A 288,358-nucleotide genomic window follows, 5' to 3' on the forward strand; every position below is an offset into this window, starting at 1 on the left:
CAACCGTGGTGTTAAACTCTTTATTAACAAAGAAAGGAGGATGGACTTTGTCTTTAAATAGTGAACAGCAGCTTTGGTAAGTGAACTGCTTTTGTTTTTACATCCGTAGTAGCTTTAAGATGCTTGTTTATATATTATTATTTGTACAACTTGTTTTTAAGAAGATGGATTTTTGTTTGGTTTTATATGTTATAGGAACTATTGTTACGTCCAATATTGCTCTGGGGACTTATTTAGCTGGTGCCAGTGTTGCCAACTTGGTGACTTTCTCGCTAAATCTGGTGACTTTCCAAACCCTCTTGGCGACTTTTTCTGTCAAAAGCTACTAGCGACAAATCTAGCGACTTTTTCTGGTGTTGTTGGAGACTTTTCTGGTGTTTTGACTCTGACGTGAAAGCACATACCGGTCTGCACTGTCGTGAACGAGCAGCGGGTTCTGTCGTGAGCCCCTCAGGGAAGAGAGGAGACACTCTCAGCGTACTCATGTATCTGCACTCTGCAGTTAGTGTATTTATAAGTGTTGAGCTTCATTTTTACACGAAACAAATAATAACCGTAGCTGTGGCGTCATAATGAGGACAGCAGTGAAGGCCCAGGTATAAAATGCACAGCCCGCCACTGCTTTTTAGGAAGTTGTAAGATTGCTTTCTTAATGCGAGGGGGTTTATTAACCCACAGATATGAAGAGATAGTCTAGTTGGTGAAAAAAATATTTTTTTATAATGATTGGATGTTGAAACAAATATAGGAATTTGGGAAGAATTACCATTTTTATGAGGTTGATGCGGCCAATGAGGGACAAGGGGAGAGCGGACCAGCGGGTTATATCGGATTTAGAGTTGTCAACAAGAGGACGAAAGTTCTTGGCGAAGAGATCTTTAAATGATGGTGTAATGGCCACCCCTAGGTATCTAAATCCTTCCGTGGTCACCTTGAATGGAAAGAGAGATTGTGGTAGTGCCTTGGCTAACGCATTTATGGGGAGAAGTTCACTTTTATGAAAGTTTAATTTATAACCAGAATATTTTCTGAATTCGAGTAGAATATCTTTGACAACTGAAAGGGACGAGGCAGGATAGGAGACATATAACAAGAGATCATCCGCATAAAGAGAACCGTTTGTGTGTGATTCCCATCCTGGAAATACCCTCGAATCCCCCTTCCCCCCGGAGCCAGATGGCTAAAGGCTCAATGGCCAAAGCGAACAGAAGGGGTGAGAGTGGACAACCTTGTCTGGTGCCACGGCATAAAGTGAAAGGGCGGGATTTTACACCATTAGTGAGAATGGAAGCAGTCGGAGAGTTATAGAGCAACTCGATCCAGGCTATAAAGTCTGAGCTAAAGCCAAATCTTCCCAAAATATAGTATAGATACTTCCATTCGACCCTGTCGAAGGCCTTCTCAGCATCTAAAGATAATATTGCCTCAGGGGTGTCGTGATTTGGGGAGCTGATTATGTTAAGCAGCCGCCTAGTGTTAAATGAGGAACTCCGTCCTGCCATGAATCCTGTTTGGTCTGCAGAGAACAGAGATAGTAGAGCTTTCTGCAGACGTGTAGATAGAACCTTGGCTAAGATCTTCTGGTCAACATTCAGGAGGGATATGGGCCTGTAGTTGTTGCATAATCTCTTGATGCTCTTATTGTACACAGCACACTGTATTATCGTGCAGGCTTCTTCTTCTTCTTCTTCTCCTGCCGTATAAAATGTTGGCGCGTAACTCCTCCCACAGCTTTGCCAGCACTTTTCTTTTTAAAAAAAAAATTCCAAAAAAATCCTCAAAACATGCGGCATGATCGCGAATCATGTGTTATGACTTTTCTCGTGCAGCCGTTTCCTCTAAATTCGCAAAAAAGGTGACAAATGTCCACATGCACACACATGGGGTTTCAGTGTGAAGAGAGCTAACAAAAAACATTGAAAAAAATGAGTATCATCCTTTGATCAAATATGATGTTATGAGCTAAATTGCATTACAAATATGATGGAAACATGAGCGTCTTCTTTGTCTTAGCAAGGGTAGGTTGGATTCAAGTTCCCAGAGAGGATAGGAGGACATGCTGCAGCAGTCACAGTAAATATCAGAAAGAACACACATAACACTGAATTCCCTTGAAACTTAAATAATTTATTTACCACCACAACAATGTTAGCATAGTGGGTCACAATAACAACATCATCATCATCAAAACATCAAATACACATAAAAAATAACAGCTCTATGGTGACAAAGTTGATGCTTAGCGGTCTTTTTTGCTGCTACTCAACAAGTCCACTGGCACTAAACGGCCGAAGGGGCTGGGGTCAGGTGACCTACATCGGCACTCCTCATTGGATAACAGGGGGAGTTCTGACTAACAACAAAACTACGTACTTTAAAATAGTACAATTAAAACAGTGCAGTTTGTTTTTATTTAAGAATAATGAATGACAGATAGTTTTCATTCAAGTATGAGATAAACGTTTTAGGTTGGTAGGAAGATGACACATTGATGACACTACAAAATGCTACTACAGTGGTGGCTGCTGATGGTTGGATACATTTTGTAATAATTTTGGGTCTATGAGTCATACTCTTCATTAATACCTTCTATAATCTCCAATAAATCTCCAAACAAACAGCTACATCATCACTGAGCAAAAGTCTGAACCCAGACCGATTTGAGTATGACATGTGACTTTTCTCTGTGTGGAGCCTCTAATTGTTCAACAGCAGTCACAGCTAAGTTCAGCCAGTAAACATGCAGACAAAGGGACATGAAGGACACGTCTGTTTATGGAGTTAATGTAAATTATTCTAGATTGGACAGCAAAAATTTGTGTGTTAATAAGATTGAAGGGATAATTCTGGTTTATTACAATTTGGGTCTAAAGGTTTTCTTTTGGTTCCCACCTGGCATCGAGTTTACATGTTCTCCCTGGGCTAGCCATGTGTTTTCTCCCACAGTCAAAAGACATGCAGATCAGGTTAATCGGTGACGAAATTGCAATAAGTTTGAATGTGAGCATGAACTGTTGTCTGTTCTATTTCTCAACATACTCAAAAGTTTGAATGTGGGGAACATTTCAATATTCCTTCTGTCTTCTTTCAGAATTCACAGTAACTAAGCGCAAAGGGTTGTACTGAGTAATTTGTGCGTGAGCATATACAGATACAGGACTTAACCAGGAGACAGGTGTTCCGGTCCCGTGTCAAACCATTTGCTGACTAATCTGGCAGATGTTACAGAACTTTGTACGCCAAACACACTATGGGATGAGGGGGCTTGCTTTGAACGTGTTAGTTCTAACTCATTCAGACTTGATTTTTTCTTTTTGAATCCAGGTACAAACAGACGGGTTGGAAACGAACCAACACTTTAGCCAAGTTATTCAAACCACTTTTTTTGGAGGTCAAACTGAAAATGCTCAGACTGGAAACATCACTATTATTGCCTCATTGCACAGGAAAACTGTGTGCACTGCTACAGTACAGCAGGTCAAAGCTGAACTGTGTAAACTTCATACAATGTAATAGTACCTGTCATCAAAAAAATAAACTAATAATGTTACTTCCTATAGCTGCTGGTTCACAAGCATCTGTGAGACTGTCATCTCTAGAGGGATTCTTTAATTATTTTCCAGTTACCAAACTATATCCAAACAGAAATGACTATCTGCTACTAGAAACCTTGCTATTACAATTCTAACATTTCATGATTTTAGCAAAGCTAAACAATGATTTATCTGTCAAAGTACAAAAACAACCACTCCCGAGAAAGACAGTTAACTAGCATGGCATTGTAACTGTTGGTGGTTTCTTATCCGTTACATCCACCCCACGCTCTCTTCTAATGCCATCTTTATCTTTATCCAAGCGCAGGTCCAAGGACAAACATCTTTCTCTTTTGCTGCACAGACTAAAGCCCATTGAGGCAAATTTGTGATTTTGGACTTAAAGCTATACAACTATAAAGCAAGGAATGTCTGTATGTATGTCCTTCGCATATCTTGGTGGGTCATTGAATTTGGGGCAATTTGGACACGGGACACATTCAATATTGATAAACTTTGAATAAACAAGAACACAATTGCTCTGTGCAGCAGCTGAGCTTCAGGGCTCTTTTGTAAGTTATTTCAGGAACAATGAGTTAGAATAATATATCTAAACATCATAATATATTATGCTGTATTATAGCTGTTTGGGGCCCTTTCAATTGGGGCCACAGACCCAGGTTGTCTACCCTACCTCACAGTAAAGTCTGCCCTGGTATTTTGTCCTGAACCAGAATGTATTCCACCGATGTTTCTGACCGGGAGCAGCAGAGACTTGGGTGTGTAACTTAACTACAGTATGTCACCACAGGCCAAACATTAGGCTAATTCTAAACCGGCATGTTTTCAACATCCACTGCACCAGTTAATAATTGTCTTGAATAATTAAATAATTGACTTGACTAGACATCATTTTGATTCTAAAATAGCTTTTTTCTTTAAATCTGCAACAAATAAAGAAATTCAGGTTTTACTGCTTTGTTAATATTGAATGGGGATGAAAAAATAATCATTGTTATAATAAACTGGACTTATCCTTTACGGAACTCCAAAGTGTTGTGGTGGCTTATTTATTCATCATTTCAAACATCTGTATTAAAAATTGTACTAAAAAGGTACCCAACAAAGACAAACACAGAAATGAGGACATTGTTTCACTGTGGTGAGGTTGGGGGGGGGGGGGGGGGGCAGTGAAGTGGTAAGTAGGTGTCAGGGGTGGGGCTGTGTTATTTTCAGGACTTATTTCCTATATAGACAATCATCACTTATACGTCCAGTGTTTGCCTTACTCTTGTGTCTCATGTGATAATTGTGTGAGGTGATGCATGTAGACAGGGCCTTCACAATTCAAAAAGGGTTGTACCTGTATAAAAGGCATATCTGTGTCACTGTACGTATATGTATGTGTGTATGTATTAAAGTATGTATGTATGTAGGTATGTGTATGTATTTAACTATGTAGGTATTAATGTGTATGTGTGTGTGTGTGTGTGTGTGTATATATATACATGTGTCCCGTGCAGTGGGATCACAATGATCAAATTGGCATGACTTTGATAGCACTGCTTAAGATTATTTTACAAACAATTGGTGTTTTCATTCAATGTGTTCTGCTGGTCAAAGTCATTTCTAAGCAGTGCAGATGCGTCCACTGGAATAGACGGGCAGCTCAAACAATATCCAGGGGTGTCTCCAAAGCAGCTGGCACTGAAATCTTAAAGATTATAACATTCAATTTAATAAGTACTAAGCAAATACACGTTATAATGACAGAACTGACCGTAACCATATTTTTGACGATGCTGTTATGGATAAGTCCTTTTAGAATAAATTTCAATACAGTCAGATTCTTAAACCATTACTTAGTGTCCAATAGTGGTACAGCGTGTTAAGGCACTTCACTGGATTCATCACACAGTTGCTGCTTGGCATCAACCAGTTTCTCATGAACAAGATCCCATTCCATTTAATCTGGTTTATCAACTATTGCCAGGAGCCGAACATGAAAGTATTTCCCTTAGAGAGAGCAGTGATGAACATTGCAAACCCTCTACTGCATGATTTCATGGTTTTCATCAGCACATAATTCTGTGTGTGGACGTTTTGCCGCCTTTAGTTTGGTTTGCATGGCCACATAAGAACAATGTAATGTCATTAAGACAGGCACTCCACCAGGAGAAGAAGGTTTAATGGGTATAAAAAGCTGGATGTGGACATTGGGATAGCTCCTGTTGCTTGGAAAGCCAGACATTACACACCAACCACATCATGTAAATCTCTGCACACAAATGAGGCAGTGTGAACCTATGTCAACCAACCAAATACTGCAATGTAGCACTGTACTTATGGTACTCAGCATTGGTATCAAAGTCAAGTTCCTGGTATGACCACACTGTCCCTGTATGTTGTGTATGCATTTAATTGCTCTGTACACACACTGCTGTGAGTATACCAGTGCATGTAAGACAAAGTACAGTTGCGGTTTGACTGTATGTATGCGCAAATCCACTATGAGTGTGTGTGTGTGTGTGTGTGTGAAGGAGGAAGAGAGGGAGATTGTGTTTGTGCTGGCTTGTAAGGGAGTCTAGCTGCACTTGCAAGACTTGACCTTCATGTTGGAGAGCTGCTCTATTTTAGGGGTCTTGCCGATGTAGTAGAGGATGGTGAGAGGTTCCAAGTCCTGGGAGACGCAGCAGGGTGATGCCGATGCTTCAGGGTTGATGGTGTTGTACAGGCCTAACACCTAAAACACAAGTATTACAGCCATTTACGGAAGAAATTAGGACTTTAAGAAAATATGACCCTGTCCCTCATAAAGTACCTTAGAATGCTGGGTGTCTGCGCTCCACAGATAGGGACAGGCTCCGGCACAGAAGTTGGCCTCGTAGCCCTTTGGCTCGTGGATCCACCTCCAGCCCAGGTCCTTCTTAAAATCGATGTAGAGTGACCGTAAGCAGCAGTTGTCCTGAACGTTTCTACAAAAAGATGAAGGGGAGAGGTGAATCTTACTGCAGTAGGAACCGACAGCTTTGGAGGCACAGCGTTTTTTCCAGCTGAGGTACTTTGATTGGGTCGGGTTGCTATGATACGGGATATCTACGGAAGTAAAAGTGTTCGCCCAATAACAACTCTGTACGAAGGTTAACTGCTGAGAAAGATCACGCTGACACCACTAACATTGGATGGAGAACCCCAGATAATGACCACTATCTGTTTAAATATGGTCTTTGGCATCAAAGACATTTTTCCACTATTCCATCCATTACTGAAGATCAGTGTACCACATTGGTTATATCTTTTCACTTCTACACTTACACTTGCATGGGGATAGTCGATTGGCAAAGTCAGAGAAGCAAAGAGCTAAAATTCAAAGGAGCCAGGCCTGAAGCTGTACGCTTGATGCCTGTAAAGTTCAGGTCAGGTAGTAGAGCTCGAGGTCAAAGCTGAAGATAGAGTGCTGCCACCTAGATTATGATGGATGTTCACAACATTAATTGTTTGGCTTTTTCTGCTTGTGCTTCTCGACCTGTCTGACTTCTTTTCTGTTCCAATGAACTTGATAAGTGATGTTCACCTCTAATATGATGGAGGATTATCTATAAAAGTTGTAATGAAGCCTGCCTCACTCTGCCTTAAAGCGCTGCTAAAGAACAGAGGAACATCCTTCCTATGGCTTTCTATTAAAAACCTTATGCCTATAGACACAAACTGTGTCACTTTGTTCTGTCAAGACAATTGACATAGATTCAATACAAATAGCACTATCCATAAGTTGCCATGAAGTCAAGCTCATAATTACTGTCCTGACAGCTAGGAATACTTAGACTTCAGCAGGATGTGTGACACCTGAAGCAGACTTCAGATCAACATGGAGAACTCAAAGAGGAGAGAATCTCTCCTGATGTGAGAGTGTGAATTCCAGATTAGGACCTGGAGCAGTAGGCGGCGTCCAGCGCTCTCCTGGATCGATGGCTTGTGTGCTGGTACTGGGATTGGGACTGGGACTCCAGCCGGTATGAAGGCAGCAGCATGAGGAGAAGGTGTGGAGCCCGAGTGCTGTGCCGCTTGCGCCTTGACACCTTCAGGTCAACGTTATGGATGAAGCTGTCATCAATACCTGAAACATAAAATGTATCAATAAGCTGCATTTTACTGTATGCAAGTACAAAGTCAATATGTGAAATTATGCCTGCAACCCCCTCCCCCACACCACACCCACGAATTATGGCAGGCTTGTCGCCCCACCATTGTGTTTGGAAAGGACAAGCAGTTCGATCCAAAAATGTTGATACTTAAGATCTTAAAACCCAGAAATGATTCAGCATTTTTACACTTGCAGTTCCCTCGTCTGGAAGTCAATGTGTTTTTTGAATAAGCTTTCAGATGTAGGTTAGAAGTTTGAAATAAGGTTTGTGGTTAACACAAGCTGAAGAGATTTTAATGTTTTGTTCTAAAATATAAAATACGTCAGTAAATACCTCTAAAAGCTTTTAAGTCTCAAAAAAGGCAGTTGCAAACAAGTGGCTAAATGAGACTACTAAACGTCATCATGTTACAAGGTTTCTATTTGGCATCGTACGACAGGGTTGCACAACGAAATTTAGATTGTAGTCCCAATTTGCTACATAGGAAAGAAAGTAAAAAAACTATTATGAGGTGAGGATGAATTAAGGAGTCTCTCAGCCAGGGTGAACAGGTTGTGTCTAGGTGGGTTTGTCTTTTAATTTCCCTTTAGCTTTTTGCAGGCTCCTCTTGTCAACGATATCACTGATGCTCAGTAGATGGTACCAATGATGTTCTAGGCGGTTTTAATTACCCGCTGTAGAGCCTTCCTGTTCTGTACCGTACACATCCCATGTTAGTTTGTAATGTTTGCAATCAGGATGCTTTCTATTGCTCCACTTGTAAAAGTTAACAAGATATTGGCACAGGAATTTAGCCTTCTTATGTTTCCTTTAGAAATACATCTGTTTATGAGCTTTCTTCACCAGGATGGAGATGTGTGATGACCATGTCAGGTTGTTTGTGATGCTGATTCCCAGGAACTTAAAGCTGTTTGGGATGGCAGTTGTGGGTGTACAGCGTGAACAGGAGGGGGCTGAGCACACAGCCCTGGGGGGCTCCGGTGTTAAGCACACAGTGGAGGAGGTTTTCTCTACCAGTCTGAACTGCCTGGCGTCTGTTTGTGAGGAAGTCTAATAACCAGTTGCAGAGTGAGGTACTCAAGCCCAGAGTGCTAAGTTTACTAATCAGTTTCATGAGGGAGATTGTGTTTAAGGCTGAGCTGAAATCAAAAAACATTCTGATGTAGGTGTTATTTTTCAAATGATTGAGGGCTGAGTGACTAGCCCGGCTAATACAGCATTGTTTTATATTCTCACGCTCATGTGACCGCGGTGTAATTTGTTCAGAGCCTAACTCTGTTCTGTCGGTTTTTGTATAGTGTTCATTTGAGAAGATTATCTTGCTGAACAAAATGTGTAAGTATTACAAACTTTTTCTGCAATATTTTATAATCCAATGGAAAATCAGTTTAGTTATTTTAGTTTATTCTATGGAAATTGAGCAGCTTCATGCCATTTCAGTCAGGAGATACTTCATTAGAGTGAAACAATAGTTTATTGCACATGCATAATGAAATGATCAGTTAAAAGTCTTTGGCAATATGACTCCATCGTAGTATATTAAAAGGTGGTAGTGATGCTGTGATTAGATCAGGAATATTCCCCCTGGAGTCTAGACACTAGTGGTGGTGGTGATTAAGGGAGTTGCATCTTATAGTCATGTATTTTGAGAAATGCAGGTGAAATGAAATCTGGCATGAGATGGAGGCCGGTGGCTGTGACCAAGGCTGTAATTGCCCCCAAAACCCAAGGATAGAAGCATCCATGACAAGTTTGAGTTAGAGGAACGCGCCACTCTTTTTCAAGAATTATGCAGTTATGCTCGCTGTGCAAGGTTGTAGAGATTTGTGATGTTGTGATGATGTTGCAATGACAGGGAACTGCTAAATTAGGTCAGCGTGATCAAACATTGCCAGACAGTAGTGTAGGCTGGCAATATGGCTTAAAATGTATTTTGCGGTATAATTTGAAGCACGGACAGTAACAGAATATATCATGGTATATTCGGTTTCCAAAGAAAATGCTTATGAAGGGGTAGCACACTGTTATGGCAACTGCATGGCATGATTTTACCCATCCGAAGTCAATGTAACCGACAAAAGTGTTCATTTGTAGTGGTTATTTGCAGAAAACACACAATTCAAATCAATATGAAATAAATGATTGTATTTTACATAAGCGTAAGCTCTGATAAAATGTTTTAATTCAATTAAAATCTTGGCATTGGTAGTTTATTCATGTAATATAAGCTACTAGGAGCCAGTGTTTAGGAAGTTAAAAGGCCATAATTCCCTCTTTTGCATCTATTTTATATTGCTGTGAAAACAGCTCATTCAAACAACCGTATTTATGCAAGTTCACCTAATTACAGTTGCCTGAGAGAGGAACGAGTGAAGAAGAGATTTCTCCTCTTGCTGAGTAATCAAAGTTTTACTACTACGACAAGACCAGAATGTAATGCCATACAGACATTAAAAGCCTCGGGCTTTTACAACGACTTCACGATATCCACAGAAGCAACGTAACTTGATTTAATTCTACATCGGACAACTCCATACTGTCTCGTGGCCTCTCCCTATGTTCTCAATACATCTTCACAACAACAAACCCCTCATCAACGCGGCCAATCTGCGCCCCCTCACAAGATAATTTCAACCAATCTGAATGTAAAACTGCCTAAAACCTGCCCTGTTCAACAGCCGATCACTTAACAATAAAAGTCTCCTCATACATGACTTCATCACGGACAATATGCTTGATCTTCTCTGCGTTACAGAAACTTCCTTGATTAGTTTCTACTGAATCAAAACACACCTGATGGCTATCTACACATGGACAAACCACGCTTTGAGGGTTGTGAGGGTGGAATTGCAGTTCAAAACCAGTGAAATCTCTATCACAACTCCATCCTCTTTTGGATATCTGGCCTTCATATTCTCTGGTCCCAAACTTATGGTCACTGCCATCATCTACTGCCCTTTCTGAACTATCTGAACAACTTGCCCAGCTCTACTCCCCATTTGTACTCCTCCTGGGTGATTTCAACATTCGCATTGACAACCTCACCTTCAATGCAGCCATAGAATTTCTGGACCTTCTCAATTGTTTCAACCTTACCCAGTATGTTACATTCCCCAGCCACAATCATAGACACATCCTCTACTGGCGACCTATCTATCACTGATCATCTATCCATAATCCTGGACTTTCATATGCCCACCCCGGCACCTAAACAGCACACACAGTCCCAAGTTCATCTCTCCTACTGCTCTAACTGTTTATTTCTCTGAGATAATGGCTGCTTTTGCTCCTCCAGACAATCCCACCACCTCTAACCTAGTGGACAAATAAAACGACATTCACCCTTCCAGTCTGGATCAGCGAGCTCCTATAAAAACGTAATTCACTCAATCCCTCCCCTGGTATACCCCTGAACTTCGCCAACTGAAATTTAAAGGAAGGCAACTGGAATGACTACAAAAAACAACAAAGAACATCTTCATATCTACAAGAATGCCCTCCGCACTGCCTGCTCCACCTACTATGCCAGTCTGATTCAATCTGATTCAGGCAACCTGAGAGTCCTCTTCTCAAACATAAACAAACTCATGGACAATCTCTCCCAATCTTTCACAGTTGAAAAATGCAACTCCTTCCTATTATTTTTTCAAACTAATTTAGAATCTTCCACAATGAACTGGCCAATGCCAACTCCACCCACTTTCTGTCAAATACTCCAACTCCTCTTATCAACCAGCACCTCTCTAATCTCTCCCCAATCACCCCCTCTGACCGTCAGAAGCAAATCTCTGGAATGACGACCACTTATCATCACCACAATAAACTCCGCCCTCTCCACTGGTCAAACCTATATCAAATATCCCTATTCTCTCAAAAATGCTTGAACAAACTGTTACCTCACAACTGAAAACACATTTGGACTCCAATGCCCTCCATGAACTGTTTCAATCTGGTTTCAGAACAAAACATAGCACAAAAACTGCTCTCTTAAAAGTCATGAATGATCCTTACCTCAGACGCCGGCTTCCTAAACATACACATCCTACTAGACCTCCCTGCAGGCTTCAACAACATTAACCACTCCAATGCTTCTCACTCACCTGGAATCCTCTTTTGGTATCAAAGACACTGCCCTCATCTTGTTAAAATTCTACCTCTCAGACAGATATCACTTCTTTTGTATCAACAACTGCAAATTTGACCTCGCCCTTGTGTCACAAGTTGTCCCCCAAGGCATGGTGCTTGGTCCCTTCCTCTTCAACCTGTACATCCTCAACCTTGGACGACATCCAATTATATATCTACTTAATATTTCACCAAATCCACCCAATCCACCGTTAGGGACATAACAATTTTAATGGGCACCAATTTCCTCAATATAAACTGCAACGAATCGGAGGTCATCAGACACCAAACACCCCAATAGCTTCTCCCTCTCCGTCGATGGCTCTACGGTCTCCCCAATATTCGCAACCTTGGAGTAATTTCTGACTCAACCCTTCCATTTTAATCCCATATCAACCACATTGTCAAAACAATTTTTCTCAAAAAACCCGCCTCCGTCCATCCCTCTCTTTTTCTGTTGCTGAAAGCCTCATCCACTCATTCATCACCTCACGACAACTGCAATAGCCATCTTTTTGGTGTTCGCTCCAAACCCCTCAAAAAGATGTGATACGTTCAAAACTCAGCTGCCCGCATTTTCACACACACACACTCGCTCCGGAGAACACATCACCCCTGTCCTCCACAATATTCCATACATAACAACGCATCCATTTCAAACTTCTCATCGCCTACAAAGCTCTCCATAACATGGACCCCTCCTACCTTTCCACACTCCTTCAATAGCACACTCCTACACTCCCTCAGATCAGCAACTGCTAATCTCTTCACCTCCGCAACAAAGATCAATGAATCACTTTAGAAGCTAATTAAAATGATCCACAGGTTTTTAAAGCTAGAAGTGGTTTCCTACATCTGAATGTTTGCAGTTTATTAAGTCATATCAAATTTGATCACTTAAGTATCCTATTATCTCAAATGCATCCGGATGTTATGATCTTTAACTGAGACTTGGCTGAAGAAAGAGCTTGATAATCAAACCGTCTCTTTTAGTGGTTTTAAAAATGTTCAAAGCTGATAAAGCTGGTAAATATGGCGCTGTGGCAATACATGTAAAATAATCTTTCTCTGTACTTGAGCTGACTTCAGTCTAAATTCATTAATATTTTGAATTTATTTCCTTGTAAATTGATCTGGGCCACAAAAACTAATGTAAAAAGTAAAAATAATTGGTGTGTACAGACCTCCTTCTATCCCTTCAGTAGCCTGTAGAAAAATAAATGAATGTTGATTAATTGCACCATTGCTTGATCAGAAGGTGATTATCCTTGGTGATCTCAGTTTGGATTGGTTAACCTTGGCATTTAATAATCTTAAAAAACTTTTATTTACAAGTGTTACTTTACAAAGCTAACTTCGCATCAACTCACCCCAACCTGAACATACCCTCCAAGTCCAGCTTTATTGACTCAATATTATCAAACAGACCCTCTTCCTCCGGTGGTGTTCATGGCCTTGGTGCTAGTGACCATTGCTCGATTGTTTGTGTTAGAAATGCAAAACAGAGGAAAACAAATTCACACATAGTGGTCAGAAGAAACCACTTACCATGAAGACCATTTAACTAGTTATGAAACAGACAAAATATAATACTGATGACTCTATATGACGTAAGTAAAGTATTCAGAGACATTGTTGGTATTGCTCTCTTTAGGGGATTTGTTGACATTAATACAATAAAGAAAAACACCAGACTTATCCTTGAACATGCCTTAACAATTTTCTGAATCAAATAACCTGCAAACCGTGCCTCCAGCTCCTCACTCTTGTTGGGAATAATGTAGTTATTTGATGGTACAAAGGTGCAGCACGGGCAATGCAGGCTGATCTTGAATCCACTGTTTCTGTCTGTGGAGAAACAAAAGTCACAACAAGGGGATGCAACAAACGTTGCAATAAATTCTGAGAAACATGCTGCAGTGATGGGAGGACTGCACTCACCTCTGTGGTTTAGCCATTCATTTACTGCCTCTGTCACATCAAAGGACAGCCACTCTCCCTCCGTTTGTGTTCGTACCACCTTGCTGTCTATGTAACGCTGTGTTGGGGATGTCAGGTCTTTGTGTCCTAAAATCTGTGTACAAAACAGATGCATGAAATGTCAAAGTAGTGAAGCAGAAATTATATTTTAGACAATTTATTAAAAATGATTTTAAAAAAAATCTTGATTCTTTTGGACAGTTAAGCATGCTACCACACAGTCAGTTCTATGCACCACAGTCCTTTCCAACAACTCCTCTGACCTTAACTAAAAATGTATCATCTGTAATTGCCTTTCAAAATGACCCATACAGAGTGTTTTCTGTGGTTAGGGTTTAATTAGGGTTAGGCAACTTAACTACTTTGTTTCAGTTTGTTGTCATGGTTAAAGGACACATAGGGACTGTTGGTAGGAGACAAGGTGTGAATGTTTGTACAACAATGTGCAACAATTGATAGGATGAGTGACCACCATCATCATCACTACTTTGGGAAACAGGTAAAGCGGTATTAAGAGGAAAAATCATATCCTATTCCACAAGAAAGACAACGAACTGGAAACCTATTTAGAAGAAAAGATTAAAGAACTAGAGAACATCAACGCAAATAATCCGACAACACAATGTCAAAATGATTTACGGAAATACAAATAGAACTGAATAAACACACACAAGACAACTCAATTTCTCATACACAGACAAACATTTCGATACATTATTAAATCTGGAAAATAACTGGCCAATCAAATCAAGCAAAACAAGGAAAAAACAACAAATTCAATGATTGTGAACTCAGCAGGGAAGACCGTGCAAACAACCAGGACCTGACGGCTTCCCTGCTGAGTTCTATAAACAGTTTTGGAATATTTTAGCCCTACTCAACAGATTAACTGCTGAAATTAAACAAAATTCCAAACTTCCAATTAACATGAACACTGCTGCCATCTCTTTTATTAAAACCCAATAAAGACCCCAAACCACCATCATCATATCGTCCTCTATCTCTCATCAACACTGACACTAAAATCATTAGCAAAGCCCTAGCATCACGAATCGAAAAGGTAACCTAAATCTATCATTCACTCAGACCAAACTGGCTTTATTAAAAGGAAAACACTCACTTAACGCAGACTATTTAACTTAATCGAATACACATCTCATACAAATTCACCAACAGCCATATAGTCTCATTAGATGCAGAAAATGCATTTGATTAGCTAAACTGGGAATTTTTTTTCTACACTAAAGAAAATTTGGTTTCGGTGAATAATTTATCCAATGGATGAGGATTTTGTACACATCACCAATGGCCACGATCACCACTGTTACGTTCCCCCTTTTGGCGTCGAAGGGATGCGGGGAGTAACGGTGTTAATTTCCCGGGGAAAGAGAGAATGAGCTCCTCCGCGAATCGCCACCTTACCGTGGTGGAGGAGTTTGAGTGGCTCAGTGATCCTGGGAGCTATGTTGTGCGGGGCAGTAGCCCCTGGTAGGGTCTCCCAAGGCAAACAGGTCTCAGGGGAGAGCCCAGACTAAGAGCGGTTCAATATAACCCCGATGATAAGCAGCCCACGGACTTCAGCCACCTCGCCCGGACCAGGGAAAGCGGGGCACCCTCCCGGAGCCAGACCCAGGAGGGGAGCTCGTCGGCAAGCATCTGGTGGCCGGGCCTTCGCCCATGGGGCCCGGTCGGGCTCAAAAACAACATGGAGCAGCCACACTGTGGACCCACCACCCGCAGGGACAAGCATCGGGGTCGGGTGCAATGCAGACCGGGCAGCCGGAGGCCTGGGTGAGCTGATCGCCGGCAGCATAGACTAGCTCTAGGGACGTGGAACGTCACCTCGCTAGTGGGGAAAGAGCCGGAGCTGGTGCAGGAGGTGGAGCGATACCAGCTAGATATAGTTGGACTCACCTCCACACACAGCACTGGCTCTGGAACCAAGCTCCTGGAGAAGGGCTGGACTTTGTCCTTTTCCGGAGTTGCCCAAGGTGAGAGGCGCCGGGCGGGAGTGGGGATACTCACGAGCCCCCGGCTGAGCGCCGCTGTGTTGGAGTTCTCCCCGGAGAACGAGCAAGGCTCTGACTGTGGTTTGTGCTTATGCACCAAACAGCAGTTCGGAGTATCCGGCCTTCTTGGAGTCGGTGGGAGGGGTCCTGGAAAGGGCGCCGCCTGTCGACTCCATAGTTCTCCTGGGGGACTTCAACGCTCACGTGGGCAATGACGGAGAAACCTTGCGGGGGGTGATTGGGAGGAATGGCTTGCCCGATCTGAATCCGAGTGGTATCTCGTTATTGGACTTCTGTGCTAGCCATGGTTTGGCAATAACGAACACCATGTTCGAACATAAGGTGGCTCATAAGTGTACTTGGTACCAGAACACCTTAGGCCGGAGATCAATGATCGACTTTGTAATCGTATCATCTGATCTGCGGCCGTGTCTTGGACACTCGGGTGAAGAGAGGAGCAGAGCTGTCAACTGATCACCACCTGGTGGTGAGTTGGATCAGATGGCAGGGGAACCGGTTGGAAAGACCCGGCAAGCCCAAACGTATAGTGAGGGTGAACTGGGAATGTCTGGCGGAGGACCCTGTCCGGGAGGTCTTCAACTCCCACCTCCGGAAGAACTTCTCACACATCCCGAGGGAGGTTGGGGACATGGAATCCGAATGGACTATGTTCAAAGCCTCTATTGTGGACGCGGCCACTAGGAGCCGTTGCCGGAGGGTCATCGGTGCCTGTCGTGGCGGCAACCAGAGAACCCGGTGGTGGACACCGGGGGTGAGGGAAGCCCTCAAGCTGAAGAAGGAGACCTTCAGGGCCTGGCTGGCCCAGGGATCTTCTGAAGCAGCTGAGAGGTACCGGCAGGCCAGAAGGGCTGCAGCTGCGGTGGTCACGGATGCTAAAACTCGGGCATGGGAGGAGTTCGGGGAGGCCATGGAGAAGGACTTTCGGTTGGCCTCAAGGAGGTTCTGGCAAACCATCCGACGGCTCAGGAAGGGAAAGCAGGGCCCACCCCAGGCTGTTCTCAGCGGGGGGGGGGGGACTGTTGACCCGGACGGGGGACATCGTCGGGCGGTGGAAAGAGCACTTTGAGGAACTCCTAAACCCGACCAACATGTCCTCTGCAAAGGAGGCAGCGCCTGAAGGCCTGGGGGGCTCACCCATATCCCTGGCAGAGGTCGCTAAGGAAGTCAAAAAGCTCCTTGGTGGCAAGGCGCCGGGGGTGGATGAGATCCGCCCTGAGATGCTGAAGGCGCTGGACACTGTTGGGCTGTCTTGGCTGACACGCCTCTTCAGTGTCGCATGGGGGTCGGGATCAGTGCCCATGGACTGGCAGACCGGGGTGGTGGTTCCCATTTTCAAAAAGGGAGACCGGAGAGTGTACCCAAATTATCGGGGTATCACACTACTCAGCCTCCCGGGGAATGCTTATGCCAGGGTGCTGGAAAGGAGGCTCCGACCGTTTGTCGAAACTCGGATTCAAGAGGAGCAGTGCGGATTCCGTCCCGGCCGTGGAACAGTGGACCAGCTCTTTACCATCGCAAGACTACTAGAGGGGTTCTGGGAGTTTGCCCAACCAGTCTACATGTGTCTTGTGGACTTGGAGAAGGCTTACGACCGGGTCCCTCGGGGGTTCTTGTGGGGGGTGCTGCGGGAGTATGGGGTGCCGGACCCGTTACAACGGGCGATCCGGTCTCTGTACGACTGCAGTTGGAGCTGTGTCCGCATTCTCTGCAATAAGTCAGACACGTTGCCGGTGGGTGTTGGCCTCCTTGGATCGTGACCTCCAGCATTCACTGGGGCGGTTTGCAGCCGAGTGTGAAGCGGCGGGGATGAGAGTTAGCACCTCCAAATCCGAGGCCATGGTGCTCTGCCGGAAACCGGTGGATTGCTCCCTCCAGGTTGGAACGGAGTGCCTACCTCAAGCGAAGGATTTTAAGTATCTCGAGGTCTTGTTCACGAGTGAGGGTAAGATGGAGCGGGTGATCGATAGGCGGATCGGTGCGGCTGCAGCAGTAAAGCAGGCGCTGCAACGGACCGTCTTGGTGAAGAGAGAGCTGAGCCGGAAGGACAAGGTCGCGGGTACAAGCGGTCGAAATGAGTTTCCTCCGTAGGGTGGCCGGGCTCAGCCTTAGAGATAGGGTAAGGAGCTCGGACATCAGGAGGGAACTTGGAATTGAGCCACTACTCCTTCGCGTCGAAAGGAGTCAGCTGAGGTGGTTCGGGCATCTGATTAGGATGCCTCCTGGACTCCTCCCACTGGAGGTTTTCCGGGCACGTCCAACTGGGAGGAGACCCCGGGGAAGACCCAAAACACGCTGGAGGGATTATTTCTCCCAGCTGGCCTGGGAACGCCTCGGGATCCCCCAGTATGAGCTGGAAAATGTTGCGGGCAAGAGGGAAGTCTGGGTCATGGATTTTTCTATGACTTGAGATACTCAAAAACTCATGGAACTTTGTACATATGTCGTAGGTGATGAAATTAAAGATCTCATGTGGATTTTTGGCTTGGTCGTTATAAATTGTCTCGATAGCGCCCCCTGCTAATTTTCAACAAAGCAGCCCTAGCGCCTCGTTTAACTTACATGTATGAAATTTGGTTGGTACATGTATTATATGGAGACTTAAAAAAAAGTCTCTTGGACCCATGCTCTAAAATCAACCAAAAGTCGGCCATTTCGATTTTTGTGTGAATTTTCCCTTGACTTCTAGTCGCTATACATTAACAAACTCCTCCTAGGGACTTTATCAGAGTACAAAGCTTTACGTTTGGTGGAATGGCGTAGCCGTGGTGTGGCGTCATTTTATGTGACTCCCATTAAACTACATTTTCAGACTTTGTATTTTAACAAACTCCTACAGAGTTTATGCGATCAACATCAAATTTGGTCAGGGCGATTTAAAGACCTTTATGATGAAGATTTTTCAAAATGGCGAGTTTTCATTGAACGACCTTGATGTTCGCTCCCATTTTGTACCATTCGCTATGAAAGAGGGAGTTGTTGTAACTCCAAGGTACATAGTCCAATCTGCCCTAAATTTGATATGCATGATGCTAGTTCAGGCTTGAGGACATTTCCATTCCAAAATGTTCACAAAGTCTTAGCACCACCTAGTGGCACAAGGAAATAACACACTTTATACTTTGATGTACTCCTACTAGCCAATTAATTTGATCAACCTCAAATTTTGTGAGGTAAGCCTTATGACATTGATGATACTTCATCATGAATTTTTGTGAGTTGTCGTCAAAAGATGTTGACGTGGCAATGGATTATTCATCACGAAAAGGAAGCAGCTTTTCTGTGGCTTAGGATGACCAAATAGTCATGGAACTTTGCACATGTATCAAAGGTGATAAAAATAAATAACTCGTATGGGGTTTTGCCTTTTCTATAAAAAAATTGCCTTGACAGTGCCCCATACTAATATTCAATTTAGTAGTAAATTTGAAATTTAGTAGTCACATGTATCACATGGCGACTTAAAAAAAAGTATTTTAAGACTATGCTCTAAATTATACAAGTCTAGTATATATGTCTGTAATTTTGATTTTTGTGTGAATTTTCCATTCATTTTTTACCATTTCTTTGCGCTATACTTTAACGAACTCCTAGGGAATTTTGTGGATCCACTTCAAATTTGGTCAGTTCAATCTAAAGACCTTTGTGATTAAAAGCTATCAAAAGCTTTACGTTTAATTGAATGGTGTGGCGTGGGGGCCATTTTACGTGACTCCCCATGAAACAGCAAGTTGATGTATCTCCACTGGACTTGTTGAAATCTGTCCCAAACTTGCCATGCTTGATAACAGTCATGGCCTGAGGATGTTTACAAGCCAGTTTTCCATCTAAGTCAAAGCGCCACATAATGGCGAAAGGAAATCAGAGTTATTTGACAAACAATATCTGATTCACATGACATTTACTTGTTGTCTACACTTGATATAGAGCAACATAATGCATGTTGACGCGCGTTGTTTAGCGCCACACAGTGGTTAGTGGAAGTTTTTTTCTTGTGTATGTATATATACTGTATATGTATGTATGTGTGTATATATATATATATATATATATATACACATACATACATACAATGTATAGGGATATTGTGTACATGTACTGTATTTGTGTATTTATGTACAGATGGTGCTATATCCCATATTACTACCTAACCTCAATCGACACCCCTCACTCATCCATCAAACTGATCACACATATATAGACTCAAATGTACACACACACACACACATACATTTTGCTGGACCCCCACCTCTCACTTTTATACTCCTCAGTCTAAACCTGTTATTGTCCTTAGTGTCCTTATGTCCCCTTTGTTCTCATCCCTGTCTTACTTTGTATCATTTCTTAGCTTGTATATGTGTTTAAACACGTGTCTGCACTTGTTTTGTACTCACTTTTCCACAGAATTAAAAAAAAAGAGCTAGATGTAAAGTCAGTAGGATTTTTCTCTGGGGACCATAAATGTCTGTACTATATCCCATTGATATCTCATAGTGGAAGTCCTGTCACTTTATTTATCTATCTTTCCAGCTTGACTTAGTGGTCCTGTCGCCATGAAGCACTGAGGTAATTTAGTGCTAGATGTGTTTGTTGGTGTGTGTCACATGCCCAGCATAATCTAAACAGCAGGACAAGGTGATCAGGGTAAATAACCATGGCGATCTATCCCAGTAAGAAGTGAACCTTCATAGGACAAACCCAGAGTTAACCCTGTAGTAAACTCGCTAACCCCAAATCCTGCTTTGTAGTACAATCCTCAGTGTTGGATACAGGCAGCAGTAGATGCGCATATCCCATCAAATGGGGATGTCACAGCCGGAATGGAAGCAGATATCAATGATGGAAGGCTCTCTTTTGATTAACTTAATGCTACTGTAGTGTTTCACATCCAAATATCGGCTGCTGAGTGAAGTCTGGATAATAGTCTATGGTTTAGCAAATGCATGCACAGCAGTCATAACATAATACATCAACATAGAAGACACACAAGCAGCCACAGTAGCTTTGGAGGAGAGTTGGTTGAGCTCGAGCAGCTAGCTCTTTTCTCTCTGTTTGATTGGCCAGGTCTGGGAGTAGCAGCGAGAGTGTAACCAGATGCTGGACAGACCTCTGTTATTTTGTCCTTCAGAACCATGTGTTTATGTTGGCTCATCTCTGCCTAATGTGTAAAACACAATCCCTGCTGCTTTCATTGAGATCTCCTGTTAAGACTGGTGTGGGAAACCTGACAGAGGAGACACTGAAGCTCAGACACACATTATATAGAGAAAAGAATCAGAGCTCTCGATTATTGTACTGTTTGACCCCTTTGGGTGACTGTCACTTTGTAACCCTCATTGTCCTTTAAATACCTTTGTACTTCTGCACCATGGTATGTCTTAGGTTCTCATTTATATTTGCATGCTTTTAATTTTTTATACATATTTGTATGAGCACATTTAAACAGAACTAAGAAAATCAACATCACACTGTGTTGGTTTACATTTTTTGGTTTAACAAAGTCTTGTAGAAAACACTACTGAGGAGGCGTAGCAGGTGCGTGGTGAGACTGGCTTTACTACTAAAGAGGCATAGCAGGTGCATGGTAAGGCTGTCATGGAAAAGGCAAGCGAAGGCAGCTAGGGCTGTGAGAAGGACAGCTGAGCTGTGATAAAAAAAGAGGCTATGGTTATGGCATCAAGAAAATGCGTTTTAAACTCCCACTAAAAAGATAAAGCTGACCATGACACATTGGTACATGTAATACACACATTAGAAACCATACAAACATAACTGACACCCACGTGACAGGAAAAGAGACATGTTTTTGTGATGAAAGAAGGCAGATTTTGTTTCATGATTGATTGGCATTCGAAGGAGAGTTAGTTTTACTTGATCACTTTTACCTCATCCTGGATTATATGAGAAGGAAGAAAATTATGTGCAGTTCACCATTGAGTCCCAGGAGTCATTTAAATGTACAATGTATAGAATCATTTACAGGGTATTTATTTAGAATTATAGTAATAGCGCCACCTAGTGGTAACAGGAAGTTACAGGTCCCGCCAGTACCCCGAGACACGGGAAGGTGCGAGGGCCTCCACAGAGGCAGAAATGTTTCAAACGGTTCTAACAGGTGTATAGATGTGAGGAAGTGTGTGTGATGAATGTGCATGTTATCAGTTCTCCCTCTTTGTACCGGCCTGTCCCTTCCTCCCTAATGTTTAGCAGAGGCACGAAATTGGTCGGATGCTGAGCGTACTCTTTTGCTTCAGTGTGTGCTCACTGGCAAGGCCCAGGAGGCTGTTTCAGCCTTGAGTGTTACTGATAGTGGTAGCTACCAGTTGGTTAAAGCTGCTGTACTTAGGATATATGAATTGGTACCGGAAGCTTATCGCCAGCGGTTCAGATTACTCAGAAAAGAAAAGCAGTCTCCCATTGAGTTTGCTCGTGATTTAACCACTCATTTTAATCGCTGGTGATTATTTACCTTCACAGGTAAATACTATGGACGACCTTGAGGAATTAATCTTGCTTGAACAGTTCAAAAATGCTTTGCCTGACCTTGTTGTTACCTACAGGAAAGGAAAGGAAGCAAGGTTACAGATACTGCTAAATTGGTAGATGAGTTTGTCCTGACTCATAAAGGCTTTCTTGGTGAGAACCGTGGTCGTGGAGATTTTGGCTTCCGAGAGTGTAATGTGGGAGCTAACTCCAGTAAGTTTTGGTCAGAAGGGACAGAACAATTTTCAGTTAAAGCAGACCGGGGTTTACGGGGAGGGATGGACCCCAATCGTGTCTGTAATTATTGTTTTGGCAAGGGTCACTGGCGAAATGAGTGTCTAATATTAAAAGAAAAATGAAAGCCTGTTTTTTTTACCAGCAAAATCATCTGGGGCTGCTGTGTCTTCGCATGCTGAAGAAAGAGACCGTGTCATTGCTGCCGTGCAGGCACACACGAAACCTTCTTCGTCAGAGTCAGTGATTGAGGTTCCAGTTTTGGATCAAGAACAGACAATTTCCTCAGCTCATCAGGAGATTGACCCTGGTTATGCTGCATTTATGTCTGATGGTTATGTTTCACTGGTAGGAAGTGAGATAAAAGTACCTGTAAAAATATTAAGAGATTCACGGACTCTGGAATCATTTATTTTGGAATCTGCGTTGAGTTTCTCTCCTGAAACAGACGCTGGTTCCAGTGTTGCGGTCCGAGGGATGGGTTTGCCAGTCTTTTCTGCCCCACAGCATAATTTTACGCTAGTCTCAAATCTGGTCCAAGGTGATGTGATCATGGGAGTGCGCCCTTCGTTGCCTATGGGGGGAGTACAGGTCATCTTAGGAAATGACCTGGCTGGCAATCGGGTGTGGCCTGATGTGTCAGTGGATACTCTAGTCTCCCAGGTAGAAGAGTCTGAGTCCTCCAAAACACCTTCTGCTGTACATCCCACCTGTGCAGTGACACGTGCTATGAGCCAGGCCAGTGGTGATTCCAGTTCTGAACATTCAGAGAAGAAAAGAATGTCTTAGTTTCCTGTGCCTGCTTTCCCCTTGCCTGTGTCTTGCAGGCCTTCTGAAAGAGCAAAAACATGACCCCACACTTCAGGCTCTGTACAACCAGGTTCTCCAGGATGATGAGGTGGAGAGTTCAGCCCATGGTTATTTTCTCCAAGATGGCCTGTTGGTGAGAAAATGGGTTCCCCAGGGAGAGGGTTTTATGGGGGAAGAAACTTTACAAATAGTTTAGTTTAGTCTAGTGTAAGACTTGCTGTACTTCAGACTGCTCATGATGGAGTTGCAGGTCATTTAGGGGTAAGAAAAACCTATGATAGTTAGGCGTCACTTTTACTGGCCTCTTTTGAAAAGAGACATTTCTGCTTTCATTAAAACTTGCCATGTATGTCAATTGACTGGACAACCAAATAAGATAATAAAGCCTGCTCCTTTGTATCCTATTCCAGTTGCTGAACAACCATTTGAGCATCTGATCATTGACTGTATTGGTCCCTTGCCACGCTCCAAAGCTAGTAACTTTTTGTTTGCAGTGATGTGTCAGGATACATGCTATCCAGCTGCATATCCTCTCAGAAACATTACCACTAAGTCTGTTGTAAAGGCACTGACACAGTTTATGTCCTTTGAGACTGTCAAGTTGTTGTTGTGTTCTGCCCCTGTCTTAGCAGCCCTCCAGATGGACCAGCCGTTTTTGCTGTATGCGGATGCTAGTAAGGTGGGAGTTGGGGCTGTATTAATGCAGGATAATGGAAGCGGTGTGCCCGGTGAGTTTCTTTTCTAAGAAGTTCAACTCACACCAGATAAATTACTCCATCATTGAAAAAGAGGCACTGGCACTGATCTGGGCAATGAAACATTTTGAGGTTGACGTGGGTGATGGAGTAAGACCTTTAGTGGTATATACTGATCATAACCCCCTAACCTTTCTCCACTCACTCCAAAACCCAAATCAAAGGCTTATGCGTGGCGTCTTTTCCTTCAGCCATATCATTTGGTGGAGTTCCACCCCGTTGCTCACACACACACACACACACACACACACATACACACATAGACACGTGCGCACACACACAGGTGAGCACACTCTCACCAGCAGACAGAGAGCGAGCGTCGGAAAATATGTCTCGTCAACCACCTGAAAAGCAGACAACAATATCTGCATTTCCTAAACGCTCCCATGGTGGTAAAGTCCAGTCACCACTGGATGACAGGATTTGATAAGTCAATAAATAAATAGATAGATGGATAAAATACAGTACATATAGAATGAATAGGGGATTATTTCAGTTTTCTTTTTGGTTTTAGGAATGTTCTGTCGAATATGTAGACAGCATAAACAGGCAGTTGTGAGAGGAAACCAGACCCGGCCATTTATAGTCTCCCTGCCAGTCCTACAGGAAGGACAAACTTGACAAACACACTGAGCATCACAGAATAGCCTTTCAGCACCAGTGAAGTTTGACAGCAGGTGAAAATGGTTTATTCTATTATGATTTGATCAATAACATGTTTGGCTCTTCAATGCCGATGATGCATTTCATTTCAGGCAACACTGTCCTTGCATCATCTGAGCCCACAGTTGTCCGATGTTTAGTTCAATGTACAGTTCAAATAATTGTTCAGTTCAGCCCCCCCCCAAAGCTGTAAGCCTAGGGGAAACACTGATTAACCAATTGTAATAATGAAACTGAGTAAAGGAAGTTGAGAGTCGGAAACAGAGACAGCTCGCCTTCAAAGTAAAACGCGTTTGCTCTAGCGATCAATTCATGGAGAGCTAAATTAAAGAAAAAAGAAATATATTCTAAATAATGAACATAATATATAACTGTCATAAAGTGATATTTCTGCCACTTTCCCACAGTTGATCGTGAATAAACTGGCACACTGAATTATTTGTATGTAATTATTCATTATGTCATACATTTATTTATTCAACTAAGGCTTCTTGAACTATTTGAGTGAAAGTTTCAGGCTGTAGTGTTAAAACTTGTGATGAGTCCGACTGTAAAAGGAGTTGATTTACATTGAACTTTGATTTTATTGCTTGCTGGCTCTGTTGTCATGAAAATTAAGCCACTAAGCTATCCCATGTAAAATCTTTCAAGTTTATTTACTGTTTGCACTTTTAACTATTCTACATAAAATAAAATAAATGATTTATCCTCTGGGTTGTGTATACAGTAGAGTGCTTCAACATCTTTACTTTCTACTGCATAAAAATCACTTTCAAGCAAACCCAATATAACAGTTCCATCCCATACTTAAATAGCGTTGCACATGTTTCTGCTCACAACACGGGTCTGTATTACAATACTTAACAATAGTAATAACATAGAAAACATACTTTCACGGTTCAAATTGCTTTACTTTTGACAAACTACTGAGTTTTTTCACAGTGCGATACGAGTACTTTTTATTTTTTATATTGATAGTAGGCCTTAGTACTTTTTCTTAAAGGATCTGAAGATGAAAAGGCGAGTTTGTTCAGGAGCAATTCATTGTTCATTAAAAGTTGTTTAATGAAACCCAGATCCTGTTTATTAACTACAGTGTATTGACCATTTTAAATGACAATATAGCATGAAACTTGTGCTTTGACAAGCTTTGACACATGCATTTGAGGACAAACACTGAGGTCATAGAACCAGCAGATCTAACATGTCTCTCATAAAGTTATTGCATAACTTCATTTTGCTTTTCATGTGTGCAGTGTCTATGTGTGGCCTACACTGAATCAATCAAATGTCATTTAACAAGAAAGCGGCAATAATAATTATTAGTACTAAATAATAGATGACAAATTACTCTGAAATACAGCTTTTAGAAGGGAAGGAGCTCTTTGGCTGAAATCCATGTTACCATAATACCAAAGAGCAGCAGGCACAGTTGGAAAACCTTGGTAATTTGTTAACATTAAAGCAATTTGATGAGTGAAAATTCGTTTTATATATCTGGTGACTGTACAATGTGTCACGACCAGGCCGTGCCTCCTGTTTTCCCGTGTTTTCTGTGTGTATGTGTGTGTATGTGTGTGGTGTGGGCGTGGCTCCGACCCGGGGTCGTACGTGGTTCAACTAAGTCAATCAAATGTCCTATTATCCAGCTTAAATTAACCCAATGATTGATTGTCAGGCTATCGGTTCCTCAAAGGCTGATCCGCACTCAAACAGTCTCGTTAATTCGAACCAGACTTCAGTAACAGGATAATTTCGCGTGCCCATTCTACTTCAAAAGGGGGAAGCGTCGATCACCGAAACCATGATTTTCAAACAGTACAACGGCAAATCAACTCAAAGAAAGAGCCTCTTTTTTCTCCGCTGACGAGCAGGAGATGATCATGAACTCATATGAGGAATTCAAGACCATAATCATGGCGAAATCTAACACCGCCACAAGAAGCATGGCAAAATATCGCGGACAAGTTAAATGCGTAAGTGTTGGGAAAATGTATCGGTTAATTTCAAGTGCCTCATCACCTCAATCAATCAGATGATATTTCTTTAAATGTGCCTGCTGGCAGTAGGCCTAATGGAATGCATCATCCAATGAGATAATTATCTCAACTCTTTCAGAATAAGTAGATAAAAACAAGCCCAAAGAGATTAATAGATACTTATGAGGATATATGTACTGTATGCGCTTATGTATCATGTACTATATATGTGTGTATATACATGTATGTGTAGATTATCATATAGAACTAGGAGTTTGAATATATGTGTGTGAATCTGTGTATGGGCGGATCAGTGTGTATGTATTATTCATAATAAGCAGTGAAAATAAATTGTGTGTGATTCTCTCTATTGTTATCATGAGTCCACCTTAATCATGTTCTACAATAATGATATCTATGGTGTACTAAGAATACTGTCATATCATTATGAGTGCTTTCAACCATCATGTAGTTCAACCAGCCATCAAGAGGACATGGGAGCAAGTAAACACTAAGCACACGAACATTATTCAGAATGATGAGTCAATACAACATGTTGCCATAGTGATGTAATGAACACATCCAGAAGTTTCTTAAGCGCCAAATAAACTTTATGAACAGCACGGCATGCAGCGGCTTTCCCGATGTTCTCCACATCGCCGACACTGTACAAAAATGTACGACTCACAAAAAAGTGCGAGGCTCTGCATCCAGTCTGAGAGACAGTCAATGCTCGGCTGCGGCGTGTGTTGTTCAATGTATGGCTCGAGAAGGTCTTGTAAATAAATGATTTCTTGTCGGCAGAATCATTAGCGCTCGTACAGGAAGTCATCATGATGTGGTAACGGATCTTGATGATCTCGAAGAACTCTCTCCCTATAAAACGCTAATCTAACTAATATCGCTTCCTCATCGATGGATCTCTGAGGAAGGGAGCTGACACTTTTTTCCGGGGGAGTGGCAGCTTATCCAGCTCACTGGCTGAGTGGAGAGCAGGGCCGTCTTTCAATCAGAGGGTTGGTGGTTCAAACCCTGGCTCTGGCACCACTATTTGCAAGTCGATGTGTCCTTGAGCAAGACACTTAACCCCAAAAATTGCTCCTGTAGCTGTGCCTACGGTATGATAGCATCTAAAATGTAAGTCGCTTTGGATAAAAGCGTCAGCTAAATGACTGTAATGTATTGCTATGGTGATTTTGCCAAACTTGCTTTGAGGAACCAAAAAGCCTCACTTATGTAATCTCATCCTGAAAATTATCCGGCTAACTCAGTTAGCAACTTACGAGGAACGGGTTCTGCCCGGTTCCCCACCCTCGCCCTCTTGTCCTCGGTCCCCCGCTGCTCCACCACATTTACCCATTGTCCTCCTGGAATTAAATCTTTTCACTCATTACTCCCTGGTCTGTGTCTGCATTTGGGTCCACCACCCAACGATCTGGCCCCTATGGACCCAGCAGACCAAGATTTCCTCCGTCAGGCTCTCGCCTCACAGGGTGCTCTCGTGGGAATTTTCTATTGACTTTGGGACTATAAAGCAAGGTTCAGTGTGGACCGAAGTATTTACCCAGGGTTTTTTTCTCAGAAAGTTTAATAACCCTGTGAGAGACAAGTTAGTTGTTAGGGATGACTCAGAGAGTCTTGATGCTTTTATCTCCCTTGCTATCAGACCAGATAATCGTCTTGGTGAACTTCGGAGAGAGAGGCCTAGCCGCTCTTTAGGTTCACCATCCCCTTGCTCAGCCCCTCCTCCCGTGAGAGCCAGCCACGGCCCAGCCTCTAGGTTCCATGCTCTTCCTGGTTCCCCTCTCGCCAGCGGAGGAGCCCATGCAGCTGGGCAGAGCACACCTTTCAGGGGCAGAGGTTCTCCGGAGGATCAAAGCGGGATTGTGCATTTACTGTGGCTAAGCTGTTTTCTGGTCTCCTGCACCCAGCGGCCAAAAGAGGAGGCTCATCAGTAGAGATGGGGATAGTGGTGAGCCAAACCACTCCCTCTTCAGTTCCACAGACCAGAATGCAGCTTAAGGCTACTCTCATATGGAACCAACAGTCTCTTCCCGTACGTACCTTGGTGGATTCTGGAGCGGATGAGAGCTTCATCGATGCCAATCTTGTTTTCCAAGCCAGAATCTCCATTCAGCCACTAAACAGTCCCCTCTGTGCCCATGCTCTAAATGGGAAGCTTCTCGCTCATGTTACCCACGTCACGGAACCACTGCATCTGGTGTTGTCATCACCATTTGATTGTTGAGATATTATTCAATGGAACTTTCTTTATTTCATTTGACAGTCAGTTTGTTGACTACATACAGACGTTAATACAACTGTTGGCTACTTCAATATATCTGGAACTGAATCATCAGATATTATTGTGATGTTCTGGACCTTTGCATGAGGAAATCCTCTCTAACTGGACCTCGTTGAACTTCAATTGAATACCACTGGTCTAAAGACATACACTATTTTGTGAGTGGTTGGGTTCACAACCTCAAAACCAAAGTAGCATTGAACGTCTGCCATCATGTTTTTGTCAGGGTAGCTAGCATCGCTAAAAACAAATCTCCCGGTAGAGAGCTAACTAGCTTTCCCCCACATAAAACCAATGACAAAAAGACGGACAAAAAACACAGACCATGGTGGTGATATAACACGTGGTGTTTGTTCTGTCACTAGTGTGTCGCAGTTTTAGCTAGCTAGCTAGTTAGCTGCCGGGAGATAGCTAGCTAAAACTGCAAAACACTAGCTGCAAAACAAACAACCAACCGCACAAAAGATGTTTCCCTGACCTTATCCTCAGGTATTTTTTAAGTCTCGCCATGTAAGGTTAGTATACAATCTCTCTTAACTGTAAGCATAAACTCAGATTGCAGATATGCAGAATCTGTTGGCAACGGGACAAGATGTTGGTATCTGAAACATTCTGGTTTCAGTTTGTAGTCTGATTAATATTGACAAAATCAAGTTTGACTTCATTCAATCCACATTATGTTAAAGAAATGTCTTATGTTGCTTAAAAGTCTATAAGTGAGGGAAAATCACAAAAGCACAATCAAAAACAAAAATGTAAAAACAACAATGCCAATTTAGTCTATTGATTTAGTTAAAATCCTTCCTAGCCTGAATAAATCTCAAAAGTATCTCTTGAATCATTGTTAGAGATCCCTGGGAGTTCCTGATATCAGACCAGTGGAACGTGTCTGTACCTGGTAGAGTTCGATGCGCTGCTCAGACACTCGGGCCCCATGGTTTTGAAGACGGAAGATCCGAAGTTCAGCCTTCACAAGGTTGGAGGCGTTCTTTTCCAAGGAAGACACATCAAACGTCAGCCGCCTGAAGTATGGGTTGAAGTGTGTAGGAGAAATGACATCTACAAAAAAGGAGAAAGAATAGCTGATTTAGCATATTTATGTATATCTATCCATTGGTACCAACCATGCTAGCTTGCCGTAAAGAAGGCCAAATAACGCTCAAAATGTAGGCGAGGGAATGACTGGCACGGCCATATTCATAGGGGTCCCTTGACCTCACGATATTTGAATGAAAATGGGTTCTATGGGTACACACGCATCTTCCCTTTACAGACAGGCACACTTTATGCTAGTGTATAAATGCAGTTTGGAATAAAAAAAACATGCAGATTTTTGCATGCAATATATATGTGTTATTTTTGCCTATTCTAAAAATGGGGTCCCAGTATAAGGAAAGCTGAGACTTAGAGTTAGAGCCCAATTGTATTTAGGCTCTAACTCACACAGGCTCCACCCTCTACTGCACTCTATGGGTAATACTCTCCTCCAATCACGAGCATGCATTCACCAACTAAAAATTGCATAAGCGTAGGCGGCCAATCAGAACGCTCTGAAGGCATTGTCATTCAAGACAGCTTTGCAGCTTGCACTGACCTCAGCTCAGAGTCAGAATGAACTAAATGCCCTTAGTTTCAAGGACATATAAGGTGGCAGCATGGTTGATGCTCTGTCCATTGTCTTGGACATGTTGGTCTCCTTTTTTTAGGGTCTGTGCTCGCTGGAACAATGCAGGACTGGTGAAAAGGGAGGGGTGTCTGTCGGTAGTCTTGCAACTGATCTCCCCTCTGTGCATGATACAGCTACATGGTCCTTTGTGCTCCTTGATGAACTGGGGATTGTGGTGTGCATGGTGTCTACTGCTTGTCTTTTGACCCCAGCAGGGCTAGGCCATGGCTCTACCCAGTTCAGTTGTGTAATAACTGGGTTGGCTGTGGCGGGTGGCTGTGGCCAAGGTTATAAAGAAGTAGGTTGCTGCGGTAACTAAATGAAGCTCTAGCTAAGTACATACCTGCAAACTCATAAGAGGTGAAAAAGGTGACAAGCACCCGAACCCGAAACCCTGTCGGCGGGTTCGGGGGCATGCTGCCCCGGGAGAATTTTATTTTAAATTTGAGCTTTAAGTAGCATTCTGGTGTACTCTGAGAAGAAAACTAACTGATAAGACATTTACTAACTAATTTATTATTCAGTCATTAATCAGTATTTCAGCTCTAGTTGAATAGCTTGCTAGTTAGCTTCTTTTTTTTTTTAAATCAATATTATTATTAACCTTTATTTCAATCAGGAGAGACTTGTTTTATAGTTTAACAATGATTTATTACACATGCAAATATGAAAAGTGCAAAGTCTTTGGCGATTGGACTCCATCATGAAGTACTATCACCGAGGGTAGGGATACTGCGGTCCAATAGGCCTAATCCCCCCTGGAGTCCAGACACTGGTGGTGGTGGTGAAGGGAGTTGCTCCAATCTGATGATGAATCAGGAGCATGAATGTGATGCTGACTGGAGGTGATTGGGGTGGAGGAGGGTCGCGTCTGCTTAGCTGAAATGACAACTGACAGCAGCAGAGAACACTTTTAAAGTTGACCGCACACATATGATTGGCTTAAGGAAACTGTGCCGCATCTGGTTGGATAGTTAAAAGTGCACGCCCCCAATCAGCTGATAGAGTAATTACAAGGAGAGGAGAGACAGAGATTACCCGTTAGTGTCTTCCTGACTGAACTTGCGCTTGAGCTCCATTTAAACAAAATCCATTGAGACCGAGATCTCATTTTCAAAAGTTTTAGTCATATAACAACACAGATCAAATTCTACTTTGAGTTAAAAAAAACAACCTGGAACCAGATCCGCCGGTGTTCCGGTTTAATGTTAATGAGTGACCACGGGAACTGAACTGGAACACGGGGGAGTTTGCATGTTTCATCACGTTACGTGTTTTCCTCCTAAATGAACATTAACAGTCGACAAAGTTTTGCATGCAGTGGACGTTTGCCTTAACCCAGCAAGTCTGAACTGTAACGGTACATAACGTACCTTAAACGTTAATGCCAATACAATCCACTAACATTAGCTATCGTTATATCAAGCTGACTAGCTTTCCATTATAAACAGGTTGGGAAGACGGTGTAGACATCTTAACACTGATTGGCCAAGACTCAACGCATCACATCAAAGATGTTTTATTGCAAAGATCACAACATCACCTTTTCTCCTCGTCTCACTCCAATCTGAGAAACGCTGATTGGCCAGTTGACCCCCCCCCAAACGAAAAAACTATGGATCTACACGATTCACGTGGATGACATATTTTGATACAAAACGGCGAATTTCGCCAAAAAGCGACAAGTTTGCAGGTATGTACATAAGTACTCCACGGTGGGGGGGTCATCTTGCTGCTGCTCAGGGCAGACACCCCTCGAATACAAATCTCCCTGTAGAGTCCAAGCACCAAAGACTCTGTAAAGACTTTTTATCATCACATATCATCTGTTAATAATAAACATTTATCTTTTTTCCTGATTGAACTAATTAGCAGGTCAGGATCAGTGTGGTTGGGTCAATGGAGCAGCAGGGCGTGCATTTGTTGGGCTCCACTCAGTGTTGGGAACGAAAAGGAGTGTGTTCGGTTATCAGCAAATATGAAAACTAAATTATTATAAAAGAAAGGGAGGGACTCAAAACAGATCCTCCCCACCTCAGTCAAATACGAAAATTGTTGCTCTATCACACAACAACACGACTGACGAACTTAGAGACCTGTCCATCACCATTGACGATACCATGGTGATGCCAACTCGGACTGTGAGGAACCTGGGTGTGACCCTGGATGACCAACTGTCACTCAGCAAATATTTCATCGGTGACACGCTCCTGCAGATTCCTGCTCTACAACATCAGGAGAATTCGCCCCTTCCTCACTGAGGAGACGGCGCAGGTGCTAATCCAGGCTCTTGTCATCTCCCGCCTGGACTACTGCAACTCTCTACTTGCCGGAGCCACGGCGTCGGCCATCAGACCGCTGGAGCTTGTCCAGAAAGCTGCAGCTCGCCTGGTGTTTGATTGCCCCATGTTCTCCCACACAACTTCCCTTCTCCGTTCTCTACACTGGCTACCCGTAAGAGCTCGCATCCAGGGCAGTAAAAGGAACAGCTCCTTCCTATCTCCAGGCCATGGTCAAGCGCTACACCCTGGCCCGACCACTTCGCTCTGCTGCCTCGGGGCGATCGGTTCCCCGTCGCTCAGAGGTCTCTGCGGCTGATCTACCCGGTCACGGCTGTTTTCTGTCCTGGCCCCACAATGGTGGAATGAACTCCCCACTGACGTCAGGACAACAGAGTCGCTGCCCATCTTTTGGCGCAGGCTGAAAACTCACCTCTTCAAGAAGTACTACCCTGAGCCTTCCACTCAGCACTTATTGTATTCATATTAGTTTGTTGCACTTATTATATTTGTTTGTTTCTGCACTGTACTCTTGCTCTGGTTTATGCTCTTAGATGCTTGTTTAAAAAAGGAGATGCACTTATGACTTCTGGTGATGAGTAGTTCTCTTGAATACACTTATTGTAAGTCGCTTTGGATAAAAGCGTCTGCTAAATGACTGTAATGTAATGTAATATATAATACATACATAGAGGGCCCTAGCGCCCTCCATTAACCAGCCGCCACTGAAAAATGATCAAGGTCATGTGCATTTAACGTGCGTTTATTATATATTTCATAGCCTAAACACTCACTGTTTTTAAACATTTTAATATCATCATTACCAAAATATATATATATATATATATATATAGCTGTATACACTGTACACACTGTCATATTCATCTACCTTGTGTATATATAGAGCAACCTGCTTCATTAATCATCACCCTTTGCACTCTGCAACATTGCACTATTGTCAGATTTGACCATGATTCTCCAGAGCCACATTATAACTGCTTTCATCGGAAAAAAACTCCAGAGAGTGTTCCTTTAAAGATCAGTTTGAATTTTTGATATTCCTACAGGCATCAGACTTTTAAAAGCCAGGTCAGTGTAACCCTGACACCCACAGCTACACGCACTACTTCACTACGACAGCAGCCACACACAGTAGCAGCAACACAATCCCCCTCATATACTACTGAAAGCCATGTGTGTGGAAGTGTTTGACATACGCTTACACAGGACCAGGGAGACACGCACAGCACTGACAGCCACACGTGTTGCCATGTCTGACAGACGCTGCTGAACACACACAAATGTACAGCGTAATACTGGAAACCATGTGTGCGGTGGAGTGTTTGACAGCAACCCACAGCACAATGAATTAGGAGGCCCGGAGGTCTTAAATCGATGGCTGTAATGTAAGGCAGAAGCCCAGGATTAGCAAGACACCGTGGTTTGTTTAGGGAGAGCATACTCAACCAGCCAGACATGCGTATTGGGACCAGCTGACAGAGGCCAACACAGAGAGAAGAAAGTTTGTTTCGCACAATCTTTAAATATAGTTGAATATGGCGTTATAAATAAGTATTAAGAGACAGAGACAATAACCAATGGAGAGTAAAAGTGAGACAGATATACAGCGGGTAAAATAAGTATTGAACACTTCAACATTTTTCTCAGTAAATATATTTCTAAAGGTGCTATTGACATGCATTTTTCACCAGATGTCGGTAACAACCCAAGTAATCCATACATACAAAGAAAACCAAACAAATAAAATCAGAAATTAAGTTATGTGTAATAAAATGGACTGACACAGGGAAAAAGTATTGAACACGCTTACTGAAATTTATTTAATACTTCGTACAAAAGCCTTTGTTGTCAATGACGGCTTCAAGACGCCTCCTGTATGGAGAAACTAGTCGCATGCATTGCTCAGGTATGATTTTGGCCCATTCTTCCACACAAAGTCTTCAAATTTTGAAGGTTCCGTGGGCCTCTTCTATGAACTCTGATCTTTAGGTCTTTCCATATTTTTTCTATTGGATTCAAGTCAGGTGATTGGCCGGGCCATTCTAGCAGCTTTATTTTATTTCTCTGAAACCAATTGATCACTGTTGGGGCCATAATACGGAAGTGGAGTGAACATCATTTCACCATATACTGGCCTCGACCAGGTTCTCTTCGCAAGATTTCTGACAGAGGAGTGAAAAGAAATATCAGAAGAGTTGTCCAAGAGCCAAGGACCACTTGTGGAGAGCTTCAGAAAGACCTGGAATTAGCAGGTACTATTGTTTAAAAAAAAACAATAAGTAATGCACTGAACCACGCAAGACTCCATTGCTGAAGAAAAAGCATGTTGAAGCTTGTCTAAAGTTTGCTGCACAACATTTAGACAAGCCTGTGAAATATACAGAGAATATAGTGTGGTCAGATGCGACCAAAATTGAACTCTTTGGATGCCATAATACACACAGGTCAAAATGGCACTGCACATCACCCCACAAACACCAAACCAACAGTGAAGTTTGGAGGTGGGAACATCATGGTGGCACTGGCAAACTTCATATAATTGAAGGAAGGATGAATGGAAAAATGTACCGAGGCATTCTTGATAAAAATCTGCTGCCATCTACCAGGATGATGAAGATAAAACGAGGGTGGACATTTTAGCACGACAATGATCCAAAACACACAGCCAAGGAAACTCTCAATTGGTTTCAGAGAAATAAAATAAAGCTGCTAGAATGACCCAGACGATCACCTGAGTTGAAACCAATAGAAAAAATATGGAAAGACCTAAAGATCAGAGTTCATAGAAGAGGCCCACGGAACCTTCAAGATTTGAAGACTGTTTGTGTGGAAGAATGGGCCAAAACCACACCTGAGCAATGCATGCGACTAGTTTCTCCATACAGGAGGCGTCTTGAAGCCGTCATTACCAGCAAAGGCTTTTGTACGAAGTATTAAATACATTTCAGTAAGCGTAACCTTTCTTTATATTGCTTTCAGACTGGCACAGTCACGCTGTTTAAAACTGTAGGAAGCATTTTCCCCACAAAATAAAATAGAACACAATTTTATTATTGACCACAAGAGTGGAAAACTGTCCAGTTCAGCAACATATTAAAACTACACACCACATGAAGGCAACACTGACAGTGTGAATACTCCCATGTCATAAAACTAAAGAGAAGATGTAGTCTTTTAAGAATTGAGCAAGTCGACTGCCTACAGGATAATTCCAGTGTACATTGTTTGCAGTCAGAGACATCCTGTAACATCCTGAGTTTAGAGCTTCTGGTAAACAGAGGATGAGTAGGTAGCCTTCCTCCTCACCCTCTGTTACCCCTAACTGGCTCGGATTGTTTTCTTTATTTATCATCTTTGGTTTCCAGCCTGTCCAGCTTACCATCCTATGTATTGTTATGGTTTGACAGAACACTTTTAATGAGAGATTTATAGCCTACTATCTTGAAAACACTCACAGAGAAACAAAGTTGACTTTCTTAGAATATTCCAAGGTACTTGAAGTTGTTAGAAATCATGCAGACTGGCTCATTTTCTGTATATGTACAAATGCATATTGCATGATTTTTCTATAAAAACTGAGGCTAGGGGTAAAAATGCAAATGCTAAATAATGCATGAATAAATGAATAAATAAAAGGGAGACGTAAATAGAAGAGTGATAAATACAGGAATTAATACTGTAGCACCCCGTTGCCACAGAGACCCGGTTCAAACACCGTGAAGGCATGTACACGCAAGAGGCAGCGTTGTTATGAAAATATCACTCTTTATTAAAATTAAAATTACAATTTTTTTTATTAAAATAAAACTATGTGGTTTAACCAGTGCAGCTGGTTTGGCGGGCAGGAGGAGTTCACAGACCATGTGCCAGGATAGGCACCACAAACAAATTAAAGCAAAAGAAAAGAAACATAAGACCAAGGCAGCGTCCCACATACTAGAAAAGAAATAAAACGAAAACATAGTTAATCACAAATAACTGCCAATAGACAGAAAAAACAAACCCAAAAGAAACTACCTTAACCCACTGGCTGTCCACCCCCACTTGGACCCCCCCCCCCCCCAGCTACCATTGGGTGCACTGCACAGGAAGCTCTATAACACACAAATACAACATTACATAGTTCATTGTACCCAATTTCTCCAGCACACAAATACATAATGAAAAAACATTCAACTATAAATATATACCTGAAAACAGCCATCCCCCAAACACACGCCGTCCATTCCGCACAGGATGCCTCCCAGACACTGCGCTCCCGACGCAACTTATAATGCGGCCCCACGCTACGTCTCCGGTTGTTGCGGGAGAGAAAGTAGACGGACTCTCAGCGGACCCGCTCGTGGCGGCGGAAACAAAGAACAGAACGAATTCTTCTTCTTCTTTTTTTTTTCTTCGTTTTATGGCGGATGGCATCCAGTGAAAGGTGCATTCCCGCCACCTACTGTAGTGGAGTGTGGACCAGAGTAACCTATCCCCTAACCTAACCTAAACTAACCTAACCTAACCTAACCTAACCTAAACTAAACTAACCTAACCTAAACTAAACTAACCTAAACTAACCTAACCTAAACTAACCTAACCTAACATAAACTAACCTAACATAAACTAACCTAACCTAACCTAACCTAACATAAACTAACCTAAACTAACCTAACCTAACATAAACTAACCTAACCTAACATAAACTAACCTAACCTAACCTAAACTAACCTAACATAAACTAACCTAAACTAACCTAACCTAACATAAACTAACCTAAACTAACCTAACCTAACATAAACTAACCTAACATAAACTAAACTAACCTAAACTAACCTAACCTAACATAAACTAACCTAACATAAACTAACCTAAACTAACCTAACCTAAACTAAACTAAACTAACCTAACCTAAACTAACCTAACCTAAACTAAACTAACCTAACCTAACATAAACTAACCTAACCTAAACTAACCTAACCTAACATAAACTAACCTAACCTAACCTAAACTAACCTAACCTAAACTAAACTAACCTAACCTAACATAAACTAACCTAAACTAACCTAACATAAACTAACCTAACCTAACCTAACCTAACCTAAACTAACATAAACTAAACTAACCTAACATAAACTAAACTAACCTAACATAAACTAACCTAACCTAACCTAACCTAAACTAAACTAAACTAAACTAAACTAACCTAACATAAACTAAACTAACCTAACATAAACTAAACTAACCTAACATAAACTAACCTAACATAAACTAAACTAACCTAACATAAACTAACCTAACATAAACTAAACTAACCTAACATAAACTAAACTAACCTAACATAAACTAAACTAACCTAACATAAACTAACCTAACATAAACTAAACTAACCTAACATAAACTAAACTAACCTAACATAAACTAAACTAACCTAACCTAAACTAAACTAAACTAAAACAAAATGGAGATCCATCATTTCGGTGATTTAAATTCTTTTGCTCAATCCTGTTTCTTTCACGTATTGTAGTAAATGTCCTGCCCCAAAGGTTAATGCCTCTTTTAGGTTTAGTTCCTCAACTCCCAGCCTCCTCTTCAACCTGTCTCGCTCAAGTGTGAATTTCTGGCAATGACAAATGATATGGTCTACAGATTCTGGTACTTGACAGTGCTCACATAGTCCTGTTGGGTGTTTATTTATTAGATACATTGTTTTGTTCAGACTTGTGTGCCCAATCCTCAGTCTGGTTAATATGTTTTCTTCTATGGTACTTCTTCTAGATGGCCTCCCTTTGCCAACTTCTCTCTGAACAGCATACAGATGTCTTCCTGTTTCTCCTACATCCCAACTATGCTGCCATTCCTTAATAATGTTTCTTTTGATTATTGATTTCTGCTTTGCTGAGTAAAATGTCTGTCTTGTGCTGCCTTTCTAAAGCTTGTTTTGCTAATTTATCTGCTCTTTCGTTTCCTTTTACCCCTCTGTGTGCTGGTACATAAATGCTACTAAAATACCCATATTCTTAAGTCGGAACAGTGTTTCATATATTTCATTAATTAAATCCTGCCTGCTATGGGATGTGAATGATTGTAATGAGGATAGTGCTGAACTAGAATCTGAACAGACAATGACCTTTTGGATCCGAACCGCCTCTACCCACTGCAGTGCTGTTAAAATGGCCAACGTCTCAACTGTATAAACAGACAGATGATCTGATGTTCTCCTTTTGACTTCATATTGCAAGGTTGGTATGGTGAGCGCAAAACCATTTCTACCTGTATTAGGATTATGGATTTTGATCCATAACAGAACAAATTGCCAGCAGGTGCATCTTTTCACCTAATCAGGGCCCGTGCACCCCATTACCGGTCTGGTGGACCCAATCATTTCCCCCCGTCAGTTCCACTTGGTTACAATACAAAGGTAAATAGACAAAGAAACAAATAAAAACAAAAATATCAATGTAAGTCACATTTTATCAATTAATTAATGCCTACATTTATTTCCTTTTTTGTACATTTGTACTTTTCTTTTGGCAGATTCCATCCTCCACAGACAAATGTCTGGATATTAAGATTAAAACTATTTATACCACTGTTTTTATTTTCTTTAGCCGATAGCTCTTTATGTCATGCTGCCATGGATGAACAGATAGTAATCAACACAATGTCTGTTGATTATGAGACAAGATCTGAAGTTTTCTTTTATTGAAATGGATTAATTTCTCCTTGATGGACTTTAGAAAGAGTACGTTATGGTGCTTCCAGCAGTGTGTGTATGTTATAATGCAAACTGTTTCAGGTGACAGGTTAACGTAGCATGAACGTATAACATGCAGCTCTCCTACATGTAATACGTTCATGCTGCCGTCTGTATGAATGGCTGACATGCGAGCAGACTTTTATCACCCTGGTAACTGTGAAGGCCATAGCAAATGATTCAATTCATTTCGTTTATCACCTTGTATCTTTTACGTGTTGGCAAGCACTTTTTCTGTGCTGGGTGAGAAAAAGTGACATCCTTAGTGGATTTGAAGTATCTATGTAGGTGACTAGACATAAACACACTGCAGCAGAAGAATGAAGCCTCACTGTCTGCTTCAACTTCTGACTGTCCAGCCAGCTCTCAAGAATATCGCAGACACCTGTGAAATACCTCATCTGCTGTCATCTTTCAACATGTCTGTCTCTGGAGAATCTATGTCCCTCCATGTATTTCCTAACAGGGTTTGTATTTATCATCCGGCACTACGGTTTACACCAATAAATTTGTCCATTATTGCCCAACAACTCCAGCAGTGTCTATATCTACATAGTATCTTGTTTGTTAGCGTGTGTCGCCACCACATTTATGAATCACCTGGTTCTGCTCAGAGTAACAACAACAATGTACAAACCTGGCAACTCCACTGTGAGGACAGTTTCCTTTGTTGAGATGTTGCACCACCATTGCTCCACCCAGGAGTTGTTAGAGTTGGAGCAACCCCAAATCTTCCAAAGACCAAGAAGTATTTCTCTCGCCAATTTCCCTGAACTCATCCTTACAGGTCCCGGTCTAACCTAGAGGAAGGTGGATGGTGGACTTTACATTGGATTGAAGGACGACTCTGCTCTCCACTGAGCCACAGTCAGTTCAAACTGAAGGCTGTAATTACTATAGGGTTTGCACAAAATTATACAATATATGAAGAAATCAGAATGTATGTTAAAAAGCAAATATTTAAAGGTGGTTGTATAAGCACTATAAACTGACCACAGGTCTGTTGCTGTAGAAAAGTGGGCGTCTGTACGTCGGAGTTGTTGGTATAATGTTGGGATTGCAGTTTGGCTGAAGTATTCTCGCCCCATCGAGACATAAGGTGACCTCTAGTCCCGTGGTTTAATCATGGATGTGACTTCCTTCTCGACTGTCTGTAGCAGGACCGTGTCCTTCAGGGGTGGATTGTTGTTGCGTTCATACTGTCGCTCCACCGCTTCCTTTTCCCGTCATGTGCAGTGTCTCATGCAAATGTCTCTTCGATCGAAGTCTGACCTTTGACTTCACTGTTTCACTGGCGCTACTGACGGCCTCGAGTCCGACACGTTCTGTATTGAGGTGACGGGCGTGGCTAATGTTAGCGCCACTGGAAACAACAGTGGCTACTTAGAATGATTTTAAACCAAAAACAGAGCTCCTCTCCAGGACAGAAGTTCTTCTCGAGAGCATCTCCGGTTTCTCTTTCTTCATCCTCCACCTCTCTTTTCTGTTCTTAAATGTGTAGTAGTGACAGAGCCTCTCCAAGCTGTTCAGACTGTTATGCTGCTAGCTGTCCGCTATAATGTTACCCAGCATGCCGTTCGGTGTTGAAAAGTTGTAAATGTAAACTTATTATCAAATGTCTTACAAAGATCTAACCATAAGTGAGACGGGTGTGCAGTTAGTCAATGCAACCGAAGGGTTCTCGGCTGTTGCGCCCTTTACGGCCATTTTCCAGTATGGTGGTATATGAAAATGTATATTGTAAGGGAAAAATAACCGGCATACCATATGAAACAGAATACTGCCTGTAATGTTTCTGTATTGTAATTATGACCCAGACGAACAACGACTTGATTCAATGCAACAGGCTTTTATTCCGAGGATCGTATACACCAGTGGCGGGCCGTCAGGGCCTGCAAAGCCTTCTCTGCTGGCCTAAACAGAATCACAAAGTTATAGCCATTTTATAATTTTATATTTTTTCTTAAATACATTTAATTTTTTCTTATATGTATTATAATTTATACAAATATTTTTCCATTATCTCATTTTCTCATTGCACAGCTACTGTCTTCCTCAGTTGCTCTGCTTCCAGTGCAGCTTGTTTTAAGTAGAGCTTTTATCCAATCAGATTTCACCTCTGTGTCTCTAGGTAGAAGAGAGGCCCCAGGCCTGCAGACTCACCAGTGCCTCCATGTGCAGTTTAAGTGAATGGGGACGATATTGTTGATTGACATAGTCTTCAACCAATCAGATCTTTAGTTTGAGATTCTTAGACGCGAGCGGCTTGCAGGCCTACAGCTACGTCAGCATTACTGCAGCTCAGAATCCAGGTGCAGCTCTGCCACAAGGTGCATAGTGTGCTGTGATTGGTCAGTGGGCGAGCACGTGACTAAAGTGAAACCTATGCTTGCTAGCAGAACTTAGGTTGTAGCAGTCAAGTGGAATGATATAGAAGAAATTATGGCAAATTGTGTTTTTTTTTACCTAGCTTTGTTTTTTAACATCAAATGGCGGAAGGAGGAGAAACGGATTTAGTGGCGGAGTCACTGGGAACGCTTTTCTCAAGAAGGACATTTCATGACAAACTGGACAGTAAGAAATGACCCCACAGCTAGCAGCCCTGACCAGCCAGGAAAAGGATTTGTATGCAGCGTCGGAGAAGCGTTGCACATGTTATGGCTGTGAATGTGTTTCATTTTAACTGAGCGTCGGTACTTTTGGAGAGACTCGAGTGGATCTACAACTCAACGACCACGTTCGCAGGGAAACAGCTCCACAACCGCGGCCCGCCCTTCGCCGGTCCACGGCCAAAGACGACCAGCGATGGCGGCGGAAGACCGACAACCGACCGGCAGCGGAAGACAACCGACCGGCAGCGGAAGACGACCGAACGGCGGCGGAAGACCGACGACGACCGGCGAAATACAACTGGGGAGGCTCGACTGGCGTCGATGAATGGAGAAGGACTTCTTACTGGAACTGATGTACTGGGATTAAACTCTGTCAACAAAGAAAGGAGGATAGACAGCATTTGGTAAGTGAAGTTTGTTTGTTTACCTCTACAGTTACTACTGTTCATTTGTCAATCGAGGCGTTTTTATGAATAATATTTGAATGGCTCGTGCTCGTGTGGTGGAATGCGTGGATCCGCTGCAGGTCTGCTGGATTGATTTGTTGCTTTGTTGTCATACGAATATATGCGACTGCTCTTGTGAGTTTGTCATTGTGTTACATTGATTTGGACTATATTGTCCGTTAATGACGCAGCGTCCCGTCATGCTCGTATTCATGTATCTGCACTCTGCTTTTCGTGTTTTGTATGCTAGGTGTTGAGCTTCATGTAACATTTTATTTCATTTGTCAAATGTTGCAGTGTTATGTGAATATGCGGCTTTTACACAAAACAAATAATAACCCGTAGCTGTGACGTCATAATTAGGTTATTAGAAGTGTAGGACAGCACTGAAGGCCCAGGTATAAAATCCACGGCCCGCCACTGGTATACACGCTGTTAAGGCCGTCTTGCTGACTGCTTGTATATCTATCTCTCGTACCGCCCACAAGGTGGCGTGGTTCTACCGTGAACATCACATTACCCTTTTTTTATTTTTAAAGAAATACCAACATAAAACGTGACATTCTTAAACTAGGCTTGCTCTCACATATTATTCAAACTTCAACAACTCTATTTGCTGTACTGAACATTGTAGTCATCTAGAGGTATGGCAGCTCTGTATTAACGGTATTCCTTAAAACGTAGATTTTACACTCTATGCTAAACATTTCTAAAGGAAAATCATTTAACTTTCAGTGCAAGTAGAAACATATTACATTTTACAGAGAGATATAAAATAAAGTAAGATATAAAATAAAGTGAAATATAAAATAAAGTGAAATATAAAATAAAGTGCACAAACGAACAGATAACAGGACTATAAACAACGAACAGATAACAGTACTATAAACAAGTGAGATGTGTATTGTAAAAGTGTAGAGTGTAATAGAAGGGATAGAAGGGATGCAGGGGAGTGACCGGTAGGAATTTGTCCTGGGGATGACAGAGTCAGTGGGGTCCCGGGCTCTGTTAATGTGCCCGACTGCGGAAGGGAAGAAGCTGTTCATGTGGCGTGAGGTCTTGGTCCTGATGGACCTCAGCTTCCTGCCAGATGGGAGGGGCACGAACAGATTGTGTCCAGGGTGAGAGGGCTCGGCTACAATCTTTCTTGCTCGCTTCAGGGTCCTTGAAGCGAATAAGTCCTGGAGGGACGGCAGATTGCGGCCAATCACCCTCCCGACAGAGCGAATGATGGAGACCGTGATGGAGGAGCAGAGGATGGACTCAATGATGGCTGTGTAGAAGTGAACCATCATTGTCTTTGGCAGGTTGAATTTCTTCAGCTGCCTCAGGAAGTACATCCTCTGCTGAGCCTTCTTTGTGATGGAGCTGATGTTCGGCTCCCACTTGAGGTCCTGGGATATGAGTCCAGGAAGCGGAAGGACTCCACCGCGTCGACGGGGGAGTCACACAGGGTGATGGGGGCTGGTGGGGCTGCATTCTTCTGGAAATCCACAACCATCTCCACTGTCTTTAGAGCGTTGAGCTCCAAGTTGTTCAGACTGCACCAGGTCACCAGATGGTCAGTCTCCCACCTGTAGGTGGACTCATCCCCACCAGAGATGAGTCCAATGAGGGTGGTGTCATCTGTGAACTTCAGGAGCTTGGCGGACTGGTGACTGGAGGTGCAGCTGTTGGTGTACAGGGAGAAGAGCAGAGGGGAAAGAACGCAGCCTTGGGGGGAACCGGTGCTGATGGTCCAGGAGGCTGAAACGTGTTTTCCCAGCTTGACGTGCTGCTTCCTGTCAGACAGGAAGTCTGTGATCCACTTGCAGGTGGAGTTGGGCACGTGCAGCTGGGAGAGCTTGTCATGCAGCAAAGACGGGATGATGGTGTTAAAGGCAGAGCTGAAGTCCACAAACAGGATCCTGGCGTAGGTTCCAGGGGAGTCCAGATGCTGGAGGATGAAATGAAGGGCCAAGTTGACTGCGTCATCTACAGACCTGTTGGCTCTGTAGGCGAACTGCAGGGGGTCCAGGAGTGGGTCGGTGAGGGTTTTAATGTGGGACAGGACCAGGTGCTCAAAAGACTTCATGACCACAGAGGTCAGGGCGACGAGCCTGTAGTCATTGAGTCCTGTGATCCTTGGTTTTTTGGGGACGGGCATGATGGTGGAGACCTTAAAGCAGGCTGGTACGTGGCATGTCTCCAGGGAGGTGTTGAAGATGTCTGTAAACACTGGAGACAGCTGATCAGCACAATGCTTCAGGGTGAAGGGGGAGACAGAGTCTGGGCCGGCTGCTTTGCGTGGGTTTTGTTTTTTAAAAAGCCTGTTGACGTCTCTCTCCAGAATAGAGAGTCGTCACTGGGGAGGGGGGTGGGGGGGACACTTGGATGGGTGATACAGAGGCATGGGCCCCTACTGGGCTGGGGGAGGGGGACCTGGTGGTCTGGGGCTGGTTGATGGAGCTGTGGGGGATGGAGTCAGGGCTGTCCCATTGTCCATCAAAGCGACAGTAGAACTCGTTCAGCTCGTCCGCCAGGCGGAGGTCATTCATGGAGTGTGAGGCTTTTGGCTTGTAGTTGGTGATCTGTCTGAGACCTCTCCAGACAGAAGCAGAGTCGTTTGCTGAGAGCTGGTGTTGCAGTTTCTCAGAGTACAGTCGTTTAGCATCTCTCATCGCCTTGCTAAACCTGTACTTTGACTCTTTATATAAGTCCTTGTCCCCACTCCTAAATGCCTGATCCTTTTGCAGTCTTAGCTGTCTGAGTTCTGCTGTGAACCAGGGTTTGTCGTTGTTGTAACTCACCCTGGTGCTTGATGGAACACAGCTGTTCTCACAGAAGCTGATGTATGAAGTTACAGCCTCTGTGTACTCATCCAGACTGTTGGAAGCAATCCTGAAAACATCCCAGTCTGTACGGTCCAAGCACGCCCGAAGATCCCCCAGAGCTTCACTGGTCCACTTCTTGAATTTCCTCACCACAGGTTTACAGAGCTTTAGTTTCTGCCTGTATGCAGGAATCAGATGGACCATGACGTGGTCAGAGTCCCAGTGCAGCACGAGGGACGGAGTGATAGGCCCCGCTGATTGTTGTGTAGCAGTGGTCCAGAATGTTCTCCTCTCTGGTTGGGCATTTAATTGACTGTCTGTATTTGGGGAGTTCATGGCTGAGGTTTCCTTTGGTAAAGTCACCAAAGACAATAACTAAGGAGTCCGGGTTGGTCCGCTCCACACACCGTATCTGTTCGGCGAGTATCCGCTGTGCCTCCTGCATGTTACCCTGCGGCGGCATGTAAACACCAACCAGTATGAATGAAGCAAACTCACGGGGGGAGTAGAAGGGTTTGCAGGTATTAGAGGCATCACTGTAATCACAATCACCATCATCAGGATCTGGTGAGATGTCCACTACTTCTGGAGTGATCTTCTTGAACAATGAAGAATTCCTGACAATGAAGTGGCCATTTCTGGCTGCTGTGATCATGGAGCCTTTGACTCTGATCACCGTGTATGGCTTACTGTTATATGGTGTGGTGAGCTTGTTGTGCTTGGGCTGACGATTAAGCACAGCGTCACCTGGAGTGAGAGTGTGTGGTGTAGCATTACGATGAGAGTCTGCATGAGATTTCATCTTGGCTTTAGCCTTGTTGTTTCTTGCTCTCACTTCAGAGTCTGAACAGTTACTTGCAGTTTGAGTGATTGAAGGAATCTTTGTGTACACCTTGCATTGGAACAACAGTTCAGCAGGTGAGCTTTCTGTTGTGCTGTGAGGTGTGGATCGATACTCACATAGAAAAATGTTCAGTTGTTGTTTCCAGGGAATGCCTTGTGTTTCGGCCACACGAATAGCTTTGCCTGGAGTGCGCATGAATCTTTCAGCTGTAGCATTAGCTTGAGGCCACAGCAGTGTGATCCGGCGGTGGTGGAATCCTAGATGATCGGCAAACTGGTCACTGTTGAATGGGGGACCATTATCAGTTTTCACAACTCTGGGGATCCCAAACATGGAGAAAACTTTCTCCATGAATGACTGTGTTAGCCTAGGTTGACCGTACGCTCTCTACAACTGGGTAGCATGTGTAATCATCCGTGATGACAAGCAAGTACTCTCCAGTTGGAAGTGGTCCATAGAAGTCTGCACTAACACTATGCCAAGGAGCTTCTGGCAGAACGGACATTTCTAGTGGCTCAGTATGTGCAACTGGCGTGTTGGCTTGACATGCAAGACAACTGCGTACTACTGCTTCTGCTTTGCGATCAATGTCTGGAAACCAAACCTTGGTTCTGAGTAGGGATTTGGTTTTGACAATGCCTTGATTTCCTTCATGGGCTAGCTGTAACACTCTATCTTGTAGGGCTGTGGGAATTACTATTCTAGTGCCCTGCAGTACAATGTCTGATGCATGTCTGCTAACTTGTCTGAATTGCTTTAATATGTCAGCATTTCGTGACTTGTCACTCTGGTGCCATGTGTTGTGTCTGATGTGAGCACTAATCTCTTGAAGGGTTGGATCTGCGAGTGTCTCTCTTGATCTCTGTGAGTGTCATGGCTTTAGGTGTTGCATGACTTGCGATGAAGTTCACATATTCCTCTGCTACCTTTGCTGCACGTGTAATGTCAGCTGTCTGAGACAAGATAGGATGGCGAGACATATAGTCAGCTGGGTTGTCGGCTCCCTTTCGGGTATTCCACCTTGAAGATGTAGGGCTGAATCCTCAGTCCCCATCTCTCAATCCTGGTGGGTGGTTTTGACCTGGGATTGTTCCATATGATTTCCAGTGCTTTGTGATATGTCACTAGAGTTAAAGGATGACCATAGCTGTACAGGTGGAAATGCTCACAGCTCCACACATTGGCCAGCGCTTCCTTTTCTGTTTGGGAGTATCTCCTCTCCACATCGCTGAGACCGACTTTCATAAGCTAGCATGTACTTCACCCCTTTTTCATCTTTTTGGCAGAGGATTGCACCCAGTCCAACAGGGCTAGCATCCACAATCAGTTCTGTCTCTCTTCCAGGGTAAAAGTATGACATGGTAATGTCACTGGTTAGACTGTCTTTCAGTGTCTGTAATGCAACTTGCTGTTCTGGGCCCCATACCCAGGGTATGTCTTTTCTGGTGAGCTTGCGCAGTGGTTCTGAAATGGAGGAGAAGTCTTTGATAAATCTGGAGAAATAGTTGACCATGCCCAGCAGACTTCTGATTTCACCTGGATTCTGGGGGTCTGCAGCTTGCTGAACTGCAATGACTTTCTTGGGATCAGCTGAGACACCCTCTGCAGAGAAGATGAAACCAAAGAACTCGAATCTGGACTTGTTGAACTCACATTTGTCACGATTGAGTGTGAGAATGCTTTCCCTGAGTCTCTGGAACAGTGCTCAGAGGTTGTTGTCATGTTCGGTCTGGGAGGCACCGTAGATGATGATGTCATCGCTGAGGTTTTTGACACCAGAGAGACCTTGCAGTGTTTGGCATATGGCATTTTGAAATACCTCAGCAGCAGACGATATGCCAAAACTCAGTCTCCTGTAGCTCCTCAATCCAAGGTGAGTGGTGAAGGTAGTGATGTATCTGCTATCTGGATGAAGCTGTAGCTGGTGGTATCCAGCTCTCAAATCCAGTTTGGAAAACACAGTTGCTCCATTCAACTCGTGTATCACATTGTCCATGGTGGGAGTGATGTGGCGTTCCCTCTCTATAGCCGTGTTAGCTTGGCGCATGTCAACACAAAGTCTTACTTTGTCAGGGTCTTTAGGCTTAGGAGGTGCGACAATAGGTGAGACCCATGGTGTCGGGCCAGTGACCTCCTTGATTATGTCATCTGCTTCCAGTTTCTGAAGCTCATCCTCAACCTTCTGGCGGATGTGGAACGGCACACATCGATGTGGTTGGCATGTAGGTTTAATGCCAGGATTTATGTGAAGCTTTACCTGAAAGTCTTTCAGTTTTCCGATCCCCTGAAACAATTCAGGATGACTCTCCACTAGCTCATCTGCGACTGTGCAGCTCTGTGGTGTGGATGATACTGCTGTGATGATTTTGATCAGTCCCAGTGCTTTGGAAGTTTTGTAACTGAGAACATTGAATCCATCCCCTTTAATTACAAAGAATGTGCACCTTGTCGTTTTCTGTCCTTTCTCCACACTACACTTGAAAGCACCACTGACAGGCAATGGAACCTTGGAGCGGAAGGGGTAGATCTTGGTGCTGGTGGGGCTTAGTTGTGGACTTGGAATCAATTCCTCGAAACTTGTTTCACTGACAGTTTGCTGAGGCTCCCGAATCAATTAGAACTAGCATACTACTGCCATTTAGCTTGATGTGGGTCTGTGGCAGCTCAGAGATCTTGTCAGCATCAACTGCAAAAACATAAGCGTCATCACTGCTGGAAGAGTTGTGCTCTTTTTCCTCACCTGGTGTCTTTGTTATGTGATGGACTTTTTTAGGGTGTTGGTTAGCCTTGTACTGTGTTTGTTTTGTATCACCGTCTTTGGCTTTAGCACGGCATTGCTTTGCAAAATGGTTTAGTTTACCACAGGCTCTGCATTGTTTGCTTCTAGCAGGGCATTCACCATCATGAGGATATCTACCTCCACAGTTCCTGCAGCTGTTATCAGAACGTCTTCTTTCCGACCATCTGCTGTTTGGATGCTTCGGTGTAGTCTTCTGATCCACCCAGTTGACTGTAGCTGTTGAGCCTCTTTCTATGCCAGTCGCTTGCATTTCAGACAGTTCCAGTGTTCTTCCATGATCAAGAAGCTCATCTAGGCTAAGGTCAGGCTCCCTTAGCGCTTTCCTGCGTAGCCTAGATGATGCACAGCTTTGTATGATTTGCATTTTAATCTCTGCCTCGACACTTGCAAATTCACATTTCTTAGCTAACATCCTCAGCCTAGTGGGATAACTGTCCACATTTTCTCCTGGTTCCTGTACAGTTTTTCTGAAGATGTACACTTGATACTGTACGTTTTTCTTAGGAGAGAAATATCCAGAAAACTTCTGCTTTGTGTCTGCATATTTGTCATCTTCATCTGCTAACTTGTCGTAAATATCATGCACTCGTTCTCCTGCTACATGTAGCATTAACGCTTTGAGCCTAGCATCTCCGCCAATGTTCATTGCAGTGGTGTAATTTTCAAACCTTTGCACCCATTTATTCCAGCGAGGTCCGACAGAGCCATGGTCAGTTTCAGTGTTGAAAGGTGGGAGAGCAGCAGTGTTTCCTGAAAATGCTTGTGTGCTGACTACCATCCACATGTCTGTGTTAGCTTAGCTAGCTTGGCCTAGCCGCACTCATCCGCATGTCCGTTGCTCTCCCCTCTTTTTTCTTTCTGGAAAAACGCTACGTCTGTGTCGACTCTTTGAGTCCTTCCGTTTACTCCTCATCGCCAATGTAATGTTTCTGTATTGTAATTATGAACCAGACGAACAACGACTTGATTCACTGCTTTTATTCCGAGGCTCGTATACACGCTGTTAATGCCGTCTTGCTGACTGCTTGTATATCTATCGCTCGTACCGCCCACAAGGTGGCGTAGTTCTACCGTGAACATCACACTGCCTAGCACTAAAGCAAGGTTTCTGTAAGTTATTCCTAATATAATTTGCATGCCAACGTTATGAATGAACCTTTGTCCTCTATTATGTTTGCTGGACCAGAAATTTGAAGCTGTTTCCTCATTTCCTACAAACCATCTTTTCACAGTAAAAGGACAGAACTTGATGAGATGGAAAGTTCAAAGCATCCTGCTTCATAGTAAATGGCCCTGTACTATGTTGTTCCCCTTTTCTGCTTTCCATAGAGAATAATGGTGAAATTCAGGCATGTTTTTGCCACATGGCCTACTTCTACCTGACAGCACTGACCTTCTGTGACTGGCAGTGTGTGGTGTCCACACAGACAGATTACAGTTCCTTTTTATCTGTATCGTAACCAAGTAAAGCCGTTCCATGTAATCCGTTACTCCCCAAGCCTGCAAGTTCATCAACACCTCCACGAGCAAAAGTCAAATGGAAACATCCGTGAATTCATTCCACCTTAAACTACTGTCAACAGAACCTGTTGTATGAATGTTATTTCCACAAGGAGATCAACAAGAACGGAACCATACGGAGAAGCAGGGGCCCTGAGCACATCACAAACTATACGTGCAGTGCTGCATGATGACAAGCTTGTGACCTGAATGAACTCTAAAGCAATGCTTTGATCAAACAAACACACATCAATATGTTTCATGGCTGCTGCTCATTGGCCAGCATTGAACAGTATGCAGTGTGAGTAGCTGAGGCAGATGAGCCAAGACCAACAATGCTCTGTCCTGTTTCGGAGAAAGTCACACTTCCAGCTCTGGAGGACCAGCTGAAGGCGAACTGTTTACACAAACTGCTCGGAGCCTCATGAATGAGTCCGCTGTGCTTGAACACAACACTGGATGCATTGAGCAGAGGCCACGCTGACACATGCTGTGGATGGCAGACACACACTCAACATCCACTAGCCCTGATGGACATTCACTAATAGAGCTCTGTACTCGGCTGGACCAATATTTGCTTTTTGAAGGCTATCCCAATATTTGATACGAAAATGATCACTCTGCACTGAAAGTTAGCAGCTCCTTAAGAATGAGACAGATAATCTGTGTAGTCTGACATGTACCCAAGTATGGAAATAACAGGGGTATGAATATATTAACTAGGTCGACTGACTGATCAGGGAGGAACCTCCACAACATTGGAGCACTGCACTGCACTGATCTCACAGCAGGGCCTGACAGCCTCAGTATGCTTCTGCAAACAGTGTGTCATTGTTCATGACTACCGACTCAAGTGTTTCTACTGGTTCACTCCAACGTGATACACCTGCCATCATAGCCTCCCCCCATAGCATCGCAGTGCCTCTCCAAGAGCTCTGTGTCGCACACATAAGGGTAAAAAACACACTTTCAGGCAGTCTACTGGAAAGGCATTCATGGAGTTGCTCTAGGTTGTTCACACAAAAAGCAACAGAAGTATCTAAGAGGATAGCTTGTGAGAAGTTCAAACCCTGCGCACTTTCACACCTCCACACACCTGACCATTTACTGTGTGAGGTCGGTGTAATTGTCAGAGATTGTCTGCTTTGGATAGTTACATTTTTTTATTGCAACTCTATATTTTCCTTTTTTTCTAAGGGTAAGTTCAGATAGATATCAGTCTCGTAGTATGGGGTCAGATCAGTCTCAATAATTGCAAATGCACACAGATAGACTCACAAATGCAAACAGAAAGATTCACAAATGCGCACAGAACAATTCACAAATATATTCGATTTACAAATGCACACAGAAGGATTTACAAATATATTCGATTTACAAATGCACGCAGAACAATTCACAAATACATTCCAATGCACAAATAAATAAATTACGATTTATATAAATGTAAAAAAAAAATCACAAATATATTTCTGCATTTGTATGTATTTGTGTGTGGATTTGTATGTATTTATTTGTGGATCGCACTGCATTCATTTGCAAATCGCTTCACATTCATGTACGGATTTTTGAGACTGTTCTGCCGTCGCTGGATTCACAAATGCGTTTTTTTCAACATAGACCTGTCTGTAGCCAATCAGATGTCAGCCTCATTTTCAACCAATCACATGAGCGCAGCTTCATACATATTCATACATATTGTAGCCGTCTGTGTTCACCCAGAGCTCTACGATACCTCATATCAGTAGAGACCGGACCAAACTATGTGTGTGTAAACCATATGGTACAAACAATGAGGCCACTAGGCTGCTAGCGTAATGCTGCGGTTCACACCAAACACGATTCGCGCCGCGTTAATCGCGCCGCCGTTCTCGCCGGGGGACTATTTGTGTTCATTCGCGTGAATCGGTGAATCGCGCTGGACACGCCGGTGAGGGAGCGCGGCTTATCGCCCTGATAGCCGTTCAACTGTGGAAAAAATAACCTCTATTTCTGCTTAGTATGTGTTGTGGAAGTCCCAGATATCACGGGGAACCAAACGCCGTCATGTCTGGTTCATAACATAGTCCGGAGGAGCTCCGTGGATTTCATCGAACTGTATTCACTGTGTCTAGCAAGCCACACGTCGGCTGTTTACCATAGCTGTATGAACACAACATAAACTGATTTGGCTATGATTTAACGGCAATAAACCAACAAAAAGGAACTCCGAAATAACATTTATACACATAGTTTGGTCCGGTCTCTACTGATATGAGGTATCGTAGAGCTCTGGGTGAACACAGACGGCTACAATATGTATGAATATGTATGAAGCTGCGCTCATGTGATTGGTTGAAAATGAGGCTGACATCTGATTGGCTACAGACAGGTCTATGTTGAAAAAAACGCATTTGTGAATCCAGCGACGGCAGAACAGTCTCAAAAATCCGTACATGAATGTGAAGCGATTTGCAAATGAATGCAGTGCGATCCACAAATAAATACATACAAATCCACACACAAATACATACAAATCCACACACAAATACATACAAATGCAGAAATATATTTGTGATTTTTTTTTTTACATTTATATACATCGTAATTTATTTATTTGTGCATTGGAATGTATTTGTGAATTGTTCTGCGTGCATTTGTAAATCGAATATATTTGTGAATTGTTCTGTGCGCATTTGTGAATCTTTCTGTTTGCATTTGTGAGTCTATCTGTGTGCATTTGCAATTATTGAGACTGATCTGACCCCATATCGTAGTGTGTGTTAAGTACGGAACAGACTGTGGAAACAGTTTGTGGTTTAAGGGGGAGTAACATACTGGAACTGTTTTTTGACGAACAACACTCCTGGAGTATTTTTGTCACTGTGAAGTTACCAGGTTGGTTATCATGGACCAAAACCAGATATGGCTTAACCTTCTAACCCCAAGCGGGACCAAATTGGGTTCTGGAGGGGGGGGGGGGGGGGGGGGGGGGGGGGCGACAGAGTGTACACATGTAGTACCAATCACTTCTGAGAACGAATTAAATGATATGTTATGATATTTCAAAAACCTACGTGATGAAAAAATTCTGATAAAATGGACCATGTAACCTATTTTAATCGCTCAAAAACATATACAGGACTGTCTCAGAAAATTAGAATATTGTGATAAAGTTCTTTATTTTGTGTAATGCAATTAAAAAAACAAAAATGTCATGCATTCTGGATTCATTACAAATCAACTGAAATATTGCAAGCCTTTTATTCTTTTAATATTGCTGATTATGGCTTACAGCTTAAGAAAACTCAAATATCCTATCTCTAAATATTAGAATATCATGAAAAAGTATACTAGTAGGGTATTCAACTAATCACTTGAATCGTCTAATTAACTCGAAACACCTGCAAGGGTTTCCTGAGCCTTGAAAAACACTCAGCTTGGTTCAGTAAACTAAATCACACGTATGGGGATTATCACAATATTCTAATTTTCTGAGACAGTCCTGTATATACACAAAGTACTACAATATACTACAAGTACTACCACAATTTCACCTATTTTTCGCCAGGAGAAGGCGAGCTATGTTCTCCGTTACTGATCCCAGCCGCGACTTACAGCACTTTCACAGCCACCCCGCATATCAAACAGGACCAGCACAACACACTGAATCCAACCATAGCTTCCAAATGTCTCTCAGTGAAACCGTTCAAAAGTTACATCGAAGAAGCCACACAAAGCACAACACCACACTGCCAAAACATTAGAACCGTAGCATACCTTGAGGTGGTTTCCAGGGCGAAAATGGAGAAAAACAAAGTAAATCCAAATGAGAAATATGTTCCTTAGCTCACTGGTCAAATCCCAATGTCCCCCCTAAACACTCAAACCCTGAACCCTCAAGGACTTACTGACATCACCTGGTAAGTGGTTGAGTGTGAGAGACTGTGAGGGCTTGAGATGGTGTAAATAGGAATGGGACAGCACTTTGCTGCAACATATCACATTACCATGAAAACGACAATATGATGTATAATTGTGTGTATTTATTTTATAGTTTGTACTCCCTGATTTGAACGTCTTCCAGACTCTTTCCTCACAAGATGAGAAGTAACTTCAAATAATCTATTTACTCGTTTTTGTCAAAACAGCTTCAATGACAAAATCAAATATTTGATGAATAAATAAATAAATAAATATTCTCTGATTTCATGTTTATTTTTTGTTCCATCTTTATTAACCCTTAATGTTTCTGAGTAAATGTAATACTCCAGGCTGAACACACATGAGCCGTCCTCTTTGTTTACCTTTTTTTTTACGTCTCCATGCATCCACTGGTTTCCCCGTGTTTAACGTCACATTGCTTGTGGGTAATTCCCTGAGGCTAAGACAGCATACCATGCGGACTTACGGAAAGGGTTCATAAAGGGCTCAAAATGTCTGCGAGAGAGCCCTCAAACACCGTTCATCTGACACAAGATTGAGGTCAATATGCCGACCGGCAAATCATACAGGGGCTTGGGGCAGGAGCGCAGCACGGTTTTGGCTTTTTAGTGGCTGAAAATTCTGTCAATTCTGTCATGGAACACACTGGTGTGTTTGAAATAATCACCTGATTCGAATGAGGGGTTACATGACAAGATCCGCCCACCACAGGCTGACACAGACAGAGACGAGGAAATTGCGTGGAGGAGAGATATGATGCCAACAGATGCCAAACAGCTCTGTTATGATAGATTGTACAATATGAGTGATAAACAAAGTGAAATATAGTGAAATATATAGTTATGTAGTATATAAAAGTACAATGGAACAGCTGCAAATCCTGGTTCGAAAATGAGAATTTGGCATGTTTTTTCATAGACAAACTGCTATAAATTGGGTTTGCTTCACTTTATTTACACCAAATCTTTTTTGTGAGGCACCTGCACCGTGTTTGCTATGAATTGGGAATGTTTTTAGGCTTCGTTTTTAGGCCTCATTAAAAAAATTACAGTGCTTTTTCTTCAGGCGAACCTGGGAATTTTCCCTGTTTGCTGTGTTCAGTCTTGAGCTACTATTAACCAGTAACATATACACAATATTTACTCCATCCATCCATCCATCCATTTTCCTCCGCTTATCCGGGGTCGGGTCGCGGTGGCAGCAGGCCAAGCAGGCTGACCCAGACTTCCCTCTCGCCCGCAACATTTTCCAGCTCATACTGGGGGATCCCGAGGCGTTCCCAGGCCAGCTGGGAGATATAATCCCTCCAGCGTGTTCTGGGTCTTCCCCGGGGTCTACTCCCAGTTGGACGTGCCCGGAAAACTTCCAGTGGGAGGCGTCCAGGAGGCATCCTAATCAGATGCCCGAACCACCTCAGCTGACTCCTTTCGATGTGAAGGAGTAGCGGCTCGACTCCAAGTTCCCTCCTGATGTCCGAGCTCCTTACCCTATCTCTAAGGCTGAGCCCAGCCACCCTACGGAGGAAACTCATCTCGGCCGCTTGTACCCGCGACCTTGTCCTTTTGGTCACGACCCAGAGTTCGTGACCATAGGTGAGGGTAGGAACGTAGACCGACCAGTAAATTGAGAGCTTTGCCTTCCGGCTCAGCTCTCTCTTCACCAAGACGGTCCGGTGCAGCGCCTGCTTTACTGCTGCAGCCGCACCGATCCGCCTGTCGATCTCCCGCTCCATCTTACCCTCACTCGTGAACAAGACCCCGAGATACTTAAACTCCTTCACTTGAGGTAGGCACTCCGTCCCCACCTGGAGGGAGCAATCCACCGGTTTCCGGCAGAGCACCATGGCCTCGGATTTGGAGGTGCTAACTCTCATCCCCGCCGCTTCACACTCGGCTGCAAACCGCCCCAATGAATGCTGGAGGTCACGATCCGAGGAGGCCAACAGGACCACATCATCTGCAAATAGCAGAGAGGTGATCCCGAGACCCCCCGAACCTGACGTTCTCCACCCATATCCTGTTTATGAAAGTCACGAACAGGACCGGTGACAAAGGGCAGCCCTGGCGGAGGCCAACACCCACCGGGAACGTGTCTGACTTATTGCCGAGAATGCGGACACAGCTCCTACTGCAGTCGTACAGAGACCGGATCGCCCGTTGTAACGGGTCCGGCACCCCATACTCCCGCAGCACCCCCCACAAGAACCCCCGAGGGACCCGGTCGAAAGCCTTCTCCAAGTCCACAAAACACATGTAGACTGGTTGGGAAAACTCCCAGAACCCCTCCAGTAGTCTTGCGAGGGTGAAGAGCTGGTCCACTGTTCCACGGCCGGGACGGAATCCGCACTGCTCCTCTTGAATCCGAGGTTCGACAAACGGTCGGAGCCTCCTTTCCAGCACCCTGGCATAAGCCTTCCCCGGGAGGCTGAGTAGTGTGATACCCCGATAATTCGAGCACACTCTCCGGTCCCCCTTTTTGAAAATGGGAACCACCACCCCGGTCTGCCAGTCCATGGGCACTGATCCCGACCCCCATGCGACACTGAAGAGGCGTGTCAGCCAAGACAGCCCAACAGTGTCCAGCGCCTTCAGCATCTCAGGGCGGATCTCATCCACCCCCGGCGCCTTGCCACCAAGGAGCTTTTTGACTACCTTAGCAACCTCTGCCAGGGATATGGGTGAGCCCCCAAGGTCTTCAGGCGCTGCCTCCTCTGCAGAGGACATGTTGGTCAGGTTTAGGAGTTCCTCAAAGTGTTCTTTCCACCGCCCGACGATGTCCCCCGTCCGGGTCAACAGTTCCCACCCCCTGCTGAGAACAGCCTGGGGTAGGCCCTGCTTTCCCTTCCTGAGCCGTCGGATGGTTTGCCAGAACCTCCTTGAGGCCAACCGAAAGTCCTTCTCCATGGCCTCCCCGAACTCCTCCCATACCCGAGTTTTAGCACCCGCGACCACCGCAGCTGCAGTCCTTCTGGCCTGCCGGTACCTCTCAGCTACTTCAGGAGACCCCTGGGCCAAACAGGCCCTGAAGGCCTCCTTCTTCAGCTTGACGGCTTCCCTCACCTCCGGTGTCCACCACCGGGTTCTCGGGTTGCTGCCACGACAGGCACCGATGACCTTCCGGCCACAGCTCCTAGCGGCCGCATCCACAATAGAGGCTTTGAACATGGTCCATTCGGATTCCTTGTTCCCAACCTCCCTCGGGATGTGTGAGAAGTTCTTCCGGAGGTGGGAGTTAAAGACCTCCCGGACAGGGTCCTCCGCCAGACATTCCCAGTTCACCCTCACTATACGTTTGGGCTTGCCGGGTCTTTCCAACCAGTTCCCCTGCCATCTGATCCAACTCACCACCAGATGGTGATCAGTTGACAGCTCTGCTCCTCTCTTCACCCGAGTGTCCAAGACATACGGCCGCAGATCAGATGATACGATTACAAAGTCGATCATTGATCTCCGGCCTAAGGTGTTCATTGTACCAGGTACACTTATGAGCCACCTTATGTTCGAACATGGTGTTCGTTATGGCCAAACCGTGGCTAGCACAGAAGTCCAATAACGAGACACCACTCGGGTTCAGATCGGGCAAGCCGTTCCTCCCAATCACCCCCCGCCAGGTTTCTCCGTCATTGCCCACGTGAGCGTTGAAGTCCCCCAGGAGAACTATGGAGTCGGCAGGCGGCGCCCTTTACAGGACCCCTCCCACCGTCTCCAAGAAGGCCGGATACTCTGAATTGCTGTTTGGTGCATAAGCACAAACCACAGTCAGAGCCTTGCTCCCCGCAACCCGTAGGCGCATGGAGGCGACCCTCTCGTTCTCCGGGGAGAACTCCAACACAGCAGCGCTCAGCCGGGGACTTGTGAGTATCCCCACTCCCGCCCGGCGCCTCTCACCTTGGGCAACTCCGGAAAAGGACAAAGTCCAACCCTTCTCCAGGAGCTTGGTTCCAGAGCCCGTACTGTGTGTGGAGGTGAGTCCAACTATATCTAGCTGGTATCGCTCCACCTCCTGCACCAGCTCCGGCTCTTTCCCCGCTAGCGAGGTGACGTTCCACGTCCCTAGAGCTAGTCTATGCTGCCGGCAATCGGCCCGCCCAGGCCTCCGGCCTGACCTGCCGCCCGGTCTGCATTGCACCCGACCCCGATGCTTGTCCCTGTGGGTGGTGGGTCCACAGGGTGGCTGCTCCATGTTGTTTCTTCGGGCTGAGCCCGACCGGGCCCCATGGGCGAAGGCCCGGCCACCAGACGCTCGCCGACGAGCTCCCCTCCTGGGTCTGGCTCCGGGAGGGTGCCCCGGTTTCCCTGGTCCGGGCGAGGTGGCTGAAGTCCGTGGGCTGCTTATCATCAGGGTTCTTTTGAACCGCTCTTAGTCTGGGCTCTCCCCTGAGACCTGTTTGCCTTGGGAGACCCTACCAGGGGCTACTGCCCCGGACAACATAGCTCCCAGGATCACTGAGCCACTCAAACTCCTCCACCACGGTAAGGTGGCGATTCGCGGAGGAGAATATTTACTCATCTCATCAAATCTCACAATCCCTAGTGTTATTCAAGCATCAACATTTTTAAAATAGACCTTGTAGTTACAGAATTGTAGTCTCTTTAGTATGGGTTACAATTTTCGAGCAGAGGACTAAAAATAGGCCTAGGGGTTATTAAGAGCAGCAACAACCATATCTGACAACCTGCACTGCACACTGCATATAAATACTGGGCGAATTTGTCAAACAGTTTCACCATTTAACTACCTCTAAAACTACTGTTTGTGTACAGTTTAAACAAACGAAAAACAACAATCAGTGAATTTTAGAGGTGTTGTTGGTGTATTTTTGAACTTTGGACAGAGCCAGGCTAACTGTTTCCACCTGCTTCCAGTATTTATGCGTAAGCTAGGTTAACCATGTCCTGAGTTCGGCTCTGTACTAAACACAGACATGAGATTGATACCCATCATCTCATCCCACTCTTGTAAAGAAATGTTGAAGTATAATTTTGTAACGCTTTACCACTTGACATAACACAACATATTAACAACAGTCATATGATATTTTAAGATAGGTTTTTCCTCATATTTGGTGCATTTTTTGTTTGATCTATTCTTTTGTGGTCTGGTTCATGATTACATGGATTACTTAAAATTTGACCTCATGGGATATCTACCAATTACCGCACATACTTTTTTGTAGGTATAGCTGGGAACGCTGGGTGAGAACAGCCTGCAAATAATGCTCAGTAAATACATTTGAATCCTCACAGACAGTGCAGTAAGTGGACTGCCAGTTGAAATACAGTTATTATTCTAGTAAAAGGAGATCTGCAGGAAAATTCCAGAGGTTGGTGACAGTGTGGGCCGTAAGCAAATCCCTGCTTGACTGCCTGCATGCAGCGGTATACAGCAGAGTCAGCCCACATTACCACTGATTTCTCCAAAGTTGACATGAAAAGGATCCACCACAACTGGCGCCGCTGTGGTCTGTCTATGAGTGTGCTTGTGTGTGCGCATTGCTCCAGCACATTGACGGGACTAAGACAGGAGTGAGGCGAGTGATGTCATATCACCACACATGCATATAAACACACACACAGCGACATGGATGCTGCTCTTTCATGCAGTTCCTCTCACAGAGAGAAAAGCTGATGTCACATGAGAGCTGTCACACAAGGCCGTGATTCATTGCAGTCATTATAGTCATCTTCACTCCCATTACCTCAAAAACACAATTAAGGAAGTACACATCAGTGACTGTCCTCTGTTGCTTATCCAATGATTCAAAAGAAAGCAAGCAATTATTAAAGTTAGTATACAGCAGTTTTTTTTCCTGATTTCATACAGCCTACTGTTAATATTCTTGTGACCCCTTTTTTAAACTTAAACCCCTGATAGAAAGTATTCTAGAGTGGCAATTAGTGTCCTACATTTGTATTTACAGCCACCTAGTTGGTTTTGGGACCTGATGTGTTGCTATGAATACCATTCAATGCAATCACCACTGCCAGTTACTCACTGTCAACAGATGGTCATTGTGAAACACAAGCAGCATATGAGAATCTTGTAAACATCAATTCACAAATCTGTGCTGAGCTTGGACCGTACATTCACATGTTTTGGCAAATAAGCCAAATATATTTTTTTTTAAATTGTAAATGAAATAAAATAGAGAACATTGGTATATGGTTGGGATAGCTGTTTAAGTTGCATTGGACAAAATCCTCCAGTAGGGTTTCATAGTCTAATGTGTTTTTTGTAGGCCATCTAGGAATCCTTCACAGTACACTAGACAGTGTACAAATGTGCAGTTTGAATAGTGCTCCGGAAGCAAACAGGGGCCCATCTACTTCAAAAAAAAACCTTGAACATGTTCCTGGCAGCTTGGAGTAGAGATGCCACGGTGAGGACATTTTACTACTAATTAATAAAGTGGTGCCAACATCGGTGTTACCAATTATTTGGGGTCTAAATCACTAAAATGAGAATAGCTGGTCCACCTGAAAGGTCACCTTCAGAGAGCTTGAGCTGGAGTTGTTGCTAACTTCAGGGTTCCCAGATTACATTTGGGTCGATGCGTTCCGTCTCTTTTACTCTCCACACGTAATGTTTACCAGTATGAAACCAAAGCCTGCTCTGACATGATTGGTCAATACAACTTAGACTACAAACGAAAACCAGAACACTTCCGATACCAAAATCTAGTCCCGTTGCTACAGATTCTTCATATGAATACATATTTATGGAGATCAAAAGCAGAGTGGTAGCTATCTGTGCCAGGTGGAATCCAGGGGTGGTGTGCTTGAAGGTGTGTGTGTAGAATAGAGGTGTTTCCTCCAGATGCTGCCACCTTCATCAGTCAACGTTATCGGGTCCCCTTTTAGCATTGGGTTTAAATCCGAAATGTTGCCAAATAGACTCTTTTCGCATCAAATTCTCTGCCATAGTATTATCATCACTTGATAAGTAAGAACTGACTCCTGCTACTCTGCTGCTTCTACTGTATGGAGCAGACACATTCCGTTTACAACTACTACTGAGAAACATTTTGGGTTGGTGGGCAATAAATATAATCGGGGTAGGTCTGAACACCGACTACCGTGAAAAGACCTCCTCGGAATTTATAGGAAACCTGTGTGAGGATCCATCAAACGCAGGCTTCCTTCCTGGGGGGAGAGGGCTGAGAGTGCTGTACTTGGCTGCTCTCCTCCTCCTCCCCTGGCTCTATGACTGGTGGCTTTGTCAGCAGAAACCACTGGCTTCACAGTTCTCTTCCGCTCTGCAATGACAGAATTAGTACCACTCTGAGTGCCGGACTTCTGGCTAATCTATCATGACGACATCTTTTCCATATGAAATGCAATGTAAAAACACAATAAGGCTGCACAAAACCTATGATTAGACTGGTCGTTCTTAAATATTCTCAAACTGGGGTCATTTATAGTAAATACAATTACATTATATTAAAGTATTCATCGTTCTGAATATGTTCTGGAAGGACATCATATACTGGAACAGCTCAGTATAACTAAACATAGCACAAAAAGTAAGGAAATTTGTGTTTGGTAGATTATTTCTTTGTTGTAACAATGCTTCATGGCAATAACTCGTATACTGTTGGAAAGCCTGTTTATTTCCCTTTTAAATGGGGCCACATTTTGTAAAGAACATGCATTTGTGGGATGAGCAGCAGAGCTGAGTATGTGAGCCATAGTATGTTGCGCCCATGAAAAATGTGCCAAATCTTCTCTGCCAATGCCAAACAGCTTATTTTGCTGTTGCTATTGACTCTTGTTTCGAGCTTCTGGTACCCCATGTCATCATTGGAGGCAATCTCAATGCAGAGAGAGATCGACATGAGATTCTGCAACCAGTGGCAATCCCATATCTCCAGTCTGGGACCGAACTCTATCCTCCAAGATGACAACGCTCGCCCCCACAGAGCGGTTTATCAGAGACTACCTCCAGAATTTGGGAGTGGAGAGGATGGAATGGCCTGCCAGCAGTCCTGACCTCAACCCCATTGAACACTTGTGGGATCAGCTTGGGCGTGCTGTTTGTGCCAGAGTGACCAACACAACCACGTTGGCTGACTTGCGACAAATGCTTTTTGAAGAATGGGATGCATCCCACAGCAGTGTGTGAGCAGGCTGGTGACCAGCATGAGGAGGAGGAGCCAGGCTGTTGTGGCTGTGTATGGTTCTTCCACACACTACTGAGGCTCCTGTTTATTAAATGAATACATTGTTAAATTGCCAATATGTCTTGTTTCTTCAGACTTCAATCATCCAATCTACCAAACAACACCAAACAAGAGTCAATGGCAGAATAAGCAGTTTAGCATTGGCAGAGAAGATTTGGCAAATTATTCATGGACGCCAACCACATACTCAGCTCTGCTGCTCATCCCACAAATGCATGTTCCTCACAAATGTGGCCCCATTTAAAAGGGAAATAAACAGGCTTTCCAACAGTATAATATTTATTGCCAAGAAGCATTGTTACAACAAAGAAATAATCTACCAAATACAAATTTCCTTACTTGTTGTGCTATGTTTAGGTTGGGACCCAGAAGCATGACTCACAGATCAGGTTTAGATCAAAGTTCAGTTCAACTGGTGGTCTGAACAGACTGAGGTCAGTAACAGGTCGGCTAGTAAGAAAAGAAATACTTATCCAGTCAGGGATCAAGCAAAGGGTCAGAACGCTAAGTAGCAAGCACATTCAAAGATCTGGCAGAGAATGAATGGAAATGGGCTGATATATATATATATATATGTACTGTATCTATTGCAAGGCAAATGGAGAAGTGGGATAAGATGTGGAGGCGTGGGAGATCAGGTAAAGGGTACAGGTGGCTGGAACAAAGTGGTTACTGCAGGGCAAGAAAGAGTGACAGAATCTGAAACCTGCATATGCATGCGCCGCCGTTGCCATAGCAAGTAAGTAGTATCAATAAGATAAGTAATATAAACTGAGATTATTATTTTTTTATGAACAACTGAATAACTTCACACTCATCACTGAGCTTCCTTTGGTCCTCAGCAACACAGCTGCCATGATATACTGTAGTTAAGTCATCGTTAGGATTGTATCGATACTACTACTCTCATCGATACTTCTCATCGTTTCAGTTGTTATCGTACTCTTATCAGTTCTTTTTCTAAATAATTGCTTTAAAAAAAAAAGAATAATTGAAAAAAATAAAATCAGGATGAGAATTTATTTATATTCTAAACATAATCAAACACACTAACCACTGCCTCCAACTCACAAACAATCCGAATGTTCTCGAGAGATTATGGGCGTAAGTGCGAAACCATCACAAGAGCTTTGGCAACCGAAACTCAGGTGGAGCAACATCCTCACCATGCCAAGCCACCATTGCCATTGTTGCTGGTTGAAGCAAAATGCATACTGGTATATTACCCCAAGTTCACAAACATTGGGTCTAAACCTAGCAGGATAAATGCTAATGAGCATGTGCAGTGGGTCATATAATGCAAAACCAAACCCGGAAGCTCTGAAACTTTTTTGTGCTCTGTGACCCGTGAATTGGAGATGAGATGAAGGGTGATGAGGTTTTACTTTCAATGTGTGGTTAAAAACAGTCTCTATTGTCTGATAAAAGTCTCTCCCTCTAAATCTGATCTGAATGCATCACTTCAGCCAGTTGTGGATATGCACTAAATGTCTCAAGGTCGTAACTCGAGTCATTGTTGATTCAGCAGGTTTGAGGCGCGGGGTCAAGCCTCCCCACCAGCATCCCCTGACCTCAGCTGAGCTATGCATGTGTCAGTTACAGGCTACAGCTGACCAAACTCCGCTCTTTTCACACTGAGCCGGACTCAATGGTTTCTGATGATTCAGCTGTGGCTGGACTAGACTTAACAGGGCAACTTTACACACTGTCAGGGAGTTGGAGGTTGCAACATAAAAGGGTCATTATAGGCTTGGCCGGGGCTGAGCAGGACACCTGCAGTGGTTAAACATCTGACCTGGAGGACAGGAAAAAACTGTTTGAGCTAAAACTGTTTCATTTGAAGTCGGCTTGTGAGGATTCAGGCAGCCTCAATACTCCACTTCAGCTTCAGTTTCAAAACCTTTGTTCTCTCTCGTGACCTGAACAGGTGGCAGCCATATTATTCAGCTCTATCCATGAGCGGAACAATAACAGATTCAAAGTGTGGGAATACATAAATGAAAACATTTGCTGTGAAATAATTACGCTGTGATCCCAAGCTGTTAGGAATTCAGCTGTGACTGCATTTCCAGATGTACTGGCATGAAGAAATCCACGTGTCTCTTCAGCACTGGCACCCACATCATCATCATCATCATCATCATCTTTTTCTACACATACTATGATGATATTTTAAAGTATTTTGCGTCATTTAAAAAATATTTCAGTTACCATGGAGACCTTTACTGCAAACATGTAGATTCAATAAAACAAAACATTAAGTTGTATAGATTTTATGAGGAGATATTTCTGTTTGTGCAAATTCCCCAGAAGTCAGATTTATTACCGGATGCAACTGTTTACTACCTCAGAATCACTTTTACCATTTGAGAATGGAAACAGGGACTAAATATTGGTCTGCAGGGTTGAAATGCTGGGACTGACTTAAGGGAAAACTATTTGACCTACTTTTGAGTATTTCTCACTTCTGTAAGTCATACACAGAAGTGAACGGAATAGAAGAGAGTAAGTTAATTTAGAGTGGAAAATCACTTACAAAAAAGTTAAAGAAGAGAACATCGTGATTAGACAAATCTATAAAATCAGACCTTCTGTGATCTGGAGGTACATGTGTAAGGGGGTGCTGATACATGGCGAGTTTTCTAGGTAACAAATAACAGTTTGGAGTCAGACCTGGACAGGGACGACAGAATCAAAGGTGTTCACTTTATTTTGGTCTTTTAGTCTTTTAAGACCGCATTTCGGACCACATTTACACTTTTCATTTCAAGTGTCTCATACCGAAATGCAAAAAAAAAATGCTTTCACTTTCTATGTTTCTTTGTGACTGTTGAATTCAGAATAATAAAACTGACATGAAGGTGGTATTGGACAAATGCTCTTTACTCGGTGGAGGAGCTCTGTAGTTCAGAACATTAGTCTATATAACTATACATCTCATAATACACGTGGAAATTTACTTTCAGTGTTCGAGTGAGAGCATGTACAGTGGAAACAGCAGTGGTCCTAAAACATAACCTTGGGGTGTGCTACAGAAGACAACATAACAATCAATGAAAGCACAGAAGCACATTAGCCGTAATGCCAACATTATACACGAGGATGCAACAAAACATTGTGGTCAATGGTATCAAATGTACTGCTCCGATCAACTGGTTAGAACTGGTTCATAGATATGTCATCTATAGAGACATTTGATTTCAGAAGGGGGGGGGCATATATATATATATATATATATCCATATACAGTCCCCTTCGAAACTATTGGAACAGCAAGGTCGATTGCGTTAATTTGCTGTACATTGAAAACATTTACATCTGTTAAACAACTTAGAAGATGGAACCTTTTGTTGTTGGTTGTTGTTGCTTAGGAGTGTCCTGTTACAGTAATTATTTAAACAGTAAATAGCTAGGAATGTCTACTCACAGCTTCAGCTTTGGGTTTCTGTGCACACTGCATTTACAGTTCAAAAGCTGTAACCAAGATGAAGACCAGAGAGCTGTCTATGGGAGAAAAGCAAACAATTCGGAAGCTGAGAGAAGATGTAAAATCAATCAGAGCCATTGCAAAACATTGGTACAACCATTTGGAATGTCCGGAAGAAGAAAGAAACCACTGGAGTACGGAGCATCAGACGGCGAACCAGTTGACAATGGAAAACATCAGCAGTTGATAAGGGTTGTAAAAAAAAGCCCTTAAACAATAGCCTCCAGAGAGCTGAAGGTATCACAACCCATCGTTAGCTGAAGACTTCGGGAGCAAGAAGATGCAAACCACTCATCAGCAACAAGGAAGCTAATAGGAATAGCAAATTCGCCAAAAAAGTATCGAGATGAGGCTCAAAAGTTCTAGGACAAAGTTTGATGGACTGGTGAGGCAAAGATTAGCCTTTACCAAAGTGATGGAAAGGCGTTTGGAGAAAGAATTAATCTGCTCATGATCCCAAACATACAAGCTCATCTGTGAAACACGGTGGATGGCTGCTTCTGGGACGGGTTCATTGATCTTCATTGATGATGTAACACATGATGGCAGCTAGTGGTTCAACGGATCAAAAAACTCACGGTTCGGATCGGATCACGGATCAGTCACGGATCGGATCTCAGATCGGATCAGCACAAAAGAAAAAAGGGAGCAAATATTACTTAGTTTTTTTGCCACCGATACTAATTGCCTATCATTGATGATTCATATTGGCAGATACAGATCCCTTTGTTGTTTGATTATAGCAGCTGGTCTACAAGGATCTAGACTATTTTCCTTTTTTCCACCATCTCAAAAATCGTTTCAACCGGTCTGAAGTCTGTAAACCATCAAAAAATCTAAATGTTATCCTTGTTAGTCGTCTATAGTGGGTTTTTTTCTTAATGAAAACTCACGATTCAAATGATAAGGAAATAAAAGGTTGTATTTTTATGGATTAAAACAAATCTTGTCATTAGTAGTTTTAATGATATATTTATTAGAGGTATTGTTAACAGGTCATAATGGATCTCTAATATCTATTTATGTTGTTGTGAAAACATCTTCAAACAACTGGATTTATTCAAGTTTCTCACCAACACTACATTTTTCGAGATTACAGTGATGAAAATGCAATGGCTTTTTGTCCAGAGCTTTTAGAGTTTGTTTGTATAAGGACTCAAGAGGTCTTATGGCTGTTTCACCAGCCTGCCCCCAACATGTAATGCAATAAGACATATGGGAAAGGCTCATGGCATGCATAAATATCTTGGCTACATCCAGAGAGAGACAGTTTCTGATATGTCTAAAATTTGCCAAGTTGTACTTTATGGTTTCATTTTTTTACATGTTTCTTAAAGTTCAAATTTGGATCCAGTATCACGCCAAGATATTTAAAATCAGTGACTACCTTTGATGAAAATATCAGTGTCAGGAGGTTGTATCATGGTTTTAGAAAACCTTTTGTCTTGTTAACATTTAGACTCCGACATGATTGATCAAGCCAGTGTGTGATCCTTTCCAACGCAATTGTTAGCTTGGCAGCTGCTAACTCAGCTGTTTTTGCATGTACTGTATGTATACAACAGTGTCATCTGCATACATTTGCAGTTCTGTATCATGACACTGTTGAGGGAGATCATTAATATATAGACTAAATAATAGGGGACCTAACACTGACCCTTGTGGAACACCCATTGTGTATTTCATGTTTCTGGACTGTGCGTCACAAACTTGAACACATTTGATAAATATGAAGAGATCCATGCCACTGCTCTAGATGAAAAGTTCAATTTAGAGAGTTTTGATATTAAAACATCATGATTGACTGTATCGAAAGCTTTACGCAGATCTAAAAATACAGCACCAACTACTCCTCCTTTATCGAGTCTTAATTTAATTTGCTCTATTAAATTAGAATTATTATTATTCCGGTGCATTTAACTAGTTCCACATTTTTCAACAAAGAAACTTTATTAAAACATTCAAACTTGAAGCTCAATTAGCACATTAATGCTAATATGAATTATTCATACCTTTCATATGTTTCTGGAAAATCTATAGCATTCAAATGAATAAATGGAAGTTTAAAACTCTGTTATGAATTTTTAAAACCTAGTACTTCATTCACAAAATGACCAATTGTATGTCAAATACTCACCATGAATTCTTAAAGCAAACTTTTTCTGGCATGCCTCCACGCCCAACACAGAATCCGAAAACAGAGTAAATCCTTGATGAATTTCATTCCTTTATTGAGTTTTAAAAACAGCAAAGCTATATAAATAAATTTGTTGTCAAATACTCACACAACTGGTTCAGTATAATCCAAGTCTAGTTTATTCAGCTGTATGCTCAGTACTTCCCAAACACATGTATTTCTACCAAAGTCCTACCTCTTGAACCCTAGGCCTATTTTATGGCCTCAAGAGAGTGTAAATCTCTAACTACAAGGTCTATTTCAATAATTTTTTTTTTTTTATAACAGAAACACTTGTGAGATCTGTTCAGATGGGTAAATATTGTGTATATGTTACTGGTTAATAGTAAATGAAGATGGCACACAGCTCAAATTGAAAATTGTCAGGTTCGACTGAAAAAAAAGCAATTTTATTATTTATTTTTTTATGAGGCCCTGGCTAGCCTAAAAACATTCCCAATTCATAACAAAAACGGTGCAGGTGCCTCACAAAAATATTTGGTGTAAATAAAGTGAAGCAAACCCAATTTATAGAAGTTTATGTACGAACGCCAAATTCTCATTTTCGAACCAGGATTTGCAGCTGTTCCATTGTACTTTTATATACTATATAACTACATATTTCACTATATTTTACTTTGTTTATCACTCAAATTGCACAATCTATCATAACAGAGCTGTTTGGCATCATTTTGAGCCAGTTTGACCTCTCTGGGGGTCATCATATCTCTCCTCCATGCAATTTCCTCGTCTGTGTCTGTGTATAGAGCCCTTGATAAGCCTATGGTGGGCGGATCTTAGCATGTGACCACTCGTTTCAACCGGGTGGTTATTTCGAACACACCCGTATGTTCCCTGAAGTGATTGACAGAATTTTCAGCCACTAAAACTCCAAAACTGTGCCGCATTTTCAGAGTTCTTAGATCGCCGATGGCAGCGTAAAATACATGATATTGTGTCGGATCTTCTTAGTTAGTTAGTATAATAGCTTATAATGGTGTTTGCAGTGTGTAAAATGGTTTACATGATTAAGTTGCTGAGACTTAAAAAAAAAAGTTATTTCTTTTTTTTATTTCTTTAAGAACTTTGATTTCTATGATGCTCTCTTCGATTAAATGTCTTGCTCTGAACCCCAAATGGAGCTCGCTCGGGTCCAAGTAAAACACTTGTGTTATGAGTCCGGATACCTAGTGCGAAAATGCATATATTAAGCATGCAACTGTTTAAACCAGACTTGTGTGAGAGTTTGTCAACAGATTCTTACATATTTATACTGTTTTTAAACCTGGATCCCATTTGCGTGTATTCATCAAGGATTCTTTTCAGGATTTACCGCTCATCATGGAGGCATGCAAGAGTACAAACTTATCTTCAGGAATTCAGGTGCGTTCAAGTGAGTATCATGGTGGCGTGAGTACCGCGAGAACCGAGCAACGGAGATGAGATTGAACATGGCGACGCCCCATCTCCAGCTGTAGGCAGCCAGATGAGGCCAGAGGAAACCATATTAAACAAAACCAAAACCACAGGACATCTTTTTCCTTCTTTCTTTCTCTCTCCAGCTCGTTTTATGCAGAACGGATTATTCTCACAGTGCAGGATTTATCCGACTTGGAAGCATTCAGTGATCATTACTACTACTACTCCCACTCCCAACAGGACACTATGGACTCCAACAGCAGCAGTTCATTCACCAACTCCGCCAAAAGAAAGAAACAGGACTCATCCACGGACACAGAGGATTTAATAACAACCGATATGGAGGTTAGTGTTCTCTCCAGCATAAATAAAAAACTTGACATCCTCCTTTCACTTCGTGAAGAAATAAAAGACCTTTAAGTCTAGCCTGGAATTTGCCCACAATCACATCATATCCATCAAAAGAGTAAAGAACTCGCTACAATCATCCGTAACAAATGGAAACCTTCACCAGAGAAAACAAAGTCATGAAAGAAACTATCTTGGACCTGCAGACTAGAAGCATGCAAGATCATCTCATTTTCTCCGGCATTCCTGAAACTTCACCCGATAACCCATTTAAAGATCAAAGAATGAAACTCCCAGCAGACACAGAAGCAAACATAACCTTCCATCGACTTCACCGCATCGGTACACCGTCGTTGCAAAGTTTGAACATTTTCAAAGAAATAACTGATCAAAGGCAAAGAAGAGGAACTAAAAGGAACTCATTTCAGCCTGAACGACCAACTTGCACGCAAAATAAATGAACGCTGCTAAGTACTGTAATGGATCCTGAAAGAGCAGCGGGAAAAATAACAAGCGAGCTTACCTGGTGCTGAGCAAACTTTAGATTGACAGACAACTCCTCTGAAACACAAAGAGAACACATGGCTCCTCTAAACATGCCATAAATATCAGAACGATCAATATTTCCTCTCACCGCTTCTCCCTTTTTACTGCTTATTTTGAATTACTCTCCTCTCGGTCTCTCTTCTATGTCAATGTACAGCAGCAAACAAAGTGGTGTCTATTTTATTAAACAAAAGAATCCCTCTAACTCACCACTCAACAACTGCTGACTATGAATGAAGACATATTATAATCACTGCATCCATCTGTGACAAAAAAATTACAATCGCCAAAATAATGTCCCAACAGCCACGATCCCTGTCTTTGTTACAGGTTTTTCAAGAACTGACAAATATCATGATTGGCAAGCATTTTAATAAAGTAATTAATCCTGCAGTTTGTCGGTCAAGCACAGCTGGCAATATAAGAAGCTGGCACTCTAGAGAATTATTAAAACAATACATCAATGATTTGGGTCTTGACGACAGAGAATGATCATAGAGAATATTCACCATTCAGTAATCAATTCTAACCAAGTTATCTTATACCACCATACATCCAATCATTATGAGTGACCATGCACCTTAAACATCTGATCTACTACCAAACACTCACTTGCGCTTGAATACCTTTTTATTGACTTCATACAGAGAGAGTGGGCATCCTTTGAAATTGAACATATATGAAACAGGTAAAGCAGTAATTAGAGGACAAATAATATCATACTCAACAAACAAGAAAAAAAAGGAACAGGAGCATAAATATAAAGTGAGCTACAAATTACAACTAAAATATGATCATTTTGAAAACAGCAATAAGTAAGGCAAATACCTAGCAATACCTAAAAAGCGCGTTAATTCCAGCCATAAAAAAATGTACCAGGCGCAACTACTCAAAACGATATTTTATAGTAATTTACACTCTTCAAACACAGACCCTGGCCCATCACAGACACGATCCTTCCTTTATAACCTGGACCAAGCCAAATTATCTAAACAAGAATTAGACATCATTGAATCCGGCCCGCAATGTGATTTTATGTGGCCCGCGAATCCGCCAGCAAAAAAAAAAGTTGGAAAAAAAATAATTAAAAGTTAGCCTTGATAATAAAAATATTCCCATAGTCGAAATGAGATAGAAAGTCATAATTATGAGATACTTAAACACAGAGTCATAGAAGCAGCTCATCATCGGTTACATTTGACATGGAAATGTATTGAGTACATTGAAGACGACTTTAAACGTGGCTTTACAACACATGAAATACTTCATGTGGGATTGTGCAAACGCACCCTTGAAAGGATTTTAAGCTTTGAACAAAGTTATTGTAATAACTTGTTTTGATATTTGTCTGCTATTTTCCCTAATAGTTTGACCTTTGATAGAGTAATGTGGGTTTCCTAACCCTAAATTAAAAGGATTTAAGTTATAATAACAGAAATGTGCTTAAATATATTTTTACATTTATATAACTGCATGTACAATATTTTTACACTTGAATAAACAATAATCAAATGCAGAGACAGTTATTTACCAATATGTTAGGAGTAGTTACATTTACACAGTCTGACATTTACACAGTAGTTACATTTACACAGTAGTTACATTTACACAGTAGTTACATTTACACAGTAGTTACATTTACACAGTCTGACATTTACACAGTAGTTACATTTACACAGTAGTTACATTTACACAGTAGTTACATTTACACAGTAGTTACATTTACACAGTCTGACATTTACACAGTAGTTACATTTACACATTTACACAGTACTCCACATATCTCATCTACAGATGCCAAATAATAAATCACCTGGACCAGACAGCTTCCCTCCTGGATTCTATAAGCACTTATTTTACTATTATTTCACAGACTAACATCAGAAATACAAAGTACGTCCTAAATTCTCTCGCACATGACATCTGTTATATCAGTTCTACTTAAACCAAATAAAGATCTAACTCAACTTTCTAGCTACCACCCTCTGTCAATAAAAAACACAGATTTAAAGATCATTACAAAAGCTCTAGCCATCACATTAGAAACTGTCATTTCAACCTAATACACCCAGGTTTCATTAAGAAAAGACATGCTTCAGATAATGTAAGAAGACTATTAAATCATATAAACCTCCCACAACAAACTCAAATCAAGACAATAATTGTATCATTAGATTCAGAAAACCATTCAATCATTCAAGTAACTGGACTTTTTTATTTGGGGCGTCGTTCATCCAATGGATAAGGACACGATGCACCTCACCCAGAGCCCCAGTCACCACAAATAGAATCACATCTACGAGTTTCACACCAGTGAAGTGGCACCAGGCAAGGATGCCCTCTCTCCTTCATTACACTGCCATTAAAGGAGTTCATACTACAAAACTCCAACACAAAATTAAACTCTATGCAGATGATATTTTCATGTAGTTACAGGATCCCTTACCCTATGAACCAATCAGATTACTTGATTTGAGCTACCCGTTTCAAAAATAGTAGTTACCTTCACACACACACACACACACACACACACACATTACAGTCATTTAGCAGACGCTTTTATCCAAAGCGACTTATAAGAAGTGTATTCAACATCGGTATTCAAGAGAACTACTAGTCACCAGAAGTCATAAGTGCATCTCCTTATTTAAAACAAGAATCTAAGAGCATAAACCAGAGCAAACATACAGAGCAGAAACAAAAAAATACAATAAGTGCAATGAATTAATACGAATATAATAAGTGCAACAAACTAATATGAATACAATAAGTGCTGTGTGGAAGGCTCAGGGTAGTACTTCTTGAAGAGGTGGGTTTTCAGCCTGTGCCGAAAGATGGGCAGCGACTCTGCTGTCCTGACGTCAGTGGGGAGTTCATTCCACCATTGTGGGGCCAGGACAGAGAAAGGCCGTGACCGGGTCGATCGGCCGCAGGGACCTCTGAGCGACGGGGCAACCAATCGCCCCGAGTCAGCAGAGCGAAGTGGTCGGGCAGGGGTGTAGGGCTGGAGATGGCCTCCAGGCCTATCGCGATAGCCTATCAGCGTTGAGATGCTCCCCCTGTCATCACTGACTTCCTGCCGTTGTTGAATCAGGAAATAAATACTGTATCCGTCTGTGTTCACCCAGAGCTCTACGATCCCTATCATATCAATAGAGACCGGACCAAATTATGTGTATAAATGTGTGTGTATAAACCGTACGGTACAAACAATGAAAAAAACGCTGCCGTATTTATGTCTAGATGACGTTATGTTGAGTGTTGATGGAGCTGCTACAATGTTAGCTTAGCCTAGCACCGATCGATCCGAGCTCCATTCAGAAAACAAGTATTGTAAAAGTTATTTGCTAGTCGTCTTGAGGAGAGAACTAACTAAACATGAATTCAGACTTTTTACAAATCGGCGTCATTACGTAGTTATTTCTGAGTCCCTTTTTGTCGTTTTTTTGCAGTTAAATCACAGCAAAATCTATTTATTTTATGTTCATACAGCTGTAGTAAACAGCCGACGTGTGGCTTGCTAGACACAGTGAATAATTTGCGCCGCGTTAATCGCGTCATGGTGTGAACACGGCATAAGGCAGCAGTGAGAGCATGAGAAATATGATATAGGTACATGTTTTCACAGTTGAAGGACAAAGAATCCCTTGCAGTGACTGTGGATCAGTTTGTTGATCGGCTTATGGAGGTAATTTATGGAAAACTGAGAGAGTAATGGCGATGAAGCAGAGGAAGAAGACTGAAAGAATGATAAAGAGTGCAGCAGATAGGAGCAGATGGCTACAGACACACAGCAGCCAAGAGGAAATGAAGGACACAGCAAGAGGATGGGGGACAGGAGGAGGGACGGGAGGAGGGACGGGAGGAGGGACGGGAGGAGAGACGGGAGGAGAGACGGGAGGAGGGACGGGAGGAGAGACGGGAGGAGAGACGGGAGGAGGGACGGGAGGAGAGACGGGAGGAGAGACGGGAGGAGGGACGGGAGGAGAGACGGGAGGAGGGACGGGAGGAGGGACGGGAGGAGAGACGGGAGGAGGGACGGGAGGAGAGACGGGAGGAGGGACGGGAGGAGGGACGGGAGGAGGGACGGGAGGAGAGACAGGATGAGGGACAGGAGGAGAGACAGGAGGAGGGACAGGAGGAGAGACAGGAGGAGGGACAGGAGGAGAGACAGGAGGAGGGACAGGAGGAGAGACAGGAGGAGGGACAGGAGGAGAGACAGGAGGAGGGACAGGAGGAGGGACAGGAGGAGGGACAGGAGGAGGGACAGGAGGAGGGACAGGAGGAGAGACAGGAGGAGAGACAGGAGGAGGGACAGGAGGAGAGACAGGAGGAGAGACAGGAGGAGGGACAGGAGGAGGGACAGGAGGAGAGACAGGAGGAGAGAAAAAAGAAGACCCTGAGAACAAGAGGAGAGTCTGAGAATGAGAGAGGAAAAGAAAAGGATCTCCAGAGAGAGAATGTGAGCAGACTCCTTCGCCCAGACTCTCACCTGCCAACAGTCAATTGAAAACAACTCTGCACATAATCCCTGGGAACTAAAAATACCCAGCGCTTTGAAGGCCTCTCAGTCTCCACAGCAGATCCATGCTCCTTCTGCTCTGTGAGCAGATTATTTAGGCATGAGATAAACAGAAGCAATGGTAGAGATCCACATCTACATTGACCCTCTGCACATATGGATGGAAGATGGAGGATCCAGAAACACAACTAAGATACTAATGTTACTGCTCTGATCATCTGCACTAACACAACCTTTTGACAGTCAGAAGCTTTCAACTGTGCGTTCAAAGACGATTTCAATATCGTATACATATATGATATTGAAATCAGATTACTGTACATCTCATGTGACAGGTATTTATAACAGCAACAGAGCAAACTTCCACTTTCACTGTATAGCAGTACGGCAGAGACGCACACACACACACACGCTGTGGTGAGTGGCAGCAGAGCAGACAAACATTGCGTCATCACTCAGTGAAAGACACACACCTCCGTGACCAGAGCTCTAGCCGGCTCGGCTCCACCAACCTGTTGCGTAACTCCAGGCTGAAGCATCCAGCATGGGAGCCTGTTCAGACTCTCATCTTACACAGGACTTGTGCCGTTGCTGTAAACAATAGAGAAAGAGCTGGAGGAGCTGTTACGCAATGCTGCTGGCCACGGTGGCTGAGTGCTGCAGAAGGCAGCGGCGTCCAGCTCTTGCGTAAGTGAACAGAGAGCGGGCCCTCAAGAACAACAACCAGCGGTGAGCTCCGTCTCTCAGCTGACGGACGCTTCAGTCATCACAGCTGAACGCTGGCGCTTTACACAAATGAAAGATGTTGGTTAGTGACCGTGCAGTCTGTTTACAGCAACGCAGCAATAACAGCAAGACCGCCTGAAAAGCACCATCCATCATAGAGAGAAAGTGTCTCATTCTGCTGATCTCAAGGCAGCTTCCTTTAACTTCAAAACCTTCTCAATTTGTACACTGGGCCTGTGTGTGTGTATGTATATGTATTTGTATATGTAAATGTATGTATTGTTATGTAAAGCATTCTGAACTGCTTTGGTATGATGCGGTGCCAGTGGACTGAATGATAGACCAGATCTTCCTTCCTTCCCTCCATCCAGCACCTTTCTCGTCTTCCGACCACTCAAAGCTCTTTAACTCTACATGTCACCATTCACCCATTCACACCCATTCATACACTGATGACAGGGCTACCATGCAAGGTGCCACCCGCCCATCAGCCTACAGGAGCAGTGTGGTGTTAAGTGTCTTGCCCAAAGAGCGATATGACTTCAGAAACGCCACCTGAGTGTCACAGACCAATGTCCCACAATAGTAGCAGACCACCTCAGACTGTCACTCATTTATAGTCTGTGGAGTTTCCACATTAAAGCCCATTGAAATGTCACATACCTGTGTTTCCTGTAAAATCAGTTGAGTGCACTAGAATGATCACGCTGGTATGATCATGCACATCAAGCCATTAAATCAAACAGTTTTCTTATTTTAGAGACAATATTAAAATATCCAGATATATCGTATATCACGATATAGCTTAAACATATTGAGATCCAATACTCAGGTTGCCAAAGCAGTCCACACTTTCAGGCCCATGCCATTAACTCTCTCTCCACATGAATGGAGCCACACCTTCCAGTCGCTCTGCTTCCTATTACAAAAGTGACACATTCTTCCTGCAGACTCTTTAAGTCTGATTAGAGGCACATCTGAAACTTGTGCCAGACAACACTTCCTGTCGTGCACCCCTCGGCAATTTATACACCACAGGAATGTCTCTCCATACTGGTACCTGAAAGACAACAGCTCACTCTGCTTCCAGATGATCCGCTCTGTTCACTGCTTGAGCAGATCTATTGTTTCACTTCCCCTCATTGGCTTTAGTTCATGATATTCATAGGTCATCTCTGGTTCATGCTGCAGACTGAAGTGTTAGAAATCCCTTTAACTTTTTTTTTTGCAAACACAAATGCTGGTAAAAAAGCAGGTTGAAAGTGTCTTGTGTGGTGAATTGTTACCTGATGGGGAGCTAATTACTGCCTTTGAATTCAGCTCACTAAATAAAAGCAGAGAGCAACATGTGGTTTGTAAATAAGTACCATTCTCACTCCCTGTAACTTTCTCTGAATACCGTTTGAAACAGGATATTTACGGCCGTGGGCACACCGTCTGATGCTGGACTTGTGTGTCTCTCTGTGTGTGTGTTTGTGTTTGTGTGTGTTTCCAGGGCACTTCCAAAAAAACAGCAGTGTAAATCAAATGCCAGCTATCATTACAGACAAACATTGGCTGAGAAAAAGCAGGTTTCCTCAGGAGAGCAGTGGGAGTGTGTGGGGCCATGCTGAGCATCAAGACATTTCACACTGTTACACACCACAGGAACAACACAACTCACTGCTCTGACATCAACCTCTCAGTGTGTGTGTGTGTTAAAGTGTACAATATCTGCTGTAGTATGAAGCACACTTTGAGCAAAACATGCCGCCCAACACACGCTGCACAAAGCAAAGACTTCATTTCACTGTCAATGTGCAGAAACAATGAGAAGTATTCCATCCTATTTTCCTATGATTCTGTTAATATGCTGCTAATGCTATCTGGAAGGTTAATGAACAAACAGTGTGTGAAAGATGTTTACTTCCAATGCGTTGCACTTGTTGAGGCCCTCTACACATGATCGACGGCAGAGCACAGTGCAGAGGCAACAGGTTGGAAACATTTGTGTTGACAGCATGCAGCAGGTAGCAGGACAGAAACACATAGGAAGCTTTGCAAAGACTGTTTGTGCATTTCAGTGTGACAGACAGGAAAGAAGCTGACAATCAAGAAGGGGTCAGTATATGAAACCTTTTTCCTCCTTCTTGTCCATAGTTGCTTTCAGATGATGTCATGGTCAGCTGTCATTTCATTGGTTGTGCATTGAACTGATCAAACTTAAAGCACAGGTGAAAAATCCAGTTAGCATGTCAATCCCAAGATAGCACTGCCGCTTTCTCGATCTTTCCTCCAAAAAAGATGAAACTAGAATTGCAGCATTGTGGTTGTATGCCGCCGTCAACTAGTCAAGTTGCAGTTTACATTCATGTCTATCCAAAATGTCATCACTTAATCATTTTATCAGATATTTGTGTGAAATTGTCATAATTAGCATATACATTTTTGAGTTATGGCCCAAAACGTGTTTTTCCTTCAGTCGAAGTGGACGTTTGTGCCAAATGTGATCCCTCCACCCTGAAGCACTGTGCTGATCAGATGTCTCCTTGTTCACAGACATTTCCAACCCCTCACTGGGAGACATGCCACGTACCAGCCTGCTTCAAGGCTTCCACCATCATCCCCGTTCCCAAAGAGACTGAATCACAGGCCCGTGGCCCTGACCAACATGGCCCTGCAATTCATCCTCTAGCACCTGGACTCCTCAGGAACCTACGCCAGGATCCTGTTCGTGGACTTCATCAGCATCCCGTCTCTGATGCTATCCCAGTTGCACGTGCCCGACTACACCTGCAAGTGGATAACAGACTTCCTGTCTGACAGGAAGCAGCATCTGAAACTGTGGAAATACATCTCTGACTTTCAGACCATCAGCATCGGACACAAGCTTTTCGAGTCACTTCCCTCTGACAGGAGGCTGCGGTCCATCCGGACCAAAACCTCAAAACACAAAAAAGTCTCCCTAATCAACATGGCCCCAGTCCCTCACTGACTCTCAGATCCCCTGGACAATTATTTAGACATCCCTGCACAAATGTATACACTTACAAAACAGAGATATTCTATTGTACAGTTTTAGATTTAGATTTAGATTAGAATTTGAATTTATTGCACTATGTTCATTATTATGGGGCGACTGTGACTCAATGGTAGAGCAGGGTCATCCTTCAATCAACGGATCGACGGTTCGATCCCCGGCTCCGCTAGTCCATGTCCATGTGTCTTTCAGCAAGACACTTAACCCCAAAATGCTGTGTTATTGCTGTTACTACGGTGTGTGAATGTGTATGAATGGTTAGTTAGAGTCCTGATGGGCAGGTGGCACCTTGTATAGTAGCCCTGTCATCAGTGTATGAATGGCTGAATGATGACATGTAGTGTTGGAGAGCTTTGAGTGGTCGGAAGACTAGAAAAGAGAAATACAAATACAGTCCATTTACCATAATTCCAAATTTCCTGTACGGCAATAAACCGTTTACAGCACTCTTGAGATATCACTTTCACGAGAATGGACCGGACGGACACCACAGCATTAAAAAGAAGATTGCTCCAGCAGTTATCTACATCACCTATACACAATGGTGCTCAATCCAAATTGTGTTCAGAGAATTCCAAGAATTAGGTCAATAAAACATTTAATTAAAGTTAGTGAAAGATGGTGGTCATGCTTCAATAATACAATTGGTATGAGATGGAATGTGAAGCATTGGTGCTGAATGCCAACATTCATTCATACATGCCGGTACGACCATCACACCCTTACTTTACGCTCCACTATATAATATAAACATCACTACTTCCACTACTACTTTTTCACTGTTTTGCAGTTGAGTATAAACATATTCTTTGCATTAAATGGTAAATGGACTGTACGTGTATAGTTCTTTTCTTGTCTCGAGCACTCAAAGCTCTTTAACACTACATGTCATCATTCACCCATTCACACCATGCAAGGTGCCATCAGGACTATCTAACATACATACCTGTTCATAGCAATTTGGGGTAAAGTGTCTTGCCCGAGGACACATCGACATGGGGATCGAACTGCTGATCCTCTGATTGAGGGATAACCCTGCTCTACCATTGAGCCACAGTCGCCCCAACTGAATTATTCAATAATCCCCAGATGATATATTGCGGATAGCAATAGTTATAAACCTTGTCAAGTAGGAGATTGGCTTACAAACTACGAACACAAAACCTCAGCTGTCTCAGTCAGACTCCTCAGTACATGACACTACTTGGTTGTTGTCTTTTCAATTATACAAAAATACACAGTGAAATCCTTCCATCCTTTGGAAATGTAAATATAAATAGGAAAGTAGTCAGAGCAGATGCAGCAGTGGAGGGTCAGCATGTCCACAGGCTGCTGTGGAGGAAGCTGGAACTCTATAGCACTCCAGAGACAAACAGGCATCCTGTCCACTCCAACAGGGAGGCACTGTGTCAAGCAGCCCACACTGCTAGAGTCTTTACATACATGTATACATATATAAGGAGCAGTTCAAGTGATACACTAGTAAACACTAGCATCACTGCTTTCTGTCTAGGAGGTCCTGCAAAGCACCACCTTTTAAAGTGAAATTGAAAAGTTTGAAGGGTAAATATCTGCAAAATGTGCATGTTTTCGAACAGTGAGATTAGTGTTCTACTTTGAACAATCCCGAAAAGGGAAAACACCAACGGTGAAAAGCTGATATTGAAGCAAAGTGCGATGAAAACAAGATGTGGTAAGAAAACACATGAATAGGACTGGTTCCACATGTTGGAAATACACTTACTCACTTACGGACACTGAGATGAGAAGATTTGTATTAAGACTAAAAACTGCTTCAGTCTCTGTGCTTTCTCACCGAGCAGGTTTCAGTCAATCGTGGCTGTGCTTTCAAATAGAATTAAAATGTTTGTATGTATTACTCTGTTAAGGTGTTTATAGTTATTACTCTATTGTTAATGTGTGTATAGTTATTACTCTATTGACAATGTGTTTATAGTTATTACTCTATTATTAATGTGTGTATAGTTATTACTCTATTGTTAATGTGTGTATAGTTATTACTCTATTGTTAATGTGTTTATAGTTATTACTCTATTATTAATGTGTGTATAGTTATTACTCTATTGTTAATGTGTGTATAGTTATTACTCTATTGTTAATGTGTTTATAGTTATTACTCTATTGACAATGTGTTTATAGTTATTACTCTATTGTTAATGTGTTTATAGTTATTACTCTATTGACAATGTGTTTATAGTTATTACTCTATTATTAATGTGTGTATAGTTATTACTCTATTATTAATGTGTGTATAGTTATTACTCTATTGTTAATGTGTTTATAGTTATTACTCTATTGACAATGTGTTTATAGTTATTACTCTATTGTTAATGTGTGTATAGTTATTACTCTATTGTTAATGTGTGTATAGTTATTACTCTATTGTTAATGTGTTTATAGTTATTACTCTATTGACAATGTGTTTATAGTTATTACTCTATTATTAATGTGTGTATAGTTATTACTCTATTGTTAATGTGTGTATAGTTATTACTCTATTGTTAATGTGTTTATAGTTATTACTCTATTGACAATGTGTTTATAGTTATTACTCTATTGTTAATGTGTTTATAGTTATTACTCTATTGACAATGTGTTTATAGTTATTACTCTATTGACAATGTGTTTATAGTTATTACTCTATTGACAATGTGTTTATAGTTATTACTCTATTATTAATGTGTGTATAGTTATTACTCTATTGACAATGTGTTTATAGTTATTACTCTATTGTTAATGTGTGTATAGTTATTACTCTATTGTTAATGTGTGTATAGTTATTACTCTATTGTTAATGTGTGTATAGTTATTACTCTATTGACAATGTGTTTATAGTTATTACTCTATTGACAATGTGTTTATAGTTATTACTCTATTATTAATGTGTGTATAGTTATTACTCTATTATTAATGTGTGTATAGTTATTACTCTATTGTTAATGTGTTTATAGTTATTACTTTATTGACAATGTGTTTATAGTTATTACTATTATTAATGTGTGTATAGTTATTACTCTATTGTTAATGTGTGTATAGTTATTACTCTATTGTTAATGTGTTTATAGTTATTACTCTATTGACAATGTGTTTATAGTTATTACTCTATTATTAATGTGTGTATAGTTATTACTCTATTGTTAATGTGTTTATAGTTATTACTCTATTGACAATGTGTTTATAGTTATTACTCTATTATTAATGTGTGTATAGTTATTACTCTATTGTTAATGTGTGTATAGTTATTACTCTATTGTTAATGTGTGTATAGTTATTACTCTATTGTTAATGTGTTTATAGTTATTACTCTATTGACAATGTGTTTATAGTTATTACTCTATTGTTAATGTGTTTATAGTTATTACTCTATTGACAATGTGTTTATAGTTATTACTCTATTGTTAATGTGTGTATAGTTATTACTCTATTGTTAATGTGTGTATAGTTATTACTCTATTGACAATGTGTTTATAGTTATTACTCTATTATTAATGTGTGTATAGTTATTACTCTATTGTTAATGTGTGTATAGTTATTACTCTATTGTTAATGTGTTTATAGTTATTACTCTATTGACAATGTGTTTATAGTTATTACTCTATTATTAATGTGTGTATAGTTATTACTCTATTGTTAATGTGTGTATAGTTATTACTCTATTGTTAATGTGTTTATAGTTATTACTCTATTGACAATGTGTTTATAGTTATTACTCTATTATTAATGTGTGTATAGTTATTACTCTATTGTTAATGTGTGTATAGTTATAACTCTATTGTTAATGTGTTTATAGTTATTACTCTATTGTTAATGTGTTTATAGTTATTACTCTATTGACAATGTGTTTATAGTTATTACTCTATTATTAATGTGTGTATAGTTATTACTCTATTGTTAATGTGTGTATGGTTATTACTCTATTGTTAATGTTTTTGTAGTTATTACTCTATTGTTAATGTTGTTATAGATAACTATAAAAACATTAACAATAGAGTAATAACTACAAAAACATTGTAGTTTACTCTATTGATGTTTTTAGTTATTACTCTATTGTTAATGTGTTTATAGTTATTACTCTCTTGATAATGTTTTTACAGTTATTACTCTATTGTTAATGTGTTTATAGTTATTACTCTATTCATTAAGTGTTTGTATTTATTACTCTACAGTTTATATTTGTTTGTCTTTATTACTCTATTGTTTGTATGTGTGTATATTTATAATTTCCTTTAAGATTAATAACGTTCCATCTTATCTTATAATATTATCTGGTAACTTTTGTGGAGTGATGTGTCATGTCAAACTGACGGACAGTGCAGTGTAATTCTTCAGGGAGAACCACATGATCAAAGAGGTGATTTAGTGCTTCACTTCCATAAAGTTGTGGACTCACAAGCGTTTGTGAGTCTTGTCAAAAACAAGATTGGTCAAAATATCTTGACTTATAATTACCCTAAACAAATGCAGGTTCCTACATTTCCCATGATGTAATGTATACCATTTCTCATTAGACCCTTCCTGCCTGGTAAATACCCATGTTTTTCCAGTTTCTGTAATCAATTTCCAAACAGACCTTAAAAGTTATTAGCCACCAACTTAGCATCTCTCCTGCTGGAACTTTTCATGCTGTGAGTGGCAGGCAGGGGACACACAAAAAGCCCCACAGCTAACTGGGTTTAAATAAACTGTGAGACCAGGCACAGTGTCTCCAACCCCCTCACCCCCCGCCTACCTCATTCCGCTGCCTAGCCTGTTTGTGAGGCTTTCAGGCCCATGTGCCCCACATTTCTGCCTCTGAGGATTTCCTGGCACCCAACCAAACAAGGCTGATACTAAATAAATAGAGCCTATCAGCTGAGGGGCTCACTGCTTGATCTCCCTCCTGTCAGCATTGGCCTCCAGATGTGAGGACCTGGCCAGTGTCACCAGTTCACATGAATGGGAATCTTTCCTCCCTGCGTGTTGACTCAGTATTATTTATACCCTGTAAATGCTTTGCTGACTGCACTTGGCATCGGGCCACATCTATTCATATTCAAGGTATTTACACAAGAGGCAGGGCCAAGGATAACATTTAATGCAAAATACACCTCAGGGCATACAAAATGTCCTGCTAATTTATTTTTGCTTCAGCTCATGTGCTCACATTTCTGATGGGAATGGGAAAGCCATATTGGGGTTAATAACTCTGCAGTTTCATTTAATATGATTATTTTGTTTCTACAGCCATGCCTCTCTTCTGATGTCTCTTTGATCCGCTGAAGGAGAAATCAATATTCTCCAAATGGTAGGTCAAAGGTCAGGGTCAGCTACAGAACAGCAGAGAAGAGAACCCACGCCTTCCGCTTGAAGGGTTATAACTCAAACTTGGCTTCCTCTGCAAACTGCATGTTGTCTTCAGGTGGCAATGTCTGGTTCTGAAAAGTGAAGAGTCTGAAAGCTGCATTCTCTCTAGTGACCATCAGGGGGCGACTCCTCTGGTTGTATAGAAGTCTATGAGAAAATGACTCTACTTCTCTCTTGATTTATTACCTCAGTAAACATTGTAAACATGAGTTTATGGTCTCAATCTCTAGTTTCAAGTCTTCTTCAATACAGCATGATGTTCATTTAGTAAATGATGGTCCATTTAGAGTCAAATAGACCATAAAGCAGGAGATGCTTTAGGGCGGGGCAACTATGTGATTGACAGGTCTCTACCAGAGACATATACGTCGTCTCTACGTCACTCCTCCTCAGTCCTAATATGGTCACTTCTGCTCACTGGTTGCAAAGAGCCAAGATGGTGTCGGCCAAAATGACGAACTCAAGGCTTCAAAACTGCTTTGGTGTTGGTCAACAAACCAATGGATGACGTCACGGTGACTACGTCCTCTGACATACAGTCTCTGGTTGTCTCTGATTCAGACATGAAATGACTGATTTTAGCAGATCAACACACCACCTGTCTATTATTTCTATCTCATCCTTTGAGGTGTCAGCATGCATTTTAGTTCAGTTGGTAAGAATGTTGGAAATCAGTTTGCTGGGCATGGTTGTGAGCTCCTCCATACGCTCATGTCAATACATAATGGGGTGCTCCACCACTTTTACACGTGAAAGTATTTGTGCAAGAACAAAGACCAGTAACACTGAACATCTTCACATAATACAGTCAGATAACAAGGACATGTGGGGGTGGAATGTGTCTCAGCAGATTCAGGAATATTTCCACCAAGAGGATTTAATCGGAGAGGGAGACGGTCTGAAGTTACACTGAAAGAGTGAATCCTAAACAGCTACTCCGCTCACACGCCAGCGTGACTGCTGGCTAGATGGACTTTAACTGGATGAGTGTGGACTAGGGCTGCAACTAACGATTATTTTAATAATCGATTAATCTGTCGATTATTTGTTCGATTAATCGATGAATCAGATTTTTAAAAAAAAGCATTAGTTTCTAACCCTTTTTTCAAAAACAGAACTGACAAAACAACAAATTCACAGTGCAAAGAATCTTCAGAAAGTGCACAAACAGGTTGCTCGAACATCCCTGAGCTGTTAAAGTAATAATTTAAAAAAATAAATGGACTAATATCAGTAGTGGGGTTCAGCGGGTTACCCACGCCTCTCGGCCAAGGGTAGACACACGCTGATCCACTCAGTGTGGCGCGCGTGCAGCCCCGGACATCTAAGGGCATCACAGACCTGTTATTGCTTAATCTCGTGGCTGAACGCCACTCGTCCCTCTGAGAAGCTGGACGCCGACCGCACGGGGCCGCGTAACTAGTTAGCATGCCGGAGTCTTGTTCGTTATCGGAATTAACCAGACAAATTGCTCCACCGACTAAGAACGGCCATGAACCACCACCCACAGCATGGAGAAAGAGCATCAATCTGTCAATCCTTGCCGTGTCCGGGCCGGGTGAGGTTCCCCCAAATACTCTAGTCTCTCATCACCTACAAGTATAACAGCACTTTAATGAGTGAACTGAATACACGTCACCGTGTTCTGGTAGACCAGCAGTAGAATAACACGGGGAAGAAAAAGTTCGTTGTTTTCTCCCGCCATTTCTCATCTTTCTGAGCTCCGCTTAACTTCCGGTTTAATGGTCACGTTACAAAAACAAAAGCTCGTCTATCATAAGTAAAACAACGGCACGGTTACGAGTTAAACACAATGTACGCAAAATGGCAGTAAATGTAATTATTATAATTGCAGAAATAAACTAAAAATAATACAAATCGCGTAAATCAACTTCCGGTGTTGTCACGGCAACGTTTATACGCCGGTCAGTGTCAGCTACAGAACCGGAGTCCTGTTCCGTTATTCCGAGCTGCTGTGAACACTCAAACATCTCCACGACTTATTGAGTGGCGTAATAATCGCGCGACACAACGAATCGATAATGAAATTCGTTGCCAACTCTTTTGATAATCGATTTTTATCGATTTTATCGATTCGTTGTTGCAGCCCTAGTGTGGACCTATAACTCTGAATGACTCCCATGAGGACACAAGGGAGCCATTCTTCACTGAGTCACAAACAAAACCCTTTGCTGGTCAGGACGCCAGTACCAGAACTACATTTAGAGACGCACCAGTACTTTCAGAACCAGTACTCTAGGTGATCCACACACCCCTTCACAGGGATTCCAATGTTAGTAAGAAGTAGTTCCAGTGGGTGGGGTAGAGGCACACAGTAACTCGTACCATGAGTGAACTAGAAGGGCACAGACATAGATTAAATCCTTGGTCCTCAGCTATCTGCATGCAGACATTCTGCTGGAGCAGTGACGTCAGAGAGCTAGAGGACACAGGCTCATCCACAAGAATGTTCCAAAACAATCACAAAGACTCGAGGTGTTTCAACTTCTCACTCAAGTAACATCAGTGGGATCACATGCACGCACACACGCACGCGCAGACACACAAACGCTTACTCTCTGCTGGGTAGAAAGGCTGCATGTCGACCTTGTGCACCTCCTTGGCGTAGTACTCCTCCTCGCTCCGCTGCCGCTCGCACGTCGCCGCGCGCTCGTTCGCCTTCTCCTGCAGCAGGTCGCGGGTGCAGTTGTAAATGGCCACGATGTCCCGAGACACGTCCTCGGGCTCGGGGAAGTCCTCGGGGGGACTGGTGAGCTTCAGCTTGCTCAGGATCTGCCCTCGGATGGCCTCTATGCGCTTCTTCTTGAACTGGTCCATGTCCAGCGTGCTGCATGTGGACAGACTGAGCGCCACGGCGGCTAGATCCAGAGTGAGGAGAAGACTGACGACACACAGGTTCATCTTCTCTTCCGATGGCTTCCAATATCAAGTAAAAAAAAACGATCTAGGAAAATATTCACCGAAGTGATTTAAAACCCGCCAGGCAGACTCATTTCTGAGCCCAAGATCATTTATGACCACGAGCCAAGTGGCCCCGAACAGCTACTTGTAGAGCGTATGGTTCAAATTCCCCAGTTTCAGTAAAGTGTACCTGAAAATCCATTCAACTGTGTGGACAGAAGGAGAAGCCGTTACTATCGCTGGTAGTGTCGGTGCAGAAGACGTCTGGGTGGAAACAGGGCAGCTGAAGACAGGACCGAGCTCACCTCCATCGCGTTCACTCCCCACACGACACACAGTCGGTCTATAATCATCCGAACTCAAACGCGGTCCCGAATATCAGCAGGGACGCAACGTGGGAACTTTTTCAAGGTTTTCTGACGCGCTGAAATCAGAAATCCTTACAAAGTTGAGATTTCACGATGAGGGAGTCCTCCTTCAGAAGTAGCTCACAAACAGCTCGGAGTTTGGCTTCGGTGCGACTGCATAGCGCTTTTACGCGTCTCCCTCAACCCATCCAGTTGGGGGACGGCTCGTGCCAAGCGGACAGCAGCGGCTGCTTGAAAGGAGATTCATACGGGACGAAAGTTCCACGTGCTCCCCCTCTGGTCTGTAGTCTTCACTGTCGGAGAAGGGGAACCTTCAAATCCACATTATCAGACGGTTTCTTGTGAATAGGAGCGCTCACTGTACCCATTGGGACAGCGCTGCAGCGGCTAATGGCCCGTCGGCCCCTGCTGCGTTATGTGTTTACGCAGGGTCCTAAAGCCGGTTAACGCAACTTCTCTGTCGAGTTCCTCTCTGCGTCACATTGGACACCAGTTCCATTTTTCTGCTGGTGTTGGAAGCTTGCTGGGCTCCGCACTGCAGAATGTCACATGTGTTTGTTGTGTACAGACTGAGCTATTGTGGTTCAGTAATGCTCCTGCATACACACCATGGTTTCATCCCGTGTGCTGTGTTTGATTAGCGCACTTTAGTTATACTGTCACTCAGTGGCGGCTCTAGGTAGGGCTGTGCCACGTCCAATTTCAGCAAACACCCCAGAATGATTTAATGCAAAAAAAAATGAAGGTATCAAACACGCATTACTACTTTGCAGTTAAATATTTAACATTTATTCCAAGATGAAAAAAAGCAGTAAATAACACTTTGATAAACACGTCAGGACATCTTACTAATGTCCTCACATGCAATTCAGTATAATATAATAATATATAAATCATATAATAATATTCACTATAATATAAAATACACACACATATAACAATTTATTTATAACTATATAATAATTTATAATAAGACAGGTGCTTCATATCCCTCACTCCCTAACTGTCCGTGCTGGATCTGTCCCCGTTGTTTTGAAAAGCTAAATAAGTTATTAGCATGACTGCATCCAGCTAGCCAAACCTGTCTGGTGTACAGCTAGTAGAGAAGCTTCATGTACTGCTTCCCTTTCACGCTAGTCTGCTGTCTGATTGTGGGATCAGGTTGATCTGATATCAGCTCTTTCAACCTGCAGTTTCTCCGCCAAACTTCTCCTCTCAAACGGGTCTTGGAGGAGAAGTACTCGCGCCCGAGCTCGCCCGTAGAGACTAGTCCTGACGAGAACGCGCAATTTGGGGAGCTACAGATTCTGCCCCAAGCGGGATCTATTTGAGGACGCTGATTGGCTAAATTGTATGTCACACATTTATATCTTTAATCAGCAATTGGCTAAACTGCTTCATAGACCCGCCTCCTGTGGGCGCTTTCTCCAGCGTCCCAGCGCTGCTGAGATATGCAGACAGGCTGAGAGGACGTGCAGGAAAAGCATATATTTTGCGCAGATATCATATTTTACACATATTACTGGATGATTCCATGTTTCAAAAACACAAATATTGACAATTTGTATAGTTTATTATTATTATTTTTTTAATTATTTGTGGTTCAAGGAGGGGCGGCGCCCTAGCGCCCTCTATTGACCAGCCGCCACTGCTCACTGCAAGTGTGCTAGTTAGTTTACTTTATTGCCATTAAAACAAAGGACACAGCATGGGAGTAAAACCATGATCTAAACAGACGTGTTACAGTGATACAGAGAACACCATGAGGCCAAACTGTATAAACATGACGTAGCCTCTGTGACGTCACTACCGTCACTAACGTAGACTGTTATAAACATGACGTAGCCTCCGTAACGTCACTACCGTAGACTGTATAGACATGACGTAGCCTCCGTAACGTCACTACCGTAGACTGTATAAACATGACGTAGCCTCTGTGACGTCACTACCGTCACTAACGTAGACTGTTATAAACACAACATAGTCTCCGTGACGTCACTAACGTAGACTGCATAAACATGATGTAGCCTCCGTGACGTCACTACCGTCACTAACGTAGACTGTATAAACATGACTTAGCCTCCGTGATGCCACTAACGTAGACTGTATCAACACAACGTAGCCTCTGTGAAGTCACTACCGATACTAACGTAGACTGTTATAAACATGACGTAGCCTCTGTGAAGTCACTACCGTCACCACCATAGACTGTATAAACATGACTCAGCCTCCGCAATGTCACCCACAGGCTACTAAAGAGCCAATGGGGAGCTCAAAGTGGGACGGCTCAGGCCGTCTTCATCTTGGCAGTGAGGACACACCCGAAAACCCAGCCTATCCCAAAATGGGCAATGAGGGTGTTTGGAGCCGAAGCCGAATGAAGCCTGCAGCAAACTAGCTCCAAACTAACAAGCCAGAAAAAATGTTCAGAAGTGAATTTAATGATGAAAAAACATACAAAAATTGTAAAATAAAATTAAATAAAAACTACCAATGTCCAGAACGAGTAGCCTCCCTTCAGAATACAGGAACAAAAAAACGTGAGGTGCCATGGGTCCTCGTGGGTCCTCACGCCTGTCTAGTTCCAAGTGCTCGCTAGCATTTAGATGCCTGTAGCCATTCAGAGGCAGGGTATAGCCGGGCCATTTGATTTACTGACAAAAAATATGATGTACAATTGTGGGTATTTATTTTATACTTTCTACTCCCTGAATTGAACGTGTTGTACATCAGATCATCAGATGTACAACACGTCCAATAATCTTTACCACGCACAGGATCTCTCTCCCTGAGGAATACAAATCTTGGATTGGTTTGAATCAGCCACAATTTTTACAGTAACTGACAAAAGGTCCGCTTACTCGTTCCAGAGCTTTTAACTGTAATATGCGGTCTTCATCAGCAGGTCGAGTTTGCTCAGTTGTCATGGGACTGTATTTGTTGTTCCATTACATATACTGTTATATATAACATGACTAATGATTTCAATAGCAGTGGTTACAAACAGTGTCTGGTGAAGGGATTGAGGAGCTGGTACAGTAGAGCTGAAGCATGTGAGCCCGTCGGCACATACTCTGTGAGGAGTCCACTTCACTGCACCAGGTGTTCTTCTCCATCAGTCATGCTAACATGAACCCAGCTGGAAGCCTTGGGCCCTGTTACAGAACAGAGCCGGCTCACTGATACACAGGTTAATGGCCACCGTCCTTTTCAATCAAAAGAAAAGGACGGCTGAGCTGGCTGTTTAGCTTTGATACTTCATGTGAGTCACAGTTTGAAGCTTCACTTTGTGCTGGTGTCTCTGAGCAGACAGACCGTCAACAGGACCTGGATAAAAGACAGCATACCACAGTGTTGCCATGACAGACAATCGTCCAATGTGGTGCAGACGGGCTGACGCGCCCTACTACGCCCACAACTCCCTGCGCACAGAATTCCATGGGTTTTGCCACCAGCGAGGATCACAGGAAGCCCTGCAGTCTAGAGACTAGAGACACCAGCCATGGGTCAGTGTCTACAGGACACAACAGCTGCTCACTTTAATTAAAGGAGCACGTCTGCTGATATTCTAGAATTTTCCTCGTGTCATTGAATCCCAGAGACAAGCCAACCATAAATCAAGTGTGTGCGTGTCCACAGGATGATACTTCTTGTCTTCTGTCCATCTGTTTGCGACCCGTCACACAGACATCTATAGGCTGTGTTCAACACATTCATTTCATTAGGTTTTAAAGCCTGATCAAGGAATGACTGTGTGGAATATAAACACTTCCTGGTAACCCGTTCACAGGATTGGTTGGAACCGCTGCTTCAAAGGGTTTAGACTTTTTCCAAGTAGATGTTAACACCACCCTGACATGCCGTATGTTCATTCAAAGAGCTAAGGGTTGCTGGAATTCTTCCCCCTCTCCATTGTGACCATGAACACATCCCACCTGACGCTAAACTGTAAGGCCCACATGGACAGAGACACCACAGAGCACTGATGGCCTTTCATCAATTGGTTGTTTATTCAAAACATTAATATTTACAGAGTTTACAATAATTCAATACTATGATGGAGGAGCTCCTCCAAGTTCCCCCAGAGCCAACATCTGTCATCCTGTTTCCACATGGTTTGTCTCAGAGTGGCAAAGGGGCGGGGCTTGCTACTGGATTTAAGCAGTTCCACACTTCCTAAAGTTCAGCTGTTCAGGGTTTCTGTACCACAGAAGGTCCCTGCTGTACACAGTCCCTTCAGTCCGTATGGACGGTGTCATCCTCCTCTCGGTCACTGTCTTTGTCCCAGTCTTTCATGGTGGCTCCCATCATGAAGTCATCTGAGAGGACACTCCAGTTGGACCGCTCTTCTGCTGCCGCTGCCATTGCCTACACACACACACACACACACACACACACACACTCACACCTTAGGGTTCAGCTCTGCTCATGATGCTTTCATGAGACAACAGTGACACCATGAGGTGACACAGTGAAGTCACAGCTCGTTAGACAGAGTGATGAAGAGTACCAACACATTCTGCAAAATCTAACAGCAGTGTGTGTTTCTCTCTCTCACTGGTTCGGTGTACAACATGCATGATGAGTCAAAGATCACAGTGACACAACTCCTCTGCAGCAGCTGTGAAACGTGCCCAACATCTGGCCTGAGATCATTTTGTTTATCCTCCTAGTAGACTGATGGATGGAGTACTCCCTCTGGGAAAAGGACGTCATTGAACTTACAGTGGTGTCTTCAGTCCTGCTGCTGGCTCCACTGCCTCCCTCTGTCCTTCTCAGCACATCGATGAAGTCTTTCTTGGAGACGGACGAAAGAAACTTGGCCTTCTTCCTCTCTGAGCCACCAACTTCCTTCACCTTGACATCGATGGTTTTCTGGTGTTTCCTCACAGCGTTGAACAGCTGCACCACCCCTCTGAACAGAAACACACACTGGGGTGAGGAATGAATCTTGTTGAGAATGTTTAAACAGAAAAGAGTAGTCACCTGGTAGCAACTCTCTGCAGAGCTCTTTCAGTGTCGCGGTCCTTCACTACGTCAGCTTTCTCTCTGCACATCATCTCCCATGCTCGCTTCTTGTCAACCTGATGGACACAAACGAGTGTTCATGCTGGACAACTTCTCACAAAAATCACCGTCATCTACTTCTGCAGTGTTCCTCCATACAGCTTGTAAAAAACATGATATATATGCTATGGTCACAAAGATGCATGAAAGCATTGGGAGCAGTGGGCTGCTGCGCATTTTCCACATGTTAAACTTTAAATCTTCTCCCACAAATGTCCCTTACGGCTGCATTTAGACCCACCGCAGGCTCTCGGTCGTTGGGGGAACCAAAGCAGCGGGCAAAGCACCCCGAGTGGTCCAGCGAAAGGTTGAACCAGGCTCAGCTTTGGCCACAAGGCAACGGGCCTCATCCAGCATGGTGCTACGTCCACCAGCCAATACACGTGAGCACATTCCTGGTAGATGACATCTTTGTGGCCAGTTGTGAGGACATTACCAGTGACAATATGAAACCATCTTACAGCACCACCTCCCGCCACGGCAGAATGGCTGAAATACACCAAATCCGTTGACGTATGTGAAGTTGACGGATCCCATTCATTTCTATGGAGAGCAACCTAGGCAGCGCTGATCAACACATGTTAATGTACCGTTTAGCGGTCGACCGGATGCCAACAAACAGAAAGACGCGACGGAACCCCAAACGGTCCGTCAGGGGAGCTAGGCTCTATTTTCAACATGTCGGCTGGGTCACAAACTCATTTTACAGCTCAACAGTTCACTTCAATGTGTTTCTGAATATCAGAATATTGATGTATTGTTGATCAGCACTGCCTAGTTTGACTTTTTGATCGAGCGTGCTGTCTTGGATGATGGACCTAGTTTGCATAAAGTTGAAGTTGGGTCATGGTGATGCAGATTACAGCGAATGGTCAGTCAACTGGCCGTGTTGTATTCATCATGCAACGCGCGGCCGGCTCTTTTGCACTTAATAGAAAAGAATGGGATCCGTCAGCTTCACGTACGTCGACGAATTTGGTGCATTTCAGCCATGAAGGCAGGAGTATTCAATTAAAATGAATTAAACAAGATCCAGTTAGAGAGAAGTTCCTCCTGCAAAGGTCCGGAACATCACAGTAATATCTAACTTGCACTATGATTCAGTCCCAAATATATTGAAGTAGCCAACAGTTGTATTAACGTCTGTCAACATTGTCAGATTTCAAATTGAAATGGATGCATTATAAATAATACATAATCTAATACTAAATAAATACTCTCTCACTTCAAGTAAAATAAGGGATGTATTCAAGAATATATTACATAACAGAAAGCTTTTGAAAAGTGTGCATCTTAAAATAAAGTACTTCATTTTTGAATAATGAACTGAAGTGATGTCAATCAAAAAAGCTAAGATATTATATTCTTGTCATCTTCTAATAAGAGTAATTAGTGTGCATGGACTTTGTCTGTGGTTATTAAACCACTTGTTTCAGCTCTGTTCCTCTCTGTTAACATCATTGTTGGTCAGTGAATTCATGTCAGGATTCTGATCATTTTGGGCTCTTAGATTGTTTATTTTCTGTGACTTCATTTCAGATGTGAGTGGGTACGTTTGCTAAAAAGAGTTGTGCTTTTTCTCTTAGTGGAGCTTCACATTACTGCTTTTAATGATCACATGTGAGACATCCTGGTTTTAAACTGCCTGTAGGAAGAATTCACCTCTTAGTAATGGTTAAAGACTCTGGTCTCCCTGGTGTCCCTGGTCTCCGTCCACTCTTTTCTTTTGGAGAATGTCATGTGAGATAACTTCTGACTCACATATTATTCTGACTGTTGTCTCTCTCTGTGTGCGAGTATCTCACTCAAGTCGAGGGTGAGGATTATCAGAACATACATATTTGATATCTGTTATCGGTTTGGGTCCAGACCGCCTATCAGTGACCCTGCATTAAGGCATCGCTGTCATGATTAGGGATGGGTATCGTTTGGGTTTTTTCCGATACCGGTGCTAAAACGATACTTTTTTTATTGCCAAGTCAAATTGAACAATATATTTAACTGTTTAAAGTATACTATACATATTAGTGCTGGGCAACGATTACAATTTTTAATCGCATGGAATTTTTGCGATTAATCTCATTGTTATGGCAAAGTTCAATAATTAATTCAAAGGTAGTGTATTGTGCACTTTTATTTTAAAAGTACTGCTATATGAACAAAAGTGCAATAACATTTGGTTTGCAAACACTTTAAACAAATAAGGTTCTTTTTAACAGCAGTATTCCCTTTACACAGTAGCAGTTCTATCTCTTCACTATCTGTGCTCAGTGTGTGACTTCATGTGAAACGTTCCACTGCTGTGCAACAGGAATACAATGTTTCAGCACGTTTCATCTAAATGTGTGTCGTCTTCATGACAGAGCATGTGAATGCAGCTCTACTGTTCATCAATATAATGCTGTAACTCAGAGGTGATGATGGTTACCCAGCGATCAAAGAATAAAGACACACTTACGCACAATGTAGGTGTATTTTCCCTTTAACTCACGAGATGCAGGTAGCATGTTTTATACTTAATGTGAATTTAATTCATACTTTGTTGGCATCTTATTCTGAAAACCGGATGTTCCTCTGAAGAAACCGGATGTTGTCTCACGTTAAATCTTTCCGCTAACTTTCAAAGTCCTTCGCTCGCTCCCGATCTGTGCCGTTTGAATGCGTTTACCGTGAATTTCAGCGTATAGGTCACTAACATGTGAGCGTCTGCTAACTTTACCGCAGCGATGTCCAGTAGTCTCCATTCCTCCACCGCTGCCAGTGAGCAACGGACGTTCAAAATAAAAACAGCCACACTTTTGACCGTTTACCTTTCGGCATTTTCTCTGTTAAAAGGTTGATGGCTAGCTAGCTGCTGTAGCTATACAAACGGTAGCTATCGTTACCTGCTGCCAGGACGGAGTCATCAGAGTAGTGTTAAAAAAAGTATTTCAATCGGCTCAGGCACCGAAAAGAAGCACCGAAATCTGCGTTGCGTTTCGGTCCGGTAGGTATCGGTCGTATAGGTACCGGTTCCATATTGGCACCGGGTTTCGGTACCCAACCCTAGTCATGATACCTGTATTCTGTTTGTACCAGACCCGTTTAGTTTAGGACTAGAGCAGAACTCGTTTTCCCTTTTCCCCGGGAAATGTTTTGGAAGTGTATTCCTGGGAATAAAGACAGACTAGCCAATAAAGAATGTGACAGCACCAGTGTTACCTGTTTCCTTCTCTCCAGCTGCTCCTGTCTCTCTCTCTCCTTCATCTTGTCCAGCTCTTTGTTCTTCACCAGGATGCTGGTTCTGCTCTCGGGGGTTTTCTTTCCCAGGATCTTCGCCATGGCCTCAGCCCACCCAGCATTGGCGTTACTGCCATCCTCCTCCTCCTCATTACTCCCTCCTTCCCCAGCTCCCTCCTCATCCTCCTCCCCATCACCATCTCCGTCACTGTCTCCATCACTCGCTCCATCGTCTGACTCTTCATCGTTGCTCCCTCCTTCAGAATCCCTCTGGTCCTCCAATTGAGGCTGCGCATCATCTCCTAAATGACACAAATACAAATGTTTTTACATTACTTATGGTCCACCAAAAATATGAGATCAAAAATCTGTACAATATTCCTTTCTCACAAAAACCTTCAGAATTTGACTGTTCTTTTGAAGAACTAGCCAATATTCTTTCATTTGGAAACCCATTGTGGAAATGTTTGTGGATAATGTGCTTAAAAGGCCACAGGAAACTCAAAATGGTCAATCGCATAGCTTTATAGGAGCTAATTATGTCTGCCTCTGAAGAAGGACTGGCTGCAGCAGATACAGGGGGAATATTGTTAAATCAAGATGTATTTTGACCAAACCAGAGTTTATTGTTGGAGCAGTGGAAAGACTAACCAAGTGTACTTCTTTGTGTCAGCTTCTTAAATGGTGTCTTGTGATCTATGCTGCGGTGAATAGAGGCTATGCAAGGCAACTTCCTTAGATTTAATTTCTATTTGCTCCAAGTCAGATGACAGAATAACCCGAGGATATAACAATCCATCTGCAACACAGTAACTTAACAGAAGACACACATTACTACAGTCAGATATTATAAATCTATTGGTTACACACTCAGGGATTTATTACCAGCTGTCCTTCCTGCATTTGGCAGTTTAAACTGTCACAGTCAATGAAGTGTTTCACTTTTAATATGATAGTTCTCGGTCAGTCCAGCAGCACTGGGGATGAGTTTCTTCAGTGGACTACATTTACCATGAGCCCTGATTGAACATCAACATAAAAGGTGGCGAGTTTTCCCTTGAACGTTACCTTTCTTCCTCCCGTTACAGGTTAGTGGTCCCTACAGTGCTGCACTTTCTAGAGGATTCAGAAGATCGTCGAGCTCTCCAGCTTTAGTAAAAGCTAGGTAACGTTAGCTGACTACAGAGCTAGTGCTAAGCTAGCTACGGAGCATATTAACGTCTGCCACCGAATAAAGTAACATCAGCTAAATAGACAGCGTATGTCTGTGAGATTAGGAATAGGTGGCCCACACCGTTTTCGTGTTTTACAGAGGCAATAATAGTGAACAGAGTATAAAAACTCACCAGAAGACTGCACATGTGTTTTCATCAGCGCTGCCATCATTGAGTTACACTGAAACGTGTCCGTAGAGTCCAGCTACATCACGTTCCGTCATTACTTCTTCGCTTTTATGGCGTTAAGGCGCATTACCGCCACCTAGTGTGTTGGAGTGTAATCCCAATGGCCCTGCTTTGAACCCTCAGGGAATGGAAGATGATTGAGTGTGAGAGACCTGAAATGGTGCGAATACTCCCAAACACAACCTCCACACTCACGGACTTTGAGGAACACACGGTTTAGTTCTATACCACTGTCAAATCATCTCTCTCACTGACATGTTGAGCCCTTTCTGCTCGTCAGCATTAGATGCAGACTTTGCCTAAAGGAACCAACTTAAACACGGGGTCACCAGTGGAAGCATGGAGACGTAACAAAAAGGTAATCAAAGAAGACGGCTCACGTGTGTTCAGCCTGGCGTATTCAATTTACTCAGAGACATTAATGATTAAAGATGGAACATAAAAACACATGAAATCAGAGGATATTTATTTATTCATTCATCAAATATTTGATTTTGTCATTGAAGCTGTTTTGACAAAAACGAGTAAATAGATTACATAAAATGACCTCATCTTGTGAGGAAAGAGTCTGGAAGAAGTTCAAATCAGGGAGTACAAAGTATAAAGTAAATATCCACAATTATACATTGTGGCAGAGGTCGCTAAGGTAGAAAGGACATCTCATGTCTCTTAAAACATATTTCCTCGTTTCCTCTCTCCTCGCATGGTTTCCTTGCGTCTCTCCATGCATCCCTGGTGGGAGGGACTAAGATGCAAGGAAAGGAGCCAAGTGAGGGAAACGGGGATGCAATTAAGAGACTTGGGATGTACCCCCGGTCATTTCAACGCTCCTCGCTTGAACCGGAAGTTGTCCCACCTCTTCCATATTCACGGCTGTCCCAAAGCTCTTATTTATGGGTTGAGCGAGGAGGGAGGAGCCATGAGCGAGTCAATGGAGTTTCATACCAGAGTGAAGACAGATCAGATTAAACTCAAGTTTTATATTTGATTAGTTTTCTGGTTCACAATCTGGTTTAAATATATGTTCATAAACTGAACAACAAAAGGACCACAAACAACTTTCTTCATTTATTAGAAAGATTTGTCTTTTCATGATCTGACATTTCCCTCAATAACTTTTATTATGAAAGCAATTAAAGTCAGAGAGCTTTTTATATCATTTATCATCATTTCATTCAGTCCCGTGAGGCTGATCATTCCTGAGTGTCTGATGAGTTTTAGCATTTAAATTTAACCTGAAACATGGAGCCTAATAAATGAATTCCAGTATTCAAGAGAAACCATAATCATATTCTTGGTTATTTAATAATGACATCACAATCAGAATTTCAAAACGTACACACGGTGTCTTTATTAGTTATTAGTATTATTAGTCACTATTATTAAGTACAATCATCATGTGGGCGGACAGAAATTTCTCAAAAGTCTCTCCTGCTGTTAAAACCGACTGACAGCTGATGAGGAAAGGACACCTCATGTCTCTTAAAACATATTTCCTCGTTTCCTCTCTCCTTGCATGGTTTCCTTGTGTCTCTCCATGCATCCCTGGTGGGAGGGACTAAGATGCAAGGAAAGGACGCAAGTGAGGGAAACGGGGATGCAATTAAGAGACTTGGGATGTACCCAATGTGTGTATCTCTGGGTCACACCCGTTATCTTTTTGATTCTTTACAGTTGATTTTGTTTGGAAGCTCTCTGGTGTTTCAGAGAATAATGCAGCACACAGCACATCGAGTATAAACGCCTCCGTTCATGCTCGGAGCGCTCGCTACGGCACCAAGTGTGAGTATGAACAAAGCTTTAGTGCTCCTTTTAGTTGTCCTCACTTCTCGCTGTGGTGTCTCAGCTCGCTGCCACTTCTTAATGAAGTTCTGATTGTTCCTTTTGCATCAGATTTCCTGAGGGAGATGTCCATGATCTCCTCATGTGCAGAGCCTGTTTTGCTAATAACCCCTCTCATCCACACTACCATGTTTCCATTTTAATATGCATAGCGTTAGCTACGTTTACACTGAGCGTCCACACTATTCTGGAGTTTTAGAGCATCGAAAATGAAGAAGTTTAGAACACTACCGACAGCCGGGGTAAGGGTTAGGTTTGTAGTGTGCAAAGGTCAAACCGCATAAGTTTAAAAATTACGTAGACACCCGCGTTCTCTTCTTGATCGGTTTGTAGCAGTCACGACATTTCCTTCCCTGATTCGTCAGCCTTGATCATCGATCGACTACCAGTGGTGAATTCAACATGGATGACAGATTACATGCGTATCTGACCTCGTTTTATACTAGCAGCTGTTGTGCAGTTAGATTCTGCATTTTATATTTCTACTTCTGCCGACATGCGGAGGAAGCAGCTGTTATTGGAGCGGTAGTCTGAAGTCTTAGTTTGCGGCTTTGAGATGGGCGATTGACAGAACGGAGGACTTTCCTTTCTTATTAATGCTTACTTTGTTCTGCACAACAATTGTGAAGTCCACACAGAATGCTCTCCAGTAGGACAGGGACTTCAGCCACCAGCAGAGCTACGAGTGAGAGACGGGTGTTGGCCTCATTTATTAACCCATAAGCTAGTCAACTTTGATTTAAGTGTTCATTTTAAAGTCAATTTGATGTGAGAGAGAGATCAAGGCCTACAGCCTTGTACTAAGTTGAAAAAAAGAAATCTGTCTGTTGTAGTACATAGAGGAAGATTATAGAGGAAGATCTTAAGCATCAATCACAACCTTTAATAAAAAATAATATAAGCAACCAATCACCCACATATCCAGTGTTCGCTTGATAGGTTTTATTTCATTTTAGGCTGAACTGATGATGTGACAGTGATCTGGTGTCTCCCTGCAATGGTTCAATAAAGGGAATTTGAAAACCAAAACGCTCCTCCTCTCCCCTCCCTCCTCTCAGCTCCTCCTCTCAGCTCCTCCTCTCACCTCCCTCCTCTCCCCTCCCTCCTCTCAGCTCCTCCTCTCAGCTCCTCCTCTCCCTCCTCTCAGCTCCCTCCTCTCACCTCCCTTCTCTCAGCTCCTCCTCTCAGCTCCCTCCTCTCCTCCTCTCCCCTCCCTCCTCTCAGCTCCCTCCTCTCCCCTCCCTCCTCTCAGCTCCCTCCTCTCACCTCCCTTCTCTCAGCTCCTCCTCTCAGCTCCCTCCTCTCCTCCTCTCACCTCCCTCCTCTCAGCTCCTCTCAGCTCCTCCTCTCACCTCCCTCCTCTCCCCTCCCTCCTCTCAGCTCCTCCTCTCAGCTCCTCCTCTCCCTCCTCTCAGCTCCCTCCTCTCACCTCCCTTCTCTCAGCTCCTCCTCTCAGCTCCCTCCTCTCCTCCTCTCCCCTCCCTCCTCTCAGCTCCCTCCTCCCCTCCCTCCTCTCAGCTCCCTCCTCTCACCTCCCTTCTCTCAGCTCCTCCTCTCAGCTCCCTCCTCTCCTCCTCTCCCCTCCCTCCTCTCAGCTCCCTCCTCTCCCCTCCCTCCTCTCAGCTCCCTCCTCTCACCTCCCTTCTCTCAGCTCCTCCTCTCAGCTCCCTCCTCTCCTCCTCTCACCTCCCTCCTCTCAGCTCCTCTCAGCTCCTCCTCTCAGCTCCCTCCTCTCCCCTCCCTCCTCTCAGCTCCCTCCTCCCCTCCCTCCTCTCAGCTCCCTCCTCTCACCTCCCTTCTCTCAGCTCCTCCTCTCAGCTCCCCCCTCTCCTCCTCTCCCCTCCCTCCTCTCAGCTCCCTCCTCTCCCCTCCCTCCTCTCCCCTCCCTCCTCTCAGCTCCCTCCTCTCCCCTCCCTCCTCTCAGCTCCCTCCTCTCCCCTCCCTCCTCTCAGCTCCCTCCTCTCACCTCCCTTCTCTCAGCTCCTCCTCTCAGCTCCCTCCTCCCCTCCCTCCTCTCAGCTCCCTCCTCTCACCTCCCTTCTCTCAGCTCCTCCTCTCAGCTCTCTCCTCTCCTCCTCTCACCTCCCTTCTCTCAGCTCCTCCTCTCAGCTCCCTCCTCCCCTCCCTCCTCTCAGCTCCCTCCTCTCACCTCCCTTCTCTCAGCTCCTCCTCTCAGCTCCCCCCTCTCCTCCTCTCCCCTCCCTCCTCTCAGCTCCCTCCTCTCCCCTCCCTCCTCTCCCCTCCCTCCTCTCAGCTCCCTCCTCTCCCCTCCCTCCTCTCAGCTCCCTCCTCTCCCCTCCCTCCTCTCAGCTCCCTCCTCTCACCTCCCTTCTCTCAGCTCCTCCTCTCAGCTCCCTCCTCCCCTCCCTCCTCTCAGCTCCCTCCTCTCACCTCCCTTCTCTCAGCTCCTCCTCTCAGCTCCCTCCTCCCCTCCCTCCTCTCAGCTCCCTCCTCTCACCTCCCTTCTCTCAGCTCCTCCTCTCAGCTCTCTCCTCTCCTCCTCTCACCTCCCTCCTCTCAGCTCCTCTCAGCTCCTCCTCTCAGCTCCCTCCTCTCCTCCTCTCAGCTCCCTCCTCTCCTCCTCTCCCCTCCCTCCTCTCAGCTCCCTCCTCTCCCCTCCCTCCTCTCAGCTCCCTCCTCTCACCTCCCTTCTCTCAGCTCCTCCTCTCAGCTCCCTTCAATGGTTTGCAGGTCCTTCCTGGCTGACCCACAGCATGAGATGAGATGTCCAGAGCAACCAGCTGTTGATAGAAGAGGAAGACTTCGCTCCCCGTTTCCAGGCTCTGGTCAGAGATCCAGCAGAATGAGGACTGAGCCGAGGTGAAGACTAACGAGAGAACTGCGCTGGCTTTTGTTGACCTGGTGATATCATGGATCAGCTGACAGTAACCAATAGTAACTGTAAAGGAAATATGTCCTTTTTTAAATAATAAACATATATATTTCAATAATATTGACTAATTTAAACATTTATTCATATATTTTTTTGCTTCATTTATTAATTTCAGGATTTATTTCATAGCCATATTCATTTTTTCATAGGCGTGTGTATTTATTTATTCGTGTATGTATTTATATATTTAATATTGAATGAAATGGCATTCCATATATAATTTACATTTATGTACACTTATATATCGCTTGCCTTGTTAATTTATTTCTCCTGACAGAAGGATGCCAGTGCTAAAGTGATTGCCACCTCATTAACATATGGGTTAAGAAATACAGAGATAGATTAAAGTTATTAAAAATTGACACAAAAATAAGTAATTTCTCCAAGAAAACATTTACATTATAATTGTTTTCTATTTGTATATATTTCTGTGCATATGTATTCATATTCAAATGAACCTGCTCATGTATTTGATAATTAAGGCTTTCATTGTTTCTTTTCTACTATTTCCTTGATACTTGTATTCTATGGTGGCTTTAGTCCTCCGTACAGGATCACCTGGAGGAAGGAGAATAGTGGGTGTGTCCTGTATGGGCTGCTGTCACATAAACAGGGAAAAAGAAGCACTTTCAGCCATATTTTGTGCCTCACAGGCTTCTGTCGACCCACTTAGGAAACAGAGCCTGACAATCCTCCAGGGGAAGAGGATTCGTCAGTCAACATCTCAGGACAACATGGCACGGACTAAACTGGGTAAAGACATGTCCTCTGACTAAATCTACATTTTCATTCATCTCTGTGTTAATGACTGAACATTGCATGCCTCTGTAAACTGTGCTGAACAAAATACAATTAGTAGTGTACCCTTCTCTTGGGATTATGCTTCGAGTGCTTATAAATCATCATTTTCAATGACTTTCATTATGATATTTTCACTGCTATGTCTTTTAAGTGGCTATGTGGGGCTCATGCCATGTGACACAGGTCACATGACCTCTTGATGACACTGCCCTCATCACACTTTATACCCTGATGAAGACTTGTTGAGTAGAAACCTGTTGCTCATTCAGAAGTAATACAAGATTTGAACTCACAATCAGAGTGCCACGAATGTTTTTTCACACTGCCAACTAATACCAAGAACTTCCTTTATTAAGAGTAAGCTGGACCCTCATTGTTTTTTATGCGTTACTTAACTACTTTCCCAACCCTTGACCCAGTGCAGCGCTCCCTGTTTTGAGCTGGATTCACATGCAGAATGTGAACAGATAGGAATCGGGGCAGCATGTTGTCTCTGCCGGCTAAACCTGACTAACCAGTCTGTTGGGAGTCTCTGCAGGCGTGTCATGCATTACACATCGTGACTTTACTCACTCACACATGTCATTAGAAAGTCATTTAAGTGGTTAACGAGTACATTTGAATGAAGAAAGAGGAATTCTGTTATTCAAATGAAATCTTTGTCCAGGCATTGAAAGGTTTAACATTTCATGTATTATCATGTAGTCCTGAACAGCAACTGCTTAAAAGGAAATATACTTCACCTGATTATGCTAAAGAAAATAGTAAAACAAACATTAAGTAGATAAGCGACTATTAAACAATACACCCTGCTACAAGTTATCAAAATACCTTTGAAAAAAGAAAGCAAGTAACCAAAGCTCTATGTAACTATTACAACATCACATGAAATAACTTCCTCAGTGCTGAATAGTTTTGTTCTTGTCATGTTTCAGGAGCTAGGAGCCCTTTAATGGAGGCAGCTGTGGGGTTTGCACTGGGAGCAGTGGGTGGCTGCATACTGGGAGCCACAGAGGACCCAGTGGACAAGACCCTGTCAGTGATGACTGCAGCCGGTCCACTGAAACCAGTAGTGGATGAAGTCAGGACAGTGGGTGCTCTGGGGCTGGGGACCCTTATTGGAGCCACAGCACTGACCACGGCCATGACTTCAGTAGTAGCTGGTGTGATTCTGGCAGCAGCTGTAGCCTCAGTGTTTGTGGGCACGCAGAGCTGTGGTACCTCCCACACAGGCTTGTGGGCATCAGCAGGACTCGCTGGGGCCTTTGGGACCACTGTCAGTGGAGCCACGCTCGGGGTCTCTATCGAATGGATTGTGAAGAATTATGGCATGGTGGGCCTTCTGTGGGCACTGAGCATATTCACCGTGCTCAAACCACCCCTGCACTTTGTATTTAAGCTCCTCTGGAAGCCGGGAGAGGCCTGTTGCACTCTGGGATCTAAAGACTGGGACAGTAAGAAGAAACACACAGAGATTACAGAGTTGCAGCACAGGCAGAAGGTGGCTCTGCAGATAGAGCAGAGGATCCTGACACTGGAGAAGGGAGGCAGCGCCAGCGGGATGGAGAACATGACAACATGGGTCACTGAGCGAAGGCAGAGAGGGGAGATAGAGAGGAGGAAAATGGAGAATGAAGAGGCAGAGATGGCGCAAAGAACCATGCAAGACTGGATCAACACAGTGGTGGTCAAATATGTGGACTTCTTGGCTTTCTCAGGGATTCCAATGACAGTGGTTGCCATAGTAACATCAGGGTTTGGGGTGTTTGGTTATGGAGGCCACCAGTCTGTGTTTATAGTTCTTCTGGCTTTGGTTGCAGTGATGGCCTATTTGCTCCTGCAATCTTCTGACTTTAAGTTCTGGATGTTGATAGGATGCATGGGGATGCTTGCAACCTTTGTCATCGCCATGCTCACCCTACATGCCGGTCAGATGGTCCTAACAACTGCCATGAAGATGCGAGCAGCAGGGCAGAGTCAGTCCAGAGAAAACATCAGTGCTCGAATTAACCACCAGTCCTCTCTGGAAGCTTTGAACGCAGCATTTTTTGCGGCAAAATTATGCGAGTTGGGTTTGGGGGCTGCAGTGGGGGGTCCGCTGGTGAGGCGAGCAGCTGGAGAGGTGAAAGTCATAGTTGGGGCAGCTTTAGTGGCAGGGGGTTTACTGACTGGGGTGGAGTTTCTAGCCCCTGTGCTAGGAGACGGAGGCAAAGCGGGGGCTTTGCTGGGGGTGGTGGGGGCAGCAGGGGTGTCTGTGGGTGCAGCGGCAGCTGTGGCTGGAAGGTGGTCCTCATGGCCAGGAACTTTGGGAACAGTAGCGGGGTTGGTTATAGGAACATTAGCAATGGGAAATTGGCATATTGTCAACATCGGCCTGCAAGTGCCTGTGGCCTATGTCTTTGCTATGACCAATCCATTTTAACACAACACATGTTAAGATCCTATGGGCCTACTGTGAAAAATGTTAACGATGCACTATGAGGTGCCAGTGTGTCATTTGCACTAGTTGCCTGCTGACTCTACTTTAAAGGATAAGTGTGGTTGTATTCAATATTTGTCTTACAATCACAAATCTTATGTAGTGTCCTACTAATGTATGTATCAAAGGCTGATGTAGCTTCTTCCTCTGTGACATAGAGCTCCTAGTAAAACACATCAGTGAGCAGCACTGTTGTACTGAGTGACATGTTCCTTCACTAGTTCCTTTTGACTCAATCCCACATACCTGCTGTACAAATACTCGCTAGAGCACCATGGATGAAAATGAAAATAGTGACCAACAAACTCTTTCCTCCTGTTTGAGTAACATTACAAACTGCAGTGAACGATGAGCCTTATTTCCATAATGAAACTTTTACAGATTTACATTAGTAGCAACCAATGAACTTGGGACTGAGAGCCTTCAAAGTCACAAAGTATTGAGAGACAGATACACTTAAATAAAGAATAACACCAGACTGTTTTTTTCATTTTTAAATGTAAAGCTTAACTCCAGCCATTTTTGACCTGCTTCATATTTAGCTATATTCTATTCTATGTACCAATCATTTTTGCCAATTCTTGTAAAATCCTTCACTTCATGAACACTTCCATTCCAAAATCCAAATCCATTCTTTTAGGCCATACTGAGAGCACAGCTCTGGAGATCAGGGTAGCTTAGTGAGATAAGATCCATGCATGTAACTGCAAAGGTAAAACAAATACCATCCACCAATCACCCTTTAACTAAATACACCTGTGTGGGCCTGAATGGAGTTCTAGTCACCAACACCCAGCCAGATGTCTAAGTGTGGTGGAGCAGTTGAAAATGCTTTAGAAAAAGCTTGAAAGAAGGAGTAAGACTGGATGAAGGACACTAGGATGAAATTGAATAAAGTTTAGAAAAGTGTTGTAAATTAATAAATGTCTTTATATTGAGGCTGGGGGAGGGGGGAATGTTGCCTCACAGCAAGAGGGTTCTGGGTGTGTAGTAATGTACGTTCACCCTCTGTCAGTATGGGTCTTCTCCGGGTCTTCTCCGGCTTCCTACTACAGTTGAGAAAATATATATAACAGGTTTCTTTTGATGTCTGTATCCAGGGGCCGATTGCATTATAATATCTCTGTGAATTGATTGATTGATTTAATTGAAAATGTTTATCTTTCAGGGAAAGATTTGCCTCAAATTTTCACATTCCAGATTTCATTTGAAGGCTCCATCTCAAATGTCACAGAACATGAATAAAGGAAATGCTATGCATGATATGCATTTCTGAGTGCGTTTCTGTTGTCCACTTCCACTCGACTTTTTACTTAAGCATGCCTGGGAGAACCATTCGTTATTCCATTGGCAGGTAAAGGCTGCTACTTCTCCTTATACAATGAATTAGGCTCAAGTTTATTGACAGCGAAATGACTTTTCACATTAGCTTCAGTATTTTGCATGTAAAACAGCCATGTGAGTTCACGGTCTCTCTCAGGCACCTTCAGGGAACATGGATGGGAATTCTTTGAAATGAATGGCAGTTTATGACTTGACATCGGCCTAAGAGGGATGGATATCTTTACGACACATCATCCACCTCCAATGGCCCCGTCCCACAACGGATCCAGTTCAGAGTCCCCCTCACTCACAAACCCTCCATAACTGGTAAGTGTCTTTGAGTACTATGAGAATTGCTCTATTGATCAAATATATCATTATCATCATAAGCAGTGTGTGACAGAATCTTGCCACCAAATGTGTGAACCTCCAGGTTCAGGTGAAGAAAATAAAAACACAAAGGAATTCATACTCAGTGTCCCTGGTGCCGTTGGATTAGAGAGAACATGAATTACTTCATCATTAGCCACTGAACAATTTCTCTTCACGTGTTCCCAATGCAACTATTTCTCAGTTTTCTCAAAATGTATTCATTTACATTAATTATTAAAAGCATGGTGAATATGGTCACTATGTGTTATTTTCTTATATGATTAGTCCCTAAAAAAACACTGATATTAATGCAGCCCTATTATCATACTCTCTGCAAAAATATGAGTGAAAATAATGTCCAATGAAAAAAACATACTAAATACAAATGTACAAAAACAATATGCAACACCACATGTCACCAAAAGACCACTTTTCTGCCTCTTCAACCTGTTTCCTGTTTTATCATATGACACAGAGCAGCCAGTCACATGACCTCAGCTCACCTTAACAGGAAGAGATAGACGTTGCAGCTAAGGGGAAAATCCAGGAAGAAGGAAGGGCAGTCATGTGCCTGCACTAACAGAACGGACACCGACTGTTCAGATCAAGCTGAAGCTTCAGGTAAACAGGTAGGAGACCGCCATTTTCATAATTGTAATAATGGCTTTTCAGTAGTGTAAAAATCTTGAATAGACCTTATTACTGGTGTGTGTTTAGCTCAACAGGATCTCAGATCTCAGCTGCTTGAGTGTTTTTGGTAACATTTCTTCTCTGGCCAAGATATCGTGTACTCTTCATGTAGTAATAAGGAAACGAGACATATGGTGGATGGTGTCATCTTATTGAAGAGCTGCTTATAGTAATTTCATCTTTTTGGTCTATCTACAAAGCTGTGTTTCCCGTGGTGATCTAAATGTTGTTTAAGAACATTTTAAAATCTCATATTAATCCTAATTGAAGTATATAAACTCATTTGATCTCATTTTAAACATATAGCACATTCAGGAATTTTCCTAATTTCAAGATAAATCAACTTAAAGGTTATTTATATGACATTCAGAGCATTAATATCTCATCCAACAACTATGATCTCTGTAAAGATATAGAGGAGTAATGTCTACCTGAGCAGAGAATGAAGTCTCTCCCTCTGTGTTGTTATGCAACTTCTCCTTGATTTGCTGCCATAGCAGGCCGGCTGTGTGCCATTTAGTGCATGTTGGTACCACCGCTCTGCGGTTCCCACTGATAACTCTGACCCAAATGACAGCGTCCTGGTGGAAGCATAGAACCCAGCCTCTGTCAGCGCTGTTAGTGCATTAACACCTTTAGCTGCGATCCACCACCTCAGCCGGCGCCATGTTGAAAGCTGTTGAGAGGCAATCGTATTGCTCTGAATATCAAATTATGCACCTTTAAATTGAAGTCAATTTTAGTTTTGTATTTTCACATCACTTCAGTAACATATAAACCTGAGTTGCTATGACTTAAGTTGAATAAATGTTCTGCTAAGAGTTGACTTAACTCATTAAATTGTTTTGAAATGAACATGATCAGCATATTACCTGCTTCTCAGCATGCGTGTTTGAGGGTTAAAACCATTCATAGTGTCCAGGGAACGTGATCTCACAAAGCTTTAGTGACGCCCTGTGTGTGGAGTTTCCTTGTAAACAGAGTTTGAAAGTGGCTGCTAACAGTGCTGTAGTAATTATGCAGAACACCTAATAAATCGGACTAAAACAAATGTGATTGTGTTGACCTCAAACTAACGTGTCTAACTTCTGTTAGCCTGACTCACTAACTAATGAGCACTGAAAAGGTTTCATAGTCTAAAAAGACTTACAGAGAAAATGTACTTGCTTGAGCTAGAAGTTCAGGTGCGAACATTGAAATGTCTTAAGTCATAAGGGAGTTGTAATAATAATAATAATACATGCATTTTGTATAGGGCTTTAAAAGGCGCTCAAAGGCACTTTACATTGTAAAAGGACAGCAAGAGCAATCACAGTAAACACAAAGCCAATAAATGACATCATAACAGCAAAAATACAACAATATTTCATAATTATGCATCACAGGTTAAAAGCAGATTTAAATAGGTGAATTGTAAGTGCAGTTTTGAAAGAGGGGAGGGGGTGAAATGTCTGAGCTGTTGGGGGAGAGAGTTCCAGAGGGAGGGGGCAGCAATGGAGAAGGCCCTGTCCCCCCAGGTCAGTGGTCAAATCGAGAAGTGATGAAGGCTTGGATGATTCAGCAGAGGAGAGGGAGGGGCGTAGACCGGCGATGTTTTTGAGATGAAAGAAGTGGGGGTGATGGATTTGGTGGAGATGTACAGCTGGGTGTCATCAGCATAGCAGTGGAAATGGAGACCATGGTGGCGTATGTTGTCGCCAAGGGGGAGCAGGTAGAGGATACAGAGGAGGGGACCGAGTACCCCCTCCTTGGGGGACACCATGAGAGACTGGGGCTGTCAGACTTTAATTTGTTGATGCCCTAACAGTTGAGGGGAAAAAAGCAAAAGTAGCTGCAATGTCAGTCAGTGTCTGCAAAAAAAGCAGTTACTGTGTCATGTAAAGTAGGACGGAGTATTTCAGCTCAGTTTTGAAAATTCTGGGCAATGCACACTAATGTTGGAATCAGAAGTGTAAAAATAAACTGCCATTTATCAAAAAACTGTAAGAGAGTAGATCTTTGAGTAACACATTGTATGTCTGCTTGTGTATGTGACTAAATATTTAATACATTTTTAATTTGCACATTGTTTCCGTTTTAGAAATGTTGTCCTCAGCAGTAACTCCGCTCCTTGGCCTGATCTCACTGACTGTTGCCCTAGACAACGGATTACTGAAGACTCCCCCTATGGGATGGATGGCCTGGGAACGCTTTCGCTGTGATATTGACTGTAAAGATGACCCGGAGAACTGCATCAGGTATAAACAGTTTGGGAATTTCTGTGATTTCAATTACCCTGGATATTCTGAGCAAAGCTATTGAAGGTTTAATCACTGAGAAGATAATGACTGATTGAAACCAATCAACAAAGACAATACGCATCGATGCTGGAAGAGAGAGAAAGAGGAGACTGTGTCAGAGTAGGAAACCACACAATGAGGTACTTTTGATGGGAGCTGTGGATGTTTGCTGTAGAACGGGGCTGAAACAATGACTGATGATGACCAAAGCTTTGTAAGGTAGGTGTAGAGTTTACAAAATGAAAGTCGTCAATCATTTTGCTGTTGATGTCGTTTAAAGTGAGACACCGGTAGTTACTTCCACACTACTGAGGTGAAGTTTAGTATTTATACAGATGTTTTGGGTTTAGAGTGATAATAGGCTCACAGCCAATACACAATCTCCTAAATATGTTATTTTAATCATAGAAAATATTTAGAAATCAATGCGGCCTTGGCCAGTGACTTAACTTTCCACCATATTTAATTGAAATCTTGTTGAAGGATGCAGAAAATTGGACTTAAAAAGTACATCAATGTGTTTCATGCATGGCTGACGAACTGTGTTCCTTCCCTCTGTCCATCGCGTCCACAGCGAGGACCTGTTCAGAGACACAGCTGACCGACTGGCAGAAGATGGCTGGAAGCAGCTGGGCTATGAGTATGTGATCATAGATGACTGTTGGATGTCCATGCTGAGAGATGAACACGGGAGATTACAGCCTGACCCCTCCAGGTTGGTCTACTTGTCTCACTTTGTGCTCCATTAACATTCATTCATTTGCAACACATTCTCACAGCAATGCGTCATATAACGCAGCTTGGTCAGTGAAAATAAGCTTCATACTATGAGCTCTTTGTAGCCTCTTGTGTTTAGCACGTCACATTGACGGCGTGTCTTTTCAAAATAAACTTCTGTCTTCTAAGGGAGTTAGGTTTTGGCACTTAGTTTTAGGAAGAGAACGTGGTTGTGGGGGGGTCGATACCAAAAAAGGGATACCATTTGTATTTCATCAAAGAATAGAAGTGACTGTGCAAGCAACACTCTACTCTTTGCTTCACTGCTGTTGTCGTGGTGTGTGCATTCAAAGAGCTGACCGGCACATGGTCGCAATGACAGAGGAGCATGTTTGGAGCTACTTCACAGCTGTGCAAGATGGTTTAGTGTAGTTTGTGCTTTTGTTAAATTATTTGCACTACAAAATGCTTTAAAACATTCATTGTTCTCAACAAATAAATGTTTGCTCTTTGTTGTACACGTTTTTATGTTTGCACATTCAATTCACAACAACAAACTAAAAAGTGTAGCGTGAAATGTGGCTTAAAACTGGATACAAATTCAATTTGTGAAGGCGAGCGGACAAGCATTAATGAGCCATCTGAAGAAATAAATGTAATTGTGCGAAGCGTAAATGTTTTTATTTCTGCTAACCTATCCTATCAAGGACAAATTATACTTCCCATGTTTGCATATCTGTGAAGGTTTGTGTGGCATACATTTGTGCATCTCCCCATGGCCATTTGCTCAAGGGTCTGAGGGGAATTGTACAGGTATGTGCTGACAAACGTGTGTGTCCACTTTCCTGTATGCAGACACCCAATGTAGTATGAACCAAATCAGCTGCTGTCCATATCATTGTCTGGTTTGGAGTTTATCCAGCTCGCGACCTCTCTGATTTATTGGGCTCCACCCCCTGGTAGGGAGCTGCTGTGTTACAGGATAATGCCACCTTCTGGACTTGTGTCTGCTGGGGCTCACCCTGATACTCCTCTAGTGCGGTAAAACCAAAATGGAAGCGGTCAGGATTTCTTAAAAGGAACATTTGCAGATTTTCAAGCTTATCTCCCCTATCCAAGTTTGGTATATCGTGTGAAAACCGTCTGCAGCTGTTACTGATGTTCTCTGTGGCGCAGCTGCAAAATCTGTTGTGACGAGGACGCTTGAGGCTGCAGCCGGGAGCATGGCTGATGGAGACCCTTCAGAATCTGTGCTGCCATGAGGAAACACTGACTTGCTCTCTGATCAGGAGTGAAAGTAGTTTGAAGTTCTTGCCGGTACTACTGCCCCAACCTTCATTGCTTTCTATTGTTCTCCTCCCACCCCCAGCTGCAGCCGATGCAGTTTTAATAGATCAAATGAACAGATAAAACAGATCAGATGTTTGCCATGGGTCCTAAATTCAAGTTTGACACACGATCCACAGGGAAGGGATGCTCTGTCAGTCATTTTGAAGGAAATGGACACAGATGCAGCAGACACACATTTCCTCATGTGCTATGTCTGTTTTCGTTTTACATAACAAACTGTATGTTGACCAAATGTTAGCAGATGGGTTTTCTTGTTGGAAAAGCGTTTGTGACAGAGAGAGAGAGGGCTGTGTATGCGTTACTATGCATGGCAGTTTTCCTCCAGTCGGACAGGGGTGTGCTGGACACCTTATTCAGGATGCCAAAGATAAACTGGAAAAGACAACCAAGATCAACATTGTATTTTTCTAACTGCATGGTCTTCCTCTGAAGGAGTTCTAGCTACTCAGCAGGCAGCCCACTCAGTGAATTAAAGATTTATTTAGACCTACCAGAGTGGCCGCTTGTTGGAACAGTAACCAAGACGTTTTTGGTGATTTGATTTTGTTTCCGTCCAGTTTAAATAAAGTGTGTTTATGATGAGTTATAAAAGGCAGTTAAACCTGTTTTAGTTCAGTGTTAAAGAGACAATTCAATTCAGAAGGTGTACCGTTTTATTTTTCGGTATAAATGTTAGAATATTTCCTTGACTGATGTTTTTGTGAGTTTATTTTGTTTATTTGTCAGATGTAGCAAAATCGCTGCTCGCGAGCAATGCATCATGGTACGTGTAGGCACCGCCGGTACAGTTCTGCAGCAGGAGGGATCAGCTTTCTCCGTCAATGCAGCACGCAGGGGGGAATTTATTTCTTCAGTGATCTACAATTACCATCAGCGCTGATTAGACATCCACATAAAAGATGGCGAAATTTCCCTTTAAGTACAAGGCCTGTTTGACTGAAACATCTCAATAATCAGGGGTCATGGTTGAGTCAGCTCCTTGTAAAGTAATAGTTTGTGCTTGTTTCCCTCTAGGTTCCCAGGGGGCATTGCAAAACTGGCAAGGTATATCCATGACCGTGGATTGAAGCTGGGCATCTATGCAGACATGGGCACTCACACATGTATGGGATTCCCTGGCACCACACTGGATAAAATCGAGATCGATGCCCAGACCTTTGCTAGTTGGGGGGTAGACTATCTGAAGTTTGATGGCTGTTTCTCAAATCCTGTAGAACAAATGCTGGGTAAGAGCATACTAACCAACTAAATGGCATGGAATGAAGTCATTGAAAACCTAGAATTCTTAAGTACAATAAGCCACAAGAGATGGTGGACAAGCTATATTAACTGTTTTCATGTGTCGCACAGGTTACCCTCTGATGTCCAAGGCTTTGAATGCTACAGGCAGACCAATGGCCTACTCCTGTAGTTGGCCTGTCTATATTGGAGGCCTTCCCCCTAACGTGAGTGTCATCCTCACACCAGCTGATGAGTCATTGGGACTGGGATTTTTAATGCCAATATTGTTATTTTCTTTTATGTTCTTTATTTTTTCACCTAAAGTTGGTGCACTGCCATCCCCTCGAATGGAAAAGACAGACAGCGCACATAGGTCACTGACTCTCTGAGCCGGTGTCAGGGCTAGGAGTAGTGCTGTCTCTCAAGACAGCATCTTGAGTAAATCCCACTGTGGTCATCACAGTGGGATTTACTGATTTACCGACCTGCTCCACTGGATGAACCTACCACTATCACTTATGGGCAGATAAGCCACTGTACAAATGCCAATACTTCATAACATATTTTAACAATCTTTTCACAATGATTCCTACTCGACACACCCTCACCTGGTTCAAGAATTAAACTGGCCACTCTGCAAAAACTATAAACACAAGGAGGACTTGAAGCCTTACATTTTATCCATTACTCTTATAATAAACTTCAATACATGTTCAAATGTGTCCACCCCAATCAATCAGAAAATGCAAGGTTATATGTAGAACAAAGAGTTTGTAAAGAAATTCAGATTTCAGATTCATCATTATCTATGAAACACCATCCTTGTTTCAAAACATTTACAATAGGAAAACTCTGACAGCCTGGTGGAAATTCCACAAAATCACACTCACCACTTTAGTACCATCTCATTTGATTCCACAAGATCTCAAAAGAAACCACTTAATTTCCACACGTGGGCCAATAAAGGCATCACACATCTCAAACACATTTCCGTAATACGCTATTTTAATTCCTCCACCTAGTCCAGAACTACGACTTTGGGAGTAAACAATTTCTGAAATATATGCAACCAAAATCATTGGTTTAAACTAAATGTTACATTATGCCCACCCACCAACCTACATCTTCTTCCCTCAACCTCAAAGTTCAGAAATCCCTTTCCCCCAAAAATCCTCTCCACAGTATATAGAATATCAGTCTGACAAAACACTCTCCATACCATCAGGAAAAATCACTCCTGAGGCCGACTTCTGGAACCAAGTTTACAAAAACATCTACTTCATGATTAAAACGGAAACCTACAACTCAAACAGTATAAGATACTCCACAGCATTCACTACACTGGCCAAACAAACTATTTCAAATGGGATCTGTTCACACTGTACACAAAATAGGGTGAGCTATGTTCACACCACCTGACACTGCAGACCAGAAACACTTTGGGAAAGAAATCACTGAGTCACCATTTGTCTTCCCGGGCTGCCACATCCCATAATCCCTCTCACTTCGCTTACTAGGAGACATAACAAGCAACCTGAACAAAAAAACTATCCGCATGAACTGTAAATCAAGGAATACCACACATATCGCAACTGGAAAAACTTATTTCGATGGAAAATCTGTGCACCTCTGTCATAACCCCACTTCCCTTGGTCATTGCTCATTAGGTTCTTACAATCCTTATTCCATCCATAGTTATTTTTCTTTAGCTATTAATATACATTTTTCCCCGTGTCCACAAATGATATTTTGACCGCACGTATGTGTATTAGTTCCTACACATCCATCAGAGTCAACATACAAACATACATAGTTATACACACAAACATACACATACATATATACACACACACACACACACACACACACCTACACACACACACCCACACACACACACACACACACACACACACACACACACACCTACACTTACACACACACACACACACACACACACACACACACACACACACACACGTACACATGCACATACATCAGAATCAGCTTTATTGGCCATGTATGCGTATGCATACATGGAATTTGGCTCCGGTTTCCACTCCGCTCTCAATGTACATACACTATTTTACAATAAACAAGAAAAAATATACAAAAAATAAAAAAGGGCAGCAAAAAAGTAGAACAGATGTAGGTATAAACATTTAACAGCTATATACAATACAAGTATAAATATATATCCCAAAAAAAGTGTATTTATACACACATACATACATACACACACATGTGAACATAAACCTATAAACAATAATGGCAATGGAATTGAGGTGATAGTGCAAGTGGTGGTAATAGTGCAAACAGAGGTAGTAGTGCAATATTACTTATTTATTGTTCATCAGAGTAATGGCCAGCAGAAAGAAGCTGTTCCTGTGTCTGGTGGTTTTGGTGTACAGAGCTCTGTAGCGCCTACCAGAGGGGAGGAGTTGGAACAGCTTGTGTCCAGGGTGTGATGGGTCTGTAGTTTCCTGACTCTGGAGGTGTACAAGTCCAGGATGGAGGGCAGGCTGGAACCAATGCTTCTCTCTGCAGACCTGACAGTCCGTTGTAGTCTGTTTCTGTCCTGTTTAATGGCGGATCCAAACCACACAGTAATAGAAGAACAGAGAACAGACTGGATGATGGTGGAGTAGAACAGAATCAGCAGCTCCTGAGGCAGGTTGAACTTCCTGAGCTGGCGCAGGAAGTTCAACCTCTGCTGGTGTGGTGGAAAAAACGATTCAATAGTACAGAGTGAGTCCTATAATACTGAAACAAGAAACATTGAGGAAAGAAGTTTGTCTTTAAAGTATTTATTCTCTGCGCAGAGAAGGTTCAATCGTCATACAGACCGCAATGCGGTCTGAAGGAGGAAGAACCCAGAGTGTCTGTTGTGTACGACTTATAAAGGCATTGAGTACATGGTGGGGTAGGAGGAGTTCATCACTAGGACATCTGGACAGCAGTGATCATTCACTGATTAACCATTGAATGGTTAATCACTGATTGGTCCACTGATTGCATCCCCATTCAGCCCCCTATCTAAGTTGACAGTATCAAGCCCCTGATTAAGACACACATCCAATATTACTCAACCTGAGAAGACACTTACTGATCATGTCTGACATTATTAACTTTGTTAATACAAAAGGGCCAAAACACTGAGTGGTCAGCTAATGAAACAGGAGAAGATACACAGTGGAAATTTACCATCACACTGGGTACACTTTTGTGATAGTGTCGATGTTGGGGGCCCACTTCAGGTCCTGGGAGATTGTGGATCCCAGAAACGTGAAGGTCTCCACAGCAGACACAGTGCTGTTGAGTATGGCGAGGGGGGGCAGTGTGGGGGGGCTTCTCCTGAAGTCCACTGTCATCTCCACAGTTTTGAGCCCGTTTAGCTCCAGGTTGTTCTGACCAGACCAGAGGACCAGCTGTTCAACCTCCCGTCTGTACGCAGACTCATCACCGTCCCTGATGAGGCCGATGACCATTGTGTCGTCTGCGAACTTCAGGAGTTTAACAGTTGGGTCCTCTGAGGTGCAGTCGTTGGTGTAGAGGGAGAAGAGCAGTGGGGAGAGCACACATCCCTAGGGAGCACCAGTGCTGATAGTCCGGGTACTAGATGTGATTTTTCCCAGCCTTACCTGCTGTGTCCTGTCAGTCAGGAAGTTTGTGATCCACTGACAGGTGGAGGCTGGCAGTGAACTGGGAGAGTTTGGGTTGGAGTATTGCTGGGATGATGGTGTTGAACGCTGAGCTGAAGTCCACAAACAGAACCCTTGATTATCTCCCTGGGGAGGGGACATGGACACACGGACACACACGGACACACACACACACACACACACACCCCAGCCTTAAAGTCTGTTTCCTTGGTCCTACCAGGTGAACTACTCTTTTCTGGGTGATATCTGTCACCTGTGGAGGAATTACTACGATATCCAGGACTCATGGGACAGTGTGCAAGGCATCATTGAGTGGTTCTCCAACAACCAGGATGATCTGCAGCCAGCAGCGGGGCCCGGACGATGGAATGACCCTGACATGGTATGATGGATGGGTCTTTATTATTGATCCTGTACCATAAGACATTACACAACTGGTCATAGAGGCAAGAACCCTAACTGTTGTCTCTCAAGGTGCGTTCACATCCAAGGTTACCCTATTCCAAACCATAGTAAACACGTTTTCTTTACTGGTATTTTTGTATTTGGTTTGTTTGTGTTCATGCTGTCAGATTGCATGACTTTTATGCAGAAGTCTGACTTACTTAGCTAGTAGCTTGTTTATTGGACAGAGTTTAGCTAAAGTCATCCTTTCCCTGTGACAATAGCCACACAACATTTCCACTGTTTAGGCCTTCTAACCACACAAAGCTGTTGTGCTCACCCAACCTCCATGTTTGTCTGACTAAGTGTGTACTGACGGTAGGGTTCAAGCGCTCTGAGGACCTCCTTGCCTATCAATCTCCATACTTATCAGCCATCTGTAGGACGACAGACGTTTCTGGGGTTTCTGGTGCCAAATATAGAGATGGTGCTTTTCAAAAATGTTGGATGAGTCTGAAACAACAGTATAGTGTCAATGAAGAAAACAAGCTTTTCCAAAACTGTGATGTTTGCTTTCACAAATGAGTGGATGCTGTTGGGCAGTAATGTGAAGGAGGCCCCCACTCTTGCTTCTCAGCTCTTCTTCCTCTTACCAGGGTTCCCATGCATCCTGGAAAACCTGAGAAACAGTTGACCAATTTCCCAGTCATTGAAACACATGGCTAATGAGAGAAAGTCAAATGTCCTGGAACATGCTTGTGTTTCTGTATTATTTCAACATTCTCCTATTTTCCTTCTGCTGAAAATGAATGAACTCCAAGGCTATCTATCAGAGCTCCCCAAAACAAAGAAGATTAGCATCTGAAAGGAAAAAGTTATGTTCAGGATCATGCTGATGTTCAAATGGTAGTTTATAAACGAGAGTATTTTGAACTGCTCTCGGGTTATATTATGGAAACGCTGTGAACATCGTATAGTACATAGTTCAGGCCAGATCAATCACATAACACCTTTACACTGTTTGGTTAAATCTTTGCACTACTGTTTAGTTTAGTTTGCTATTTTAATATTATTCTATTTTATTATATATATTGTGGATTTGATATTTGCATTTGATATTTACGATTTTTACTCTGTTATTTTTACTTTACCATAATTGCTGCTGTAGCGAAAAGACTTCCACTTGCGGGATTAATAAATGATCTATCTAGTAGTACATGCAGTTAACTCTAAATATCGTAAGTTACATTATCCTTTATGTGTAAATATTAGTCACTGTTGGCTGCTAACTGTGGTAGGTTTTATTATATTACTTTATGTTCAATTTGTAATAATTTCAAAGCATGGAAGAGATTATTTCATAGATACATTATAGCTATTAACTGCATGTGTCTTAAATCAGAATTCAACATAGAACATATTAGTGTATGGCATCAAGCCGGTCTGTCATACCAGCTAGATTATTGCTGGAAAGGTCCTGGACAATGATGTTTAGAAAAGAGTGGGAGTCTTACTGTATTTTCATTGCCTCCATACTTGTGATATCTCTCCTCAGCTCATCATTGGAAACTTTGGTCTTAGTGTGGACCAGGCTCGCTCTCAGATGGCTCTGTGGGCTATAATGGCTGCACCTCTCATCATGTCTAATGACCTCCGAAACCTGGACAACAGCGCAAGGGCCATCCTGCAAAACAAAGTGGCCATTGCCATAAACCAGGACTCCATGGGAATCCAGGGAAGACGCCTGTTACAGGTCCTTATCATTGAGAGATACGTTTAGTTACAGTAAACAAGGCTGGGAAATAATACACAATAATACACGAATGTGATCATCAACAGTGAGTCACAGTTAAGCATTGTAAAAAAAGGCTCATATTTGTATTGAGGTGTGTGTGACTGTGTGTGTTGTTGCACAGGACAAGAATCATATTGAGGTTTACTGGAGGCCTCTGGCTCATTCAGCCAGTGTCCTCGTGTTCCTGAGTCGACGGACAGACATGCCCTACCTCTACCACACCTCTCTGGCTAAACTCAAATACGATGCTGGCAACTATGAGGTTTGTTTACCGGCTATGTCTTACCTTGTGTCTCTTCTTTGTACTGAAATGGTTAGTTGATTAATAGATTAGTTGCCCCACAAAATAATCTGAATATCTTTGGATGCTGGACTGTTGTTCTGATAAAAAAGACCTTGATCTTTGAAAATTGAGATGGACATGTTTCACTATTTTATACACTAGCCAATGACTGTATTCATTTTAAAGAAGACAAGACTAACCGTTATTATATCTAGCTTTAGAGCAGCACAATAAACAGACCAGAGTGATAACTAATAAATCTAACTTGGAAAACCATATACAGTAAGTTACCGTAAACTAGTGCCCATAAATGTAAAACGCAGTGGTAAATTGTGGCCCTGCACATTTGGACTTCAATATGATTGCAGTATATTTCTTACAACTTTAATAGAAACCAAATTATCAAAATAATTTCTTACGGATATGTGTCTTGACTGCATATGTCACGTCCGAGGGGCAGATCAGGGACTCAAGCGCAGACACAGACACGGGAGACGAGGTGAGGTAGAATGCCGGTCAAAAAACAGGAACTCAAAACAACTCCATCCAGGAGTGAGCAAAAACCAACAAAATGGCAAAGTAACAAACCAGGAGCAAACACGAGGACCACACACACACACACACACACACACCAACACAGGGGGCAAAGCCTAAACCGTGACAGCGTAATGGTTATAGGGAAATTAATGAAAAATATATACATTTCATACTGACTTATGTGCCTAAACACTAAAATACATTTTTGTTTACGTCACATTCTGACCCTACCATCTGATTGTGGCAGCTGAAATGGAGACCAGGCAACGGTTTTCAGATTTGCTATTGTCACATGTTGGTGAGCCTGTGTGAATTGTAGCCTCAGTTTCCTGTTGTTAGCTGACAGGAGTGGCACCCGGTGTGGTCTTCTGCTGCTGTAGCCCGTCTGCTAGAAGGTTCCACGTGTTGTGCGTTCAGAGATGGTATTCTGCAGACCTTGTGAGTGAAAAAAAAAAATATATATATATATACACCAAAAAAACACATCAATTATTATTCTGCTTTCAAATGTAACTGGATGAATCAAAAATACATAGAAATACATAAATAAAAAGTAGAATAAGAGCTCCATCGAAAAATAAAATACACAAAAAATAACTTGAAAAACTTGCACCTGTTACCACTCCAACGGCCCGTCCGCGGGCCGTCGGAGTGTTTACTGTACATCTGTGTCATGTACACAACGGCTATTTATAGGTAAGCACTGAAGCAACATATTTTTGGAAAGCTAAGATTCTTGAGATTCGACTCATGGAAACCATTTCAAGATACAATCACAACAGCAGGTTCAGTCAACGCCTCTGTCAGACCACCAACCCACAAACAAGCAGTTGCAAAATCTCACCTCACCTTTGAGTCTTTATAGAAGTTCACCCATCGATTATGTTACAACAAAAACGATCTTGTTACATTGGCAAAGGTCCAGACGATCCAATCCAGTAAAATATTTCGTCCAAAACACATTACGTCCATAAACACCCACGGACTGCTGTTGCATCATTTCAAATTAGCCGGCAGATATGCTAACTATCTATGTAGTTTTCGAGTGGCCGGGAGTTACTGTCAGACCGGCCCACTCAATACACGGCGCGTTGCCCACTCAATGCATCGCACGTATCGACCAGTCAGTGGCCTACTTGGAAAATACCCATACACTTAACATTATTTTGGATGATTACAAAGAAATTACATCATATATGTTTTTTTATAACATTTGGATCCATCAATTTGCCTGGATGGACACATGGAATAAAATGATACTGGCTATTGTAACACTCCAAGGTAGGTATAGTTTGCTAGATGCATATGCTGAACTCTGGGCTAGTATCAGATGGTTATAACTACAGAGCCTTAAGGAATGAATGTCAGCAGAGAAAGACCACACAATAAAGAAACTGGAATCAGAGGGTAGAATTAGTATGAACTATATTGTAGAAATGAACAGAACATACGATGGGGTGTGAACATCAGTGGTATCAGTAGTGTTGTGTCTGTGTGTGTGTGTGTGTGTGTGTGTGTTGAAGGTGCAACAAAACAATAAGTTAAGTAACAGAACCTAAACTAACTCTGCCGGCCCAGGTGCATTTGGGTCATTTGGTACCGGGCCGCACAGAAAGAATAATTATATTATTTCCGTTTTATTGAAAGTTTTATTTTGAAAAATGACCGGATTCTTTCGCAATTTCATCCGCCTTTTCATCTCTTGACACATGTTTTAATGGCGATCGTATCATTTTACAGAGGTGGTGGACCGGTATTGGACCAGCCCAACCCCCGTCGGCCCACCGGGGAAATGGTATCCCCTATGGCCAGTCCGCCCCTGTTCTGACCTTTCGAATGACACCTTATTTGACCCATTAGGAGCTTCCTTGTTCTGTCCACAGCCTACAATAGCCAACGAGAGTCCGCATTGAATGTTAGTGCCTGCCCCTCTTGTTTCGGGTAAAGTTCGAGCCAATTGCAACCGATCGTTCTGATGACTCACTCTTCGTATAGCCAATGAAATTCCGAAAGCAATGATATGCAGATTCAGGGGGTGTATTTAGAGGCAGAACGTGGAAGTAACTTCTGACACTTCAGGCCCTTGTGTCCCTGCAATAAATTGAAGTGTGGCGTAAACAGTAGTGAAATAACTTATAGATAACTTTACTTAGACATAAATAAGCTTCAGTTTCAATTATGAGTAAACATCTTTACACAGCCTAGGTATGTAACCATGGTTAATATGGGTCCCCAAATGTCCTTTTTTGGAAAGCGCCTAGACATACCCTTAGTAAAACATGTGTAAAATATTCAATTTCTGTGGTATTGTTATCAGATTTGAACTTGGACTAGGTAAGGCTTCATGCTGTGGTCCCATTGTGTTTTCCAGCTAATAAGTCCCAGCAATAGTCATCTGCAGGCATCTGTTTGCAAAAAGATATTCAGGCGGAAATAAAAACCTTCTCCTTCAGTGTGTTCAAACTACTATTACTCAATGCCAGTAGCACTAACAGTGATTCTGACTGTTGGGTGTGTTACCTTTCAAATAAGACCAAAACCATGCATGTACTTCAAATGGTTCAAGAACAACTTTCAATTTACTTTGGGTATGCCTTGGATTGGCGTTTTAGGAGAATTTGGTAGCAGGTTAAAGAAAGTGCTTGATTTTAGAAAAATGAATGAAAAGGAAAGTGTGGCTGGAGTTAACTTGCTTCTTCTCTTTTGTTAACTCCATTTCACATCATAATGGCCTCAGTCAACTTTATAATAAACAATCTACACATCTCAACATCTTGCCCTCACTTCAGATTGGAGTGGGTATGTTTGGCCTAAAGATGTATATTTGGTCTCGTAGTGGCGTTTCACATTGGCGCTTTTAATAATGTCCACGGTATCAGAACATATGAGACAGAGTGGTGTGTTTTCGAGGTCCACTTTTTTCTTTTTAGAGCACGCCATATGACACTGCCTCTCTCTCTCTCTCTCTCTCTCTCTCTCTCTCGCGCTCTCTCTCTCTCTCTCTCTCTCTCTCTCTCTCATGTCGGTGTGTAAATCTCACTCAACTCACAATGCCTTTCAGAATACAGATATTCGATTGGCTGAGTAGCGTCACGTGAGCTGATTTACAATACATGCAATTGGTCGGTGTATTTCCTTGACTGCTGAACGAGTGCCGTAAAGGCTAGAAAAGCTGCGCAGGTTAAAATAGAAGAGCTCCGCCAAAATGTATAATTCTCAATTAGCCATCGGTTATACGTCCGAGTCCCTGTGAAATCCTCTGTTGCTCTCTGACTGCTCCAAAGTATTTATATCTTCGATTCCCAGGAATCTCCTTCCCCTCATGGTCCAAGGGGACCGGGATCCTCATCTGTTGCTCTCCCACATGTTTCTTCCTTTTTCTCCCCATTAGTTTTTTTGGGGGGAGTTTTTCCTGCACAGATGTGAGGGTCCCGGGACAGAGGATGTCGCATGTGTACAAATTGTAAAGCCCTCTGAATTTAATTGAATTATAGTTTCGAATTTGTCTTTTTTACTCCAAGCTGCTCCAACAGTGGCATTCCCCACCAGTAATAATAAAGTACTCTTTATAAATAGTTCAAAATTGATTTGGTGAAATTTGGCTAAAATCATCAAATGTGAATGACCTTGTCTTTTTCAGTCTTTGATATGTTGTTCTCTTGCTTTTAGGCCTATGATGTGTTTACTGGCTCAACAGTGACGGGGTTGAACGCCACCACAGAGTTTACATTCTCCATCAATCCCTCGGGGGTTGTCATGTGGTACGTCTACCCAGAACAACAGTCCAAACAGACGGAAACGCTCCACTACCAGCACAAGAAAGCCTCACAATTTGCATTCCACGAAGCTAAACCTGGGCATCTTACTGTGTTATGAAGGAACTGTTGTGGAGAAAAAAATGCTACGCCACGTCAGCTCTATTTTGACTTTTTGTTAAACAGATGTTCTTTTGTTTGTTTTTATGAGACCAAACAACTTTTTATAATTCTGTGTTGTCTTTTTAATTGTTTAGAGGGGCCTTTTCCTTCAATTAAAGAAAACATTTACTAATTGTTGTTGTTTGTGCCCAGAAGTAAAAATACAAGTAATTTTGTCCAAATCTAGTGTAAATGGCGACACAATACATACAATCAGGATTCAAAGTATTTAATGTAATTGAATCATTACTGTAACAAAGTAATATTTTGTGAACTTGTAATTTAAATGTACTGAAGTATTTTGTGCTACATTTCAATTCAATTTATTTTGTATAGTCCCAAATCACAAATTTGCCTCAGAGGGCTTTACAATCTGTACACATAAGACATCCTCTGTCCCAGGACCCTCACATCAGAACAGGAAAAACTCCCCCAAAAAGGCCTAGCACAACAAACAAATCCACAACACTGCAATAGAATGAAGAATGACATCATTATAGGTTGTGGTAAAAAATAAGCATTATTGTACCTCAACATCAGTAGAAAGGTTGCATCTACGGTATATCTGGTATATCTCACCACCCGGTTGCCTGAACATAAGGTGCATGCTGGGTCTAGCTAAAATACGATATACTTAAATGTTCATGGTGGATCCTCCTCTCTGCCTTGTCCTTTTCTCTGGACTCTTTCTGTCCGCTCACTACTCTGCAGGCCCGCCCAACCCCTCGAGCTCCATGATTGTATGACTCAGTGTGCGCTGACAGAACCACCATACAGACAGCTGAAAGAAAATGGCGGTACGTAGGGTCCAAGTGCTCTAAGGACCTCCTTGCCCATCAATCTCCATACTCAGAAAACATCAGCTATCTGTATGATGACAGATAAGCCCCTGAGGGCAAGGGGCTATATAACTTTGGTTCCGGTGGGACTCTCCCCGACTAGCGAGAGTCCCTTGGTTAAAATTTAACCTGGTCATGTAACCAGTGCTGTAAACTGCAGTGGCGGGCTGTGTAATTTATACATGGGCCTTCAGTGCTGTCCTACTACAGTTGAACCACCTCCTAATAACCTCATTATGACACCACAGCTATGGGTTATAATTGTTTCGTATAAAAACCGCATATTCAACACTGCAACATTTGACAAGGGAAATAAAATGTTACATTAAGTTCAACACCTACAAATACACTAACTGCAGAGTGCAGATACATGACGGGATGCTGCGTCATTAATGGACAATGCTTTTAGTCAAAATAAATGTAATTAACACAATGACAAGAACAAACTAACAAGATATATATATATATATATATATATATATATATATATATATATATAGGACAACAAAGCATGACAAATCAATCCAGCAGACCCGCAGCGCTAAAACACGTATTCCACCACACACTGAAGAGCACGAGCCATTCAAATATTATTCACATCAGAGGGAACAATATTAACCATATCATAAAAACGACACCATAGACAAATGAACACACTAGTAACACTACTGCAGATGTAAAATCACTTACCAAAGCTGCTGTTCACCTCAAGACAAAGTCCATCCTCCTTTCTTTGTTAACAAGAGTTTAATACATACCTGCAAACCTGTCGGTGCTTATTTTAAATATGAGCTTTAAAATGTAGCATTCTGGTGTACTCTGAGAAGAAAATTAAGTGATAAGACCTTACTTTAAGCAAAAAACTAATTTATTATTCAGTGATTAATCAGTATTTCAGCTCTAGTTGAACATCTGGCTAGTAAGAGTTCAAGTTGAAAGATATGTAAGAAGTTATGACATTTTTAGCATTTTGCTTGGTGTAGCTTTTTTTTTTTTAACACTCAATGGCTGAAGGAGGAGGAGAAACGGATTTGGGAGTTACTGGCAATGCAATGCCTTTCGGGAGAAGGACATTTCAGGAAAAGCTGGACATCGTAAGAAAGGGTCGGCAAACCCCACAGCTAGCAGCCCTGACCCAGCCAGGAAAAGGATTTGTATGAACAGTATTTCTGGCTAACAGCGTCGGAGAAGCTTTGCACGTTATGGCTGGGAATGAGTTTTATTTGCAACTGAGCGTCTTGGTGAGGTGGCTAACCAAAGCAGCAACAAGACACCATAGCACGACAGGACACTTACAAGCTACGGTGCTTTTGAAAACTTTTGCTGAGAACTGAGTGGATCTACAACTCAACGAACACGTTCGCAGGATGACCTCTGGCTGGAACTGAACCGATGGTATTAACATACCTGCAAACTTGTCGCTTTTCGGCGAAATTCGCCGTTTTGAATCAAAATACTGTGTCGAGTCTTGGCCAATCAGCGTTACGATGTCTACGAAATAATAACAATATTGATTGAAAACAATAAAAAAGCTAACTAGGCTACTACTAAGTTCTGCTAGCTAGCTTTCAACAGTGCCGCTAGCCCACTGACCAATCACGCCACACGTTAATGCTGACGTACTTGCAGGCCACCTAGACAGCTCTGACATGTCAAAGAATACACCCAACATGTCAAACTAAATATCTGATTGGTTAAAGACTATGACAATCAACAATATCGTCCCCATTTACTTAAACTGCAAAGGCTTCCTAGAGGGCCTCGGGCCTCTCTTCTTACCTAGAGAAATAGAGGTGAAATCTGATTGGATAAAAGCTCTACTTAAAACAAGCTGCACTGGAAGTAGCGCTGCAGGCTGGAAACAGAGCAACTGAGGAAGACCGTAGCGCAATGAGAAAATAAGCTAATGGGAAAAATAATTAGAATACATGTAGTGCAGGGGTGGCCAACCCGCGGCTCCCGAGCCGCATGCGGCTCTTTGCCCGGTTTCATGCGGCTCTTACGTTCATATCGAAGTTTGTATTTGTGTTTTTTTAATGTTCGTGTTCGCTTCGCTTGAGTTAAATACGGTATTTTCGTCAAACGCGCTGGTGTGTGACATTTACAATAAATCTGGCTGAGCAAAGGTATGTGTGTGTGTGAGGAAGGGATAGGGTGATGTTCATGTGTGCCCATGTGTATGATGTGGCTCTTTGCGGTAACACAGTAAAAAATGTGGCTCTTGGTCTCTGACGGGTTGGCCACCCCTGATGTAGTGGATTTATGAAAAATTATAAAATAGCTATAACTTTGATTCTGTTTAGGCTAGAAGAGAAGGCTTTGCTGGCCCTGACGGCCAACCACTGCATTCATCAAACAAGATATTCCATATAGGGTACTGGAAAAGGGAGACAGTCAAGAATATATAGTGGTGGAAGTGTGGGAAAGAGGAGAGTAGGCTAAAATGAACTGAGTGAGGAGTCAGAGGGATCATTTTGGTCGGGTAGACCAGTGGTTCTCAAATGGGGGTACGTGTACTCCTGGGGGTACGCAAGATTTTTTAAATATATATTTAAAATTAGCATCCATTCAAAAATCCTTGAACATTTGTTATTGAATAAATATTCAATAAAATATAAGTGCAAGTTCAAAAACTGAATTTTAAATTCAGTAGGCTATTCAATTTCATTATCCTAAACAATGCAATCTTCTCTGGAATCAGGGTGCATGAATGCACGTGAATGCACACTGAAAGGAGTACTGAGCACAGGTGAGGGTCCTGTTAGCTTTCTTAAGGAACACAGGGTTTATAGGATATGATGGAAATGCAGGGATGTGGTACAAGGGTGCTTGTCAAAGGCTCAGATTGTATAGGTCTAGAGGGTAAAACATGGAGGGTAGAACATAGGTTAATGTGGTATTTGTGGTGTTTTTTATTTATTTTGTGTTTGTTTGTCTTGTTTTGTTTAGGGGGAAAGATTGTAAATCTATTCTCTGACCCACACTCCGGAGCAGAAGGTGGCAGTAATGCACCAATAAGATAGATGCCAACCGCTGTAAAACCAGGAGAAGAAGAAGAAAAAGGCAACTTCTACAACAACACCCACACTGCATAGCGCTTGAACGTCATCACAACAGGAAGTATGTGAGGCTGTGCCGTAAGCAGTGTGGCAGGAACAAGTGAGTGTAGCGCTACTGTAGCTCAGTGTGTGTCTAAGGGAAACTGGTCCCTTCCTGCCAGCGCCCATGGACGACGCCCAGGAACAATACAGCCCTACTAGGAACAAATAAATCTGTCGGGCGAGGCTTTGTTTCCTCGGTTCTCATCTGGGTGGAGCGTTCACCCTATGATGGAACGGGCGATGGAGCAGCTCAACGTACAGCTCAGCCGGCTGACCCGCTCCCTCCGCCGGGCCAGGACCGTGGAACTCCCAGAAGGTAAGCACACAGAATGCTGGAGGCTGTGGTTAAAGCTGGCAGTGTAAACAATGGGACGGTCAGCCACACTATGATTCATTGTATAGGCTGGAGGTACAGTCATGTAGCATCCTGCCTCGTCATAGTGCTAGATGGTGCTCTATCCTGTGTATGCTAGCTCTGACAGCAAGAGAGAGGACCAGGTTCTGTTAGTCTGTCCACGTGACACGCGAGGCCACTTTTTAAAACTACATTTCAAAAAGGAAGTGTACTACTGAAATACATATATCGTGTGTGTGTGTGTGTGTGTGTGTGTGTGTGTGTGTGTGTGTGTGTGTGTGTGTGTGTGTGTGTGTGTGTGTGTGTGTGTGTGTGTATTGTGATGTAGGTGTTGCTATTTTTAAACTGTATGATGGCTGAGTGGAGGGCAGTGGAGATAACATACTCTGTGGATCTGTTGGCTCTTAATGCAAACTGGCGAGGGTCCAAGTGTACTGTTGTGAGACATATTGTCTGTTTGAAAGAACTACATTTGTCAAGTCTCATAGTTAATAATTATTTTTCCTCCCACAGACAATGAGACTGCAGTGTACACACTTATGCCAATGGTCATGGCTGACCAGCACAGGTAAGCATCAAACCAGAGTAGTGTGTCAGCGCTCGATTAACAATGCATGTATTGTGGCATGCCTCTGCTTTTGTTCGTAGTCTTTCTTCTTACGTCTGTTACAACCGAGGTATAGTGAATTTGTGTTGTTGTCTACAGAGAAAAATGATTTACTTGTTCCATCCTGTCTCTAAAAGGTCAGTGTCAGAGTTGCTGCTCAACTCCAAGTTTGATGTGAACTACGCCTTTGGACGAGTGAAGAGAAGTCTACTACATATCGCTGCAAAGTAAGATATTGTTCACTCCGTTCTTGTTCAAGAGTGAAGCTTGAATTCTGCCAGGACCCGCCTTCCTGTCCAGCTGATTCAATCAAAATGCCAACAAAGCTGAGGGAGTAGATTGGAGGAAAATGATGGTTTGAGGTGCGGCCTTGTGCCTACGTAGTGTGTGTGTGACGACACAGGGGTTCATAATCAGTGGTGGGTCGTCAGGGCCTGCAAGGCCTTCTCTGCTGGCCTAAACAGAATCACAAAGTTATAGCTATTTTATAATTTAATAATATATTTTTTTTAATAATAATGATTTATAAAAATATTTGACCCATTATTTTATTTTGTCATTGCACAGCTACTGTCTTCCTCAGTTGCTCTGCTTCCAGTGCAGCTTGTTGTAAGTAGATCTTTTATCCAATCAGATTTCAGCCCTGTGTCTCTAGGTAAGAAGAGAGGCCCGAGGCCTGCAGACTCACAAGTGAATCCGTTGATTGTCATAGTGTTCAACCAATCAGATCTTAAGTTTGACATGTTGGGCGTATTCTTTGACATGCCAGAGCCTGCTAGCTGGCCTAGCCATACGTGATTGGTCAGTGGGCTAGCGTGACATGTTGGGCGGTGACAATCCCAATATTTGCTGCCTCTGTTGAGCGGACGTTTTCAGCCCTCAAACGCATTAAAACGTATTTAAGAAATACAACTGGGGAGGCTCGACTGTCTTCACTGGCGTCCATGAATCGAGAAGGACTTCTTACTGGAACTAAAACGCACAGATGTACTGAACAACCGTGGTGTTAAACTCTTTATTAACAAAGAAAGGAGGATGGACTTTGTCTTTAATCTGGCGACTTTCCAAACCCTCATTTTTTTTTTTTGTCAAAAGCTGCTAGCGACAAATCTAGCGACTTTTGGTGTTATTGGAGACTTTTCTTGTGTTTAGACTCTGACATTAAAGAACGTACGTTCTGCACTGTCGTGAACGAGCAGCGGGTGCTGCCGTGAGCCCCTCCGCCGCCCCAAAGCACTCACAGGCGGACTCTCACAGAAGCCTCGCGCAGCAGTCCCAGCTGCAGTCAGAGAAGAGAGGTGACGCACTCTCGGCGTATTCTCTGCAGTTATTGTATCTATAGGTGTTTGCTTCATTTTTACACAAAACAAAGCTGTGTTTCAGCTGCAGGACAGCAGTGAAGGCCCAGGTATAAAATGCAAGGCCCGCCACTGTTCATAAAAGAACTAGACCAGCCCATATGAGCTTATTGCAGACATATCGGTATAGGTGTATATGTCGGCTGTGGTCCTTTTAGAAGCTGTGTCTTCCTTCATAGTTTGTCCTCCAGAGACCTTTTGCAGTTGATTTTTCAACTGGAAAATGTCCTGCTCAGAATTTTTACAAAATAATTAATACCAGATTTCAAAGTGTCTAATGCATCACTTGCACAACACACATGCACACTACTTTGCGGATGGCATCACACCTCTCGCATGTACACCAGCCTGCTCTCTTGCTGAATTTGACTGGTGCAACAAGGAGTTCTGCACCGCGACTTGACAGCACGATTGGAGGGCGAAAGGATCGAGCTTATTTCTCATGCTCCCACCTTGGAAAGCCGCATAGCTGCATAGTTACTGACGCCTAGGTTGTTACCACAGCAACCCATGCAGATAGGTTGGTGATAATTATGGCGGTGCATATTCATTCTGCGGCTGGTAGCTCCCATGAAGTTGTTTTTCCGTGTTTATAACTAATGGCATACGACAGAATACATTCATTAACATCTGAAAAAGAAGCGTGGGGATTAGATTAAGTACAGTGGACTTTGACACGATCACCACCCATGGCCGACTAACCAGCCAGACCTGCCGGACCAAACGACACTGAACTGCCCCATGGAGAAGAGGTTGTGGTTTTTTCTGTCGATGATCGGTGGCTTGGACTTTAAAGTTGATTCAACCTCAATATCTAAAAGCTGGCTTAGTACTTATTTGCTATCTGACTCGTGGTGAGATACCACAGGATTCTCACTAACCAGGAACTCGGGAATGAACACCCACAGAACACAAGAGAGATTGAAGTTTCTTCAGTTCATGCAGGTTTATTTGCATCACACAGAGTACAAGCAAACCGAGTTGTCCGGACTCAACTCCTTTCAACAAAGACATGTACCTTATTTTATAACCTTGTCCCCCTATTCATGATCGCCCCCTCCTCTTACTCATCAGCTGTCAACTTTCTCTAAACAGTAATTTCGTTCATGCATACAGTAGGGATTCATAACGATCTTCAGATCCGATTCCCTCGGGGCATTTTGGACATCTGGGCACATGAGATGTACTGTTGGTCTATTAATTAATCAATATCATGAGAGACACCTGTCAGAGGATCCTACTGGTCCCTGTTCGTCGTCAGACTAACTCTCGACAGGAAAGCAGTTAAATGACCAGTGTCTATGCAACTACTATGTATGGGCCTATGTGCTGCGTGAATTTAGCTTCGCTCTGTCCCAGGCTTTGTCTGTCCCTCCCCCCCACCGTCTTCCTTAATGATTCTGCCAAACTTCTGGCTTCGACAACACAGTCATATGTCTGTCACAGTGCAGTGACCAGAGATATGCCGGACATACTGGTCCAGCCGCCTATACACAAAGGACATCCGGTTTCCTGAGGACATTGTGTGGGTGACATTGCTGCCCGTTTTCAACTAGATCATACCTCATTTTAGGAATCGTGAAATACATGGAACCCGTGACTATTCAAAGGTCTGTGAGTATATCACTATTAGGGGTGGGAATCACCAGAGATCCCGCGATACGATATTATCACGATACTTGGGTCACGATATGATATTATCACGATACTGCGATATTATCATGGGTATTATCACCCCCGAACCTGACGTTCTCCACCCCCCGGCTGCGCCTAGATATCCTGTCCGTGAAAGTCACGAACAGGACCGGTGACAAAGGGCAGCCCTGGCGGAGGCCAACACCCACTGGGAACGTGTCTGACTTATTGCCGAGAATGCGGACACAGCTCCTACTGCAGTCGTACAGAGACCGGTCGGGCTCAGCCCGAAGATACAACATGGAGCAGCCACCCTGTGGACCCACCACCCGCAGGGACAAGCATCGGGGTCGGGTGCAATGCAAACCGGGCAGCGGGTCAAGCCGGAGGCCTGGGCTAGCCGCTAGCTTGGTTCCAGAGCCAGAGCTGGTGCAGGAGGCGGAGCGATACCAGCTAGATATAGTTGGACTCACCTCCACACACAGCTCTGGCTCTGGAACCAAGCTCCTTGAGAGGGGTTGGACTTTGTCCTTTTCTGCACTTGCCCAAGGTGAGAGGCGCCGGGCGGGAGTGGGGATACTCACGAGCCCCTGGCTGTGCGCCGCTGTGTTGGAGTTCTCCCCGGAGAATGAGAGGGTCGCCTCCATGCGCCTACGGGTTGCGGGGAGCAAGGCTCTGACTGTAGTTTGTGCTTATGCACCAAACAGCAGTTCGGAGTATCCGGCCCTCTTGGAGTCATTGGGAGGGCTCCTGGAAAGGGCGCCGCCTGCCGACTCCATAGTTCTGAACCCGAGTGGTGTCTCGTTATTGGACTTCTGTACTAGCCATGGTTTGGCCATAACGAACACCATGTTCGAACATAAGGTGGCTCATAAGTGTACTTGGTACCAGAACACCTTAAGCCGGAGATCAATGATCGACTTTGTAATCGTATCATCTGATCTGCGGCCGTATGTCTTGGACCCTCGGGTGAAGAGAGGAGCAGAGCTGTCAACTGATCACCATCTGGTGTTGAGTTGGATCAGATGGCGGGGGAACCAATTGGGAAGACCCGGCAAGCCCAAACGTATAGTGAGGGTGAACTTGGTACCCGACCAACATGTCTTCTGCATGGACGAGGCAGTGCCTGAAGACCTGGGGGGGCTCACCCATATCCCTGGCGGAGATCGCTACGGTAGTCAAAAAGCTCCTTGATGGCAAGGCGCTGGGGGTGGATGAGATCCGCCCTGAGATGCTGAGGGCGCTGGACACTGTTGGGCTGTCTTGGCTGACACGCCTCTTCAGTGTCGTATGGGGGTCGGGATCAGTGCCCATGGACTGGCAGACCGGGGTGGTGGTTCCTATTTTCAAAAAGGGGTACCGGAGAGTGTGCTCGAATTATCGGGGTATCACACTACTCAGCCTCCCGGGGAAGGCTTATGCCAGGGTGCTGGAAAGGAGGCTCCGACCGTTTGTCGAACCTCGGATTCAAGAGGAGCAGTGTGGATTCCGTCCCGGCCGTGGAACAGTGGACCAGCGCTTTACCCTCGCAAGACTACTGGAGGGGTTCTGGGAGTTTGCCCAACCAGTCTACATGTGCTTTGTGGACTTGGAGAAGGCTTTCGACCGGGTCCCTCGGGGGTTCTTGTGGGGGGTGCTGCGGGAGTATGGGGTGCCGGACCCGTTACAACGGGCGATCCGGTCTCTGTACGACTGCAGTTAGTAAAGACAGATTTATCGTATCTAATAAAGATGTGCTAACTAACGGTAAAACTTCTTTCAGCAGCCTAGTCGGTATAGGGTCTAAGAGACAGGTAGAAGGTTTAGACGTAGAAATTGTTGAAGTCAATTTGTCAAGGTCGACGGGAGTAAAGCCATCTAAACATATATCAGGGTTTGCAGCTGTTTACAAGCTTACTATATTTGAGGATAGATCGGTACTGGTTGAGGTCAGGAGATTATTAATGTTCTCTCTAATAGTTATAAACTTATCATTAAAGAAGTTCATGAAGTCATTACCACTGAGGTCTATAGGAATACACAGCTCAACAGAGCTGTGACTCTTTCAGCCTGGCTACAGTGCTGAAGAGAAACCTGAGGTTGTTATTATTTTTCTCTATTAATGAGTAACAGGCTTTTTCTGACATTACGGAGGGCCTTCTTAAAACTGTCTCGCCAGACTAACCGAGATTCTTCCAAATTGGTGGAACACCATCTTTAAGTTTTCGCGATGTTTGCTTTAATTTGCGGGTTTGAGGGTTATATCATGGAGCAAACTTCTTTGTTTTACGAACTTCTTTTTTTGAGGAGCAATAGAGTCTAGTGTCCTTCTCAGTGAGCTTGTAGCACTATCGACAAGATGATCAATCTGGGTCGGACTAAAGTAATCTGGAGTCATCTGTTATATTGCAACATGGTATTGAGTTAAATACAGAGGGAATCGCTTCTTTAAATTGAGCTTCAGCATCTTCAGATAGACATCTAGTGTAGAAACCTTTGCCTAATGGCATACACGCCGGTAGTAGGAATTCTAAAGTTATTAGATAATGATCTGATAAAAGAGGGTTCTGTGGAAAGACTATTAAATCTTCTATTTTAATGCCATAAAGGTGTGTTCACACCAAACGCGATGAACGCGGCGCGATTACATACAAAGTCTATGTACAGACGCGATGAACGCGATGGCGCGATGGCGCGTTTGGCACGTTTCGCGTGTTTGGCGCGGCGCGTTTGACGCGTCGAAATGCTGAAACACCCCAAACGCAGAAGTTGAAATATTTGAACTTCTGTGGAAAAATCGCGTGACGCTCCAGCGCGATAGCCAATCAGCGTTGAGTTGCTCTCCCCGTCATCAGTGAAGTCCTGCCGTTGCTAAATCAGAAAATAAATGCTGTAGCCGCCATGTTCACCCAGAGCTCTACGATCCCTCATATCAGTAGAGACCGGACCAAACTATGTGTATACATGTGTGTGTGTAAACCACATGGTACAAACAATGAATAGACGCTGCCGTATTTACGTCTATATGACGTTATCGTGAGTGTTGATGGAGCAGCTATAATGTTAGCATAGCCTAGCACTGATCGATCCGAGCTCCATTGATAAAACAAGTACAAATTGGCATCATTACGTAGTTATTTCGGAGTCCCTTTTTGTCGGTTTATTGCCGTTAAATCACAGCCAAGTCAGTTTATTGTGTGTTCATACAGCTGTAGTAAACAGCCGACGTGTGGCTCGCTAGACACAGTGAGCTCGATGAAATCCACGGAGCTCCTCCGGACTATGTTATGAACCAGACATGACGGCGTTTAGTTCCCCGTGATATCTGGGACTTCCACAACACGTACTGAGCAGAAATAGAGGCTATTTTTCTACGGTTGATGGCGGACAGTTGAACAGCTTTCAGGCCGATAAGCCACGCCCCCTTTCCGGCGCGATGGACGCGATGCACGCGAATGAACACAAATAGTCCCCGGCGATGCAGGCGGCGCGATGGACGTGATGAACGCGATTCGCGCCGCGTTCATTGCGTTTGGTGTGAACGCACCTTAAGTCTAGGGCTGCAACTAACGATTATTTTAAGAATCGATTAATCTGTCGATTATTTGTTCGATTAATCGATGAATCGGATAAAAAAACAAAAAAGCATTAATTTCCAACCCTTTATTCAAAAACAGAACTCACAGTGCAAAGAATCTTCAGAAAGTGCACAAAGGTTGCTCGAACATCCCTGAGCTGTTAAAGTAATAATTTAAAAAAAAATTGACTAATATCAGGAGTGGGATTCAGCGGGTTACCCACGCCTCTCGGTGAAGGGTAGATACGCTGAGCCACTCAGTGTGGCGCGCGTGCAGCCCCGAATATCTAAGGGCATCACAGACCTGTTAATGCTCAATCTCGTGTGGCTGAACGCCACTTGTCCCTCTAAGAAGCTGGACGCCGACCGCACGGGGCCGCGTAACTAGTTAGCATGCCGGAGTCTCGTTCGTTATCGGAATTAACCAGTCAAATCGCTCCACCGACTAAGAATGGCCATGCACCACCACCCACAGAATCCAGAAAGAGCATCAATCTGTCGATCCTTTCCGTGTCCGGGCCGGGTGAGGTTTCCCGTGTAGAGTCAAATTAAGCCGCAGGCTCCACTCCTGGTGGGGCCCTTCCGTCAATTCCTTTAAGTTTCAGCTTTGCCACCATACTCCCCCCAGAACCCAAAGACTTTGGTTTCCCGGACGCTGCCCGGCGGGTCATGGGAATAACGCCGCCGGATCGCTAGTTGGCATCGTTTATGGTCGGAACTACGACGTTATCTGATCGTCTTCGAACCTCCGACTTTCGTTCTTGATTAATGAAAATATTCTTGGCAAATGCTTTCGCTTTCGTCCGTCTTGAGCCGGTCCAAGAATTTCACCTCTAGCGGCACAATACGAAGTGTCCCGGCCGTTCCTCTTAATCATGGCCCCAGTTCAGAGAAAAACCCACAAAATAGAACCGGAGTCCTATTCTATTATTCCTAACTGCGGTATTCAGGCGACCGGGCCTGCTTTGAACTCTCTCATTTTTTCAAAGCAAACGCTTCGGACCGCGCGGGACACTCAGTTAAGAGCATCGAGGGGGCGCCGAGAGGCAAACATCTCCGCGACTTATTGAGTGGCGTAATAATCGCGCGACACAACGAATCGATAATGAAATTCGTTGCCAACTATTTTAATAATCGATTTTTATCGATTTTATCGATTCGTTGTTGCAGCCCTACTTAAGTCAGAACCAGATCGAGGGTGTGGTTAAAACAGTCAGTGGGTTTCTGTACACTCTGACAGAAGTCAATCGAATCTAACAATGAGATAAACGCAGTACTAAGGCTATTATTCTCGACATCCACATGAATATTAAAGTCACCTAATTACTTTATCTGTTTTAAGGACTAGACTTGATAAGAACTCTGAAAATTCCGATACGAATTCACAATACGGATCTGTGGCCCGATACACTATAACAATTATAACTGGCTGTATTGTTTTCCAGGTTGGGTGTGAAAGACTAAGAACCAGGCTTTCAAATGAGTTATAATTTTGTTTAGGGTTTAATAATAGGCTTGATTATTAAATGACTTGGCCGGTGCCTTGAGGAATATGAGTATTAATATGACTTGGAGGAGTTGATTCATTTAGGATGACATATTCTTAAGACAAAATAAATCAATATGATTATCTGATATTAACTAATTTACTAGTACAGCTTTAGATGACAAAGATCTGATATTTAAGAGTCCACATTTAATTATCCTATTTTGTTGCACTGCGTTGGTGTTAACTTGGATTTGGTTATTTTGTTTAACTCCTCGACTGTTTACTTTTGATTTAATTAATTTAAGTAGCCGTTGGGCAGACACGGTCTCTATATGGTTTTGGGTGGGTAACTGCTCTAATGGAAGATCAGAGAAGTGTGTAAGACTGCAACTCTGCTTCCTGGTCTGAACTCTGGGTTGTCATGGATTAGGTCCACAAAGAAACTGGGTCAGATTTGTAGAAATGAGATCTGCTCCATCCCAAGTGGGATGAATGCCGTCATGATGCTTGGTGCTGTCAGAAAAATTCACTCGAGGCCGATGTAACAATCATTAAACGGGACATTTATTCTTGCAAGGAGACAGAGTTGATTCACATACAGAATGTACATCAAGGCTGCTCGAAGATCTGTCTCCGAGCCTCTGGTATATATACTGAGTAAACAACAGTAAGCTAGTACAGGGTAATTTACGTCACAAAGGATAACACACACGAATTGCCTTCATACAGCGTAGTCTACGTATCTGGACACTTTAACAATTCGTTCTAGTACAAAGGTCACTTTTATTGAAATCAGGAAGTCATGGTTGCAAATCAGCCCTGTGTAACCAAGTGTTCTTCTTAGGAGACCTGATACCTGATACCTGATAGACAAAACAGCTGCTGAAGACGCCTGGTGTCACAGACAAGGACACAGGCCATAAACACTTAAAGGACATGAGCTTTTGTTAAATGTATAACATTTCTTAATCATTTACACACATACTAATTAGTCATTTAGATTTTTTCTCAACAGTGCTCAAACACAGTCACAGTTGATGGACAATGTGTTACTGATGTTTCATTTTCAATGTGAAGATGTCGGCTGTTTACATTCCGATGCAATTTCAAAAAATGCTCGACAGGAATGTACTACTGTTTTTATTTAGTTTGTCATGTGTTTGTTGTGTTACAAATAATAAGCTACGTCTAAATTCCGTTAGGCATCCCTGTGTTGCATAATGACAATAAATGATCCTTTAATGTCTGGATACATCAATCGAAATAGAATCATTTGCAAATAAAGTGCAGACAGTCTGTCTTAAATATGTTATTTGAGAAGCTGATGGGATTGCCTGCAGTCTGAATGTAGCCTATGTTGCTCTGTCTTCTCTCTGTACAGCTGTGGGTCAGTGGAGTGTCTGGTTCTGCTGCTGAAGAGAGGAGCCAACCCAAACTACCAGGACATCTCAGGCTGCACCCCTCTGCACCTGGCTGCTAGGAATGGGTACGAGCCTCGTACTACATTTAAACTCTGTTTACATGTTCAGTTTTTATTATAGGTCTTGGTCCAGTGAGTTCACTTTTACACATTTTTAGTTATTTGCTGATTTGATTTGAACACATTGTGTGAATCTTTGAGGTCCAGCAAACATGTTGAATGCATTATCTTCCTCATAAATCATTTGCATAGCCCCATTTTGAAGTATTTCAAATACTGTATTGTTTACATCTGTGATTACTATCGCGCAGCCTTCTTCCCTGCCTTTTGGTGGCACATTGTCGTCTTTCTTGGCACATTACTGCCAACTGTGAAAGCATGTGTATTTTCATGCATGTGCAGAAGACAAACATAACCGGGACCCAATCATAAACAAACGGCTCCATAGTACTACTGAAGGTAGAAGAAGAAAAAAAACTGCTGGATACCTTGAACTCTCCTCTAGAAATGCTGCCAGTGGGATTAGTGTGTGTCCAACATATGTACCATCCGAGACAACCTCCAACGTGTAGACATGCTCTGTGATCTTATGTCATCCATTCACATCTTTCCTGGTTTTCTGCTGCTTGCTTCTACTGTTCACATGGAGATAAATGTACCTGAATGGATCCATTTCTCTGATTTTTCTTATTATGCTTATTAGACTTCTAGATTTTATTTGCATGTAGTCACTGATAGATGTGTGAAAACAAGTAAGTGAGTGAGTGTGTGATAACACTGCTACTTAACACTTGCCTTCACTGTTTCCTCAGACAGAAGAAGTGTATGGGCAAACTGCTGGAATATAATGCTGATGTCAACATCTGCAACAATGAGGGACTGACTGCTGTGAGTTGATTTGAACCGTATGGCTGTTCATGTTGTACTGAATGTCTTCAAATCATTGTAATCCTGTTATCTCTGTGACTGGTGGTTATTTAAGTCCTGTAGTCAGGATAGTGATTGTGCATTTGAACCTCTGCTGCAGATCCACTGGTTGGCAGTGAATGGGAGGACGGAGCTCCTCCATGATCTGGTCCAGCATGTGTCCAACGTGGATGTGGAGGACGCCATGGGGCAGACGGCTCTACATGTAGCCTGTCAGAACGGACACAAAACTGTGAGTGTGAGTGTGTGGCTTCATGCAACGTATGACGTCATCTGTAATGTGGCGACGTCTCACCAGATCATGAAGATGCATGAGACTCAAAATGGCAGGTAGCCAAGCAAAAAGGAGACACTGGGCCTTTCTCAATATGTGGACTTGTGAAACGTCATCAGTCTCAGCCCAAGTACTGTTCCAATTCAAAGTTCACATAAAGCCAAGCCAGGTCCAAATGCCTGGATGTGGCTCGCTCCGCCCATTTTACCGGGGATGCATCGGAGGTGACTTGTCTGTACTTGGGACAGCCAAATATCCCAGAATGCATTTTGCACCAGCAACAGGAAACAGGAGAAATCACACAACTCGAAGTTGAAACTTTCTAAATACTACTGTTGAGTCACAGAAAGTAATTTTAGGATGTTTTTAGGCGAGAAGTTATTTTACTAATCCACACAGCTTTAAGCTAATGTAGCTACGGTTGAGCTTTCTCAATACCCAAGTTCACAAGTACGGACTTGTGAACTTTTGGAGTCTGGACTCAAAGTCCAGAGAAGGCAGTGTGGACAATTGGAACAGCAGCTTACTTGATGACATCACCACCTCAGCTGGTCTTGCTAATGAGTTTAATCCGTTTTTACTGTAAAGTATTTTTACAATCAAACTAAATATGACAACCCTGCTTTTTTCGTTTTCATTTAAAATGAAAAATGATATAAGTGTATTGTATTATATTTGTTTAAGCAGCAAATCTGTGGTCGGTTTGTCAAGATTCAGCCGATTTAAAAATCTGCTCCGACGATTTCGGAGATGTGAGGTGTTGCTAGCGGGACCGGCAGTAAACCAGCACCGGGGGCTCAGCGCTCATGTTACCCGCCTAGAACAGCCTGATCTCGGCGAGTCTTTTTGAAATTTGCCGCTGGTATTGACGTCTCTGTGCGTTCGAGTACGGAAGATTGCTCTCTCAGCCAGGGGAGAAGATCCGCGACTCTTTGATACAGTCGGCGGTTCTGACCTCCTGAACTAATAAGAAGCAACTTCTACCTCACGAGCTGGTCGGTTTTGTCCGCTTCCGAGCGTAAAACCGGAAGTTGCCGCGGTCGGTCCAGGACCTCAGGAAAACATAGTAAAAGGGAGGCCTAATTGTCTCTTTGTTCAAAGCACATTGGTGATGGCCCATGGTCAGATTCCAACAACTGTGTCAGTGTGGTAACGATACAGGCTGAGCATAGCATAAGCCGTTTCATTTCCTTTTATCCTATTGAATATTTAGCAATTACATGTTGAGACACCAAAGTCATTTCAGTAAATCTTGAAATTGTTGTAGTTGAGTGTTGTTGACATTAGTATTTTTTTCTTCTTTTTATCCCAGTGAAATATTTTATGAGTGAACATGTTGTGTCTGCTTAGACGGTGTTGTGTCTTCTGGACAGTGGAGCTGACATCAACCGGCCCAATGTCTCTGGAGCCACGCCTCTTTACTTCGCCTGCAGGTGATCTCATTGTAATGTTGTAGATTCATAGTGTGCTCTCAACCTCTCTTAAGGCACTGGGGGCGGTCAATGATTTTGCACTTCAATATACTTTTTTATGTTGTTTTTGCCACATAACCTTTCAAAGAGAAAGCTAGTTTTACAAAAAAGCAACATCATTTGTTAAGCAGTTTGCACTGTTAATATGTGCATCCATCAATTAAATTGTGTATATTGTGAATATATTTTCAACACTGTAGCTACAGTGGAAAACGACACAGAGGCTACAAAGTCCGTAACAAAACGGACAATTTCTTTTCAACCTTGACGAAGGCAGCGCACAGCAGATCCAGTCCCTTTGTCTTACCTTTCACAATATCAAGCACTAGATATTTCGCTAAAAGTAAACTCAATAGAATATCACAGAAGCTTAGACTATAAAAGAATTGCTCTGAGTCAATAGGATCCTGGAGTTGGTCTTCTGCCTGTGTGAATCTATTTGAAATTTAATGAAAAATTGTTACAACTGTCACAAATATACACCGCTGTTGGTATCAATAGTTTTAATGTGAGCTATTCGCAGGTGCATTTTTGTGTTGTTTTTTTGTCACAAAGACGTGTATAAAGGCCTTCACTTTTACACTTCCATAACTGTCACACTCATTAATTCTCATGTCAGAATACTAAAGTAACCCAGAATATTGGAGAATAAAATGTTCTAAAATACCCATTGAAGAGCCATAATCTGACGGTCCATTACTGTGTTATTCTTTAGCCATGGCCAAAGAGACACGGCACAGATCCTGCTCTCTCGAGGTGCCAAATACCTCGCTGACAAGAATGGAATCACTCCTCTGGATCTCTGTGTGCAGGTGAGTTTTTTTTTTTTTTTTTTTTTTAACCACCTTTTGCACTTTACACTTTTTCCTCTTAGTGTTGTTCAGTTCACGTGGTTACTGTCCCACCGTTTGTGTGTTCAGGGTGGATATGGGGAGACCTGCGAGATCCTCATCCAGCACCACGGCAGACTTTTCCAGACCCTCATCCAGATGACACAAAATGATGAAATGAAAGAGAACATGGTATGACCAGTTTGTCTCTGCATCCCTTGTTAAGCACTGTGTATACACTTCTATTGACATGTGTGTTTGTGTAGCTCAGGCAGGTTATGGAGCATGTCTCTCAGCAGAGTGACAGTCATTACCAGAGGATCTTGACCAGTCTTGCTGAAGTGGCTACCACTAATGGACACAAGCTTCTCAGGTATAATTGTACATATTTGCTTTCTTTTCCTGCCTTGAGTTTGGCATTTTGGCCATTGCCTTTTAAATTTTTGGCAGTAGCCATCTTGGTATTTTTGAACCAGAAGTGAAACGAGAGGGTGGAGCTAAGTACAATTGAACCCAGAATAAGTCATTTTAATTTGGCTAAAATGTTACAATGAACTTAAATAAACCGAAATCGCACTGTGAAAGGTGGAAACACTGACAACACCCAGAATTTACAACGCTGTGGTAGAAACCTGTCAATCACGGTGTAGCCCCGCCCTAAAGCATACCCTGCTTTATGGTCTATTTGACTGTAAATGGACCATCATTTACTAAATGAACATCATGTTGTATTGAAGAAGACTTGAAACTAGAGATTGAGACCATAAACTCATGTTTACAATGTTTACTGAGGTAATAAATTAAGAGAGAAGTAGTCATTTTCTCATAGACTTCTATACAACCAGAGTCGTCGCCCCCTGATGGACATTAGCGAGAATGCAGCTTTAGAAGATCTGTATTTAACATTGTGAACATTATCCCTCGTTTGCCCTCTTTCCATCCTCAGCCTGTCCAGCAGTTATGAAGCTCAAATGAAGAGTCTGCTGAGAATCGTTCGTATTTTCTGCCATGTGTTCCGCCTGGGCCCTTCATCACCCAACAATGGCAATGACATGGGCTACAATGGCAACAAGACGCCTCGCAGCCAGGTCTTTAAGGTAAGTAGGAGCTGTACATACGGTATATTGTAATCTGCAGGTGCTGTAAGAACCACCGGGTAGGCTGCTGGAATGGAAGTATGCTCTATGTTATTTGCAGACGTGTGAGATTAAACAAACAAACAATATTTTTTTCTATTTAACTGTATGTCAAAACTGATGATCACCAATGGAAATTGTGATCTGGTCAATGCTTAATTCTGGGATATTTTACCAAAAAAGTACGCACATCCAAAGGACAGGAATATCAAGGCTAAACCGTTTTCCAATAATATTTTGTTATTGACCATTCAGGGAGAAATGGAGTATTCATCAACCACAGGTGACAAAAATTGAGAAGTAAAACAATATGATAAACAAACTTAAAAAATCCTGTTAAATATCTTCGAGGCAACATGAATATTGTTCATGAGGAGAGAGGTTGTCAACATCACTCGGACCAATATATCCACCAATATTGGCTCATAACAAATAGACCAGTATCAGCATGCAGTGTGACTACGTATGTTGGCGATTAAGTAACAGGAAATGTCACTACAGAAATCTCAAAGAAATGAGTTCATTTAGAAACAATGTCCCAATTGCAGAGTTTGTCAGAACACAAACATGTTTATTTTTCCACTGTCCTGCTCACTAAATATATTTGTCACTAATATTTAAGAACCATATTTAAGTGACCATCATCAAAAATGTTTATGTTAAACAAAGAAAGAAAGTCTTTGTGGGTTTGTCACTACGAGTGACCCCTTATACATAACTGAAAACATTGATTACTGCAGCTTTAAAGCACTTTTGTGTAGAGTTTGAAAATGTCTGGCTTGGGTTAGTCCTAGTGGTAGTATCAAAACCAACACTGGGGCAATAGTGTAACTTTGTGTTAGTTGCTTCTTTTATTGGTAGATCGTTGTTAACACATCATAACATGGTATATCTTGATCATACTGACTTGACTGTATGTCCTTTCAACTAAAACAGCACCAATAAGAATTGACTCCATTGGTTGCAGATGTGTGCGAGACAGATGGAGGTGGAGACGGTACAAAAAGATGAATGTTCCTGGACAGGTTCTGCTGTCTTTGATGTGAGCCATGGACATTTTTATCATTTGCAGTTGAAATTTGGGAAACATGATCTCTGGAACCCTGCAATCTCATAATCATACTTACTATTGTCAAGGTAGCTGTGTGTTTACATTTAATCTCCCACTGAATGAAAATCTGAAAGATGATTTACTCTGATATTTAATGTTCCATTTGAAAATTATTGGCACTGTGGGTTTGGACAGAGTTAGGGTTGGGCAATATGAATCAAATTGTCTTTCATGCTATTTGTAATTTTTTATTGCAATACAGTATATGATATTGTTGTCGACAATGATATGTAATAACAGAATATATATATATATATATATATATATATATATATATATATATATATATATATATATATATATATATATATATATATATATATCTCTGTAACTAAACATAGCACAACAAGTAAGGAAATTTGTGTTTGGTAGATTATTTCTTTGTTGTAACAATGCTTCTTGGCAATAAATCTTATACTGTTGGAAAGCCTGTTTATTTCCCTTTTAAATGGGGCCACATTTGTGAGGAACATGCATTTGTGGGATGAGCAGCAGAGCTGAGTATGTGGGTTGCGCCCATGAATAATTTGCCAAATCTTCTCTGCCAGGTGGATTGGTTGATTGAAGTCTGAAGAAACAAGACATATTGGCAATTTAACAATGTATTCATTTAACAAACAGGAGCCTCAGTAGTGTGTGGAAGAACCATACACAGCCACAACAGCCTGGCTCCTCCTCCTCATGCTGGTCACCAGCCTGCTCACACACTGCTGTGGGATGCATCCCATTCTTCAAAAAGCATTTGTCGCAAGTCAGCCAACGTGGTTGTGTTGGTCACTCTGGCACAAACAGCACGCCCAAGCTGATCCCACAAGTGTTCAATGGGGTTGAGGTCAGGACTGCTGGCAGGCCATTCCATCCTCTCCACTCCCAAATTCTGGAGGTAGTCTCTGATAAACCGCTCTGTGGGGGCGAGCGTTGTCATCTTGGAGGATAGAGTTCGGTCCCAGACTGGAGATATGGGATTGCCACTGGTTGCAGAATCTCATGTCGATCTCTCTCTGCATTGAGATTGCCTCCAATGATGACATGGGGTACCAGAAGCTCGAAACAAGAGTCAATAGCAACAGCAAAATAAGCTGTTTGGCATTGGCAGAGAAGATTTGGCACATTTTTCATGGGCGCAACTCACATACTCAGCTCTGCTGCTCATCCCACAAATGCATGTTCCTTACAAAATGTGGCCCCATTTAAAAGGGAAATAAACAGGCTTTCCAACAGTATACGAGTTATTGCCATGAAGCATTGTTACAACAAAGAAATAATCTACCAAACACAAATTTCCCCTACTTTTTGTTCTAGGTTTGTTACATGTTTCATAGTATACTATTTATTTCAATATTGCCCAGCCAGTTATTTTTACTGCTCATATAGAACATTTCTATAAAAAAAACTTTCTAAAATGATTGTTAACAAGAGTTAACAAGATTCTGCTGTGGCATAAAACTAAAGAAATTCCAATCATGTATGACTTTTTTTTCAAGTTTTTTTCTTTTCTTAAGTAAATATACAACCACACAGGTTTTGAGACACCTGTCTTCAGACAATGTGGACTTTGCAGAGGAACAAGGACTGAAAGGACTGAAAGGACCTTTTCAGTTGTCATTTTTTCACCGTTATGAGCTCTACAAACTAAATTTTATTGACATTCATTGTATTTAAGTGGAGACAATAACAATCAGAGACAAAAACTATTCTCAACATTGTTTTGAGATATAGCACATAAGTAAAATATATATTATTGTTATTTGGATGAACCAACCCATTAAAAGCAAACATCTATGCTGGTGCAACTGACAGGGTAACCTCAGGTCCTTGAAAATCCTGATAATGTTCCTTACAATGACCTTTACTAGATTCAAAATTGCCATGGCTTGTACTCACTTGGATAAAGGTCAGTCTTAACGCCATCCCAGACAACGTGAAACATGTGCTAAAGCCTTGATTGAAGCTTTGTAAAAACCTGCAGACATCCTGAAAGCCAGAGTCACTCCTCTCTCGTGATGTTTTCATGGATGACTCCCTTGGTTTTCTCTTTGATCCTGTGTGGCTCTCACCTCCTGTCTGTGTCTCTGCAGCCATTGGAGCTGCTGTGGCACTCCCTAGATGAGTGGCTGGTGCTCATCTCCACAGAGCTGGAGAGGAACAGGAAGAACCCATCTTCCTCCTCCTCCAGCAGTGAGATAGCCTCTCTGCTTCTCAAACAACGGGAGGTCGACCACTCTGGCTCCAAGCCAAAGCTGCCGTCCTTGCTGGACCGTGAAGCCGTCATGGAAACGGAGGTGTACGCCGATGGGGAGGACGTCATCTCCATGACAGCCAGTCGGCTCAGTGCTGTGATTCAGGCCTTCTATATGTGCTGCTCCTGTCAGATGCCACAAGGGTCTGTGCTCAGTCTTCATCTGTCAGCTGTCAATCTAATCAGTTTACAAAGACAAACTGCATTGTGCTACAACCATATTAGCTACAACTGCTACTTCTGGTACTACTACTACTGCTACGTCTTCTGACATTACTATTATTACTGTTATAGCCACAACTACTACTGCTACTACTGCTACTACCTCTGACATACTATTACTGCTTTAGCAACAACTACATTCACTACTGCTTTTACTACTACTGCTACTACTTCTGACATACTACTAGTACCCTAGCCACAACTACCTAAAACTAATACTGCTGCTACTGCTACCTCTGACATACTACTACTGCTACAGCAACAACTACAGCTGCTACTGCTGGTACTACTACTGTTACTACCTCTGACATACTACTGCTGCCATTGCCCCAACCACATCTACCATTGCTGGTATTTCAACCAATTCTGAAATGTTTCTGCTATAGCCAGAACTACAACTACTTATGCTGGTACTACCTCCGCTTCTACTTCTGACATACTACCTCTGCAATAGCCACAACTACAAAAGCAGTTTTTACTACTATTACTACTTTTGATTTACTACTGCTGCTATAGCTACACCTACAACTATTACTGCTGCTTCTACTACTATTTCTGACACTATTTCTGACACTAGTTTGAACATATTGTATATGATAAGATAGTCCTTTACTACTCCCACAGCGGGAAAATACGCAGTAAAGAAAGAAAAGTATGAATATACTGTGTGTCTGTCTATCTACCTACCTACCTACCTACCAGTACAAATATCATGAATAAGTTGCTATATCTGCTCTGATATGATGCATAATATTTCATCAGCTCCATTTCCACCCCAGCATCCATATTTAGGCTCAGAGTCCAACACCATGTCCACTCAGGCCGTGAAGGGTTCAGTCCTGTGTCACAGTCACATGTGTCACCACGGCTGCTGAACACATGTGTTCAGCAGCCGTGGTCTAATATGTCTTCACTCTATTTAGGCGCAAAGGATGACGGAACATAGACTTCACACTCACGGGCAACTAAATGGTCAACAATTGAATCACTGATGAACCTAACCCACACTAACAAGGGGAGAACAGGCAGTCTCCACACAGAGGGCCCAGCGGCTAGCGGGTTTGACCCCAGAACCCACTTAAAGTGCTAGCCACTGCGCTTCTGTGCTGAACTTTGCATTTGTTGCACATATCTCTACATTGTTCTGCATTAATGTGGCAAACTACTACGACTGCTACTACCACACCAATTGCTACTGCTACTTTGTACGTGCCCTGCTACTATGTCCCATAGAAGACCAGTGTAATGGGGCTCAATGCTGCAGTAATTGAGTAATCTTCAGGGGTTTTCAAAGTCTGAGACGGTGGGTACCCCCTCAAACCCCTTTGGTTTACTCACCTACTCCCGCTCAATTCCTGGATGCCTATGGGATAATGATTATGGTATTTGATCCCATAGACACACTTACATTGCGGTTTGGCATAACTCCAGACTACAGCAAATACATAAAAAAGGTTCTGAGGCATTTGTTAGTTTCTGACTCTGGGAAAGTTGGAAAAACAGTCAAATTCCCCAGAACTGCTGCAACTGTTGGAGAGGCCCGCCTCCCACTTTGAAAAACCCTTATCTGGAGACAAACAAAACAAAAAAATATATATGTACGTATGGCTATTCCAAAGTATCCCTCGTTCTCTTTCAGTACTTAGTTTCCATCAGCAAGTGATGTCTTCTATTATGATCCAACATCCTTTTCAATTGAGGAGATTTTACCATTTCACATAGCAATGAATGGAATTGTAAAACACATGCTGTTGCTGAGATGATATTGCTGTCGGCCTCTTATCCTGTATCACTTCATTCTCACTCTTTAACTCTTTTTCTTTCCTCACCCAGAATGACATCCCCTCGCTTTATTGAGTTTGTCTGCAAGCATGACGAGGTGCTAAAGTGTTTTGTAACCAGGTGAGTCAATGTGGCCCTCTGCCATGTTTCCACCTCTCCACAGAGCACCTAGAGACTGGCTATTGATCCAGCAACTTCTTTCCTCTTCATTTATTTTTACTTTCATCTCTTTGTTCCCCCTGTCTTCTTTCTTGCACTGTTCATCCCTTGGCCTCCTCTTTTTCAGGAATCCAAAGATCATCTTTAACCACTTCCATTTCCTGCTGGAGTGTCCAGAGTTGATGTCACGCTTCATGCACATTATCAAGGCCCAGGTTAGACATGATCAATTATTTCATTAAATGTTTTGAGGGACTGAATATGAAAAAAAAAAGTTTGGAAGCTAACTCCAGTCTGCCAGAAAACGTGGTCTGTTCTGTCAGAGCAAGAAGTAACCGTTGTATTTAGTCAGAAAGTGTACACTTTAGAGCAGTGGTCACCAACCTTTTTAAGCCCAAGATCCCTGACCTCTGCCTTGGTGACCGGCTAGATCTACTTATTGAGGCGTTGAGAGAAAAAGACTGTCCAGACCGTACTTACAGCTTGAGGCTTTTTATTTGGCCTAATTGTAATTGAATGAAATCAAACACTTTGGTCCAGCTTTCAAATTGATGTGACCAAGAACACACTACATGACTTAAGTTCAGTGCAACATAAAAAGGAAATTATTTGTTAACCGCACACAATATGAACAAGAAAAAACACATTTGCAATGAGCAGGCTGGATGAACGACCAATATTAACTGTTGTATTTATCAACTGACGTTACAACACAACACTGACACAATTCTCAGTCAGTGCAACTAATGTAAGTGCAGTTCAGCTCTGTGTCCCATCACAATGCCATCAGAAGTCATGTGACTCAAGTCAGTGTGATGCTGTGACTGAACACTGTGAGTGCCTTGTAGTTCGGCTCATAAGCACAGACAGCCAGTCTGAGGCAGTCTGTGAGGTGTCTGTCTCCTTACCTCCTTATCCCTCACTCCCTACCCTGGTGTTCTCATGTTTCCTTAACTCCTCATCCCTCACTCCCTACCCTGGTCTTCTCATGTTTCCTTACCTCCTCATCCCTCACTCCCTAACTGTCCGTGCTGGATCTGTCCCCGTTGTTTTAAAAAGCTAAATAAGTTATTAGCATGACTGCATCCAGCTAGCCAAACCTGTCTAGTACAGCTAGTAGAGAAGCTTCATGTTCTGCTTCCCTTTCCCGCTAGTCTGCTGTCTGATTGTGAGGTCAGGCTGATCTGGGATCAGCTCTTTAACTGCAGAATCTCCGCCAAACTTCTCCTCTCAAACGGGTCTTGGAGGAGCAGTGCTCGCGCTGGCGCTCATGCTCGCCTGTAGAGACTTCTCCTGACGAGAACGCGCAGTTTGGGGCCAAATCGTTTATGCCCCACTCTGAATCTATTTGAAGACGCTGATTGGCTAAATTGTATGTCACTCATTTATATCTTTAATCAGCAATTGGCTAAACTGCTTCATAGACCCGCCTCGGTGGGGCCCACCAGTTGTGCGTTCTGAGACGAGCACACAAGCGGAGATGATGAGCAGACAGGCTGCAGACAAAATCCCCTACAAAATAAAAGCACAGGATTTTTTTTTCTTGAATTTATTTTTATTTCATTTTGGAGAGCGACAGGGAAAGTCTCCGAGATCGACCTGTCGATCGCGATCCACTGCTTTAGAGTATGTAACACACAACTTCCAAAAACCTTTTTTTTCTATTTATGTTGATTCGAATATTTGGTTTGAATGGTCGGTTACTACTGCTACACAGTGATACATGGCAATATACAGTAGACCTAGGAAGTTTTCACATATAGTCCTTTTAAACCAACTAAACTCAGTCCTTTTAAAGTGAGCTAACATTCATATTGTCAGTTCATTTGAAAAATAATTTACTTCTGTTTGTGGTCCACTTCAGCTCTGATGAGGCCTCAGTCCTCTTTCTGTTCACTAAAGCTACCTTATCTCTTTGCTGGTCAATGCTTTCCCCTTTAAAGACATTTTAAGGGTTGGCACAGGCGCATCCACACAGAACACTGTCCAGTGTGTCGTAAAGGGGCATGTGTCTTTTATTTTATAGCGCTGTTAAAACATCTCCTTCAATTAACTGTATAAATTTATAACTTTCTCGCCAACAACTTAATTTCAAGATGACATTTGAACACATTATAATTTTTACCAAATACTAATTCTTACCATGTAGAGCTTGAACGCATCATAAGGTTACTCAATGCAACCTCAATGCTAACCCTTTCAAATAGTTCCAATTAGTTAGAATTAGTTTCAAGCAGTCCAAAATGCAACGATAATTTATTTACAAATAAAAACTGAGATGTGAAGATGTCACCTTTGGCTCTGGGAAACTCATAGACGTTTTCACAGTTTTCTGGCATTTTATAGACTAAACAACTACTCAATAAGAAAAATAATATAATAATAATAATAGAGAGATCAATCATGCAAATGAAAGTAAGATGCAATATACATCATTGAATGTGAAGCTAAAAGTAAATTTTTCAACTGTAAAATGTCACACTCAATCCTTTACAAAGTCATTTCAAGGTATAGAATCGAAAATGTTTTTTCTTTAGCCTGGTCAGCCGTGCATGCTTTTAGTGCATGTTAGTTCATGTGAGCTTGCCCAACTGGTTAGCTCACGGACAGTGCTTTGCACTGCTCGCATACAGCGGTCGCAGCTGATAACACCATCCTGACCAACAGCGTCGTCATGTATGCTAGCACCCACCCTCCGGTAAACACTGTTAGCTCTGTCAGCACATTAGCCATTATTGGTACTGTTTTGAGCTGGGAGCACCGTTAGCTGTGAGCACCATTTAGCTGGGAGCACTGTCAGCTGGGAGCTGGGAGCACCGTTAGCTGTTAGCTGGAAGCCGTCGGTTCAGCTAACCAATGGGCTGTCGTGACCATAATGACTCAAGGTCAAAGCCTAAGCTTAACCAGCTTCGTGTGGTGGCTCTTGCCAGGAAATGCAGTAGGATTTATAATTACTCACCAACTCACAGTCACCATGTTGAGAGCTGTTCAGAGGCAGTGGAAATGCTCCCAATCTCGTATCTTGCACCTTTAAAAAAATCTCAAGTATAGAAATTTGTATTGGCCTTAAGAATCCAGTTTCCTTTACTGCAATTTCTTGTTACTTATCGGCCCACATGTAAGCTGATAATGATGCATCTCTGATAAATTAACTTAAAATATAGGCTGATATATCAACTTTTCCAATGTTATGTTCAGCTCTTTTCTAAGCAGAGAGAGGTAACCCTCAATTTTTATTACAGGTTCTTCTCACCCTGCATCCTGTCAGGACCTTGTACAATCAGCCATCATTTATTAGCTCCCAAACTGAGTAAAATACACAACTTTTTAACCTCCTACTTTATTCTCTACTTTGATGTCCCTCTGTTTGTGTCTTCTGGGACTTAATGGAAAGTGACTTTGAAACTTCACTTCAGGATCATTTAACAATGTTACAACCATGGCGATAATACTTGTCTTAAGTTCCATTTATATGGCTTCATAAATTTTAAGTGCTGCTCCGAGTTGTGTGCTGTTCCCTTACTCTTCAGTATTCATATTTGAGCTGCAGCGTTCGAGCCTCGTTACCCATGGATTATGGCTCGCCTGGGAGTAGGCCCTTGTTTTAATTACAGACTTTAACCTAGTGAATTTGATTTCATCTCCTGATTCCTCTCTCAGTACAGCCCAGGGGAAAAGCCTTTCGCTCTCTTCCATGCTCATCCCTCATTCTCCCTCCAACGCTTAGAGAACAAAGGCATATATTATGCAAATAGACCCCAGACGAGCATTTCAGAACTGAAGGCTTTCCGAGCCGTCGGTCGAGACTGAAAAATCCACAGTCTGAGAGTAGAAAACACAGCAAAGTGGTAATTAGTTTAGGAAAGTGCTGTGCCGTGTGGGATGAAGTTGTATTTTACTCTCTCAGCCCTTCAAGGATCGCTGTGAGTGGTTCTATGAGCATCTGCTGGCCGGCCAGCCAGATTCAGACATGGTGCATCGTCCAGTCAACGAGAACGACATCCTGCTCATCCACAGAGGTACAAAGGCTCCTCTTTATACATGAATAGAGGAAGTGTATGAGGGTGAGAATATCACACCAAAATCCATGCAAAGATTTAATTTACACTCTGGCTTATTAAATGCACACAGAATGAGCAAAGGTGGATATGTGCTGGTTGTTGGTGCCAGTCTACCATAAACGCACACTTGCGTGTTGGCTAACAACATTGCGCTGTTGCCACATTGGTCTCATGGAAATACATTTTTATGCATCGCTAACGTCAGTCTAAACAACGCCAAAGTGCCTTAAAGTGCTTCATATCTCCTTAATGCTTTCTTCCAAGTAAACTAATTATTTTTTTTATCTCACTAACAGATACTATATTCAGGAGTAGCTGTGAGATGGTTTCCAAGTCCAGCAATGAGAAACTCAAACAGGGCATTGCTGTTCGCTTCCATGGAGAGGAGGGGATGGTGGGTTTCTAAATTCATATGACCCTGCATGAGTTGTCATTAATAATACGCCTGTTTCAGGTGTGAGCTGATGGAGCAGCGGTACTTCTCTCATGAAACCCACAGCAGTGAGCTGTGTTGAATGTGTCTGTATGTTACAGGGCCAGGGTGTGGTTCGGGAGTGGTTTGACATCCTGTCCAATGAGATCATCAACCCAGACTATGCTCTGTTCACTCAGTCAGCTGATGGTACATGGTGTTTTCCTTACTGTGATAACGTTCAGCGTGACAAGCAGAACTTCGTCATGTAGAATAACGGTGTGTGTTTGTATGTGTGTGATCTACAGGTACGACTTTTCAGCCCAACAGTAACTCCTCTGTGAACCCAGACCATCTGAACTACTTCCAGTTTGCAGGTCACATCCTGGGTCTGGCTCTGTACCACCGACAGCTGGTCAACATCTACTTCACCCGCTCCTTCTACAAACACATTCTGGGTAAAAGAACACAGGCATATGTATGATCTATGGCATCATTTGCCTTTAACCCTTAAACTGGAACGCAAATGCATCATACACACACTGCTGGAATCAGCATGACTTACTCTTTCCGTTGATTATGGAGCCAGAGTAGAAATAAAATCACAAAGAGACTGAGAAAGACATGTCAGAGACATAGGAGTCAAACCTTAATACCAACACCGGCCATATCAAATACGCAACTCAAATCAACCAGAATTAAATGAGAAGCATCAGACCATATTAACATTTTATTTAAAAACAGTTGAGTTTGAAATTGGTCAAATTGTGATTTCTTTCAGAGGGTCAGACATTTTTTTAAACTGGGTGGGACAGAGCCAGTAGATGATGAGCAGTTAATAATAGAGAGAAAACAGTCTGAAATACCTCTTTCAGAAATCTAGTGGGGATAATGTCGAAGTGGGAGATTAACTAACAATTCTAGCATTGAAGTTTGCTTGAGTTGAGACATACTGCAGATGGTTCAGTGCAGATGCAAAGCTTCCTGGTCATAGGTGTGGTAAGGAGCCTAATCTCATCTATTAGCTTTAAGAAATGGTGGATGCTTCCATATGCTAGCTAGGAGTAGGGTCAACCTAGGGCTGCACGATTATGGCCAAAATCATAATCACGATTATTTTGATCAATATAGAGATCACGATTATTTATCACGATTATGTTTGTTTATGTTTATTTTATTTGATATGGACATCACAGTAGCATTAGAATTGTAACATACATTTATGCACAAAGCCCAGATGCACTGTGTTAAGTGTTTCACGATCACGATTATTTATCACGATTATTCATTAATGACCAGTTCCCGGACCTTAGATGCTTGGCGGGGGGGGCGGCTACTCGCAGGAGAGCGACTGTTGCATCGTGTGCGCGGATCGGGGCGGAACACCGCCGTGCGCGATACAGAGAGCGGGGGAATTGTAAACGCGCGACCATGTAGAGACAGACGTGACATGCCGGCGTGTAAATAAATTAAGCACAAGTACTCGTCCTTCAAACTCCCGTCTCTCTACTCTTCCACTTCTTCTACTCCCATCTCGTTCGCCCCCTGGTGGTTGGCTGACTGTTAATTGAGGAAGCGCTTGATTTGATATGTAGCAGAGCATTTTAAACGTCAATATCGCAGACGATCATGCTCATTTAATTGTGGCAGCCAAAATTGTGATCGCGATTAAAATTCGATTAATTGTGCAGCCCTAGGTCAACCACTGAGTTGATTACCAGCTATTTAACTGTGTGCTGATTGGCTAAAATCTGTCTCTTCAAGGTATTAAGAGATACCTTGATTTTGCTCAGCTCACTTACCTTGACTCCTTAAATCCCTGCTACGGTCATTAAGCCAGAGGATGTCATTGTGTTTTCCTTGTCTCATCTTGATAGGGGATATGTCATCAAAGAACTTACATTAATAAAAAGTGAAAGCTAACTGGTCGTTCAATTCAAGAAGCAACATCAGTGCTTAGCAGCAGAGCTACACCTCTGCCATGTTGGACTGAAGGCGCTTACCATATTATCAAAAGATGCCAGCAAAACGTCTGCCTGGTGCCTACAGGTTCCATATGTGAGTGTAGAATCTGTTTATGACGTACTTCCAAAATAGAAGTATAATAGACCACAGATCATGGATGTATAAGAGGTTGTGCCCTGTGTGTTAGCCTCCAAATAATAGTAACGTTTATGTCGTGCTACTAGCGCTAGTGTCTGCTGGGCCAGTTATTTGGGAACAGAGAGGTTAATACATCTATCACAGGTACAGGCTTGGCCCATGGGTGGTTCCGCCCATTGATGTTTTAGAAGATAACAGTGATGAATTACAGCCAACATATCCATTATTATAGCCAGCAAGAAATTGGCAGAACCAGATATGTCGTATGAGCGTGCAGGTCGGCCTACGTTCATGATGCTAAGCTAAATAATTCTAGCTTCAGCTTTTAGGACATAAGGATTTAAGAATGGATTTTAAGTGCTTGTACAGAGAAGTTGATTTACTTGAAAAAAATGATTCTCTGAGTTACAGATGTTTCTTTTCTACATCCATGGCCACACTCATTTCAGTTTTCACTCAAAAAGTCAGTTGTCAAATAAGCACCAGAGTTTAGTTTTTTTGCTCCTATTCTCTTTGATGTAATCAAGGATAGTTTGACAAGTACTATTAAAGTGATCCAATAAATCAGAGCCAGAGGCCGGTAAACACTGCAGACAGGAAGGGGGAGCAACAAGGTATGGACGGTTCCAGCCTTGTGACAAAATACATTCAAATCTAGAAATTGAATATTATGTAGAGAAACATAATAAGACACCACTAGATCAAGGGTATGTTCCTTATTGAGAGTAAGAATTTTAACACATTTCAAGATTAAAAGACTGAAAGGTTAATCAGGTCGGCAGTAAAAGCAGACATGGAGGGGCAACAAACATTTATATTAAAATCACCACGGATAAGAACAATCATATTTGACCAAAATAAATGATAGAATCTCAGAAAATTCTTGAATAAAACCAGTGTTAGCCTTTGGCTAAGAAGAAAAAATATTAAATTTAGATAATTAGCAGGAGTATGCTATATATTAAAATGATCCAACCTAAAAACACAGCCCAGTGAAAGTAGCTAGCAGCATTGGATCCAAAGGTTACTAAATCTAGCAAGTCAGTAACACGGACAGTCCATCCAGTCAGGCCTCCCTCAAAAACCCCCAAAATGATCATTATGAATGTAAACTTATCATAATGAAAATAAACAACCAACATGGCTAGTGTTAGTACTCACAGCTGTTAAGCTAGCAGAATAATCTGGTAATGAGCAATGAGTGCATGGCAGAATATGCACAGGGAGGCCAATCATTACATACCAATGGAATCATTTGACGGGCTCAGATATCTGATTTTTGTCTCTTTTTTTTTTGTCAGCATTTCATTCATTAATTTCTGTGGGGATGTAGTGAGAATTTCAAGAAAATGATCACTTAAGCCTTTAAAAGAGAAGGGGACCATTTTAGTTGTTATTGAGAATGATACACAGCAACACAGCCAGAGTAAATGGACTGTACTTGTATAGTGCCTTTCTAGTCCTACAACCACTCAAAGCACTTTAACACTACATGTCGTCATTCACACACTGATGGCAGGGGCTTCCAAGCAACATTAACTAACATTCAAACTCTGTAGGCGCAGTCTTTGGGAGCAATTTGGGGTTACTGGACTCTTCAGATTGGAGGACAACCAGGACTGAGTGATCAATAAGAAATCAATATTGTTGACATCATACAATGCATCACCAGGTATCCCAGTGAACTACCAGGACGTGTCGTCCATTGATCCAGAGTATGGGAAGAACCTGCAGTGGATCCTGGACAACGACATCAGTGATCTGGGTCTGGAGCTCACCTTCTCTGTAGAGACGGACGTGTTCGGGGCGATGGAGGAAGTGCCGCTCAAACCCGGAGGGACCAGCATCCTGGTCACCCAGGACAACAAGGTCAGTCACCACGCAGAGGCATAATGTCTGCCAGTGTCAACATAACGCAACGACTTGTTTGATTGATGAATGGGCAAGTTAATATTTGACTATTAGTTAAATTTAGATACAATTGTTCTGTAGGGAAAACTCTTTGAATAGTATCAATACTCAGGTCACAGTGACCGGGTCATTACACTGCAGGCACACCTGTTGTCCAGTCTTTTCTCTGAGTAACCTGGTGTCTGACTGATAGTTTGGAGGATTTTATTCTCAATGTCTTTTAGGAAATTGTAAATAAAAAAGTTTATTGTTAGTTGTCAGAAAATGTTATGGATGGCCTGAATACAATTGATAGAATTAGCTGTGCATTTCATTTCTATTGTGGTCTTCCTATGCATCTATAAGATCACAGATTGTACAACATAAGAGTGTCTTACATTTCTCCACTGGTTACCTGGGAACCTCACATAAAACCACAAGTTGACATTTTTACGCTTTTGTTTTTGGTACGGATTAAACGAATGACATCTAACATACTAATTGGTGAGCATCAGAGGTGGATTTCAGTACCTTTAGATAGAACCAGCCGAGCCTTTTCCTTATTTAGCAGCAAGTCAAGTGTAAAAATACATCACTAGCCAGGCACTGAAATATTTGGTGTTTGAAACCAGCTTACTGAAAATACTAGGCTCTGTCAGATTTGATAGATCCTTTGTTTTGATGTAAATGTGTGGCAGCCAAGATTTGAAACAGTTTACAAGATGATGTGAGATACACAGAATATCTTGGAACTTTTAAAGAGCGTTGCTCTCTGTCTGTTCTTTTTGGTTTGAGTATTTGGACAGGTTTCTACATGTATGATGTTTATGAAAGTCTGATCTCTAAAGCAGGGGTCTTCAACGGTTTCCAGGTCAAGGACCCCCAGACTGATAGAGAGATGGAGCAGGGACCCCCGACTATATATATATATATATATATATTGTATAAAATTGTGTTTTATATCAAACTGGGCCTAGTACCATGTCTAAACATACCTCTTTACTGTGCATTCAATACTCAGCTATTCAAATAATACACAGGTTGATATATTCATGTTATTTTAAACATGTGAAGGTACAGTGAGTAGGGGGGCCGTGCCACTGCCATTTAGAAACATACCTTCAGCTGATATCAATGCCAATATCAACATTGTTTGTCATTTGCATGATAATCATGATTACAAGCTATTCAAAGTGATGTTTTTATTTTAAACATAAATGTGGAAATGAAAAATGAGTGATGGACTATTAGTGCCACTGCCATGCATAAACATACCTGTTATCTTGCATACAATACTGAACTATTACAATAATGGACTGATTCATATTTGGAAAAAAACCCGTTGAAGACCTCTGCTCTAAACATTTCAGAACACTAGTGGATGTGTACGTGTGGACTTAATGATTAAACTAGATGTGGAGACTTCAGTATTTTTGCGGTGTCATGCTGCAGCAGTGCGGCTGAACAAGGCATTAATGACTGGCTTAAGGTCCCCTCCAGTATATTCATCCATACTTGGTCTCCTATGAGCGATTGATCTCTCTTTTCCAGCTAATTACCAGGAAGAGTCCCAATTAGAACGTGCAGTACTGCAGTGTTCCTGCAGATGGCTGTCTTATAAAGCAGGTTCCGGACCAGCAGGAGCCGATGAATAATCCTGTATGAGCTCTGTCTCGTTCTCTTGTCCATCAGTATGTCTTGGGGACTTTGATCTGTGTGTGTCCTCTCAGGCAGAGTACGTCCAGCTGGTTACAGAGCTGAGGATGACGCGAGCCATCCAGCCTCAGATAAACGCCTTCCTGCAAGGATTCCACACCTTCATCCTCCCCTCGCTCATCCAGCTTTTTGATGAATACGAATTGGTTAGTCATCCTCCTCCAATCTCCCTGTCTTCTCCTGCCTTTCCTCCTCCTCTTCCTCTCATCCATCGTCTTCTACTGTCGGCATTCTCCTTGTTCCCCTGCCTGCCCGCTTGGCTCTGATGCAGGGATTGATTAGCCACGTCTGGACGGGCGTCTAGTTATGGGGGTAGGTGGGGTCACCTTGAAGCTCATCCCGCTTCTCCAACTGCATTAGAAGGTTGTTTTCTGTTAGTGTCGGCAGATTTCATGTCCTCGCTTGTGCAAGGATCAATAGTGTAGCATGATGATTATCTCACCTTGGTTTTGTTGGACATGCCTCGGCCATGCTGTCATTGCAGGGCAACCTATAAGTGAACAGCCTGCTTTGTTTTTTCACAGCTGTTTCACTCTCACTCTAATCAGCTGCTTTTAGCACTGTATGTGTAGCTAGAGATTAAGTGTGTGTGTGTGTGTGTGTGTGTGTGTGTGTGTGTGTGTGTGTGTGTGTGTGTGTGTGTGTGTGTGTGTGTGTGTGTGTGTGTGTGTGTGTGTGTGTGTGTGTGTGTGTGTGTGTGTGTGTAGGAGCTCCTGTTGTCAGGGATGCCAGAGATCGATGTGCAGGATTGGTGCAGGAACACGGAGTACACCAGTGGCTACGACCCTCAGGAGCCAGTCATCCAGGTGGGACTGACTCCTCCATAACTACACATTTATGCCTCACTTGAATCATCTGGGTGCTGATGATGTTTACCAGTTAGGTTATTCAAACCGTAGGTGCAGATTGTTACTTATTGCATTTATGGATTCCTTTTCAAAAATATTTCAAGGAAAGGAACATTTACCAAGCATAAACTTTTTAAATGTGACAGCAGGTAAAACATCAGGTCGCCTGCTTTCTCCTTCCTCAGTCTCCTCTGCATATAATGGAATCAATCTTTACCACTATATGTGACATTAGCATGACAGTTTGCACACAGCTTTTATAGATCAAGCTTCGCATATTTAAAGTTCACCTATTATGCAAAATGCATTTTTTTCATGCATTTTAAACATAAATGTGTGCCCCTGGTGTCAGAAAAGAACAGCCTCTCTCTTTTTCCCCTGCTCCATCTTAAAAAAACCTGTGAAAAAAAGGGTCATGAATTGTGGACATTTGGTGTCGTATGTCATATGGGTTCCCTGGTGAAACCGTAGAACCATCCTCAGCTTCACAGGGTCAGTAACGTTACACAGCAGGATTCACCTCAAGCTGAAGCTCTGGTTGGATCTGGACCGGCTGTCTGAGACTCAACTTCAAAACTGGAGCTGTAAGTTTTGTCATTTTTATGTTATTTTAGTTGCTGTGTATTTAGCACTGTTTGCCTTGTTAACGTTAGCATACTGCGCTGCTAATGCAGCTAGCTTTGATCTTAGGTCCACAGGCTGGAGTAATGTAGTAATGTTCGGTAATGCAAAGACAGACTGTGTTGACATTAGGTCCCATATGAAGCCACTTGAATAAAGACAGGAGTAGGTTGGATGTGGGTAACTATTTTTTAATGTTGCCTTTTGTGAAAAGCCGGCTTGGTTTAGATGAAGACCAGTCTCCTCCGAGATCCACACCAGTGTTTTAATTTATCAAGCGACCCTGTTAACTGGCTACTTTCAGCCAAGTGTGTCGTAGTTACCACATCAGTTGAAAACAAGAAGAGAATACAGCTGTCCTCGTGAATGCCTCATTTTTCATTACAATGTAAAAACGTATCTGAAATGTCTTTGGAGGCTTGTTTGAAGACACGTGTCTACTCCGTCACATTTTAAACAAACTTCCCTTCCTGTTAGTGTATCTCTAATCAAGTTTCCACATAGATCACATAAAAGAACTAATTCACTGCGCTATTATCACCATACTCTGAACAAAACGCATACAGCGAGCCATCTCTTGTGTGGACCTTAAGACCATTTTTGTATTTTACTGGTTTCCAAATACTGAAGTTTGAAGATCCTGCATCAGATGCAAAATAAATTATAAATGTTTTCCAGAGCAAAAATGCATCGAGTTAAGGACCCCACTGCTAACCAGCCAAGAACACCTCCTGTTTCTAAGACCTGGCTGCTGTATGTGTTGCTTCATGCTCTGGCACGCTGATAGAATAGTCTGCCCACTTTCATTTCCTGTGTGCTTTGGTTTACTTTTCCAAACAACGAATAGCCCAATGTGGAGACTTTACTAGAGATAGACTCACAGGAAGAATAGGGGCAACAAGCCACTCTGAGCCTCTGAAGACCAATCACATATGGAATGAAAAACTGAACAATGGGCATTCTCCTTTTGTTTTCAACAGATGTAACTACGACAACCACAGACTCATTTGGCTGAAGGTCACCAGTTAACAGCATGATTAATCCAAACACCGGTCTGTGTTTTGAGTATGTATGCGCGTGTGTGTGTGTGGATTTACTTTATTTTGTATTTTATTCATACACTGTCCTGAAGGCACACATGTGAAACAGATATGATCAAACTGTACACAATAAAAAAAGAAAAGAAAAGTCGATCCTTTGCTTGGTTGTGTCACGTTAGCTTTGATTCGTGAGCACCAGTCACTAACTTGCTCAGGTCGGTGGTACAGGGACGCTCGGCTCCTTTGACACAAGTTAAAATAACCTAATTTATATTATGTCTTAAGACTTTTGCATTGTGTTCATTGTTATGCAGCAATTCACAGAGACAAATTCCTTGTGTGTGCTACTTGGCTATAAAACGATTAACGTAGCGAGTGAGTGCTCGAGCAGAAAATAACAGTAAACCTCTTCTCTGTGCTTCCCCACCACGGAGAGGGATTAAGACAATTTAACGTGAAACGTTTCATTGTTGTCTTATGTTAATTAATACTTATACGTGCTGTAGGGAGCAGCTGAACAGATTGTACAGTTACTATGATTCAGACGCACTGTAATATGAGTGACTCACTGTAGCAACATAGTAGCAGTTCCAGTGTAGTTTACAAGACTTGGTTTACACTCCAGGCACATGATCTGTGTAATTAATTTCTTCCTCCATAATTGATAAAACTGATTTATCTTTTTTACACTGTTTGTAGCTGTTGCCATAACTACACATGTAAGATGATGATGATGTAGTAAACTATACCCTTCTTCCTGTCACACTTCCTGTCATACACCTTGTTGTTATACATGACAGTATAATGTAACAGTGAATCTGCCATGTTTTACAGGTGGTCTCAGTGACCTGATGCTCGGTCCTAAAGCTCCTGTCTGATGAGGTATTCCTGAATCCAGCAGACTCTTCACAGTATGAGAACCCATCAGAGGAGAAGACGAGTCAGGATGACCTCTGACCTGAGAGCTCCATCAGCATCCGACACTTTAGTCTACAAGAAACCCTTTACTGACGGAGCACATGATCTGGACAGTTTACATACAAATTATGGCTTTGCTACTTTTTGCATTGTGTACTCAATGTATATTTTAATGTCAGTCTGTGAATAAAGAGCTTTATTTTGAAGGAGTGTTTTGTCCTTTTTAAATCCAGGTTGTAATTACTGACTACACAACACACCTATTTGTTCATAGAAGACAAAATATTTTGACTATATTCTCTACAGAATTTTAAGAGTGATTCATAAAAGGGTGGGCGGTGTACTGGTTCAGGCGGTTTCATTTGCCATGTCGTCTTTACTCTGATGAACGCACTACGAGGACTGATGATGTGCTTCCCTACCACACAGCTTAAACTGTCAAGTACAAGTTTGTCACTTTTTGGTTTCTTCAAAATGTTAATTAATTTAAGTGTAATTGAATTCCCATTTTGTTACTGCTAACTGAATGAATCACATTACACTTACATTATGGGATAGGCTAGTTCTCTCAAAACGGATGTGTTCTGTATACGAATGAAAATTAGCTATGGATCTTCATTTTTTGACATTTTCTTCTCTCTTCATAACTGACATTGTGTAGTCATGGTAGCATGGTACCAGCTTGTACAGTAATCAATTGACCATTTATCAGTCGTCTCTTTACCAGAAATAGTCACCTGACTACTTTTTCACATCTTCTATTTTCCACCACCACACTGATAGCCATTGTGTTTACATTGCAGAGAGCTACATGCTAACATGTTAGCGCTGTAGCTCACATTGATGTATAAAGATAAAATAACCAGCATTATTTACTGGAAAAAAGGGTCAAAAGAAACCTGTAATCTTGGCGGTGGATCACATTCCTGCTGGAACGTGTGCTGTGTTTAGTTTAAATTCACGGTAAAAGTGTTCCTAAACCTCCATGTGGACACGCACAGCTGAGGGATGCTGTTAACAGGTGATCTCCACACAAAATTACTTTCTGTGACTTAACAACAGTAGTATTTCGAATGTTTCAACTTCCAGTTGTGTGATTTCTCCTCTGCCATTGTTTCCTGTTGCTGGTGCAAAATGCATTCTGGGATATTTGGCTGTCCCAAGTACAGACAAGTCACCTCCGATGCATTCCCAGTAAAATGGGCGGAGCGAGCCACATCCGGGCATTTGGATCTGGCTTGGCTCGATGCAAACTTTGAATTGGAACAGTACTTGGGCTGAGACTGATGACGTTTCACAAGTACAGAGAAGTACGCATATTGAGAAAGGCCAGTAAAATAATCTAGCAGCACTAATGGCTTCCACAGTCTGCAGCTGGGACTGCTGCGCGAGGCTACTGTGAGAGCTTTGGGACGGCGGAGGGGCTCACAGCAGCACCTGTTGCTCGTTGAGGACAGTAACTGCAGAATGATACGTGCTTTCACGTCAGTCTCCAAAATACCAGAAAAGTGAAAAGTCTTCAATAACAGCAGAAAAAGTCGCTAAAGTTGTCGCTAGTCGCTTTTGACAAAAGAAGTCGTCAAGAGGTCTCGGAAAGTCACCAGATTTAGTGAGAAAGTCATCAATTTGGCAACACTGGGCTCGCCAACTTTGACGTTACTGTGCAAGGCAGCAGTAGTAGACCAGAAGCCATCACACTCCTGTGACCAATCCTGCTTTAGACAGAGGTTAGGACCTCCCGTGACATTAGCATACAGATACATAAATAAATAAATGAATGTAGGTGAACAGCAGTGGCGGGCCGTGCATTTTATACCTGGGCCTTCACCACCTTATAACCACATGATGGCGCCACAGCTAGGGTTATTATTCGTTTCTTGGGCTTTAACTATATAACGTTACGTATTTGTATTAAACCGTTTGGTACGAGGCTTACAAACCGAACAAAACGTTTGAATAATACTAGTGCATTTGGAAAATGCAGAAGCTTAAATTGTAGGAAATATAATGTTTTCTGCGCTCACTAGGAGACAGCGGTCTGTGTGACCTCTGAACCGGAACAAAAACAGCTGATGCCCCGCAAGTGTTCCGGGAGGCTAGGCTAACTAGCTTAACGGAAAAACAACAGCAGCAACGTGCTACACACGCAAGGGCCATTCAGATATTAGATGTAAAAAATGAACCAGTTGACTTACCAAATGCTGATCACATCCTCCTTTCTTTGTTGACAAAGAGTTTAATCCCACAGTTAAATCCCAACTCACAAATCAGTTTATCTTCCAGTTTCAGCCATTGAGTGTTAAAAAACAAAGCTAGGTAAAATTTAAAAAAAATCTACACCAAGCAAAATGCAAAAAATATCATAATTTCATTCATATATTTCAATATGAACTCTTACTACTCGACTAAGCCTCTGCTGTAAATTTCGTTTCAAAATAGTCACGTGCTCGCCCACTGACCAATCACAGCACAGAATCTCACTGCTAATGCTGATGTAGTTGTAGGCCTGCAGGCCGCTCTGGCGCGTCCAAGAATCTCAAACTAAAGATCTGATTGGTTGAAGATTATGCCAATCAACAATATCATCCCCATTCACTTAAACTGCACATGGATGCACTGGTGAGTCTGCAGGCCTCGGGCCTCTCTTCTTACCTAGAGACACAGAGGTGAAATCTGATTGGATAAAAGCTCTACTTAAAACAAGCTGCACTGAAGCAGAGCAACTGAGGAAGACAGTAGCTGTGCAATGAGAAAATAAGATAATGGGACAAATATTTTTATAAATTATGATACATGTAGTGTATTTAAGAAAAAATATTAAATTATAAAATAGCTCTAACTGTGATTCTGTTTAGGCCAGCAGAGAAGGCTTTGAAGGCCCTGACGGCCCTCCACTGGTGAACAGAAATGTAGAAATAAATATATATGTATTTATTTATTTATGTCCTGTTTGATTATCAACTTTTATTTATTTATCTATACATTAATTTATTTATTTCCATATTTCAGCATTTATTTATACTTTTTTTTATTTATTTCAGCATTTCATTATTCTTTTGTTTATTTATTCCTGTATTTGTTTATACATTTATTAATGCACCTATTTATTTATACTTTAGTCATATTCTGTCCTCCATAGTTCTTGGCTGGTTAGCAGTGGGGTCCTTAACTCGATGCATTTTTGCTCTGGAAAACATTTATTATTTATTTTGCATCTGATGCAGGATCTTCAAACTTCAGTATTTCCACGAGATCACTTCAATATCAACATTTGCTTCATTGATTTGCAGCACGACAGTTAAGTTTTTAGTTAACTGGCGTTAAACTGCTGCTTATTTGTGTTCGAAACCAGTAAAATACCAAAATGATCTTAAGGTCACAACCGGAATTTGAATCCCATACCTATTTTTTTCTACATTTAAAAAAGGTTGAATAGTTCCTCTAAGTGACTCATGTTTACTCAAACATTTACCAAGAAACAAATAGGCCTGTGTAAAAGCTTTACTAAAGAGAGACTCACAGGAGGAGAAAGTGTCTCTCTGTTTTCAACATCAACACGCCTCCAGAGGCCAATCCGGTGTGTGATGAAAGAGTAAACAATGTACCTCTGTAACTACGACAACCACAGACACACGTTCGGCTGAAACTCGACAATTATCAGGGTCGCTTCATAAATTGAAACACCGGCTGCAAACAGTGAAGCTATGTAGACGGTGATAGATTGACAGGCAGCTCCAGAAACACTGACCAATCAGAGCAGACTGGCTTTTGAGGGAGGGGGGCTTAAAGAGACAGGCACTGAACCAGAACTTTTCAGACCGTAGGTAAGAACAGGAATATGCAGGCAGACAGTAAGAATGAAGTGCTTTTGTGAACATTACAGCATGCAAACATAGTAGAAAATCAACCCCAAAATGAGAATACTAACCGGTCTCCATTTGTTCTGCAGTGGTTCTGGGAGGTGGTGAACAGTCTGTCCCAGGAGGAACGGGTTCTTCTGCTTCAGTTTGTCACTGGAAGGTTTGTCTTTCTGATTTGTACTAAAGATCTTGAAACAAAAAAATGTGTGAATGTCTATGAATCAGTAATAAGGTATCGTTCTCTATCAGTTCCAGGGTTCCGCATGGTGGCTTTGCCTTCCTGATGGGTGGCAGTGGTTTACAGAAATTCACCGTTACTGCAGTGCCATTCTCCTCCAACCTACTGCCTACCTCTAGTACCTGGTAATGAGTATTTCTCTGTCAGTCTCCTTCTACAGATTCCAGTTGGCCTTTTTATTTGCTGCTCTGCTGTCAGTAGGCCATTGGTTCCCCATAGAGACCTTCGGTACTGCACATCTTATGCCTAGTCTTTGCCACAAAATTTAGTACGTGCTTAGTACGTGTTGTGGAAGTCCCAGATATCACAGGAAACTAAACGCCGTCATGTCTGGTTCATAACATAGTCCGGAGGAGCTCCGTGGATTTCATCGAGCTCACTGTGTCTAGCGAGCCACACGTCGGCTGTTTACTACAGCTGTATGAACACTAAATTAACTGATTTGGCTGTGATTTAACTGCAATAAACCGACAAAAAGGGAGCCCGAAATAACTACGTAATGATGCCGATTTGTACTTGTTTTCTCAATGGAGCTCGGATCGATCTGTGCTAGGCTATGCTAACATGGTAGCAGCTCCATCAACACTCAACATAACGTCATCTAGACGTGAATATGGCAGCGTCTATTCATTGTTTGCACTATATGGTTTACACACACACACACACACATGTATACACATAGTTTGGTCTCTATTGATATGAGGTATCATAGAGCTCTGCGTGAACACAGATGGCTACAGTATTTTTTTCCTGATTCAACAACGGCAGGACATCAGTGATGACAGGAGAAATATCTTAACGCTGATAGGCTATCGTGCCACAGCGCCACGCGATTTTTTCGCAGAAGCTGAAAAAATCGCGTCAAACGCGCCGTGCCATCGCAAATTCGCCTCACTCCAGTCTCATCGCGTCTATGCATAGACTTTGTATGTAATCTCGTCGCGCGAATAACTCACGCCGCGTTTGGTGTGAACACAGCATAAGACAATTATTTCAAATAAGTGATTTCATTTCCAAAAGGAACTTCTTTACAAGAACTTTACAAAAACAAGATGAATTTCACCCCAAGTAGATAGTAGTTTATAGTTTTAATATAAATATACTATATTATATATTGATCAATTTTTCCTTTTATATAACTGTTTGCCAGCATGAATATCTCAACCTTTGAATTCAATCAGTTGGTTGTGATCTGCATGCACAGTATTTGATCAGACTACAGACTTCCTGTTCCTAAATTCAAAGGACTGTAGTGATTGAATTCTATCCCAGTTGACTTTGAACAAAGTATAGAACATATTACATGAGCACTATTTAGTGTCTTTGTACTCGGTCAGTGGTTCTCAGTTTGAGAGCAATACATCCTTTTGTGTTGGCAAGGATGCTGGGATTTTATTCTCCACTGGAAGAAACTCAGTGTACATTCAGACCCAGTACAAGTTCCTCTACACACCTTAACTGAGGGACGTTTGGCAAACAGGACTCAGCACTAGAGGGCAGTATGTCTCCTCAGTGTAGTTGGGACTGGGTAGTGGTGTCCTCGTACACTGATTGCAGTTTGAAAGCAGGGAGAGGTCTCTTTATGCTTGAATGTGCAACAGGTAATTCATATCGCAGCAGTTCTTTCTGTTGGACAGGTATGACAGATCAGAGCTCTATGAGTCGTCATGACAACGGCGGTGATTCTTTTTTTCCTCTTCTCCACAGTATCAACATGCTGAAACTCCCAGAATACCCAAGCCAGGAGGTCTTGAGAGACCGGCTGCTGGTCGCACTGCATTGTGGGAGCTATGGCTACACCATGGCATAGTACCAGTCGCTGCTGCTGTGAGGGTTTGCAGACTCACGCAACACTCCCTCCTCCCCAGACACACTTTTTGTAGCCATGCGCTGCTTTAGCTGGACAAAAAAAGTGAAATCCAGATTGTTATGAATGAGCTGCTGGAGAGCACAACAGACTGAATGGAGACCACAGGTTCTGGATCTCCACACCTGTGCCTCAACTTCTGTTCCTTTGATTGACGTTGGTATCTAGTAATTTATGCAAATAATAATTGAAAATCTTCTAAATTGGAAATTGAATTAAAAGGAAAAAAACAGCATTCATACCATGAATCACAATAAAACATATTCATGCATGCTTACTGGATGTTGAATATGGATTTTGTTTAAGGACCTTTCCAAATGGAACTGGTGTAGAATTGATCAGTTTCAAACATGGAAACAATCACAGCGATCATCTCCAAATCACTTCGGTCTTTAATGCGCCATAATCAGGCCCACGTACCAGCAAACTGCTAGAATAGAATAAATCTATTTTATTTTCACCTGGTTTTAAGATTTCATTTTTTGTCATCTCCATATTTAAACAGTCCTTGTCTTTCGGGCTGGAAGCTCATTCCCACTACCAAAAGCCATTATCAGAGGTTTAAGATGCCATGCTTTTACTTTGTTTAACAAAATGAGCCAAACTTACAAAATACAGTCAAATCACTGCACTATATGACAAAAAAGTATGTGGACAGCTATACATACAAGTGATGCGTGATAGTTGATCATGTCATCCCAAACCACAGGCCTTGAGGCTGCAGGGATGTGGAGCTGGCTTTATATAGTTTGAAACAACAAACGTCAGACACAAACTGTCTAACGTTTGATGTTGTAGTACTAAAATTGACCATCATTGGAACTATGGGGCCCTAACCACGGGACACCGACCAAGATCAAAAGTACACTAAAGTATGTTGACATGTGTTCACTTACGCAAGGCTACAAATAGTTAATAATTCTCATTTTTAATTATTATTATTTTAGTAACACATGGTGGGTACTTTACAGCTTGGTTTCAGTATTTCTAGTCTGGATATATTTAAATTTAGCTAATTTTAGATGAAGAAAACAAAATATGTGATTCAGTATTTCCCGACCAAGTTTAGTCCTGTGTGTGCTGAAGGGTTTAATGACCGGTTCACTGGATAAATCAGATATGTGTTGCATTAGTTGGGGTGGTGATGATGGATTCATAACTTTAGTATTTCTAAAATATAGATATTTGACCAATCAAATGATGACATTGATAGAAAATACAATTTAAAATAATACCAAATAACGCCCCCTGGCTTATACCACTATAGTGGGTGCTATCATTGCAGGAGAAAAGTAACATTTTCTATTTTTACCAAAAGAAGTGCACAATTTATATGCATACATTGTTATGGATTTCTTTTGATTGAGAGTTGAGTGTACTGTGTCCCACTGTGTTGGAACGTGTTTGAGGAGCGAAGCTGAGCTTTTGTATACAGAGCTGTATGACCACGCCCCTCCATGCATGTGGTTTACTGTGTCAAATTCAGTTTGATCTTTGAAGTGAGTATTTTGCTGTCTTATCTACTTGTTCCTGTTTAGTAGACTTTCATGAGGAGCAATACAATATATCTACATGATAAGTGTTGGCTCGCCGTGCCAAAAGACAAAGGCTGAAATCATTTTAAATACCTTCTTTAATTAGTATTTTGCCGACAAAAACATGCTGAAATTGTGTTTTTTATTCTTCTAGAGAGAAGGACCATGCCTTGACATTCCTTCTTTCCATTTGTAAAGGAAGTGCACATGTTGACTTAATATTTCATATTATCCATCAGTGTTGTTTTGAGGACCTCGCCTGAAATGCTTTTGTAAACTGCTGTTAATGTTTATTGAAAATGGATCCTTTGTAGATATTTCTGTAAATGTCTACTGTATCAAATGATGCATATTACCATTCAAATATGTTGTGCTTTGAGATTTTATCCAATAAAAGTAATTTTGACAATCCTGCTCATGTTTGTGCGGGGCTAAAGAAGGAGGTTGTGAGAGTGAAGAGAAGGTAGGAGCAGCTGATGTGCAGCCTCTGGTGTGTTTGCCATGGTGCTGCGTGTGTGTCTGGGTAAACATATGTGGCCGCAGCGTGAGTGCTGTGTTGGGTCACCAGTTTAGAGCAGCAGGTCTACTGGTGCTAAATGGCCCCTATCCAATATTCAGTGAGTCCAACATCTGCTGCAGCGCTGTCCTAACAGTGCACTACACTGGCTGCAACCTCTGCCTCGCATCCTGTTCGAGTATCAGACCAGCATGGCTTTTGAAGACTAGAATTAATACCACTCCAGAAAACCTCAACCAAAAGGCCTTATTAAAGCTGTGTTACATAAATGTTAATCCTGTGCCAAGGCAGGAAACACTTCAGAGTACTATGCATAAAATAAATACTTACAATAAAGCACTTGTGGAAGCAAAAACTGCACATAAAAACCAGCCTGACTTCCATCCAAAGTCCATCCTCATTTGAACAGCTGGCATTCAAACTCCCTGGTCATTTCAATTATCTACCGCCCCCCCAAACCCAACACTGCCTTCCTCTCTGACCTATCTGAATTCCTTACCCAGCTCTGCTCCATCTCACCTTCCATCCTGTTGCTCGGTGATTTCAACATCCACCTCGACTCCTCAGACTGTAAAACAGCCACAGAATTTCTGGACATGCTTAAATGCTTCAACTTCACTCAACACATCAACTTCCCCACCCACAACCGTGGTCACATCCTGGACCTGGTCTGCTCCACTGAAATCACCATCAACCACCTCTCCGGCTATGACCTCACCATCTCCGACCATCTAGCCATCATCATGGAGATCGACATCCCCATCCCAGAACCCAAACTCACGCGCTCCATCACTCTCCGTAATATCAAGTCTGTCTGCCCCTCAATCCCTGTCAGCCTGTCTCACTGAAAATAATTCTCCATACTCACCCCCTCCCTTAGCCCCTCCCCCTCAGACCTGGTCAACCTCTACAATAACACACTATCCTCCTGCTTTGATCAGCTTGCCCCTCTCAAAACCAGAACTGTCTCTTTCACCCACACTGCTCCCTGGTTCACCCCTGAACTTTGCCTCATGAAATCCCGGAAACGCAGATTAGAGCGACTCTCCAACAAAGGAACACATACAGCAATACAAACTGGCTCTCAACTCTGCTTGCTCCACCTAACTACTCTGGCATCATCCACTCTGGTTCCGCCAACCCCAAGGTCCTCTTCTCCACAATAAACAAACTCCTCAAACCTCTGGACAATCTCTCCCACTCCTCCACAGCTGAGACATGTAACTCCTTCCTGTCATTCTACAAATACCATATGTATCGCTGGAGGGCCTCACACAACTGTCTAAGGAGCTGAGGGGCTTCAAACAAGATGTAAAACAGGACCTTAGTGAATTTAGAAGCTGTAGTATTCTGTTTCTACTGACATTTAAGTGTCTAAGTAAAACGAATGATACCAGTTTTGTCATTCATCTTTATTGTTATCATGTTTCACACTACGGCGCACATTGCTGACATCATCACATGACAGTTACCTGAACCGGAAGTATCCAAGATACTACATCCCTCTTCTTTTGAAACAAAATGTGGCTATAGCTGCCAAATGAAATAGTAAACATTACCCATTTAAACATTTCACAAAAACTGCATATAGGCAGCTACGTATGCCAAATCTGCAACAACACTGTTACTGAAGGAAATATGAAAACAATTATCTCATCAACAGTTAATGTCTAAACGGCATTTCAACTATTTCAAACTTAAACACTTTTTATTTTCATGAACATATCCTTCAGTTCTTCTCCTGTTGGGTATCACAAGTCTAATATGTCTCTAGGCTTCACTATGCGGCCTGATCTTGTGCTGGTAGAGTCTGGTGGCTGTTTGGCTGTATGACCTGCAGGGTCCTGCTGTACTGTTTGAGACTCAGAGTCCTCAGGCTCCACCTGGTGGTTGTTTGGAAGTACCTGGCCTACACCACTTTCACACGTCTGCAGGAGGTGACTCCAGTTACGCCTGAGCATGTGACCTCCATCAGTGCGAATGTTGTAGGACCTCTGGGTATCTGCTGGTTCGACGACTGTTGCGGGTTCCCATGTCCCTGTGGGAAGCTGGAAACGGACCATAGCTCCTTCTGGTAATAGTGTCGGTAGTGTCCTAGCATTCCTGTTGTAGTATTGTTTTTGTCTCTGTTGGCACAGTTGCCTTCTACTGTGAACAAGTTCAGGTTGCAGTTGTTTTTCCGTGATTGGTAGAATTGAGCGCAGACGCCCGCTCATTAGCAGCTGTGCTGGCGACTTCAGTCCATCAACTGGTGTGTTTCTGTATTCCAGTAAACTGAGGTACGGGTCTATCCACTGTGCATGTTTCTTTGTCCATGAGGGCTTTGACAGTCTGAACAGTCTTTTCAGCCAAACTGTTACTCTGCGGGTACAGCGGGCTGCTCGTAGTATGCTCAAAGTCCCATGCGTGAGCAAAACCTCTGAACTCTTGTGAACTGTAACAAGGTCCATTGTCACTGATTACTGTCTGGGGTATTCCAAATCTGGCAAACATGGACTTCAGCCTTTGGATGACAGTTGCGGATGTGAGGTTGGTGATTTTTTCTACCTCAAAGTACGTGCTATAATAGTCAATAGCAGCTATATAGTCAGTATTGTGCCAGGTGAACAAGTCTGTGGCTACTGTTTGCCAAGGTCGATCTGGGATAGGATGCGAGAGCATCGGTTCCTTTGCATTGGAGCTGCGTCGCTCAAAGCAGATGCTGCAAGATCCTGCTAGTGCCTCTATCCGTTTGCACATTCCGGGCCAGAACAGTACATCTCTTGCTCGCTGCTTACACTTTTCCATCCCTAAGTGTCCAGTGTGTATGCGTCAAAGCATTTCAGCTCTGAGTGAGTGTGGCACAAACGGGATCCTGCTCACCTTTGAGCAGGATCCCGTTTGTCTCTGATATCTCGTCCTGATGATTCCAATACTCGGCGACAGCAGGCGGACACCTATTGTTCGACTCAGGCCATCCTGCTTGGATAGCTTGTCTCAACATTGAGAGTTGCTCATCTTGTGCTGTGGCGGCTTTGATGTCTGCCATTTTGCGATCACTCACCGGTGCACTGCTGATCACCGTGTGGATTTGTAAATCCATGCCTTCACTTAAAGAGCTATCAGGAAACTCAATCAGCTTTCTGGACTGCGTGTCTGTGACCGGGATTTGTTTTCCAGGCTACAATCCTACTATCTTGTGGGATGCTCTCAAAGCAGTTATGAGAGGGAAACTCATTGCTAAGACAGCAGCTATCAAGAGAGCTGAAGAAGAAACATACAAGAAGGAAAAGGAAAAACTGCTGGAAATCGAACAACAGCACAAAAATACTTGCGACTCGACACTGTTACCAAAAATGTAAGAAATTAGAGGCAATATAGATACGTACAGAGATAGAAAAGAAAACAAGATTTCTTAAAGAATCCTACTATGAGGTGGGACCCAGAGCAAATAAACTACTGGCAAAAAGACTGCAAAAACAACAGGCAGACAGTACAATCCATAAGATAAGGGATACGGTTACAAATCAAATAGCCTATGAACCCAAGGAGATTTAAACCATTTTCAGGAACTGTTATCAAAATTTGTATAGCCAACCTCCATCCGCTGACAAGGACCAAATTAGTACTTTTCTAGAGACACTAGACCTCCCAGTAATTGGGAAAGACCAGAATGACCTTTTGACTTCACCCATTGCAAAAATGGAATGGGTAGGCTGAAAACAAAAAAATCCCCCGGCACTGATGGTTTACCGGCGGAGTGGTACAAAACCAGTGGCGGGCAGTGTGTTTTATACCTGGGCCATCAGTGCTGTCCTACTACAGTTGAGCCACCTCCTAATAACCTCATTATGACGTCACAGCTACAGGTTATTAAGGGTGTAATAATACATGTATTCGTATTGAACTATTCGGTACGAGGCTCACGGTTCGGTACCCATTACGAATCAAACATACGTTTGAATAATACTAGTGAATTTGGAAAATGCAGAATCTTAAATTGTGGGAAACAGAATGTTCTCTCGGTGGAGCCACTGCGCTCAACCTGGCAACCCACCCAACGTAACAGACAACGTGCTGTCTGTTACCACAGAAGAAAAACATTGTACACGGCATGTGTGTTCTGGGAGGCGCGCTATGCTAAACTAGCTTAGCAGGAAAACCAACAGCAGCACACCCGCTACAAACTCTCCCCGCAGCGTTTAGCTGTTCCCTACTGATTCAAACAGGGCTAAAGCAATCGCCACACAATCCCCATTTCTCCAGACCATAATTCTTACTTTGTAAAAGAAAACAATAACCTATAGGGGTTAGGGTCGGACATTTGATTCTCTGTTTGGGCTTTTATTTGTTTTGTGTAAAAATGAAGCTCAACACCTACAAATACGCACATGACGGGATGCTGCGTCATTAACGGACAATGCATATAGTCAAAATCAATGTAATTAACACAATGACAAGAACAAACTCACAAGAACCAGTCAGATATATTTATATGACAACAAAGCAACAAATCAATCCAGCAACACTGCAGCGCTAAAACACGTATTCCACACGGTCCATTCAAATATTATTCACATCAGAGGGAACAGTATTAACCGTATCATAAAAACGACACCATAGTAACGCAGACTGTAGTAACGCTACTCCAGATGTAAAAACACAAAAGCACTTCACTTACCAAAGCTGCTGTTCACTTAAAGACAAAGTCCATCCTCCTTTCTTTGATTACAAAGAGTTTAATGACGTGGTTGTACAGAACATCGGTGCGGTTCAGTTCCAGCCAGAGGTCCTCCTGCGAACGTGTTCGTTGAGTTGTAGATCCACTCGGGTCTCAGCAAAAGTTTTCAAAAGCACCGTAGCTTGTAAGTGTCCTGTTGTGCTATGGTGTCATTTTGCTGCCTTGGTTAGCCACCTCAGGTTAGCAAATCCAGCGTTGCTCCAAACATCAAGACCATACCAGACCATAAGAGGTGAAAAAGGTGACAAGCACCCGAACCCGAAACCCAGGGGATACTTTTTATTTTGAATATGAGCTTTATATCAATACTTAATATAGATTATAAATTATATACCTCGATTATTGAAAAAAGGTATGAGCACTTAATGAATGATATTATAGATGAAGACCAGACAGGCTTTATCAAAGGGCGCCAAACCCAAGATAACATAAGGAGAACCCTACATATAATTGATCATATTAACTATAAAAATATCAATGCAGCCTTGATAAGTCTTGATGCAGAAAAGGCATTTGACAGTGTAAACTGGACACTTCTGTGTCAGGTACTTTGGAAATTTGGACCAAACAAAGAAGCTATTCAATGTGTTAAAACACTTTACCAAAATCCAACAGCAAGGATAAAAATAAATTGCAGTCCGACTGATAGTATAGCATTAGAACGGTCTACCAGGCAGGGAGGCTATCTTTCACTGAGTTTTTTTGCAATTTTTATAGAGCCTCTGGCACAAGCAATTAGGCAGAATAAAAACCATAACGGCATAAAGGTCGGGAAAAAAAGAACACATCATTGGGCTTTTTGCAGATGACGTGATCTATTATTTAGAGGACCCTGACACATGCCTCCCTATATTATTCAACCAACTTGAGACGTTCGGCTCTTACTCTGGATATAAATTGAACTTGTCGAAAACAGAGATTTTAACAATGAAATACAAACCAACCAAAACTATACAACATACACTTAACTTAAATTGGAGTTCTAAAATAATGACATATCTTGGGGTTACTATAATAAAAAGTATTGAAGATTTATATAAAGCTAACTATAATAAGCTTACTATAGATAGATACTATAGATAGATACTATAAAAATTAGCATACTTCCAAGACTCCTATTTCTTTCAGTCACTACCAATCGAGATCCCTAAAAACAATTCAGGGGATAAAGTTATTTTGAGGTTTATATGGAATGGTCAAAGACCAAGAGTCAAATATGAAATATTACAGATTGGAAAACATAAAGGGGGCATGTCATTACCAAACCTTAGGGCATGTTTCCATGCAGCTCAAATTAGACCAATCATTTATTGGTGTACCAATGATTATGAAGCCAAATGGAAAAACCTAGAACACTACTCAGCCTCCCGGGGAAGGCTTATGCCAGGGTGCTGGAAAGGAGGCTCCGACCGTTTGTTGAACCTCGGATTCAAGAGGAGCAGTGCGGATTCCGTCCCGGCCGTGGAACAGTGGACCAGCTCTTTACCCTAATACAGATTAGAAGAAGAGCTCATGCTTCTACGATGGATAGCCTATGATCAGTGGCGGGCCGTGGATTTTATACCTGGGCCTTCAGTGCTGTTCTTCACTTCTAATAACCTCATTATGACGCCACAGCTACGGGTTATTATTTGTTTTGTGTAAAAGCCGCATATTCACATAACACTGCAACATTTGACAAATGAAATAAAATGTTACATGAAGCTCAACACCTACAAAACACGAAATGCAGAGTGCAGATACATGAATACGAGCATGACGGGACGCTGCGTCATTAACGGACAATATAGTCCAAATCAATGTAACACAATGACAAACTCACAAGAGCAGTCGCATATATTCGTATGACAACAAAGCAACAAATCAATCCAGCAGACCTGCAGCGGATCCACGCATTCCACCACACGAGCACGAGCCATTCAAATATTATTCATAAAAACGCCTCGATTGACAAATGAACAGTATAACTGTAGAGGTAAACTAACGAACTTCACTTACCAAATGCTGTCTATCCTCCTTTCTTTGTTGACAAAGAGTTTAATCCCAGTACATCAGTTCCAGTAAGAAGTCCTTCTCCATTCATCGACGCCAGTCGAGCCTCCACAGTTATATTTCGCCGGTCGTCGTCGGTCTTCCGCCGCCGGTCGGTTGTCCGTCGTCCGCAGCCGTTCGGTGGTCGTCTTCGGCCGTGGACCGGCGAAGGGCGAGCCGCGGTTGTGGAGCTGTTTCCCTGCGAACGTGGTCGTTGAGTTGTAGATCCACTCGAGTCTCTCCAAAAGTACAGACGCTCAGTTAAAATGAAACACATTCACAGCCATAACATGTGCAACGCTTCTCTGACGCTGCATACAAATCCTTTTCCTGGCTGGGTCAGGGCTGCTAGCTGTGGGGTCGTTTCTTACTGTCCAGTTTGTTCAGAAATGTCCTTCTTGAGAAAAGCCAGCTAGACACAGTGAGCTCGATGAAATCCACGGAGCTCCTCCGGACTATGTTATGAACCAGACATGACGGCGTTTAGTTCCCCGTGATATCTGGGACTTCCACAACACGTACTGAGCAGAAATAGAGGCTATTTTTCTACGGTTGATGGCGGACAGTTGAACAGCTTTCAGGTCGATAAGCCACGCCCCCTTTCCGGCGCGTCCAGCGCGATGGACGCGAATGAACACAAATAGTCCCCGGCGATGCCGGCGGCGCGATGGACGCGATGAACGCGATTCGCGCCGCGTTCATCGCATTTGGTGTGAACACACCTTAATGCTGACGTCACTGTAGGCCTGCAAACCGCTCTGGTGCGTCCATGAATCCCAAACTAAAGATCTGATTGGTTGAAGACTATGTCAATCAACAATATTGTCCCCATTCACTTAAACTGCACATGGCAGCACTGGGTGAGTCTGCAGGCCTGGGGCCTCTCTTCTTACCTAGAGACACAGAGGTGAAATCTGATTGGATAAAAGCTCTACTTAAAACAAGCTGCACTGGAAGCAGAGCAACTGAGGAAGACAGTAGCTGTGCAATGAGAAAATAAGATAATGGGAAAATATTGTTATAAATTATAATACATATAAATTAAATGTATTTAAGAAAAAATATTAAATTATAAAATAGCTATAACTTTGTGATTCTGTTTAGGCCAGCAGAGAAGGCTTTGCAGGCCCTGACGGCCCGCCACTGCCTATGATAGACATTTTATCCCGGATATTTACGATCTAAGGTTCAAACAATGGATTTCTGTTTGCTGCTGCCTTTAATTCAACCACATTCAAGGATATTAATCCATTTCCTGTATTTCTGCATTTTACTACTGTATTTTATTTCTTACACTGCTTTTTAGTGTTTTAATTAATGTTCTTAAATGTTTTTAAATCTCCTTTTCTTTTGCCTTGTGTTTTGATGCTTTTAATGGTTTTATGTGAAGCACTTTGAATTGCCTTGTTGTTGAAATGTGCTCTACAAATAAACTTGCCTTGCCTTATTAAAGACGGGAGTGTTGTGAGTTTCCAGGAGCTGAAAGACAAATACTCACTAAATAATAAGGATCACAGATATCTGCAATTAAGAGACTTCTTTGAAAGAGAAATAAAGCACATTTACTTGGATAAAAACGGAATAATTAGAACCATAATTGGAGTTTACAACTCAAAGAAATATAGAATCATATCAACTTTATATCAACATCTGATGGAACAATTAGGAAATACAACATTTTATGTAAAACTGAAATGGGAACAAGAACTAGGTGTGAATATTACAGAGGATGAATGGTTGAATATTTGGAGGACACAACAGTCTTCAACATCCTCGCGTACTTGGAGAGAACACTGTTGGAAGAATGAAATCAGATTTTTTATTACCCCCCAAATTACAAACAAATGTCTGTCTATTGTCCAACCATGTTGGAGGAAATGTAAGGCAGTAAATGTAAACCACTCCCATGTATTTTGGTTATATCCTGAAATTGTACAGTTCTGGGGAAATGTCCATATGGTTATCGTCAACATTCTGGGCTGTGACATACCTAAATCATGTATGTTTCTCTACTTTGGTAACATGACAGCAGATATTGTGTTAAGAGAAGACGGGTATCTGCTGAAAATCTTGCTAGCAGCTTGTAAGAAGGTTATTACGAAGATGATACAAGACAGAACCACCATCACAAGATGGACGGCTGACAATTGTGAATGAAATGTATGATATGGAACTGTTGGAGAAGAGCTCAAGAGCAGCGATGTCGTGAGAAATGAGAGAAATGAAGCTAGCGTAAATTCATGCAGGACACGGAAGTTATACGCCCCAGCTGTAACCAGCTGACAGCCAGCCGATTGAATCATAGCTTCCGATCGGCCACGCACCAATCACAGCCCACTCTCATTTCACGGAGGTTTATTTAAATATGGCTTCTGTTAGGTTCAGAACCTCTCAGAACTGTGGAAGGCCGCATGTTGAAAAGCAGCCCAGAGGAGAAGAAGCCCCCCCCCCCCTTTGCTCCCATTCTGATGGAGGACAGGAATCGGCAGGTCCAGATCAAAATCAAAAGTATTTAATATTCTTAACAGAAGCCAAAACAAATGCAAACTGAATTACACTATCGACAGTAAAACAAACATAATATTCCATGAAATATGAGACCCCGTTCAGGCCACCCAGCAAACTGGTGTGTTCACTGGATGGCCCCAAGGAAGTCTGACTCTCTCCTGGGATTCACAGCCCTTTGTCCCCCCAAAGTTACATTCCTGAGCCCATCGATCAGCTCCCACGATTGGCTCATCCAATAAGTCCCTCCTGGGCAGATGACCCATTGTTCTGTTCTTCTCACCTAGGTCAGCCAGCTTCGTTCCAACCCCCGCTGGCAGACACCTCCTTACATTCTTGGGGCCAGTTCCTTTGATTGATTCGCCAAACCCCCGCTTCCAGTACACTCCTCACACCTTCCTCTTACAGCATGAAATTACCTCTGATGATGAGATTACTTCTTGGTCTAAACTCTTACAAGTAAACACACTGTATCATATAATATCCATGCTAGGAGCGCTTTAAAACTTAAATCCCTCACACTTCCTTCTCACTGATTCATTCTACATCTACGCTGCTACAGACCACACTGCTGGCGAAGCTTCGACATCAACGATTCACATTACTCATCATATCTGCGCTTATTATGTCTCATCGCAACCCGGAAGTTGACGCGCATAGCACCTCGGCTAAGAAGAGCAAGACTCTATCCATGTCAAACTTCAGGAGAAGTACTCGGTCCTTGCCGCTCTCACTATACATTCAGTCCTCTTTTAGCAAGATGGATGTCCGCTCCTGGTTCTGGAAACCCGCTCGATTCCGGGACATCTGCGGCCGCAGCGGCGGCTCCACGCCGCTAACACGGTAACAGCTATACTGCTAAAACGGCCCGCTCCGACGAAGGCGGCCGGCGAACCACTACGGAGCGGCAGCCAGGTCGACGAAGGAGCCGACCGGTGATCGACGACGTAGCCGACCGGCGATCTACCGCGGGGCCAGTCGGCTAGCTACCGCGGGGCCGGGCGCTCTCTTTGACGTCTTGCTGCATAGAACGCTGGGTTCTGGAGTGCCATTCTTTCCACCCGCAGCTACAATTTCTCCTCAGCTAAGGAATCAAATCCTCTCAGGTGATGACGTCAATTTATTTAAAATTCTGCTGTGTTCAACCGCGCTGCGGCACTCGTCTCGTGCCAAGAATGTATAAACCTGTCAACGTCTCAGCTTCGGAAAAGCTAGTAGAATCATCTAATAGTTTAGTTAATTATTTAACTACTGGTCGAGTTCAAAGTGTCCTTCTAAAGTATCCATGTCGGTAAAAACCTTTACATGCTCCGAAGAACCAGAAATAGCAGACAAGTGGCAAGAATTGTGAAGGGCTACATGACTGGGCCTTATGGTAGTCCTCCCTTCTTATTTCCGCATTATGCATAGGTAAAGCTTTTAAAGTACTCTGAATACTTAAATAATGGTGCGGGCAGCTATTACAATTTGAATTGCGATTAATCACATGATTTTCTGCGATTGATCGCATTATGTGCAAAATTCAATACGAATTCACAAGTAATGATTGCGCACTTTTATTTAAAAAGTACTGCTATATGAACAAAAAGTGCAATAACATTTGGTCTGCAAACACTTTCAGCAAATGGGGTGTGTTTTAACAGCAGTATTTCCTTTACACCTGGCAGAACGCTGGAGACTGCGCTATGTAGGGTAAGTGTTCAAAAGGCAGACGTCTTGCAGCAGCGGTCATAATTATTGTGCTAAGTGCGCCGACTTTATTTGGAACATTCCACTGCTGAGCAACATGATCAAATGTTCCGCGCTCGTTTCAGCAAAACGTCTATCTGTTCATGACAGTCAGAGCACGTGAACGCAGCTCCCACGGTTCATCATATAATGCACTGTAACTCCGAGGTGATTATGGTTACCCAGCGATGTCCAGTAGTCTTTAGTGAGAACAGTTGGTGCACATTGTACGCCGTCGCTTTGTAGTCTCCTTTTCATAAACCTTGTGTATCCTCATGTGATGGTGTATCTTGAGGGTGGCCCATACGTGCCATCATTCGTTGCAATCCTATGAAACGTTCCTCAGACCATCATCTTCATTACTAATCGGCCTGCAGTTTGTACAAGTTGGTTTGCATTAGAGAAGTAGGAAAGCGTGTCGGATGCAGCGTCTATTTCTAAACATTCTTTACTTTCGTCGTTAGGCCACCTTAAACCTACTATGAGAATTATTCCTCAAGGCAGATCATTCATATCTAGATTACCTGACCTCTTAAAAACAGTGGACAAACTCCACGATCTTGTCTCCTTAAGAGAAGGATTTAGATCTGATTTTAAGATCGGACTTGCCGTGTTATATCGGAACTGTAGCCCGTTGTTCTACAACTATACAGAAAACGTCAGTCACTCTCGTAGCTCCTTCTGTCAGTTTGGGGGAATCTAAAACGATCAATGGTTCGCAGACCGCTAGCAAAAACAAGCTTTTATTGCGCACTGTTAAGAATCCCGGAAATCCAACCTTCTTTCATTAAAGTTCCAGTCATTTAAGATGTGCAGATCCCTCAGTATGTAGCCGCTCTGGAACTCCTTCATTCGCAGAGACTCCTATTCAACGGCTTATAAAAAAAAAAAAAAAAAAAGAGCATCCAGGAAGCAACGATAAGCGTCTCCCCTTTTCACAGCTTTAGTGCACTAACTGATGTCTCAATTAAGGCGGGGGGTTTTGGATAGATTCATGACTGGAGACTATTTATTTTTTCACGGCTTTATGGGTTCCTCCGGTGCGGTCAATTCGCAACCAGCTCGGAGTCTTTTGATCCTTTGCATGATCTTACTATTTCTAACATCATCATAGATGCTCGCATTTACCCCATCTACCTCAAGCATTTAAAAACCGAGGGAATTCAAGGCTAGAACGTGAGTGAGTAGATGTTAGACCAGAGGTAAGAGGTCAAGGTTAGTCAAAGCCAAGGATAGAAGAATGTCACGACGGACTGCAGACTAGGACAGGTTGGACCGCAGATCAGGATAGTGCGGGTCTAGATAGCCCATAGTGAAGTATGTCAGGATTTCAACAGATCCCGAAATATATGGTGGGTCGGCCCTGCGGAGGACCCGAGCGCAGGACGGGATAGGTGAGGGTCAAGCTAGACCGCAGTCAAGGATGGGTTGGGTCAGGTTAGACCGCAGCTTAGGATAGTCGGGGGTCACGTTTGGACCGCAGAGCAGAATAGGGGGGGTTCAAGGGAGAACGCAGAACAGCACGGTTGGGGGTCTTGCTGCCTCAGCACAACCAGACCGGGCCGCCCGGGAAACTAGAACGTCTGTCAAGCTTTTGACAGGTCTCGCAACGTTCGGACCGCGAAGCTGGAGATGTTGTCATTCTGACTGCGAAACTAGAAATTGAATCCTTGGACCGGTCTCTTTTCACTTGGACCAGGAAATGGGAAATAGGGCACCTCAGACCCATCTTTCTTTTGGGAATGGAAAGCGGTCCCGTCGGACCAGGAAACAGACACATTAAGCCAGGTCATGGTCACCTAGGAAACACAGTCGACGGGTAAGGTAAAGGTTCGAACGTTGTTATCTCTCTAACTAACTCTGCATTCTGTCTATCTTCCATAACCCGGTACCTGCAACGGCATCCTGGTGCGAGGCAAGACGAACCCTTGTTTCTGACCGACAAAGAAAAGCCACGTCAAAAATCCTGCTTTACCACCTGACTCCGTCTACTCTGCAAACGATGTGGACATCCTCCTCAGCTATACACCTCGCACCCCTTCCGCATCGGAGCAGCTACCTCTGCAGCCGCTCTATTCCCAGCAGCTACACTGAAGCTATGGGTCGCTGATCCTCAGCAGCTTACGAATCTTGCGTTCGCCTGGGAGCCACAGATGTAGTTTATTACATGACATCCATTGCACTTCTGTCCATACGGGGAGAGGGATCCCTCCTCCGTTGCTATCCCACAGGTTTAATTCATTTTTCCTCCCTGTTAAAGGGTTTTGGGGGAGTTTTTCTGGTCCGATGTGAGGGTCCTGGGATATAGGATGTCATATGCGTACGGATTTAAAGCCCGCCGAGGCTAATTTGTGACTTTGGGCTGTACGTAAATGTATGGATCGATATAATTGCTGTTCAAAAAGCTATAAGCGCTACCTGGCAGACTATCATTAGTACCCCAATGCACGATAAGAAACAAAAAATAATAAGCTAATAAAAATGCTGCATTAGAGTGGTTGGCTGGGGTTCACTGCAGATTTAGGTAGTATGACCTCTTGGGGATGCATGCTCGTTCCTTTTATCCGTAACATAATGTTTGCAGAGGTCTGCAGCATGCTTTCTGCTACACATAGATAGTTCACATAATCGTAGGATGGACCTCATTTGGGAATGCATGCTTGCGCCCTTTATTTATTATAATTTAAAGAAGAGAAATGCTGAGGTCCGCAGCAGGCTTTGCTGCTACACATAGATAGTTCACATAATCGTAGGATGGACCTCATTTGGGAATGCATGCTTACGCCCTTTATTTATTATAATTTAAAGAAGAGAAATGCTGAGGTCCGCAGCAGGCTTTGCTGCTACACATAGTCTTTTCACATAAACGGTAGAATGGCCTCGTTTGGGATGCATGCTTGCGCCCTTAATCTTAAAATGTCTACTAAGGTCTGCAGCATGCTGCTGCTATGGTAAGTTTACCTTCTTTTTGGGGGATGCATACTTGCGCCCTTTATTTATTATAATTTAAAGAAGAGAAATGCTGAGGTCCGCAGCAGGCTTTGCTGCTACACATAGATTTCCATAGTCTGGCTGATGCTTCGCATGGGCGTCTTATCAGTCTTGGCGTTTGGTTCCGTTGTTTTTGGGGGTTATTGCTCGTGCTCCCGGTCTTAGCTCAGTAGCTGCTGGCTAATCCGGGGAGCATTCAAAGAGCGGAGCCATTATCGCCAAGTTTAACTGTATTCCATTTGTTGCAATAAATGGTTAAAATCTATAACGAGAGTGTTCCTGACTGAAATGAAGCTAGTGTAAATTCATGCAGGACACGGAAGTTATACGCCCCAGCTGTAACCAGCTGACAGCCAGCCGATTGAATCATAGCTTCCGATCGGCCACGCACCAATCACAGCCCACTCTCATTTCACGGAGGTTTATTTAAATATGGCTTCCTTCTCACTGATTCATTCTACATCTACGCTGCTACAGACCACACTGCTGGCGAAGCTTCGCCTCCTCCACCCCAGCCTCCACCTCTTTGTTAGTTCATCTTCTGGCAAATGTTTGAAATGTATTTAAAAAATGTACCTCTGTCCTGTAAACCCAGGGGGGTTATTGCTCGTGCTCCCGGTCTTAGGTCAGTAGCTGCTGGCTAATCCGGGGAGCATTCAAAGAGCGGAGCCATTATCGCCAAGTTTAACTGTATTCCATTTGTTGCAATAAATGGTTAAAATCTATAACGAGAGTGTTCCTGACTGAAATGGACGATGTTTACATGTCAACGATAACACAAGATAAGAATCCCTGAATATTTCTCAGGATTTATCGTACTTTTGGGGGGACAGAGCAATCCAGATCCTTTTTTATATTTTTTATTATTATTCCATTTTTTTAATTCTATGTTGTTTTTTTTCTCTTTCTGGATGTATGTGTTCTGTCTATGATGAAAATCCCTTCCAATTTAGCCATGGCTTGTCTCCCGCCCCTCCTCCCTGTCTACTGGCTTTATCCCTCCCGCCCTCAAACTCGCCTCAGTCACACCCATCCTCAAAAGGCCTTGACCCTGATATCCCCAACAACTGAACCATCTCCAATCTCATCTAAAATACTGGAACGCACTATTTCCAACCAACTAACAACTCACCTGGACTCCAACCAACCACAAACCATTTCAATTCGGATTTAGATCTCATCACTGCACAGAAACTGCCCTGATCAAAGTGTCCAACAACTTCCTCCCTCTCCTCCCTCAACACCCTGATACTACTCGACCTCAGTGCAGCCTTTGACACCATCAACCACTCCATCCTTCCCGTCTGGAGTCCTCCCTCCACATTACTGGCACAGCCCTCTCCTGGTTCAGATCATACCTCTCCGACCGTGAACAGTTCATCAGCATCAACAAATTGAAATCTCACACAGCCCCAGTCTCTCATGGTGTCCCCCAAGGAGGGGGTACTCGGTCCCCTCCTCGTCATCCTCTAAATGCTCCCCCTTGGCGACATCATACGCTACCATGGTCTCCATTTCCACTTCTATGCTGACGACACCCAGCTCTACATCTCCACCAAATCCATCACCCCCACCATTCACTCCACCATCACCAACTAACACAGATATAAAAAGCTGGATGCAAGCCAACTTTCTCAAACTCAACAGCGACAAATCTGAAGTCCTCATCATCGGCCCCAAATCATTAAACAAATCCCACCACAACTTCTCCCTCTGCATCGATGGCACACATATCCGTGACCTTGGAATCATTTTTGATCCAACCCTCTCCTTCGAACGCCACGTCAATCACATCACAAAAATGTGAAATTCTTTCATCTCAAAAACATCGCCCGTCTCCACCCCTCCCTCTTCTCCTCAGCTGCTGAAACACTCATCCTCACCTTCATCACCTCTCGACTGGACTACTGCAACAGCATCCTGTACGGCTCACCCACCAAAATCATCAACAAACTACAATCCATCCAGAACTCTGCTCTCCCACTCTACCAGAGATCACATCACCCCAGTCCTTCAGAACCTCCACTGGCTCCCCATACAGCAAAGGATCCAGTTCGAGATTCTCCTCATCACATACAAAGCCCTCCACAACCTCGCCCTTTCATACCTTTCAGACCTCCTGCATCGACACGCTCCCAACCGCCACCTCAGATCCGCCGACGCCAACCTCCTTACTGTTATAATGTCATCTCTCTGCCTTGTCTATATTGTTATTGCTTATCTCGTTCCTGTTTTTGAATACCTTTTTAAAGCGCTATACAAATAAAATGTATTATTTTATAAATGATAGTAAGAACTTAAGGGAAGAACACCACCTTTTTAACGATCATTGTTTTCCAGATACACCACTGGTCAACAGCTGTAGCATGGTATACTCTCTCTTTAAGCCTGATCATTTAGTTGGTACAGTTGTAATGCCTTAAATATCACTGTCTTTCATACTCGGATAGCTAAAATACTTTCCCCCCATATATAACCTTATCACTGCTTCTCACTGGGGATACACTTACACAACTTTATCTCTGGGAAACCGACTGAAAAGAGCTTCTCACAGTCACATAGAGAATGTATTCTAATCCAAATCTCTGCTCACCTCAACCTGTTGACTGACCTCCACACACAGAAAAGTAGCTCAGGTCAGTGGTTTAACATTGTATATAGACATTATAGAATATAAGCAATGAGTAAGAAAAGAGTAAGTGGTAAATAAGGTACTTTTTCACAAAAAGTACTTAACACATTGATTGATAATTGGTTATCATTATGCATTATCACAGAAAATATATACCATACTAGCTATAACTAGACACACATTAAATAAATACATGGCAATTATTATAAGACAAGATCAGGTAAGTGTCTAGGTCTTTGGCTCCACATCATGTACCTGTTCCAGATTGTGCCCACTTAACCACTTGCTACTTGAGACTATTAAGTCCACTACATTACATTACATTACAGTCATTTAGCAGACGCTTTTATCCAAAGCGACTTACAATAAGTGTATTCAACATCGGTATTCAAGAGAACTACTAGTCACCAGAAGTCATAAGTGCATCTCCTTATTTAAACAAGTATCTAAGAGCATAAACCAGAGCAAACGTACAGAGACGCTCAGGGACACTTCGACGCAGGACACGTCCCAGCCGAGGATTCAACCGTCCGGTTACCAGACAACCCTCTTAGCCGAGTGAGCCACGGTTGCCCCGACTTGCTGTCAGTCCCCAGCTCGGTTTCTCCACATGGGTTCAAGAAGTGCTGATGATGGAGGATGAGGATCACTAATCATCTGTCAACCAGTCAGTCCACACAACTTCATCTTCACTCATCTTGATTGTCTTGTAAAAAGTCAGTATGAACACAAAGAGGACTAGAACTAAAACAATAATGGCTAATTTGTTTTAACCTAGTCTGCCCCAAGTGAACAAAACTACAGGTGTGAAAACAAAAACACCAAAAGGGGCCCTTCTGGGGCCTGAGGACAATTGCTCACATGGGCTAAATCTGAAGCCCACTTTGATACCATTTGCAACCTACATGGGAAAAATGTACATGGCAACAAATCCTAATGCCCATACAGACTTATCTAGTATACTGGCCCGGTGGGTCTGCTGCTGGATCCCCATCAGCTTTGTTTTGGTGACCATATTGTCAGGATCCCTGTCTGAACCATTGTGTGTTAACCTCTGTTTTCCCCCAATATCCTCTCCTCATGTGTCTGTCATTCCCCTGTTTGTTATTGTACGTCATGTGCTCGGTGTTTGTTTTCTTGGACCTGCCTCCAGACAATTCCCATGGCCACACCCCTGATTGGCACCCAGCTGCGGACAATCTGGATCGTTACCAGCTGATCCTGATTCCACTGATCACCGCCTGGCTGCTTATCAACCCTGGCCCTGCAGGCCTGGGTTGTCAGTCCGTTTCGTCTTCTGCCTCGGTAGTCTTACCTCTGTTCCGTGATTTATCTGTTGATGTTTCCCTGGACTAACTTCCTTCCTCTCCACTACATTGTAGAATATTCGCTGTTCTGCCTGGCCTCCGGTGTCGAACCACGGGACCTCACACCGTCGATCTGCCTGCCTCCGGTGTCGAACCACGGGATCTCACACCGTCGATCTGCCTGCCTCCGGTGTCGTGCCACGGGACACACATCGTCGATTTGGCTACTCGTGTCGGACCACGGGCTCCACATATTCTCCTTTAAATACTGGTGAAATAAAATCTGTTTTGCCAGACTCTGTCTCCTGTGGTCTTGCTATTGGGTCCTCATCTTGACCTCCCGTGACACATATACAGTCAAATATTGTGAGTGTGCTCCCCGTGCTCATGTGTTCCTCTCTGGCTGTAAATCCAACATAGGTGATCCACTCCCTGGGCCTGATCTCTAAACTCTTGCTACTTTATCTGCTGGCTGAGAATTTCCTGATTGCTCCATGTCTTCATGACAGAGATAGATTCACTTCTCCAGCTTTTCCCCTGTGGAGTTATTACCTCTGCATCCACAGAAGCTGATTACATCTGTTCAACCCAGAGCTCTCACACAGAAGAACACACTCAGGCTGCTGCTTTCGTTCTGTTTCATTCCACAAAACACATTTCCTATCTTCTGACTCTCTTTTCGCTGCCCCTCCTCATTTCACAGCTCACACATTCACATGCTCAATAGCACATAGTCATTGCACACATACTATATGTCCCCTTTGCTTTCAACAGCACAAAGCAATGAGGCTGAAATGTGGTTGTGTACATTGTAACTCCTTCATCCTAGTGGCATACTTCCCAAAGGCAATGACCTAACAGTAGGAGAGTCAGACAAGTACACATATTCAGATCCCGGAGGACGACAAGCAACTTCCAGGTTCGACATTTCACATCAGGGAGGGAGAAATAAGGACACATTCACACAGAGAGAGAGAAAGAGAGAGAGAGAGAGAGAGAGAGAGAATATAATAGCATTCACACAGGGAGAGAGGGAAGATGGCACGGCCCAACATTTTTGGGAAGTCAACGCCGTGTGGATGGATTAAAGCAGATTGAGTTATATTTGCATATTGTATTTATTTTTTCTTTAGACTGACAGAGACAAGGACATCATTCACACAGAGAGAAGACAGAAGGACACCGTTCACACAGAGGGAGTAAGACAACGGCTTATCTATGTAATTTTATCTTTCAAAGTTAGTCTTTTAGGCACACAATTTCCAAATTCGTTATGTTAATATCCCTCCACCCTTGCTCAGCAAGAGAAAAAGGGGGGGGGCCTAAAGACACTGTAACTATATATAATATATCCAGTTGACTTGATTAACTCTGACTGCTGAAGCCTTTTATTAGCCAGATTGCCAGATACATTTTGGAATGTATTTTTAACAAGGTCTTTGGATTTCGTCTCCCATCACTTTGAAAGGATCTGTAAATGGTCAGTATGGACAGAAGGAATGATAACAGCAAGGACATCCTGTTTCAGTGTACAAATGACCTGACTATTGTTTTAAGACAGACACTTGATCAAATGGAATCACTTTGTCAAAAGCAGTTAGTTAGTGTCAGCAATCTAAGTCTATTCCCCTTTTTTATTTTATATTGACATACATTGTTTGATAGTGTCAAATCTCAAACCATCACACTCTAGCTGCCCCAGTAATTATTACTGCAGGCAGCTCAGTCCCCACTGGGGAAGAATGAGTGGTCATTAGGACTCACCTTGTCCCTTTGGTACCTTTGATTGGATTATGGGTGAAAGACGCAGGGGTGCGTGCATTCATGGGAGCCTAGTAAGCATTTAGGAGGCTAAGATGCACTAAGAAAGTCAGCAGGAAACTGCCAGCTGATTTAAATTTGCATGCATTGATCATAGTAGCAGCCCTCAGGGTCATCCCACGACTGCAGTGTCAGGGTGTATGATGGGAAACACTGAACAGTGACAGGACCAATGTAGAGCTACATACAGTGTTTTCCAATTACTGTCTTACGCTGAGAGAGTGGTTTTCAAGATATACAAAAAATGAAAGGGAGAATGTGCGAAGAAGAAAAAGACAAGAAAAAAATCCGGTTTCAGATGCGATTGTCCATCTTTCTCTGGCTGTCCACTGACTCCTCTTCCACGACCTTTGACCCTAAGGCCAGTCATGCTATGACAGCTAATGTTGTCTGTTTGCCCCTAATCATTTGGAAGTGAACATTGTGTGGATGGATTAAAGCAGATTATGTTGTATGTGCATACTGTATTTCATTTTGTTAACAGTAGATATTTACTTAGCTTACAGCAATACTGTATTATTTTTAGTATTATGAAAATGAGTTAGCTAGATCGTTCGCCAACGTTGGTTGCCAGATGGTAAATGGACTTTTAGTTTCATTTTGATTTGCGGGTTTGAAAAAAGCCATTTTAGTGCCAGAATGTGAATTGAATCTATGTGGCTTGTGAAAAATATTTATTTTGGTGACAATGGAGCGAAAGAATCAGTCATCACTTTTTATCCCATTGGAGTAAATAAACTCAGGATCGGCTGCTAGTCTCTTAAAGGGGTGTGACACAGATTCAGGAAACTGACTCTAATGCTACAGCCACACTACTACGTTTCCATTTTAAAACAGTCTTAAATATCGATCGACTACCAGTGGTGAATTCAACATGGATGACAGATTACATGCGTATCTGACCTCGTTTTATACTAGCAGCTGTTGTGCAGTTAGATTCTGCATTTTATATTTCTACTTCTGCCGACATGCGGAGGAAGCAGCTGTTATTGGAGCGGTAGTCTGAAGTCTTAGTTTGCGGCTTTGAGATGGGCGATTGACAGAACGGAGGACTTTCCTTTCTTATTAATGCTTACTTTGTTCTGCACAACAATTGTGAAGTCCACACAGAATGCTCTCCAGTAGGACAGGGACTTCAGCCACCAGCAGAGCTACGAGTGAGAGACGGGTGTTGGCCTCATTTATTAACCCATAAGCTAGTCAACTTTGATTTAAGTGTTCATTTTAAAGTCAATTTGATGTGAGAGAGAGATCAAGGCCTACAGCCTTGTACTAAGTTTGAAAAATAAAACTTCTAAAACTTTCCACGAAATGTGTCTGTTTTAGACACAGTCTGAGACATCCATTGAACTTCTCACAACTCATAAACATTCACTTTATGATGAGGGATAGCTTTGCCTTACTTCATCTTTGTATATGAATGTATATATGCCTCTCTATATTATAATGTACATTACTGTTCTTCCATATCTTCTGTACTATCACTGGGTATTACTTCACTTTTTCCTGGTTCTGGTCCTTATTCTGCAGTAAATGAAGTCTTCAGCTTTGCTCTGAGCATAAAGATCCATTCTTTGGTGCTCCACTGAACTCTTTGTTGTTAAGTTTGTACTTTGCACACAGGTGGTGTTTGCAGCAGATGCAGGTATCAGCTTTATCCCCTTCAAACTCCCCTCCCCTCCCTCCCCCTCTCACTCCCTTCCTCCTTTCCAGACCCCCCACCCTGAGTGCTCCTCATTGAAGTAGACTGCAGCCTTCAGCGCTGCTTACCTGGATGGGGCTGCAGCCATAACGCGCTCTGGCATCCTCGCTATAGGAGCTGCTTTCACTCATTAATTCACTCAGAAACTGTGCCAGCCGGGCCTCAGAGATGGTCGGTGGAGGGGTGGGGGTTGAGTCTCAGCCCTCCAAGATAACAAGAGGAACAGGCTTTGCCACATCACAGCATTGTCAGTCTTACTGAATATTTTGAATGTGTGAGCTTGTCTGAATAGCACTGCCACTGTGCATGCTCACAGACAAAAAAGGGTCTCCAGTTGGTACACAGGAGCCCAAACCAACGATTTCATACACACTCTCCCTTCATTTGTCCCATTCGTCCTGTTGAGCCAATGTCATTCCCATGCAGAAGGGACCTAAAAAGCTTTATGATTTGCCAAACCAGTAAAAGTCTGAGTGAAAAAATATAATTGCAATTTGAAGCCAAGACGCCCTTCTTTGCGTGCAGAAGTTGTAAAAGAATCTCACTGGTAGTCGCAAAAGTAGGCCAAGTTTGCAAAGTTAGCTGTTAAAGATAGAACTTTATATTTATAGGAGTTCTGCAGCTTGTTTTTATTCTAACTAGTTTATATGGAGGATTAGTCTTCTCAACATCATGATATTAATTGGCAAAGTCTTTCCCTGTGCTACCATTTCCATATTGTCTTATTTGTCATATTTTGACATGAATCTCATCTTTAGCATATATTGTCCTATTGTCTATCAACAGTCGAGTGGCATGTTTTCCTCTCCTCATCCTGCAAGCAGCAATGGACTCTTTACTGACCTGAGTCCAGAGGGTGGAAAACATCCACTGGTATTTGACAGTCGGTAAGAGCCGCAGTTGAAATTGATAGTTTTCCACAAGGACAAGTGACACAAAGGTGAGATTTATGTTTTATGAGAAGTGTTTCAAATTAGTTTTTTTTGTTTCACAAGAGAATGGTCTGGTTAACCGCCACACCTCAACAAAAGAGTAGCACCAAACCACTCCGCTGAGCCTTTCTATGGAATCATCTAAGACTGTCTACCACGTGGATGAAGCTGTGTCTCCAGGTGGCAGCCTTGACTCAAAGCATCTTGCGTGGACACATGAGAGTAGGGAGGGGGAGCGAATGCCTCGAGTTGTTCTTTTATGCATGATCCTCCTCTTCTTCTGCCTCTGGACTCAAAGGAGAGGTCAGGGTTATGCTCAGGGTCACCCTCCTTGTGTTTTTTTTTTCCTGCCTCACAGCACTATGAAAGGGTCAACCCATCAAAGTGCAGATTAAGTACTCTATAATGTGCGTGTGTGTGTGTGTGTGTGTGTGTGTGTGGATTCTCCCACACCCTGGCCTTGCCTCTTTTTGCTTGCCAGTCATGAATACACATTAGTGCCAGAGAGCGTTCAACGGGTTGGCGGTTCAAAACAGTAATTATGTTTCTGTATTTGAACTCTGTCCACCTCTGTTTGACATTGGCTCTGATGTTGCCACTCGTGGAGTAAGCTGTGTTGCAGTATCGTGCAACTGCACTTGCCTCCACCCCTCATCTGTGGAGCTGGGCCTCTGGGTGTCTTTGTCAGTGCTGCAGGCCACTGACATGCCATATTGATCTTACAGCTCCCTTTTTTCCTGCTTCATGTCGAGCATTCACATACTGCATAGACCTTTGAGGCCAAATGTCCTTCCTCCCATGTGATTGGCAGAGGTCCAGCTTAAATTTGATTTCTGTTTGCTTGTTATTTAACTTTCAACATTCTGTCTTTAACATGCAGAGTCCATTCTTTTCTTAGGGATTCTTTATGAAACTTCCACAACTTAAATGTCCTTTGAGTCAGACTTTTCTTTTGAAATTGAGATCAAGTAAAGTAAGAAATAAAGACACAGGGAGACAGGGAGCAAGGACATGGGTTTTATTAGCATATGTAAGAAAATGACTGAGCCTCGGTGCTCCGAGAAAGATAACAGACAGCAGCCTTTGACACTTGTTTCCAAGCATCAAAAATACGTATGGAGCTCTTTCCTTTCTTCTTTTCTGCAGAGAAATAGGCTTACTCCTGAACAACAAGGGGAGACGTATTGTCCCGTCCAGAGTGGCGATATCTAGCGGAGCGCTTTTGATCCATCAAGATTGTTACAGAAGTCAGATAAATCTCTCTGCTGCCCGGCTTCCTTGTCTGTGGTGAAAACTCCGGATTAAAACATAGCTACTCCTCTTGCCAACGTGATGAGTGGATAGAGGGTGTAATTGGCCTTTAGACAGGAGCGATACCTGCTCCTGCAGCCACACTTTTCCTGCCCCTCCTCCTCAGGGCTTTGGGCAAGATAAAAACAAAATGGATGGCTGTTATAGTAATGAAACAACAGGCTGGAAATGGGCTCGAGATGGACGTGAGAGAAAAGGAGCATGTGAATTTTGTTGAGTTACATCACCTCTGGTTTATCTTATTTCCACTTTCTCCATTTTTTTAGAGTATTTTTGTTCATTACCCTTTCATCAGCCACTGACAGACAAAGTAAAATATGCTGATGACTTTTCTGAGGTCTACAGAGTTTTTGGCAGTCTCAGGAGTTTTCTGCTGATCATTTACCATGTGAAGTGATTATACGGCAACTGGCCCTATGTTATCTTAGCAAGGCAGTCTGTTGTAAATAGCTCCCAAGTTATCTGGGCAACACAGTCACTCGGAGTAATTGGATAATTAATTTAGTCCTGGACAGGTCAAACGGATTTTCGTCTTGTTTGCCTTTCTGTGGCTCACAAGGTCCTATGGACACATGATTGATGTGTGCCACAGGGTAATTAAAGGGCCTCATCTGCCCCTCATCCTCCACACAAAGCATAGTGGGAAATGAATGAACATCAAAGAGGATTAGGGTTAGACCCATATACATACTGAACATGTATGTTCGATACAGGCCTTTTATTAAATTGATTACATGTTTTGTGCAGAATTGACCAGTAGTTGTCTTTAGTAAGTAGATAACACGATGAAGTGATTTTATGCAAGTACATAACAATGCTTGCATTAAAATGAACAATGCAGTTCTATTTGGTACTGTATCATGTTGTTGCATCCCATATCAGCAGAACAACATCATTTGTTGGTACCTGTCAAAAACAGGCGTAGGCCTATATTACTGATGTATTAGTATTGAATTACTCTACAGAACACTGTTTTAGTCAGACACCTACGCCAGGCGCCATGACTGAGGATGAATTTACTAAAGATTCACGTCTCTACCAATTTACTAAAGACTCACGTCACTATCGAGTGTCTCTACCGAATGTTTGTACCTAGTGACTAAAGACTCACGTCACTACTGAGTGTCTCTACCAAGTGTCACTACCTGGTGACTCTACCTAGTGAATAAAGACTCACGTCACTGCCGAGTGACTAAAGACTGATATCACTACAGACTGACTAAAGTCTTCATTTTCACGTGGAACACGAACACCAGAAAGACCCATGTTTGTTTGATCCATCCACCTACCTGTCCTACCCCCTGAGCAGACCCTGGTGGACTTTATACGTAACCTGTTCTTACTGTCCACTAATGCCGCAGTAGGATTTACATTGGAGTTGGTTATGAGGTTAAGCCTCATGAATTTGCACCCAACTGCTCTCAACGTTCTCATAAATACTTTCCACTGCTGCCTCTATAATTCTTACTGAGATGACACATTAAGGTGACATTTCTTGAATGATGATTTTTAAAAAGCTAGAATCAGTGAAAAGTGTCTTGTAGTGGCAAACCACAGCCCTTTATTAGGGCCCGAGCACCGACATAGTCGGAGCAGAGGACCTATTGTTATTCTAATGTTTATTGTTGCACGTGTTTCGTCGCAAAAAGGAGATGCTTAGGATACTGTTTTTTTTTTTTATTTGGCACGCAAGCCAGCATTTGCAAAATTGCAGTCTTGGGGTGTCCAGCTGCGGTATGAAATATTGGCTCTATAGCGCCCCCTATTGAGTAACCCCAACATTGGGTTTCACCTAGCTGTATGAAATTTGGCAGGTGTGTGGAACGTGATGGGACATACAAAAAATCCTCTTGGAATTTTTCACTAAACCATAAGCCATTTTGAATTTTATGACGTTTTTGGACCATTTCAAGGAGCCCTACTTCAACGAACTCCTAGAGGTTCAACCCGATCGACTTCAGATTTGGTCAGTATGCTCTTGAGACCTTGGCAGTGAAAAGTTACTCAAAGATCAAAAAGTTATTGAACTATGTATCCGTGGCGTGGCGGTAAAAATACACTATTCGCAGCGAAACAGGAAGTTGTTGTAACTCGGCCGTACATTGTCTAATCTGCTCTAAATCTCTCATATGTCATAACATCCTGACCCGGAACCCATCTATATGACAATTTAGAATCATAGTAATAGCGCCACCTAGTGGCAACTGGAAGTTGTACGTTTTGTATTTTGACATCCTGCTCCTCACAGATTCATCAGATCCCTCCCAAATGTTGCCAGGAAAGTCTTAAGACCTTGATGATGCTTCATTGTGTAAGATTAAGTAAGCCGTGGTTTTCTATCACGAAATAAACAAAATAAAGAAAAGTTATCAAATTGACATTGAAATGCAAAAGACACTATAGGATTTAAATATGTTTACTTTGGTGCCATCTGATTGTAGTGTCAAGAATGAGACTGTGCAGGCAAAATTGTTTGCCATTGAAAAACAGGTAACTGATACATTACTCCAGTGAATGATGTCTGTGTATGTGTGTGTGTGTGTGTGTGTTGCAGTTTTGTATCTAGTTCAGGTCACCTGTGGGTGTTGAATGATCTCAGCAGATATATAGAAAGCAAAATATCCCAGCATCCATTGAGGTTCAGACTGGCAGTGATCAGCAACACTTGCAAACCTGCGCGAATATGATTAGTTAATAATAATTTATTTATATTATATGTGGTTATTTTGTTCAAAGAGCCGGTTAGGGTTAAAGTCATTATTTGATGAGAGTTTTTAAGCACACTAGAATCCTTAACGTTTGGCATGTCTGGGTTTCTTCCACCTCTCTTCTCATTAGGCAAAATAAAAATGGACCACACAGGAAGTCTCCCCGCTGCTCTGTGGCATGGCTTGGAAAGAGGCATCATTAAAGTGATTATTCTGATTAGTTTCTGAATGCATCCTTGAGTGAAAAGCTCTAATCATCACACACTGCAATATCCAGTCCTGATTGACATCTACCCCTTACACTTAACACAGAAATAATACCTACACTAATGTTGAATTAGCCATGGGGTCTCGTCATTAAATCCCTCTACTGAAGGAGATACAATGTAGAGGAACTGAAGGTCCAGTGGATCAAAGAGCTGTTTTGCTACTGGCTGTCTGAAGGGCAAGGGCAGAAAATATAAAAAGGGCACCAGGTGCACTAAGTGGGGCACCAGCACCCAGAAAGTACCCTAGATAGCACTTCATCCCATTTTCTCCTGTGGGAGGGCATCCTAGATGGCATTTCATCACCTCATCCACTGGAAGCTAAACGTTAATTCAAAGAGTACTAGTTTTATTTATGTTCTCCTTTTAAAATAACAAATATACTGATTATTACAAACTTTGTCTTGGTATTCTATTTATGTAAAATACCATCCACCAGCCATAAACAAGGATGGAGACAGCACATCTCAGATGGTGGCGCGTGCATAACACGAGGCTCAGGGTCTCTCCAGATTCTGCAAATTAGTAGTTATCTGCCTATTTGTCTCAAGACTGTTCATTCAGTACAGTCTTGCATACATTTCATACAGCCGACAAGAACTCCTGGACATTGGTTTCCACAACTTGGACAACTCTATCGGCAATCTACGGCTCACTCCAGAGATTGTCAAGACACCGGATACTACCAATCCAGTTCCGCCGGCCAGAAAGGCTCGCAGGCTGTGCATTTATATAAACAAAGCTTGGTGCATGGACACTGCTGTAATCGATAGTCACTATTCTGCTAACCTGGAATATCTCATGGTTAAGTGTAGACCTTTCTATCTGCCCAGAGAGTTTACATCTACTGTTGTGACTGCAGCATATATCCCCTGGATGCTAATGCTAAGCTTGCAATGAAGGAATTGCATGCTGCCATTAGCAAACTTCAGACTAAACACCTGGAGGCAGCCTTTATTGTTGCGGGTGACTTCAACCACTCCAACCTGATGTCTGTACTCTGTACCAAATTTTACCAACATGTCTCCTGCCCCACTAGAGGAGACAAGACCTTGGACCATGTTTACACCAACATGGCTGAGGCATACAAAGACATTCCACTCCCCCACCTGGGACAGTCGGACCATCTTTCATTGTTCCTACTCCCCAAGTACACACCACTCATCAAACGTTAGAAACCATCAGTGAGAACAGTTAAAGTGTGGCCAGAGGGAGCAGACACCACACTACAGCACCGGTTTTAACACACGGATTGGAGTATGTTTGCCACTCAGGCCACCCTGGACTCTCACACGGACATAGACTCTTTTGCCTCCTCCTTTCTGAACTACATCAGCATCAATCGTGTCAGATTCCTCAAACAGATTACAACGTTCCCAAATCAGAGGCCGTGGATGAACAGAGAGGTCTGCCTACTGCTGAAGGCACGTGACACCGCCTTCAGATCAGGTGATGCGCAAGCCTACAGCTCATCCAGAGCCAACCTGAAGAGGGGCGTCAAGAGGGCTAAGCACAGCCACAAGCTAAGGACTGAGGATTACTGTAACAACAACTCCGACCCCCGACGCATGTGGCAAGGCATCCAGGCCATTATGAATTGCAAACCCTCCAACACCAACCCCCACCCCCCCCAAACAGCGACGCCTCCCTCCCTGATGAGCTTAACAACTTGTATGCTCGCTTTGACAGGGACAACCAGGAGGCGGTCATCAAGACTGTGCCACCTGCAGACCACTAGCCCCTCACACTCTCCCCCACTGATGTGTGTGCTGCGCTGAGCAAGATTAATGCACATAAGGCTGCTGGCCCCGATGGTATCCCCGGACGCTGCTCAGGGCCTGTGCTGGGCAGTCCTGACTGACATCTTCAACCTGTAACTGGCCCAAGCAGCTGCACCCACATGCTTCAAAACCACCTCAATCGTGCCAGTGCCAAAACACTCCACTGTAGCGAGCCTAAATGACTTCCGCCCTGTTGCACTCAACCCCATCATCATGAAGTGCTTCGAGAGACTGGTCCTGGCTCATCTCAAAACCTGCCTACCACCCGCACTGGACCCCCTCCAATTTGCCTACCGCCAGAACAGGTGTACAGGAGACGCCATCTCCACAGTGTTTCACTCCGCCCTCTACCATTAAGCATTCAACACCATCACCCCCTCCAAACTGATCACCAAACCACCAAACTAGGTGACCATGGCATCAACACCTCCCTTTGCAGCTGGATACTGGATTTCCTAACCAACAGAGCCCAATATGTTAGGTTAGGCAATCACACCTCCTCTACCTTCACCCTGAACACTGGCATTCCACAGTGCTGTGTGCTGAGTCCTCTCCTCTACTCCCTGTTCACCTATGACTGCACGCCTGTACATGGTTCCGATAACCTTTATCAAATTTGCAGACGACACAACGGTGGTGTGCCTCATCAACAACAACGATGAGTCGGACTACAGGGAGGAGGTCCGGCACCTGGCGGCATGGTGCGCCAACAACATGGCCCACCATGAAAGACCAAGGAGCTTATTGTGGACTTCAGAAAGACCAAACGCTGCACTCCCCCATCCATATCAATGGAACGGAGGTTGAGCGTGTCACCAGCTTTAGGTTTCTGGGTGTAGGACCTCTCTTGGACCCTCAACACCTCAACCCTGGTCAAGAAGGCGTCTCTTCTTCCTGAGGAGACTGAAGAAAATCCACATGTCTCCTCTGATCCTGGTGAACTTCTACCGCTGCAACATCGAGAGCATCCTTACAAGCTGCATCCCAGTTTGGTATGGCAACTGCTCTGTCTCAGACCGGAAAGCACTGCAGAGGGTGGTAAAAACTGCCCAACGCATCCCTGGTACTCCACTCCCTCCCATCGAAACTGTCCACCTCAAACGCTGCCTGCAGAGGGCGCGTAGCATCGTCAGGGACACCTCATACCCCCGCCATAGACTGTTTGCCCTCCTTACGATGACTTACAAACATACTAGCATCCAGAAAATGAGATAGGGATTTAGTGTCAATTCTGGAGTTAAAACTCACCTAGTCCAGAGTCACTCCAGTTCTTATACTGAGGTAATTTAGGTAACTTCTGACCAAACCCAGAAACCAGCAGTCTGCTTGGAAACCCAGCTCACCAAATATAGTGAGCCTCCTGACAACACACACACACACACACACACACACACACACACACGGTCTAAAAGCCTGTGGTGTTCTCTGGGAAATTACCCTCTTTTAGAGCGCAACCTTGATGTGAAGCTGCAGTTGGAGGCTTTTTTAGTGTTTTGTTGGTCAGACGTGAAAACAGTGGAGGTGAACGCAGGTAAAACAATGCTGACACTGAGAGCTTTTAATCTCCATTAAGGCTGCATAATGCCACATTTCACATCTGATTTGCTTTGACGTCTCTCGCTTCAGCCCTAATCAGCCACCCACGCAGGAGTGCTGACATCACTCCCCACCGAGCCCCACAGCAGCAGCTGGTTAAAGCTGGAATGGCTTTCTAATGAACAACACTGGATTTACTCAGTGAAATGTTACAAACCTGTGGCTGCTAATATGAAATATGTTTATAAGAAAGACAAATATATTAGAAAAAATGAAATTAGAATGGGAAATAGTGACAGAAGGACTGAATACACTTTGAATGATACAGATTTAGTAAATGCTGGATTAATGCATGAGTAAATTGGTGTATAGCATAAATAGTATATTAAATAAAAATAAAAACAGGATTAAATCATTAACTGATGAATAATCAAATGAGTTGATAGAAACTATGAATAATTGAGTAACTTATTGCTAAATACATGATTGATGCTGATGATTTATAGTGAATAGTGTATGAATGAGCAAATATATATGCAAATGTATGTATGAGAGAATAAACAAATGACAAATGAAAAAATCTACAGTATGGAGGACAGTTGAGTAAATAAACATCAACAAATGAATATTTGGCTAAAGAAAAGTTGAGTTATGTAAATGATGATGCAAATAAATAAATGAATGAAAAAACAACAAATTAAAGAAAAATTTCAAAACTATGGATAATTAGGGGCATAAATCAGTACTAAAAGCGATTAAAAGGGAATGAATGTACGAGCACATGTTAACGGTAGCTGCTATGGCTGCACTAGAGATATATAACCCAGGAACACCAGAGAACAACCTCCTGTTTTCAAGTGTAATGATGTTGTCCAGGTCAGCCCAGAAACAAGTGTTTTACCCTTCAAACCAGCTACTGTGCTTGTTAACAATCAGGACAAGACATTAGGTACACAGCAAAACACTCTCTGTGAAGCCAGCTCACTGTGAGCTTGAGAGAAAGAGGAGGAGGAAGAAGGAGGAGAGGAGGTCCTTGTCCTGAGAATAAACACAATGACTACATCTGAGGAAGCAATATTGCTGTGGTAAACAGGAGCTGGAATAAAGAACACTTCATGCTGCTGTTCACAGGCACACGAGATGAAGTGGAGACATGAGGAGAGAGAGGATGCTGTAAACACGCTCATATCTGTTGACCGGATAAATATATTCAAATACATTTGCTCAAAGCTCAGCAATTGTAAAACTTCACCAGTGATATTTTTGGTAATTACATCTCATATTGTGTCTCGTGTTGTAGCATCTCCATCTTATCTATCTTAAAGGTATGCTCCACCTGAAATCCAACATTTACTCGCTGTAGATACAGTTCTCATGTTTCAATCCTCCTTTCTATTAAAGAAAGTAAAACTTGACATGAAATAAATATGACTAAATGTGTTTGTGGGATAAATGGGATGCAATCCCACATACACTCCACATGGGGTGGGTGTGCAGTGTGGGTATGTTATGTCTAGTTGCATGTCTGGGGAATGTATATCAGCATCTATTACGGTGAGTTAGAGTGACTTAATATGTGTGCTATTTGTGGCCCTGTCATATTATTGTTAAAGCTTTATGTCCAGTCATTTTACAAATAGCGTTTTGCTGATTTTATTAGCTACTGTGTTGATGATTTTAAGTCTACATCTCTCTGGTTCAAATAATAATACAAATTTGATCAGAATACATGAAATAAATGTGAAATTACAAAATAACAAAAGTGTTATTGCACAAAATGCCACAATGAAATGAAACAGATTTTTGAAAAAGGCCTTTATTATCAATTTCACTTGTGTCTTTCTGTCGATTTCATTCGATTATTTCTCTCTTGACATCTGCCATTACATGGAAAGATCCACTTGAAGGGTTGGGGGGAGGTCGGTACCAGAGCACCTGCCACAGCCTATTGGGGCCGTGTAAGCCTCATCTGTGGCGTATTTCCTCTAAGTAGAAAATGAAATAGTTATATCAGTGATACAACACCAGCATCGGGATGCCAAACAAGGTTTTGAGTGGGAGAGGCTCAGAACAGGCTATCAGGTGCTTGGTGTTTGCCCAGACCAGATATGAACTCTTTGTCCAACTGAGCTCTTTGTTCAACGAAGCAGATAAACAATCCTTTATCACTGCTCCCCATGCACACACATGCGCACGCACGCATGCATGGACACATGCACACAATGTCCTGAAGGGATGACACACGAGTCAGTGTTGTTTTAGGACTAAAGACTACAGGTTTGAAAATGAAAACAATAAAATCTGGAGGTGAGGAGTTTGAAAGAAGTGAGCTTACCAGACCTCTGTAGCCTAATGCTGAATTCTGCTTGAGGCTGGTGACTCCAGGCTTCTTTGTTCACAACTAGGATAACACACACCCACCCAAATCTGCTGCCAGCTGACTTTTCAAGCAACAAGGAGCAGCAAGTAAGACAGCTCCATGCTGCTAACTGAAGGACTACGAATGAACGACCGTTTTTCCTCCAATCAGCACCGTTCGACATCAGAACCTGAACACAGACATAGAGTTTGGGATCACATGCTCTTTGTTGTGACTGCCAGGAGACAAAGAGACCATGTTGCTGAGATCCTGGTGGCCACCTTTTTTTTGATTAGGCCACCTTTGTACTTTTAAATTGTCCACCACACTAATCCCGAACGGCGACCATAATGCCACCCAGCGAGAGAGTTTTACGAAGAGAGCATCATATAAATCACTTTTCCGAAGCGAATATAATGAATATTATCCACATGCTATACCTACTTAACGACGAGATTCTGAGGGAAACTATCATGAAAGTCATTTTTTGCACACTTTTTACACAATTATACACAACTAATATAAGCAACTGCAAGTTGTACAACAATACCAAGTATTTTCAGCCAGGTACAGCGACCTACATACTCCGTACGACTACGTTTGCAGATATTATCAGAAAAAAAAGAGCATCATGGCCGACTGATAGCTCAGCAAGCATGAGAATTCCACCCTGAATCCGCAGATATCTTCCATATTTCTCTCCTTCAAACGGTTCAAACGTTACACCGTGGAACCCACACAACATCAACCAAACACAGATCAAAAAGTTTGATCACCAGCCAAGTTTCTTGTTCTGACAAATATTTTGTCCATTTTGTTCATCTTGATATATATGTGTCTTTTCTTAATCTCAGAAGGAAAGTCAGTCTTTCCATATCGTGAATTTCTTTAATGATTTCAATCCAATTTTCTACTGAAGGTGGGTTGGTTTGTAACCACTTTCAGGTAATTGCTTTTTTTGCTGCTACTGCTAATATTTTCAGGAGGTATCTGTCATTTCTAGGGGTGGGAATCACCAAAGGTCCCACGATACGATATTATCACGATACTGCGATATGCTGAGTTTTGCGATTACATATATTGTGATTTATTACTTTTTTCAACTGCAAATGATGTCCCCAAAGGAAAACTGTGTCAACATGTTTTATCTAATAAGATAACGTTTTCAGTCTGTTCATCTCACTTCAATCATTTTTATTGCAGCAAAATGGGATTGTCAAGCAGACAGACTGACCAACACTGTCATAAATGTTGCACCTGACAAACGTGTCTATAACTTCTATAAGTACGATATAAGAGTTATATAAGTCAGTATAACTTGCGATGCGTGGACGTCGAGGGCAGAGAGCCAGTTATGCGCTGCACTCTCCCCATGAGCCTGGCTGCTGTTGGCAGATTTAACGCCCGTTGTGAGGCCAGATTGAGCGTGTGAGCGAAACACTTCACATGCAGGAATCCCGCTAACTGAACGGCAACGCCCACGTTAGAAGCGTTGTCGGTTACAATCACCAGGTTTTTGTCGCCAATCCCCCATTCTTGTGCTGCATTTTGCAGGAGGTCTAAAATGTTTGCCCTAGTGGGACTTACGTGTACTGCTCTAGTTTGGAGAAAACGTGAGACATCAGTCGCCAGCAGAAAACAGATATTGTGCTGTTATAGTCACATAGGAATCCACTGCGCTTGACGTTCAGTCCATGCATCGCAAGTTAATGCAACTCTTTCTGCTGTACTCAAAGACTCCACAACTTTAAGCTTCACTTCTCTGTAGAGCTTGGGCACGGCTGTGTAAAACACCACAACGGACTCATATCCATGTGTCATATTCATGTCCTTCTTCCCATTTTTTTCCCTAAAAAATCCAAAATAAGTCCAGATGTCTGATTCAAACGCAGACGGCGCATTTCTGATTTCTTTCTCCGATGTCTCCATCTTTGTTTTGACCAGTCACACTGACCCGGCACCTCTGCTGACCTTACCAGAAAACAGCTCCGCACCATCTAGTGGACTGAAAAAGCAATTGATTTTATTTTTCTAGTACCAAAAAGTTTATAGTTTACATAAAAGATTGATACTTGGCTTCCGTTTATCGATACAATATCGCCACGCAAAATATCGCGATACTATGCTGTATCGAATTTTCCCCCGACCCCTAGTCATTTCCTGTTATTCCTTCTGGTAGATCACCCAAATAAAGTGACTTGCATGTGAATAAGATCTGCTGGCCAAGAATATGCTGCATAATTCTCCAAGCGTTTTGACAGAATGTTTGTATCTTGGGGCAGCACCAGAAGGTATGGTGGTGGTTTGCACAACCCTCCCCACAGTTTCTCCAGCATGTACGGTTTATTGTGGTTAAGTATGTCTTCATTTTAGGGGCAATAAAGAAACAAACAAGGTTCTTCCAGCCAAATTCACGCCAATACATAGAACATCCATCCATCCATCCATTTTCCTCCGCTTATCCGGGGTCGGGTCGCGGTGGCAGCAGGCCAAGCAGGCTGACCCAGACTTCTCTCTCGCCCGCAACATTTTCCAGCTCATACCCGAGGCGTTCCCAGGCCAGCTGGGAGATATAATCCCTCCAGCATGTTCTGGGTCTTCCCCGGGGTCTCCTCCCAGTTGGACGTGCCCGGAAAACCTCCAGTGGGAGGAGTACAGCAGGCATCCTAATCAGATGCCCGAACCACCTCAGCTGACTCCTTTCGACGCGAAGGAGGAGCGGCTCGACTCCAAGATCCCTCCTGATGTCCGAGCTCCTTACCCTATCTCTAAGGCTGAGCCCGGCCACCCTACGGAGGAAACTCATCTCGGCCGCTTGTACCCGCGACCTTGTCCTTTCGGTCACGACCCAGAGTTCGTGACCATAGGTGAGGGTAGGAACGTAGACCAGTAGACCAGTAAATTGAGAGCTTTGCCTTCCGGCTCAGCTCTCTCTTCACCAAGACGGTCCGGTGCAGCGCCTGCTTTACTGCTGCAGCCGCACCGATCCGCCTGTCGATCTCTCGCTCCATCTTACCCTCACTCGTGAACAAGACCCCGAGATACTTGAACTCCTTCGCTTGAGGTAGGCACTCCGTCCCCACCTGGAGGGAGCAATCCACCGGTTTCCGGCAGAGCACCTAGCCTCAGATTTGGAGGTGCTAACTCTCATCCCCGCCGCTTCACACTCGGCTGCAAACCGCCCCAGTGAATGCTGGAGGTCTAGCATCTTACCAAGTTAGCCTGAGCGAGGACACTGCTAACTGTGAAATCCGTCAGGTATAAAATTAAATCTCAATGGACACAATGTCAATGTCGATCTAGTTGAACTAGTCTCTCACCAAGTTTGCCTGAGTGGGAACACTCTGCTAACTGTGATAGCAGTAATGTTACAAAATCAGTAGACGCAATGCTAATGTCGATCTAGTCGAACTAGCATCTCATCAAGTTAGCCTGAGCGAGGACCACTCGCTAACTGTGATAGCCGTAACTGTGAAGGGCAGGCCGACAGCCTATATTGTACGCTCTCGTTAGCACGCCACTCGATTAGCTAGAGCGGAAGCCCTCTGCCAACCGTGGAAAACGAAATACTGTTATAGAAAACAATGTTAATTGATCTCACCGATTGCTGTCTTCACGACTTAGAAGGGCCCTTATCAGACTGGTGTCCACCAGTCCGGGGCTCGATGGTCCGAACGGCGAAACACGCCACTCCGTCCTAAGAGGGACAGCTTGTCGCAGCCTTTGGAGGGCGAGAGATCCACAACTCCGACCGGTGGTCACAAGGCTATCGCGACATGCTCTAATATGTAGACACATTTTTGTTTAAGCTTATGCTACCATGGTAGCTAGCCTGTGTAGCGAGAAGATGAAAAAGGACTGAACTCAGGAATACACCGAAACTTATAGACGACGGGGGTCATCCAAGGTCACAGGTGACTTTGTTGATATGAATACTCGACCTGCGCAGGCGCGAGACAGAAGATATCCAGTGTTAAGCACTGCCTCTTGCAGTCAGTAAGGATGAAATAGAACATGTTTGGTCGCTATCAATTAGGTCAGGAATGACTTTCTCAATATGCGTACTTCTCTGTACTTGTGAACTTGTGGACTTGTGAAACGTCATCAGTCTCAGCCCAAGTACTGTTCCAATTCAAAGTTCACATCAAGCCAAGCCAGGTCCAAATGCCCGGATGTGGCTCGCTCCGCCCATTTTACCGGGGATGCATCGGAGGTAATTTTAGTGTTTTTAATGTTTTTAATGTTTAATGTTTTTAGGCGAGAAGTTAGTTGTTTAAGCATCAAATCTGTGGTCGGTTTGTCAAGATTCAGCCGATTAAAAAATCTGCTCCGACAATTTCGGAGATGTGAGGTGTTGCTAGCGGGACCGGCAGTAAACCTGTACCGGGGGCTCAGCGCTCATGTTACCCGCCTAGAACAGCCTGATCTCGGCGAGTCTTTTTGAAACTTGCCGCTGGTATTGACGTCTCTGTAGCGTTTTCCTCGTCGGCAAACAACAGTATTTTTACTGTAAAAATACTTTACAGTAAAAAACGGATTAAACTCATTAGCAAGACCAGCTGAGGTGGTGATGTCATCAAGTAAGCTGCTGTTCCAATTGTCCATACTGCGTCCTCTGTACTTGAAGTCTGGACTTGGAGTCCAGACTTCAAGTCCATACTCCAAAAGTTCACAAGTCCGTACTTGTGAACTATTGAGAAAGGTATTGAGAAAGGTATTGAGAAAGGCCCTCTGTCTCTCCTCTCCTTGTAATTATTCTATCAGCTGATTGGGGGCGTGCACTTTTAAGTAACCAACCAGATTCGGCAGTTTCCTTAAGCCAATCGTATCGGTGCGGTCAACTTTAAAAGTGTTCTCTCTGCGGCTGTCAGTTGTCATTTCAGCTAAGCAGACATGAAGCAATACAATTCCCCTTACCCTTTTAAACATCTAGTTGTGGGTAACTGAGACAATGACGGATCCCGACTTTGATCGTTTCAGGAAGAGTCAGGTCTCAACATCGATGTTTAGCCGGAGCCGGCATTCAGCCCGCCAGGTGGCCGGCGCAGGAGCACTCGCCCAGCGCGGCGCAGCAGCTCCCCACAGACAAGCAAGAGGCCCTCTTGGCTCAGCTAGAAGTTCGCGGTGGTATCCGAGTAAGGCTATCAGTTACTCGCGATCAGTCGATCCATCGCCGGTGGTCGCACCGGAAGAATCAGGCTCATCCCGAGCTCCGCGGGCGGAGTCGCGTCCCGTACTCTTTCCCCACCAGCAACTCCTGGCCTCCATTACAGACAACACCGTAATTGCCACTGGGTAGCTTCATCCACTCCGTCGATGCTGGTCTTCAATCTCTGGTAAACGATGCTGCTTCTATTATATTAACATCGGCGCCACCAGGACTCCACCAGGACTCCGCGCCTCGTCATTTACCGACAAATGAGGAAATCATGTGTCTGACACACGTCTGGAGCTCCGGAGCATCACTCTCATTTAATCAGTATGATAGCGCCTGTTCCAGTAGTGGAAGTGGAGCGTATTCACGAGACTACAATCATTATGAGCGGAAATAAACACAACTAAGCAGCAGTTAAACTTAGTTTATCATCTCCGTAGTGAAGGGCGCGATGTGTACTCGCGGCAGGTAATCACGGCAGGCGTGTGATGCGGGTAGGCCCGCAAGTGGTCACGGTTTGGTCATGCACCTCCGAATTCAATCTGGCACGGGCTGTGCTCATGATCAATGGTATATCACAAATAGTGCACTGATAAAACACTGACATGTCTGGGGATTATAGGAGATGGGCCAATTCGTTTGAGATGCTTCAGAACAGCAGGTTTAATTTGAGTAAATGTTTGGCAGCCAAATCCAATAGTTTACAGGATATTTAACCTTTGTTTCTTTATGATACATGTAATACTTTACTTCTTTCCTAACAGGGCTTGGCTAAGGCGATAAGTAGTTCATGAATATGAGGCTACAGCTGGCTACAATCCCTCCTCGGCATTGTGGAGGTTGGTTCATGGCTTGTGTTAGCTATACCAACATTCTATGGGTATATCTATGAGTAACACTCATCTTTTATTCTTCACAGCCATGTTTGTACGCCTCTGGTGTTTTAGAGAATGATAACGCATAGAGCTGGGTATTGAAATAGAGTTCTACAAAGTCCAATTTGAGAGTTCCTCATGCAAAGGACCGGAACATCAAAGTGCGTGATGATTTAGTCCCATTTAAATGGACGTAGCCCAACAGTTGTATCGACGTTTGTATGTAGTCAGCAGCTGATTATTAAATCAAGAAGTCGAAGGAATATGTCATGTAAATAAGGGTTGCTTTTATAGATTAAATGACATAACAGAAGCTTTTTAAGAACTTGCATCTTAAAAGATAAAGTACCTAATTTTAGTAATTTAATGGAACTCTTAGAATTCAGTGCAATCATGGTGATGCGATGTAAATGAAAGTATGACATTACAGCGTATCTTAAAGAGGATTGTGTGCAGCAACATTATTTGTGGTTTAAACCACTTGGTTCAGCTCTATTCCTCTTTTTACATCATAGTTGGGCAGTGAAATCATGCGATAGGATTCCGATTATTGGGCTCGTAGCTCATATCAGTGCCTCTATTATTTTGGAGTGAGTGGGTGCGTTTGCTCAAAAGATTTTGCCTAGTGGCGCTTCACCTGGCTGCTTTGTATAATCGTAATGGTCTCTGGACATACGAAACACACTGGGTTAAACTGCAGGGGAGGAATGAACATGTAGGAGTCTGTCCATATTGGTTAAGGCTGATTAAAATGTCCACATTCTGTGTTTTGGAGACTGCCAGTTGTGAAGAACCAATGGTGAAGTGTGTCGGTAATGAGAATGCGTGTGTGATGAGGTGTGGGGCATGGTCAGCAGAAGTAAAACACCAAGTCTAAGGTTAAACGGGCAGCACTGGCAGAGATGAGTTGATGTGCGCAGATCAACACTGGAGTAGGGCTGTTATTCCTCAGAGCTCCAGGACCAGGTGCTGTGGATCCAGTAATCTGCCACAACCGCATTCTTGTGACTCCTTACGGGGACGGATTAGTGGCAAAACATACTTGGACATTTATACATCAAGTCTAATTGCCTCAATTCAAGCTCTTCCCCTAGGGATGCGCTTTTCCTCTCCTGCTCGTTGGACAGGGCATCTTCCTTTTCCTAAGATGCACAATCTACCTTGATGACAGGTGCTGCGCTGACCTGTGTGTCAGATCGCTGTGCAGTCACTGGAATGGTGTAACATTCTAAAAACAAGCTGGTGATTTTCGCTGATTCACTAAAACGTCGACACGGATCCAGGCCATCCGCGGGTTTTGGGGGGTTCTGTCAAGGCCTGTGGTTTGCTAGAAACAAAGGGTAACTCAAGCTCATTAAAGCCTTAAAAATGTGTACGGTAAGTGATGCATATAACTGGTGGTGGTGTCATGTTGACTTTGTTTCTGGCATTTTGCATGTAATTTAATTTGTCTAATAGCATTATCTCATTCATGCAAAATGGTTCTTTATATTATCTCTAAAGCTACCTCTCGCATTCTATTGTTCAAGTGGATCTTCGCATCAAGGCAAGGCCTTTGCTCTCAAGTCTGTTGGACTCACACCATTGTGGTCTAATTGGTACGTGACTTGGCTGGTAACTCATGGCTTAAACACTCCAAATGCGGCGGTGCTGCACAGTAGTTGTGGCGTAGATAGACTGGGTTTTGCCCTTTCAAATCCATGCTTAAGTTCCTCTGGGTAAGACCTATTAGTTGCTCCACTATTCTTACCCCAGGTAACATTCCTTTATCCAAAACGTGGTAGCAGTTGGCGGTTATCCTCACTAGACTCAACTTCTCACCTCAGCTACACTCTGGGCACTCTTTTTAGAATAGGGCCGCTACTTCGGCAGCTAACCTCTACTACCCTACAAAATTGGGTCGTTGGTCATCCTCTGCCTTCACGTCTTACGTCCACTCTGATCTCAACACCATCCTTGAGAATCGAAGATCATCGAAGCCTTAAAATCTGGTAAGGAATGCATATAACTGGTGGTGGTGACATGTTCACGTCGATTGTTATATTATTGATAGGTCATATTATTAGTATCGGCTCATAGCAGGGGATAGCATTATATACTTCTGAAAATGTTCCTTCTAATAACACTAAAGATGTTTCTCTAGCGTGCTAATGGATAATCTCTCATCACGGTATAATACCGTGCCCTCCCTGCAGTGTTTACCTTACTCTATTTTCCTCTGGTGTGACTCGACCGTTTTCCCCATCTGATTGGTCTAACACTGTTTCTCAATCTCCTGGTCTCACGTGACCTGGCTTATCGTGACTGTAGTTCCTCGGTGAACGTGACCTGGATTAACGTAACTGTGTTTCCTAGGTGACCGTGACCTGGCTTAACGTGTCTGTTTCCGGGTCCGACGGGACCGCTTTCCATTCCTAAAAGAAAGATGGGTCTGAGGTGCCCTATTTCTCATTTCCTGGTCCAAGTGAAGAGAGACCGGTCCAAGGACACAATTTCTAGTTTCGCAGTCAGAATGACATTTCTAGTTTCGCGGTCCGAATGTTGTGAGACCTGTCAAAAGCTTGACATACGTTCTAGTTTCCCGGGCGGCCCGGTCTGGTTGTGCTGAGGCAGCAAGACCCCCAACCATGCTGTTCTGCATTCTCCCTTGAACCCCCCTATTCTGCTCTGCGGTCTAAACGTGACCCCCGACTATCCTAAGCTGCGGTCTAACCTGACCCAACATATCCTAGTCTGCAGTCCTTCGTGACATTCCTCTATCCTTGGCTTTGACTAAACTTGACCTCTTACCTCTGGTCTAACATCTACTCATTCACGTTCTAGCCTTGAATTCCCTTTTGACTAATTTTCTATGTTCTTAGAAAATTCACCACAGCAGTAAGGTATTTATTTATTCATATAAATACATTTCTTTTGGGGGATTAGGCCTATTGGACCTCAGTATCCCTACCTTCGGTGATAGTACTTCATGATGGAGTCCAATCGCCAAAGACTTTGCACTTTTCATATTTGCATGTGTAATAAATCATTGCTAAACTATAAAACAAGTCTCTCCTGATTGAAATAATAGCTTCACTCCATGAGGGTGGAGTTGACATATTTTCAAGTGTCCAATAAAAGGAGTTCAAAAGTACTGGAGTTCGCTCTTCCTTAAGATCTTATACCATTCAGCGGGTAAACCATCACTTCCTGGTGTCTTATTATTTTTTCAATTATTCACTGCAGTTTCCAATTCTTTTTTGGTAATCTGTAACGTCAAGTGGTCATTCTGTTGTTGTCCAATTGAAGGCAGGTCTATAGATTTTAGGAATGATTTTATATTCTATTTAGTTTCTTGTTTTGGTTGTGCGTATTGGGTTTTGTAATGTGTGGGGGCCTGAATGTTTACACACGAGGAGACTAGTCTGCTCGAAGCGCTCCACTGAATCTTTTCACAGCGGAGCCGCTCAGAAATCTACAAATACTGGGTTTCGATCAAAAGGTATTTAATCTTACTGAGGCTAAACAACTTGCAGAGTGAATTATACTATCAATAGAAATATGATCCGCGGAAAAGAGTTCACGACGTCTCCACCAGCAAGCTTATGACCTCCAGGTAAAGATGTGACGAACTGGTCGATTTCCTTCTCTGCATCTTTCTTTCTCTTCTCTTTACAGGATGTTTACTTATAGAAGATATTATATGTTTGCAATAAGTTTACTTGTAGGAGTCTTAAACATAATCATTGGAAGTATTGAACCAAAGTATAGTCACATAGGTATGGGGGCCCAAGCTGCTTTAAGTATTTTGTCTTTAATGTCAAATCTCTGGAAGTTAACCAGGATAGATCTTGAGACCGTTTCATCTTGTGGTTTCGGGCCGAGTGACCGGTGGGCTCGCTGAATCTGTAGGTCCAAGTTTGTATCGAGGACCAGCTGTGTCTTCAAAAAGTTATCCATGAATGTTAGCATTGAGCTTCCCTCCGTGTCTTCTTTAATCCCGTATATGCGGCTATTATTCCGGCGTGATCTTGCTTCCAGATCCGTCACCTTGGCCTGGAGGAGTCCTTGCTGTTTGAAGCAGTAAAGCAGAGCGTCCTTCAACTCGGACTTGACGGTCTCCGTTTACTCGACTCGTTGCTCTGCTTCTGCTGATCGTACGCCATGGTTGCGGACATCTGCGACAACATTTTGTAGTTTTTAATTTATCTCCGTCTTAAATTTGTTGAATTCCTGTTTAATGTCGTTTCTAAAGTGATTTTTAAAATCATTTAGTTCCTGTTTAAGTTCGGTTTTCAAGCTTTGTATTTCTTTGCATAGGTTTTGGATGGCTTCAGGCGTAGACATCACCCCCTTGTCTGAACGAGGCTCCATATTCTTCAACACGTGGTTGTGTTGTCCTTCGTCGTTTCTTGTCCTGTTCCTTCGCTGTTCTTGTTTTTTCCCGGTGCCGCTTTCCTGCTTCTAGCCCCACTCATTCTGGATCATTTTAGGTTTTTTAACAGCTGTTGTCTTGTGTCAGTGGGGTCTTTTCTTCTTAATTTGACCAGGAGAGTTTTTGAACTACATGGCCATCTTGAAACGCTCACCGGAAGTCTCCCACCATACTTTTTGTAGGCCATGCAGTCTCCGTCGTCATTTTACACCAAGAACGCCACTTCGTCTTTGTCTCTCTCGCACACACACATTTACAAGCTAGTGATATGGTAATTTGGGGTTATAGTTTAAGTATCAACCAGAGTTCCAAATTGATAGTTTAGTATGCTTAACAACATTATAACAAGATGATTTATTGTTAATTAAATCGTGTTATTCGATAGTTATTATCATTCCTTTTAAGGCCTTTTGGGCTACTGCACCTACATCATTTTGTTGCACATGTATTTTCTATATCTATTGATAATTTTATAAATAGGAATTTTGATTATAATAATTTGATATTTGACATTTCACTGGAGTGTAGCTTCAGTGTAGTGAAGCATCATTTAATGTAGAGTTACAGGTAGCTTAGCTCAATACACTTTCCAAGCAGCTTGCCCAACACTGCAAATAAAGAGCTAACTCTACAAGCAGTGTCAAATCATATCTGTCTGTAACATTTGTCTTGATTCAACTGTCGTAAGTTTATTCATTGTTTTCTCAACTAAACAGAACTTTACTCAGCTTTCCACATCTCATGAGCAAATTATTCAAGATGAGTTCCTTTAACTCAAAATAGTAACGCAGCAGGGGAACTGACTTTTGAAGAGGAACCAGCATACAAGCATTTACAAGTAATACTTATTGGATCCAAGGATCATCTTTTGTCTGAAGGTGGAAGTCAAAGACCGTTCCGGCCTCCTCAAAATCATCAACATGCTCTGGGGGTGAATTCTGACCTGAGAATTAAGGTCAGGGGGTCTCCAAAGTCATGATGAATCATCCTCTGGACATCCACACAATATTCCATGGCAATCTGCTCAGCTGAAGTAGCTAGCCCTGGATCAAAGTGTTGGACAACTGACCAACGAATACATATTGCCATCCTTCAGTGCTGTTGCAAGCATGGGAAACACTTTTGAAGAAGTGCGAAATGAATCTCATCTACTTATTTCAATCGTTTGACATGAAAATGATCACACAATCTTAGAATTAGCTTTCAATACCCCTTTACTTATCAAATGGCAGAATGTTCTGTAATCCGACATGGTTTGTGCATACAGACATACCTGAGTGCTGTTTGGTGTTTCATGTAATTAGACAAAGAGAAGCAGCTTTGCTGTGGTCCCCAGCAGTAAGAGCTGCATATTTATGTGCAAATGCATTGAATTTGCCGATTTCAATTCCCCCAGTGATTTTATTCATAGAAAATCAAATCCTCTGAGGTTTGAGACTGCTTTCATCAGCGTCTACCACCTGAGTTATTCATAGGCCCTTTAGAAAGCTTGACGCTATCAAAACAGAGTTTGTTCACAACTCACAGCAACATCAGATGCCTGGCTACCTTCAGCCTTTTCCTTCGGTCTCTGTCTGCTATCTTTGCTCTTCTCAACGTGCTGGCCATAGCTTAAGGGCCTGTTGATAAGCAACCTGGTCCAGCAATTAATGCAAATAGTTTAACCTTTCATTTCAGCTTCCTAGAGAAATCATTGTGACTTCATAACCCAGGTCATCAATAAAGAGTAAGCTCATGAGCCATTACAGAAAGGTTAATAAGTATAACCCTCTTTTACGACACTCCCTGGTTGAAATCTTGAGCCCACCTGATCCCCGCCCTGTGCATGAATAGATACCTTCTTCCATCTACAGATACTTATTTGTGTGTTCATGAAACATGTGTCTGTTGCTGTTGGTCGTACAAATCGATTGATTGAGTGAGACACTGGGTAGGGAGTTTCTGACCGGATCAAATACATTCCTTTTGATGAGGCTACAGGGGACCAAACAGGATGACTGGCAATCCGTGTTGTCCTCGAGCTTGTGCATTGCATTGACTACCCTTTTCATTACATTACATGACATTATAGTCATTTAGCAGACGCTTTTATCCAAAGCGACTTACAATTCAGATTCTATCACATTTCGACACCGTAGGCACAGCTACGTGAGCAATTTTTGGAGTTAGGTGTCTTGCTCAAGGACACATCGACATGGGACTAGCAGAGCCAGAACAGAGCATAGCTTATCACCTGTGGTCTCCGCTACTAACTGAGATCAGAGGACAAGTACTGTGGGAGATTGTCAAGGTTGGTGGTGGATGGGCGTGTAGTAATTGAAACCTCCTGAGAGAGACCAGAGTTTGAATCCCATTATAGATCTTTTAGGTAAAGTTGTTACCTGTTACTTTAACCCAGGGGTCGGCAACCCGCGGCTCCGGAGCCGCATGCGGCTCTTCAGCCCCTCTGTTGCGGCTCCCTGAGGCTACATCCACACTACTACTGGAGTGTCAGGATTGGGCTTTGGCCCCTGTGTCTCTGTCTGTGTAGCTCCGCCCCTGGTCTCCTCCCGGCTCCCTCCTGTGTCTCTGTGTCAGAGTATGTTTCCTGATTGTCCTTATTCACTACACCTGTGCCCAATCACCTGCCCCTGGGTTTTCCCTCTGCCAACCCCTCTCATATAAACGCCCCTGCTTCCCTGTTGTTTTTGTTGCTTCCCTGTGTGTGCTCCGTGTTCCAGGGTTGTTCCCTCCACGTCCCAGGGTTTGTGACTTTGTCTTTTTGAACTTTGCCTTTTATTTCAGTTTGTATTTTTCGCGCTAAATTAACCTTGCCTTCCACCGTGTCTGCGCTTGAGTCTTTGCTCTACACCTGCACCACACCCCATGACATGGAGTGGAGTTTGGAATTTTAAAACGAAAGGATCTCCGTCCACACGGCATTTCAACATCGTTTTCAAGATGATCACCGTCCAGACTTCCGTGAAAACGAATATCACATGACTATTCACGTACATTGGGCATGATGGTGCTGGTGTAAACAGGAAGTAGATTGATTGCTTAGTTAAAAAAATACGACAGAGTAATAAAGTAGTCTTTAAGAATGAAAGGTCGTGCTTTGCTCTGCTGGTGACTGAAGTCTCTGTCGTTCTGGAGATTAATCAATGTTTAGTTCCTTTATAGTTTATATGTGTGGACTTCACAATAGTTAAGAAACTATAATAAGAAAAGGAAAGTCCTCCATTTTGTGTCCGTCCTCCTCAAAGCTGCTAACCGTGACTTCAGACGGCCGCTCCGTGGGGCTGATGACCTCGCTGGACACGCCGCCAAAATAAAAAACGTTTTAATAGTTTGTCAACTAAAATGTGCGTCACATCCTATTATGTCGCTGTCAAACGTCTTTCCTTGCAGGTGGCTAATTATGTTTTGCAGACCTCCGCCCTCGGTAAACTATTGTAAGATATTATGTTGAGCACGTTAAGAGCTCTCTAGGAGCAGTGTTCCTGTGTTTGTGTCACGAATTCCCCTTCATATTAGTTTGTTTTCATCCTGTCTGCTTGTTTTAGTAACTCTCCTGTCATTTCAGATCCTACCATTCACCTCTGATTCCCCTCACCTGGTCCTCCACACCCATCTATCTCACCTGCAGCCCATTCCCTCATTAGCCCTCTCTATTTAGGTCCCCTCACTTGCACTTGTTCCCTGCCAGATTGTCTTGTGTGTTAGTGCCAAGTTCTCCAGCGTATCTTTATATTGTTCTTGTTCTGCCTGTTCCGACCCTGTCTGCCTGTTTTTGACCTTGGATTTTTGCCTGCCCCTTATTGGATTTGTTTGCCTGTTCGGACTGACCTCCTGGTTTTGACCCTGCCTGAAAACAAGTAAAAAAAACTAACTTTTATTTCTTGTCTCAGAGTTGTGCTTTTGGGTTCAAGTATCTGTAATCCTTACAGTTTGGTGCTTTTATTGTGGAGGATGAGACGGAAGAAGAAAAAGAGGTTCAGGTGAAGTGTGGGAAAAGTAAATAAAGTTGCTGCCGTCTTGGCGCAGATTATGGAGCCCTGTGTTTATTTTATTATTATAAGTATTGGTGCAACATTAACCCTCGGTAAACTATCGATGGATAAGTCAAAGAAAAAATAATAGTCGCGGAGGAAAATGGAGTTTAATTCTGTGTGGACGTATTAATTTGCTTGCACTGCCAACGATGCTGGCTTACCTGTATGCTTGATATGTGCAAAAAATGTAATGTTGAATGTCACTTACAGAACAAGTACACAGCATTTGCTAAAAAGTATCAAGCTGGAGATGAGCGAAAAAGAGTGATTTCTCAACTGCTGCAGCAAACTGAGCAAGTTTCTTTTTCCTCTTCATAAGAGTTTGATATTGTTGTAAAATGTCAAGAATTGTCTTTATTCTTGTTCTATAATTTCACAAATACAACAAACTATAGTTTTTGTATATATAACTATATACAAAACTTTATAAGCTGTGATATCAAATAGCTTTTGCAGCTCCAGACACATTTTATTTGGTGAAAAATAGGGCAAAATGGCTCTTTGGCTAGTAAAGGTTGCCGACCCCTGCTTTAATTCCAAACCCGAGCGAGCCCCATTTGGGGTTCAGAGCGAGACAGTTTAGTGACGAGTGTCGTAGAATGCTACACACATGCTATATACCAGATTAATCAGTAACACTACCATGTAAGTCATTTATTACACACTCCAAACAGTTATACACAACTAATACAAGCAACTAGAAGATGTACCACAATATCACGTATTTGTCGCCATGACTCTGCAAACCACCACTCCTGAGAAAGCTACGAACAAAAAAGCCAACAGCTATACGGCCGAGCAATACATCGCAGAGCATGAGAATTCGACACAGAATCCAGAGATATCTTCATAATTTCTCTCCGTAAAACCAGTACAGAGCTGTGAGCAAACAAACGGCAGAACAACAAACCGCTTCACTGAAAAAAAATTCCAAGCAGGACTTTACCTTTTACATTGAATCACGAAAAGACCGGCATAGTATTGGTAGCGGGCCAGCCTCTCAGCGGAACGCTGAGGCTTGTGGTGGCTACTGGGGTAAGCTGGAGGCTGACAAAATGGCCTTGGAGGGCCAAAGTGGGACCCCTAGGTCTGCGGGGTGCAGGCATGTCCCTGCGAAGACCAGAGAACTGCTGCCTGGTCTGGCTAGCTTCAACAGTTCGCTGAAGCGCCTGTTAAGCAGCTGACCCGAACAGCTCACCAGGTTCCACTGGGACAGTACGGAGAGTCCTCCTACATGTCTCAGACAGGGGTGACTGCGCCAGCCAAACCTGGCGGCGGTTCTGGATCAGGGTGGACATCATACGTCTAAGATCCCTCGACATGAGCACAAACGCCTGCAATGAAGCATCACTTAGGCTGGAGGCGGAAGCGTCGAAAGTAGCCTGCTGCAGAGAAGCTGCGAGGGCAAGCATGAGGTGGGAGAGGGAGTTGCCGATACAGTCCACAGTGCTGCTGGATAGTAGGTCATCTGATAAGCCTTGGATAGCAGGTCATCTTTGACCTAACGTTGGGCGTCGAGGGCACCTGGCATCGGGCCTCAGATTCTCCTCAAACTATGAGGGACGCAATAGTCGGCTAAATGGCTGGCATACGTGCAAGGCTAAATTTTGCAACCTCCTGCATGGCTGTCAGGGTTCGGCCATCTGATGTAAGGCAAGAGAGAGCCCTGGTGTCTCTCCAGCATGCATGCAACTCCCTCAGATATTCCCTCAGAGGGAGGAACAGAAAAGGTGGTGAGGGCGGGAAGGTGCCTGAAGAAGGCACTCGCAGGCGGAGGTTCTGGCTGCTGTGTATCCCACTGCAGGCGTGCCAGCGCCATGCAAATTAATGATCAGGGTAGGTTGGGCTGGATTCAGCTGCCCTGATAGGGGGAGGTAGACCTCACGCATCAGGTGTTCCAATTCGGCCAGCCTAGCAGTGAGAGGGGAGCGAGGACACTCTTCACTAGGACAGTCGCTGCAGATATTGGTGTCCCACTAGTTAGCTTGAGCGACAGCATTCTGCCACTGTGGAAACAGACCAAAAAAAAACAGTCCTTACAGTGAAAGGGGAGCAAGGACACTCTCTTCACTAGGACAGTCGCTGCGGATATTGGTGTCCCACCAGTTAGCCTGAGCGAGAGCACTCTGCCACTGTGGAAACAGACCAAAAAACAGTCCTTACAGTGAGAGGGGAGTTAGTCTGAGTGAGGACACTGCCAACTGCGACAGCCGTAATGCGTAAAAAGCATCAATGGACACAACATCAATGTTGATTTAGTATAACTAGCATCTCACCAAGTTAGCCTGAGCGAGGACACTCTGCTAACTGTAACAGCCGTAAGGTTACAAAGTCAATGGACACAGTCAATGTCGATCTAGTAGAATTAGCATCTCATCAAGTTAGCCTGAGCGGAACCACTCGCTAACTGTGATAGCCGTAATGTTACAAAATCAGTGGACACAATGCTAATGTCGATCTAGTCGAACTAGCATCTCATCAAGTTAGCCTGAGCGAGGACACTTCTAACTGTGATAGCCGTATCTGTGAAGGGTGGGCTGACAGCGTATATTCTACGCTCTCGTCGGTATGCCACTCGATTAGCTAGAGCGGAAGCGCTCTGCCAACCGTGGAAAACAAACAACTGTTAGAAAACAATGTTAATCGATCTCACCGATTGCTGTCTTCACAACTTCGGTGGCCCTTATCAGACTGGTGATGACCGATGATAGGGGCGTCCACCAGTCCGGGGCTCAATGTCCGAACGGCGACAAAACGCCACTCCCTCCTAAGAGGGACAGCTTGTCGCAGCCTTTGGAGGGCGAGAGATCCGCAACTCCGACCGGTGGTCACAAGGCTACAGCGACAAGCTCCAATATGTCTTGATCGTAGACACATCTTTGTTTAAGCTTATGCTACCATGGTAGCTAACCTGCGTAGCGAGAAAATGAAAAAGGACTGAACTCAGGATGACACCGGAACTTCTAGACGACGGGGGGTCATCCGAGGTCACAGGTGACTTTGTTGATATAAATAATCGACCTGCGCAGGCGCGAGACAGAAGATATCCAGTGTTAAACACTGCCTCTGGCGGTCAGTAAGGATGAAATAGAACTGAAATTATTACTCATTCGTCATAGAAGCTCGTCACAGACTCAGTTTTTTTAACAGCAGAGGAGAGAGACGGCTTCGTAATGGCGGCATGGATTATTTATTTTATTTTTTTCGATTTTCATCCAGGAAACATCTAAAAGGTACGGAGCGTTTCAATGTTTATGATGATGGGCTGAGTTGATATCTGTGGCAGATCAATAGTAACTTTATAACGGTTTAAAGTAGAATAATTTGGAAGCGATAGTTCGATGCAGTTTGTTGTGCTCGTGCTCCTGGATATGAAGTGTGTGTGTGAAAGTGCCGTAGGTCGCGGCTGGAATCGATAACGGAGAACATTGCTCGCCTTCTCCTGGTGAGAAATAGGTGAAATTGTGGTAGTACTTGTAGTACCTTGAAGTACTTTGTGTATATATATTTTTTTGAGTGATTAAAATAGGTTACATGGTCCATTTGATCAGAATCTCTTCGTCATGTACGTTTTTGAAATATTTTAAAATATCATTTCATTCGTTCTCAAAAGTGATTTGTAGTACATGTGTACACTCTTCGCCCAGCCGCTAGGAGCTGTGGCTGCTACCCTTCTATTGCAGAAAACATGATCCTGCACCATCTATGCCTCGAGGAGCTATGAGCTCCTGCTTCAAAAAGGGATTTTCAGCAACCGTGACGTATGAAAGACTTGTGACACACAGCTAGAATAATCTCAAACTATGGCGGGGCCCTACAAATGTAACTCTTTTTGTTTTCAGAAGTACACCGTTGGTGTAACGCCTAGTACGGCATTTCACCTTGATATTATGTTTTTCATGTTGTCATCTAGATAGAAATTAATGTGTTTGTGTGTACATAATATACATCATTCAATCATATGGTATTCTTTATTTGTAGAGAACCTGTGTCTTATTTGTGAACTGCCTGATGCCTCATACTCATTACCGCTTGTATGTGTTGACAGTCATTTCTTTGTCCTCACATTCAAAAACACATTCCACAGCATCAAGTCATTCTCTGCTTTGAATAAAAACCTCTGCATGCCTGTCTTTAGTGCACACATAATGTCAGCTGTCACTGATGGAAAATCATCGCTATAATATTGAAGATTAGATGTATATAATTTGAATGAGTAAAATTGTGGTGCAGCTGCAGAATGTAGTTCAGTTTAAATAGGCTGTGTATAGTGAACATGTTTTAACATTTCAGTGACTAAGTTAAAATGTACTACATACACTACCATTCAAAAGTTTGGGGTCACTTAGAAATGTCCTTATTTCTCAAAGAAAAGCACTGTTTCTTTCAATGAAGATAACATTAAATTAATCAGAAATACACTCTATACATTGTTAATGTGGTTAATGACTATTCTAGGTGGAAACGTCTGGTTTTAATGAAATATCTACATAGGAGTATCTGGAGCATCACATTTGTGGGTTTGATTATACTCTCAACATGGCCAGAAAAAGAGAACTTTCATGTGAAACTCGCCAGTCTATTCTTGTTCTTAGAAATGAAGCTATTCCATGCGAGAAATTGCGATGAAACTGAAAATTGACACGAAATTGTCTGGGTGACCCCAAACTTTTGAACGGTAGTGTATGTCAAAAAAGCTGAAATAAAGCCACTCAATGCCACTAAGCCAAGATCAATGGAAGTCTAACATTTAAAATCCACTGTATTTTAACCTTTAACCTCTCGTACCCGAGCGAGCCCCATTTGGGGTTTGTTTGGTTCCGAATGGACTTTTCATTAAAAAATATTATTAATGCTCCATACATGCTATATACCAAATTAACGAAGAAATTCTGAGCAACTTAATCATGTAAACCATTTTACACACTGCAAAAACAATTATACACCATTATACGAACTAACTAAGAAGATTGTACACAATATCACGTATTTTTGGCCATGAGTCGGCGTACTTCGCACTCCGGAGAAGGCTACACACAAGGCGCTAACAACTAGCATAGCCGACCAATGCGTCTAACTGCTAGAGAACACAACACCCAGCCACTCAGCAGCAGAACAACCGTGAAAGTTCCTTACTTTGAGACGAATCATGAAGAATAGAGTCCGGTAATCCGTTCCAAGCTAACCTGCTATGTTGCTCTGCATGTCCTCTGTCCCTCTCATGTGTTTCCTGGAGAAAGGGGGGGTCAACCTAATGTTTGGCACCCGGGGGAAGGGGGGCAAGCTTTGGGTGAATGGAATTTTACGCACGGGGTTGGAAGGCGTTTCTTCGATTTTGAGGGGCTAAAGACTCTGTCAATCAAAACTAGGCTTCTATCCCCGCACTACTGAGACTCTAACGTGTCTAAAATGGTTTCATTCTTGAAAATGGACCAATCATAGGCTGTCTGAGCTCCCAACACACACATGAAGACTGGAGCTCAGATGAGAATCATACATGGTTTACAGCCTTAGAGAGGATTCTGGCTCTCAAAATGATGCCAAACTGCTGGATTTGGATGTTTGAAAAATATTATTGATAAAACAAGTGAAATATATAGTTATATAGTATATAAAAGTACAATGGAACAGCTGGAACACCTGGTTCCAAAATGATGACCTCGCCTAAATTCTCTGTACTGAAACCTCTCTAACTATTTTATTCTTTACTCTATCCAAGCCAAACATTTTTTAGAGACTCCTGACCTGTTTTGCTATGATTTGGGAGAGTTTTTAGGCTAGCCAGGGCCTCATGAAAAAAATAAAATTGCTTTTTTTTTAAGCGAACCTGACAATTTTCAATTTGAGCTGTGTGCCATCTTCATTTACTATTAACCAGTAACATATACACAATATTTACCCATCTGAACAGATCTCACAAGTGTTTCTGTTATCAAAAAAAACGTTTTTTATTCAAATAGACCTTGTAGTTAGAGATTTACACTCTCGAGTATGGGTATGCAATTTTTGAGCAGAGGCCTAAAAATAGGCCTAGGGTTCAAGAGGATGACCAAACATGATTGTGAGTGTACAATTATGAATCTTGTGTCTATTGATCTATTATTTTTGTTATACATTTATTTTGATTTTACAGCTTAACAAGACAGAACTCCAGAACTTTAAGGATACAATACAGAGGAAAAGGAGAAAGAAAAAGGGAGAGAACAACAAAAAAGAAAATAATATATATTTTAAAAAAAGGCAACCACAGCAAATAATAACACATTCGCACATCACCAGTCTGACATAAGTACATCTTGGTTATATCATCAGGTCAAGTCAGTGTCGGTACCAGTGTTTTTAATCTGGCAGGGCAAAGTTCAGCCTGGAGGGGTCCACCATGTCTAAGACCGGTTTCCATATCTTGACAAATCCCTTGACATTGTCATGGAGGGTGTGGGTCAACTTTTCCAGAGGGAGAACTTCCAAAATCCCCTTGTACCAATCGTCTGTGGAAGGGGTATCTTTAGAAATCCAGAATTTAAGAATAGTTTTTCATGCTATATACAATAGTATTTCAATCAGTTTAGCGTTGTTGCTACTTGCACTGCTCACTTTAGCTGCCAAAATACATTGAGGAGGTGAAAGCTCCAGGTCATATCCGATCAAAGAAACCACTTCGTCCTTCACTTCTCTCCAGAATGTTTGTATCTTTGCACATTTCCAAAACATGTGTATATGGTACCAACTTCAGAGTTACATTTACTACATGTAGGGGAACCTAGGCCCAGTCTCACCAGTACCCCCGAGACGCAGAAAGGTGCGAGGGCCCGTACATCGCTGTTTGCAGCTTTAATTTAAATTGTCTTTCTCTATCTGAGCTACAGCTCAGAATGTTAAGTGTTTTTTCCAAAATTGATTTCATAGAGGTTTCATAGACATGAGAAATTAATCTTTTTGGTATGGGTTGTGTGAGGATTTCTTCCAGAAAGCACATGTTTGTAGCATGTAAGGTTTTGAGTATATAATGTCTTATTTGTAAATATCAGAAGAAATGGGACTGTTGGAGAGAGTATTTGCTCTTCAGGTCCTCAAACGAGTCCATTGCTCCTCCTTCATAGAGTTTGACAAGTTGGTCCAGACCCTTCTCCTGACAGAGCCTAAACACAGAGTCTTGACATGAGGGGGGGGAAATCTGGGTTTCTCCATATGGGAGCCAGAAGTGAAAAATGATTCTTAAATCTAAAGGAGACCATGATCTTGTTCCAGGTGTTCAATGTTTTTTTAATAAAGTTATTTTGAACCTCCAGCTTTGCCCTTTTGTAGTTTACGAAGGGACAGTTCTTTAAAGTGAGTAAACCACAATTTGTCGACTCCATGTCAATCCATGTGTTTGTAGCCTCTGGATTCACCCACTCATAAATGTACCACATTTGTGCTGCCCAGTAGTAGAACTTTATGTTAGGGACTCCCAGTCCTCCTTGTTGCTTGCTTTTCTTTAGTTTACCTATTTGCATTCAAACCTTTTTGCCCTGCCAGATGAATTGTGTGAACATTTTATCCAAGTCAATGAAGAAGCTGTTGGGAATTGAGTTTGGCAGCATCTGTAGGTGGTACAGTAACCTAGGCAGTTTATTCATTTTGAGCACGTTCATCCTGCCCAACCAGGAAGCTGGTAAAGTTCCCCACCTATTCAAGTCTTCCCTAATGCGTGTTTTGATTGGTTTAGGATTGAGTTTAACCAGTTTTCTAAGGGAAGGGACAATTCCAATTCCAAGGTAAGTTATCTCCCTGAGTGACCAGTGAAAAGGGAATCCACTAGGTGGCGTAGAGCCTGCCAAAGCGCCAATAGGCATGGCCTCGGTTTTTGATAGATTAAATTTAAAACCTGATATGTGCCCAAACTGTTGTAAACATTCAACTAGACAGGGGATGGTAGTGTCTATCTCAACCTCAAGGTACAGCAGGACATCATCAGAATCAGATTCTGATTCATCCGCATAGAGACATTTTTTGTACTGTACTGTTGACATTTAAACCTCTTATCATTGGTGTGGTTCTGATGACCTCAGCTAAGGGCTCAATAGCCAATGCAAACAAAAGAGGGCTCAATGGGCATCCCTGACGGGTGCCACACTATAATGGGAACGGATCTGAGCAGTAGGAGTTAGTAATAACGGCCGCTCTTGGAGAAAAATACAGCAGTTTCACCCAGTCAATGAATTGTGTACCTATTTAAAATGTTCAACCCTGTCAAAAGCTTTTAATGAGTCCAGAGACACTGCCAGGCCTTGTACATTATTATCTCTGGCAAACTGTATTATGTTCAGAAGCCACCTGATATTATTGGAGGAATTCCTCCCTTTAATACCTTGGCTAAAATCTGTGTCAACATTAATGCGCGATATGGGCTTGTAAGACGCTGGGTCTTCGGGGTCCTTGTTTTTTTTCAAGATCAGGCTAATGTTGGCTAGCGACATTATTTCAGGTAGGTGGTGAGTTGTGTTAAAGCTGTATTTATAAGTTCTGACTAGATGAGGAGTGAGCTTGTTTTAAAGGCTTTAAACCACTCCGCTGGGAACCTATCTGGGCCTGGTGATTTTCCACTGTGCATCAATGCCATTGCTTCTAATATTTCCTTTTCTTAAATGGGTTTCCCCAAAGATTATTGATAAGATACAAAAAACAGAGTTGATATTTTTCTTATCGAAATGTCTTTTCCCTCCTGGATATCTGATATGGTGTTGTAATTCTGGTTAAGCAGGCGGGCCAAATATTATTATAGCTTTGTTTCCATATTCAAAGTCGTTGCTTTTGATAGAATAAGGATCGAGGTGGGTTTCTTGTAAGAAAGCTATTTGTATCTAGTATTTTCTTCCGCTTAATTGGATAATGGATCCCCTTTACATTAAATGTACAAAGTTTGATGCTATTTATCCCTGACATTTCCTACTTCTTTCTTTGTCACAGAGAGATGCTGTCCTTTTAGAGACCTCCTGGAGGCACTATGGAAATGTGTTAAATGACCTTTGCTGACCTAGTTCAGATGGATATTCCTTTCTGGTGGTGTGGTACAGAACATAACATTTAAGAACACTGAATATCAAAAGCATAAACTGAAACTGGAACTTATTGAAAGGGCACACGTGAGACCTCCTGCTCACTACCGTTTTCCCCTCTTTTCCTGACATCTAAACAAACTCTAGTAGGATAAGACAGAGCTTCTCAGACTCCCTATTATAAAGAAGCAGTTTTCAGGTATAGCAACTCTTATTATAATCCACAGCCTTGAAGTTTCTTCCCAGTCTTAATCATATATCTAATATAACTGTGGGTTTCTTTCCTAAAACATAGTAATATACATAAGCAGACCAGCTTGTTCCACTGAGTTTCAACATGGAGAGAACAACAGAAAAAAAGGTGTTGTATACTTAAACTATTCAGGCACAGGGTGGCTGCATTTGTTGTGTCTGTTAACTTTCTTTGTGGGTTACTTCAGCAGCATGACCACCGCGAGTATAAACTGTCCACTTAATTCCAGATTGCGATGCATTTGTCCATTATATTTTGTCTTTCCTCCTCCGCGAATCGCCACCTTACCGTGGTGGAGGAGTTTGCGTGGCTCAGTGATCCTGGGAGCTATGTTGTCCGGGGCAGTAGCCCCTGGTAGGGTCTCCCAAGGCAAACAGGTCTCAGGGGAGAGCCCAGACTAAGAGCGGTTCAAAAGAACCCCAATGATAAGCAGCCCACGGACTTCAGCCACCTCGCCCGGACCAGGGAAACCGGGGCACCCTCCCGGAGCCAGACCCAGGAGGGGAGCTCGTCGGCGAGCGTCTGGTGGCCGGGCCTTCGCCCATGGGGCCCGGTTGGGCTCAGCCCGAAGAAACAACATGGAGCAGCCACCCTGTGGACCCACCACCCGCAGGGAAAAGCATCGGGGTCGGGTGCAATGCAGACCGGGCGGCAGGTCAGGCCGGAGGCCTGGGCGAGCCGATTGCCGGCAGCATAGACTAGCTCTAGGGACGTGGAACGTCACCTCACTAGTGGGGAAAGAGCCGGAGCTGGTGCAGGAGGTGGAGCGATACCAGCTAGATATAGTTGGACTCACCTCCACACACAGTACTGGCTCTGGAACCAAGCTCCTGGAGAAGGGTTGGACTTTGTCCTTTTCCGGAGTTGCCCAAGGTGAGAGGCGCCGGGCGGGAGTGGGGATACTCACGAGCCCCCGGCTGAGCGCCGCTGTGTTGGAGTTCTCCCCAGAGAACGAGAGGGTTGCCTCCATGCGCCTACGGGTTGCGGGGAGCAAGGCTCTGACTGTGGTTTGTGCTTATGCACCAAACAGCAATTCAGAGTATCCGGCCTTCTTGGAGACGGTGGGAGGGGTCCTGTAAAGGGCGCCGCCTGCCGACTCCATAGTTCTCCTGGGGGACTTCAACGCTCACGTGGGCAATGACGGAGAAACCTGGCGGGGGGTGATTGGGAGGAACGGCTTGCCCGATCTGAACCCGAGTGGTGTCTCGTTATTGGACTTCTGTGCTAGCCACGGTTTGGCCATAACGAACACCATGTTCGAACATAAGGTGGCTCATAAGTGTACCTGGTACCAGAACACCTTAGGCCGGAGATCAATGATCGACTTTGTAATCGTATCATCTGATCTGCGGCCGTATGTCTTGGACACTCGGGTGAAGAGAGGAGCGGAGCTGTCAACTGATCACCATCTGGTGGTGAGTTGGATCAGATGGCAGGGGAACCGGTTGGAAAGACCCGGCAAGCCCAAACGTATAGTGAGGGTGAACTGGGAACGTCTGGCGGAGGACCCTGTCCGGGAGGTCTTTAACTCCCACCTCCGGAAGAACTTCTCACACATCCCGAGGGAGGTTGGGGACATGGAATCCGAATGGACCATGTTCAAAGCCTCTATTGTGGACGCGGCCGCTAGGAGCTGTGGCTGGAAGGTCATCGGTGCCTGTCGTGGCGGCAACCCGAGAACCCGGTGGTGGACACCGGAGGTGAGGGAAGCCGTCAAGCTGAAGAAGGAGGCCTTCAGGGCCTGTCCTGAAGCAGCTGAGAGGTACCGGGAGGCCAGAAGGACTGCAGCTGCGGTGGTCGCGGGTGCTAAAACTCGGGCATGGGAGGAGTTCGGGGAGGCCATGGAGAAGGACTTTCGGTTGGCCTCAAGGAGGTTCTGGCAAACCATCCGACGGCTCAGGAAGGGAAAGCAGGGTCTACCCCAGGCTGTTCTCAGCAGGGGGGGGGAACTGTTGACCCGGACGGGGGACATCGTCGGGCGGTGGAAAGAACACTTTGAGGAACTCCTAAACCCGACCAACATGTCCTCTGCAGAGGAGGCAGCGCCTGAAGACCTGGGGGGGCTCACCCATGTCCCTGGTAGAGGTCGCTAAGGTAGTCAAAAAGCTCCTTGGTGGCAAGGCGCCGGGGGTGGATGAGATCCGCCCTGAGATGCTGAAGGCGCTGGACACTGTTGGGCTGTCTTGGCTGACACGCCTCTTCAGTGTCGCATGGGGGTCGGGATCAGTGCCCATGGACTGGCAGACCGGGGTGGTGGTTCCCATTTTCAAAAAGGGGGACCGGAGAGTGTGCTCGAATTATCGGGGTATCACACTACTCAGCCTCCCGGGGAAAGCTTATGCCAGGGTGCTGGAAAGGAGGCTCCGACCGTTTGTCGAACCTCGGATTCAAGAGGAGCAGTGCGGATTCCGTCCCGGCCGTGGAACAGTGGACCAGCGCTTTACCCTCGCAAGACTACTGGAGGGGTTCTGGGAGTTTGCCCAACCAGTCTACATGTGTTTTGTGGACTTGGAGAAGGCTTTCGACCGGGTCCCTCGGGGGTTCTTGTGGGGGGTGCTGCGGGAGTATGGGGTACCGGACCCGTTACAACGGGCGATCCGGTCTCTGTACGACACGTTCCCGGTGGGTGTTGGCCTCCGCCAGGGCTGCCCTTTGTCACCGGTCCTGTTCGTGACTTTCATGGACAGGATTTCTAGGCGCAGCCGGGCGGTGGAGAACGTCAGGTTCGGGGGTCTCGGGATCACCTCTCTGCTATTTGCAGACGATGTGGTCCTGTTGGCCTCCTCGGATATTGACCTCCAGCATTCATTGGGGCGATTTGCAGCCGAGTGTGAAGCGGCGGGGATGAGAGTTAGCACCTCCAAATCCGAGGCCATGGTGCTCTGCCGGAAACCGGTGGATTGCTCCCTCCAGGTGGGGACGGAGTGCCTACCTCAAGTGAAGGAGTTTAAGTATCTCGGGGTCTTGTTCACGAGTGAGGGTAAGATGGAGCGGGAGATCGACAGGCGGATCGGTGCGGCTGCAGCAGTAAAGCAGGCGCTGCACCGGACCGTCTTGGTGAAGAGAGAGCTGAGCCGGAAGGCAAAGCTCTCAATTTACTGGTCGGTCTACGTTCCTACCCTCACCTATGGTCACGAACTCTGGGTCGTGACCGAAAGGACAAGGTCGCGGGTACAAGCGGCCCGAAATGAGTTTCCTCCGTAGGGTGGCCGGGCTCAGCCTTAGAGATAGGGTAAGGAGCTCGGACATCAGGAGGGAACTTGGAGTCGAGCCGCTACTCCTTCGCATCGAAAGGAGTCAGCTGAGGTGGTTCGGGCATCTAATTAGGATGCCTCCTGGACTCCTCCCATTGGAGGTTTTCCGGGCACGCCCAACTGGGAGGAGACCCCGGGGAAGACCCAGAACACGCTGGAGGGATTATATCTCCCAGCTGGCCTGGGAACGCCTCGGGATCCCCCAGTATGAGCTGGAAAATGTTGTGGGGTCCACATACTCTATAAACTTTCATTGTTGTGCAGATGATACTCAATTATATCTATCGATCAAACCAGATGAAACCAACCAGCTCGCTAAACTGCAAGCATGTCTTAAGGACATAAAAACCTGGATGACCTGCAACTTCCTGATGTTAAACTCAAACAAAACTGCAGTTATTCTATAGGCCCAGAACACCTCCGACATCAGTTATCTAATGATATAGTTTCTCTAGATGGCATTGCGCTGGCATCCAGCAGCACCGTAAAGAATCTTGGAGTAACTTTTGATCAGGTTTTGTCTTTTAACTCTCAGATAAAACAAATTTCTAGGACTGCCTTTTTTCAACTATGTAATATTAAAAAAATCCAGCACATCCTGTCTCAAAGCGATGCAGAGAAATTACTTCATGCATTTGTTACCTCTAGACTAGATTACTGCAATTCCTTATTATCATGCTGCTCTAATAAGTCTCTTAAATCGCTCCAGCTGATTCAAAATGCTGCAGCTCGTGAATTAACAAGAACTAAGAAAAGAGATCATATTACTCCTGTATTAGCTTCTCTGCACTGGCTCTCTGTAAAATCTAGAGTAGAATTTAAAATCCTTTTACTTAACTACAAAGCACGAACTGGTCAGGCACCATCATATCTTAAAGAGCTTATAGTACCATAGTACCCTACTAGAGAGCTACGCTCCATTAATTCAGGGTTACTTGTGGTTCCTAGAGTCTTAAAAAGTAGGATGGGAGCCAGAGCCTTCAGTTACCAAGCTCTTTTTTTGTGGAACCAGCTTCCAGTTTCAGTCCGGGGGGCAGACACACTCACCACATTTAAGAGTAGGCTTAAGACTTTCCTTTTTGATAGTGGTTATAGTTAGGGCTGGCTCAGGTTTGCCTTGGACCAGCCCTTAGACAAGCTGGTATAGGCTTAGACTACAGGGGGAATCCCTAAGATACACTGAGCTCTTCTCTCCTTGACTTCATCTCTGTCTATGAATTGATGTCCTATTAATGCTCACTACTAACTTTACTTCTTCCCCGAAGTCCTTGCGCTTTCTTGCCTCACAGGTTCTCATGGATTGCAGTTTTATCAGGACATTGGTCCTTCCACCCGCCATGGACCTGCTGACACCTACTACCAATTCATGTTATTAACATCACTACCCCTATTACCGAAACCATTAATTAACCTTTTGGATCCTTTTTTAGGCTTCTTCTCGAAAATTGTAACCCATACAAAAGAGACAACAATTCTGTAACTACAAGGTCTATTTTAAGAATGTTGATGCTTGAATAACACTAGGGATTGTGAGATTTGATGAGATGAGTAAATATTGTGTATATGTTACTGGTTAATAGTAGCTGAACACAGCAAACACAGCAAACAGGGAAAATTCCCAGGTTTGCCTGAAGAAAAAGCACTGTAATTTATTAAATGAGGCCCTGGCTAGCCTAAAAACATTCCCATTTCATAGCACAAAGGGTGCAGGTGCCTCACAAAAAGATGTGGTGTAAATAAAGTGAAGCAAACCCCAGTTATAGGTGTTTATCTTAAAAAAAACATGCCAAATTCTCATTTTCGAACCAGAATTTGCAGCTGTTCCATTTTACTTTTATATACTTTATAACTATATATTTCACTATATTTCACTTTGTTTATCACTCATATTGTACAATTTATCCTAACAGAGCTGTTTGGCATAATTTTGACCCATTTTGACCTCTCATATCTCTCCTGGATGCATTTTCCTCGTCTCTGTCTGTTTGTCTGGAGCGCTTGCTCAGGCTCTGCCGGGCGGATCTTGTCATGTGACCACTCGTTACAACCGGGTGCTCAATGCGAACACACTTGTGTGTTCCATGAAGTAATTGACAGAATTTTCAGCCAATAAAACTCCAAAACCAGCCCCCAAGCCCCCTGTATGATTCGCCGCTGGCATTCTGGCTCAGATGAACGAAGAAACGCCATTTTAAGTTCCAGACATAGTCAGTTAGCAGACGAACACATTACTCATACGGAATAATTTGAGATTTCACCGTTTTCATCCTGAAAACCGACTCAAGGTATGATACAGTTCTAATATTTCGCAGTGTGGGAGTTGTGCTTTCTGTGGCTTGTTGGCTGTAACTCCTGAACGCTTTGACGGAGAGTAATTTGGATGATACCGTTGAACTCTGTGTGAAGAGCTAATGTTGTTAGCTCTGTGCTATGCCGGGTGAGATGCTATGCCCGAGATTTACGAAGCATTCTCTGAGTTGTTGTCTTGCCGGCTGTGGCGTCAAATGCATGATATTGTGGCGGATCTTCTGAGTTAGTTAGTAGAATAGTTTATAATGGTGTTTGCAGTGTGTAAAATGGTTAACATGATTACATTAAGGAGACTTTTTCCGAAAAAAAAAAAAAAAGTTATTATTATTATTATTATTGTTATTATTTCTGTTATTTATTTCTTTATGAAAAGTCCATTCTGCGACATTCGGAACCGAGCCTCGGAACCGAACGGAGACCATTTGGGCTCCGTCGGGTCCAAAAGTTAATGCACATTACTGACTTTGTTTATTGCCCGGAGTCTTTGTGCTTTCTCTCCTCAGAGAAGTTCCATGTATCGTGATTTCATCTGGACCCTGGTCCATCATCCCGCCATGACACTACTGACTCCCACTAATATATAACATTCTTAATATTACTTACATTACTATTCATATTACCGGTACCATTAATGCACATTATTGACCTGCTTCTTCACCAGAGTCTCTGTGTTTTCTCGCCTCGCAGATACCTCTGGATCCGGGTTGTACCTGGAACTGGTCTTTCCTCCTGCCGTGGCTCTATCATACATTGAATGTGTTGAAATTACATTGAATGTCTTGTAATTCTGTTATGCTTCAACACTTGCCATCTATTGCACTTCTGTCCATCCTGGGAGAGGGATCCCTCCGCTGTTGCTCTCCCACAGGTCTCTTCCTCTTTTCTCCCCATTAAAGGTTTTTTTTTAGGGAGTTTTTCCTGTTCTGATGTGAGGGTTCCGGGACAAGATGATGTCATGTGTACATATTGTGAAGCCCTCTGAGGCAAATTTGTAATTTGTGATTTTGGGCTATACAAAAATAAATGTAATTGAATTGAATACCTCTGCGTCTCATCCATCTGAAGTGTCGGATTCCACCGTCATGTGTAACGAGCAGCACGGCTGGATACAGCATCTGGTAGCTCTCATACAAACCAGGCTCCAAGAACATCAAACCAGATGCCCTGTCTCGTCAGTTCTAGCCTGAGAGCTCTGTATCCTCTCTCCTGAGTGCGTTATTGGTGCTGTGACGACCCCTCCCATCCACTAGGGGTCTGTGTCCTGGTTGCTGTCTATTCTGTGTTGCAGGCTGTTAATCCGCTGCTGATGAGCCACACCTGAGCCTGCTGGAAGTACCAGATATAAAGAAGCACCCTCTGACCATGGCTGGGGGCCCCTCCTCCCTGCCTCCTGTTTGGAGGACATGGCTGCGTATTTGTGTTGTTTGTTTAGTTATTGGTTCTTTAAATACATTTTTATTTATTACTTTTAACTCGTCTTGCCTCCCTTCCTGTTATGGCCTTTAGATCTGGGTCGTGACAGTGAGGTAACCTGGGAGGTGGAGGACAAGGTAAAGCGCTCCCATGCTGAACACCCTGCCCCTAGTGCTTGTCCTGATTTGTTTGTTCCTGCCAATCTCCGTCCTCAGGTCCTCCAGTGGGGCCACTCTTCCCGCCTGGCTTGCCATCCTGGGATCAGACACACTCTAGCGCTGCTCAGGCAACGTTTCTGGTGGTCTTTGTAATGGAAGATTTCTAAGTTAATCGGGAGAAGAGAGTGTCATTCACAAATCAATAAGGTCTTCAAAAGATTCAAAGTTGTCTTGTTCTGTTTATTTGCTTGCAAGGGAAGAATGCATCACAGATACTCAGTCAGTATTCTTGTGCTGAAAGCTTCAATGAAATACAACATTCAACATCCTTTTATACCTACAGAGGTTACGCCCCAAATATGACTCCTAAGCAGGAAGTATCCAGTCTGGTCTTATCTGGTTCATGCAGGCACGCTCAACTGTGAGTCGGTCGTGTTCCTGTTTCAAACTGCCCTTCCGAGAAACAGACTAACTGAAAATGTCTTCATAGTAAAAAACGGTCTTCATGTGCTGACATCTGTGTCTTGCAGGTCCTGTTTTTACTTCTCTATTATACTGAGATGTCACACTATGTTAGTTAAAAACTTTACATGATGCTTATACATATTTTATCATTACATCTTTCATTACATCTTCCATGGAAGATACCAAGGGGTTCATCTGTGCTTGCCAGGTCTGCTCACAGCATAAGAGCACTCGCCAAGCTCCCTCCAGGCTTCTTCATCCTCTGCCCGGATGAAGAAGCCCCCGGCTTGTGGGACCAGTTGTCCCTGGTTCCACAACGCTTTGTAACCGACCTACACCCTCTGACGGTAACACAGTTATTCTCACCGTCATTGATCGATTTTCCAAGTCTGCTCTGCTCATCCCACTACCCAAGTTACCCACTGCCAAGGAAACTGCTGTAATAATGCAACAAAATGTTTTACTGCTGCCTGGTCTCTCCCACCGGGATTCCCCTCCCGCTTTTGGTCCGAGTTTTGCAGGTTGCTGGGAGCCACAGTCAGTTCGTCATCGGAGTTCCATCCTTAATCTAATGATCAGGTTGAGCGTATGAATCGAGATAGAGACAGTCTCCGCTGTCTCTCCTCCCGCAACCCCTCCTCCTGGTCTAAGCAGCTCTTGTGTGCCAAAAACACCCTTCCCAGTTCAGCCGCTGGACTCTCACCTTTCCAGTGAGCCCGGGGATATCAGCCACCACTCTTCCCGGAGCAGGAACAGGAGGCCAGTGTCCCCTCAGTCCAGGCATTCATCCAGCGGTGCCGACGTACTTGGAGGCAGGCCCGCTCCACGTTCTTCCGATTGCTACCAAGGGTCTACCAACAGACGACGTGTCCCTGCACCCCATAGTGCCCGGGGACGTGTCTGGCTGTCTACGTGGGACCTTCCCCTCAGAGTAGAATCCAAAAAGTTGGCTCCTCGTTTCGTGGGTCCATTCCCTGTTTCTTGGGTCATCTATCCTGCATCCATCCGTCTTTGTCTGCCATCGTCCATGAGAATTCATCCCACCTTCCATGTCTCCAGGATTAAACCTATAAAGGAGAGCCTGCTTTCCCTCACCTGGTCTTTCCACGCCCATCTCACCTGCAGCCTATTACCTCATTAGTCCCTTACTATTTGGGTCCGCTCACTTGCACCTGATCACTGCTAGATTGTCTTGTGTGTTACTGCCAAGCTCTCCAGCGTTATCCTTGTTAGCATTGTGGGATGAGCAGCAGAGCAGAGTATGTGGGTTGCACCCATGAAAAATTTGCCAAATCTTCTCTGCCAATGCCAACAGAGCGGTTTATCAGAGACTACCTCCATAATTTGGGAGTGGAGAGGATGGAATGGCCTGCCAGCAGTCCTGACCTCAACCCCATTGAACACTTGTGGGATCAGCTTGGGCGTGCTGTTTGTGCCAGAGGGACCAACACAACCACGTTGGCTGACTTGCGACAAATGCTTTTTGAAGAATGGGATGCATCCCACAGCAGTGTGTGAGCAGGCTGGTGACCAGCATGAGGAGGAGGAGCCAGGCTGTTGTGGCTGTGTATGGTTCTTCCACACACTACTGAGGCTCCTGTTTATTAAATGAATACATTGTTAAATTGTCAATATGTCTTGTTTCTTCAGACTTCAATCATCCAATCTACCAAACAACACCAAACAAGAGTCAATGGCAGAATAAGCAGTTTAGCATTGGCAGAGAAGATTTGGCAAATTATTCATTGGCGCAACCCACATACTCAGCTCTACTGCTCATCCCACAAATGCATGTTCCTCACAAATGTGGCCCCATTTAAAAGGGAAATAAACAGGCTTTCCAACAGTATAAGATTTATACACGCTCTGGCAGATTCCTGCTGTACAACATCAGGAGGATTCGCCCCTTCCTCACTGAGGAGACGGCGCAGGTGCTAATCCAGGCTCTGGTCATCTCCCGCCTGGACTACTGCAACTCTCTACTTGCCGGAGCCCCGGCGTCGGCCATCAGACTGCTGGAGCTTGTCCAGAAAGCTGCAGCTCGCCTGGTGTTCGATCGCCCCAAGTTCTCCCACACAACTTCCCTTCTCCGTTCTCTACACTGGCTACCTGTAATAGCTCACATCCAGTAGACTGTGCTAGCCTACAGGGCAGTGAAAGAAACGGATCCTTCCTTACATTACATTACATTCATTTAGCAGACGCTTTTATCCGAAGCGACTTACAATAAGTGAGAACTACTAGTTGGTTGCCCTGCCGGCAATCTCTGGCCTAGATACGACGATCCAATCTGGTGGTTATCTCGATAAGCCCGTCCAGGGATGTGGGTAGCTCAAACGAGATTAGTTCATCTTTGACATAATCTGCTAGACCGAGCAAATATGCGTCACACTGGGCGGCCATGTTCCATGAACTTAATTGTGCCTTGGTCCGTAATCAATGGCATAGTCCGTGACAGGTAGGTGGATCTGCTGAAGCCTCATTAGCCCTCCGCTGACGTCCGGTCCCATGGACACCACCTTGAAAACCTTGCGTAGTTCGTCGGAGAAGGACTGGAAGGAAGCACAGGCAGGAGTACGATGATCCCATTCCACCTGATTCCCCAGAGTGTGGCGAACCTCGGCGGTGTTGGTGACCACCAGGGTCTTGTGTCGCTGTATCGCCTCTTCGATCGACACAAACCGGGCCTGTGATGCGGGTCGTATGCTGGGTCCATGTTCTGGCCAGATCGTACTGTAACGGGTGTGGTAAAGACCCAGAAGCAGTACGACAGACACACCGTTGGAATCAAAGCTTTATTCTCAACTGAACACACAACAGGTAACAGTCCAGGATATGCACAGGTGTAGAATCCCACACGGTGGAACACCAAGCCGTCAATGGAGAAGGCAGACAGAACTCCGAGGAAGCAGAGACAGAATCTCGTGGTTGGGGACAGAAGGCTGAGGGGTTTACCGGGGCAGAGGCAAGGCGGAGAAGTCCAAACAGACAGGGTCGGTAACAGGAAATCAGTCGGAGGGTAAACGCTGGAAGGTGAGGCATAAATGCGGAGAACGATCTGGCAGTGAGTGTGTGTAAGACGGGTCTAAAAATAGTAGGTGCAGCAGAATGAGCAGGTGAGAGAGATGAGCTGATGAGGTGGGTGTGACTAGCAGGTGCACTGAATGAGCTGATTAGGTGAGTGAGAGATAGAGTGACAGGAGAGAAGTGGCAGAGCTGTGACAGTCATAAGACCATTTCTCTACATTGACGATTGCTTCCTGCATACTTTTCATCACATATGCATATGTAGTTTTTAGTGTTAGCTGAATATTTTCCTGGTTTAACAAATGGTAAGATTACTGCCATCTTCCACTTTTCAGGTAGTCTCCCTTCTATCCATATCTTATTAAAAAGTTTCAACACTATTTCTAGAGCTCCCTCTGGTAATTGTCTGAACATAGCATAACACAATTGAGCTTGACCCGGAGCAGAATATTTGCTGTGCCCTTCTCATTTCCCTGAAAGTGAATTCCATATCCAGAACTGAGATGATATCTACCTTTTGATTATACAACTTTTGATTAACTTTTAAGACTTCTTTCCTTAGTTTATCTATGTCAGTAAGGTGATGTCCACTGTGGACACTGGCAAATACTCTTCCTAGAAGGTTAGCTTTTTCCATATCAGTTTTTGCTAAATTATTAATTAATAAGAGAAATGTGGTTATTAAAACTACTTTCTTTGCTTTAAAACCCATTTAATCAAGACAAGCTTCCAGTGGTACAGTGTACCCCTGGTGGCAGCAAATTTGTTTATTTTCTCAATAATAATGCATTTTAGTAAAGCAACTTGAGGCCTTGTGAAGGATTTATTTATAGCTTCCTCCAGGGAGCAAACTGTAACATGTAGGCAAAAAAAGCTGGTGATCATTATTCATCTTTCTGTGTCTTCTACAACTCGTCCCCACAGATGGCAGATTACAGATACAGCCTGCTTCATTTTGCTGAGCTTTCATCTTAAGTGGAGCAAAGCAGAAAGATTAATACTGTGAAAACAAAGTTTTTTTAAATTAAATGACGAGATGCAATTTTCCACGCCACTGGACTCCTGCAGTGGTTGAGGTGGCAAACGGCAAAGCGGGAAGGGTTGGGCAGAGACGGGAGGGGAAGCCAGAGAGTTTATACTTTGCCCTATTACTCATAAGCAGATCTAAACACTGGTCAAGTTTTATGTTGAAGTATATTTAATTCATATCTTGATGAACTGAAGGCTAACCTTCATGACATAATGTGTTGTCACTATCTGTCCATTATTTTGTCTGGATATTGGAACAGATCCTAACCAATCAAGAGACAAAATGTTGACTCCACTAAAAATATATTCTTTCTTTTGGGACACTTAATAACAAATAAGGAAGTCCAGATACAGCTGAGACACTTTGTAAACACAATGCAACACAGACACCCTCATTGGTGGTGAGTTCCATTGCCTCCTCTCACTGTCTCTTCTCTCCCACTCCTCCACAGCAGAGAAATGTAACTCCTTCCTGTCATTCTACAAAGCAAACATTTATACCATCTAAAACCAACTGGCCACTTCCAGCCCCACCTCATCCAACCCTGTATCTGTAAATCCCCCACTAACTGACTGGTCATTCTCCCTAATCTTCCTGATCTCCCCCTCAGATCTCAATAAATCACTTTCTAGCATGAAGACTCTGACCTGTGACCTGTGACCTGGACTCTATCCCTTCCACTTTAGCCATGGCTTGTCTCCCGGCCCTCTGCCCGCTCCTCCTCTGTCATCAACTCCTCCCTGTCTACTGGCTGTCCCTCCCGCCCTCAAACTTGTCACAGTCACACCCATCCTCAAAAAGCCTGGCCTTGACCCTGACATCTCCAACAACTATAGACCAGTGGTGGGCCGTGCATTTTATACCTGGGCCTTCACTGCTGAAATACCACCTTATAACCACATGATGGCGCCACAGCTAGGGTTATTATTCGTTTCTTGGGCTGTAACTATATAACGTTACGTATTCGTATTAAACCGTTCGGTACGAGGCTTACAAACTGAACAAAACGTTTGAATAATACTAGTGCATTTGGAAAATGCAGAAGCTTAAATTGTAGGAAATATAATGTTTTCTGCGCTCACTAGGAGACAGCGGTCTGTGTGACCTCTGAACCGGAACAAAAACAGCTGATGCCCCGCAAGTGTTCAGGGAGGCTAGGCTAACGAGCTTAACGGAAAAACAACAGCAGCAACGTGCTACACACTCAAGGGCCATTCAGATATTAGATGAAAAAAATGAACCAGTTGACTTACCAAATGCTGATCACATCCTCTTTTCTTTGTTGACAAAGAGTTTAATCCCACAGTTAAATCCCAACTCACAAATCCGTTTTTCTTCCAATTACAGCCATTGTGTCTTAAAAAATAAAGCTAGGTAAAAAAAATAATCTACACCAATCAAAATGCAAAAAATATCATTTCTTCCATATCTTTCAATTTGAACTCTTACTACTCCGACTAAGCCTCTGCTGTAAGTTTCGTTTCACAATAGTCACGTGCTCGCCCACTGACCAATCACAGCTCACGCTGAATCTCACTGCAGAGCTGCTCCTGCAAACTGAGATGCACGTAATGCTGACGTGCTTAGCAGGCTCTGGCACGTCAAAGAATACGCCCAACATGTCAAACTAAAGATCTGATTGGTTGAACACTGACAATCAACAATATCGTCCCCATTCACTTAAACTGCACATGGAGGCACTTGTGAGTCTGGAGGCCTGGGGCCTCTCTTCTTACCTAGAGACACAGAGGTGAAATCTGATTGGATAAAAGCTCTACTTAAAATAAGCTGCACTGGAAGCAGAGCAACTGAGGAACACAGTAGCTGTGCAATGAGAAAATAAGATAATGGGAAAAATATTTTTATAAATTATGATACATGTAGTGTATTTAAGAAAAATTATAAAATTATAAAATAGCTATAACTTTGTGATTCTGTTTAGGCCAGCAGAGAAGGCTTTGCAGGCCCTGATGCTGGTCACCACTGCTTTAGACCCGTCTCCACCTACCTTTTCTGTCTAAAATACTGGAACGCACTGTTGCCCACCAACTCAAAACCCACCTGGACTCGAACTAACTGTATGAACCCATAACCCATCTCATCACACCACAGAAACTGCCCTCATCAAAGTCACCAACGACCTCCTCCTCTCCTCTGATGACCACTCTCTCAACATCCTGATACTTCTCGACCTCAGTGCAGCCTTTGACACCATCAACCACTCCATCCTCATTTCCCGTCTCGAGTCCTCCCTCCACATTACTGGCACAGCCCTCTCCTGGTTCAAATCATACTTCTCCGACTGTGAACAGTTCATTAGCATAAATAAATTCAAGTCTGACACAGCCCCAGTCTCTCAAGGTGTCCCCCAAGGTTCGGTAATCGGTCCCCTCCTCTTCATCCTCTAAATGCTCCCCCTTGGCGACATCATCCGCCACCACGGGCTCCATTTCCACTGCTATGTGACGACACCCAGCTCTACATCTCCACCAAATCCATCACCCCCACCACCCACTCCACGAGCACCAACTGCCTCAAAGATATAAAAACTTGGAGGCAAGCCAACTTCCTCAAACTCAACAGCGACAAATCTGAAGTCCTCATCATCGGCCCCAAATCATTAAACAAATCCCACCACAACTTCTCCCTCTGCATCGATGGCACACATATCCGTGACCTTGGTATCATTTTTGATCCAACCCTCTCCTTCAAACGCCACATCAATCACATCACAAAAACCTTCTTTCATCTCAAAAACATCGCCCGTCTCTGCCCCTCCCTCTTCTCCTCAGCTGCTGAAACACTCATCCACACACTCATCACCTCTCGACTGGACTACTGCAACAGCATCCTGTACGGCTCACCCACCAAAATCATCAACAAACTACAATCCATCCAGAACTCTGCTCTCCAACTGTACCAGAGATCACATCACCCCAGTCCTTCAGAACCTCCACTGGCTCCCCATACAGCAAAGGATCTAGTTCAAGATTCTCCTCATCACATACAAAGCCCTCCACAACCTCGCCCTTTCAGACCTCCTGCATCGACACGCTCCCAACCGCCACCTCAGATCCGCAGATGCCAACCTCCTTACCCCCCTACTCTGTCCAAGCATTGGACCGGGGGGGACAGGGCCTTCTCCATTGCTGCTCCCTCCCTCTGGAACTCTATCCCCCAACACCTCAGACATTCTTCGTCACTCACCTCTTTAAAACTTCACTTAAAACTCACCTATTTAAATCTGCTTTTAATCTGTGAAGTTAGTTATGTTTGTTTTTGTGCTGTTCCTTATTGTTATGCCATCAATTTTGTTTATACTGTAATTGCTTTTATTGTTTCTGTTTTTACCATGAGTATCTTTTAAAGTGCTATAAAATGTATCATTATAATAACCATGATCCTGTAATGGATGCCGACCCTAGCACTGATAGTCTACCAGATTGTGGTATCACTCAAGCTCAAGTCTCTCCCAGCTTCGCTGGTAGTTTAAGCAGTCCTCAGTGATCTCACTGAGGATATGCTACTTTCTGTTCAAGACGTATCTGTCCCCTCTGTGCTTGCTCATGACTGGAAAAGGACCAAGAAATCTGTTCCTTCTAGAACTAAGGTGAGAAACATCTCTTCTCCTACTTGTTCTCCTGTTCACTCCAGGTCACTCCGCTGCAGAAGTTATTCTGACCTCCACCATGCAGTCTGAGATAATTCCATCCAAGCTATCAACACAGACCTTCAGTCCCTAGAAAATTCTTAAGCCTCTGCCTCATAATCCTCAGCAACCCTCAACAGCATCCAGGCTTCCCCGTTGCAGTCTGCAATCCAGTTGTTCACATGGGTGGCTCGCCATCCCTCTCGTCAGGGAGATAATCCAATCCATTCCAGAATCCAGTGAGGAATCCAGAATCCAATCCAGGATTCAGGTGTTGTGGTTTTTCCTATGTCGATGATCGGTGGCTTGGACTTTAAAGTTGATTCAACCTCAATATCTAAAAGCTGGCTTAATACTTATTTGCTATCTGACTCGTGGTGAGATACCACAGGATTCTCACTAACCAGGAACTCGGGAACGAACACCCACAGAACACAAGAGAGATTGAAGTTTCTTCAGTTCATGTAGGTTTATTTGCATCACACAGAGTACAAGCAAACCGAGTTGTCCGGACTCAACTGACTAAAACAAAGAATTGTAACTTACTTTATAACTTTGCCACTCCCCATTCATGATGACCCCCCCCCCCCTTTCTCATCAGCTCTCAATGTTCCTCTAAACAGTCATTTCGTTCATCATGAATAAAGTAGAGACGGTTTTTCAGATCCCGTTCCCCGGGGGCGTGTGGGACAGCTGGGCCGATGAGATATACTGTTGGTTTACTAATTAATCAATATCATGAGGGACACCCCCCCCCCCCTTCTTCTTAATTTATGCTCCTGCCAAACTTCTGGCTCCATCATCACAGTCATCCGAAGGTCATAGATGCCGCCGGACAGGCTCGTCCCGGCGCCTATACACAAAGGGCATTTTGTTTCCTGGAAACATCGTGTGGGTGACATTGCTGCTGGTCTCAACTAGGCCCTACCTAATTTTAGGCCTCATGAAATACATGAATCATGTGACTATTCCTATGTCTGACTATATAACTATGCAGGGGCATGAACTGAGTTTGATACAAAAGAGTATAAATGTAAGATTATAACGATACCTGAGCAAACGTATGATATAAACTCAGAACCAAAAGAATATAGTTGTAAACGCATACATTCTACTGATAGATGAATAAACACATATGATAACCCTGGAGCCAATAATATAGTGACAAACGCATACATTTTTCCTCCCTAACAGGGGTGTCCAAAAACCTAGCCTGTATAACATAACACGGCTTTTATAGCATGTGCAAATCTGTTCAAAATCTTCTAACTGTACAGTTTTAGTTTTGTCAATATCAAACATATATATATATATATATACACACAACCCTTAAATGCTGAACCCATGAATGTAGGATTCACAGTTTAAACATTAATTACTCACTACATTTGTTAGTAAGATGATGTGAACTTCAATTTTAATGTCACAATACTGACACCTCAGGCTTACTGCATAGCGGCAGCATAGGGATGTACAGAATGAAGCTAGTTTCATAGACAATATTATAATAATATTATAATTCTATTCTCTGTTCACAATGTAAATAACACATAATATACTCACAAATATTCTCATTCACCTCTATTGTTAGAGAAATACCACATTATATTAATTTGTGCTACAACTCACAGAGCTAGTAAAAGAAAACAATAAAATGAGGGTCCTTTGTTCTAAGGGTCTTTCAATAGCTGACTGAACTATGACTTACTCAAATAGTTTAAACATAAAACACAAGTAAAGTGTAGTATGTAATATCATTCCGTAATTTCAGTGTCTTTGCCGTTCTTACTCCATGCTCCGCTTGCCGTCACATCAGAAAAAAGAGCACAGAGTTAAAATTGTCAATACTGTCTATAAATTATAGATCAGTGCTCGCTGTCGTGCATAAGAAAAAGAAAGCAGTCTGCTTTTATTCTTTTGACCGGTAAGATCTGTTACACACAGCGGCGTTTAAGGACAGTGACTTGAACTCAATGAGCGGAATAGCCACATTTGGGTCCTCACAAAAATAAATATGAAATACATCAGATGATAATGTAGCCTGTTACAGTATGACAGACTTCTAAATATTCACCATAAACCAATTAGATTGATGCCAGATTAAATAGCCATGCTTGTTGTAGACTTGAACTCAGTTATTGAGTGAATATCAAGAGGAAATATTAACGTGTCTCTTTGTCCATTTAAAAGTCAGGCGCAAATTCAAAGCAGCACATGATCGACAGAGCCATATTCTGACATCAGCAGAGAGATGGTAGGTAGGTAAAAAAAAAGAAAACCCCAGAATGGGGCCGCAAATAGCACAATACCCAATTAACCCTCCTGTTACTTTTGGGGTCAATTTGACCCCATTCAAAAAAGATGATTGACATAATTGTTTTTGCTTCATATTTAATGACTTTTCCTAATTTAATGGGGACAACTGGGTAAACATAAAATTAACATGATAATATGTTTTCAATGTCCTGTACACATGTTGTACGCATCGGTGTTCTTTGGGGTCAATTTGACCCCAGGCTGTTTTTGCTGTATAAAACATATAAGGTCATCCACAGGTCAGAAGGTGCCTTGTCACAGACACAAGATCTGCACCTGCAAGCACAAGCACAAGCACCTGCACCTGCAATATTATCAAATAATCTACAAAGTAACACATTTGGATCGGTGGGGGGTCAGACTGCAGCTGGGAATGCTGCGGGAGGGGCTACTGTGAGACTGACCGCCTGTGAGTGCTATAAAAGCTTGCACAGCAGCCTTCTAAACATTTTCTCTTGGTGCTCTGTGCTCTCTCTCAACTGAAAATGACTTCTGAAGAAAGGTTTTCTGTCAATGAGGTGTTGTCTCATCTCTTTGACCATGAAAGTGACATAGAGGATGATGTTGAGGAGGACCCTGATTATGAGGCATTGTCCTCTGATGAGGATGAGACCCTCAGTTTTGACCCTCCTGTTGTCTCTCAACCACCAGCAAACACACTACCTTCCAAAAATGGAAAGATATTATGGTCTGTCTCCCCACTTGAACAACAGGGTAGACTTAGTGCTGCTAATGTCATCAAAATGGTTCCAGGCCCCACCAGATACGCTGTCAGCCATGTCCAAGACATAAAATCAGCATTTGAGCTCTTCATAACACCATCAATCGAAAAGCATATACTTGAGATGACAAATTTAGCGGGGAGGCGCGTGTATGCGGACAGTTGGAAAGACTTGGATGTGTCCCACTTGCAGGCTTACATTGGGTTGCTCATTTTGGCAGGAGTGTACAAGTCAAAAGGCGAAGCAACAGCGAGCCTTTGGACACTGGAAGGGCAATATTTCCAGCCACCATGTCTCTAAACACCTTCCATGTTTTCTCCCGTGTCATACGCTTCGATGACAGAGAAACAAGGCATGGCCGACGAGAGCGTGACAAACTCACAGCAATACGGGATGTATGGGATAAGTGGGTTCAGCGATTACCCTTTCTTTATAATCCAGGCCCCCACGTGACTGTGGATGAATGTCTGGTTGCATTTCGTGGACGCTGTCCCTTCAGACAATACATTCCGAGCAAACCGGCCAAATACGGTATCAAAATATGGGCAGCATGTGATGTACAGTCCAGCTATGCCTGGAATATGCAGGTGTACACTGGTAAATCCCCTGGGGAAGCACCTGAAAAAAATCAGGGCATGAGGGTGGTACTTGACATGGCTGAAGGACTAAATGGTCATAACATTACATGTGATAATTTTTTTTTACATCGTACGCCCTGGGTGAAGAACTGCTGAAAAGGAAGGTTACCATGTTGGGGACACTGAGCTGCTTGTGATGAAGAACAGGAAGGTAACATCTTCAATGTTTGCCTTCACTGACAGAGCCACTGTCGTCTCCTATTGCCCCAAGAAAGGGAAAAATGTCCTGCTGATGAGCACCATGCACAAAGATGCTGTCCTGAGCACCAGAGAAGACAAAAAAACACAAATGGTCTTGGACTACAACGAGACAAAGGGAGGGGTTGATAACCTGGACAAGGTCACAGCCACATACAGCTGCCGACGCATGACTGCCCGTTGGCCTCTTGTAATTTTCTTCAACATCATTGATGTGAGCGCCTACAATGCCTTTGTAATATGGAGGGAAATAAATAAGGACTGGAACAGCGGAAAACTGAGTCAAAGGAGGATTTTCCTGGAGCAGCTGGGTTACGCGTTGGTGAAACCTCATATTGAGAGAAGACCGTGCCTTCCAAGAGCATCAACAGCTGCTGCAACTATTGTGAAGGACATCCAAACAGAGACACACACCCCAACTCCTCCAATGGTTCAAACTGCAGGCAAGAAACGTGGCAGGTGCCAAGTGTGTCCCAACAGAAATGACTCCAAGACCAGCAACACCTGTGTGAAATGCAAGAAATACATCTGCAAGGAACATGCATGCACTCTCTGCACATCATGTGTACAGTAGTGCAGACAAAAGGCTGGAATGTACCTTCTGGTGGCCTGAAGGAAAAATAATATGATGTTCATATTCTGTCAGTTCGTATTCTGTCAAACTCACTTGAGTGACTATATAACTTTGTTTTTTACTATCTCACACATACATATTTGCATTAATAGCACTTAGAGTAGCGTAGAACAATCCCTGACAAATGTACTTTTTTATAGTTTTTTTGTATATGAAGAACTGTTATGTGTTCCTTACTGATGTTCTAATGATGATGATCTGTTTTAAAAATAAAATCCTTCTAAATTTTGGAAATTGTGTTTGTTTTTCCTGGGGTCAAATTGACCCAGAACATAATACATGTTACTATTGTTGATAACAAAAATATGTACTTAGAAATAATATAAAGCTATTAACACACCAAAAAGATATCTCTTTCTAATTTTGAGTCAATCAGTAAGATTTTATGGTGATCTGCATATTTCTCAATGTCGCGTAACGGGTATTCTGGATGTATAAGGGGGGTGGGTGTTTTATTTAAAGGCCTATTTAGGTAGTCAACAAACGTTGTAAAAGTACCTGACACATAAACTTGGGTAACAATTTTAATTAAAGCTGCGAACAGCGATGAACGGGCCCTCGCCTCTCCGGCGCGTCGGGGCTGCCGGCGGGACTACGGCCTGCGCGTCGGAGAACGTCCGCGACCGCCGGACGGCGCGTCCGCGAGCGAGACGTCGTCGATCCCGCGTGGACCGCCTGATGCTGGAAATGATGCTTTGCAAATAGTACTATGTTAAGGAAAAATGACACCAAAATCAAAATGGCCGACTTCTGGTAGGTTTTACAGCATGGTGCCAAGAGACTTATTTTTAAGTCTCCACAGGATACATGTGCCTACCAAGTTTCGTACATGTAGCTCAAACGTAGCGCCGGGGCTGCTCTTTTGAAATATTGTAGGGGGCGCTACAGAGGCAATTTAAAACGGACAAGGCCAAAAATCATACCACATATTTCTTCCGATGCCTTTGGCACATGTGCAAAGTGCCATGAATTTTTGAGCATCCTAACCTACTGAACCATATTTCCTTCAGCCAGTAGGTGGCGCTATGAGTTTTTAGAATTTTTCAAATCAGGTATGTTCAGGCTTGAAGTGGCATCATGCACAAGAAGTTTTGTGCAAATTGGATAATGTGCCTTGGAGTTATAACAACTTAAATTTTGCATGGCGAACGATGCGTCGCCACGGCAACAGCGTTCAACAAAAACTCACAATACTTATGGCGATTCTTCATCAATGTCTTAAGGCCATCCTAGCACAATTTGAGACTAATCGGATCACGTGGCTAGGAGGAATAAATGAAAGTATAAAAAAAAATATTTCCTTCAGCCAGTAGGTGGCACTATGAGTTATTGAAATTTTTTCAATTTAAGTATTTTCAGACTTGAAGTGGCATCATGCACAAGAAGTTTTGTGTGGATTGGATTATGTACCTTGGAGTTATAACAACTTGATGTTTCAGAAAAATTATGCAAAATGGCCGCCACGCCACGTCATGGTTCTTTGACGAAAACTCTAGCTTTTAATAATTCTTAATCACAAAGGTCTTAAGAGCATCCTGACCAAGTTTGAAGTCGATCGCATAAATTCTCTAGGAGTTCGTTGAAGTACGAAGGCTGAAAAATGGAAAATGTGCCAAAAAACACAACTTTGCGGGTTTACTGTAGCGCCCCCTATTGGTTGAATGCAACAAGAATCTCAGGGTATGTTACGGTATGCGATGTGCACATATGCTGACAGTTTCGTGAATTTTCAACAAATGGTTGAGAAGTTATTTGTATTGATATTAAGCCACGCCCCTAGGAAGTTCATTGGTCCATATCTTTCCAACGCAAAGAGATATCAAAAAGCTTTTGTGATCGAATGAGATTTAATGATCGACAGCAAATTCGGTAGTAATCGGAGCCAGCGTGTGGGAGGAGTTCGCAAAGATGTGTTTTACACTAAATTCAAGATGGCGGAAAATCTAAGTAGGCGGAGCTTAGGGGTCTGAGAGGCTTTTTTTTAGATCTAGCGGATTAGGACATGTGTGTTGATTTTCAAGTCAATCGGACAAACTGGCCGAGGGGCGTGGCCGGCCTGCCTTGTAGGGGGCGCTAGAGAGCCATTTTTTTACACACAAGTATGCAACCTTGCGCAGCAGAGTTTCTCCACCAAACCTGAGAGGTGTGCAAATTTGGTGAGTTTTCATGCATGGCAAGTGCCCCAACAAGCTCATTCCCTACAAAAATAAAAATCTGAATAAAAATAATACCCCATACAATTTCAATAGGGCCTTCGCTGGCCCGACGTTGTCGGTGGCTCGGGCCCTAATTATAATCATTTTCTGGAGGTTTACATTGCTGGGGTCAAATTGACCCCAAGGATAAAAGATGTTCGTAAATTTGAAGGTAACAGGAGGGTTAACTTAAAACATATTCAAAACCAAAATAATACAGATTTTTTAAAATAATACATGACTGACCAGATTGCATCCCCTCAAAGACGTAGTGGTACCCCTGCTGGTCAGCATGACTGACGTGTGGCCACCAATTTCCCACATCCCTGAGGTCCCAGGATCAGCACCTTGGACAGTGATAGTCTTTAACCATTATCACAACTGAAAATGATTTAACAACGGTAAAGTTTTAAGTTTTCATAGTTGTGTGATCCAGAAGCCTGCAGACTGATAAAATCACAATGGAAAAAGTGGATCACTTTTCACGCTAGTCTTGAAGAGCAAAATATATGACATTCAGAGCATTAATAAAGCAGCAAACAACTATGTTCTATGTAAAGATATAGAGGAGTAATGTCTACCTGAGCAGAGAATGAAGTCTTTCTCCCTCTGTGTGTTGTTATCACAGCTTCTACTTCCTTTGTTGGTATGGCAGGGCCAGCTGTGCATGTGAGCGTGCCCAACTGGCCAGCTCATGGCCGCTGCTATGCACTTCTCTCATATGGTAGTTACAGCTAATAACGCCCTCCTGGCCAACAGCGTCGTCGCAGAAGCGTGGAACCCACCCTCCGGCTCCCCCTCAGGTAAACACTGTTCGCACATTCGCCGTAGTTTTGTACTTTTAGCACTTTTAGCACCGTAAGCTACTAGCGGCTGGCTCAGGCATCAGCTTGTTGGGAACCATTGAAAGCCATTGGGACTGTAAAATTGCTCCCAATGTATTGTGCATCTTCAAACACATTTCATTTCACTATTGTAGACAGTAATCTATCAAGTCCTAATTTTGATTGAAACTGAGATGTGGACAAATGTCAATTTGTCATAACATGTTTCTTCCACCACAATCACCAGTCACTTTCTCTCTGTTACTTTCTGCTTGCCTCGTTGAATATTGATCTCAGACTGAGGTTGTAGTAATGGGGCAAGATTCTTTTGCCACTAGTTAGTCATGTGCAAGTTTGTCAGTGCTTCGACAGTTTGATATTTGTGGTTTGTTGCCGTTGAAAAGTCAATCTGACCTGCATGCAACTTGCATTTCACAATGCTATTCTTATCTCTATGTTACAGGAATGCAAAATCTGTGAAAATATCTCCACTTATAAAAATAAAATTAGCATAGCAGGCCTGAGTTATTCTAGTACTGAAGTATTGTGTTTCTTAACTATATTACACGGAAAAGTAAGAAGATGTTAGTGATCTGTTACATTGTAACACTGGACAAAACATTATCCTTCTTTGTGTGGGCGGGGTGAGGTACTTACACTGCACTATAGTATACGGAAACAGACCTAGAGCTCTCTGTTTGCCAGTCACATCCTGTTTGTGCGGCCCCCACGGCACCTAACATCTCCCCTCCTCCCTGCTGCATCCTCAAGCACTTGTAGTAATGAAGGGCGAATGAGTTGTCTGGCTCAGGGTTACATGGTGGACTTCTATAATGAGACCTTCTCTGTTGCAGCTCAACACCTCTGTCCAGGTAAGGGTCGAGAATAATTCTCAACTGGCCAAAGGGCAAAAAACAGCAAGTTTTTTGATGGAGGTTCTGTTGTAGTGTGAAATATGGAGCAGTCCAATTGGTGGGAGCAGAACGAAATCATGACAGTATTTTCTGTTATCATTCTGTTATTGGCCTTAAAGTCTCATAGGAGAAAACAACAAGAGTGATCTTTGAGGGATTTTCGAAGGCCTCCTTTTCTTCTTTCCCCTAAACACAAAGACACGCCATCGCCCACAGAACAGAAGGAAATTGGTCCCTTAGAGGCTTCCATAGCCTTGTTACTGCACCAAGCAAAGGAAAACTCACACAAACGCTCACTCCACCACAAGCCCACAGTCCCCTGAACTAATAACCAGTGCTCCAAGAGCTGTTGCCAGATTTGCCTTTGTTTTCTTTCTCATTACTGGACACCTAATATCTTCTTCTGTTATCAAGTCTGAAAGCCTAATGTCCTCACTAGCAACTGAGTGCCTAGAGTGCTGCAGGCAAAGACTGCTGCCAAGGTGAATATCACCCAACTCACAGAGCAAGAAAATCCAAAACTAAAATTGCAAAGGTAAGTAATTCACAATAAATACATATCCTACCACTTTGCTTCTCTGCTGGAAGCCAAAGCAGATGCAACATTGATGAAGACCCAGGCCACAATGCTGGGCCCGCCAAAGGGAAGGGTGGCACTGGGGAACCAGAAACAGGAATGTGTAAGGCAGAAAACCTCATTTTACTGCAGCAGGTTTGCCATAAAATTAGGTTTTCTGAAGGAAATCTGGTGCTCGTAAACCCTACCGCTTTTGTCCACAGGATCCACCAAATTCAACACAATACAACAAAATTACATTCCTCTTAGTAGCCTTAACTATCTTTCATTTGTTCCACATTTATAGTTTTAGGCAGAGCAGTTCTGGCCAATGAAAGGATATTGCTCTAATGTCAGCAATAGTGGCTGACGAAGAAAGCAACGTTTTTTTAGACACTTTTCAAACCAACAGGAAGTGATTTGTGGAAGTGCAGCTCCTCCATGTTAAGCTATGTAGTGCATACCGCCTACTTGTCCCTGCTCGCACTAAACTACGATTATTATCAATATTAGTCAGTGGTGGGCTATCAGGGCCTGCAAAGCCTTCTCTGCTGGCCTAAACAGAATCACAAAGTTATAGCTATTTTAATAATGTTTCTTAAATACACTACATGTATCATAATTTATAAAAATATTATTATTTATTATTTTACTTATTTTCTCATTGCACAGCTACTGTGCTCCTCAGTTGCTCTGCTTCCAGTGCAGCTTGCTTTAAGTAGAGCTTTTATCCAATCAGATTTCACCTCTGTGTCTCTAGGTAGAAGAGAGGCCCCAGGCCTGCAGACTCACCAGTGCTTCCATGTGCAGTTTAAGTTGAATGGGGACGATATTGTTGATTGACATAGTCTTCAACCAATCAGATCTTTAGTTTGAGATTCATGGACGCACCAGAGCGGTTTGCAGGCCTAGTGTTACGTCAGCATTACTGCAGCTCAGAGTCCAGATGCCTCTCTTCCGCAAGGTGCAGAGTGTGCTGTGATTGGTCAGTGGGCGGGCACGTGACTATGTGCCCGTGAAACATAATGCTTGCTAGCAGAGCTTTGGTTGTAGTAGACAGAGTTCAAGTGGAAATATTTGAAAGACATTTTACCTAGCTTTGTTTTTTTAATATGAAATGGCGGAAGGAGGAGAAACGGATTTAGTGGCGGAGTTACTGGGAACGCTTCTCTCAAGAAGGACATTTCTGAACAAACTGGACAGTAAGAAATGACCCCACAGCTAGCAGCCCTGACCAGCCAGGAAAAGGATTTGTATGCAGCGTCGGAGAAGCGTTGCACATGTTATGGCTGTGAATGTGTTTCATTTTAACTGAGCGTCGGTACTTTTGGAGAGACTCGAGTGGATCTACAACTCAACGACCACGTTCGCAGGGAAACAGCTCCACAACCGCGGCTGGATTGATTTGTCATGCTTTGTTGCGACTGCTCTTGTGAGTTTGTCATTGTGTTACATTGATTTGGACTATATTGTCCGTGAATGACGCAGCGTCCCATCATGCTCGTATTCATGTATCTGCACTCTGCATTTCGTGTTTTGTAGGTGTTGAGCTTCATGTAACATTTTATTTTATTTGTCAAATGTTGCAGTGTTATGTGAATATGCGGCTTTTACGCGAAACAAATAATAACCCGTAGCTGTAACGTCATAATGAGGTTATTAGAAGTGAAGAACAGCACTGAAGGCCCAGGTATAAAATCCACGGCCCGCCACTGCATTTCAGGAAAAGCGGGAAATCGTATCAAAGGGTCGGCTAACCCCAAAGCTAGCAGCCTTGACCCAGCAAGTAAAAGGAAAATGTGGCTCTGCCCGCTCAGCTCGGCAGCTTCTTGACGGGTGCCGAACGAGTGCCGCTCGCTTGCCGCTGTTGTGACACCTGACCGACGCTTGCCACAGACTAGCCACTGCGGTGCCAGTGCCACAAGGAGGATCTCGGCCTTGCTGCGTCAACTTTACGCACTGGCATGTTTGGCAGTGACGATCCCAATATCGACTGCCTCTGTCGAGCGGACATTTTCAGCCCTCAAACGCATCAAAACATATTCCAGAAACACAACTGGGGAGACCTCTGGCTGGAACTGAGACGCACCGATGTTCTGTACAACTGCGTCATTGAACTGTTTGTAATCAAAGACAGGAGGATGGACTTTGTCTGTAAATAGTGAACAGCATTTGGTAAGTGAACTGCTTTTGTGTTTTTACATCTGCAGTAGCGTTGTGTTAATTTGTCTATCGAGTTGTTTTTATGATATGGTTAATATCGTGTAAATACTATTTGAATGGACCGTGCTCTTGAGTGTGCAGTGTTTCAGTGCCGCAGTTTTGATGGATTTATTTTGTCATGCTTTGTTGTCATATAAATATATGTGACTGGTTCTTGTGAGTTTGTTGTTGAGTTTGTGTTAATTACATTGATTTTGACGTATTGTCCGTTAATGACGCAGCATCCCGTCATGCGCGTATTCATGTATCTGCACTCTGCAGTTAGTGTAATTGTGGGTGTTGATCTTCATGTAACATTTTATTTCACTTGTCAAATGTTGCAGTGTTATGTGAATATGAGGTGTTTACACGAAACAAACAATAATCCGTAGCTGTGGTGGTTCAACTGTAGTATGACGGCACAGAAGGCCCAGGTAGCACATCAGGAGACCGTGGATGAATCTCATATTTCACTCCAAGTTTTCAAATAGATCAAGACGGGCAGCTATTATTATCGGTAAAAATGTAACATTTGAACTTTCAAAATTAGTCGAAGACCCTAATGGTCGCTGTTGAGACAAAATGGTGGGACTTGCCAAGAAGACTGCAAGTCCCAGAAGGCACCTCTAGCAGGCCAGTGCAGGCTGCTCGTTAGTGAAAGTTGGAACACCTGCTCTCAGAAAGCCGGAAAGTATTTCAACAGAGGGAGAGCAAGGCAAGAGGGATTCCAACCAAGGGTGCAACCAAAGAGGCCACTGGTACTGTAATATGATTTTTGTGGTGATTATTGTTTGAAGTTTATCTACATTGTTTGTTTAACTTTTGCTTTTGTGTGTTGAAGGTTTTCAACCTATTTGCTAATGCAACCAGCTGAAGCGACCAGTCAAGAAAAGAAAGGAAAAACTAAATAAAGGTTGACTGTCAGAGCTGGAAAGAGTTGTCCCGTGCGTCCTTTGGGGGTTAAGTACCAGGCCGTTTCAAGTTAGGCAAGAGAGTTGGAAAAAAAACATCGGAGAACTTGACAGTCGCAGTGATCCATGGCGATCCGCTAATCCATCGGCAAGGGCCTTTTCCTTTTTCTCCCACGTTCATCACACGTACTCAAGAATTGACTTCTTCCTCATTGACAATAGACTTCTTCCTCATTGACAATAGACTTCTTCCTCATTGACAATAGACTTTTACTGGTCCAACTCCAGTACATACCATAGTATCGTGATCTCAGACCATGCCCCTACTTCAATTGACATATGTTTTCCTAATCATAGCTTTTTATCAAGACAGTGGAGGCTATCTCCCACAGTGCTATCTAACATGCAATTTAAAAGACTCTTCTCAGAAGAAATTTCAAACTTTTTACAGATCAATGACACCCCCGACATCGCTAGAGGAGTTCTCTGGGAGGCATGTAAAGCGTACCTACGGGGCCAAGCTATCTCTTACACCTCATACCTGAATAGATCACAATCCGCTAAGTTGGTAGAGATATCAGACCGACTTCAGGAGGTTGATTTGGAATATGCTAACACTCCTACCCCTGCACTTCACAATGAATGTCTCAAGCTCCAGGCTGAGTATGACCTCCTGTCAACAGCTAAGATCGAAAAGCAATTGCTACACTCAAAGCAACATTATTTTGAAATGGGAGATAAGGCAGGTAAACTTTTGGCTCACCAGACCAGGGCTTTGGTGCTGTCGAGACTGATCCCTAGGATTAAGTCGCCCTCAGGAAATGTGGTTACTGATCCTAAGATCGTGAATGATGTTTTGAGTTATTATTCAGATCTGTACTCATCAGACTGCCCACTTGAAGTGTGGAGGGGGCATAACCCTTTGGAATCGATCCCGTTCCCCAAAATCAGTGAGGACATACCTAATAATCTTGGAGTTCCGATCTCGACTACGGAAGTGCAAGAGGCAATTAAACTACTACAAAATGGCAAATCACCAGGCCCGGATGGGTTCATAGTAGAATTTTACAAAACATGCTCCAACCTAGTCTCCCCACTGCTGACAAAAGTATATAATGAATCATTTACAAAAGGACGGCTACCCCCAACACTATCTGAAGCCACCATTTGTCTCCTACTGAAAAAAGACAAAGACCCTCTATTATGCAACAACTACAGGCCCATATCCCTCCTGAATGTTGACCAGAAGATCTTAGCCAAGGTTCTATCTACACGTCTGCAGAAAGCTCTACTATCTCTGTTCTCTGCAGACCAAACAGGATTCATGGCAGGACGGAGTTCCTCATTTAACACTAGGCGGCTGCTTAACATAATCAGCTCCCCAAATCACGACACCCCTGAGGCAATATTATCTTTAGATGCTGAGAAGGCCTTCGACAGGATCGAATGGAAGTATCTATACTATATTTTGGGAAGATTTGGCTTTAGCTCAGACTTTATAGCCTGGATCGAGTTGCTCTATAACTCTCCGACTGCTTCCATTCTCACTAATGGTGTAAAATCCCGCCCTTTCACTTTATGCCGTGGCACCAGACAAGGTTGTCCACTCTCACCCCTTCTGTTCGCTTTGGCCATTGAGCCTTTAGCCATCTGGCTCCGGGGGGAAGGGGGATTCGAGGGTATTTCCAGGATGGGAATCACACACAAACTGTTCTCTTTATGCGAATGATCTCTTGTTATATGTCTCCTATCCTGCCTCGTCCCTTTCAGTTGTCAAAGATATTCTACTCGAATTCGGAAAATATTCGGGTTACAAATTAAACTTTCATAAAAGTGAACTTCTCCCCATAAATGCATTTAGCCAAGGCACTACCACAATCTCTCTTTCCATTCAAGGTGACCACGGAAGGATTTAGATACCTAGCGGTGGCCATTACACCATCATTTAAAGATCTCTTCGCCAAGAACTTTCGTCCTCTTGTTGACAACTCTAAATCCGATATAACCCGCTGGTCCGCTCTCCCCTTGTCTCTCATTGGCCGCGTCAACCTCATAAAAATGGTAATTCTTCCCAAATTCCTATATCTGTTTCAACATATTCCAATCCTTATGAAAAAAACATTTTTTCGCCAACTAGATCAGACTATCTCTTCATATCTGTGGGTTAATAAACCCCCTCGCATTAAGAAAGCAGTCTTACAACTTCCTAAAAAGTCAGGCGATTTAGCTCTACCCAATTTCATCCAATATTACTGGGCCTGCAACATCGAAAAGCTACGTCACTGGATGGATGATGGGCTAAGAAATGGCCCCCTGTGGGCCGAAATGGAACTATCCTCTTCCAAGATTTCCCTTCAATCCCTCATCACGGCACGACTGCCACTCAAAACCCACGGGATCTCAGAAAATCCAATAGTTACTAACTCTCTCAACATCTGGATACAATTCCGTAAACATTTTGGACTGGACAAACCTTCTACTTTGGCTCCAGTCTTTAGAAACCACTTATTCTCACCTTCTGTGTCTGACCCTACCTTTTGTACATGGCGCGACAAAGGCTTACGTAAAATTAAAGACTTTTATAAAGATGGAGACTTTATTGATTTTGCAGGACTGCCTAAATCTAATTTTAAGATTAGACACTTCATTAAATCCGAATATCCTCACTTTCCTAATCATCCCCCTGGATCTCTGATTGACTCCTTGCTTACTCTAGATCCTGCACAGAAATGCTCCATCTCAACTATCTATGGTCTCATTGACTCACTTAACCCGGACCAGACATCTCATCTGAAACAGACCTGGGAAAGAGAAATTGGTAAGCCAATATCCGATAACCGTTGGGTTCGCATTCTGGCCTTATCCCACTCCTCCTCTATTTGTGCGAGACACGGGCTGCTGCAATGCAAGGTTTTGTTTTGTGTACACTACACAAATGCCCGTCTGGCTAAAATCTACCCGAATATGAATGACAGCTGCAATAGGTGCAAACAGTCACCTGCCAACCATACCCATATGTTTTGGTCGTGCCCAAATTTATAAGATTTCTGGGATCAAATATTCAATACACTTGGGACAGTACTAGGTAGAAAACTTGACCCGCCTGAAGTACTTGATCTGCCGTCGACAGGACGACGAATCCTGGCCTTTACGACACTTTTAGCTAGATGCCTCACACTATTCAAGTGGAAACACGTTCTCCCGCCTTCACATAACAGTTGGTTAATAGAGATCTTAAATCATATAAAACTTGAAAAGATCAGATTCTCACTTAGAGACTCCAATGAATCCTTCGAAGAGACCTGGAAACTTTTCAGAGACTATTTGAAAGATGCTGCAATCCAAAAAGTGAACTAACAGATGCCCGCCCCCCCCCCCCCTCCTCTCCCCTTTCCTTTTGTCGTTTATTTATTTTTATTTGTTTTCCTTGTCTTAATTCTATTATTATTATATATATTTTTTTGTTATTGTGGTTGTCATTCTGGGGATCTTTTGTCTCTGGTTGTATCAAACCATACCATACCTCCTCAGAGTGATGTTTGTTTGTTCGTTGAATTTGCAATTTCTGTATTGAATGGCAGTTTGTCACAGTTAAACTACGTCCAAGAGAATCGCAACTGAATGTAATATCCTGTATATCCCAACTTTTTGGGGGGTAGTCCTGTTTCTTCCTCTGTCTAAAGTATTTGTAAAATCAATAAAAAGATTTTAAAAGAAAGAAGGCCCAGGTAGAAAATGCACGGCCCGGCACTGATATTAGTCACATTTATACTATCATTATTTTATTATCATAATCATTACATCATATCCACTGCTGCTGTTGTTAGTAGAAGTAATCACTTTTCTGCTAATAGTCGTGTATTATAGTGTAGTATTACTACATTAAATCATTATATGTACCATTTCTGTCACATGGATTGACTTGATTCCAGACTTTGATTATGTTTTTTATTCTGTTGCACTTCTGCCCATCCTGGAAGAGGGATCACTCCTCTGTTAGTCTCCCTGAGGTTTCTCCCTCTTTTTCTCCCTTAAAGGTTTTTTTGTGGGGCCATTTTTCTTCCAATGCAAGGTATTTAATTGACATCTCTTATGTTTATTACAGCAGTAACAATCATGTCGGGATAACTTCCATTTCCACTGTGGGACACATGGGGGCGACGGTGGCTCAGTGGTAGAGCAGGGTCGTCCCTCAATCACAGGATTGGCAGTTCCATCCCCGGCTCCGCTAGTCCATGTCGATGTGTCCTTGAGCAAGACTTGTGCCTACGGTGTTTGAATGGGTATGAATGTTAGTTAGTCCTGACGGGCAGGTGGTACCTTGCATGTTAGCCTCTGTCATCAGTGTATGAATGGGTGTGAATGGGTGATTGATGACATGTAGTGTTGAAGAGCTTTGAGTGGTCGGAAGACTAGAAAAGCGCTATACAAGTACAGTCCTTTATCCATTTACCATACCATGTTGGGTGTCATTTAATACAGTCAGGGCCATAAGTATTTGGACCGTGACACAATTGTTCTAATTTTGCCTCTTGACACAACTCCAATGGATTTGAAAGTAATCAGTCAATATGTGGTTAAAATGTAGACTTCAGCTTTAATTCAATGGATAAAACTAAAAAATCACAATAACCGTTTAGGAATTACAGCCATTTCAAGCCAGGCTCAAAAGTAATTGGACAAACTAACAGAATTGTGAATATAATCATTATTTTTAATACTTTGAGGAAAATCCTTTGCAGTCAATGATAGCCTGAAGTCTGGCACCATTAACATCACTAAAATTGCTGAGTTTCCTCCCTGGAAATGCTTTGACAGACCTTTTACTGCAGCCTCCTTCAGCTGCTGCTGTTTGTGCACCTATCTGCCTTCAGTTTTATCTTAAGTAAGCACTGTGAAGCGCCGTCAATCAGTTTTGTAGCATTAGGCTGAACATGAGCAGATAGTTTAGCCCTAAAGCCCTCAGAACTCATCCTGCTGCTTCTATCAGCTGTGACATCATCAATGAATACCAGTGACCCAGTTCCATTGGCAGCCAGACAGGCCCATCCAAAGCACTGCCTCCACCATGTTAAACAGATGATGTGGTATGCTTCGGATCGTGAGCCGTTCCTTTCCTTCTCCACACTTTTCTCTTCCCATCATTCTGGTACAGGTTCATCTTGGTAAAGAATCTTGTTCCCAAACTGGTCAGTCTTTTTCAGATGTTTTCTGTTAAAGTCTAATAGGGCCTTCCTGTTCTTCAGTTTGCACCTTGTTGTAAACCCTCCGTATTTAGATTCATGAAGGCATCTCTTGATTGTAGACTTTAACAATGACACACCTACATCCTCCAGAGTGTTCTTGACTTCAGTAGATGTTATGAAGGGTGTTTCTTCACTAAGATAAGAATTCTGCGATCATCCACTTTAGATGTCTTCCATGGTTTTCTGGTCTTCCTGGTGTTGGTGAGCTTGCCAATGAATTCCTTCTTTTTAAGAATGTACTAAACTGTTGATTTGGTCAATCCTAATGTTTCTGCTATCTGACTGATGGTTTGTTAAGTGTTTTCAGCCTAACAATGGCCTCCTTCACTTGCATTGACACCTTTTTGGTCCGCATGCTGAGAGTTCGAAGGACCAGCTACCAAATGCTAATTTAACATTTTGAATCCTATTATCTGCATCATCTTTCATGAAATAGTGACAGAACCGACCACATCTGGCCGTGAAACCGTTTGTCAGACAATTGTCCAATTACTCTTGAACCTCTGAAAATGTGGGGGACTGTATAAAAATGGCCATAATTCCATAACGGTTCATGTAATATTTTTGTTTTATCCATTGAATTAAAGCTGAAAGTCTACACATCAACCAAATATTGACTACTTCATTCAAATCCATTGGAGTCGTGTAAAGAGGCAAAATTAGAAAGATTGTGTCACTATCCAAATACTTATGGCCCTAACTGTATTAAATGATGTTGTTTTTGAGAAAACTCTGTCCACATTTATACCTGGTATGACATACTGGGTACTACAGGAACACCTCACAATAGAGGTGTAACATTAGGCTCCCCGGGTCGCTGCTGCTTTGGTTTGGACACCCTTTTTGAATGTGGATAAGATAAAGAAACCTCTTTCACAAATTAAGGAAGATATTCCACCTGGATTGGACAATTTGGATGAAAATCTATTGCTTAGTTCTGGATATGTCACATTATTTAATTAAGTCTAAAAGAGGGAGTATGCCCACAGCAGTATTAATGTAGTTTTTTACAAGAATATAGTGGGAGAGCTTATTGATATACATTGTATTTGTAGACCGGGAGGTCATGGACATTTGTTTGCAATGAATATGCTGCAGTACTGCTTACACTGCTTATATTATATACATTGTTTTATTGTATTGCCTTTATTAACTGTTTTATGTTAGGGTCATTTACTCCTATGGACACCAGGAAGAGTAACTGTTGCACTGGTAACATCTGATAGAGATCCAAATGAACAATCAATTCACAATCAAAAGTAGTCTTTGGGATGAGTATTAGTTCATGTGAACACTAGTTTTCAAGACATGCCTTAGCTAGACATGCAATATTTTACTTTCAGAATAAGTTAGGCTTCACAGAAACATAATCATTTGGCATTTCAGTGATATTATAAATGTTTTAGAAAAGTTTGTATGCAAAAATAATCACGCAATTTTAAATTGAGTGGGTGTTTTGCTTGTATATACATCCAGAGTCTGTTAAGCAAAAACAAAGCTAATTTTCATGAAATTTGCCACCATAGTTACCATCTTGCAAACAGGAGAGGAAAAAAGATAGCCTAAAAGAAAATGGAGGGTGATTGGAAGAATGTATGACTTACTCATCGACCAGGTACCAGCTTATGTGTTCTCGGTGAAAGATTTTGACCCCTGAAGTTAATAGCACGAAGTGTCCTCTAACACTCAACATATTGCAGCCAAAATGAAGGACAACAGCACTCAGCTGCATTGCCAACTTTTACAGCCATGCGAGAATCATTAATAATTTCAAAGCATGAGTTAGTAATATTTACTTTAATGTCCATTAACATTAAAGAGCAGCTAGAGTGGAGAATCTGTTTTTCTACAATGTGCCACTGAGATTGTCCCTGTAACTGTGTTGGTTTCTCTCTCTGCCCCGGCCTCTAAATGATCTTCCACAAAAGAGGATGAGGACATTGCTACTGCCAGCATTGACTGATTTTCTCCATGCACACCTCCCTATGTCCTCTCTTCCATCTGCACCATCCCTGACCCCTATTTGCCGTACCTTCTGTACTATCCCACCTCCTGGGAAGGTGTTCCACACATCAAAGCGTTTCGCTGCTGTCCATTCAGGGACAATCTACAAACATGGGATAATTGGTTGTTGGTGGAGGTTCCCCTCAAGCCCACAGTGTCTCTCTGACAGGAAAGGAGCATCAATACAAGAGAAGAGTGAAAGGCTCATAGCCTGAAGCAGATGAAGGTCAATGAAAGCCAGGAATAGTAAGTGATGACATGCATATCAATGCTGCCCCTGCGAGGTAAACAATGACTCTTAATTACCAGGCCAAGTTTTAATTAAGATGACGGTATAGTAATTATTGCCCCTGACAGAGATGATTGAGCCAGGGAGTCCATGTTCTGATTAGGTCGCTTGTCTGGATGCTTCTCGTCCTATCTCGTCCTCATCTTCAAATGCTCTCAGTTCTATTGTTTTTTTCTCACATGGCTGAGTTCACTTCAGGAAAAACTTCCCAGGGCAGAGGGTCAAAAAGATCAACTGCAAACTCCTGGGGTGGCCTTTTTTCTTTCACTAGTCTGTGTGACAGTGGCGTAGCATGGAATATTCAACAAATCCCATGTGCAATAGAGCTACATTATTGTCCAACAACAGTGAAGAACACATTAATGAGCCACACTATTGGAGAAACAACTGACCAATCAAAGGGCATGAGTAGGATTATGAAGGCGGAGACTCTCAAGGGAGTGCAGACAGAACTGAAGGCAACAGTAGGCTACTTTTAGTAGCCTTGTCAGCTTTTTGTTACTGTAAAAAGTATAATGAAGAACCTCATAACACCACTGTCCTTGAAAAAAAAATCTAACATTGATTATGAGAGAAAAAAATAAAAAGACCAAGCAAACAAACCTCCATCAGAAATATGACCGTTGAAAGGTAAAACTCTTTAACATAATTCTCCAACTAACAGCCATAAATCAATAACATAATAACAGTTTGTGCAGCCAGTCATGGTCATTTGACAATAAACATGCTAGCAGATTAGCTTGCTTGCTGTAGAACTAGTTAGGCTCGTCACATTGGTAACATGACTCATACCTTGCAGGCTTTAGTGGTTCCTGAAGTCGCCCGGGGTGTCTTCTTCCTACACAGCTAGCTATCGCTCTATCATTCAGAAATACAGACAGAAAAATGGCCATGTGTGTATCCCCCCTTCCAAATCAAGATTGGCTAATGTGAACACAATTCCTGGCTGAACAAATAATGTGAAACAAAAAGGTCAGTCTTAACAGGCTGTAAATACTTACAAGAGTACTTCATTCAGGCTATATTAATTCACAGATGAGTAATGTTTGCCAAACAATGTAATGTTTTTCAGAAATTACTGAGTCTTTTATAAAAAATTTAACTAAAGTACATATTCAAAATATATTTTCAACAGTTTCCTGCATAACATTCAGATTTTGGTTTTATTCCTCTATTTCTAAAGCCTCACATTAGAAGAACCAAGCCTCTCCTACTGATTTTCTCCACTTGTATCGATCAGTTTTAATTGAAGTCAGAGGCTTGATTCTGCATTTGAAGTCCAGTGGGACTGCTGATGCTGGCCTTTTAAAAAGTTCTGAGCGCTGCACAGGTGGATGAATTATTCACTGCTGTTGACTGCAGCAGTCTACTGCTCTTTACTAATGAATGAGGTTTGATGTGACATGAAACTTGGCCTTGACTCTCACTAAACCTCACATTAACCTACAAAGAGTTCACACTCTGCTGCAGTTGCTTAAACATTATGTCCTTTGGGAGTTTAGTGGAATTTTTCAACGGCTATTATCTTATCTTGCTGTTCATGGAGATCAGGATCAGACTGTTCTTTAATTCAATGCATTTCACACCTTTAGTGTGACAAACAAAATTACTTATGTACTGGAATATGTAGTATCACCAACGACTTCACAGCTGTTATGTCTATCAAATGGAGTAATGCTCTCATTAATGATTGTCATAGCAGCAGTCATTACACTGTTTGACAGTTAGCCATCTTCAGCTGAATATCCTGAGTGTGCTGGCTAAAGCCTAAAACAGTTTGCTCGATTATCAGGGGCACACTGACCTTTTATAAGAAGGTCCTCTCAATAAAACAAAAACCCTCATTCAGTTACTCTTCCCTCCCTGTGGATAATACAAGTTCAACTGCTTTCAATTTATTGAATTGTAAGCACATTTAAACTAACACGGTGTCAATATCACTGTTTTCCCCTCTCTCATGTAGTGGACATCCATCGAGAGATTATAAACTGAAATAAATGTCTATGTCACAATCTCAACTAATAAACCTAACAAACGGTTCTGATTCTTTCAGGGACTGCTCTCTCAACCCAATAGGCACTAAGTGTTTATTTCCATATGCCTGGACAGGCTCAAGATAGAACTTTGGATCATATGGCACTTAACAGTTACGGCTGACCCTACAATGTTTTATGACCCCACTTTACGGGTTACGATCAGGTCATAGAGGACGTAGAGACCCATCCCATGGCTAATAAACAAACTTAAAGAAACTTTTCCTTGATATTCTAGGCCTAGTTGTAGTAATTATCTTTAATAAATATATATATATATATATAAATAAAACTTCTTAGTTTATAAATCTCTCACAGGACACTGATTTCTGGTGAAATGTTGAGATTAATGTTCCATCCATTAATTTATTATGCATATAGGTACACACAAGTCCGTTTGTGTCACGATATTAGTGTCTATGATGTGTAATTGTTTGATTCATTCTTTAATTGATCAGGTTTTATTTATGGAGGGGGGGAAGCGCAGTTGAGGCTGAGAAGACATCCAGCTGATATGAGAAGCAAGAACCAGAACAAGTACCTTCCTTCACCTGTTTCTAAAATACTACAACTATGATTGATAACTTTGAATCCTGCACGCAATATCTCTCCCTCGTGGCTCTGCCGGTTCCGCCTCTTCTCTGGTATTGTGTTTCTGACCTGTCAATACTGGCAATCCAGTGCCGTCTAATGTGCCATGCAGCTCCGACCTGTGAAGCTCCAACCTGCTGAATCTTTATTCCAGCAACTTTTAAGCGCTAGAGACTCTAAAAGAAAAGCCTCTAAGACGAAAGACTTTTTAAACTGGCAAACATGCCATAATGACCCCTGCTGCTACGAAGGGGGGTGATACGAGGACTTGGCATCCTGCTGAGAGAGATGAAGATGAGGAAGAAAGGTTTCAGCCAAACCTCAACAAAGAAGACGACCAGGTTCCAAAGATATCAGCATGCCGCTCAACCTTCCTCAGGTGAAGCAATACCATTCCCAGGTGTAAATGAGTTTGATGTTCCTAGGCCAAATAAATGTAAATCAAATAATGAAATAATCTCAAATAAAAATATGTTAGACCTTTATCAAAACGAATACAAAGGTGCTTCACAATCTTCCCTGGGGCTTTTCAAACTCTCAGCTGCTGAACGGTGCTTAAATGTTTGGGAGCAAATTTAGGTATAGATGTCGAATGACGAATTGAATTGATAGACATCAATCAATGACATGAGTCTCTGATTCTACCTGATCACATGTAATCCTTTCATTTAGTTGTAGTTCATCGTTACTCATTATACTGTTCACCATATTCTTCATTCACTCATTGATTTTGTTTATTTAATCTTTTAGTAGTTTAGTTATGTAGTTATTGAAATAAATATTTAATTTATAAAAAACTTGATCAATTGATTTGTGTGTATATGAAAAAATAGGTCGCTGTACATTTTAAGAAGAACTCTGTAGCAGCCCTGAGATTAAAGCATATGGTTGGAACCTCAAATGTAAAGTGACCCTTACATGGTGCAGCACAGTGGCGGGCCGTCAGGGCTTGCAAAGCCTTCTCTGCTGGCCTAAACAGAATCACAAAGTCATAGCTATTTTATAATTTAATATTTTTTCTTAAATACATTTAATTTTTTCTTATATGTATTATAATTTATAAAAATATTTTTCCCATTATCTTATTTTCTCATTGCACAGCTACTGTGCTCCTCAGTTGCTCTGCTTCCAGTGCAGCTTGTTTGAAGTAGAGCTTTTATCCAATCAGAGTTCACCTCTGTGTCTCTAGGTAGAAGAGAGGCCCCAGGCCTGCAGACTCACCCAGTGCTGCCATGTGCAGGTTAAGTTGAATGGGGACGATATTGTTGATTGACATAGTCTTCAACCAATCAGATCTTTAGTTTGGGATTCATGGATGCACCAGAGCGGTTTGCAGGCCTAGTTATGTCAGCATTACTGCAGCTCAGAGTCCAGATGCCTCTCTGCCTCAAGGTGCAGAGTGTGCTGTGATTGGTCAATGGGCGGGCACGTGACTATGTGCCCGCGAAACATAATGCTTGCTAGCAGAGCTTTGGTTGTAGCAGACAGAGTTCAAGTGGAAATATTTGAAAGACATTTTACCTAGCTTTGTTTTTTTAATATGAAATGGCGGAAGGAGGAGAAACGGATTTAGTGGCGGAGTTACTGGGAACGCTTTTCTCAAGAAGGACATTTCCGAACAAACTGGACAGTAAGAAATGACCACACAGCTAGCAGCCCTGACCAGCCAGGAAAAGGATTTATATGCAGCGTCGGAGAAGCGTTGCACATGTTATGGCTGTGAATGTGTTTCATTTTAACTGAGCGTCGGTACTTTTGGAGAGACTCGAGTGGATCTACAACTCAACGACCACGTTCGCAGGGAAACAGCTCCACAACCGCGGCCCGCCCTTCGCCGGTCCACGGCCGAAGACGACCACCGAACAGCGGTCGAAGACGACCACCGAACGGCTGCGGAAGACGACCGAACTGCAGTTGAAGACGACGACCGAACTGCGGCGGAAGACCGACGACGACCAGCGAAATACAACTGGGGAGGCTCGACTGGCGTTGATGAATCGAGAAGGACTTCTTACTGGAACTGATGTACTGGGATTAAACTCTTTGTCAACAAAGAAAGGAGGATAGACAGCATTTGGTAAGTGAAGTTCGTTTGTTTACCTCTACAGTTATACTGTTCATTTGTCAATCGAGGCGTTTTTATGAATAATATTTGAATGGCTCGTGCTCGTGTGGTGGAATGCGTGGATCCGCTGCAGGTCTGCTGGATTGATTTGTTGCTTTGTTGTCATACGAATATATGCGACTGCTCTTGTGAGTTTGTTACATTGATTTGGACTGTATTGTCCGTTAATGACGCAGCGTCCCGTCATGCTCGTATTCATGTATCTGCACTCTGCATTTCGTGTTTTGTAGGTGTTGAGCTTCATGTAATATTTTATTTCATTTGTCAAATGTTGGAGTGTTATGTGAATATGCGGCTTTTACACAAAACAAATAATAACCCGTAGCTGTGGCGTCATAATGAGGTTATTAGAAGTGAAGAACAGCACTGAAGGCCCAGGTATAAAATCCACGGCCCGCCACTGGTGCAGCATAAGAAATGGGTGTGGAGGATGATAAAAACTGTAAACTGTCAACAAATTGAAAACGATTAAAACTTACATACTTAAAATGATTAATTTCATATTGTAAATGTCATTTGTTTTAGGAAACCATTGCTTCCTGCTGTGATGAGCACACAGAAAAGAAGGTAAAGACATATGGGGTGTCTTTCTTCACCTGTATTCACTGAAGAAATGCTGGGCTCTCACTAAAGTCATTTTTTCAGTTATGTTTTCAATACAATGTATTTTGTTATGGATGTTTTATGCTGTATTGGCATAATCTTATTGGGGTTCATGTAAACGGAGCATCAGTGTAAGTGTCAAATAATTGGTAGTTCATCTATGCAAATATTGAAAACTAAAAGTTTAAGCTTCGTTCAATAACATTTAACAGGGAACCAATGTCATTTTGTACAGGCAAAGAGGGACTAAAATCATTCTATACAGGCGTTGCTATTGCCGATATCATTACTGCTTTTGTTATTGTTATTCTACTACAGCCACTGCTGCTGTTATTATTAGTCGTAATTTTTCCTTCTGCTTACTACTCTCATTATATAAATAATTTCTGTCATATGCATTTAATGAGTTATAATTGTTGGAATGCTTTTAAGCATTCCAAGTATTGTTATCCTGTTTTCTTTATTCTTCCTTATATTATTATATTTCTTCCGTACGTTTTTTGAAACGCTAAGGCTCCTTCATATTTTAAGCTACAGAAACCGTTCAAATATCAAAATGTTCAGCTCTTTCAGGAGACGAGTGCTATGACTTTTATTATTTCTAATCTTTAAACGTTTTGAATTATTAAGCTTTTTGCACATTTTTTTTTGAATGGGTTTCTATGGAGAATATTTTCAAATACTTCAAATAATTCTTCAACTTTCAAATCCTTCTACTTCCTGATACTTTCAGCTACAGACACCATTTCAACTTTAAAATACTGAGAAAATCTTAAGCTATTATTGTATGTTATAATCTTTTTGATATCTTTTATAGTTTTTGAACTGTCCCATTTTAACTTTTATGAGTTTTTCAGTCCTCTTCTGCCTTTATAATGGGTGTGTATTGCGCAGCTTAGAGTGCGTGATGTCACCGCTAGAGTGAAGAGCAGCTTCAGATTCTTGTGAAAAAAATATTTGTCTTTTGCCTTCGACTCCACAATTTACACTCTTCATATATATTTTTTAGTTCATACAGTAGCTAATCCTGTCTTCTCGTTAAAAAGTGATTGTGGAATCCCACAGATTTACACATTTGGCAGAAAATCACTTAATTGAGAGGAAAAACCAACTTTCTGCTCCATAGAGACCAATGTTAAATCTTGCTGCAAAAACATCTTCCACAGAACTCGGTACCCCATTTCTACATCGCCAGTTTAGCCACATTTTTTACACTACAGACACAATTTTCACAGGATCTGTTGTTCAACTCATCCTTCCGCTCATGTAATGATATCGGAGCAATAGGAGCTACGGTTATGGGGTTTTTGAGGATTTGTTTGAGAGGTGTTTCCCTGTCTGTTCTCCATGAACAGGCTGCGGGCACACAGGTGTTTCTAATTAGGGATGTTTATAAACACACAGACTCACAGACACGTGCACTCACTCCTCTCTCTATCTATCTCTGTGTGTGTCTCTCATTCAGGTCTTGGATACTTTTAGAGGACTGAGTCTGTGTCTGTCTGTCTGTCTGTCTGTCGGTCTGTCTTACTCACTCAGTACATAAAACTGTCTGTCTGCCTGTCTCACTCACTCAGTCAGTATATATAACTGTCTGTCTGCCTGTCTCACTCACTCAGTCCATCTAACGGTCTGAGTCTGTGTCTGTCTGTCTGTCTGTCTGTCTGTCGGTCTGTCTTACTCACTCAGTCCATGTAACTGTCTGTCTGCCTGTCTGTTCTCCATGAACAGGCTGCTGGCACACAGGTGTTCGTGATTAAGGTAATCAGCAATGTTGATAAACACACAGACTCACAGACACACGCGCACATACACTTCTCTCTCTCTGTCTCTCTGTGTCTCTCATTCAGTCATTCAGGTCTTGGATACTTTTAGAGGACCCCCCACACACACACTTATTCTAATGCTACTAATACTTCTACTACTTATAATACTTCTACTAGAACTACAACTTCTACTACTACTAAAACAAATATCGCTAATGCTGACATTTTTTAAGCCACAGAAACCATTCAAATATTAAAATGTTCAGCTCTTTCAGGAGAGGAGTGATATGACTTTTCATATTTGTAAGCTTTAAACTTTGAATTATTCAGCTTTTTGCAATCTTTTTTTAATTGGATATCTGGATAAAATCTTCAAATCCTCTTAAACGTCTTCAACTTTCAAAGCCTTCTTCTTTCTCATACTTTCAGCTACAGACGCCATAGTTAAACATTTCAACTAGAAGGGTTTTCAGCAGTGCAGTTTAAATGCTTTCAGGCTACAACATTTTTCAGACAGGTAGTCTCCCATTTCTGTATTTTCAGCCATTTGTAATCTTTAAACTTTTTGAATTATTAAGCTTTTTGCAATTTTTTTTAAATTGGATATCTATTTTCAGCAATGTTTTTGCAATTAATTTCAGCTTTTAGCATTCCAACGCATTTTCAGCAGGAAATGCATTTTCTAGTTCTGTTATTCATTCTGTACACATAACATCTATCACACTTCTGTCCATCCTGATAGAGGATCCTCCTCTGTTGTTCTCGCTAAGGTTTCTTCCTCTTTTCTCCCCGTTAAAGGTTTTTTGGGGAGTTTTTTCTGTTCCGATGTGAGGGTCATAGGTCAGAGGATGTCGTATTTGTACATATTGTAAAGCCCTCTGAGGCAAATTTGTAATTTCAGTTGACAATACTCAGTTCCATTGTTACTGTATTACTGTTTAGAACAGAACTGTTGTTGATTTATATCTACAAAGACAAATATACATATTCATTTATTTATTTCATTATCCCTATACACATTAGCTAAATGTTTATTATAGTAGTCAAATTATTTACTATTTGTTTATCTTTGATCAGCTTTATTGTGCATGTCCATTGAGTGCAGTTACTTGGCCATTAAAGCCGATGCTGATTCTGATTTTGACAATGCTGCATCATTTGACAGCCCTCAAATATGTGTTCTCTTTTCGCCAATAAATACTTCATGTGACACATATTGTATTAATGAGAACAAAATCATTACTTTTAAATGTAGGCAAGGAATACAAAAACTACACTACAGCCAAAACCATATATCATAATTGGCTGTCATTGTGTTTTCACGACACCTCCTGGATGTCGCTCCATGCTATCTAAGAGGGAACTTGTGTCATTATGTAGCAGCCAACTGTGGACCTCTTGTCATTCCATACAATACAAGTGTGGACCTTTTTCTTCCTGTACTATGACTCCACAAAAATAATTCCAATAAATAAAGCTTGAGGACATAGATGCATTGTAAAATTGTTTGAAATTCAGTGCTTGTAAAAACTGTCCAAGGGAAAGTCCAAGTAAAAACTGTTCAAGGGCAAAGTCTAATAATAAATATTTGTTTCAGCAATTTATTAAAAGTGAAACGAAAGGATCTAAATGTTCTCATTACTTCCTTGCCTTCTGGGTAACGCTTCATTTTAATAGTGTTGAGATTTAAAATTGTTACACCATACACTACAGCTGTGCCTTTATGTATATTTTTCAAAAACATAACATGTTTGAAGAATAATATAGAATTATTTAGTTTAGATAATTGTTTTCACAAGTACTATTAATTTAGCTTATTTATTTTCATACGTGGAGTTTTAATGTGACTCCATGCTATCTAAGAGGGAACTCGTGTCACTATTTACCAACCAACGGTGGACCTCTGTCATTCCTTACAGTACAAGTGTGGACCTTTTTACTGTAATGTGAATCCAAACAAACTGCATTCCCATACGTGTAGACTGAGCACACTAGTATATTGAAAAGTTGATTTACATCCAGTGCTTGTGCAAACCGGTCAGGCAGGTATTTTGGAAAGGCTGATGACAAATCAGTTTTTAGTGAACTAAAACTGAAAAGAAAGAATCTTATTAAGTATTTAGGTACTTAAGTATTATAGTCTTAATTTAACCCTGGTTGTTTTTGTATTTTCTTCCATTCTTTTAGATTCTAAAATACACGTTGCTCTCCTGCCTTCTGGGTAGCCATTTAAATTAATACAGTGCCAAAAATAAAACTTAAGATATCCACTAAAGTTGATTATTTTGTTACCATTTTTCTAAAACAAACAAGTTTCAAGAGACTGGTGTCTTCACTAAGTGGCCTGTTAGCCCCTCCACAGTCTGAAAGACAGGCTTGGGGCTGCAAGCCATTCACACAATGGAGGAGTGTTTAAAACGACGTGTGTGAATGAGTCGTTAAAATCCCTGCCCCAGCCTATAGGATCAGTGCTGCGCATGGACTTTAACCTTTACCCCCTAAGCCTATTTTGAGCCCTCCGCTCGAACATTTCATACCCACACTGTAAGGGGCTTATCTCGCTAACTACAAGGTCTATTTGAATAATTTCAATGGTATTATAACACTAAGACTTGTGATAGTTTTTTAATATATGTACATGGTGTATATGTTATTGGTTAATGCTGAATGAATATAACACAGCTCAAATAAAAAATGTTCAGGTTCGCCTGAAAAAAAAGCACTTTTATTGATTTGAAATGATGCAGACGAAGGCTTAAGCTCTCCCAAATCATATCACAACATGTCAGCAGTCCTTTAAAAAAAGAAATTGTCTTTGATAGAGTGAAGTATGCCTGAGAAATCAATGCCGGTGTACAGATCAGCTGAGGTCAACCAACGTCAATTCTGATTTTGGAAACAAAAGATATAGCTGTTTTATTGTACTTTTATATACTATATATATATTTCACTTCTTTTATCACTAATAGTGTTCAATCTATCTAATACAGCAGTTTGGCATCATTTTGAGAGCCTGGGCCATATAAAAACCTGTAAAATATGGCTCATTTTCGTCAGAATTTCAGTTTTACGTAATTTAATTGAACCTAACACAGCCTGTGATCGGCCGATTCGCGCATTTCTTACAGTTCTGAACCCGGAAGACTGTGGGCAGTGTAGTGATACGTTCTTTGAGTTGTTTTGACAGAATTTTCAGCCAATAAAATAATTGAAAACCGTGATCCGCCCCCATGGGTCAAACCCATTGGCCAAAACTGAAATTATTACTCATTCGTCATAGAAGCTCGTCGAGACTCAGTCTTTTTGAAGGACGGAGGACAGAGAGCTGCTGCAAATGCAGGAAATGGATTAAAAAAAATTTCGGGCCGATTTTCTTCCAGAAAAACATCTAAAAGGTACGCAGCGTTTCAATATTTATGCTGTTAGGCTGTGTGTTGATCCGAGGTAGAATAATTGTAACTTTTTAATGGTGAGAAGTAGAATAATTTGGAGGCTATAGTTCGATTCAGTGTGTTCTGCTGGTGCTCCTGGATATGCGCTTTGTCTGAAAAGTTCGTAGATCGCGGCTGGGATCGATAATGGAGAACATTGCTCGCCTTCTCCTGGTGAGAAATAGGTGAAATTGTGGTAGTACTTGTAGTACCTTGAAGTACTTTTTGTATATATATGTTTTTGAGTGATTAAAATAGGTTACATGGTCCATTTGATCAGAATCTCTTCGTCATGTACGTTTTTTAAATATTTCATTCGTAATTTCATTCGTTCTCAGAAGTGATTTGTACTACATGTGTGCACTCTGTCGCCTCCCTCTAGAGCCAAGTTGGGCTCCGCTCAGGATCTAAAGGTTAACACTTACACACGTGCAAGTCCCCACTTGGCTAAAATTAAAAAAAATCTACCAGAGGGTTTTGGACATGATTTTAGCTTAATTTAAGGCATGACCATCAGGGGACCTCAAAAATGTCCCATGTTGGTTACTCCGTCCCCCGTTATTGGCTGTGTAACGACACCTAAGCCCACTATTTGATAGGTAGGCAAGTGCACACACGAGGCACGGCCTGACCGTGACAGAGTGTTTCTCTTTAAGAGTTTCAAAACTTAGCAGTGTGCCTCCTTTCATTATGTTGCATATGGCTGGTATTCCCATACCTGCAAACTCATGAGGTGAAAAAGGTGACAAGTAGCCGAACCCGAAACCCTGTCAGGGGGTGTGGGGGTATGCTCCCCCGGCAGAATTTTATTTTAAATGTAGCATTCTGGTGTACTCTGAGAAGGAAATGAAGTGATAAGACATTTACTTTAAGCTAAAAGCTAATTTATTATTCAGTTATTAATCAGTATTTCAGCTCTAGTTGAATAGCTGGCTAGTTAGCTTTTTTCCCCCAGTCAATATTATTATTATTAACCTTTATTTAGACAAAATCCATTGAGACCGAGGTCTCATTTTTTGTCATATATAAACAAAGATGGCAAGAGTAGCGAGAACCATCGCCTATACAAAAAAAGTGATTCGTTTTCATTGAACCCTGTTACAGTATGGCTTAATATTAACTTCTGTTACTGTAAAGCTGTTAGGATTGTGGCCTATCTTCTATTTGCAATTAATATGCATTCAATCCAGTTCAATTATTTAAATTAAAATGATAATCTACTCCGGCTAAAGTAGCTTATCAAGAGTAAAATAATAACTGTGATCTATAAACACCTCTGCATTAGCAACCCGCTGAAATGAAGGTACAGGCACCTTAACACTCTCTCTCATTACTTCAGGGCCCTTGGTTTCAACTGAACGTGGGACTGTTGGGACCGGAAGTACACTGGCTGTGGTCATCACAGTGAACAGTGTTTGGCAGTGTGGTGAGAGGGCTCGTGAGCCCTTGCTGCTGTAGTTTATCTCCTTGGAGCAGAGGCTGCATTTAGCATACCCTGCCTCAACAATGTATTTAAAATACTATGACAGCGGGAAGCTGTACTGCTCTCCCTTTACGTCTGTTTAGACCTCCACCTTTATCCAGGCCCAGCTCCTTCACATCTTAGCCCTTCATCAAGCTGCGCTACACAAACAGCCTCCTCTTCCTGAAGCTCTTTGACCACATCATCTCATCAGTATCTGGGCCTCATGTTTCAAGTTATCACCACAAAATCGCTTCAACGTGAACGAGTGACCGTGTGAACTGAACCGGACACGGGGGTTTGTTTCATCACGTTACGTTTTCTCCTCCTCTATCACGATACTGACTAACGTTAACATTCGACAAAGTTCCGCATGCAGTGGACGTTAACTTAACCCAACAAGTCTGAACTATAACGGAACATAACGGAACTTTAACGGAGGGAAATGAAGACGCTGTAGACATCTTAACGCTGATTGGCCAATGCTCGACACAAAGATGTTTTATGGCGACATCACCTTTTCTCCTTGTCTCACTCCAATCTGAGAAATGCTGGCTGGCCAGATGACCCCCCTCCCAAAAATAAACCTCTACAGATCTACACGATTTACGTGGATGACATATTTTGATTCAAAACGGCGAATTTCGCCGAAAAGCGACAAGTTTGTAGGTATGTATTCCTGTAGCTGTCCAATCCCTAAATCTACCATTTAAGTGTTACAATATATCCCTCCAGTTTATGTTCTCTTATAATGGTTTTCCATACTTAAAAGAGTCCACTTCACAGTGAACAGTGTCTGGCAGTTATCAGTAGTGTTGAGTTCAGAACCTCTCGGTACTGTGGAAGACCGCACGTCTCCCAGCCGTGCCAACAAACTCAGCCGGTTCAAGTTATGATCAAAAGTATTTAATAATCTTAACAGAAGCTAAAACAGTTGCAAACTGAATTACACTATCGATAGAAATATGTTTCATGAAACAGAGACCAAATGAAATTCCCCCACACAGTCCAGCCTCCGCTAGTTAGCTGTCCGAAGGTCCCAAGTGATCTGATCTTTGTCCTGAAAATACAGTGTCTTATTGTTTGAAAATGTCTATCAGCTTCAGTGATTGGCCGAAATCCATTCGTCCCCTCCTGGTTTCGTCCTTCCTGCTGACCACTTCCTGTTGACTCGGTGCTGCCGATTCTCTGCTTGCTCTGAAAAGCCTCTCTCAGAAAACCCTTTCTGGCCCTTATGACTATTCTTTACAGTGTTTGATATATACAGTGACTATACTTTTTGGTTTAATACAGTCAATGATTATACTTTTATGGTTTAACACTTCTATAAGTAAATTTACTGTAAACATATAATACATTCTATAAGTAAATATATTGTGACCTTTATATTCACCACTAGGGGTGCTATTAATCCTACTAATCATGCTTTTAATACTGAAATTCTTCACAGTAGTATTTATATGACTTTGTAGATTTGTATCAGCTAGGATTGCCTGTATGGGGGTGGAAGTTATTTTCTCTTCAATGTTTTTCCATTGAGCCTTATACGATGCGTTGTACCAGCATATTACAGCTCTCATCTGTGCAGCTAAATAATAATCTCTAAGAGATCCATCCTCCCTTTTCTTTAGGTAGTTGTAAGCTTTTGAGACTGACCCTGGGTCTTTTACCTGTCCAAATATACCTAGATAATATCTTGTCCCATTCATTAAATTTGGTTTTGGTTAATCTCTATTGGTAGAGTTTGAAATAGATAAAAGTAGTCTGGGCAGTATATTCATTTTAATAGATTCCATCCTCGCAGTGAAATTTAGGAAAGGCATTAAGTTCCATCTTGCTATGTCTTCCTTAATTTTTCTTATTAGTGGATCATAGTTATAGTCTGCAACTTTGTAAGATCTTTTGTAATATTGATGCCCAGATATTTGAAGGATGTTGTTTGCCATGCAAAGGGGTATTTATTTTCAATTTTTCTTGGTGGGCTATAGTTATATGAGAGTAACTGGGTTTTACCCACGTTAATCTTGTACCCTGATAATTTACCATACTGTTCAAATGATTGCAACAGGTTAGTTAGAGAGTATGTTGGTTGCCCCAAAATGTCATCTGTGTAGCAGGCCAATTTGTGTTCTGTCCCTTTTAATAGTAATTCCTCTAATATCTTCATGTTGTCTGATATATTGAGCTAGCGGCTCCAAATATAATGCAAAGAGTAGTAGTGGACACGCACAACCCTGTCTTGTACCTCTTTCTAGATTGAAATTTTTTGATAAATATCCGTTGATTTTAATCCTGGCAGTGGGATTGTCATATAATGCCTGAATAGTTGTAATAATTGTCTCATGTAGACCAAATCTGTGAAGGACTCTATAAATAAAAGTCCAGTTAACAGAGTCAAAAGCCTTTTCAGCATCTACGCTTATCACTATTGCGTCGATCTTATTTTTTTGTATATGATCCATAATGTGTAGTGTCCTTCGTATATCATCTTGTGTTTGGCGTTGTTGTATAAACCCTGTCTGATCATTATGTATCAGCATGGGTAAAAACTCCTCTAATCGTCTTGCCATGATGGAAGTGAATAATCTATAATCTATATTTAGAACCGATATTGGTCTAAATGATCCACATACCATTTTATCATTTATCTTTCGGAATAGCTCAGATTATTGCTTTTTTCCAGCTGGATGGCGTTTGCGCCTGTTTTAAAACCCAGTTCAGTGTGGGAAGTATCACAGGGATCAGCTCATTTTTAAATTCCTTATACCACTCTGCCGTATAACCATCTGATCCTGGGGACTTGCTTAATTTAAACCTACTAATTGCAGATCTTAGTTCATCTGCCGTCATCTTTCTATTTTGGTCTTCATTTAAAGTGGGCAACTTTAGAGAATTTAGATAGCTATCAATTTGGGTTACAGCTCCCTCTGGAACTTTAGGGTATAGATGTTTGTAAAACACTTCAAAGGCTTCCTGAATTGTGTTTTCTGCCATTTTCTTTTTCAACTTCTATGCTAGTATTTTCATTGATTTGGATCCACTTTCATAGTGTCTCTGTTTCAAAAACATTACGTTTTTCTTCATTTCTTGTGTAGTCAAATTGTTAATTTCGTTCCTAATTCTTCTAATTTCCCCAAATGTATCTTGCGCTAAACTTAATTTATGTTTTTTTTTCTAATTCCTTCAGTTTTTTGTACAACTCCTCAAGCATTTGATTCCTTGTTTTCTTTTCATACGAGGATATTGCTATACTTTTCCTTCTCAGGACAGACTTTAAAGTCTCCCACAGAATGGGAGGTGAAACTTTTCCATTGTCATTGAATTCTAGGTAAAGACTAATCCCTTTCCTAATTTGTCTCTTAACATCCAGATCATTGAGTAAACTTGAATTCAGTTTCCATGTAGTATTCTTTGTTCTCAAGTTAAGATCAACAGAGAGGTGCATGGTCACATAGATATATTGTCGCACAATTGTTCATTATATCCTTATCTTTTCCAAATGTTATGAAATAGTCTATTCTTGTGTATAAGGAATGTGGGGCAGAATAATAAGTGTAATCCCGTCTGTTTGGGAAAAGGCCTCTCCATATGTCAATTAAACCAACCTCCTCAAAAAGTGTGTTGACTTTCTTATATATGGACTTCCTTTCATGGGTCCTCCTACTGGAGGAGTCTAACTTTGGCTGTAGGTGTATATTTAAGCCCCCAAAATGTAGTTTGCTTGAGATAAGGATAGCAACTCCTCGCCTATATCCTGATTTATATGATGAGAAGAACACATTAGTGAAGCCTATTCTCTTTTCGTGCTCTGTCATTTAAATGGGTTTCCTGTAAATATGCCACATGTGCTTGTTCTTTCTTCATTTTAGATAATATTTTACTGCGCTTAATTGGATTTAAAAGCCCATTGACATTAAAAGAAATAAGTTTTACTTTGTAACTAACCATACGTGTGTGTCTGTAATTGTATCAACGAATTTATCAGAACAGAACTTAACTGATCTACTCCTTGAACAAGCAAGAACAAAGAAACATACATGAAAAAACAGGAACAAAAAAAAGTGATTCCAAGGTTGGGGTCTCTAATAGATGACCCTGGGTTGAGCTAGAAAGAACATCTAGCTGTGGGGGTAAGCCTCTCCTACATATGGGTCGAGGGCCCCCACTGCAGCGTCCAGTGTCCATTGCACGAGAAAAAAAAATCCCTTTGTATTCCTCCCATGTATATATTCACATTCAAATGGGGAAAATTAGTGTATGTTAATAAAGATCAAATAAAATAATAGAACATGTTCAATATACATCCCTCAGATTGAGTAGCACCGTCAGTTTTAGATTCTATTCAGTTTACCAACATGTTTGAGGTTAGTCAGAATTTATGGCTCTTCTGGAAGAGGTGAGGGCTGTCTTCTGAAAGCCCTCAGTCTCTCCCGAATATTCTTGTCTCGCTATTCTCTTGTCCCCTGCTGTTACGGTCCTCTCACTGCTTCCCAGGCGAAGCGGGACAGCTGCACAGCCAGGCTCTCCCTCGATGTGATCACGCTGACAGGCAATCCTCTGTCTTTCATATCTGCAGTCACCTCTTCCACCGACAGCTGCGCCCCGTCTTCGTAAAACACTCACAGTTTAGCGGGGTACGGAGTGTGGAAGCGGATCTGTCTCTGCTTTAACACTAATATTCACAGAGAATGCGCTGTTGTCCATAAGATGATCATTCGTCTATGTTGTCCTTTGTCATAAATGCAGGTATGTTACAGTATATTGTTCTACACAATTATTATAAAATGAAAAATACTTTAAAAAAAGTTATGAGAAATCTATATAAATATATTTTTGGTTATATATTTTTTTGTATTTCTCCTTATACATTTAAGAGAGAGACCGTTTCTGTTCTATTTCAGCTATTTTATTTACATGAATATTAACCCACTATACGATCACTGTATTTCAAAATGTGTAATACTCAATGCAACGGAGGATTCACTACTAGACAGAGCATGCGCTGTTGTCCACAAGATGACCATTCTGCTATGTTGTCCTTTGTCATAAATGCAGATGTGGAATAAACCTGCTGTTATCACAAGCCTGACCAGCTCCAAGAGATTCATTTCGCCAGGAGATATCTCACAGAGATTACACAAGCGGCAACTTCGTGGACCTTTGCTCCCTGCCCAAAGCTCTAGGAGCTTTCTCATTACACCTAAAGAGACCAGGTGCATGTAATCATGGGGAAACATAGACACCATCCCTATGCCTGTCTCTGTGAGTAGGGAGTTGTCTTTGTGATGTTCCTCATCTGTTTGAAGCCTAAAGCTCTCATCGGTTCTTAAGGTGCTTTTACTGTCAGGAAAAGTCATTCTGCTACCTATACGAAGCCCATATGATGTGCACTTATCACACCCTGCATAACCAGTGTGAGATTTGGTGGCTTTAATGTACGCTCGTGCAGGGGCATCACACATAATTGATGTTACTTTTATGAACAAAGTTTTTCCATTCAAAGCAAAACCAGATGACAGGATTTTAATCTCCCTAACTAGATCTCCAAACTATTGTCTCGGAGGGTATGGTTTTGAATTGCCCCCAAACAATCTAATCAAGCAAGGTTTCCTGAATTTAAACCCCTGCACTAACCCAAAAATTGGCCATAACTGGACACTTGAACTTTTAAACAGAGTAAGACCATCAAAATTAAGTTGGAGTTTAATTGTGTGCAGAACTGGAATTTTTGTCGAATTTTGCTTCAAGAAACTGGAAATTGCATTCACGATCCCAAAGTAAAAGTATGAACCTCCTGCAATTTGCTTTATCTTGTAGTCCCTTCTAGTACCAAGGAGTGTCTTGGGATGGTGACACCTCAAAATAGACAGCAAGGCAGTTAATGCAACCAAAGTGATGCCATACTCCCAAGACCCAATTAACCAAGCTAGCATTGAGGCTTGGCTGTTGACTATTTTCACAATCAGCCTCATTTCTGTACTCTGGTTCTTCCTGAAAATAGGTTCAACATTCCCATCATAGTCTCAGACTCAGTGTTGTCTCTGCAATTAGTTTCCATCACAGTCTCAGCTCCACACTCAATAATATTTTCAAACTCCTGATCACTGTCAACAAATGCCTTAGTAACGCAGCTTTGAAAGTTACAGATTGTTTCCAGATGCTTATTGACGGTGGATGCTGACTTTCTACGCAGATTAGAGGATTTAATGTAGTCAGAGTAACGCTCAGTCATTGATCTGGGTTCAGCAGTGGCTTTTAACACCTACAGTGCGCATCTCAAACAGAGCTGTCTGAAGTCATAACACTGTCCGAAAATGATGAGTTTTCGATACAAAAAACTGTCCAAACTTTAGGAATCAAGAAGAGAAGCTTTGTTGTCTGGCGAGACAGAAATGTTAAGCAGTGTCATTTTCATCTTATCCCGGGTGGATTAAAAAAATCTTTTTTAATCATTTACAAAATTCACGGCGAAATATTCTACTTCAATCCATGGCGTACACAAATTTTCACTGCGAAAAAAACGTTAGATCATAACTAACTTTTATTTCAGGAGATAAAACATTGCAATGCAATTTCGCCACATTTCCATTAAATTAACGTTAAAGTTACTCCAACCCTGCTTGCCTTTGTGGACCAGCTTGCTCGGTTAACACCGTTATACGATGCAGTGAGAGACGTTGCATCGGATGTCTGTGCTCAAACATCATGGCTTGATAAATACTAAAATATTCTTTCATTACAGACAACAGCATTATACGGGTCCTCAGGACAGGTTTTCAAGCTAACGTGCTGACCTCCCCTGACTTAAGGCTGATCAGTTGAATGACTCGAGCCGCTAAATAAAATGTATTTTATGTGGAAATCACTGTACTAGCTGGTTTCAACTCGAAACGACCTAACCTTAGTATAATTAAAACTGGCATTCATTGGGTACGATGCATAGTATTCTCATGCCAAGTTTAGCTAGCTTGCTACAAGCGCGGTTGAATATACACGGGCCAGGTGGACAAATTGAGCTTATTTCAAAAACTAGTATTTGATATCTAAATGTGTTAAATATACATTTCCCACCATATTAGAACAATTTGATAATGCTTGTACTTACTACAAGGGCGGAAGATGAGAAAGGTCCAGTCCTTTTATAGGTCCCTAGTGTTTTGTTTTTTTACAACTTTATATAAAACTTTTATACAGCCAGTTTTAAACACTTTTTTTATTGTGTAGGTTTATAGGAGAGAGGCAACTTTGAAGGATAACTTGCATGTTATTACATATATGTAATGTAATATAATTTATTTATTACATTATGTAATAAAACTATAATTAGAATAATGTAAGAATCAGGAACAGGTAGCTTAAGAAACATAAAAAGGAATTTGCATCCTTGTGCTATATTGGACCCAAGAAAAAAAATTAGACTTTTTTCAAACAATATAATAAATAGTTGAGATAAGTATATGATAAGATAGAAAAATAAGTGCGATAACGGTAAAGTAATAGAGTAAAGTACTCTGGAGTGCAATAAAAGAACTGTACAGATATGGATATTTACAAAAAGCTTTCGATAAAAATATATACATGTTTAAATGTGCAGATATATATCAGAGTGAAGAGTATAGAATAGCAGCTAATAATATATATGGGGCTGGCTAAATATATTGCAGTTTAATATGTGTCAATCACATCTCTACTACCGGCCCACCGGTACATGCCTAGCACCTGGACCCAACAAAGACCATCGCCAAGGCCGAGATTGACAACATGGAGCTCCTGGGCATCATTCACCGCTCCAACAGCCCGTGGGCTTCACCCCTGCACATTGCACCAAAGCCTGGTGGCGGGTAGTGCCTGTTCGGTAATTATCGTCGGCTCAATGAGTCAACGATCCCAGACCGCTATCCAGTTTCGAGCATTCAGGACTTTTCTGCCCTTTTGTCATGTAGCGTGGTGTTTTCTAAGATGGACCTTGTCTGGGGTTACCATCAAGTACCCGTTCACCCTCTGGACATTCCCAAGACAGCGCTGATCACTCCTTTCGGCCTGTTTGAGTTTTTGAGGATGCCGTTTGGCCTCAAAAATTCAGCGCAGACTTTCCAGCGCCTTATGGACACTGTGCTTAGGGATCTGCCTTTCTTGTTTGTCTACCTGGACGACATCCTAGTTGCCAGTTCATCAAGGGCAGAGCATATGTCTCACCTCCGGACTCTGTTTGATCGACTCAACCAGCACGGGTTGATCGTCAATCCGGCTAAGTGCCAGTTTGGGTTGACCACCATCGACTTTCTTGGACACCGCGGCACACCCGGGCGGCATGGTTGATGCGGCCCTTTTTCGAAGCCCTGAAAGGCAAGGCTGTCAATCAGGCTGTTGACTGGACCGAGGAGAGGAACCAGGCATTTGTGGATGCCAAGACAGCTCTTGCAAATGCAACAATGCTGGCACATCCATCACCCAAGACTCCGATCGCCATCACCACAGACGCTTCAGACTACGCGGTTGGCGCAGTGTACGAGCAGTGGGTGAAAGGGCATAGCAGCCACTCGCTTTTTTCAGTCGACAGTTGCGTCCTAACGAGTGGAAGTACAGCACCTTTGATCAAGAACTCCTTGGCCTCTTTCTTGCCATTCGTCATTTCCGGTTCCTGCTAGAGGCTTGGAAATTCACAGCTTTTGTGGATCACAAGCCATTGACATTCACTATGAGTAATAGGGCCGAACTATGGTCCACACGCCAGCTCTCCTTCATCTCGGAGTTTACCACAGACGTGGCGGGCAAGCAAAGCCTGCTCGCAGACTGTTTGACCAGGGCCATCATTGGGCATGTTCACTTGGGACTGGACTATGCAAGGATTGCTGAGGATCAAGATTCAGACGTTCAGGCATTGAGGACGGCAACAACGGGACTGCGGTTGGAGGAGGTTTTTTTAGGCGAAACGGGCACCACGCTCCTGTGCAATGTCTCCACAGGTAAGCCACGGCCAATCATTCCCACCAGATGGAGACGGCAGGTTTTTGACGCTATTCATGGTCTGTCACACCTCGGCAAGAGGGCGTCTCAGAGGTTGTCTGGCATGGGCTTAAGAAGGAAGTGCGAAAGTGGGCTGGGACTTGCGTGGTGTGCCAACGCTCCAACGTGCACCGCCACATAAAAGGCCCCATTGGCACAGTTCTCGGTTCCAGAAAAGAGGTTCGATCATGTTAATGTGGACCTGGTTGGACCTCTTCCTCTGCCCCGTGGTTTCACACATCTCCTCACCATGGTAGAACAAACCACTCGTTGGCCAGAGGTCGTCCCGCTGTCATCAACGACATCGGATGGGGTGGCTCGGGCGTTCATTAGGACTTGGGTTGCCAGGTTTGGTGCCCCAGCTGATGTTTCCTCGGATCGACGCCCTCAGTTTATTGGGGCTCAGGACAGCCCCCAAGGAGGACCTTCAAGCTTCATCCGCCGAGTTGGTTTATGGCCAGCTGCTGCGGGTCCCTGGGGAGTTCATCCACAAGGTCACAGACCCTCGGTCTGCGACACAACAGCGGGACACTCCTGTAACATTCCAGAGTGTTCACACCTGTGCCTACGTCGCAACACGGCCTCCCACAGCCGTATATCCTGTCCAGCCTTGAGGCAGCAGAATATGTGTTCATTCGCCAGGACAGCCAATGTTTCGCGTACTAGAGACCAGGGACAAAACTTTCAAAGTGGACATTGGCGGGAAACTGGAGCATATGTCAATGGATCGCCTAAAACCAACACATCTGGACCTGGACCAACCGGTAAGGGTGGCCGAACCCCCACAGCGGGAGCGTCCTCCTACCCTTCCAGCACACCGCTACAAGGCCCATAAGCTTCCTCCGACGGTCGCCCTGGCTCCTGCTGGTTGATTGATTCGGGCCCTGAGACATTGATTGTTGTTATTTTTTGTTTTCTCTAGTCTTGGTGAATTCTTGAGGACATAATTCAGCAGGACTAGGGGAGTGGCATTATCATGGGAACGTGACGTCATGTTGGGTTTAAAGGAGGTGATGTCAGTGTTTGGGATGACTAACCCATTCGCTGCGAAACAGGAAGTTGTTGTAACTCGACCGTGTATTGTCTAATCTGATCAGATAAACATCAAATTAGTTCCACACAAATGTAAGAAGTTCATAATGCCAGTTCATGAAGCTTTTGATGTTTCGTCAAATGCCGTTGTGTCTTCGTTGTGAAAAATGAAAGTAATTTTGAAAGGCTAAAAATGCTCGAAACATACGCAAACTTGGCACACAGATTACAAGTCCAAATTTTTGTTATATAATATGATTTTATTCGTTCAGTGGCAAATTGGCTTAATAGCGCCCCCTACAAAATTTCAACGACGCAGCCCTCGCAGTATGTTTCACCTAGATGTATAACATTTGGTAAGCAGATGTATCACATGTAGACTTATAAAAAGGTCTTAAGGGTCCATGCTCTAAACCCAACCTGAGGTCAGCCATTTTGAATTTTGTTTTAATTTCTCATGGTTTTTTGCAAATTCCAGGTCCTGTACTTTAACAAACTCCTCCTAGGGAATTATTCAGATCAATTTAGAATTTTGGCATAACAATCTCAAGACCTTTGTGATTAAATGTTACTAAAAGCTTGAGGTTTCATCGAACTACATGGATGTGGTGTGGCAGCCATTTTACATGGTTCGCCATCATCCATCAAGCTGTTGTATCTCCAATGTACTTCGTCAAAACTGTCCCAAACTTGACATGCTTGATGACTATCATGGCTTTAGGACTTCTGCATGCCAATATTAACTCAAAGTCATAGCACCACCTACTGATAACATGGACATAAGCAGGATTCTATAATTACAGCGGACTAAACACTGAATTTATTAAAAGGGCTTGTGGGCACACCACCAGAAAAATACTTCTCTGATCTAAATATGTGCAAACTAAGATGTTTGGAGAGCAGAAATTGGATAAAAAAAGGCTTCCAAATCATGCTTGTACGTGGAGTTTTCAATAATAGTAAATATTATTGTTTTTGTTGAAGTTTGTTTAGTAAAATCAAACTGCACCCAGCCTAATTTGTATGATAGATTATTTTACATTGGCTCACCTTTTGACTTAAACTTAATTCTTACAAAAACATTTTTTCCAACATGGAACTATATATTCTATTTTTCCTCGACTCTTCCAGCTTTTAGTCACTCAGCAGTGATTGTCAGAGACACCTGCACAAACAAACAACCTGAATTTACTTTGACAGTCTGTTATGTTACTAACACTGATGCGCGTTCACACACGTTCAGTTTTTGTCACTTTTTACAGAAGTATGATTGTATTCGGATGTACACTCAAAACATTCGAGGCTTAAGACCTGGCAAAATGACCTGGCTACACCATTGGTGATGGTCACAGAAATGCATGACCGCATCAACCAGAGTCCTGACAGTAGCCTCGACGTGCGTGAACTTGCGAGGGCCCGATCAATGCTGCTTGCAGCTTTAATTGTTTTTTAATCGTTGATAAAAGTGGCTTGGATATGGATCTGGAATTACTCAAAACAGTGTGATCGAGAGAACGCTTCTTTAGAAGGGTGTAAACAGCGCGAGGGAAAAATCCCATAGACATGGAGCAGTTAATGACTAAAATAGCTTGAACTGTCTGTAGTATCCAAACCTTATCAGAATGTAAACTTTCAGTTGACGCGTGTTCCTGGTCCTAAACACAAATCTCAGACCGATACCGCTCGTAGAGGAAAGCAATACGTGTTTTATTGATCCAATCCATATATGTTAGTGAAAACGACTTCCTTTATTCCTAAAGTTATCCCGATTACCTCGCACAGGATCCACAGGTTCATCCACCTAACACATTCCATCAGACACGGTCAGAAAACTGTGCTGCTCCATTCTTCATCAGATACTACGAAAACACTAACCGTCACTAACTGTCGTCACTCCACCCACTACCAACCAACCGTCACTAACGGTCGCCAAGTGTCACCAAAGTGACGGCAGTCTGACACCCACGCATACCTCCCATAACAAACTATAACATCCCTGTAACATTCAATGCAGAAACAGATGCGACCGAAGTTAAACATGCAAACACAAGCAAACACGCAACAGCAAATAGAATATGGCTCCCACACTGTCTGAAATACAGCTTTAGAAATACAGGAGGGAATTCCGTCTGAAGGGCAGGTGGATGATATTGAAAGGGCAACAGTGCATTCCAGGCTTCATTCAGCGATTTCAACAAAGAGGGTTAATGTTTAGTCTTGAAATGCTGCTGAATCTCCACTATTTATAGTTAAGAATGTCTTCACACCTTGTCACAGTCTGGCTCTATGCCCTCTGAATTTTTGTAAAGACTGGACTGTGCCAAACGTTTTGAGAATGACACAAATATTGGTTTTCACAAAGTTTGCTGCTTCAGTGTTTTTAGATATTTTGTCCGATGTTACTATGGTATACTGAAGTATAATTACATGTGTCAAAGGCTTTTATTGACAATTACATTAAGTTTAAGCAAAGAGTCAATATTTGCAGTGTTGACGAGAAGTTGCTCTCAGAGGGTGTTTTGGTACCATTCCTTATTCATGGCGGTGTTCTTAGGCAAAATTGTGAGTGAGCCCACTCCCTTAGCTGAGAAGCAACCCCACACAGGAATGGTCTCAGGGTGCTTTGCTGTTGGCATGACACAGGACTGATGGTAGCACTCACCTCTTCTTTTCCGGACAAGCTTTTTTCCGGATGCCCCAAACAATCAGAAAGGAGATTCATCAGAGAAAATGACTTTACCCCAGTCCTCAGCAGTCCAAACCCTGTACCTTTTGCAGAATATCAGTCTGTCCCTGATGTTTTTCCTGGAGAGAAGTGGCTTCTTTGCTGCCCTTCTTGACACCAGGCCATCTTCCAAAAGTCTTCGCCTTACTGTGCGTGCAGATGCACTCATATCTGCCTGCTGCCATTCCTGAGCAAGCTCTGCACTGGTGGTGCCCCGATCCCACAGCTGAATCAACTGTAGGAGACGGTCCTGGCGCTTGCTGGACTTGTTGGGCGTCCTGAAGCCTTCTTCACAACAATTGAACCTCTCTCTTTGAAGTTCTTGATGATCCGATAAATGGTTGATTAAGTTGCAATCTTACTAGCAATTCATCTGATCACTCTTCATAACATTCTGGAGTATATGCAAATTGCCATCATGAAAACTGAGGCAGCAGACTTTGTGAAAATTTGTATTTGTGTCATTCTCAAAACTTTTGACCACGGGTGTAGAGGATTTTGTGGTCTGGGTTTTGGTTCTTCTGTTGTTTTACCTTGTTTCATGTTTTCATCCATGTTACGTGTACTTTCCAGTCTTTAATTTCCTGCCTTTCTGTGTTTTCCCACCTGTGTGATGGTCTGCTCCACCCTGATTGTTACACCTGTTTATTTCACTCATTATCCATGCTGTCACCTGTCCCTTAATATGACCCTCCTTTACCTGTGTATTTCGTCTCTGTCCTTTCTCCTTGATGCAGTTGGTTTTTGTACTTCGTACCTTGTGCTTCAACTTCCATCCTGTTTACTATTGTTTAGTCTTCCCCGTGTTTTGGATTTACCCGCTACTTGCTACCTGACTGCCATTAAAAATCAATCTACTGCCTCCTCATCTATCCATCTGCGTTTGGGTCCAAACTTGTTATTCCGGAAACATTCCTCCCTTGGGTGGATTCAACTGGCTGGCTAGGCGGGGGACCCAGAACAGAAACAGAAATTGTTTTAAATAGGATATGCCATGGTAGAGAAGGTTTCATCTTCGTATATTTGTTATACTGTATACTGTGTAGCAGCGCAACATGCAAAATGGCTGGTTGAAAGTGAATATCAATCAGTGGGTGTGGTGATTATTAAGTAATCTCTCAGTCAGTCACATCACTGGTCTCATAATTGGAAAAGAGGCTATGATGCGCCCTGGTAACCATCTCCTGCATTAAAAAATAGAAAATAGTGTGTCGAGGTCTGCATGGTTATACTGTAGCAGCCTGTTATTGTCACGATTAGGCTTTGCCTCTGTGTTCTGTGTGTCTTTGTGTTACTCCACTCTACCTGTCAGTCACTCCCTCAGCCTAATTCCCTTCACCTGCCTCTGATCATTAATCAAGCACTTCCCCCTCATCAGCACAACTCTTCTCACCTGTTCTTCCCTCTTCATAAACTCCTGCCCCTCAGTCACTCCTTGCCAGATCCTTGTAATGTCTACCCGCCCGTTCGGCTTGTCCCGGGTTTCCTGTCTGCCTTCCCTGTCTCATTCCTGCTGGATTCCCCCCCCCCCCCCTCGTCTCTTGTCTGTTCTGTGGATCCCCTGCCGAGTTCTGTAAGTCTGCTGTTGGATTACTGTTCATTAAATTACCTTCTTCACACTACTCAGCCTGGTCTGCGTTTGAGTCCTCCATCATGCCCCGTGACAGTGATCATTTTCAGGTGATTGATTGAAGGTACACAGCGAATTAAATATAGCTATATAACTAATAATGTAATAATATATAACTACTGTTGATACTGTAATGGTACATTTCTACTTAGTACATAGTTCTACTTAGTATATTGTGTAAATGTCTAAGTGCTTCTACTTTTGCTCTGAATTTAGTAGATCGTCATCCTTTGTTAGCATACATGTTCAAATGTATCTTGTTGTTTGTGTAATGGAGACTAATGGGAAACTATTATGTGTATTTTACATTCTTATCAGTAGAACTGTTTTATATACTTGTTGTGAAACAGTCTATCATATGCTTACATCATGAGACTTGTGATCCATGCAGCAGCTGACTGCCTGCACCCATATCCTCTTGTTCTATATGTTGGATAACACGTACCTATTGTATAGTCACATGTTCTATGCCTTAAGGATAAAACATATGTCTGTTGTTACACAGATTACTGTGATTGTTACGACAGTCTGAGTGACTCCGTATAACTATGCCTCTTCTCTAGCCAGAGAATAAATACTTTAAAAAAAGTTCTCTTCGACAATTTCCGCTTCATTTCAGCTAAAAAAGAATCAACAGTGGGTAAAATCATTTTTCCACCACAATACCAAGTTATTACTTTTTGACTAAGTAAAAATGTACTTATTACACTTCCTAAACAATTTGACCAACACTGCCACCAAGGACCTGGAACAGCTAATCTATCATCTCTCT

General features: G+C 42.8%; 5 protein-coding genes across 9 annotated transcripts; 3 read left to right on the top strand and 2 right to left on the bottom strand.

The window, feature by feature from the left end:
* Positions 1-6,049: 6,049 nt before the first annotated feature.
* On the bottom strand, positions 6,050-87,613 carry tgfb2 (transforming growth factor, beta 2). The gene is made up of 7 exons (XM_079164037.1): positions 87,045-87,613; positions 29,935-30,098; positions 13,745-13,877; positions 13,541-13,651; positions 7,464-7,650; positions 6,355-6,508; positions 6,050-6,276 (listed from the first exon to the last, which is right to left on the bottom strand). The coding sequence occupies exons 1-7, from the start codon at positions 87,388-87,390 to the stop codon at positions 6,118-6,120; spliced, it is 1,254 nt and encodes a 417-aa protein (XP_079020163.1). The 5' UTR covers positions 87,391-87,613; the 3' UTR covers positions 6,050-6,117.
* A 4,131-nt stretch (positions 87,614-91,744) lies between these two features.
* rrp15 (ribosomal RNA processing 15 homolog) lies at positions 91,745-97,419 on the bottom strand. The gene is made up of 5 exons (XM_079164844.1): positions 97,391-97,419; positions 96,027-96,346; positions 92,745-92,842; positions 92,484-92,673; positions 91,745-92,126 (listed from the first exon to the last, which is right to left on the bottom strand). Exons 1-5 carry the CDS (start codon positions 97,413-97,415, stop codon positions 91,995-91,997), a joined length of 765 nt encoding a protein of 254 aa, XP_079020970.1. The 5' UTR covers positions 97,416-97,419; the 3' UTR covers positions 91,745-91,994.
* Positions 97,420-101,969: 4,550 nt separating this feature from the next.
* LOC306700379 (uncharacterized protein) lies at positions 101,970-105,405 on the top strand (the record flags this gene model as incomplete). The annotated part of the gene is made up of 3 exons (XM_079165387.1): positions 101,970-102,109; positions 102,856-102,935; positions 103,919-105,405. 3 exons carry the CDS (start codon positions 101,970-101,972, stop codon positions 105,403-105,405), a joined length of 1,707 nt encoding a protein of 568 aa, XP_079021513.1.
* A 2,287-nt stretch (positions 105,406-107,692) lies between these two features.
* LOC306699342 (alpha-N-acetylgalactosaminidase-like) lies at positions 107,693-124,385 on the top strand. Its single transcript, XM_079163930.1, has 9 exons — positions 107,693-107,786; positions 109,928-110,084; positions 110,701-110,841; positions 113,208-113,419; positions 113,544-113,638; positions 117,294-117,455; positions 119,013-119,210; positions 119,374-119,514; positions 123,742-124,385. Exons 2-9 carry the CDS (start codon positions 109,930-109,932, stop codon positions 123,946-123,948), a joined length of 1,311 nt encoding a protein of 436 aa, XP_079020056.1. The 5' UTR covers positions 107,693-107,786; positions 109,928-109,929; the 3' UTR covers positions 123,949-124,385.
* Positions 124,386-127,830: 3,445 nt separating this feature from the next.
* On the top strand, positions 127,831-170,019 carry hace1 (HECT domain and ankyrin repeat containing E3 ubiquitin protein ligase 1). 5 transcript variants are annotated; one of them, XR_013767184.1, is made up of 25 exons: positions 127,831-128,245; positions 128,798-128,852; positions 129,029-129,118; positions 138,311-138,415; positions 139,162-139,237; positions 139,377-139,508; positions 140,901-140,983; positions 141,738-141,834; positions 141,943-142,044; positions 142,119-142,225; positions 142,799-142,949; positions 143,956-144,030; positions 146,178-146,482; positions 148,394-148,462; positions 148,629-148,716; positions 152,409-152,520; positions 152,859-152,956; positions 153,097-153,184; positions 153,283-153,432; positions 156,750-156,946; positions 158,698-158,829; positions 159,391-159,489; positions 160,015-160,115; positions 161,133-161,204; positions 162,027-162,290. XR_013767184.1 is itself a non-coding variant. In XM_079164669.1 (25 exons), exons 1-25 carry the CDS (start codon positions 128,155-128,157, stop codon positions 168,016-168,018), a joined length of 2,790 nt encoding a protein of 929 aa, XP_079020795.1. In that variant the 5' UTR covers positions 127,831-128,154; the 3' UTR covers positions 168,019-170,019. The 5 variants fall into 5 exon arrangements, 4 of the variants coding, with proteins under 4 accessions (XP_079020795.1, XP_079020796.1, XP_079020797.1 ...); XM_079164669.1 differs by lacking the exons at positions 160,015-160,115; positions 161,133-161,204; positions 162,027-162,290 and adding exons at positions 166,060-166,130; positions 166,220-166,333; positions 167,916-170,019; XM_079164670.1 differs by lacking the exons at positions 143,956-144,030; positions 160,015-160,115; positions 161,133-161,204; positions 162,027-162,290 and adding exons at positions 166,060-166,130; positions 166,220-166,333; positions 167,916-170,019.
* Positions 170,020-288,358: the final 118,339 nt, after the last annotated feature.

This window comes from Pholis gunnellus (genome assembly GCF_910591455.1).
Source record: "Pholis gunnellus genome assembly, chromosome: 8".
NCBI lineage: Eukaryota > Metazoa > Chordata > Actinopteri > Perciformes > Pholidae > Pholis > Pholis gunnellus.

What these genes read in the sequence shown, in the direction of transcription:
- tgfb2 (XM_079164037.1), bottom strand. Translation starts at nt 87,390, where the DNA reads ATGAACCTGTGTGTCGTCAGTCTTCTCCTCACTCTGGATCTAGCCGCC. An exon ending in GCTGGAGGCACGGTTTGCAG is followed by an intron (nt 7,651 to 13,540) that starts GTTATTTGATTC and finishes TTTATGTTTCAG; the next exon opens with GTATTGATGACAGCTTCATC. An exon ending in CAGACACCCAGCATTCTAAG is followed by an intron (nt 6,277 to 6,354) that starts GTACTTTATGAG and finishes CTTGTGTTTTAG; the next exon opens with GTGTTAGGCCTGTACAACAC.
- rrp15 (XM_079164844.1), bottom strand. Translation starts at nt 97,415, where the DNA reads ATGAAAACACATGTGCAGTCTTCTG. An exon ending in AACACATGTGCAGTCTTCTG is followed by an intron (nt 96,347 to 97,390) that starts GTGAGTTTTTAT and finishes TGTGTCATTTAG; the next exon opens with GAGATGATGCGCAGCCTCAA. An exon ending in CTGCAGAGAGTTGCTACCAG is followed by an intron (nt 92,674 to 92,744) that starts GTGACTACTCTT and finishes GTTTCTGTTCAG; the next exon opens with AGGGGTGGTGCAGCTGTTCA.
- LOC306699342 (XM_079163930.1), top strand. Translation starts at nt 109,930, where the DNA reads ATGTTGTCCTCAGCAGTAACTCCGCTCCTTGGCCTGATCTCACTGACT. An exon ending in TCCTGTAGAACAAATGCTGG is followed by an intron (nt 113,420 to 113,543) that starts GTAAGAGCATAC and finishes TGTGTCGCACAG; the next exon opens with GTTACCCTCTGATGTCCAAG. An exon ending in AGGGAAGACGCCTGTTACAG is followed by an intron (nt 119,211 to 119,373) that starts GTCCTTATCATT and finishes GTTGTTGCACAG; the next exon opens with GACAAGAATCATATTGAGGT.
- hace1 (XM_079164669.1), top strand. Translation starts at nt 128,155, where the DNA reads ATGATGGAACGGGCGATGGAGCAGCTCAACGTACAGCTCAGCCGGCTG. An exon ending in GTCAGAACGGACACAAAACT is followed by an intron (nt 139,509 to 140,900) that starts GTGAGTGTGAGT and finishes GTGTCTGCTTAG; the next exon opens with ACGGTGTTGTGTCTTCTGGA. An exon ending in ATGAAATGAAAGAGAACATG is followed by an intron (nt 142,045 to 142,118) that starts GTATGACCAGTT and finishes GTGTTTGTGTAG; the next exon opens with CTCAGGCAGGTTATGGAGCA.